At 37.1% G+C, this 232,688-nt stretch overlaps 15 protein-coding genes across 24 annotated transcripts; 8 read left to right on the top strand and 7 right to left on the bottom strand.

Moving 5' to 3' along the window:
• Positions 1-2,453: 2,453 nt before the first annotated feature.
• tac3b (tachykinin precursor 3b) lies at positions 2,454-6,405 on the top strand. Of its 2 annotated transcripts, none has more exons than XM_051112277.1 (7): positions 2,454-2,590; positions 2,677-2,789; positions 4,639-4,732; positions 4,946-4,978; positions 5,060-5,113; positions 5,606-5,676; positions 5,769-6,405. In XM_051112277.1, exons 2-6 carry the CDS (start codon positions 2,691-2,693, stop codon positions 5,668-5,670), a joined length of 345 nt encoding a protein of 114 aa, XP_050968234.1. In that variant the 5' UTR covers positions 2,454-2,590; positions 2,677-2,690; the 3' UTR covers positions 5,671-5,676; positions 5,769-6,405. The 2 variants fall into 2 exon arrangements, with proteins under 2 accessions (XP_050968234.1, XP_050968233.1); XM_051112276.1 differs by having other exon boundaries at positions 5,606-5,666.
• A 2,499-nt stretch (positions 6,406-8,904) lies between these two features.
• On the bottom strand, positions 8,905-17,163 carry c1galt1lb (core 1 synthase, glycoprotein-N-acetylgalactosamine 3-beta-galactosyltransferase 1, like b). Its single transcript, XM_051112275.1, has 4 exons — positions 16,694-17,163; positions 15,772-16,029; positions 12,102-12,766; positions 8,905-10,356 (listed from the first exon to the last, which is right to left on the bottom strand). The coding sequence occupies exons 2-4, from the start codon at positions 15,989-15,991 to the stop codon at positions 10,099-10,101; spliced, it is 1,143 nt and encodes a 380-aa protein (XP_050968232.1). The 5' UTR covers positions 15,992-16,029; positions 16,694-17,163; the 3' UTR covers positions 8,905-10,098.
• A 2,187-nt stretch (positions 17,164-19,350) lies between these two features.
• On the bottom strand, positions 19,351-32,436 carry os9 (OS9 endoplasmic reticulum lectin). Of its 2 annotated transcripts, XM_051112770.1 has the most exons (15): positions 32,248-32,435; positions 31,694-31,870; positions 31,402-31,465; positions 31,160-31,236; positions 30,250-30,348; positions 29,397-29,598; positions 26,862-27,023; positions 26,257-26,366; positions 26,088-26,130; positions 25,904-25,995; positions 25,397-25,651; positions 25,072-25,306; positions 22,501-22,710; positions 21,745-21,854; positions 19,351-20,763 (listed from the first exon to the last, which is right to left on the bottom strand). In XM_051112770.1, exons 1-15 carry the CDS (start codon positions 32,395-32,397, stop codon positions 20,626-20,628), a joined length of 2,124 nt encoding a protein of 707 aa, XP_050968727.1. In that variant the 5' UTR covers positions 32,398-32,435; the 3' UTR covers positions 19,351-20,625. The 2 variants fall into 2 exon arrangements, with proteins under 2 accessions (XP_050968727.1, XP_050968728.1); XM_051112771.1 differs by lacking the exon at positions 22,501-22,710 and having other exon boundaries at positions 32,248-32,436.
• A 3,518-nt stretch (positions 32,437-35,954) lies between these two features.
• Positions 35,955-55,285, top strand: b4galnt1b (beta-1,4-N-acetyl-galactosaminyl transferase 1b). The gene is given in 13 exon segments (XM_051113366.1): positions 35,955-36,207; positions 39,872-40,000; positions 40,249-40,471; positions 40,813-40,989; positions 41,157-41,263; positions 43,779-43,816; positions 43,910-43,957; positions 43,959-44,091; positions 44,209-44,307; positions 45,067-45,254; positions 45,335-45,475; positions 49,501-49,738; positions 51,306-55,285. Coding segments are annotated over 11 exon segments (1,599 nt in total). The 5' UTR covers positions 35,955-36,207; positions 39,872-40,000; positions 40,249-40,256; the 3' UTR covers positions 51,521-55,285.
• Positions 55,286-55,443: 158 nt separating this feature from the next.
• On the bottom strand, positions 55,444-67,510 carry arhgef25b (Rho guanine nucleotide exchange factor (GEF) 25b). Its single transcript, XM_051111921.1, has 16 exons — positions 67,335-67,510; positions 65,847-65,973; positions 61,491-61,834; positions 61,329-61,403; positions 61,140-61,243; positions 60,983-61,049; positions 60,799-60,902; positions 60,644-60,713; positions 59,500-59,589; positions 59,314-59,406; positions 58,805-58,855; positions 58,619-58,696; positions 58,236-58,427; positions 57,976-58,156; positions 57,688-57,872; positions 55,444-55,974 (listed from the first exon to the last, which is right to left on the bottom strand). The coding sequence occupies exons 1-15, from the start codon at positions 67,428-67,430 to the stop codon at positions 57,691-57,693; spliced, it is 1,854 nt and encodes a 617-aa protein (XP_050967878.1). The 5' UTR covers positions 67,431-67,510; the 3' UTR covers positions 55,444-55,974; positions 57,688-57,690.
• A 1,488-nt stretch (positions 67,511-68,998) lies between these two features.
• ankrd33ab (ankyrin repeat domain 33Ab) lies at positions 68,999-75,091 on the top strand. Its single transcript, XM_051111925.1, has 5 exons — positions 68,999-69,132; positions 69,649-70,103; positions 71,769-71,898; positions 72,431-72,571; positions 72,914-75,091. Exons 2-5 carry the CDS (start codon positions 69,831-69,833, stop codon positions 73,759-73,761), a joined length of 1,392 nt encoding a protein of 463 aa, XP_050967882.1. The 5' UTR covers positions 68,999-69,132; positions 69,649-69,830; the 3' UTR covers positions 73,762-75,091.
• An 804-nt stretch (positions 75,092-75,895) lies between these two features.
• si:dkey-195m11.11 (uncharacterized) lies at positions 75,896-83,803 on the top strand. Its single transcript, XM_051111926.1, has 9 exons — positions 75,896-76,227; positions 77,388-77,433; positions 77,954-78,004; positions 79,078-79,410; positions 79,497-79,808; positions 80,698-81,038; positions 81,205-81,332; positions 81,442-81,622; positions 82,758-83,803. Exons 1-6 carry the CDS (start codon positions 76,171-76,173, stop codon positions 80,985-80,987), a joined length of 1,089 nt encoding a protein of 362 aa, XP_050967883.1. The 5' UTR covers positions 75,896-76,170; the 3' UTR covers positions 80,988-81,038; positions 81,205-81,332; positions 81,442-81,622; positions 82,758-83,803.
• krt4 (keratin 4) lies at positions 83,413-117,203 on the bottom strand. 2 transcript variants are annotated; one of them, XM_051111923.1, is made up of 9 exons: positions 117,198-117,203; positions 85,843-86,051; positions 85,692-85,752; positions 85,510-85,605; positions 85,259-85,423; positions 85,050-85,175; positions 84,739-84,959; positions 84,589-84,653; positions 83,413-84,513 (listed from the first exon to the last, which is right to left on the bottom strand). In XM_051111923.1, exons 2-9 carry the CDS (start codon positions 86,022-86,024, stop codon positions 84,359-84,361), a joined length of 1,071 nt encoding a protein of 356 aa, XP_050967880.1. In that variant the 5' UTR covers positions 86,025-86,051; positions 117,198-117,203; the 3' UTR covers positions 83,413-84,358. The 2 variants fall into 2 exon arrangements, with proteins under 2 accessions (XP_050967880.1, XP_050967879.1); XM_051111922.1 differs by lacking the exon at positions 117,198-117,203 and adding an exon at positions 87,610-88,336.
• On the bottom strand, positions 111,419-117,693 carry zgc:158846 (uncharacterized protein LOC100009654 homolog). Its single transcript, XM_051111924.1, has 9 exons — positions 117,198-117,693; positions 115,783-115,991; positions 115,608-115,668; positions 115,402-115,497; positions 115,016-115,180; positions 114,775-114,900; positions 112,428-112,648; positions 112,159-112,202; positions 111,419-112,029 (listed from the first exon to the last, which is right to left on the bottom strand). Exons 1-9 carry the CDS (start codon positions 117,474-117,476, stop codon positions 111,752-111,754), a joined length of 1,479 nt encoding a protein of 492 aa, XP_050967881.1. The 5' UTR covers positions 117,477-117,693; the 3' UTR covers positions 111,419-111,751.
• Positions 117,694-126,268: 8,575 nt separating this feature from the next.
• Positions 126,269-130,631, top strand: krt18b (keratin 18b). Of its 3 annotated transcripts, none has more exons than XM_051113102.1 (7): positions 126,269-126,791; positions 128,284-128,366; positions 128,564-128,720; positions 129,323-129,487; positions 129,563-129,688; positions 129,799-130,031; positions 130,123-130,631. In XM_051113102.1, exons 1-7 carry the CDS (start codon positions 126,351-126,353, stop codon positions 130,145-130,147), a joined length of 1,230 nt encoding a protein of 409 aa, XP_050969059.1. In that variant the 5' UTR covers positions 126,269-126,350; the 3' UTR covers positions 130,148-130,631. The 3 variants fall into 3 exon arrangements, with proteins under 3 accessions (XP_050969059.1, XP_050969062.1, XP_050969061.1); XM_051113104.1 differs by having other exon boundaries at positions 126,270-126,791; positions 129,799-130,019; XM_051113105.1 differs by lacking the exon at positions 130,123-130,631 and having other exon boundaries at positions 129,799-130,035.
• Positions 130,632-135,079: 4,448 nt separating this feature from the next.
• Positions 135,080-139,355, top strand: si:dkey-195m11.8 (fidgetin-like protein 2). Its single transcript, XM_051113106.1, has 3 exons — positions 135,080-135,208; positions 135,530-135,631; positions 138,179-139,355. Exon 3 carries the CDS (start codon positions 138,187-138,189, stop codon positions 139,027-139,029), a length of 843 nt encoding a protein of 280 aa, XP_050969063.1. The 5' UTR covers positions 135,080-135,208; positions 135,530-135,631; positions 138,179-138,186; the 3' UTR covers positions 139,030-139,355.
• Positions 139,356-144,167: 4,812 nt separating this feature from the next.
• Positions 144,168-209,049, bottom strand: scn8ab (sodium channel, voltage gated, type VIII, alpha subunit b). 2 transcript variants are annotated; one of them, XM_051111958.1, is made up of 27 exons: positions 208,914-209,049; positions 202,668-203,005; positions 194,287-194,406; positions 193,766-193,854; positions 192,347-192,475; positions 188,691-188,782; positions 180,585-180,806; positions 180,283-180,346; positions 179,936-180,077; positions 178,147-178,353; positions 177,785-178,060; positions 171,127-171,453; positions 168,599-168,731; positions 168,198-168,436; positions 167,168-167,341; positions 166,671-167,027; positions 165,911-166,387; positions 161,968-162,085; positions 161,509-161,663; positions 159,160-159,333; positions 156,301-156,423; positions 152,972-153,256; positions 152,205-152,258; positions 151,981-152,118; positions 151,632-151,736; positions 149,832-150,102; positions 144,168-149,724 (listed from the first exon to the last, which is right to left on the bottom strand). In XM_051111958.1, the coding sequence occupies exons 2-27, from the start codon at positions 202,947-202,949 to the stop codon at positions 148,568-148,570; spliced, it is 5,910 nt and encodes a 1,969-aa protein (XP_050967915.1). In that variant the 5' UTR covers positions 202,950-203,005; positions 208,914-209,049; the 3' UTR covers positions 144,168-148,567. The 2 variants fall into 2 exon arrangements, with proteins under 2 accessions (XP_050967915.1, XP_050967916.1); XM_051111959.1 differs by lacking the exon at positions 208,914-209,049 and adding an exon at positions 207,214-207,623 and having other exon boundaries at positions 171,160-171,453.
• Positions 209,050-211,463: 2,414 nt separating this feature from the next.
• On the top strand, positions 211,464-217,832 carry tmt1a.1 (thiol methyltransferase 1A, tandem duplicate 1). Of its 4 annotated transcripts, none has more exons than XM_051112764.1 (3): positions 211,464-212,018; positions 213,896-213,984; positions 214,087-214,871. In XM_051112764.1, exons 1-3 carry the CDS (start codon positions 211,524-211,526, stop codon positions 214,229-214,231), a joined length of 729 nt encoding a protein of 242 aa, XP_050968721.1. In that variant the 5' UTR covers positions 211,464-211,523; the 3' UTR covers positions 214,232-214,871. The 4 variants fall into 4 exon arrangements, with proteins under 4 accessions (XP_050968721.1, XP_050968720.1, XP_050968719.1 ...); XM_051112763.1 differs by having other exon boundaries at positions 211,467-212,018; positions 213,896-213,981; positions 214,083-214,871; XM_051112762.1 differs by lacking the exons at positions 213,896-213,984; positions 214,087-214,871 and adding exons at positions 216,773-216,858; positions 216,995-217,832 and having other exon boundaries at positions 211,501-212,018.
• Positions 217,833-219,206: 1,374 nt separating this feature from the next.
• Positions 219,207-221,967, top strand: LOC127167002 (putative methyltransferase-like protein 7A). The gene is made up of 3 exons (XM_051112765.1): positions 219,207-220,125; positions 220,297-220,382; positions 221,502-221,967. The coding sequence occupies exons 1-3, from the start codon at positions 219,631-219,633 to the stop codon at positions 221,647-221,649; spliced, it is 729 nt and encodes a 242-aa protein (XP_050968722.1). The 5' UTR covers positions 219,207-219,630; the 3' UTR covers positions 221,650-221,967.
• A 585-nt stretch (positions 221,968-222,552) lies between these two features.
• Positions 222,553-231,310, bottom strand: atf1 (activating transcription factor 1). The gene is made up of 8 exons (XM_051112962.1): positions 231,129-231,310; positions 229,147-229,250; positions 228,287-228,406; positions 228,074-228,171; positions 224,778-224,911; positions 224,379-224,555; positions 224,144-224,291; positions 222,553-224,034 (listed from the first exon to the last, which is right to left on the bottom strand). Exons 2-8 carry the CDS (start codon positions 229,243-229,245, stop codon positions 223,890-223,892), a joined length of 921 nt encoding a protein of 306 aa, XP_050968919.1. The 5' UTR covers positions 229,246-229,250; positions 231,129-231,310; the 3' UTR covers positions 222,553-223,889.
• Positions 231,311-232,688: the final 1,378 nt, after the last annotated feature.

A 232,688-nucleotide genomic window follows, 5' to 3' on the forward strand; every position in this document is an offset into this window, starting at 1 on the left:
AAAATATGCACAGAGGAAGCATTCAACCACTATTTTCTCCTTGATCAATAGACTCAAAGGTGTGTTTGTGAGTAGGTGGAGGAGGGTTGAACGGAAGCAACATCTGAATTACACTGAAACAAATTGTGCAAACAAATACAATATACTAAAAAATAAGTATACCTTTAAACGCCATATTTGTATATAGTAAATAATAATTAAAAAAATATTGATCTTAATGAAGATAGTGAAGGTTTTTTCAGCTAGCAGAACAAAGTCTGAACAAGCGTTGAAGTTGCATTCAGTCTAAACGCAGACAATGTTCTTCACATTTTGTGAATCAATGTTTGGTGACTAAGGAAATTAGGCTATTAGAAAGAAAACGAGAGAGAGGCTCTGTGTGTGTGTTTGTGTGTGAGTTTGTGAGAGTTTATTTGCGTAAGCAAAAGATGGAAGGTGTCATTCACCATTGAGAAGCACTGACTGGACTAGGGAGTGTGGGTGTACTTCCGAACTGTTCTAATGTTTCACATCCGCTTCAGCAAACACATGCAACACTTTCTTACAAATGTAGGAACAAAACAGTCTTATGGGAACTCATGCTTCTGAGTTCCACTGACAGGACTATCGTTAAAGCAATCACTTGTTTTGATGGTATGGAAATGTTAAGAACTGAAGGAATCATTTGTTCTCAATGCAAACAACCACATTTATTCACTTCAAAGTCCTGTTTTCCAGCTCCACATCCCTTGTATACAGCAAATCCGGCTGAGGAATGAGGAATGTAGTGCGTTGGTGTATCATTAAGAGCTTTCCTGCTTGCTGAGGAATCAAAAGAAAGAAATAAGAATAATTTGAAAAACTAATTAAGCTCTAAAATGTTCAGGGCTTCTCTACACAAATACATTTAGTAGGATTCCATATGTTTAAATAAACCTGGAGGCCAATAAAATCTCATGTAAAAAGGCAATAAGTGAGACTAAGTGTGAAAGAAAGAAGAGGGGGCTAGTTGTCACACAGTTTTTTTTTTTCCAGAAAGAAACTGTCATTCTGGACACTGTTGTCATGGTGAGTATTTTAATAAATTTTCTCTTATTTATTAATTTATTTTCCTTTCTGCCTGTCTGCTAATCTTCAACATGTTTTACACTAAACAGTACTTTTGGACTGAACTATTTTTAGGGTTTCCCACAAAAAACATGCTGTTTTATAAGAGAAGTCTGTAATCTGTAATCATTTTTCTTCATATAATGGACTGCTATGGTGCCCGGGTTTGAACTTCCAAAATGCAGTTTAATCCGAAATGTATTTAAGTTGTATTTTTTTAATGAAAATAACCGATCGTTTCGCTTCCTCGGCTGGGATTGTTTACAACCGCATTTGGGTTCGTTTGAAGCCGCATTTAAACTGCTTTTTGGAAGTTCAAAATCCGGGCACCATACCAGTCCGCTATATGGAGAAAAATCCTGAAAATGTTTCCCTCAAAAAACACAATTTCTTTACAACTGAAGAAAGAAAGACATGAACATCTTGGATGACAAGGGGGTGAGTACATTATATGTGAATCTTTGTTTTGGAAGTGGACTTCCCCTTTTAAAACACACCAATTTGCAATATCAAGCAGCAAAACAAGTTGTTCGTACAGATAGAAACAGCTAGAAGTGGATGAGACCGGAAGACAGACATTAAATTCACAATTGGCTGTGCCTGGTCTTTACAAGAAAAATAAGGTGGATAAAACCCAAGAAGCTGCAGGGTCAAAATAACCCAGCATGTGTTCTGAAATGATTGCTTTTAACCCAGCATTTTTAGAGTGTATGAAATAGGAAAATTAGAGATAAAAAAGCAATCGTCACACAAAAACGGATTAAACTGGTCAACAGGTCAAATGTCTATTTCGTTTCTTAACGAAACGAAATTTTTTAAAGAATATTTCACCCGGTTTCAGAGACTATACATTTTAAATCCAATGCTTGCTTTAAAGCCATAAACATTCATCAATCAGGCTCCTACAGATCTTAATCAAGGCAGCACCTTTTCTATAGCTTCCTAACAGCTTTGTCCAGATGAAGGACATATCTGTAATGAGGTGAAGTAAATGGAATGACCAGTATAGATGACTCATAATCCCACTGAATAAAAACATGTCTTTCTGAATAAAAAATCTGCCAAACTCACAAGTTCTTAGAACACAATGCAAATAACCTTGTCAGTTTGCCATCTTATGATTCTGTATAAAATATACATTTTCTGCTTACTGCTTCACAAATCTTGCAGAAATGAAAACCACAGGTCAGTCTGCATATTGGACTGAATTTTACATGATGTGAAACTCAAGAGACTAAGATGAGGTGTGAGTTTAGTAGTAATACAATTGAGCCCACAAATACGTCAAGGCTCTATGTGTTAATGACTTTGCGTCACTAGGATATGTTAGCATCATTATTTGGTTCGCATTAGAGAGCCAGCTTGCCCGAGCTTGCGGGAGCGGAGCGCGCGGACGCTACAAATAAAGGAAGGCGCGCACCTGCGAGCCTTCACAGCTCTGGAAAGACAGAAGAACCTGAACATCATCCTCCTGAATTTCAGCTCATCTCAGTGTATTTAAAAGGTATTAATTACTTCTTTTATAGAATTATTCTAGCTTTATAAGAAAGAAGGTTTTGGTTTGGATTTTCTAAATAAAGTTTGGTGCAGGTGCGGATCTGAGGATGTCCTGCGGTTGGTTGCTCGTGTTGTTCTCTCATGTGCTGCTGTTGCTCGCTTGTCCTGGACTATCGCGCTGTGCGCTCGACTATGCGTCAATCACGGTAAGTACACATTAAACGACTTTTTAAAAAGAATATCGCTCGTTTGTTAGACGGACTTGCTCTGAGAGATGAAAAGCTGCGTTTTTTGCCATAGAATTTAATAGGGACTAGATGTCACACTGAATAAAAGTTAATACTTAAAAGCTTTGCATAATAAATAAACGACTAATAAATTATATATAAGTTTAATAAAGTATATATAACTTTTCATCAAAAATTAAATACGTTTTTTATAAAAATACATAACTATATATTCATATAATATAACTATACATTTTTAACGCAGATTAACCTCTTCACAATAGCATAATATGCTGTCGTATTTTTTAATTTGCACCTTATCTATCTATCTATCATCTTAAATATATACATGAACATATTTAAATACCTGCATGATATATTAACCTGTCCACAATAGCTTAGAGGATTAGAAAAATTTACAGATAATGTACTCACCTCCTTGTCATTCAAGATGTTCATGTCTTTTTTCTTTAGTCGTAAAGAAATTCTGTTTTTTTTTTGAGGAAAACATTTCTGGATTTCTCTCCATGTAATGGACTTGGTGCCCCGGACCGAGGAAGAAGGGTCTTATCTAGCGAAACGATCGGTTATTTTCTAAAAACAAACAAAAGAAAAAAAAAAAAAAAATACAATTTAACCTCAAATACTCCTCTTATCTGGCTCTGTGTGAACTGCTTTTTCTGGTCATGACAGTTAGGGTACGTCTAAAAACTCCCGCCTCATTTTCTCCTTCAACTTCAAAATCATCCTACATCACTGCAAAAGTACCAACCCAGAATTTACAAAGTGAAAACGCAAAGAAGATCAAACACCCTTTACAAAAAAGGTAAAAACAACGATTTTGAAGGTGGAGGAGAAAATGAGACCGGAGTTTTTAGACGTACCCTAACTGTCATGACCAGAAAAAACAGAGCTAATTGTAATTTTTATTTAGTTTTTTTTTTTTTTTTTAGAAAATAACTGATCGTTTCACTAGATAATACCCTTCTTCCTTGGCTTGTTTAGACCCCTTTGAAGCTGCATTTAAACTGCATTTGGGAAGTTCAAATTTGGAGGCACCATAGAAGTCCATTACATGGGGAGAAATCCTGAAATGTTTTCCTCAAAAGACAGAATTTCTTTACGCCTGAAGAAAGAAAGAAAGAAAGAAAGAAAGAAAGAAAAAAAAAGAAAGACATAAACATCTTGAATGACAAGGGGGTTGAGTACATTATCTCTAATTTTTTGTTCTGGAAGTGAACTAATCCTTTAATGTATCCTAGTGTGTATCCACTTACTCAAAAGCTAAATTTTAGCTTGTAGGACAAAATTCACAAGTAATATTTAAGTAATATAGATGTTTCATTTATTTATGTATTGCTGTTTGTTATCTCCATTTAATATTCTGCTGTTATATGCATACTGGGAATTTGACCACTCAGAAAGGCAACAGATACTGAGAGAATTTATTGAGATGGCCTGAAGGAATCATAATGATACCATTAAAACGTTAATGGCTCCATTAATGTGATATCTGACTGTTAAATATGGGCTCAAACAGAGATTCAGTCATGTGTGCACACTAGCAAGCTACACACACGCAGGTTCTCACACACATTGCAAAAAAGGTTTGGTAGACCGTTTTTGTAATCTAAAACTATATACCACTCACTGTTTTTTTCTTATTGTTTTATAGTGTTGTAAAATCAGCTTTCAAAGCAGTTCCCTGATCATTTTATTTCAGTTGTTTTTATAACTTTAATGATCATCACAGTCTGAATCTTGATGTTACTGAGTCATTCACATTAGTGAGTCAGACATTCATTTGCCATCTTGTTTGTGTATACAGGACAACAGCGACCCCCAGTCTGAGCACAATGAGAAACGATATAATGATATCGATTATGACAGTTTCATCGGCCTAATGGGCAGGAGGAGTGCAGGTGAGACACAATGAGACTAAAGCATATGAATAACAAAATTTGATTTTAATAATATTAAAAATGCACAAGATTGCATTGCATGTTGTTCCAAGATCGTTATTTGAAACATTTGTATTTGTGTTGTTGAGTAACATTAAATGACAGAACTGAGAACTATTCCTTCGAGGTCAAGGGTATTTTATGTTGGTTTTATTATTTATTTTCATTTCACAGGAACAAATCGTGACACAAATTCACCATTTAGACGTGAGTTCATACCATACACCTATTATTAATTAAAGTAACATATCAAAGCTTGATGAGATTTTTCTCTTTGGTCTTTTGTAGCTAATATGAATGACATCTTTATTGGATTGTTGGGACGGAGAAACACTGTGCCTGGTAAGTCTACAGTAATTATTACTAATTGTCTATATTTGTAACAATTAGCAAGCAAACCTATCCACCTTATTTTTCCCATAAAAGTGGGTGGAGCCATTTGTATATTTTTTGTGTCTGGCTTCCGGTCTCATCCACTTCCATCTATTTTTAGCTGCACAAAAAGCTCGTTTTGCTCTTTGATATTGCAAACTGGTGTGTCTTACCATATTATTTTAATGTTGATTATGAACACACTGGTTTGTAGTGCAAACTGTTTTACCATTTACTGCACTTAGATATTCTTCTTGTTATTTCCTTATTACGGATTATGAACCAGATGTCTAACACATTACCAGAAAACAGCTTACTTCCACAATGAAAAATAAGGTGGATATAGCCTACTACATTTTAGCAGTTGAAATTTGCACAGTGCAGTGAATACACTGACCTCTAGAGGCCAGTAAACGAACGAAAAAAAAACCTTAGTCTTATATTATTTGTTTTGACTAACAGCTATTCCTGCTTGGAGAGGACAGAGAAGAGGCAACATTTTCTTAAAGGACAGAAAGCTGAGGTGAGAATTTGTAAGTTTGTAGCTTGAGTTCAAATTAATGGTTGCATTAAGTTGATGAATTGCTGATGGAATTTTACATCATTTTGGGTTTTTTCCATTAAGGTTTTGCTGTGGTGTATGAAGCGTAATCTCATCTGTCTCATCCACCATGCAATTCTGCCATTCTGAAGAAAAAAATATCTGTCTTTGTACAATAACTAAGCTGTATGAGTTCTATTGTCAGTGTGTTCATTGTAGTATATTTTGTCTTTTATATGTAATGTAAGAATTCTTACAAGCCATTAAGATTTCAAAATACAGAACACACCAGACTCAAATCAGATGAAGGATGTTTTGATAGACTTACAATTCAGGACTCCTGGGATGAAAAGACAGATGTGGGAAGACTGAAGAATGCTCATACCTTAATAATTTGAACATATGCTAATTTCATATGCTTTAAACTATACTATTTTACTTTATTTATTCATTCATAAAAGAGACCACATAAAAACAGTTTACTGTAAAATAATTCTTTATTTAATATGCTGGTTATCATTCCCCGTTGAATCATTCTTGTCACACATTTGCCACACACACTCTTTTATAAATAAAAGATTGCTGTGGAAGTACTGTACAGAATTCCCTTTGTACATAAAAGACCTTACCGACAAAAGAGAGTAAGAAAGGAACAAATATACCTTTGGATTAAAGACAAGGGCATGAAATGCATGAATTCAGAAATGCAGATTCGCTTTAACAGGATTGGAAAAGATTTTATGGTTTAACGTTCGCACTATGAATGGTTCTGCTTCATTTCTGACAAGTTGAGTTCCCTCTTCATTATATAATCAACTACACATCTCCCAAAGTGCACAAGCAAATTTCTATGGGCCTTAGTCAACGCAGTTTTGCAAAACACTGCTCAAACAATGCAACGCCTTCAAGGAACAAGTCTTTGTCTCTGTTGAGGATCTGAAATATGCAAACCTAAGTAAACTTACAAAAGTAAACTTTATAAAAGGAATGTTTACTAGCTCTTATAAGAAAGATCATCAACATAATAGGAAAGTATGGACATCTTCAAACTTCTCTTAGCTAACTTCTCTTTGAAATAATGGAAATTTACCCCAAAAAAAACAGCTATTAGATCATACTTAAAGTGGGTGGCGCAAACTCAAGAGTGCTTTTCCTCTTCAAATCAACAAAACAGCACAGAATACTGCAAACATTTCCATTATTCTGACACTTTCAGAGTTTTCCCAGGTGAATTCACACCATCCATTTATTACTAAAGACTCATTGACAAAGCAATCATGTTTAGCCAAAACCCATAATCATTCAATTAAAAATTTCAAGATGTACAAAGAATTTGATTAGGTACTAAAATAAGGATATGTATATATATATGTTGCAACATTTGTATGAATTTGTATTTGCTTATTTGATTGAGTCACTTCAAACCATTCAGTTCTAACAAATGCAAAAGTGACATTGTGCTTCGAGTGGTCAAAGGACAACAGTGGTTTGTATTAAAATAAAGCTGATTACGAGTTCAAATTAGTTTATTTATTCAAATAAACACAATTTGAAATCCTTCATAATTGTGGAAAGTGTCGTACTATAAAGCGCACACTCAAAAAGTCTGCAAGCGCCGGAAAGAAGATTCTCTTATGGACGGAGTTCAAGCACTGTCTGTAAAATCCTGCCATACTGGGGGGAAAAAAAATCTAATACAAATTTGGTGTGTTTGGTGTGCACTATTTTATAAAGGTCCTTTCTAAAAGCATACCAACACCAGCACATTTAAAGGGACAGTTTAACCAAAACCTTTTTCCTTCTTATGTGGGGTAGTATGGAAGCCCTTTTCTGCCACTGAATTAAAAAAAGGGTTTTGCAACTCAGAATTGTGACATAAAAAGTTGCAATTGCAAGAAAAAAGTCAGAATTGCGAGATATAAACTGGAATATAACAACTGACTTTTTTTCCTCTGAATTGCCTAATACAAACTTTTTTTTTTCTCAGAAGTGAGACATACAACCTTATAATTGTGAGAAATAAAGACAGTAATTCTGCAAACATGTCACTCTTTTTTTTCTCCTCAGAACTGAATTTTATAACTCACAACTGTTAGTTTATTCTCAGTAAAAAGTTGTCGCAATTACCTTCTTTCTTTTTTATTCAATGGTGGAAACGAGCTTACATTAGAGTAGTGCTGGGCGATTTTACCAAAAAATTGTATGTGTGCTACATAAAACTCACTGTCTGACACCAGGTGGAGCTTATAGAACAGGAACGATACAGCGTTCCTTTGGTTACCAATGTAAACAAAGCAGCGGTTGCACTTTTAAATACTATATTAACATAATTTATAGGTGTGGAAATGTCATCTACACTTTTATGCAGATAGTCAGTTTCCCTCAAAGATACATTCATATTCACCCTTCACCCCCAGGTCAGTATTTACAATTTTCTTCCTATATTTTGCACATTGTGATCAGCGAGTTTGGTCGTTGGATAACGTACATGATTTACTCCTGTTAACGGCTGTTTACAGTTGGTTTACATGCCCAGGTAGAGAACTAGTTGTGTTATTAATAGTTCTAAAAGCTTTCCAACCATTAGTCAGAAGTGTACAGTTAACAGACATCTCTTCTCAATGTTGCTTATGCCCCTTTTTCTTCTTCTTCTATTTTTTATTATTATTATTTTTTTAAATAGGCTTACCGTCTGCATATTTCAAACTTTATTGCCCAGCACTAAGTGGAACACATATGTTTTGTCTATATAATAGAGTCCTATTCCAATCATAAATCAAACTAAATATCCTTATTTGTTTCTCAGAACAAGTAAAGTCAGGTTTGAAACGACATGAGAGTGAGTCAATGAGGAGTTTTCATTTTTGAGTGCACTATCCCTTCAAGTGCAGCAAATACACACACATAATTGAGAAACTGAGACATAAAGCACACATCACGAGCGAATGAAGCAATTTCACTACTCTTGACAAGCAGCATCATGAAATGCAAATTCAACACTTCTAATCTCACACACAGACTGCTGTAGGAGTTGCCAGACTGGCAGTGTGAACTAAAGCAAAACCGGAAATTCAATCCCAGATAAACAAAAACCCTCTGTCACACTCAGTCAATTAAATAAAGCATTGTGTGATCTGAAAAATCCAACAGTTCACAAGCCACATTACTTCACAGCGTGTTACACTACACCATTCATCTGCAAGACCACATTAGCACTGAGAAAAAAAAAAACTGTGTATACTTACACCGTCTTATCTAGCTTGCTACCTCTGCTTCTTTCCCAGGCACTCGTGAACTATTGGGCCAGCCAACAGGATCTTATTAGAATACTATTCCATATTCTTGAAACTTTGTTAATGGGGTAGTTCACCCAAAAATAAACACTTTGTCATCCTCCACTCATGATGGTTTAAGCCTGTATGAATTTCTTTCTTCTGCTGAACACATAAGAACATATTTTAAATATTGTGTGCAACCAAACAATTGCTGGTAGCACACATTCTAAAAAATATCTTCTTTTGTGTTCAACAGAAGAAAAAAAAAAATCATACAAGTAAGGAACAACTTGAGGTTGAGTAAATTATGACAATTTAAATTTTTGGTTGAACTATCCCTTAAACACTCAGAGAAGGGTAATATGCCATTTTGGCGTCAGTTGAAGGACTACATCCTGGTCATTTTAGTACTGATATAATGTTAGTCAAAGCAGATGTTCCGCTTTGGCAAAGGTATTGCAGACTGTAGAGAAAACTCAATGTTTGTGGAATTTGTTTGCAAGCTATTAAAAGTTATGATATGCTGCTCTGTTTAAATATTGACTAAACGAAATACAAATGTGGTCCGGGGACATATGGAAGTGCATGATTTTTCTCAGAGCAGAGCCACTAATTCAAGGGAATGAGCAAATGAAAGGAAAAATCAAGGCCCCTTTTTCTTATGGCATTGCTGTTCATACATGGCGGCGTGTTTATGATTACACAGTGCAAGGAAAACACGATTCATAATTTTTTATATAGAACATTTTCTTTAAATGAATGCCAAGTATAATGAACGTAGAGGGAGCCTTGCTTGTGGCCCCAAAATATTACCCAATGTTGTTATACTATTAAGGCAGGCTCCTACACTCATACCCTATGAACCACATACTCCAAACCTTTTTCATACATTTCTGCACCGTCATACATATACATATATATATATATATATATATATATAAATTTAAACATTGAAATACAAATGCATTATTAAGAGGATCACACTCCCAAACTATACCAGTTTGTAAGTCACACATTTCTGTGGCACAATATAGAAGACATTTTAAGACCTTATCCAAAAAACATAAAGCCATCCCAAAAAGAGTTATTTTGGAAGATTTTAAATGTTATTTTTTTAAAATTCCTACCCAAAAAAGCTGCTATAGTTTAACATTAAGTTCATGGGATTTCTCCTCTTCTTCCTGTTTTTCTACCCCCAGCCTTTCCTCTATGTCTCCGGCTTCCACTTTGTCTGGGGCTGGGGCATTGAGGTCTTGTATGATTTTGGGTTCAGGGGGCTGATAGCGGTATTTGTAGCCAAAGGCACGCAAGTGGTAAGTGTAGTATTCAAGCAGGTACATGTGTGACGAATCCATATAGTGGAAAGAAACAGCCAGGTCTGAGCAACACTGTGGGCCCTGAGAGAAACAGAGAGAATGCTTATATTATTATATGAATATAAAAATAAAGAAAGATAAATGCATTCCATGCCAATCGATGTATTTTCATAATTGACATAAACGATGACGCTGACGAATCGCTGCAGCTCTGGTTGGTACTTCCGCCTATTACTATGTATAAGGCAAAGACTGTGTCCAAAAGCTCTAAAAATGCTGCCTTCAGAGGCACGTCAGAGGCACGTCAGAGGCACGTCAGAGGCACGTCCAAGGCACGTCCAAGGCACGTCCAAGGCACGTCCAAATCCAAATTCTGCTTCACTTCCTGTCTCCGGAAGTACCTTCTTCTGATCGAATTTTGAAGGCAGCATAGATGCAATCCTGTGCGTGTGCGTCATAAAGGCTATATAAATAAAGATATTCTGGTGAAATTGAACTTGTTCCTTTATATAATAGATGATATACCATCATCTTGACCATGATATACTTAATGAATAGTAATAGTGTAAAAAGCATAAGAAATAATATTGTTTGTAATAACAGTATTTTATAAAAACGTTAAAAGGGTTCAAATGAGTAGTAAATAAGAATAATATTTACAATATACTACCAATATTAACGAAACAGCCACTAATAAAAATGACCTGTTCTGCAATAATACTTGCAACAGTGCTTTTACATTCTCAGCCATCTTTTCCGACGCACAGACCTTTATTACAATGACAATGACATCGAGGTCTTTATGTATTATTAAAGCATTTATACTGTTTAAGATCGTTTTTCTACAAAATGTACAACTTAACCGTTAGGTAACCTAGCAATGACTTCATGGTTATGCTGCCTCTCAAGTCTGTTCAAAATTGTTTCCAAAGTTGCATTTGCAGCCTTCAAAGTCATTGCCTGATAAGGCAGTGAGGCAGCAAGTCAGCTTCCTAGGCTTTCGGATGCAGCCTATAGAATACCCAAGACCTGTCACTCATATTTTTTTGAATTAGGAAAGATGCAACGCTCATTATGGCTGCGAAGCCCGGCCTTCTTAATGATAGAGCCAATCGTTGATTCAGCGCGTCACTGCAACTGCTGTTAGACGTCTCGGTTGCTATAGAAACAGCATTCTGAGATGTGCACTCAGTACTACACAGTTTGTTGTCAGATTTCATTGCTCACTTGGGCTCACTTGACACAGGCAGTGCCTTTTCACTTGCGAAGCTCATAGTAAATATTCTTGCACATTTATTTGAATAGGATGTATGCGAAAGGTGAGATTCACAGCCTCCGGGCACACTAAATGCAAACGTAGACAGACAGATTTTTGACCTTTAATACGACTCTTTTTACTGTCTACACAGGTAGGATCTTAACTGAAACCTGACAGATTTGAAACAGGAAGTCACAATACCACAAAAGTAGCAACAGACTTTTCAATCTTGTGACATACATCCGAGTTTAACGGATTATCAAAAAAAAAAAAAAAAAAAAAAAAAAAAAAGAACCGTAGGGTGGGGACTTGATTTTATACATCAGTTGTTGAATAGACGGAGGCAGATCTGAAAGCAAACTTGCAGTCGATTGCAGAGGGTGGGTTAAGTTGACAAAATGAACCCATGTGTCACCAGAGCAAATTCAAGGACGTCACTGAAAGATCAAGTTACGGAAATTTGGTAAATAAAAAAAAAATGGTATGCATGGATAAATACATGATACTCCAAGCAAAACAAAAAACAAAAAAAAAAGTATTATACAAACTTCACTTAATTCAGACTCACCTGCACAATGGGGTAATAACAGTAGTTCCAATACCAGAAGGTCTTAGGAAATGTGCCAGTGAGATGCGACTCTGGTACGAAAGGATGGAATGTCTCTCTTCCTATGGTGTCTCTGGAGTCTCCTGCCACAACGCCTATCTTCTCCATACACTGACCCAGTGCTAGGTCCTCCACTGAGCTAGTGTGAGTGCACACTTTGGTGCGAAAGCCCTCCACAAACCTCCTCAGAGCCTCTTTGCTCAGCACGTAACCGGCGCCCCCACTCATGTAGCCCTGTTTTACGTACGGCTTAAACCGTCTACCAAAATACAACGGGTCCTCTGGAGAGTGGCTGGCCAGAATCCAGCGCAGGTTGTCGACAACCACGTAAGTGTCGTCATCCGCTTTGAGAAACCAGTCTGCCTCGTCCCCGTGCTTCTCCATGACGTAGTGGAAAGCACGAATGGTTTTCCAGTACAGCTGATCCCGACCTTCCTTGGTGTTAAGGCCCACCGTGGGAAAATCAGGGTCGTCCACAGAACTTATGAAGACCACGATATTGCAGTGGCGACTCCACGTGGCTTTCACGTGCCGAGCTTTCTTTTCAAGGTTCTTAGGGCCAGTCATGACCCAACATAAAATGCGTACACGCTTATAAAGAGTGTCAGCCAGAGCACCATTCTCACCTACAAGAGAGCAACAATGATTACTTTTAAAAATACATTAAACAAACCAAATTCACATGCTACAAAGTGGACAAGAATATTTTGAACGTGCATAATGGTAGTGCACTTTTTTTTTAAAAATTAGAATAAAAACTAATTTATCAAACTGATAGTGATAGCTCACTGAAAATGAAAATTGTCAATTTTGTCAACCATTTTCATCCAATGAAAGCATAAAAAACAAGATACTGACATCTTAAATTCAAGTCTAAATATTTTTTCATATTCGCATATAAATATTGGTCAATGCACATTTACAGAGCACATCAAATATGGTTACATATGTGCTGAACAACATGTGAATAACATGAAAAAAGGCTTAAATGTGAAATAAAAATTACATTTAGCCACTTGTTTCATATGGATTACGGAGTTTAAAATGTTTTTATTAACTCAAGTTTCAAAGTTTTAGATGCGCAGCTGTTCAATGGAGGGACAGAAATCTCTCAGGTTTCATTAAGAATATCTTCATTTGTGTTTTGAAGATGAAGAACGACATGAGGGTAAGTAAACAATAACAGAATTTTTTATTTTGGTGAAATTAACCCTTTAAAATTAACTAGGCGAAGCCAAAATGCTGATAAACACTTAAGAAATCATTTTCTATTAAGTATAGAATACTGTTTAAATGTATCACTTTTATCACTTTTAAAGTGACAGTTGACTAAAAAAAAATGAAAATTGTGTCATCATTTTGTCAACCTAATATCATTACAAAATCATAAGACTTTATTTCCTCTGTTGGAACACAAATTACATTTTTTTTTTCTTGTCCATTCAAAGCATCAAAAAGTACAAGACGACATCGTAAAGGTAAATCATTAGAATAGAATTCTTCTGAAATTCATTCTTTTATTCATATTCACATAAATTCTGGTCAATGCACATACACAGACACCTCAAATATAGTCACCGGCAGCTCAAAATTAATTTTAATAAAATTAAAATATTAACAAACACTTAAGAAATAATTTTCTGTTAAGCTCAGAATACTATTATCTATTTAAATTTATGAGCCAGAAAATCCAGTTAGTCCACAGTTTACTACTTTTGGGAAAGTTTACTGATAACCAGCTGGCAATAAAACCTCTCTGTGAACCATTTCTGTTCAATGGAGGGACAGAAATCTTTTAGATTTCATTTAAAATATCTTCATTTGTGTTTCGAAGATGAAGAATGGCATGAGGGTGAGTAAATGACAGAAAATTTTATTTTGGTGAAATCAACACTTTAAAAATAACTAGGACAAGCCAAAAGACTTTTAAAATGTTTATAAACACTTAAGAAATAGTTTTCTATTAAGCTCAGAATACTGTTATCAACATTTTAAAAGCCTTTTGGCTTGTCCTAGTTAATTTAATTTCTGTCCCTCCATTAAACAGAAATGGTTTGCAGAGAGGTTTTATTACCAGTTTGTTATCCGTAAACCTTCCCAAAAGTAATAAACTGTGGACTACCTGTGGATTTTGCTGGCTCTATATTTTTAGGAATAAATACTTGACATAAATTGTAATAGATAATAGTATTCTGAGATTAATAGAAAACTATTTCTTATTTAAATTTATGTCATGTATTCATTCATAAAATATAGAGCCAGCAAATCCACAGGTAGTCCACAGTTTATTACTTTTGGGAACATTTTTAATAACCATCTGGTGATAAAACTCATCTGTAAACTTTAACACATTAGATGTGACTTTTTATTTTTTAATTTTTTTTTTTTTTTTTTACTTTATTAAAGTTTTCTGCTTCACAGGCTATTTGATGGCAAACAAAGATCATACATTTAAAAAAAAACACTATAATAGTACACAATACAAAAATTGAAAGCAATTCTAAAGCAAAATGTACAAAAAATTGCTTTTGAAATAAATTGGAAGTTTTTCTGGGTCCATCTTATAAAACAAGTCCTTAGGAGTTTGTCCTGATAAAAACCTTTCTCTCATGACATTAAATATTGGGCAGACCAAAAGCACATGCTTCACCATCAAGTGAGTCCCACAATATTGACATTATGGAGCTTCTTCACCAATCAATAAATGTCCCCGAGCTAATCTAGTATGCCCAATACAACACCTTGGTCATGACTAGATTTAAAAGAATAAATATATCTTGTTCCTACAGCAGAATTTATTTCAAAAAGTTTGTTATTTTGACATTCTTCCCATTCCGCTTGTCATTTCTCCAATATATACCTGCTGATTAGTGGCTTTACATCAGAAGGCGGGATTTGGCATTCACATGTCAGATGTGAGCCCAAAATCAAAGTCCATCTTCCCAGGGAGTATACACAGTCATAAACAAACATGCCCATAAACAGTTTCTCACATAGAGCAGGTTAACCAACTGTTCAACTGTAACATCAGGGTGTAATGTTACATCCATTAATCATATCAATAAAAGGGTGCAGCAAGCTGAAATACTCCATACATTATGTGGTACTACCTGTTCAGCACACCTCCTTTGGTAATTTGTTTATTTATGGCATTACACTAATTAACAGATACATGAAATACTTCTCCTTTGTTGATCACAGGACCTGACAAACAACTTTTAGGATTACGTAGGATCGTCTATAACAGGCTATTTTAGAGGATCATTTCCGGAATCATGGTTTCCAGCAAAACAAATTAAACAAATTGTTCAATTGTGTTTAATTAAAATGATAATCAAGTTATTCCAGCCAGGTACCCCACAATTTCCTTGTAGTAAACATGTTTAAAAACCAAAGTTGTTGTACCAAACCTGACCTGTATGACTTGATTTGCTACTATTCACTTTTTGTTTCATGCTTTGTCATTCTGCCTGTTACATTCTTTCAGGCACCACATAATACAAATATAAATCTTTGAATTCTTCCAGATCGACTGGTCAATTTGATATACACTTTACAGACACTGTGACTGTTCTATAATAGCATAATGTGTTCTGCTTATTATAAGCATTAGTATCTCCATTGTATTTACCTGTATGGTGAGGATGATTGAGGTTGAAGAGAGCCGACCTCTCCTTCTTCCAATTCTTGTTTTCTTCTTCAATCATCTCCAGCAGGCTTGTGTCGTGGGTCTCGGGCTCAGGAGACCCTAAGCTCCGTGTGAACCCAACCTGTCGCAGGAGCACGTACAAGGTGCACGTTCCCACCACAAAGCCCACGTAGAACGCCGAGCGCACACCGAGAGCTTTCATGACGAGCTCTGTATGTAGAGACTCTCACCTCAGAGTAACTATTTAGAAGACAGAAACACAAAAAAACTAACTATAGCGAGCGGAGGATGGCGCAAGCGTTTATCAAATCTATTATTTGATTGTTCAAGATTCAAATAAACTCGATGTTGGGCGCGTGCACTCTGCGTGACAGCAGCTCCGTGATCTACACGACTGGTTACGACAAAGTTCAAACAGAGCAGGTTCTGTCGTCATACCAGGATATTTTGCGAAATTCTGCTGAATTCATCTATTTGTTTAGGAAAATTAAAATTAAAGTGTGCAGGCGTTGTTTAGTTAGCGTTTATCAAATTATCACAGTGGCTTTTAATACTCCTCACAAATCTGAGACGTAAAACATTCAAGTCATTGAAAAAAAATGATACTTTAGTAGCACAATAGCCGTAAACTAAGGAGGCCTTAGCAAACTTCTAACATTTTAAGTAACACATTAAGCAACTGATATTAAAACAAGCTCATTGTTAAGACATCATCAGCTGTTGCTTTTGTTACCACTGAAGAACACACAACTTTGTATCACACAATTAACGGAAGGTTGTTTTAACCTATAAACACTTTTTTTCCATTTCTGATAACAAAAAAAGTTTGGAAAATAGCAGCTGTGTTATGATCACAGAGGAAATCTTTTAGCCTATCTTAGCTAACAAGGTGTCACAGTCTTACCATACAGCTTATTTCCTCCATAGCAGAAGTGAGAAAAACTGCAGGATTTGGTTCCGAGGCCATATCAGTCCAACTCAGAGAGCTAGCATAACAGTATAGCTGTGGTTTTCAACTTAAATCCCAGAAATCTGACAGCCTAACCAGGTACATCAGCTCCAAAATCATGTCCGTGCTATTTTCTGACCCATGGCAGTTTAGGTTGGTGGCTTCACTTCAAGCTAGCTGACAACGTGCTCCCTGTGTTAACGGAATGTTGTTCACCAAGTAAAAGCCGAGAGAGATACTGGGGCGGTTCAGTTCCGAATTATAATTAGCCGACTCTTTAAGAGCTACTCTTGTCAGTCTATGTTTCGTGGACAGTGACACACACCTATCCCACAAAGTTGTGTTGCTTTTATTTATAAAAGAAAAGAAATTGTTTTCGACTACACCATTCTCGAAACGCCTGAGCAACTGTGAACTGTGAACTGCTTGCGTCACACATAATAAAAGACATAAGGAAGCGCATTTGATTGGATGGATCGCCTGTCAATCTTGGACTAAACGGTTAGGTCATTTGAACTGCGGGCTATGATTGGGCCACATGTATCCAACTGTGGAACACATTCCAGCAAGCCAAGGCAGGAGAGGGAGTAAAATCTTTGCGTGGCAGGGGCAGCTGCCACAAAGACCTGCCACCGCTGAGGAGGGTGCTCACTGCAGAGCCAGCTCCCCCTAGCTGAGAGGGTATGGGTGGGTATGGGTGGGTATGGGTGGTCCCTTACCCTATCCTAAACCTAACTCCACCCATTAGTTCTCACAGAGGTGGAGCTGGACATCCAGAAAGAGAAAGCTGGAGACCATTCGGCTCTGCAGTCAGTAATACTTGCCGCTGAATGCGCCTGCCACTCGTCCTACTACCGCCAGATATGCATCAACCAGTGTATACAGTGAGGTAGGCGCGACGCTTCGGTGCTGTGCGCGCCATTATTGATTTAAAGAGAGGAATAAATCAAAAGTCAAGGCAGCAAGGAATAAAACAGGAATAAAACAAGGTACGTTATGGAAGGTTTCGTGGCAGCGGCTTCTCACTGTTTACACTTAGGTTGATGCAGGTAAGTAAACAGACCGTGCAATTCTATACTTATTTACCTATTTGTTACGTTACTTCAGGTTTTCCTCCCTTTAAATCCATAATGGCGAACGCAGCACCGAAGCGTCGCGCCAGCCTCAACATCTCCACTGTATACACTCCGATTGATGCATAGGCACGTATGGCGGTGGCGGGTGGAGTAGCTGCCTTTGACGGTGGCAGGTCGAGTGGCAGCTGCCTTTGGCGGTGCCGATTTTTCCTCCTTTCCAAAGCGCTCTGTAGCTTGCGCTCCCGTGGCGTCTGCCGTTGCTAAGCAACCATGACCCGCACTCTCCGTGAAGACGCGGAAGTTTCATCAAAGGACAAACGGATTTCCAGCACTAAAAATCACTTGCTGTAGCTCTGCTACTAAATTTATTTAAAAATGTACAGCTATAATCAGCTGTTTCTCCATCTTGGCTGAGCTTTCAGTGTTGTTACGGAAAAGGATAAAGCTAATTGGTTGAATCCTCTCACATGACCCGCGGTGCGCTTGCGGCGTTCTGAAAAGTTGAGATGTTTTCAACTCGATGCGGCGCGGACGCGCCTGAAAAAAAACGTGCGCGTCGCTTCCGTTATGAGCGCAGCTGCCGCGCGTCTACATTTGAAATAACGAACTTGAGCGCGCAAAAGACGCGATATGTGAACGGCCCCTTAGGCCCCGATCACACCGAACGCGTTTTTTAGTTCTGAATACGCGAGGCGCACCGCACTGCCTTTTTCTGGTGACTTTTAAAAAAAGAGCAGTGCGTTGCGGTTTTTTATGTTGCTAGGCAACAATCAAATCAGCCGTTCTGTCAATCTAATCAAAGGATTATAGCGCGAGCGCTCTAAAATCTTTGGTTTTTAGCTGTTTAGTAAACTATCATATAAGCAAAAACCTTAAAAAAAACACAGCTCTGGGTAACCCGCGATAGACGCCAAAAGTTCCTCCCCCCATCACTGCAGTCTCCGGACTTTTTAGGCAACGGTAAAACTGTCGTCACCACAACAGAAGGCCCGCCTTTCCATTAATTCGATTGGACAATGGAAAAAAACCGCAATGACGTCGGGCGCTTTTCCGCTCAGAGTTGCTTATTTTCAACTTAAGGCGCTCAGAGCGCTCTGGCAAAAACGCGAGGGGCCCGCGGCGCATAAACAGCGCGCATAACGCTCACTGCCTATAGAAAACAGTTCAAAAAAGGCGCCTCTCGCTGCAAAGACGCGTTCGGTGTGATCGCGGACTAAAACTCTCCCTGAACTCTGTGTATTCTGGCTCAAGACAGTTAGGGTATGTCGAAAAACTCCGACCGTATTTTCTCCCATTTTATTATTTTAGTTATTTCCCCAAAGCAGTTAATAAACCGTAAGTCTCGCCCATAAACTTACTTCTTTACGTAAATATACTATCCGCTGTTATATTTTACTAACAATAAAACTGTGACCAAAATGAAAAGGCTTTTTGTCAGTGTTCACAAGACACGATGTGAGCTTTCAATTTGAATGTGCAATCTGAACCTTCAAGGCCATTAAACAATTTAACCTATAAATTATTGTAGACCACAGCTTATGGTACATTTTATTGTTCAGTCATCTTTCAAACGAAGATTTGCAATGCATTTTCAACAGATTTCTGAGATTGAACGTTTCCTTAGTAGTACAAAAATGAACAGTTGTGCATCTCCTGGTGACCTTCTGAAAACCCAAAGCTGCTGTAAGTGATTTTTCTGATCCACTGAAAATTTGAAAAACGCTGTTTGGACAAACAAGTCGTCCCGCCCCTAACATAAACAAAGAGGCGGGCCGCGCCTCTTTTCCTTTTTATTTTACTGTTTGCCAACCACACGGCCTCTCACAGAGGCAGTGTGATGTTTGAAGACACATGTATATTTTTCGTTTTTTGTTTAATTGCTTACAGCAGCTTTAACCACTCAATCCCTCACGAAAAGGGCAAGTGTGCTTACGTTAGAAAATAGAAACGGGAAGTATGCCTTAAATTATTATCGAACAAATCAAATGCTGTAGCAACATTATTTACAATCAATCAACCAAAGTATGATGGTAATTCAAAACATTTACAACAAAGAGAGCCCTTGTCTGCTGGCGGTGGCTAAATGCTGTAGATTCCTAATGTTTGGCAACAGTTTTTGTCCAGGTTCTAAGCTAAGTTTGCATCTTACAACTGGGCTGCACAAACAAACTTGTCAAAAACATGAATTAAGACAAAACTGAAGCAGTACACTGAATTATTTGCTCAGGGCTGGGCCAGTCTCAGGATTTGTTGGAGAAAGTTGCTCTTTGTCACAGTTGTGAGCCTGTGACCACGACATCTTCAAAAAACAAAACAAAATATGTGGATAATCAAGCTCTACCACCATACTGTGGATAAGTTTTTTAAAAAGGCATCCAGATTTTCTAACAGAGCAACTAAGACAAACAAAATCACTGTTTGTCCAAGGATTAGAATGTTGATTCAGACTTTGCAAAACAAACTTTGACATGCATACTAACTGATGTTTTGCCTGTGTGTCAAAGAAGAGAATAGTCTGTGTCACACAGACATAAAGCGCAACACAAATGAAATGTGTGTATTTCTTTGTTTGTTCAGAAAAAAAAAAAATCCCAGTTTGAAATCAGGCAAGATAGAGACCACTCACAGATGCTCATACAGGATAATCAGAATTCACGGCAGTGGACTGAACCTTAAACAGGGCTCACATGACTTAAACGGTCTAAGAGAGCTGTTTGGTTGTGATGCATCTGACGATCAGGCAGTTCATAGTTCAGAGAACGCTGGCTGCAATTCTTCAGGTTAACAGCGTTTGAGAAAAGAGGAAAAGGTTCAAAAGTCTGCTTCATCAGAATCACTGTTTCCTGTGGACTGGCTCTCTTCCTGTTTTTCTCCCCAGACAAATTTGTAGTTATTCTCCAACTCTTGCTGTCTCTTCTGTTCTTTATACACTTCTTCTGTACCTCCCGTCTGCACACAAAAAGAGTAAACATCAATTTATTTACCTGCTGTCAGTGGGAAAAAAAAAAAAAAAAAAAAAAAAAAAAAAAAAAAAAGTGAAAAAGGCCCTTTTTCCTTAACGGACACTAAAATGTGTGCCTTTATATTAAAGGGGTCATGCATTTTTTAAATTAATTAAATTCACAATAACACTTTTGCACCTAAAATAGTCATAAATTCCTTCTTTTCACTTCCCATTATACTGTATCTGCCTTTAAAGGGTGACATTTCATACAAATCTGACTTTTTCCATGTTTAAGTGCTATAATTGGGCCCCCGGTGCATCTTGCAACCCAGAATTTTTTTTTGGTGCAAGCTTGTGAAAAGAACAGCTGCTCAGATTTCCCTCCCCCTCGTGATGTAGGAAGGGGATCTTATTATAATATTACCACCCCTTGAAGGAGAAGTTCACTTCCAGAACAAAAATTTACAGATAATTTACTCACCGCCTTGTCATCAAAGATATTCGTGTCTTACTTTTTTCAGTCGTAAAGAAATTATGTTTCCTGAGAAAAAACATTTCAGTATTTTTCTCAATATAGTGGACTTCTATGGTGCCCACGAGTTTGAACTTCCAAAATGCAGCTTCAAAGGGCTCTGAATGACCCCAGCCGAGGAATAAGGGTCTTATCTAGCAAACCAACAGGTTATTAATTGTTTTTATAAAATATACTTTTTAACCTCAAATGTAATTTATATACTTTTTAAACCTTTTAGCTCTGCGATGCGCATGCAAACTCTGTGTAATCCGGGTCAATACAGTTAGGGTATGTCGAAAAACTCCCATCTCATTTTATCCTCCAACTTCAAAATCGTCCTACATTGCTGCAGAAGTACCAACCAAGTGTTTACAAAGTGAATGTGCAAAGAAGATCAAACGCCCTTTACAAACACAGGTAAAACAGCGATGTAGGACGAAATGAGATGGGAGTTGTGTGTATAGATTCATACCAGAAGGTTGATGAGAAGCTCTCTAAATGATTTTGTATCCTCCTCAGTGAGCCACTGGTCTCCTGCTTCCTCTGCTGTTTTTCGGGTTAAAATCTTCACCTCAATCTTTCCTGAAAAGCAGGCCCAAAAATGCTTAGTCATCATTCAGGTATGTGAACATCAACAATTACTCTATTCTAGTTTAATAACAGAAAATTATACCAAAATGATTATTTTTCATTCCCATCCACACAGCTGATAGAAGAAATAAGTAGTGACAGAAATGTTGCATGCAGGGACGGTAATGAAGGATGTGGGATGTGAAAAAGACATTAAGTGCTCCTAAAGTCATACTCCTAAACTGTCTTTCAGCCTAAGCATGATCAACTCCACTCCAAAACCAGAAAAACTAGAGAAACAGCCACTACCCTCTACTGATGAATGCCAGTGTACACAAAACCTGTAATGTTGTTTTCTTTTAAAGCAATTCTTAAGACTGAAAAAGACCGCCTCCTCCCTTTTCTGAAGCCATGCAAGCCAGCATCAAGGGAAAAACAATCACTGGCATCTAAAAGAATCGTGAAGCACGTATGTTTAGATATGTTTTAGAGTGGAACAGAGTCAAAGTAAAAGAAGAGTCAAAGCTACTCAGAGCAAAGCCCAGGAAGAACAATAGATTTCATGATGAAAAGATAAAGTTTTTGCTCCACTCACAGAGACACACACAAGGAAATAATTATACTTAGGTGTGTGCGTGTTAGTGTGTTCCGGGCCTACCTTCGGCCTTGATGCCGGCTCTCTCTAGCTGCTCTTTGACCACTTCCTGAATCTGCTGCCACTGGGGGTCGCCCTCGCCCAGTTCCTTCACCTTCACACCCCCCTCATCATCATCATCATCGCTGCCCCCGGTAACCGCTCCTGCAGCCACACCTCCGCCCACCTTATACTTAGTCACCCTGACTTTTACCTGCTCGCCATTGTTGCCCGCTTGGGTGATGAGAGACAGAGGGAAGGGGAGGTTACCGCAGATACGGCGGAAAATCCCCCCCTCCCTATTTCACATATTATGGTCTCTCTCTAACAACATTAATGACACAACAGTATGACACTGTGTAGTATTAGTGTTAGTGATGACAATGATTTAGTAAACAGATAAAGTATACAGTGGCCCCACAAAGTATTTGGACCCTAAAATAAGTTAATGCAAGCATTCGAAAGGTTGGGGTCTATGTTTTTTTGTTTAACACAAGGATGCGTTAAATCGTCAAATGAGACAGTAATAAAAATTGAATTTTACAAAAGATTTCCATTTTAAATATATGCTGTTCTTGTGAACTTTCTATTATTAAAAGAAGCCTGAAATAACATATTACATAAATGTTAAGCTGTTAAACTGATTTTAACATTGAAAATATTAAGAAATGTTTCTTGAGAAGCAAATCAGCATATTAGAATAATTTCTGAAGGATTATGTGTCTGAAGTAATGGCTTTTCAATCACCACAATAAATTATAATTTATAATACACTGCTTTTCACAAGTTTGGGATCAGTAAGATTTTTAATGTTTCTTATGTTCATCAAGGCTGCATTTATTTGATCAAAAATCCAGAAAAAAACAGTAATATTGTGAAATAATATTTCAGTGTAAAATAACGATTTTCTATATGAATTTATTCTAAAATGTAATTTATTTCTGTGATGCAAAGCTGAATTTTCAGCATCATTACTCCAGTCTTCAGTGTCACATGATCCCTCTGAAATCATTCTAATATGCTGACGTATTATCAGTGTTAAAAACAGCTGTGTTGCTTAATATTCTGTTGGAACCTGTGATACCTTTTTCCAGGACTTTTTAATAAATAAAAAGTTAAAAAGAAATGCATTTATTTAAAATATAATTCTTTTGTAACAATATAAACTACCATTTAAATGTTTGTGGTCAGTACATTTTTATTCTTTCATTGTTTGAAAGAAATTTAAAAAAAAAAAAAAAAGTGATAGCAAAGACTTTCTTTCTTACAAAAGATTTCTATTTGGAACAAATGCTGAACAAAAATACCTTTTTATTCAACAAAGAATCCTGAAAAAAAGAATCAAAGGTTCCAAAAAAAATATTTCCAACATTGATCATAAATCAGCATATTAGAATGATTTCTGAAGGATCATGAGACACTTAAGACTGGAGTAATAGCTGAAGAAAATTCAGCTTTGCATCACGGGAATAAATAATATTTTAAAATATATTAAAATAGAAAACCATTGTTTTAAACTGTAATAATATTTCACAATATTATATATTCTCTGTATTTTTGCTCAAATAAATGCAGCTTTGATGAGCATAAGAATATTCTTTAAAAAACATTAAATATCTTACTGATCCCAAGCTTTTGAATGGCAGTGTATATTATAATAGAAAACACAGATTATAAATTATAATATCATTGCACAATATGACTATTTTTCTGTATTTCTGATCAAATAAATTCAGCCTTGGTGAGCATAAGATATTTCTTTCAAAAACATTTAAAAATCTTACAAACCCTGAATTTCTGAACAGTAACGTTATCATTTATTAAAAAAAAAAAAAAAAAATGCAGCCAATAATTTGTTATACGTTAAACACTTCAAATGAAGTAACGTGAAAAGGTCTAGCATTATTTGCTTTCAGATTATTACTTTTCAGGGCCGCTGTATATACATCATACACTCATTAATAGACATTATACTATATACACTGCCCTCCAAAAGTTTGGAAACGCCCTAGAAAAGTGGGGTTTTGGACAATATTGGCATGAATCCTTTTTCATTTGTGATAATTTTGCAGGGACAACACAAACTACGAAAACGTATTTTATTACATAAACAGTTTATACATAAAAAAAAAAAGTATATTTTCGATTCATCAAAATATCCACCTTTAGCAGCTATTACAGCTCTACATAATCTGGGCCTAAATTCATTGTATTCTAAACTTGGCAATCAATTGTTGAAGCTATTAAGGTGTGCTGACCCAAAAATCTTTTAAAAACCTGGGCCAAGTTGCCATTATTATGTAATCAAAATGAAAATTATTATTGCTGGTATTGAATGATAATGTCAAGTTACTTTAATGTATTTGCACCAAAAAATGATAAGGATTTATGCTGATATCGTCCAAAACCACACTTTGCCAGGGGTGTTTCCAAACTTTTGGAGGGCAGTGTATGTACAGTATAATATGCTCACAAACAGGTTTAATGAATGACTGGGGTGCAAATATGAACGTTACAAGCAATTAAATGCGCCATCCATTCTACCATCTGCTCATTCACGCACCTGTTCACTCAGCATCCGTTCTGTATATTTACCTGGTGTTTTGGGAACCAGGTTTGGGCTGCCAGGAGAAGGGTCTCCCTCTGTCTTATGCTGTGACTGTGTGTTTTTATGCATTTCTGTATTTTTGTCTGTTTCTGGTTCACTCTCATGTCCAGTCTTGTCTTCAAGACGATCCAGAAGTTTCCCCAGTGTGTTCTCTAGAGTTTGCGTAGCCTGAGAGCGATCAAACTCGCCCTTAAGACCTTCATTTTCTAACTCCTGCTGAGCCTGGGAGATAAAAACATGGTAGAATACATTCACTGCCAAGTCTTTTGGCTGATTTGTACATAAACGGGCGGTAACAGTAAAATCTCATACTTCCTCTATGATGTTGTCGAACTCTTTCTGCATCTCTTCTTTTATCTCTTCTATCTTGGAGGAGGGAACAGACAGATCTGCCATCTCATCCTCAAATTCTTGCAGCAATCTTTCATCGTCATCCCCTTCCTCTACCTCCACCTCCCTTTCTGCTGCCCTCTCCTCTTTTTTCTCCTCCTTTTTCTCCTCCTTCTCCTGCTCCTCTCTTTTCTGAGATGACTGCTGGTTCTCTTTTTCCAGCTCGGCTTTCCTGTTCTGAACATAGAGCACAGAAATTAATGGTCGATCAATATGTGTTTCTCAATGGGTGAGTGGGTTTTTACGAGACACAGTGTCTTAGCAACACTTTATGGCAGGATATTTTGAAAAACTGCGAGACATTATGCAATGGCCATAGGCGATTTAGCAATTTTTGCCAAGTTATTGGCGGATATTCTCTAGACGGCTAGATGTTGGCTGACAAATGAGCCTCTGTCAAAGCCTGTGTCCAGATTCAAAAATACTTACTTTTTGGTTGCTCTCTCTGAGATGTTGTACAAATTTCATGAGGTCTGCAGGGTCTGTGATGATTTTAAAATTAAATTTTTCCTCTCCAAATACTAAAGAGAAAAGAAAGATGAACAAGAAAGCTATCATTTTTGTTCATCACAAATGACTTAAGGTCTATTTAAACTCTGAATAATTGTCTTACTGTCATTTTCATGTATTTGGCTGTCCTGAGGCTCCTGAGGGCTCTGTAAGACATTTGTAAATCATGGTAATGATCAGTGCCCCCTCAGAAAGTCAACAAGTGTAAAGGTATGAGAAAGTGCATATGGTTTATAGTACAGTGTGTAGAAGTGCTTTAAATGAGGCTGTACCTCTGAGTCAGGTGTGCTTGACTCTGTGCTTGCTGGTTTGGTAACTCCATCCCAGAAGTCCTTGTCTTCTGGCTCTTCACTCACTGAGCGCACCTCAGCTTCTCCACCCTCTGTTAACACACAAACATGCACACATAAATGCCATACTGTTTAAATGCTGCACAAAGCATTTGTGCAAAGAAAGCATTTTATACATATGTGTGTGTGCACAAACAAGCATATTGGGCATATTGGCCTCTCCAAAAATGACTGTATGATCAGTCAGAAGGTTGAATATGCTTGTTGATCAACACATATTGATCGACCTTGAGCTATGTTTTATTAAAAGATAAGGATTTGAAAATTAATATTGTAATAGTCTTTACTATTTAGTGCAAACAAGTCATAAGGCATATGGCTTCTCACCATCTCAATGTGACATTTACACAGCGTCACCCAATGTATTCATTTGTAACTGTATGATTTAGGAAAGGTATTCTGAGAGACTGTGGTTGAAAGGGTGTTGCGGATGATGAAGATCATTGGATGAAGTCAAATGAACCTGACCAAGTATATATATATATAAAAAAAAATAATAAAAAAAAATCAAATCATTGTATGCTAACCTTTTGTTTCTGACTCTGAAGGTGGAGGATCATCTGAATGGTCTGCAGGGTCCTCATCTGTTTTATCGTCTTGCAATTCCTTGTTCTTGTCATCCTTGGACAAAATTTCATCCAGGTTCTTGAGCTCCTCCGAGATCTGCTCCACTTTACGTTTAGTGTCAGCTGAGTACAGAAAAAGAGGGAGTGAGAGATACAAAGAAAGATGTCAATGTGCTAAAAATAATGCTTCAATTAGAGAACAGAGTAAGATTAAATGTAGACTGATTGCATCTCTGGAAAGCTCATCTAACAGGACATCACATGTGCAGTGGGGACATTTTCCATGAATAGCGTAATGATAAAGCTGTCGATTTTCTAATCTTATTAATTAGTTATGGAAAAAAATAAAGCATTAAAATTTGTAACACAATTAATGCCCCCAACCCAGCCCACTGGTTTAGTGATAGTTGTTAATGAGTATTTGAACCCTCTCCAAAAATGACTGTATGATCAGTCAGAAGGTTCAATAATGTACAGAAGGTTCAAACACTCACTGATGCTTTAGATGGAAACACAATGCATTAAGAGCTAGGGGCTGAACAGGTTTTGAATTTGAAGATCAGGGTAAATTTAACTTATTTTGTCTTACGGGAAACATGTAAGTATCTTCTGTAGCTTCTGAAGGGCAGTGCTAAATGGGAAAAATATATATTTAGGCAAAATAAGAAAAATGTACACATTCAAAAGTTTACACCCCTGTCTCTTAATGCATTGTTTTTCCTTCTGAAGCATCAGTGAGCGTTTGAACCTTTTGTATTATGAGTCCCTCAGTTGTCCTCAGCGTGAAAAGATGGATCTCAAAATCATAGAGTCATTGTTGGAAAGAGCTCAAAATTACAAAAATGCTGAAAATCCAAAGAATCTGTGGGACCTGAAGGATTTTTCTGAAGAACAGCAGGCAGTTTAACTGTTCAGGACAAACAAGGGACTCATGAACAACTATCATTAAACAAAAAAACACAGCTGTGGATCATTCAGATAAAAACACAGTGTAGAAAATCAAGCGTATGTAAACTTTTGAGTCATTTTTTTAAATTCATACATTATTTTCTCTTGTGGACTATATGTAAACGTCTTTCTTGTGAAATATCTTATTCAGGTCAGTACTAAATAAAAAGTAACATGCATTTTGTATGATCCCTCTTATTTTGGTAAAATAATTAACATTTTGCAGATTCTGCAAGGTGTAAGTAAACTTTTGACTTCAACTGTACATCATCTCACATTTAGATGTGTTGGACTTGAAGTGGCGCTGCACAGATCGATCTGTGTTTGACATAAAAGTATAGCAAGAATGCAGTTACACGCCTCTAAAATTCAAGAGACTGGGGCTAAAATGCCCCTGTATGAGTTTTTGTCTCATGTTTATATCATATGATATAGTTGCGCAATATCACACAAGCAATGACTGCAATAGCACGAGACCAAATGTGATATTTACTTTATACAACAGTTCAATAAATAAGAAATTAAGTGTTGTATTTTAGACACAATATTATCTGTTTTTGCTCAGTTTTGCCAAAGCAAATATTCCCTATTAAAGGCACAGTAGAACTGTTGCACACCTTCAAGCATTACACAATTTCTGAATGAATCTGAGTTCTGAAGGAGTTGGGTGAGCTAATGAGAGCTATTTACTTCATTCCTGAATAAATCAGCCATTTGAATGAATCCACTGAATGAATGAATCAGTCAATCAATCAATGACTTTTACTGCCACCTACTGGCAGTTTTAGTTTCTTATTTAGAGAGATATATTTGTAGCAATAGCCAACAATACATTGTATAGATCAAAATGATTAATTTTTCTTTTATGCCAAAAAAAATTAGGATATTAAGTAAATTTAGTATTAAGTAAAAGTTTTTATACATTTCCTACTGTAAATACATTAAAACTTCATATTTATTAGTAACATGCATTGCTAAGAACTTCACTTGGACAACTTTAAAGGCAATTTTCTCAACAATTTTTGCACCTTCAGATTCCAGATTTTCAAATAGTTGCATCTCGGCCAAATATTGGCCTCTGCTAACAAACCATACATCAATGGAAAGCTTTCATAAGATGTATAAATCTCAATGTCAAAACGCTGACTCTTATGACTGGTTTGGTGGTCCTGAGTCACATATGTATATGCATGTGTAAATTCATATGTATATAAAAGTGGAAAACGTAAATTAAAATGATACAGAGTATTTCAAATGATTCACATCATTCAACTGATAACACCATTTTTTCCACTGATTTTTAAATCGGAGATGTTCTGAAAACATCTGTCTTATTGTCACATTGTTATGCAGCACAACAAGGAAGGATTGTGAAACCAATCATATGACACGCTCTTAAAAGCCTAATAAAAAGTTATTATAATTAAAATTATTATGACATTCACAACATTGCTTAATTTTGTATCACCACAATATATTGCCCAATATGTTTTTCATTAAATGACAAAGCCCTGATAGAGAGAAAAAAACAGAACCTTTTGTACTTACAGACTTGAGCCTTGACATAGTCCATATACTGCTGGGCACTGAGAGCAGGTTGGCACACAATGCCTTGTGGTTTGGCAGTGGAAGGTGGACGCAGGAGGGGATGCTGGCATGTACGAGAGGTGTGTACTGTTAAGACGTAGCGGCAGGACTGAGGTTCATCTACCCTCGCAATATAGTCACTAGAGCCCTCCTCACACACAAACTGTTGAAAGAAAAACACATTAATTTAAACTATCACTGCCATTGTATTAAAATGAGATTTTCATTGACCTTAAAAGAGCAAAGCAATACATATTTTCAATAATGTTGGCTTTTGACCTACACTATATGCGCACTATATGCAATTTCAAAACAACTTTGGCCCTCCCTAACAGCTTTAACTACGCTGGGAAGACTTTCCAATAGATGTTGGCACATGACTGCAGTGGTCTGCTCCCATTCACACACTCAGTGCAAAGTATGTTGTTGTTCAAACTATTGTTCAAAGGTTTGGGAATGCTTGGAAAAAACTTTATATTTTAAAAATGGTACTGTACAGTAATTTTCCAGTCTTCAGTGTCACATGATCATTCAGAAATAATTCTAATATGCAGATTTTGTGCTCAAGAAACATTTTTAGTTATATAAAATTGATTTTTGTAACAATATAAAAGTCTTTACTATCATTTTGACCAATTTAATGCACAATAAAATTATTTTCTAAAAAAATATATATACTGTAGCATTACATTTTTTTTCTTAATTAGTATCCACATATGTTTGGTTATGTACTGTGCTTGGTTATGTAAGTGTACTTCAGTTGTACACTTTCTTTATAACACTGGTGAACATTTGTCAGTGTGTGCAATCTTACTCTGACTTCTGTCTCTCTGGGGTTCCCATTCAAGTCACATTTAGAGCCATTGACATATGACTGACTATGATACCTCTTCAGTTTATGCTGCTTAGATGCCTAAAAATAGAAAAAGGTCATCAAGTTAAACAAGTACAAAAATATATAGAAGTTAACTACAAAGATGGCATGCAAATAGCATACTTCTGAATATGTGTGTTAGTATATTCATAATATTGCTCCCTGTACATTACTAATATTGAGTAACAGATTTAAATGGAAAATAGTTATAGAGTGTTTTCACAACGAGTCATTAATCGGCCATATTGGCGGCAATGAATTGAAAACAACGCCACTGAACCAAACAAAACTTGCATATTTTGCTGATTATTGCTGCTGAAAATAGTCAATCATTGTCATGTTTTGGACTGTACTAATCAGCCGGACTGGGAAACACATTTGGAATACTATAGACTGCCAAAAGTTATAACAAATAAGAGTGCAAAAAACTGTCTGAGGAACAAAAGGCATTTGTGGTTAGCCAAACTGAACCAGGATTTCCAGGGCAAGAATCCTGAAAAAAATTTGTATTTGTTTTTATTTCCAGTCACGTAGGTGGAATATTAGGCTAATATCCTAATTAATACTGCTTGTACATATCTTTACGAACTATTAACTTTAGTTTGTCCAAATACTGTGCCCTTTCCTGCTTATGATTTAGCAGCTTCTGCACATTTCTTTCTGTGGTTTAGACAGCACAAATTAGCAGAACGTATTCAGTAGTACATTAACCGTGAAATCCATGTTGTTGTTTACATCCAGGTATTTCCAATATGGCCGATATCACAATTTTCTCCATTTTCTATAACTATTAAAAATGAATAACATATGACAAATAAATAAAATGAAGTGCATTAACTTTTGGCCTTACCTTAGCAGTTTCATTGGTCCAGTCAAACTCTGAATCATAATATCCCAAGAAAAGCACATCTCCCTTGATCTCAGAATCTATAAATCACAGACATGGAATACTTTTAAAAAACCTTGAATAGAGTGACTACACATTATCCTGCAAAACTTAAATTCCTAAATACAATCTTTTTTGCCATTAAAAATGTTAAGGCTATACCAGGCATGAGACACATGAGACATGACAATAATGATATAACACACCTTCTAAGTGGTATTGTCTGATGTGCTGGCCGTAGCAGAACTCATAAGTCCACCAGTCTTTGGTCTGTAATCAGAATAAAAATAAACACGTTGAATGTCGTGACGGCATGTAATTCACTGGCTGCAAATAATGGAAAAAGACTAAGCAAATAGCAATTATTTAATTATCCACACAAACACAGGCCACTCTTATAAAGGTATGTTTGCCAGTGCCTGTGGTTGTGTATATTCAGTATTTGTGTACATTCCAATGTGTAAATCAATCAAGCATAGAACTAGAGGTGATGTCAACCTTAACCAGGCATGGTGCAGTTTGCATGGGCTTGAGGAGATCAGGGACGCCTGGACCACTGTAGCCTTGAACATCAGGTTCTGACACCGGGTCCTGATGGAAACGCACTGCCTGAGCTGGTAAACGACACTCATACAGCTGCTTGTATTTGTTAGAGACCAACATCACATCTTCCATCTAAAAACAGGAACAGAAAGAAGATGACAGAAACAGAAAAAAAATAATTAGAAAAAGAGAACCAGGGGGTCGTGGCGATACAGTTTACACCACATTACCATACTGATTTTTACCGAACTTCATATCGTTATAATCATGCAAAATCTATAGCATACAGTACCTGTGGAGGCACAGTCTAACATTTTTGTCACATGGCTAATTTTTCACTCGTTACTTTACGAGCTATTCTGTATTGGGCTAGTAGATACTTAGTAGGAAACCATGTTACACAGGCAAGCTGTTTTAATGTCTGATACGTGAAGCTGCATAAAGCTAACAGCTGTCTGTAGCAAATAAACATCCCTAGCTAACTGCATCCTTGACCAAAACAACGTTACCTGTCCCATAATAACAGGATCGGGCAGAATCTGTATTCCATATTTCATTTCATTTAATTCTTCTAAATTCAAAAAAGCAAAGACGGACAGGAGACATGTTAAGAAAAAAACATATAATCCTCTTAACCACTTAATCAAGGAGGAAGCCATAGTTCTCTCATATCGCAAACTAGCGTTGTCAAATGATTTGTTATTTGGTGCAGGTCGATGTGCGGCAAGGAACGTGGATTGGACAACGTTGTGAAAAACTGACACGTGATTGGATAATATCAACGTCAGTCAAGTTCAGAGCGCGTATTCATTGGATCACGAGCGGTAATAGCCACCCACCAGCCACGAAAATGACTTCTATTGGACCCGCCAAATATTTGCATATCAATGTAATGTTACGTCTCGGACTCATGGGGTCGCTGTGGAGCATTTGAATACTCCACTCGCACAACGTTGTGTTTGCAACATATCTCACATTTGAAGTTATAGGAATAAAAATATCTCAGAAAAAGAAATAAATTGCCATTATATTAGATAAATTGTGTTTCTTTGTAGCTAATCTATCCATTATCCATCGTTTTTGCTCGAGGTTAAATTGTCATTGGGAAAAAAAGTTATATATGGAGAAAACAAAAAAAATACATAAGTCTCAGTAAAAGTAAGCAAAGCTCAAATAGCAAGGAGACATTCGTGCAGTGTAAAGTGCAAATTTGCTTGGATCACATGTGGGCAGTAGCCAGTGTAGCTTTTCCGCCCGAGCTTTCCATATTATTGTGAATAAAAATGTCATTTTTATTTATGCATTAATTACTCAGTTTAAAAAAAAAAAAAAAAAGATTGACCAAGACATTCCTAATAAATCTTAGTAAAATGTATGTTTTATTTAAACACTGTATCCACCTTTTTCTTGCTGTAAGAGTGGGCGCAGCCATTTGTTAATTTTATGGGTCTGGCTTCCGGTCTCATCCACATCCAGCTATTTTTAGCTGTACAATACAGCTCATTTTGCTGTTTGATATTGCAAATTGGTGTGACTTACCATGTTATTTTAATGTATTATCTTAATTATAAACACACTGGTTTTTAGTGCAAACAGTTTTACTGTTTACTGCACGTTGTTATTCTTCTCATTATTTTCCTATTGCGGATAATGAACCGGAAATCTCACTTATAGGCTTACTTCCGCATTGAAGAAAATGTGGATAACATGAACATTTAATTATAGTCAGTAACAATACGAAATATAGCTGCAAGCAGCGATGACGGGCCCTCGCCACCAGCGCATCCGCAACCCTGGTGCCATCAGAAAAATGGTACCCAGCGGGCACATGCATTGACTGTAACCCTGTGGCAGTTTGGATTAAAGGATAACAGCAATGAAAGGGTTAAAAGCAAAATGCTTTTAAATCATTCTGACAGACTGAGAATGAGCTGAAAAAATCCTTATCCTATGAGGTCATCTTGTGTTCATCCTTGGTATTACAGTCTTCATCTGCCAGTTTATATGTGTGATATTTGAAATGTTTCTGCGGTCTCTGAAAACATGATAAACATGATTGTTTTTCATATGTAAAAAGTTGTCGAGAGTTAGGATAATGCACTTTAAATGCTCCCTCCCTCTCTCTCTCTCTCTCTCTCTCTCTCTCACACACACACACACAACCACTCAACTACCCTCACACTTATCACTCACAGTGAACACACACACTTAACACAGACCTCCAGCCCATCCCCCACACACACAGAGTTAGAGTGAGATCAGATGTTTAATAGTTTTTTAATTTTCTATTTTTAGTAGACTATTTTATATCGATGGAACTAAGCATTTATTTCTCAGAATGACTAGTTCTGTGTATGTAAAAAGTTTTGAAGTGTTTGGATGCTGCATTCTAAAGATTATGGTTATGTTCACTGCTACTTTAATAAATCAACATGTCAAAACCATTCAAGATATCCCAAATCCGCTCGCAATTAAACATCTTCAGTATGTTGGCATCATGTTGACAAAGTCTGGTGTAAATTCAAAGTTTTTTGTACGAGTAGTATTCATTAATTCACAGCTATATTTTTCCAAAAATCCACATTTGAATCAAAATAGCAGACATCCTGTTGGTCGCAGCTAATGGGTGTAAATTAGAAAGTTGTCCGGCTTGATCTGTAGCTAAAACTTACACCCCCCCCAAACACACACACTTTTGACAAAACCCACACCCATTTATGAGCTTTTGCCAGTGTCTAACTATCATTAATACTGATGTGTGTCTTGAGTTTCATGACAATCTAAGCTTATTAAGTGCCCCAAAAACACAGGAAACAAATGTTAAAGTTTCACACGTTGTCATGGCAACAGCATTTAATGTATCAACGACCCCTTTACAGATTCTCATCAGCTGTGTTTTGACATTATTCTGATAAAGTTTGAAGCAAATCGAGTAAAATTAAGAATCTGATTCCAAGGCATTTTAAAAACGACACACTTCCTGCTGCCAGTTGGTGGCGCTATAACTTTGACTCATGATAGTCACATCTATGTGATCGGCATCATACAACGAAGTTTCATCAGAATCAGACAATGTGTGCAACAGTTATTAGCCATTTCCTGTTTCTCATTTCTCACCATAATTTCGTCGCCATGGCCAAACCGTTCGAGATATCAAAAATCCCTCCGCAATTTAGCATCCCCAATGTCTTGAGGTCATGCTGACAGAGTTTGGTGGCCGTCGGAATAAAGGCCGCCGAGGAGTATATCAGATTCCAGAGCATGCGCTTTTTACACAGCCCTTAATAGCTCACTTCCTGTTGGGATTAGCTAATGACATAGAGTGTGAGAGTTGTTCGGCTCAGTGAGATCTATATGTGTACCAAGTTTCATATGTATACATGCAACTATGTGTGGGATATACATCAAGGGTCCCGGGTCCCAGTCTCTGCAGCGTCCTAATGACCGCAGATTCCAAAGTGTGTACTGAGTTTTTGAGCATGTTAAGGCTCCCAAAATGCCCTTTTAGGGCTCGGGCCCTAATAAGGCAGTAAAACCAAGGAACAGAGAAAATAAAGTAGATGCACCATGTTGAAAATCATGTGACAAAGAAATTCATAAAGCTGATAAAGACATCTTTATGCAGCTGTGTTTTGTCTAATGAGGAAGCATAAACTAGATTAGATACTAAGAGAAGTACACATGATCTTGTAGTCATAATTATTGTAGTCATTAATTCTTTTTTAATTCAGTAATATTATTATTGCAGGCTAATAAAGTGGACAGATTAAGTGTCAAAATCAAAGTGCAGACTGTCATTATTTTTAGCCTACCTATAATGGCCATTTCCTTTAGCTCTAAACACTGAGATTCGGTATCCATGTAAGTGGATTGGAGAATGGATGGATAGATTTTTACATAGAAAGGCGTAGTTCCCCCCCTTGTCGCTCTGAAAAATGATGTCCTTCCATTAAAGGGTGCATGGTCTATTATTAATGTTTCTGATCATATAAATTATGTTGCTTTATACTGCGTGGCTGCTGAACGCTTGAATCTGATTGGTTGACTAACGTTCTAAGGCGTGCACATAACTTTTTTCTTTTTGCAATATTTCATTGGGTTACATCTAGTGATTAAATACATGTGCTAGAAATCTAGCTTATTTCCCCTCAAGATTAATCTCCATTCAGATCATTAAGCATTTATAAGCCCTCTTACTCTTGTGGTGAGAGGCAGACGTAAGCGCGTCTAGTGGAGCTGCATCACTCTCTCCTCTCTCATCTTATATGAGCGCATTTCAGCGCGCCGCAGCCCTCTATCGCTATTCACGGAGGGGGTAGCCCGACTCCTCTCCGCTCTCCTCCGTTCTGTCTCAGAGGTGGATGCCATGCCATCGGATTTTCTCCATTTATCAGCTGTTTGCATTCACATGACAAACGCGCCGGGGCTATTTTAAGGGTAGGAGATCCCTCTTGGTGGCGACATTACAGGTAAGATTTATCTGAACGTGTGCGCTCGCTCATCCGCCCTGTTGTGATTAGCACTGATATCACTTCCTCAGTCATTTATGCACATTTGTTTGGATCTGCTGCACGATTGCGTGAATGTAATTAAATGTGCACCGCTACATTAATTGATCGCCACTCACTTTCTTGGTATTTGAATAGAACAGAAGAGATTTGATTTCTTAGATACATTTCTAATGGAATTATGGCTTTGCATTGGCTGATGGAATTTTCTGTGCATGATGTGACATATGGCGACTACAGGCCAAGGGGCTTTCGGTATCTCTCTGTATTGCTGTACAGGCAGCAGAATGGGCGTTAAACAGTGGCAATGATGAGTACGCCAGTTATCATGTATCCTAATGGCTATTGACTATTTGCCAAGGCTTTGAACGGCTTTTGTCTCGAAGGCCAACGGTGCATACTGTCAGCTGTGCGGCCTGTGTGAGGTATATAGTTTACAGTGGGTTGGGAATCACCGCACATTGGCCTTCTGTATAGACTATACCACATTAGTATCAGGAGGGAAGTCGCATCCATTGGGCTTATACACTCTACGGGGCTGCGCATGGTTTTTTCCTCCATAGCCGTGGATGAAGTGCTGTAGTTGCAAGCGAATGGTTATTCACTGCGTTAGTTGCGTAAAGCAATGTTTTTTCCCCCCGTTTTCTTTGAATGTCTACAAAAGTCAACAAGCTGTTGAGTTCAGTGCTGGGGAAAGTTACTTTTAAAAGTAATGCATTACAATATTGAGTTACTCCCCCCAAAAATAACTAATTGCATTACTTAGTTACTTTTTGTGGAAAGTAATGTGTTACTTTACTTTTGCATTACTTTTTTAAATCTGGGCAGGGCTTGCTTGTTTGTTTTTAATATAAAAACTTTTTTGTTTGTCAAATGTACAAAGCCTTTTCACACCAAAAGCCTCAGGCTTTGAGAAAAGTAAATTCCCATCTGTAGACCGCAGAAGAAAAAAAAGTCAACTCTTCAGCAATAAAAAAAGGAAAACAAATGTTAGATTATCTTGAGTAATTTTTGCTTATTAGTATGGTTGAATTGGATCATCGATGGTCGGCAGCAAAGACATCGGTTAATAAAATGAGATTAAATGAATAAAGGATGTTATTTGATGAATTTGTATTGTTTAACATATATTCTGAGTTGAATTTCACTGTTTTTATTCATTTTGAGGAATACTGAATCTGTTTTTGTAAGTGAGATGAATTAATGCATGTTTACATTTATTCTAGACCTAACATGTTACTCCCGATTTCTCTCAACATGGGGACAGGAGAGCTTTTAATCAATAAATGGGGGAAAAGTAACTGGCGTTACTTATTTGAAAAAAGTAACTCAGATATTTTCTTGTCAACTTCGAAAGTAATGTGTTACTTTACTAGTTACTTGGAAAGTAATAATTTTACATAACTTTGTTACTTGTAATGCGTTACCCCCAACACTGGTTGACTTCTTTTTTTTTCAGGGGAAACATTTGTAAGTTGTTAAATATACCACATTCACAATAATGAATTAAAAAGTAGTTTGCAGTAACGTCAAGGGATATTATTAAAGTACAGAAAAGGCCAGTTTACAGAAAGATGTTTTTGTTCTTGCCCTGGAAATTCTGGTTCAGTTTAGCCAACCACAAACGCCTTTTGCTCCTCAGACAGTTTTTTGCACTCTTCTCCTTGATTTGTTATAACCTTTGGCAGTCTATAGTACTCCAAATGTTTTTCTCGGTCCAACCGATTGGTACAGCTCAAAACGTGTCAATAATTGACCATTTGCAGCAGCAATAATCAGCAAAATTTGCGAGTTCCTTTCAGTTCAGTGGTATTGTTTACATTCTATGGCTCATACTTAAGGCATTTGTGTACTACTGATAGTATACAATATATCATTTAGAATATTTAGAATTAAAAGTAAATTATGAAAAAGTAAATTGAAGTTGTGGTTTTAAATTGAATGGTTTTAGTGTAGTGGTTTAGTGTACCATTAGTGTAATGCAAAGTTAATGGATTAGTGTAATTGCAAAAAATGACAGCTCTCACACACACATACAGTATATATATATTTCCAAACCACTTGATGATCCAACTAACTAATCAAGGATTGATCTTAGGAGAGAGGGTGGGAAAGCTGTGTCAGACAGTGGGATTGCCAGAGGAAAGCCCTTAGCACTGGTTGTCAGTAAAGGTTAGACTATTTTCATTCCTTTTATTTATAAAGCACTTTACAACTGCACCTGCAGAACACATAAGCAGGGACCATTCCATGTACTGCTTTGAACACATACAACAGAACCTTATTATTTTATATTATATTATTAAATTATTTTATCCTGGTAGCCATCTGAGAGAGGCCAAGATAGGAGAGATGTGTTGACTTTTCTTAGCACTCACTAGCAGCCTAGCAGCTGCATTCTGGACTAATTGAAGACGTGAAATAATGGTCTGACAGGACCCCACATACAACACATTACAATAGTCCGGATGGGACAATATAAAAGCATTAATAACTTTTTCTAAATTTTTCATTAACAAAATAGGTTTTAAGACCTAATCTGGAAATAACAACTCTTAACCACAGCATTAACCTGCTTGTCGAATTTCAAGTCTGGATCAAACACAACTCCTAAATTCCTTATTTGGTCATGACAGTAGGCTGACCAAGGACCTAAATAAGTGGCAATGTCTGAGCATCTTCTGGAGGGACGAAAAATCATAATATCCTATTTTTATAAATCTATAAATATAATTCTATATTTTAGTTGTCTGATAGCTGTAGAAGTGTGACCCCTGAATTCCCCAAAGCATGTTTGTTGTTTAGTGCATTATTTAAATGAAACCTAATCATTATGTTTGATATTAGCTGAATCTTGTGTGAAATCATGTGTGAAAAGTCCACTGCTGTGTCAACATTTTCAAATGATAAAGCCTGGCATTTGGTCCTGTTTCTCATCATAAGTCTTATGAAGATGGTCTGTTTTTTTATTGTATAAATATCCTTTTTGCACTTCGAAAACCTTCTGTGCAGTGGAAAGGTTTCACTGATGTTAAATGGATAGTTAATCCAAATCTGAAAATTTTGTCATTAATTACTCACCCTCATGTCGTTCCAAACCCGTAAGACTTTCGTTTATCGTCGGAACACAAATTAAGATTTTTTTTTTTTTTTTATGAAATCTGAGAGCTTTTTGACCCTGCATAGACAACATGCGTCATGGTACCGTCAAAGACCGACAGGGAAGAGACTAAAAAATTGTTGAATAAAGAGGTTATTTTTGTTTTCTTGTTGCACGAAAAGTATTCTAGAGCTTCATAAAATTAAGGTTAAACCATTGATGTCACAAGTACTATTTTAACAACGTATTTACTACCTTTCTGACCTTGATAGTGGTAGTTGCGTTGCTGTCTACGCAGGGTCAGAAAACTCTCGGATTTCATCAGAAATATCCTATTTGTGTTCCAAAGATGAACAATGGTCTTACGGGTTTGGAACGACATGAGGTTGAGAAATTAATGACAGAACCCTTTCATCCTAGAACCACATTTTTTTTAAGAGTGTACAATGGACTGCTTTTATGTACAGTAATAAAAACAGTAAATGAATGTACAACTGACATGACTAAGGGTTTTTTCTACCTCAGCAGATGGAGAGAGCCCTCCATCAGCCTCATCAGCTACTGTCAGTCACATTAAGATTGAGCCATTCAGTACCATGGACCTTTAGGAGCAGTAATGGCAACTTGCTGTACCTCTCGCTCTGATTGGATAGAGTGAGTATATTATAAAGTGTTTGTGGAATTACTAAAGTGCTTCCTCCCACCTTGTTACTAAATGAAGTGAAAATCAAGGAAAATCAATTTAATTAGAAAATTAAATTGAAGTTAATGCTTCATTAGTTGGTTGAAGAGAATGCCAATCTGTGAAGTTTCACATGAAGAACCCCTGCCATTTTTGTACAACTTAATTTAATTACACTGAATGAAGTTTCAAAAGTGTTGTGTTTCTGTTTGTGTTGTAGCTTGTAGCATGCGTTCCCTACGTAAGACTGTGCTGTTAGCTCTGGTAGCATCAGTGGTGCTGGTTTTGGCAGTGCTACATTCCTGGCCCACGCGGGTCTACAGCACTGTGGATGTCCGGTACAGACCGGGTCCTGGAGCTGAGCGGCTGCTGGAGGAGAGACTTCCCGAACCGGATCCCAGCACTAGCACCATCCCTTACCGAGTGAGGGAGAGTGTGGCCAGGTCAGTTAGTCTTGGGCTTTTGATGAGTATAAAGAACAGAATTTTATTTAAAATGGAAATCTAACTTTGATTTTTGATCGATTTAATGTGTCCTTGCTTAATGACTGCAAACTTTTGAACTGTAGTGTGTGCTACAATTTCTTTACAGATTCTTTACACAAATTTGTTTTGTTAACTCAGAAGTGAAATATTGATGTCCTGTAAATCATTTATGTCTTCATGTATGAGACCTACACAGAGACCTACATTGTCTACTGTCACCTAAAGAGGGTACAAACATTTTCCTTCCCGTCAAAAACTAACAGACTGATTATGTGATAACTCTCCTTTCTTTCTGCAAGGCTTTTGGCTCGCAACGGGTGTGTTTGTGAAGGAGAGAGCAGAGGGGTCAACCTGCCCTTTGCTCAGCTGTTGTTCCCTAGAGTGTCTGCCCATCCCCTGCACACTGCCTTCCAGGCCTCCCAGCTCCATGAGATGAAGAAACGGCGCGCCAAAGAGTATCAGAGCTTCCAAATGAGGTGCATTTAATCATTTAATGCCACTGCTAATGCTCAGTTGTTTGGTTTATAAATCCATATAAATGTTATCAAATAAATTCTGTAAATGCAGAGAATGTCTGATTTTGAATATAGTTTTTTTTTATGGTTTTAGTCTTAGTTAACGATAGTAACCCTGGTGTGTTTAGGTCGCAGACCCCTGCTGATTTGCTGATTGTAGCTGAAGCTAACAACCCTCTGCAGTACCCAACACAGGGTGTGGAGGTTCGGCCACTTAAAACTATCCTTATACCAGGTATTACACTTTTTGTTCCTAGTGAGATTAAAGTATTGCAATGTGACTGAAGAAATGTGATGAGACTAAGCATTCTAATAATAATGTAATGAATATTAAAGCCAATATTACATACTACACTTTTTCGCAACCCAGGCTAACTAACATTTCTGCAAAACCTGCTCCTGGTCCATTTCACTGCCTTTTTTAGACAACCCATCCACAAGCACTATAAGCTGTGTCAGTTTTATCCATCGCAGATGTAGGTTTATTCAACAGTTTATTAATCATGCACTATGGTAAACGTTTTTACATAATAATAAGATAGTATTGTTCAAGGAACTGCACAAAAATAAGTCATCGATAGTCTGCCCCCGTAATCATTATTGTAAGTAAAAAGGAACAAAACTGCAGTGAAATGTATGTATGTTTTTGCAGAAATGTAGACACAGTAATGTACTGCCAATGCGTCTGGATTGCTTTTTTCAGATTGTAGTGACATATGCAGTGATAGTATGATATATATGTGTGCAGAATAATGAGGTCACAGAAAAAGAGCAGCGCCAAATGTCCAAAATCCAAAACACCAGTTGGTACGGTGCGTAAATCTAAAAAAACACTGAGCAATCAAATAATCAAGATCCGCACACGACTGTACATCAAAACTTCTTTATTAAATGCTGCATCAGAGGTCATAAAAATACGTGCAAAAAAGTGCAATAAATGTGCAAAGGTACAAAACGTTTTCGAGACAAAGCTCTTCCTCAGTGCCCCATGAATTGGCGCACACCTGCACCACACCACTGAGGAAGAGCTTTGTCTAGAAAACGTTTTGCACCTTTGCACATTTATTGCACTTTTTTGCACGTATTTTAAAAGAAGTTTTGAAGAACTATAAGCTTGATGTACAGTCGTGTATGGATCTTGATTGTTTGATTGCAGAATAATAAGGTACAGCTTACAACTGAGATCTGAGAGCACATTATCAACTTACTGAATGGACTGAGACTTTGAGTTGAGTGCATTTTCATTTAGTTATAGAGGCTGGACAGTAACAATGCATGCAGGGCCGGATGCTAGGTACGTGTCCATCAAAAGAACCAAAACTCCAAAAGACACTGACCAATAAAAGTAAAAAACAAAAGAATAACAATGTTTGATTTTTTCCAATGCAATTACATTTTAATATTGATGGATTTTCTCCTGCTTTCTCTCCCATACAAAACACACATACGTGCACAGAAACTTCTTGTTAACGCTGCCCTGCAACTTTATTAAAATATTTTTGCAGCTGAAAAGCTACATGTAATTTCTCAGTGTGGAACTGGTAACGTCACTGTTTTTGAAGCAGTTAAACTTACAGTTTTGCTATTAGTAGAGACGTAGCTGCTGAACACTTGAAAGATGCAAAGAATCTATTCACACATATTTCTAATAAACTAACAAATACTAATACTAAACACATTTGTAATAACTGCATTAGTCTATTCTGTATATCAGCTCAAGCCTCTGATGTTAGCTTTAAAATTATGTTTTATAATAAGCAACACGAGGCTTAGGATTAGATAAATTAGCCATATACATGAGCATTTTAAAATGTACAATATGTAAGATTTTTTGATGAAATATCCAAAAACCACTAAAATAGTGTTATATATTTTGTTGACTTGTGTACTTGCATTACTCCCATGTTTCCAAGAAAGTTTAAATTCAGAGAAATAAGAATTTAAGTAGTGTAACGGACCGTGTCATTGCTTCGTCTGCCAATGACATCAAACACCTTCGATTTCCAGTTTTATTTTATAGAAAATGGAAACACTTTCCGTTCCAAGAGAACTTTCAGTACACTCAAGTGTATCCAGTATGATAAAACAGCGCTGTTTTACCCTGCATATGCATGACTGGAAGGAGCGGAAGCGGTCAACTGTGGCATAACAAAAAAAAGCTCCACTGCTTTTAAACCGTGTGTGATCATCTCTCATTAGCAATCGCTCTATTGCTTTCAGCCCCACCCTGCTTCATACTACAGTGACGTTAATAAAACTTTAGTATATTAGCTCATCCATAAACATGATTTCTTGCCAAGTCCCGTCGGATTGCATCAGCTGTGGGAATGATGACAACAGCTCCCATGATTCCACATTCAATCACGGCGTCATCAAACTACGCCTTTGTTTCATTGTTTGTTTTGAAATAAAACATGAATTAACTATAGTATATAGTGTATTAACTATAGTATAAGCTAAATATTTTTGACTCCTGGCTGTTGAATTATGAATTAAAAAAAAAAAAATAATAATAATGCTTAATGGTAATGCAGCAACATTTATTCCTTAAGTTATTCCTAACTTTATTAAACAGACTTTCTCTGTTCTTAAATGAGAGAAGAACTACATTCGATCTTCAGTGACTGAATGCAAGCAGAACGGCTTTGTATTTTTTTTTTTTTAGAGTGGTAATATTATATATTAATGGAGGGGGGGTCACAAAAAAGAGATAAATCTGACCCTGAATACATGGCTGTAATGTGTTTCAGGTTTGGCCTTAAAAGAACTGCCCCGAGATGTATATACGGTAAGTGATATTATGAATTATTTATGTCTATTTCCTGTGCTTTTTGTGTTGTGGATGCTTCCTGAACACTATGTGTTTCGTCTTTCTCTGTAGCTGAACTTTTCAGCATCTCTGGGCACATTTAATGTGGCAGCAGAGGTGGAAGGGGGTAAAGGTCAGGGGGGATGGTGAGATGCACATGACCCTGAGCAGCAGCCTTTTGTCCAGTCTGAATCGACAGCTCCAGTTTATCACATATACTAACACGCTGTTCCACCCCAGCACAGCTGACACAGGTATGCAGCTTCTCAGTGATTCCTATACCAAAAAAAAACTTATCCCAAATGTACATGTAAACACAGGACTGGATAATCTTTATTTTGATATGTAGTTTTTATATGCTTGTGATTCAGTGCAGTTAGACACAGAAGGACATCAAGCTCTGTTTACCATCAAGATTCGTCATGGAGTAACACCCAAACTCTACAACACAGGCTCTGATGCAGATAAAGGTAAATGCATCACTTGTTATTAATAAAGGGATAGTTCACCCAAAAATTAAAATTCTGTTATTAATTACTCACCCTCATGTTGTTCCAAACCATAAGACCTTTGTTTATCTTCGGAACACAAATTAAAATATTTCTGATAAAATCTGAGAGCTTTATCAGTACTACCACTACAGCGTTCAAGGCCCAAAGAGGTAGTAAGGACATCAATAAAATAGTCCATGTGACATCAGTGGTTCAACTGTAATGTTATCAAGCTACGAGAATACTTTTTGTGCACAAAGAAAACGAAAATCCTCTCATTATTCATTATTAAGTCATTATTTTAAAGTCATTAATTTTGTTTTCTTTGTGCTAGGGCTGTCGGATGCAATTATCATGCACATTTTGTCACCAATGCCGGTTCTGTGATTAGTCGTAAATCTCAATCACCTGCTGTCAGATGGAACTGCATATACTACAAAGAGCCGTAGTTCACTGACAAGTTACGCTGCGCAGCTCTGTGTAGTGAGTGCCGCTCTATCTGACTGCACGTGATGCATCCGATTACTTGCACAGCCTTACTTTGTGCACAAAAAGCATTCTCAAAGCTTCATAACATTATGGTTGAACCAGTGATGTCACATGGACTATTTTTAATCAGTGATCAGATTGCACAAAGTGGTTCTGGTGGACTCTCCTTCAATTAAGTAATAATGTAGTAAGCTATTGTATGCTGCTGTAATTAAATATATTTCCACTTTTCTGTTTGGTCAATTTCAGAATATAACATCAGTGCTCTCGTGACCATAGCAACCAAAACCTTCCTGCGCTATGACAAGCTTCAGGATTTAATTGACAGCATACGACAGTACTATCCAACAGTTACAATAGTGATAGCTGACGACAGTGAGCACCCGAAAACAGTATCGGGCCCTTATATTGAACATTACATCATGCCGTTTGGAAAGGTAGGACGCTTCCTTGAGTTTATGACTAATTTCTGTCAGTGCAGTATTATGGGATCTGATTGTGTATGTCTGTGTCTCAGGGCTGGTTTGCTGGTCGTAATCTGGCCGTGTCACAGGTCACCACCAAATATGTGCTATGGGTGGATGATGACTTTATCTTTACTGCCAACACAAAGCTGGAGAAGCTGGTGGATGTGCTGGAGAAAACCACACTTGACCTGGTGAGAAAATAAACGTAGCATGATATACAGTATATGAGAATTGTCATCAATGCAGGAGTTTTCTTAAAGGGGTCAACGGATGCAAAGTTTACTTTCACATGTTGTTTGAACATAAATATGTGTTGGCAGTTTGTGTACACAACCACCCTATAATGATAAAAATAATTTCCGCTTTTTCAAAACAAGCCATTCTCAGCATGTTGTCTGTGTGATGTCACACAGACAGAGGCCACTCCCACGATAGTTGATTGACATGGCCGTCTTACCTTAGACCCGCCTTGAATGAGCAGTAACAGTCCGATCACCATTGTTTCGGAACATGTCGGAACAGCGACGTAGACAAGAATGGCTCCTAAGTGATTGAGGTGTTCTGTTATTGGATATAATAATGAACATAGTGGTCGTCATTTACTCCCGACATCTGAGACGCTGAAGATGCAGTGGATTATGTTTGTTTTTGAAGGAAGTGCACCTCCCGATCTAAACAAATGCGTCTCGCGCATGTTCGTGCAAATCATTCATGATCCAGCTGACTTACAGCAGAAGGAAGTATAAGGGTGTTTTATGAATCTTTGCAATCACCTTTCCTAATAATGTGGTAGTTAGCAAGTTTCGTGGCTAAACGCGGCTAAAGTAAACAGGCTCGTCACTCCACAGAGAGAAGAGACGGGCGGGACGATCAGAGCTCATTAACATTTAAAGCAACATCGACCAGGACAGGATGATTTTTGCAAAGCTGATTTTGGCAAGGTAAAAAAAGGTGTTATTTACACTACAATTGAGAAATTTTAATCAAAGCATGTTATAGACTTTTCATTAAGACCCTAAAGAATCATATCAACTTGTGGAAAATGGGCATCTGATGACCCCTTTAAGCACAGTGAACGTTGTTCACCATAGGAAGACAAATACACTTAGAATCTAGTCTTATTTAGTGAAGAGCCATTATATGTTGAGTGGATCAGGTGCACATCAAAGGGTTATAAACCCCTTGAGGACTTTTTCCATTGCACAGGAAGCAAGGTGTTTCCCTCTTGTGGTGAAGAACTTACACCTTTGGAAGCATCACAGTCCCCAGTTAAATCTTTAATCAAGAAGGCACCTTCCCACCTCACAATATCCACAGCAACAGGCTCGGTCTCTGTTAATTAAAAATCTCAAGTGGTACATGAGTTAGACATCATGTTATTCTTCAACAGTGCTTTTAGAAAAATGACCTTCATTCTCTTTTTACTATGTATCCAGTGGCAGCAAAATATAATTGCACATCAACGTCATACTTAAAGTATATGAATGATGTAGTGGCCTAAAAGCCATTCCCACCAAGAAATTTTAACCAAAGTATGTTATAGACTTCTCATTAAGACCATAACGAATCATATCAACTTGTGGAAAATGGGAATCTGATGACCCCTTTAAAAGATATATTGAATGTTTAAAGTTTTATTAATTCATTTTTTTTAGACAAAATGTAACAAACCATAGTCCATTTCATGGGACCTTAAAGTTAAAATATTTTATCCCTTAAAACTGATCTTTGATCATCAAAATGACATATTTAAATGTTTTTTTCTTGCAAAAATAATATTCTCATGCCTTAAAACAGCTTGAATGTAACTCTAACCCCCTTGCCTCATTTACTATACGCCAATATGCAAATTAGCCCTCGGTCCCCACGCAGTCACACCAGCCAGAGCCCCCGTGATCCACTAACTGTACTGTAGTAAACGCGATATAATGGCGAAACACGGATAATGACTGATGAAACTATGTTTTTACTGGCGGACAAGTACAGTAGATACTGTAACATTTGTTAAAGTTACTTACTTGACGATGTTGTGCCCTTAAAATGCCTTGAAGCCTCGAATGCAGTCTAGTTTGTGATTCCACTACACATAGTAAAGTGTAGACGGCAATGCGGGAGAGGTGCGTCTGACTCCGGGCTACTTTTACACTGTTGTCGCGGGTTATTTTTCAAGTTAGTGGTTAGCGCCTAGCGGTTGTGCTCTATTTAATGCTATATATGCTCTATTAAATGCTCTATTTAATATTTGGGTTTGTGCTAATAAACTGTTGGTGTGCCGTCACACCCATATAGGCCACTCCCACGATAGTTGATTGACATGAGCGTCTTACCTCAGACCAGCTGTCACAGTCCAGTAACTTTCCTTCTTTTGATTCCGGAGCAGGGATGTAAGTTAGACCAAAATATCTCTGATTGAGTGATTGAGGTGTTGTGTTGCTGGATGTAATAATAAACATAGTGGTCGTCATTTACTCCCGACATCTGAGCTGCTAAAGATGAAGTGGATTACATTTGTTTGTGAATGGAATGCGCCTCCTGATCTACATATATCCGTCTATGTTCATGCGAATCATCCATGATCCAGCTTCACTTACAGCAGAAGTGTGTATAAGCGTTTTTTTATTAATCTTTGCGATCACCTTTCCTTATAACGTGGTAGTTAGGAAGTTTAGCAGCTAAACACGGCTGAATGTGGCTAAAGTAAACATGATCGAAGAGAGGGACGGGGTGAGCAGAGCTCATTTGCATTTAAAGGAACAACCCCTTAGAATGAGATGATTTTTGCAGAGCTCATTTTGGCAAGGTAAAAAGGGTGTTGTTTTACAAAACCATTGAGAATTTTTAATCAAAGTATATTAGAGACTTTTCATTAAGACCCTAAAGAATCATAACCCCTTTAAGTTTGTGCCGTAGCAAAAAAACAAAAAACAAAAAAAAAAAGGCTGTTTCAAATCGCATTTCTGGGACAGCTTTTGGGAAACTACAGTTTTAAGAAGAAAATACTCAGCAATGGTGTTGATTAATGGACTGGCACATAGTTTGTCTAAAAGCATATTAAAACACCTCATAGACAAATAAACAACGTAAAAATCTCGATTTTCACTACAGGGGGACTTTAAATTGAAGGTAGCTACTCTGTGGAGTTTGTGAACAAAAAGGTTAGGGTTTACACATTTATTATGAAGGTTTAACAAATGTGTGGAAACCATTTCCTTCCCCATTAATGGTAAATATCATGATAAATATTGATATTGTATATTGTGATTATATTTTTGGCCATATCGCCCAGCCCTAGTTAGTTCTGAGAATCCCCACCTTCTAGTTCTATATGGTATTATTTGTCTGCACAATTAATGCAAAGAAATGTATACATTTGTAAGTGTGACTTAAATATCCAAGAATGTCCTTTTGCTGCTAAAAAATAACACATGAAAAAAGCCAACTACAGCAAACTTGAATATTTGCTTTGTCTTTTCATCAAACTTAATGAGGGATTTTTTATTTTTAGTCTTGGCAAGGCTGAGAGCAGTAGGAGTAGACATACTCTTCATAACCTCACTGGCTTGCAGAGTTAGTTGAACTGGAAACTTCCTGAGTTCATTCATTCTTCATTTTGTCTCCTCTTTTACAATTTGCATCACATCATTTCTAATGAGAATCAGAACAAAGGTTTTTGCAAATCTCTGAATCTCAGGGAAGTGTTCATTGCTAATTTGCTTCCTCTGGAGAACTTAGCATCAGAGCTAAACAGGCTTCAGGAAACCTTCCTACTCTGTCTCTGGCATTGATTTGCTGTGGAATTCAAACAGAGGAGACAATTGTCCAAACCTAAAAATATTACAAAAATGGTGTTTGTTTGAATTTTGTTTGATTTTGTGCACTTTAACAAAGGCAAAGTTGAAATCTGTTTGAACGACAAAATATGGCTAAGGAAAGAGTACAATAAATACATTCAGCATTACATTTTGCTTTAGGCAGAAGCAGATCTAGGGCAGATTATTGCTCTGGATGGGGTCAGCTATGTGACCTTTCCAGTGAACGAGTCTTCTATGCGCACAGTCAGCGGGAGTCACGCTTTATAGAAAGAGACAAGCACATCTGCTTTTATAAAGAGAAAGACGAAAATAGATGAAATGTGTTTTTATTAAAAGGAAGAGATACCCTGTACTAAAGACTTTATCTGCATTATTCTTAGCATTTGGCTGCTGTGTTTGTTTAGGTTGGAGGAGCGGTGCGTGAAGCCACAGGCTACACTGCCACCTACAGGCAGACGATCTCAATTGAAGCTGGAGAGGAAGACGGGGACTGTCTACACATGCGGCGAGGCTTCCATCACATCATCCAGGGCTTTCCTCACTGTGTTGTCACCGATGGAGTCATCAACTTTTTTCTTGCCAGGACAGATAAAGTGCAGCAAGTGGGCTTTGACCCTAGGTTAGCCCGTGTTGCGCATTTGGGTGAGTTTTCAATGGAGTCCAAACACAAAATTGTGGTGTATTTTGCAGCAAAATTGAAAATATTAAAAGTGAAAGTCATCAATTAAGGATGCATCGATTATCATTTTATATTATGGTAAAAAAGATGTTATGGCCCATATTAGAACTATACTATTTTATCAAAATATATTCAAAATAAAATATTAAAAACTGTAATCAATAATTGTTTTTTTGCTATATGTAGGCACCAGAAATATGCTATAAATTAAATAATGTGAAAAAATGTGTGTGTGTGTGTGTGTGTGTGTGTGTGCGCGCACTGCCATACAAAAGTTTTGGATCAGTAAGATTTTTAATGTTTTTTTAAAGAAGTGTCTTATGCTCATCAAGTCTGCGTTTATCAAAAATACAAGAAAAAATTTATGATTGTGAAATATTATTGCAACGTAAAATAAAGTTTTTCTTATCTTAGTTTTCAATATCATTACTCCAGTCTTCAGTGTCACATGATCCTTCAGAAATCATCCTTATATGCTGATTTATTATTAATGTTAAAAACAGTTTTGTTGGAACCTGTGATTTTTTTTCAGGATCCTTTAATAAATAACTCTAAAATTAATAACTCTAATCAGTCAGTTTAAATAGTATATATAATACACCAAATGGTACAAGTAGACACACAAAATAAGCTATAAAGTATAATCTTCATTTTGAGATCTAATTTTATTGTCATAGGTTTTATTTTGAAATCAGCAAATTATTATATTGAACAGTATTATTAAATTATTAGTGTTAAATAATTATTGGGAAATATTACAATTTCAAATAAAGTTTTTCTATTTTTATATACACTAAAATCTTTCAAAACTGAATTTTAATATGCTGATTTATTATCAGTGTTGACAGTTGTGCTGCTTAATATTTTGTTGGAACCTGTGATACTTTTTTCAGGATTCCTTAATAAAAAGGACAGTATTTATTTAAAATAGAAATCTTTTGTAACAATTTAAACTACCATTTAAAAGTTTATAGTCAGTACAGTTTTATCCTTTTTTTTTTTTTTTTTTTTGAAAGAAATTAATACTTTTATTCACCAAAGATGTGCTAAATTGATAAAAAATGATACTTATATTGTTAGAAAAGATTTCTATTTTGAATAAATGCTGTTCTTTTAACTTTTCTGAAACAAGAATCACAGGTTCCAAAAAAAATACTAAGCAGCACACTGATAATAAATCAGCATATTAGAATGATTTCTGAAAGATCATGTGACACTGAAGACTGGAGTAATGACTGATGAAAATGCAGCTTTGCATCACAGGAATAAATTATATTTTAAAATATATTAAAATAGAAATCCTTTATTTTAAATTATAATAATATTTCACAATATTTCTGTATTTTCGATCAAGTAGATGAAGCCATGAATGAAGCCTAAAAAACATGAAAAATCTTACTGATCCCAAACCTTTGAACAGCAGTGTATATTTATTTATTAGCGCGACAGCAACTGTCATCATAAAAAATTACAAACATGATGACGCAAAAAGGAACTAAAATTTCCTCATTTCCATATTTTATTTTCCAGAGTTTTTTATCGATGGGCTCGGTTCCCTGCATGTTGGATCATGTGATGATGTCATCGTGAACCACGCCACCAAGATCAAGCTGCCGTGGGGCCAGTCGGAAAGCGACAAAACGTACGCGAAGTTCCGCTACCCTCCTGCTTCATCTGACGCAACGCACACCAAAAACGGTCTCTTGTACTTCAAAAACCGCTTCCAGTGTCTAACACACAACTGAACACACCTTGACTATGCCTTCTTCCCTTTCTCTCATCCTCCCTCAAACGAAAACTCTTCACCCTGAGTAGCTGTGAAGACACTGGAAGTGTGCCGTGTATGTACTGTATCTGGTCCCATGTGAGTATGGGGGAGTTCAAATAGGCCTCTTCTTTTGGAAAGGGTCATAATGTGATCAAACATGACTGACGGATGAGACGCGCAGTGATGGCTGATGAAGATTTTTTTGATACCTGAAGATGTCGTATTTTTGTGTCTCCTTTCCTTAGCTTTATTTTTGTTCAGAAGAAGAATTCTTTAGATACAGATCAAACCATTCCGTAAATTACACACAGCCGTCTTTTTCTCCTCAGCCAATCATGTTTCAGTGTCACATTTAAAGGGACAGTGAGACCAAAAATGAATTCTCTCATCATTTACTCACGTGGATGTTGTTTAAACTATGACAGAATTTTCATTTTGAGTGAAGTAGTTCAACAGACGAGAATACAGAAGAGGTTTCTTTTGAAACTGAAGAACGAAGAGAAGACTGTCGAGGTAAACATTTTGAACCATGACTTTTAGAATTTTTAAATCCAGTTAAAGGGAGACACCTTTGGGACATTCACAGGGAATGTCACATCACCTCCCTGCCTGGCATTAATCATGTGTGTACTTGTGTATGTGCGTCTGTGTGTGTTTTATTGAGGGTCATCTCTCTGTACGTTTGCACTAAAACAAATGGACTTCAATTGGAGAGACTCGACCCTCAGCGTCACTAAAAGAAGGAACAGACTGAACATCATTAGCAAGCTGAAACCACAGACAATCCAACATATCACTTTCATTCTCTCTCTCCCTCTCACATACACACTCCGACAGATTTCCCAGCGAGAGATGGAGGGGTGATTCATTGTCCATCAGTAAAATCTGAATTTGATATTTTTCTGTTTTAAAGAGTGACTGTGCCAAAGGCTTAATCACTGTCCTGGTATGACTTGTTTATGGTTTGTACTTTTTAAATTTTTATTTTATTCTGGGGTCTTTTTAAGATTGTGTCCTATTGTACTGAAGCATGCAGCCTTGTTTCAATAGCAGCCAGAAGTGAAGCAGCAACGTCCAATGCTGCCTTTTATAAATTTAGTTAGCATCACTCATCATAAGCATATAATCCAAAGGCACTTATTGTAAAGGCTTTATTTATTGATTTATTTATTTATTTATTTGTTTGAGCTGGATTTCGTCCATAGCCAGTTTTTTTTGGGGGGGGTGACAAAAGTCACTGTCCAGTCAGTGACTTTTGCTATGCAGAATGGCTAAGACAACTAACCTTACTAAAATAAAAAAGCAACTTTTTAGAATAAATTGCACAGATGTGCAAATAACAAAAAAATATTATCAATCAAAATAGTTATTCAAATGTCAGTCTGTATCTATATCAAAAATATGGACACACCTACTGATTCTTTATTCTGTATTATAATACATTTTATGAAAATGTCAAACCTAAAAAAAGCTACATTTTATATTCTAGCTTCTTAAAGGATTGGTTCACTTCCAGAACAAAAATTTCCAGATAATTTACTCACCCCTTTGTCGTCCAAGATGTTCATGTCTTCTTCAGTCGTAAAGAATGTTTCTTGAGGAAAACATTTCAGGAATTATCTCTATATAGTGCACTTCAATGCTGCTCCCAAGATTAAACTTCCAAAATGCAGTTTAAATGCAGCTTCAAATGGCTCTAAACGATCCCAGCCGAGGAAGAAGGGTCTTATCTAGTGAAATGATCAGTCATTTTGGAAACAAGTTCACAATTTATGTACTTACTAACCTCAAATGCTCCTCTTGTCTCATCTCTGCGATGCGCATATGCAGGGTCAATACAGTAAGGGCGTGTCGACAAACTCCCATCTCATTTTCTTCTTCAACTTCAAAATCGCCCATAAAGTTGAGGGATTCTAAACTTTGTTGCATCGCTGGACACGCCCCATCCGCTCGATGTTGCGCTTGTCACCGGAAATCGCCAGCTCTCCATTGAAATGAATGGGATCGTGTCGCTTTGTATATATAGAGTATATATATAAAGTATATAAACTGTCAATTTGTTTTGAAAATGACCAATCGTTTTGTTAGATAAGACCCTTTTTCCCCGGCTGGGATTGTTTAGAGCCATTTAAAGCTGCATTTAAACTGCATTTTGGAAGTTAAAACTTGGGGGCACCACTTAAGTCCACTATATGAAGATAAATCTTTAAAAGTTTTCCTCAAGAAACATAATTTCTTATCGACTGAAGAAAGAAAGACATGAACATCTTGGATGACAATGGGGTGAGTAAGATATCTGTAAATTTTTGTTCTGAAAGATTCAAACTTTTCCCAGTAAATCCATTAAAACATTTTTGTAAATTAAGAAATTAGGTTTTTAAAAGACATTTTAAGAAGACACTAAGTGTGTTTTAAAAAAATAAACCTTTAAAATCAAAAGCTCATGAAAATCTTAACTTCAGATGTCAACTCAGATGTGTCCAGACCTTGATTTGTACTCTGTATTTGATAGAAATAAAAAATAATGACTTGAGCTGTACGTAGCCACCTTCTGTAGAGTAAAAACGTGTAAGAAGTTGATGTAATTGCTGTCTAAACCAATGCATAGCATCCTTGTGGATAATTTTAGTTATGTTTGTTTACATATTGTTTGTTTTATGTGTGTGTGTGTGAGAGAGAGATAAGTGTTTTTTAAACTACATCAAGTGGGCTTTACATTGTCACTCATGAACAGCATGAGGCCCTAATGACTGTTTGCTGCATTATCCATTGAACCATGAATTCTTCAAATAATGTTCAACATTATGGCCTTGTCGAAGTGTGTTCGCGAGTATGTGATAGTTTTCCCTTCCCTTTCTGTTACATGCTGTCTAAAAACGGTGCCATACAGGAGTAAGTAAGTGTGTGATTGTCCAGAAAGCCTTAAAAGAGGTTACGGAAGTGAAAAAAAAAAAAAGAGAGGTTCAGTACATAATGGATTTTAATGAGTACACAGGTTAAATATAACACACAATGGTGTAGAACGGAATTGAAAACTAACTCTTGTGCACTTGTTTTATATCTTGAATGCCATGTGATGCCCCTCAAAACAGAAAAAAAGGTATAAAATCGTTTTAAACTTTATCTCTCTTTCTACCAACCACTGAGCTTGTTTCAGTCCTGAAAAAGACAGGTGGAGGATGCAGTCCTGCAATACTAAGTACAGAGCTGCTATGATTCTGTTTGGAGAATGCTTCCATTTATCTGCCCTGCATATTCAGGTGTAAGCATGAGCGCAAAGTCAAAAAGGAGCATGGCGTAAGGCTACTTGATTCTTACGGTTAGTTTAGGAAGAGCTTAAAGTGATGGCAGGTTGAACAGATATAGGAAGCTGAATATCAGATTTTTTGGCTGTGATGAAATTGACTTTTTGATGATTTCTATTTTCTAAAAAAAAACCCTCCCTGCTTCCTCCTCACTTCACTGCAACGATTGTGTCTCTCATCTCTGGGTTTCTCACTGTGTCTGCATGACCCCTAATTTCTGTTGTTGTTTTGTATCTCTACCAGTAGGTAGCTAATTCTCTGTCCCCCAAAAAAGTGTGGCTGCCTACTGATCATTTTTTAAAAGAACATAATGTAGTATGCAAATGTCCCTTAAATATAAAAGGGTAAAAGAAAAAAAAAAAACAATGTTTTTTTGTAAATGTAAGAAAAAGCATTTGTTGTTGAATGGAATGAGATAAAGGCTTTGTTGATAACATTCTGTAGCATGTCTTCTGTTTACCTGAAAAACTGTGTAGAAAAGACACAGAGATGTCTGGGATAACTTGAAAATCCTTTATTTGACAGCTTTTAAAATTAAACTCTTTAGAGTCATTCACTGAATATACACTGCTAATGAAAATGTCTAAATTGAAATAAGAAAAAGCATCATATTCGATAGCTTGATATTCTGTCTTTTTACAATAAGGATCAAGTACACATACCTGATATTTACAGTACCTGATATGTCAAATGCCTAAAATCATCGTCACATTCATAATTTCAGTAATACAGAATTAGCAGTAGTTACAAATATAATCTTTATAATCATCTTAATTAGTCTTAATTATATCCTATCAGTGACACAAAGTTTAACATATACAGTCCAGTACCTTCAATTTGTTGATCTTGTACGTTCAAAATATTCAGATTGTTACCACTGTCAAATTCTGAAGGTTGTCATAGATTTACAGTTTGTGAGAAATATCATATTAAAATGGCAGGCAAAAGAATAATTAGGTCATAATGAATAATTGAATCAATTCAGTCTTCTTTTATCAGATGTAATTAACTAAGTAATTGACTAAGTGTCCCGTTATCTCCTTATAATGTTCTCCTGAGGGTAACAGACGGGCCATTGAGGGTAGAGGAAGATGAAAAAATATATAATTCCAGGACTGACAGAAACCTGAAAATGATAGAAATAGAGTGAATTCATATGGTCATCTTTAAATGAAATATCTATACTCTACAACAGTGTGACCACTGTGCTGTGGAAAATTATCAAAAATCTCCTATTTCTATTATATTTCATTATTATTATTTTAAATCAGTGCTATTGGTCATTATTACTGTTTGCGGATTTTACAAATATTTAGCCAATGAAAAGCATTCAAAAGAGCTTGTGACTAAACCTTGTAATAGCATTGGATCTTCAAATTGACAGTCAAAACTCATAACTCCACCCCGCCTCCATTTAGAATGAAATGCTGTGACGTTTGAAGAGAGACGTTTACCACTTCGCAATGCAAGGGTAAGTAAAGAGCTGACGTTTGAATAAACACATTGTTTTCTTTACTCAAGTAAAACTGTCTATAAAGGCTAATTTTTTGTGTGTTTGAAGGGTGGAGAAGAGTCTTAGCCTTTGCCTTCTAGTTGTAGCCAAATACTTGTGTACGTTTTAACGCGAGTGTTTTAACGCATCATCATCATCATCATCATCAATACTGGCCTTACTGAACGTAAAGAATGCCCCTGAACCGAAAGAAACTTGCATATTTTGCTAATTATTTCTGCTGAAAATGGTCAATTATTGTTATGTTTTGAACTGTACTAATGGCTTGGGAAATCCATTTTGGAGTACTATAGACTGCCAAATGTTATAACAAATCAAGGAGAATCGTGCAAAAATCTGTCTGAGGAAATAAGGCGTTTGTGGTTGGCCAAACTGAACCAGGACTTCCAGGGCAAGAATCTTGACAACAATCGTGTTTTGCCCTTTCCTGCTTACTAAGTCCTTCTCTATATGATTTAGTGCAATCCATGCTGTTGTTTATATCCTATTATCTCCAATATGGCTAATTGAGCAAACCGTGACGTAAGTGCAAACCCCCTATCCACTTGTTTCAAGAAACAAACACACACACACTGTTAGACTTATATTTGTGCACGTAACCATCTGTGGAATGCGTGAATGTTTCGTCCGACTGTGTTTCCTTCAAGGGCTTTTGGCTGCTTTATTTTTTACTAACCACCAGATCCCGCTGTTTTCGACACACTCAAAGCTATGAATCTTTTTCCGAAACAGTCAGAGCAAAATGTCAGTGCTTCAGGAGGCTTCATTTGCCCATTACTACTGTCAGCTGTTGAATGAATGTGTCATGTCCCGCTTGCTTACTACGAACCGGAAGACGCTCCCACTTTTGACGCACGGCCTCATGGGGCGTAGGAAACTTGTGGATTAAACAACAAGAAAAACTGAGCACCCATATAGCTACAATAAACGCTATAACCTGTAAACTGATGAAAATGTAATGCAATTAATTTGCTGCCACAGATGCGGCCGTTCTAATGATGGACAAAACGCATATCTGTCATTCGCTTGTCAAAAACATTAACTCCATTTGAGCATGACTTTAAAATGTTAAGTGCAAGTGTCTGATCATATTTAAAGCCAAATACCAATTTTGATGGCGCATTGTTTAATTTTTTTCCCCTTTTTCATTGCTTTCAGCATGCCGTGGGATTTTTTACTTATCAAAACTGTGCAGCAGCAGAAAAAAGGTGCAACACTGCTCTACAAAATATAACGCCATGAAACCAAATGGAACTCTGGACATGTTTTTGGGCTTGTAATGAACAAATTATGATAATACAGCTTCACAGTCCAGCAGACACTAACCTTTTAATGAGGCGTGGAAGGTTGTGAAGAATTCCAGGAGTGCAGGCAGGGCAGACCCTGGCGGTCTATGGAGGCAGAGCTGTAGGCTCGCAGGCCAGGGTTCAGTGAGGGTGAAGTTGTCAAGTTCTTTCCCAGGCTGAGAGATTTAATTTCTTTTCTCTGGAATTCAATGGGAGACTGCAGGGCTATGATGGGTGAGACAGAGGAGATGAAACAAACCAGTGTCCATGAAGAATTCTGCTTTAAGGCAAGGTCACAGAAAGGTCATGGAAGGTATGACGATGATACCGTTTAAGAAGTTGCGCTGTGTCTCCAACATCTGTATGATGTCATTTGCCCAGCTCATTCTGATTTCTGGAGATGATGCATGAAGAATGAATTGGTGCATGCTTCCATCAATATTACGAGATGTTAAAACCATCCGACATGGGTCGTCTGGGCAGCGATCCTCAATGCCCAAACAACTAATCTATAAAAGATACAAATATAGAAAAATAAACATTTCCCTCATATTTGTTCAACCTATATTCTCCCACTCTGCTTCTCACCTTGATGCTGTTTTTATAGATATATCCTGGCAGGGAAAAGCCTTTCTTGCGGTCAGTTGGCTCACTGAGAATGACAAGTTGCTCGAAGAGGAACACATGTCTTTCTTTGGGACGGGAGAGGATGCTGTTCTCATTCTCAACGAATGTGAAGGTGTCCTGTTGCAGGAGTTTTCCTTGTGCTCTCAGCTGGCCCTGTGAACCAAATCAATCATGGGTGCTCCTAGGTAAGTGAGCTAATAAAACTATAAAGGAACTATAAATGGCAAAAATAGATAATTATTTTATAAATAATGGACTGGGGCTGTGCTCATTTTGGATACTGGAGCAGTCCAAGGTGAAGTAAACCATTTCCATTTCTTCAGTGTATTTGTGTCGCGTCTTACCTCAAAACCCTGTAGTCTTCCAACATTCATCATGTCATTACATCGCTTCGGAACAAAACGCATCACCTCCACTGCCCTCTGTGATAAGGACACAAAAAGAGGACGGAATAATAATTCAGTATGTCACCTGATAATGAGTTTACTCTCTTATGCTCAGTCTTATAAGCCAGTACAAACTGTACCTACCTCAAGATCTTCAGTTTGTCTGCCTGCTTTAGTGTAGTACTTCAAGAAGTCCTGCAAATAAGTGCACATAAACAGAATATAGGGAGAATATTAGATGAACAGGCATGTGGATTTTAGCTCAGCTCTTTAATTTATAAAGAAAGACAAAAATATAGGTAACACTTTAGAATAAGGGACACATATCCATTATTAGCAGCCTTGGTGAGCATAAGATGTTTCAAAAACTTAAAAAAGATATTACAGACCCTAAAGTTTTGAACATTGGTCTATTTGAAGAATTGTTAAGATGATAAACATCTTGGTTACATTATTTAACCCTTGTTCCCTGATGAGGAGAACCCAAGTTAGACCTCTAATGTCAGTGTCGACGTAATATTGTGACTGACTGAAAGGGAACTATTTTTAAAATTTGACATCTGAGTATGTAAAAGGTTGTAAAAACACCCAAGTAAAAAAAAAAAAAACATGCAAAAGAAGTTGCCATTTTGAATAAGTATGTACTTGTCTACCTTTAGCAGCAGCTGATATTTCATGATTCTCTGAACGGGTTTGATGAGCAGGTCATTTAACTGCAGTCTGTGACCTAGCTGTTGCCTCAGTTCCTTCATGAAGAAAGAGCACAGGACAGTCATAGACCTTGACCTCATACATCAAAAAGTAAACATTGCCTTTTACCTCATTTCAACATAAATTACCTCAAAATAGGTTTCAATATACTCTGAAACGATATGTTCTGACTTTGGCTTGTTCTGACAGTAAACCACATACATGTTGAGCCGCCTCTCCTGGAAAACACACAGAGATATTAATTTCTTAACATACACTACCAGTCAAAGGTTTTTGGATAGTATGATTTTTAATGTTTTTTGAAGACTTATCTTCTGCTCAACAAGCCTGCATTTATTTGATCCAAAATACAGCAAAAGCAGTAATACTGTGAAATATTTTACTATTTAAAATAACTGCTTTCTATTTAAATATATATATATATTTTAATGTAATTTATTCCTGTGATCAAAGCTAAATTTTCAGCATTATCACTCCAGTCTTCAGTGTCACATGATCCTACATAAATCGTTCTAACATGCTGATTTGCTGTTTAAAAACATTTATTCATCATCATCATCCTAAACATTTAAAACAGTTGAGTACATTTTTTTTTTTTTTTTTTTTTAGGATTCTTTGATGAATAGATTTTATAAAACGATTTATGAAAAGCTTTTGTAACATTATAGAGTATACCATTCAAGATCTTGGAGTCAGTATAATTTTATTATTTTTTGGCGAAAGAAATTAGAAATTAATACTTTTATTTGGCAAGGATGCTTTAAATTGACCAAAAGTGATGATAAAGACATTTATAATGTTACAAAAGATTTCTATTTCAGATAAATGCTGTTCTTCTGAACTTTCTATTCATCAAGGAAAAAATTCTACTCAGCTGTTTTTTACATAATAATAATAATAATAATAATACAGTTTTTTGAACAGCAAATTAGAATATTAGAATGATTTCTGAAGGATCATGTGACTGGAGTAATGATGCTAAAAATTCAGCTTTAAAATCACAGGAATAAATTATATTTTAAAATATATTTAAATAGAAAACAGCTATTTTAAATGGTAAAAATATTTCAAAATTTTACTGTTTCTGCTGTACTCTGGATCAAATAAATGCAGGCTTGGTGAGCAGAAGAGACTTCTTTAAAAAACATAAAAAATCTTGCTGTTCAAAAACTTTTGACTGGTAGTGTACATTTCAATTTATGCAAGATGGATTACTGCATTTAATCTCACCAGCAGTTTAACGTAGCAGAAGGAAATAAAACATAGACTTACATGTTTGATAAACAATTGTGCCAGCAGGTCAGGTTCACACACACATTTCTCCAACTCTCCAAGAAAATAGCTGAGACAAAAGAAAAATAAAAGTAGCAGATGTGAGAAGATTAGATTTACACACCTCATTAGACACATATCAATAAGTGACCTACTCTTTGTGCCAGTCATAAATCTGATGAATGTTCCCAAACACAATTTTATCCTTTCCCGCCAAATACTCTGGCACACCAACACTTTTCATTGTAGCCATATAACCCTGGAAAAGGCAGAAAATGAGAGTTAAAAAGCATGAATGAATGAATGAATATCTACTTACTAAGTGCATTTAAACGTTACCTCCACTACAAGTCCCAGATCTTCCACATACAGCTTCTCTGTCTCTACCAACTCTGTCAGCACATATCTATAAGTGAGACATAAGGTATGCCAGATTATTAACAATATCTTATTCCAGAAACTACAAGTTTGAGGTCACCATCAATCAAAAACCTACATGCTTTTCTCTAAGGCAGTTCTTCTCTCCTGCTCATCATCTTCTGGACTCTGTGATTGTACCTGTGTCTCGTCACATCGATGCACATCACAAGACTGATGCCTCTGAAATTGAATTCATTAGCCATCACAAGCACGAATCAGCAATTATGTATAAAAATACTTATTACAGTTCAGGAGTGTTGTGTACCTGCAAGAGATCATTTAGGTATCTTGGGTAATAGGGACTGTCAGGAGACGTTGGCCCTGAAAGTTCACCACAGTCCTGTATGCCACAGAAAGAGATAGTGTGAACAGTTTTACTATATCAAAATAAGACATTCCCTCGGTATAGTGTAAATGATGTCCATACCAGAGATCTGTAGGAGCGAGGTAGTTTTTTGGACTTCTCCGTTGGGCTCTGTGGGCTTTGAGTAGGTGAGAGAGGGAGAAACATATAGGATGATCCTTCTGGGCTCTGACTGGCCTTTGAGCTCTGACCCTTGCTACCTCCGCCCAGACTAAGCCTTCGAACTGGGCTGCTCAACCATCTCTTGAGGGCCTTGATGGAGCGTTGGGGTGTTGTAGATGATTGTCTAGTGGAAAGAGGCTGCTGGTTGCTGGGTGAGATTGGAGAGAGGTCATCAATGGAGACGGAGGTTGAAAGTGTATCAGGAGGCAAGGAGACATCGCTGAGCCCCGTCAGTGTGTATGACTCTAGAGAAAGAGAGAGAGTAGAAGAATGAAGTAGAAGTTCCTTAAAACAACAATTCCATATCTTTTCTGTCACAAAATTTCACTGCATCTTCAGCGGCTCAGATGTCGTGAGTAAATGACGACTACTATATTCATTATTACATCAAACATCACAACACCTCAATCGCTTAGGAGCCATTCTTGTCTACGTCCCTGTTCCGGCATCGAAACAATGGTGATCGGACTTTTACTGCTCATTTAAGGCGGGTCTAAGGTAAGATGGCTGTGTCAATCAACTATTGTGGGAGTGGCCTCTGTCTGTGTGTCGTTAAACAGACAAGATGCTGAGAATAGCTTGATTTGAAAAAGGGGAAATTATTTTTAAATAATTAACCATTATTAAATAAAACCCACTGGGTGGATTTTTATCATTTGGGTTGTTGTATACACAAACTGCCAACACACATTTATGTTCAAACAACATGTAAAAGTGAACTTTGTATCCGATGACCCCTTTAAAAATATTTTACTATAAAAAAATCATAAATTATAAACTCAAACATAGTTTGAAGTACTGTATTTTACAGAAGGAGTTACAGTGAAATTTAGATGGGCTGACATTTTTTTGCTAAATCCGAACATATTACTAAAAAAAAAACAAAACAAAAAAAAACCCACACCTACAAAGTGCCAAACATTTGCACAGTATGCTTATCTGGTACCCAAGATATGTTTCTTTTTATTATCACATTTTTAAATGGATGTGCTGCTTAATATTTTTGTGTAAATCATGATAAACATAAAGTTTAAAAAAGAACAGCATTTGTTTGAAATATAATATTTTTGTAACAATGTGTCTTTACTGTCACTACAGTTGATCAATTTAATGTGTATTCTTGCTCAGTAAAATTACTTACTTTCATAAGTAAATAACTTGTAGTGTAAAATGGTAGTGTATGTTGTGATTTAATAAGGAGAGAATGAGGAGAGACAGAGAGTAATAATGTTGATATATCGCAAGGGAATTTCCAGCTCCATCACGAATATTCATCTTGCAGTTATTTTTGCTGAATTTTCCACATAGTCATGAAAGGTGGAATATAAATATAACTGGCAGCACATGGAAGAGATTCTGCCTTATAAGCAGATGATACAGCTTAAATGATTTGGATTTTTTTTTTCAGATGTTTTAAAAGCTTTAAAGTGCAACATGGGGGTAACATGCCTTATCTGAAGGGCATGAAGGGAAAGAAAGACTCTGAGAAAGAGAATGAGAAACAGAACAGACGAGATTCTAGTATTTCTATGTGGAATATGGATTAGCTTTTTCTAAAGGCCACATAACCATAATCCTGCACCAACCATTTACACACATACATAATGCATCAATGCATTTCTATAGATAATCTATTCATAATGACTAACAAAATAACAATACCAGCATTTTTGCAAACTACAGGTTGAATGCAGGTATTATGACTAAGCAACAGAACAGTGGTAATTAATTACATTCAGTTTACATGCAAGCGATCTTTTTTAAGCTCTAAAATGTGTAATATGTAAATTAAGATCTTATTGTTAATTAATTATTCTTGTCTAATCAAGCACCCTGGACATATATTAATAATGTTGATCCTGTAAAAGCAGCAAATACCAAAATGCACTTGGAAAAAGTACCAATGTCAAAAGTCACAAAGCAACTAATGGATCTCTTACCTTGCTGTCTGAAGCAGCACTCACACCTGGCCAAAACTTTCTGATAGAAGCATGCACAGCCACACACCCCTGGGCCACGACGCCCCTTCATACCAGCCGAGTAAACACTGCTGTACCTTCCTGCAGCATGGCACTGTGATGATGTTTACTCCTTTTCTCCTACTCTCAGTTCAGAGGTAATCCTAAGCTCTGAATTTACACACAACATCTGTATAATCCCTCTGCTGTTATCCACACAGACCTACATCACATGCCTGGGTTCAAAAAGATATTCTTTCTCTAGACTGCCTCTTCACCTTCAGGAGGCAATGAGGAGGGTCAGAAAGAAATAATGAGATAGGGAGGGGGATGTAAAAACAGTGATCCTACTTTATTACCAGCTGGTACTGTACTGACGGTTGGTGCATGATAGAGGGAGGCAGAGAAAGAGAAGGGGATGTGGTTAATATCTTGGGCTCCTTGTGTTCTCCACTGCCAGTGTATACTTCCAATCTGCTGAAGTCTGTCTCTCAAAGACAGAGAAATGGCAAAAATAATGACCATTTTCAAACAAGTCGCAATAAAACGGAAACAATGACAGATATTTTCCTATGTTATGTGACATATATCCAACGAATTGTATATGTATTGTATTGTAAATACTGAATGTGAACAATGCCACTGAACCGAATGAAATTTGCATTGTTTGCCGATCATTGCTGCTGAAAATGAAAAATTATTTTCTTGTTTTGGGCTGCTCTACCTGGTCAGACTGGGAAAAACATTTGGGGTACTATGAGACTGCCAAAAGTTACAAATCAAGGAGAAGAGTGCAAAAAACTGCCCGAGGAACAAAAGGCATTTGTGGTTGGCCAAACTGCCTGCTTACTAAGTCCGTCTCTATATGAATTAGCAGCTTCCACAAGTGTTTTTGGTAGTGTATGTAGTTTTTGGACTGCATAAATTACCAGAACAATGTATTCAGTAGTACATTAACCATGCAATCCATGCTGTTCTTTACATCTGAGTATCTCCAATATGGCCGCGCATCCGGGTAACTGACCAGACCTTGACGTACGTGCAAACACTCTATAATAAACACTTAAATATTTCATAGCAGTAAGAGTTGTCGATTTTGATGCCATGGTGACTCTCAACACTCTTATCCCAGCTAAAATCATTTTTTAAAAATGCCATATTCACAGTTAAATTATTTGGTTAAGTTTGCCAGCGAAATTCTAAAGTGCATGCTGACATTTAGCACGTCTAACTAACAGCATCCATGCCTGTGCTCAGGGCAAACAAATCCAAGAGTATCACGCTAGACAAAGCAAATAAAAGCAACAGGAGACAATGGTGTGAGCAACAAAAGTGGTCATGGGATGTGAGAACCCTGGTGAAAAAACCAGCATATGCTGTTAGGTATGTTTTGATGCTGGGATGCTGGTTAGGTAGGTTTTGATGCTGGTTTATGCTGGTCCTTAGCTGGTTTATGCTGGTCCTTTGCTGGTTCATGCTGGTCCTTGACCAGCAACATGACCAGCAAAAACCAGCAAAGGACCAGCTTAAACCAGCTAAGGACCAGCATAAACCAGCAAAGGACCAGCTTAAACCACCATCAAAACCTACCTAACCAGCATTCCAGCATCAAAACATACCTACCAGCATATGCTGGTTTTTTCACCAGGAAAGGTCAGGAAGTACCCGCGTTTGTATACTCTAGTTGAAAAAAGTTAAAAAAGATAACCTGACTTCGAGCTGTCAGGTGATACGAATAATACCACAGGCTTTATAGCTCTCTTCAGGCACCACATCTAAACTCCATAGTTTAAAAACAACCCAATATTGCCATCTTATGGAGAAACGTAAAGAAAACACTTTTTATAAAGAGGTATTCCCGCTTCTCAATAACTTACACATGGCCTCTTGTAATATTGTACATCTGTACAGAGTGAAATATTTACTGAAAGAAAAACTGTGTGTTGACAGATAAGGTTTCTTGTTTTTGTTTTTGGTCATCTCCATGTAATTTGTTAGAGACTGAGAAAATCATGCTTTAAAAGTCCACAATACAATGTACAAGCTTTTACATTTGGATGTGGCTTAACTGAAAATGTTTTTTTTTTTTTTGTCTTTAAATTTTACATTCATAGACATACAATCTGATAGAAAGTATGTTAATTATCATTTAATTTCTTGTCTTGCACTAGCTGTGGACACAGGTAAATAGTGTGTTTGCGCATTTTGAGTGTGTGTGTGTGTAACAGAATTCCTGTTCAGTAAAAAAAAAAAAAAAAAAAAACACCTCCCCTAAACAAGGGTATGTTTGACCCCTCACCTCTGCCCTCAGGTATGTGTTTGGGTCTTGAGTTCCAGCTTTGTTCTCCATTTTCCCATTCGGTACCCTTCTTTGAACAGCTCTGTTTGTCTTCCAGTAAAAGACTCCCTTCGGTGTGTTCATGGATCTGAAAGGGGTCGTTAAAGTTAGTGTTATCCTCCAGCTCTGAAAGGGCAGAGTTATAACCAGCTTTACTATTACAGCAGCTATGAAATACATGTCTATACCTGAGCAGTTCATATGACCCTTAAAAAAAATACATACCACCTCAAACTAGACCCACTAGACACTGGGAGTCTCAAGAAAACATTTAACCAATCACCAAAATAAAAAGAAAAATAATACATATTACATGAAAAAAATGTTTACATTAATTAAACAATTAAAATAATCTAGTTCTCATAACTGGTTTTATGTCTATTTAAAGTAAATCAGCATAAATTAAAGACAATACAAATTGTACCATGGGGTGAAATATGACCCCGGTGTCTTAAGACTTGGCTTTCTACGAGGACCTAAATATATGGATACATTGACAAATTGATTATGTTCATGCAGTTGTCTAAGAGGCATTTCTGTTGGGATGTATTTATGTGTCTTTCCATTTACAGATAATCCAGACAACACACATTAAGCTAGAATGAACAAGTGAATCATGTCTACTGTATCTATTGTAGGAATAGATCCAAATTACAGTCTGCTGAAGGCATTATCTTTTGTGCTTGCTTCCTTCGTTTGCAGTAAACATTTGGCAGGTTGGCCTAGTTGGAGCAATCTCAGTATTGAGCTGATGACTTGTTGTGACAAGTTTGGCAGATTTCTATTGGTGGCTTTAAACTATACTAAGTAATCATTTTCTGTTTAGCGAAGTTCAAAGAAGCCCTAACAGTCTTTTAAAAAAGACAGCAACTAAAAATACTTGAGACAGATTTTCATGTGGTCCATGCAATTTTTGCTGATGTGTTGCTGGTAAACAACATGCATCCCTAGAAATAAGAAAAGAGACACAGACCTGCTTTCAATCACTCCTGTTTTGACTGGTTTATATGTGTGTTGGTCTGACTTAAATATTATTGGCATTATTATACATTATTACATTATTGCTAAAATGGCAATCTGTTTACACTAACACAACAGAGTTTAATTAATATTTATATAAAAGACATTAATGTACACTATCAAATGAACAAGCATCTAAACACATAATTTAATATTCTCTATATGCATATTCATATGAATAGTCAACTCTTACCTTTGAATGATATGGATAGTAGCATTATATGTCTATATACATACTTTACACTATAGTCTGGGGGAAAATTTTCTCCAAGAGTAGCCTAAAAATTAATCATTTTAAATACGCAAAGGTATATGGTTATGGATCTGGTTAAAGTTAGTGTTGTAATTAAAATTAGAATTTCATTAAAAATCTATTGAATGACTATTTACAATATGATCTAATTTAAAAGTAAATTTATGTTTGCTCACCCAGTGCTGATTACTCAGGGTCAAGGATGGGAGAGTGTTTGATAAAGACGTCAACAGTTGCTCTGTGTTTTCCTGAAGTTTGGCCAAACTCTTCATCTTCCTCTTTTTCTGTCTCCAGATGGATAAAGGAAATGTTTGGTTGGTTGTTTTGTTGTCTTCTCTACTGGTCCAGTACTGTCCCGCTTAATCCCCACTCAGCTCTTCCTGACTCACTGACACACATTCTTATCTTCTCTCCATGTGCCGTCCACCACCCATTCCCTCCCTCTTCTCCAACACCCTCTTGCTCCATCTTGACCTCCCTGGGACAGAGAGAGAGAGAGAGAGAGAAAGAGAGAGTGCAACTAAAGAAACAAGAGAGAGAAAGAGCTCAACATGTTATCCTGCAAACCTCCAATCTCAGCCATAAATAAAGGAATAAATTAAAGCTAGTTATATTTAACATGTACAAGTTGTTATGATTCGATGTTGTCCTTAGGGTTAGTCTAATTTACTTAAATTTAGAGCAAGAAGTCAGTGGAAGGTCCCCAGCATCTATAAATCTACTATCCTTGTCCCCATAAGGAAAACAATTTCTACAAAACAAAAAATCCAAAAAAAGACTGCTGTGAGGGCAGGTTTAAAAATAAGGTATAGAAAAACTTCTGAAAGTAGTTTTAGTTCAATTGTATGTCTCTTTCTTTCTGTTCTCTTTTGTTGCTTTATTTTCTATTTGATGCAAGAATAATCTTTAACTATAATTAATTTACATGCAAAGTTGTGTGTGTGTGTGTGCGTGTGTGTGTGAGTAAACTGCATGTGTGCTTGTACGACAATGATCATTCACTTCCTTAAGTGGTGCTGGAATACAAGAGGATTAACTTTATATGAACTTAATATATGTACTTAATATGTTGTAAAGACCTGAGCTCAAGATTTTAATCATTCCCTTCAGAATCGCAAGAATTTATGCAAATAAAATTCCCGTTTTGTCATATTTTTCTGCATAAAATGCTTATCTTATCTTGTGCCTGTAAGTTCAGTTAATATGCGCAAAATATGTATAGGTTGTTGTACCACAGATGAAATTGTTGTTAATTACATAATGATTAGCAGTATTTATTTGTGCCACAGTAATCAGACAAATTTCTGTGGGACTGCTTTATGGAGGTAAATAGGATTGTCCTATTTTGACTGTCTGGAGAGACAGAAAAAAGTGTTAATTACCAATTAAACATTTAAACTGGTCATGTAAGGACATTTTTGTCAGCAAAGTACGTCATTCTGTCTTGAAATCTTATCAAAGACTTCTTGTGATTAACTTCTCCTCACATTCCATATAATCCTCTGAGCTAAAATCAGGGTCCCTTTGACATAAAACAACCAATACATAAACCTATCCTCAAAACACTTTTACTGTATGTTAAACTTCATCAACATTACTCTATACATAATCCTTTTAATATTTATACTCTAGCAAGCAAGTAATAGTATGAATGTGGTTGTTTGTCAGTACGAGACCATTTTGAGAGTGAGTGAGCGAGTGTGTGTGTGTTGTGTGGAAGGTGATTATGCTCTGAAAGTCTATGTTGGGTCTTTTCTTATCCTGAAAGGCATTAGTCAGTCTAATGACCTGAGGTGTTACGGAGCATGTGTACGCCCCTCTGTGATCACATACTACTACAAACACAATGAAGACGTGAAGCTGATGGTTGTATTTTCTGCAAGCTGAGGTTTCTGATAATGACTTGTCAAAGTTGTTTATAAAGGTATAGCAGCATTTACTGAAGACATCTCTTCTTCTGAAATGTGAACATAGGTGAGTTAAACTTTATATTCATACAATCTCTATTTTAAACCAAGCCTAAAATGTATGTGCCAGACTGTCAGTAAGCATTTAAGAGCATCTGGCTCTTTTCTCATTTGTTCACTACTAGAGCACTAAAGAGAATGTTTTTGCTTTATTGTTGTAATCTTTATATTTTGCTAGATATGTGATGTGACATGCACAACTGGAGAAATGTTTAATTTATTGCAGTTTTGAGACAAAGCTTTTGTAAATATGCTGTTTCACAACTTGTATAAAAAAAATGGTTCAGTTATTTGAGGTAACATGTTTTCAGAGTGTACCATATGTAAGCCTGTTTACAGGTATCTGTGTATTTTAAGCTTGAGCAGGACAGATTTAGCACTGACAATTAAAGCACAGCTCTCCCAGGCTAAATCCGGAGCGATGAAAACTCCCGATTTTCTTGCATCAGAAGCTTTTGAGTTAATTGAATTGCTAATGGTTGCCATTACTGACTGTGCTTTTTATTTTATTTTTTATTTGAAGGTGGCTTCACTGGTTGAAGAACCTTCTGGTTTATCTCTGTTGGTCTGTTTACCTCAAGACAGGGGCCATAAACACTTGGAATGCATTCCTTCCTCTCAGGTTGCTGACCCACTACAACCATGCTGGAACGCTTTCCTCAAACGCCAGCAAAGATGGTGTAGGCAAGATTGAACTGCGAAGACATGGCAGCAGTTCAGAGCTCTGTCTTGGAGGACCCAAACCTGGGGTCAGGCCCGGACGAGGATGAGCTCTCATTGTTGGAAGGAGACTCAGACTCTGGAAGCTTGCTCTCTGATGATTCTTTTCTCCCCGATTATGAACAAGAGGAAAGGAAAAAGGGAACTGCCAATACAGTATATGAGGCTTGCGTTCAAAATGACCCAGAGGCACTGAAGAGAGTGCTGGAACGAGATGTGACCTATGATGAGGTCATGGAAGTTGACATTAATGGCAGGGTAAGACGGATTAGTATTAGAGACGATAAAGATAAGTGACTTTTAAATAACTTTTTGTCTTATATACATTTGTAAAATTCAATTCAAATGTTTTTCACTGTATAAGTTTAAGGTCTGAGGTTTTTGTTAAACTACAACTGCAACAAGGGTGTGTGTTTGCTTGACAAATCAAACTACATAGTCCTTATAACTTGTTGACAATACTTTCAAATTCACGTTTGAGGCATGACTACATTTGTAACTTAAAGGGATAGTTCACCCAAAAATGAAAATTCTGTCATTAATTACTGACCCTCATGATGTTCCAAACCCGTAAGACCTTCATTCATTTTCAGAACACAAATTAAGATATTTTTGATGAAATCCGAGAGCTTTCTGACCCTGTAAAGACAGCAATGTAACTATCATGTTCAAGGTCCAGAAAGATAGTAAGGACGTCAATAAAATGGTCCTTGCAACAACAGTAATTTTTTGAAGCTACTTTTTGTGTGCAAAAAAAAAACAAAAAATAAAATAACGACTGTATTCAACAATTTCTTCTGTTCCGTGTCAGTCTCCGATTTCCAGAGTACCATGACGCATGTTAGGCTTGAACGTAATAGTTACATTGCTATCTATGTAGGGTCAGAAAACTCTTTGATTGCATCAGAAATATCTTTATTTGTGTTATGGAGATGAACAGTGTCTTAAGATTTTGGAAAGACATGAGCAGCGTTGGGGGTTAACGCATTACAAGTAACGCAAGTTATGTAATATTATTACTTTTTCCAAGTAACTAGTAAAGTAACGCATTACTTTTTAATTGACAAGAAAACATCTGAGTTACTTTTTTTAAATAAGTAACGCCAGTTACTTTCCCTCCCCAAAAGCTCTCCTGTCCCCATGTTGAGAGAAATCAGGAGTAAGATGTTAGTTCTAGAATAAATGTGAACATGCGTTAATTCATCTCACTCACAAAAAACAGATTCAGTATTCCTCAAAATGAATAAAAACAGTGAAATTCAACTCATATTTTATTTTATTTTATCCTATTTTATTAACCGATGTCTTTGCTGCCAACCATCGATGATCCAATTCAACCATACTAATAAGCATACTAATAAGATAATCTAACATTTGTTTTTCTTTTTTTATTGCTGAAGAGTTGACTTTTTTTTTCTTCTGCGGTCTACTGTACAGACGTGAATTTACTTTTCTCAAAGCCTGAGGCTTTTGTTGTGAATTTGCCAAAAATAGAACTTTTTATATTAAAAACAAACAAGCAAGCCCTGCCCAGATTTAAAAAGTAACACAAAAGTAAAGTAATGCATTACTTTCCATAAAAAGTAACTAAAGTAATGTAATTAGTTACTTTTTTTAGGAAGTAACTCAATATTGTAACGCATTACTTTTAAAAGTAACTTTCCCAACACTGGACATGAGGGTGAGAAATTAATGACTGAATTTTTGTTTGTGGGTGAACTATTCCTTTAACAACATTAGAAAGTCAATTTAAGTAATGTTAACAGACTACTAAGAATGGTTTCAGATCATTTTATTAGTGCTGTTTATTGCGAAATTGTAATCTGTTGATGTGTCTATGTATTATATATTTATCTTTACCTTTTTACCTGTTTAAGAAATGTGTTGACAGAGATCTTTGTAAAACACTATTCTCTCTTGCAGAATGGACTGATGGTGGCCGCATATAAAGGCTTTCTTCCAGTTGTTTATGAGCTGCATGGCTGTCCGCATCTGGATATTAACCACCAAGACAATGATGGCAACACAGCTCTAATGATCGCAGCTCAAGCCGGTAAGTCATTGCATGTGATGTCAATTCACTGTCTTGATGGAAATTAGATGGACTACTGGCTGGATTCTGCTTGCAATAAAAGCGTTTCAAAATAGTGTTGATTTTTGTGAATATGATGCAATAACTCTAATTTACATACACTGTAAACATCATTTTTTGAGTCAACTTAAAATAATTTGTTACCCGGCTGCCTTAAAATTTTAAGTTCATTCAACTCAAAAAAGTTTAGTCAACTTTTAGTCAAAAAGTAACAACTTAGATATTTGAGTTGAATCAACTTAAAATTTTAAGGCAGCTGGGCAACTTACCCAGCTTTTAAGTTTAACAAACTCATCAGGCAGCTGATTAACAAATTATTTTAAGTTGACTCAACAAATTGTGTTTTTTTTATAGTGTAGAACTGAAGAATGGCCATGTCTTTATGTTAAATACTATTTGCGTTACTGTTTACTATTTAAGGAATTTACCCCATTTCTTTATTTTGTATATAATCCAAAATAAGTAACAACGTTATAAATCTTTCTGTACACAGGCCATGTCTCCATATGTAACTACATCATGAATTACTTCCCTGGAGCAGAGACAGAGATCAGAGACAACAGAGGATTCACTGCCCTCATTAAAGCTGCCATACAGGGCAGGAATGATGTGGTGGCAGCTCTTATAATGCACGGTTAGTAGTTGAACATACATGCTGATATGCTGAAAATGATCCTTCAGAATGTTGGCTTTGCTTGTATTCATCACATCACATTACATCACTAGTGAGAGACAAGAAATCGCCAAATGACCCACATAGCCAATCAAGAATGGCATAGCTGGCATTGACCCAGTTTGCCTCAGTAGCATCTATAAGATTAATTAAGTAATTAGGTAGCCAAGCAAAAAAAAGAGTGGAAGGCACAACATGACTAGACAGAGTGATTTCTGACACAGCATTCTTTTTTTAGAGCTATATTCCCCCAGCATGCTTTTGATATACTTCTAATAAATTCTCTTTATTGTTCTGTCTTAGGTGCTGATATGAATGCCGTAGACTCCAACCGTGGTAAATGTGCACGTGACTGGGCGCTGAAAACAGGTCGCTTTGATACACTGAATCGTCTGCGCCACCTCGCGCTTCATCCCACAGCTGAACAGTTCTGTGACACCTATGTCCCAGAGTGGCCCAGCCTTAAGGTGCTGGTCAGCAAGGCAACAGCTAATAAGAGTGCTGGCCAGAAGCTGACGCATCATCTCAAGAGTACTTTTGGTTTCAGTTTCCCACGTGACCCGCAGGACAATGGTGTTATGGATCACATGGTGCGAATGACCACCAGCCTACGCAGTCCGTTGATAGCCACGGCCACACGGCCGTTGTGCCCAAGCAGCCCTCCGCAGATAGGTAAACGCCGGCTTGCTGTGGCTGAGCTGATGCAGAAGCACTCTCAGAAGCAGCTGGAAGAGAGTTCACTGTGCCATCGAAACAGCTCCATCTCCTCCATTTCACCTTCTGTCCACTCGGCTGAGTCCGTCTCTTTGTCCTGCTGTGCTGATACCGAGAGGCGTGGCAGTGTGATTTCCATTGCTCAGTCTGGAATGCGCGCATTCATTCCTCGTAGCGTAGCATCAAGGCGAAACAGCGTCTTCCCCTCTGGCTGTATCCCACAGATCAAAGTTACCAAATCCTCTGAGCCCACCCCGAAAAAGGAGAAGAAGAAGAAAAATCAGAAAGGTTACCTGGAGCCTCCAAAGTGGAAGTATAAGGAGGCCAAGGATGAAAAGAAAAAAGAGAAGAAAGCGTTGAAGGAAAAGGGAGAGAAGGAAAAGGAGAAGAAAAGCAAAGACAAGGATAAAGGAAAAAAGAAAAAGCATGATGACTAAGGGGCCGTTCACATATCGCGGCTAAAAAACGTGTGGAAAAAAACACGGGGCGCACCGATTTCTCCTTCTTTCCAAAGCGCTCTGTAGCTTGTGCTCCCGAGGCGTCTGCCATTGCTAAGCAAATATGATCCACACTCTCAATTAAGACGCGGAAGTTTCATCAAAGGACAAACGGATTTCCAGCACTAAAAATCGCTTGCTGTAGCTCTGCTACTAAATTTATTTAATAATGGCTATCCCTGTACAGCTATGATCAGGTTTTTCTCCATCTTGGCTGAGCTTTCAATGTTGTTACGGAAAGGATGAAGCTAATTGGTTGGTTCTTGTCGCATGACCTGCGGTGCGCTTGCGGCATTCTGAAAAGTTGAGATGTTTTCATCTCATTGCAGCGCGGATGCACCTGAAAAAACTGAGCGCGCCGCACTGCGTGCGCGTCGCAACCACATCACTTCCGTTATCCGCGCGTGCCGTGCATCTACATTTGAAATGACAAACTTGAGTGTGCAAAAGAAGTGATATGTGAACGGCCCCTAAGATGGCCTTTTTTAACTCTTTTAAAACAAAAGAGAACCCCGGGTATTAAGGCTTGTATAGCTTAATATAACACACATAGTAGGTGTGTTTCCATTACAGATTTGCGCAAAACTTTGGTGATATTTTATAAATGTCGATTAAAAAAATATTGCGAAATGACGTTTTCATTAACCGATGTTATGTGACTAAAACATAATTTGTTCCTCTCACAATAAGTCATGGCAACAGATTTTGGTGGGATTTGGACGGACGGCCATTACACGCCGCAAATGCGTGCAGCGTACACAGTCTAAGGATTAATATCAGGGAAGCCCCTTGTACTTGAGAACGGCTACGTATGAACTGTTTCTTGGAGTTTATAGTATATTGAAGAATGATCATATGGCTTTTTACATGTGCCATGTGACCTGTAAATGCGAAAAAGCCGTTTCCATTGCAGTTTTGCGAAATATTCCTTTTTCGAATTGCCTGAAAAACCACCTCATGCGAGCGTAAAAACTTTTTTGTGATATATGGGAGTTTCTGCTGTTTGTAAGTTCTTTCAGTTGCTGTGGTCTAAAAGCCTCAAAGGCATCAGGGCTAAAGTGTATAAAACCAAAATGTGGGTCTTTAGGAAGTTTTATTTGTTTACAGGCATCTTTCAATTCTCTTCTCCTCTTCTTATCACTAGGAAAGCAGTGAAGACTTACATCGCTTCTCTTGTTGCCCTTTGACTGAAAATTACAACCAAAGGCTGCACAATGTGGCACTATATATATATATATATATATATATATATATTTTTTTTTTTTTTTTTTTTTTTGGCAAAATAGAGGCTAGTAGTTCACAGGTTTTCTACTACATATTTCAGTAAGAGATATCATTTATGTTATATTAAGCCATACAAGCCTTATTACCTGGGCTTGCCCTCACTGTAATTGTGTGTGGGGAAATACTTGAAGATGGAATCGGTGAAGCAATGCAGTGAAGAACGAATGGACCCCGAAAAGAGGAAGTGTAATATGAAACCTCAGTGGTACATTCCACTCTCTCAAAAATCAATTCCTACTTCCTTTCTACATCTACAATCACTTCAGTCAGTCTTAAAGGCTAAAGCAAACATTTTAAGGTCTCTGATTGGTTGACTTACATGTAGAATAATTTTCTGCATCTAAATAATCACCACCATCATCAGAACAGAATTATGTTTAACCAAAAATATTAGTTTATATTTAACTAATTGATTACTTATGGTCCATCACTGACATAAAATGAGGAAGAAAAAAAAGTAACCACTGCTTATTTGCAGAACTATTGTATGCCACAGCAATTGGGGTTCTGTGCATCCAACGTCTGCATGCTGTAAATCAGGTTGTGTCATTTCCAGTTCAGTTTTTGTATGTGCTTCATTAAACATTGAGCTGTTTTACTCCAGATGCCTTCAAAAGAGAAAAGGAGATACCAAAGATAATCATAACCAATGTCCCTCACATACGTAGATTGATATTTAAAACTTTCCTTCTCACTAACATTTAGATATTGAAATCAAATAAATGCCAACAATAAAAACAACTAGCTAGGTTACCTTGAAAGTTCATACATATCTTCATCAGTTCATGCTGTTCGTGCTGTTAACACTTTCTTAACATACGGATGCCATGAGACCTGTTTTCTGGTTTGGTCAGGTGACGACATATATCCTGTTCACCTGCTAATAAAATGAACAATTCTTTCACTGCGGTAGGCACAAAAGCTATAAGCTACGTACATCCTTGTACCTTATTCACCTTTAAATGGTACAAACAGTATTATGGAACATACAGTAACTTATCTGACAGGCTTAATTTAGTTGATGGAGTCTCTCCTAATAAGGTAATGATCTGAATCAGGTGTTTAATGAGGAAGACATACAAAACTCTTGGTGGACTGCAGTTGAGAACCACTGACTTGAAGGTACTTTGTAGTGCATATTAATAACTAAAATGTACATGTTAGGACCTTTTTAAAAGGTACCGCCCCAGTGATACTTTTGTATGTTTTTTCTGAAAGTGTGTTGTAGTATTTTATGCAGTGTGAAAGCTAACACAATGTTATTATGACTGACTTGATTATGTTTTATGTTTGTAAATATGTATGATCCATTGTAAGATAATAAGTTAATAACCGTGGATGCTGTAGTACACAAATATGGTCTTATTGGCTTTTTCTGTCCCACCTGTGTATCATCTCTGATAGCACTGCAGGGACAGACGTGAGGCTGAACAGTCCGTAATCTGCTCTCTCACAGTTATGCAACACAACCATGTGGAGAGCAGCCATAAAGCCATGCAGGATTAGAGATCTAGCCAGGTCACTCAGGTCAAGCAGAGGCCTCTGGCTAAGTTTGGGATCATGAGCTGTGGCTTCTAAAGGACATGCTCTGGAATCACTTTTGTAGCGATAAGATCTACATCAGCAAGGGGAGAGAAATTCTGTGCACAAAATAACAAAAGAACTAGATGTGAAATTAAGGCTGTGTTTACACTAGTGCATTTTCGCTTTAAAATACATAAATTCTGCTACGGTCGTTCTGTCGTTTTCTGTCGTTTACACTACTCTGGCGTTTTTGACCCTCGAGAATGGAGACATTTGAAAACGCTGCAGACCACGTTTTAGTTCGCATTTCAGTGTAAACGGACCAGAACGGAGACTTTTGAAAACAATGGCATGGCTATCCACATTCGCTGTGCTTATCTTTGACGACCATGTAAGCAATGTGTTTTTGGTTGTGTAAAATGGATGGAGATGGTTTCTGAAACACAGTGAAAACACTAGTGTAGACGAGAATCATTTTCATTCCAAATATATATATATATTTAAAGTGTGATTGTGGTTGATTTAAGCATTTATCAGCCTATAAAATATAAATAAATACTTTTAAGATTAAGAAAAACTTGACTAAGCTTGAATTATTTAAAAGTACATTAAATTTTTTACACACAGTATAGTGAACTAAAAGTCACATCTGTTTTTTAGGGTCAGTGTACTTCCTGTTAGTTAATGTAGTGTTTCACCAGAATTTCAACACTGCGTTGTTGTGAATTTAAGCCGTTTTCACTCTTACCGTGTCACAGTTTCATTTGCTGTTACCTGTCAGGATGATTCTCCCCAATATAAGAGGTAAGTGTTTATTTCATTTTCCTGATGTTTTTATTATCCAATGGAGAAACATTTCATATAGCCATTAAATGTAGTCAGCTGCAATAACATTTAACTCTGAATTCCAATTAATTGCAACTAACAGTATAAATAAGATGGTATGAATCAGGGTGATCCAAAGAACGTTCTTAATTGTCAATGTATTTATATTGCTATTATTTCTAAACATATTAGTACCCATGCTTGAGTAGGACTGGTCAGTTTCAGACAGGTCAGTTAGGCCAGTGTAGAAATGTAGAAAACATTACTTTTCTATTTTTTGAGTTTGATGATTCACAATAATTCATATTTCTAAAGTACAAGTGTATTTGCAAATAGTAGGCCTAAAAACTAACTATTAAAATCTAAATATAACTATTGTTATTAATGTCTTGCATGTTGTTTCTCCATGTACAAAATGTTGCAACATGCCCATTTCATGTACTTTAAGTGTGGAAAATCCTGTTTTTCACTGCATATTGCAATCACTCTTTCTTCATAGCACTAGCTGTGGTGTGTTGGATAATGTGTGTGAGAGAATCAGTGTCTCAGGGTAAGAATCATTCACCTACTCCTGTACATAAGCAGAAGCACTCATTTGTTTATTGTGTGTAATATATATACATATATATACACACACACACAAGTGGACATTTATATATGACTAGAGACATTTATATATATTCATATACATAATATTGTTCCCTGTTTGAGTAAATTGATACTGTTAAATTAAAAAAAAAAAAAAAACAGAAGCACACATGTGGGCAGTAGTACGAGGGAAGAAGTGCAATTTATTTCTTAGGTCATGTGATGTTACAATTATCTATTAGGTTGTTTATAGACGTGTTCTCACTAATTTGTCCTGCTCATAAAAATATATATAAACTGAACACTTCCAGGTTGTGCGGATCTTTCTAGAAAAGTGCATATATTGTGTGTGTAAAAACATGAAGGTCATTCAATCATGATGTGCAATAATATGCATGATAATAAGCTCATAATGCCTGCAGTAACATGCTGACAAAGCTTAGGTTTTTAAATGTTTTTGTATTATTATTTATAATAATTTACAATAACTGCTTTGTATTTTAATATATTTTATAATGCAATTTATTCCTGTAATCCCGAATTTTTAATTCGGCAGCCAATACTCCAGTCTTTAGTGTCACATGATTTTTCAGAAATCATTCACATATGCAGACATGAAGCATTTTTTCGGTATTTGCTATCTTGCTAAATAGAAAGTTCAAAAGAACAGCATTTATTTGAAACAGAAATACTTCGTAACATTATAAATATCTTTACTGTCACCATTTCAATGTCTCTTTGCTTAATAAAAATACTATTTAAAAAAAAAAAAAAAAAAAAAAAAAAAAACTGTGACTGCAAATGGCCTGTTATGGTCAGTATAATATAAAATCCCTATTATGGCTTTAGATATCATATTATAAGCAGTCATATGATTTATTTTCATTTAGTGTTGCTTAGGATTTGCTGAATATAATAATCAATATGAAATTAACAAGCACACAGTAAACTAAATGAAAAGCTGCTGATCCAACATTGCTGTCGTTAATAAGTGTTCTTTTTCTGTTCTGTTCCCATTCTATCTCTCACCTCCAGCATATGCTGCAGCCCCTACATTCAAGTTTGGATATGAAGTAAAGGAAGGAAATATTGAGCTAAACGCTATAGTACAGGTTGCTTGTGGGATCCCTTGGAGTGCTCCGTTTCCCGTAACTGTGTCTGTGGGCAGGGTGGAAAGCCCCTCACAGACCCCAGAAACCACAGAAGCCTGGGTGACCTCTGAGGTCGTTAGACAAGCAGATACACTATATTTCACAATCCCTGCAACAGCCAAGTATGAAGGAAAAATTGTGTGCTGGTACAAATCCACTCGGACTGATACAAAGAATCCATATTCTGCATTAAGCAACCCTATTACATTAGTCGCATGTATGTTTCATTATGTTTGTTAGAGTGTGTTTCAATGTATTATGTATTTGAAATTTTCAACTGAAGTTTCTCTCTCTTTTTCTTAGCTGCCCTCTCTCCTCCCAAAGTGACTGTGCACCCCAATCTTTTTCTTAAGGGTGAAAATTACACCGTGCAATGTGAATCAGCCTACAGCCTAATCAGAAACTTCACACTGAGTCTGTATTACCGCGTCCTCCCGGTCACCCCTGGAACCAACTGGACCTCCGCTGGTTCACTGTTCCTCACAAATCACACTATTATCATTTTAAGACAGACGAATGCAGTTGTCCCAATAGAGTTTGCCTGCACTATGGAGATGTTGTACGAAGGAAACGTTTTACATTCATCTCTGTCTAACATTGAGCAAGCCTTCCCAGGTACAGAGGAGCAATGCATTTCACTGATGTCTCGAACAGAGTTTGCGTTAACTGAAAATTGAAACAGAATTTTTTCTAATCAGTGACGGAAAAATCTGAAGGCTATATGTCACTTTGACAGATTACACTGAGGGTGATCTATTGTAAATTGTAACTGTAATTCCCGTCCCTGTCCAGTTGTTGGTGAGTGCGCTCCAGTGTGGCACCAGAGCACTGGATCCAGAACAAAAACGAAACTGTCACAGTTGTTTTGCTACGCGTTTGATTATATACAGGCGAGTACCCAGAAGCTACAACGATCTATCAGGCCACATTAAAGAGTGCCAAAACGGTATTTATGGTTTGAATTTCCTAATGAAATGGACAGAATTTGAAATCGGAGATATTTATATCAAAACACACAAAGCTTAGCATATTGCGATTTATTGGATGGGAGGTGCACTATGTACTGTTCATTTATCAGCTGAAACCAGCGTAGACCAAAAGATCGATTGGGATTTACGAATCGATGTTGGTTCATAAAAATGAGAATATATTAAAATTGCTGCCACTGCGGGGTGTGGTGTTGAAAATGAAAAGTTACACAATCTTTTGTTCTCTTCAAAATAAATGCATAAGCCTATATCATCCTGTAGGTTCATAATTAAAAATTAAAATGTGAACAAAAATAAAAGCAATTAAATGTGTTATTATAATTAAAATATGAAAATTAAAATGATGGGTAATAATAGATTATGACGAAATTTTTACAACCCTGTCTGTCAAAATGACGGACAATGTTAAAGTCTAACGCAACCTCTGGTCTCAAAGAAACTATTTGTGATGCATTCAAGTGTGTATGTATATTTATTAAAGCCATGGTGTGTTTTTTCCCTTTGTGCTCCATTAGAAGAGCATCCGGTTCAGCCCAGGCTCTGGGAGCAGTCACGTGGAGAGAGCTGTCTGGGATATCTGGATGCCACGCTTAAAGGCAAGTGGGAACCTGTTTGTCAGAAGGAAGTCGATGCTGAAGCCGATTCATCTGCCGCTGCTGCCACAGCTGAAGTGGTGTGCAGGGAACTGGGATGTGGGCAGGTGCTGAAGTGGAAGAGAGTTCTGGAGATAACAAACGGTATTTCACACAGACAGTTGGGGGCATCAGATGCAGTGGGAAAGAAAAAATCAAAGATTGTCCAGTGAAGAAAATTGAAGATTGCAAACAAAGAGGCGTGCTCTATATTATTTGCTCAGGTGAGACAGTTTGAGATTAATTGTACAAAAGTATTGCAATGACATTTTACCAGAAAATATTTTAACAGTGTCTTCTTTACTCCTTTGAGCCACAAAGCTCTGACTAATCACCTCATGCTTTTAATTTTTCTAATAAATGTCTTCCTTTCACTCTCCCCTTTGACAGATGCATTGCCCCGTCCTAAACTGTCTGTGGATACGTATGGGTATGATTCCAAAGTGTATGTCAGAGACAAACAAGATGTGAAATTCACCTGTTCCATCAACTCAACTTATTTAAAATCACAAGACTATGTAAATCACCTTATTCACACTTTTACTGTTACACTCAATTGTTTTGCAATTGCACTGCAAATTATGTTTTTGGTACATATACAGCAGGTGACTTTTCTTTCCTCTTTAGGGGTACTTGGAGCTTAGAAGGGATGGTGCTTATTTGAGTGAAAAATCCAACAGTCCAGGCAACCCAGAAACTTTCATACAGTACGCGCCAAAGACTCCAGGAGAGTATGAATGTGTATTCCGTTTTAGTTCTTCAGAAATTCAATTAGCATCTCCACCCAGCAATTCAGTCATCATTTACAGTGAGTGCCTATAAACAAACTACATTTTTGATGCATTATAAGTGTATAGAAGAAAATTAGAAGCTTTGGGACATAGTATTACATCACACATATTGGTGGCCCAGAACGTAAACAATGCCACTGAACCGAAAAGCTCGCATATTTTTCTGGTTATTCCTGCTGAAAATGGTCAATTTTTGCCATGTTTTGGGCTGTACTAATTGGTAGGACCGGGAGAAACTGTCTGAGGAACAAAAGGTGTTTGTGGTTGGCCAAACTGAACCAGGATTTCCAGGGCAAGAATCTTGATAACATTTGCGTTTGTTCTTATCAAATATTGCACACTTTCCTGCTTACTAAGTCCTTCTCTATGTGATTTTAGCAGATTCCACACGTTTTTTCCTGTGACAGCATAAATTAGCAGAACAACATATTCAGCAGTACATTAACTCGATGATGTTGTTTACATCCGATGTTTAGATGTTTATAAAAGTTCACGTTGTTGCAGATGAAATATAACACACATAAATTAATATATATATATATATATATATTGTTTTTTTGTTTTTTTTACTAGTTTAAATGTTAATAATTACGGACTCAAATCCCTTTATCTAAAACTCTCGAACCGTCGTCGCGCACATCCGCCATGTTTGTAGTTTTTTAACGCTTTTTATTCGTGTTTGTAGTTCTGAAACGAATCCTTCGCCAATTGATTGTGCCATTAGAGTGTGCACGGATCCACACTTCAAAAATGTACCTAAAATAATAAACCATCCGGGGACTTTTGGCGTACTCTTATCAGCTTAGGGACACACTTATTCTATAGATGATGGATGGTATGAACACTGGGACGCAGGGATAGTCTTATCCTCTAATGTAAAATGTTTAATACAGAATTTTAAAGGACAAGCACCAGGGGGCAGTGCTGAGCTACTACTTTGTATCTGAACCTCATGTTGGTGCACTTCAGGCTTTTAAAGACCTAATTTTTACTCCAAATGCTATTTGCTTTATCTTGGCAAACCAAGATATAGAATCTGCATTAGCAACGTTTTCTTATTGCCACAATACTCATATCCACCATATTGGAAATATCAAGATTGTTTATTTTGTTTTAACTTACCTGATGTTCATTTCTGTTTGTCTTTTGCAGTATACAATCCTCCAAATCCAGTGCCAATTATTGCAGGTGTTCTCACAACTGTTGTTGGAATAGCAATTATGGTGTATATTTGTGTATTTAGAACTGCGACAGAAGAGGTACAGGCCAATGAATTTCCACAGACCAATACTGAATTTCCACAGACCAATACTGAAAATCCAGATAAAAATGCCAGCTACCCACCTCAGCAACTGGAGACCAAGGAAGTTTAATTTATGGGCTAACATTTGTTTAACGTCACCATGTAAATATATCATCCAGACAACTTCACACATTAAATATGATGATAAATATTTTTAAAAAAAAGGCTAAGAGATAAGTGCATTTTGCAGTGCGGTTGTACAGGGGTTCCTGAAAATGTTTATGAGGAGAAAATATTTAGATATCAAAGTTAATGTAGCTAAAATTATATGCTAAGAATAAGGGAGTCTTTTATGTGTGCAAGCAAGTAAGTTCTGCATTGCAAGATGTTCAGCATAAAGTGAATTAACTTTATTGTAATTATATTGAATGTATCTGTTTAAATCCTATTAAATAGTTTTGTCTATACTTCCTGTGGCTTTTTCTTGTTAAAACGGCCCATAGTTGGTGAAACATTTCAACATTTCAAACAACAAATTCAATGAAAGACAAATCAAGACAGAACTTGTAGACTCAGATTTATTGTATTCAGATTTTAAGTTGATGTCAAGTCAATCAATACAAAATAAATCTGGTTGAACATGGTTTCAGTTTTGTTGCATTTTTCCATAACAGGGACTGTAAAATATTCTCTGGAAGTAGTTTGAATACAGGGGAAAGTATAAGGTAGTACAGTCACCACACAGTAAATAAAGCTCTACTCAGCAAGTACGCAAAGTTTAGGATGGACGGTCCATAGAAATGCCACAGTGTCTGTTTTTTGCTGTAACAGATCTCCCTTGAATGTGAGGTAACTGGACATTGGAAGCCCACAAGTCATTGTCATCAGTTACAGGCTGACAGTTTTTACATCAAATAGGTAAACTAACACTGACAGCCATTGCATAATGGCAAAAGTCATATTACAAATACAGCAGGGAGCTTGGAACAGCACAAAACATTCAACCAGGACTTTCAGGACCTGTATAGCACATCCCCAATCCAGTGAAACCATGGTACTGCTTGTGGTTATGCTAATGAGACTGAAATCCTATTGTTGTGATGGGCCTAATTGGCTTCAGTGGTTTCTACGTGTATGTATTTCATTCAAGTCTCACTTTCCCCATACAGATCAGTGCAGAAATAAAACAATTCAGTGACTGGGAGCACAGATTCTCCATTACATTCTTTCTGGTGTCATTGTAGTGTAGTTGGGTTGATGATTTAATATGGCAGTGACACCACCAGACAAGAGATGCATGTTATGGGTAACTACCATCAATGCACAGAACAACCTAAAATGTATTTTTTGTTAAAGAAATCATTGTCCTCATCTCCTCATTAACAGGGGATAGCTGTCTGGCTAGAATATAGCACCATAGATGGTTCGAGTTGTAAGAAGGTTCAGAGTGATCTAGTTGCAGGTAAGGAAGATAGGATGCTGGGAAGGGATGGGTTGGTGGGGCTTCTCCTTAATAGCGCTTACTGCTGACAGTGGTGACGCTGCTTTTGCTGATGGTGCCACCTCCGTACGCTGATCCACCACTGTATCCCGATCCACCACCAAATCCTGAAGAGCCACCGAAACTACCGCCGCCATAGCCGAATCCACCGCTGCTACCGTAACCTGCAATAGAAAGAAAGTTTAGACACATATCCAACATGAGATTATAATAAAGGTGATTCAGAGAGAGAGATTTACCGGATGACAGACTTCCACTGGTCTGCTGCACGTGAATGGTGGCTTGAGCTCCACCGCTGGACAGTCTAGAGTAAGGAAGACAACAATTTCCTTAATGATGTTGTCTAGCGAGTGTAAATATCAAAGAAACATTCTTTTGACAGTTCCTACCTGCTCTCCTCTCCTTCCAACAGCTTCCTGTAGGTGGCGATTTCAATGTCCAGGGCCAGTTTGACGTTCATGAGCTCCTGGTACTCGCGCACCTGGCGGGCCATGTCTTGCTTGGCCCTCTGGAGGGCTTCCTCGAGCTCCTTGATGCGGAGCTTGGCGTCCTTCACTGCCAGCTCTCCACGCTCCTCAGCCTCAGCGATCTGAGCCTCCAAGTTGGCACGCTAAAATGACAATAACGTACATAAGTCAGCTTCTTTACATAAACAGCATGTTTACTATTTATGCATCAAAGCTTGCTTGCTCGTCATTACCTGTCCCTTGACGGCATCAATCTCATTCTGGAGGCGGGCGATCATGCGGTTGAGTTCTGCAATCTCAGCCTTGGTTGAGCGGAGGTCCTCACCGTACTGTCCAGCAGAGGTCTGCATCTCCTCAAACTGTAACACATATTGAAATGAGCATTTGTGTAGCCACAGATGAGGTGATCTTCAAGAGTTGAAGCTTTAAGAGCTTGACCCACCTTCTGTTTGTACCAGCTCTCTGCCTCGGCACGGCTGCGGTTGGCGATGTCCTCATACTGAGCGCGCACTTCAGCCACAATGGCGTCCATGTCCAGGTTTCTGCTGTTGTCCATCTCCACAATGACTGATGTGTCCTTGATCTGAGACTGAAGCTCACGCAGTTCCTGCAAATGCAGAACAAACCATCAATAAATGTCCTAGGATTCAATGCTAACAAGTTTTGGTTGGCCAAACACAACAGAATACTTACAGCCTCATAGACTGCCCTGAGGAAGTTGATCTCATCCTGAAGAGCATCAACCTTGGCCTCAAGCTCAACCTTGTTCATGTAAGCTGCATCAACATCCTGAAAGACAATGAGAGGACATTATACCCCGCTGCTGATACAAAAAGAAAGGAGGACTTTAAAAGAAAAAGACAAATGGTCTTTACCTTCTTGAGGAGAACAAACTCATTCTCTACTGAGGCACGCTTGTTGATCTCATCTTCGTACCTGTTAAGAGAAAGGAAACATGAGTAAGTCTTCGGTTTTTATTTTTAAGTTTTTTCCATCAGATCATTCCGTTTCAAAGTTACAACTCACTTGTTCTTGAAGTCCTCAACCAGGCCCTGCATGTTCTTCAGCTCTCCTTCCAGCTTAATCTTCTCATTTCCGAGCCCATCGAGCTGTCTGCGCAGGTTAGCAATGTAGGCCTCGAACATGGCGTCGATGTTGGAGCGTGTGGTGGTCTGTTCCTGGAGGAGACTCCATTTGGTCTCCAGCATCTTGTTCTGCTGTTCCAAGAAACGCACCTGGAGAAGGCAAGAAATACATTAGTATTCTTATGCGATGGTTTTCACTTTCAAACTGCTTAAAGTTAAGAAAGCATTTTGAAATAAAATAATGAATGAATGAATGAATAAGCAGATTGATGGTTTTGTCCATCCTGTATGACTCCTTTGTAGTCTCTTTGTGTGTGCTCTCTGGAAGCATTGTTTAAGGGAATACAAATGGCCATGAGTCATTTTAGCAGGCATTTTTCTGCAGGGTGGAGTGAGGGAAGGGGGGAGGGGAAGGTGAAAGTGGACTGACTGGGTGTGGCAGTGCTGCACACAAGCTACAAACTCCTAGACTGGAAAAAACTTCCAGTAATGGCCTCGCCCCAAACTTGCATTGCTTCACAGATAAAAAGTGCACAACAACATCAGAGAAACAAGACCTACCCGCCACACCCTAATGTAGGTTTTGTGTGTGGTCTTTGGAGATCAGCCATATATGACAGCACCTGTCTTAACTTTAAGTCTTTATACTTTTTTTTCTAAATGTATGCATCCTGGAAATATTCGTGCACTTTTCCCTCATCTTTGTTTAACTATCTCACACTAACAATGATTTACATTTCCTTCTTATCTTATACCTCAGAAAAACTTCAAAGGCATTTACTGGCATAGTCTTTGACCTGCTAGCGGGCTATAAAGCAGAGTAAAAGTTTGGAGCATCTGGTGTCTATGGTCCAGATGACTCATCCTTGTCACACACTACCTACTGCAAATTCTCCCACAGGCACTAAAAAATAAAGGTGTGTGTGTATATGCTGACTGCATGGCCTTCAGGGTGTGTCTTCTGTCCACATTAGCTCAGAAAGTTGTGAAGTCTTTGTTTGCAGCCAAATATGGGTGTAACATACTAAAGCTAAAGCTTTTCATTGATGTTTTAGATAGAGAATGAAATAAAAAATGCAAAGCACAAATGTTTCTGAATTACAATTCTGGTTTCATAGCTGTCCAGTTTTTTTGTGGTGTAATAAAGTCTAGACTTTGGACTACACTCACACTGGTTTCCTCTAGTGCTCGCTATATACAGTATGTGTGTATCTATGACTCACATGGTTGCTAGGTTATTACCTAAACTCCACCCATATTTGGATAGCCTCAGTCATGGGTTTTGAGGACTTTTTTCCAAGGCTAAAGCCATACTTAGAGTTTTAGTACAAATGATTTAACATTTACTTTAGGTAATTAGCCTATTGCTACTACTTTGCTTAGAGTAGTACTGACTGGCTCTGGTAAGTAACTTTTACATCTAAGAAAAACACTTAGCTTGCAGATATGCTTACAGAAAGCTGTTGTGCAAGAGAAAACATTTTTATGTGTCACTCAGGTTTTTTACAGCTGCAAGCTATTATGGTGTGTAGTAATACTAAAGGCATCCAGTGTTAAGAGTCACTGGTTCAAAGGGCGCACTTAGTAATAAAATGAGTATTCTGTATTTGAATGCACTGCAGGCAGTGTGCACAGCAATATCATTATATATTTGCATAGTATGTAAAAGACAGATATTTTAAGAGAGTTTGGATGCATGAATACTTACTTTGTCAATGAAGGAGGCGAAGCGGTTGTTGAGGGTCTTGATCTGCTCTTTCTCCTGAGTGCGGACAGCCTGAATCGTGGGGTCAATTTCCAGGTTGAGGGGGGCCAACAGGTTCTGGTTGACAGTGACAGCAGTGATGGGAGGTGCAACGAAGCCACCACCGAAACCTCCACCAATGCTTCCACCGTAGCCTCCACCAATGCCACCAGCGTAGCCTCCACCCATGCTGCTGCTGCTGAAGCTGTAGCTGCCGCCTCCAGAACCGAATCCTGCGCCGAAGCCTGGACCGGCACCCACGCCAGATCTCCTGACGGTGGTGACGCTGCTGACCCTGCTAGAGCCGCCGGGAAGTGCGTAGGCTGACTGGCTGGAGTAGCCGGACTTCCTCATGGAGCCACCGCTGGTGTAGGTGATAGACCTGCTTGACATGGTGCCTGTGTCTTTGAGTTGCTGAGAAGGAGGTACGAGAGTGCTCTCTGAGAGAGGAGTGGAGGAGGTTGCTCACAAAGGAGAGTCAAAGTCCCTCTGCGTGTCTCTCTGCAGCTGGCTGACGGTTTTTATACACATGCTCAGGAGGCGGAGCCGCCCGCTCGCACACATACCCTCGCATGCAGATGCTCTCTCACACACACCCTACCTGTTAGACAGGTATAGAGAAAGTGGCAAGATAAATGGTGTCACACCCAGCCTCAGGCTTTGCCTCAGGAGGAGTGAGAAACCAGGAGAGGCAGAGACTTGAGGACAGACATTCCAGTAGAAACTTAGAAAAAAGAAAGAAAAGACAGTGTTGCTCTCACAGGCTGCCAGCGGGTGTGTTTCTGCCTTAGTATCTGGTTGGCTGGGCAGCTGTAGAGCGTGAGTTAACCTCTGCTCTTTTCAGCAGGGTGGGGCGCGAAGCAACTTTCACATTTATGAATGGCTTTTTTCCATCTACTTTTGCCAGTGTTTGGAACCGGTAGGGCTTTTTTTCCCCCTGTGAGCTGAAGAGTTGCATTGTTGAGATTTACAAGGGAAAAAAAAAAGAACAGCGGACGCAGTTTCCGTCCGTTTTGATACTGGAAAATGTGCACACACACTTCTGCACAGTAGCTAACGCAGCTTGTGTGTTTTATGATTCTAAACGCCACCATATGTGTGTACACATAAGTGTGTATATTTGAGGTGGAGCAAAGTGGTGTTGCCACAAAAATACAGTATGCTTAGCTCTACCTGGAAACTTCTTCAGGATCGCTCCTACGACGTTCCCACGCCCTGCATACTTAGACCATTTCTCATTTGTAGTTCAGGTCAACATGATAAGCCGACTGTTGGGTGGCACAGCCAGCACTTGCGGGCATTACAACAGTCATGACACTATGATAGTGTAACACAGGTGTGAAACGTGTGAGATCATTCATTGTACTGCAATCATTGCTTTGTGTGAGTGTCTGTGATGAGTAATATGCTCCGGCTATGTCTCTAGCAATGGCGTGCACATCAGACGTGCAAGGGAAGGAAAGGCAAGAAAATGCATGTCCGGGCTGGATCTCCGGGACATTGTGGAGAGGGTTTAGGGCAGCAAACCATTACAGTAATCAGACAATGGAGTGGCCGGAGCGTCTGCAGTATGCAGACTCGTTCATGCACTATTCATGTGCACATATTCGTGTTTATCTGATTTGGTGTTAAGGTGTATTATGCATATTTTCCAAAGTGGATGTCATTTGCTCCTAGTAACATAACAGGGTTTGGCACCTTGGTATTATTGCAATGCAGTAGTGTATTCTGAGTATGAATATGCAAATATTAGTATATTGTGAGAATACGCAAATATTTACGAGGACGATGACATTAATGTTACTAAATAATAATTTAGATTTTCACATAAACATAGCATTTATCCATGTTTGAAAGCGAAATGTTCGATGATGACAGATCTGTAGCGTCTGGCACATTCCCAGTTTAAGAACTGATGACAAGAACTGACACACCCTTTGTTTGGATCATCAACTGACTTTCTGCACTGAAAATAAACCTTTGAAATAACTAACATATGGATTACCATATAGCACTGGATCCACACTTGAATACAGTTTTATTTCAATTCACATGTACATTGTCACATTCTTCACACAAAGACTGTAAGGTATGTGGCCAGGCCACCTGTCAGTCACCAGGGTGGAATCATTTTTTAGATGAGCACCATATTTGCAGACCAAACAGTGGCAGAGCAGAACAGAACATCTTCTGATATGTATTTTAATGGCACCCCCTAGTCTAGATCTGATAAAATGAAGTTGAAAGTTTGTATTTAATTGTATTAGGTCCAGTCAAAAAGGGGACTGAAAAGAGAAACATACTTAACATCTGTCTGCATTTTAAAAGTGTGCAAAACAAAAGTCAGCAGAACAAAAACGCAACTGAACAGAGCATTCATTAATCTGAATTTTTAATATGCATGGGGGGATGGGATTGTTATTACTTTTTCATTGTTCTTTTCATTGACGATGCATTCAATATTTCATTTCAAGCCACCTTGAAAAGGACTTGTTATTTTACGTTAAGCATTTCTGTGTTGCAGCAATATAAAGAATTAATTACTTTGTAACACTACAATCAGATCTTTTACATTTTCAGAATGGATCACAAAAAACATTAAGGAAAGAACAAGGAGACTATCTGCTGCTAAATCTTTTAGAGACCTGTTCTCTTGCCTGGGGGACTTTGCTGTGGTATGTCTGTTTTGCATATAAGACTGCCTTTAAGCTATTTGACCAGAATCAGCAGGGTTAAGCTATCTAGTATTTAGTAAATGGGCATGAAAATGGGCTATGTTGAAATTTAGGCAGTATCATGCTAAAACAACATTTTGTAAAGACATGTCTGGGACTTCTTAAGAAGGAAGACCGGCTTCAACAAACTGGATCCAACTTACATTTACTGCAAACAGCAAAACTTTGTACACAATAGGCAAAGTTTCACATGTCAGGTTTCTGAAGAAGAGACTTGGATGAAATGGATGAAACCAGTCGGGTCTGTATTTTTAGAATATGCAGAGGTGTACTGAAGCCCACTCCCATGATCTGCTACACCCGTTCCATTTCAGCAGAACTAAGCCTTCCTAAGAAGCAACGAATTAAAATTGAATGTCACAAATTACACACATACCATCCACCCGAAGTTGCTATTGTCTAGCTTTTTTTTTTGAAGGTCATCATGATAGGTATCACACCTACACAAAAAGATATCATAGGTGCATGAGCACAGGCAGGCCTTTTCTCACAACACTCATCGTGACCATCAATGTGCAATAGGTGGATCCAGAAACACCCTAAATCTCAATGAAATCATCTGTAATTTTTCACACAACAAAACATTAGGTGGAAATTTTAGTTGGAGGGCCTATACTAGGAGCCTACTAAACTACTTATTTTAACTATGGTAGCAATTGCATAAATTATGTGTGCAGCACTGAGCTGGATACATTTTGTAACTACTCAGTGTTTATTTTCCATTCTTCCTTATTTAATTTTTTTTTTTGGCCAAGGAGTGGAAGAAGCGTATAAATGGCTCTGTCTCTACATGCCTCTTTTCCGCTCCTTCTGTACCTCATAACATGAGTATGCCTTCTTATAGTGGATGGGTGTTGGCTTAAGAAACTCACTGTGGAGTATCTCATTACTCACTGTCAACAAGTTGGCAACTTCTGAAAATGCTGTGAACCAGCATAGAATACCTTCTAACAATGAGGGTGCTCATATAAACAGCAGCAATCATACCTCCTAGTGTTCACAGATCTGCTTTTTATGTGTTGCAGGCACACCCATAATTGCAACAGATTTACTACTGAACTCAATAGAAATAAAAACGCACACACACATACAGATTTGAGAGGCCAGGTTCAGCTATATTCTGAAGGTGGATTTGAACTAAAAAGTCAGGAATCTTACTTTCTTTTCTTCTAGAAATGTCAGGTTTCTAGATACAGAGAAACAGAGTTTAGGGACATGGCGGTGAGAAAAATACAGGGTGGAACACGCAATCGCGAAGGTTTTGCGAGGAAACAGTTTCATGGGTGAACATGAAAGTTTTGCTAGAGAACGCAAAAGTTTTGCGAGTCAACGGAAAATTTCACAGGAGAATGTGAAAGTTTTGCGAGCGAACGCAGAGTTTCATGGGAGAATGCAAAAGTTTTGCAAGACAATGTAATTATCTTTGCAAGAGAACACAAAAGTTTTGCGAGCAAGAGCAATTATCTTTGCAAGAGATCACAAATGTTTAGCGAGCGAAGTGTTAATTTCGTCAACGAAGATGACGACGAAACACATTCGTTAACAAACATTTTTTCTGTGATGAAGACGAGACATTGACGAGCTAAAACTAATATCTGATGATAAAAAGTATGGCAACATTTATGCCGCCTCTTCGTTAACAAGACGAGACGGGACAACAATGTTATTTGAGGACTAGCGGACATTGAAAATACATCCTATAGGCTTACCGTCCTCTTTCAAAATGTGCATCTCGGTCGTTAGGTTGCAATGGACTACTTGCACTGAGCCTCGTGACGCACTTCCGTTTTGAAATCTTACGGCTCAGTTATTTCCGGTCATGTACATTTTCAATGCGCTGTAATCATCTAGCTGACTTAAACGCCTAATGAAATGAGAGTTAATATAAGAATATAAGTAATTGTTTTTAATAATAAGAATATAAGTAATAAGAATATAAGTCATTGTTTTTTTTTTTAAAGAAATGCCAGCCCTAAAATGTAGTAATAATCTGCGTTCTAATGAGAAACTGTCTGTATGTAGATGCGCTGAACGCTAACCGGAAACTCCCAAGCCGTAACAAGTAGAATGCGGAAATAGTTGCATTGGATAAGGGGCGTTTGCATGTCTAGTCTCAGTATGGCAGCCGCAATGGAAAGACAGCCTACCAAAACGCGAACTTGCAATCTGAGACAATGGCCTCAGCACCTGAAGGGCTAGGGCTAGAGTCACCAGATGTCCCGTTTTCCCCGGTAGTCACAATTCGTTGTTGATTAACTTAAAGTTAGTGAAGGCGGGATGGACGGAATTGCCCACACGGAAATAACCTATATAAACATATATGTTTTAATATAGGTTTTGATATAGGTTTTTAATATATGTGACATATATAAAATGACATATATATGTGCATATATGTACATATATGGCCCTTTTATAGGAAAACGGCCATTTTATTATATGTACATATATGTGCATATATGTACATATATGTACATATAATATAGGAAACGGCCAAATTTATATATGTCACATATATTAAAAAACTATATCAAAACCTATATTAAAACATATATGTTTATATACGTTATTTCCGTGTGGGTAAATTTCCATAACACGCCAATTACATGTGATACCAATTTCACCTGTTCGCACATAAGTTTTTTGCATTTTTTTTTTTTTTTAGTTGGTTCTTAGTTATTACCTTGATAATAGAAAATATGAGCTAGGCATCATGTATGACAGTTGCCAAAGTGAGATATGAGCTAAAATGACCAGATCCTGCCATGAGCTATATAGGAGACATATCTTGTATGTACATATAGGGCTTTTTTGTGGATATAAAAAAGCAATACAGGAGACCTATATGGCCTGTATATGCACATATATGCACCTCAATTTTGCCTATATGTGGCATATATACGCATATATGCAGCATATATATTATCATATACAGTATGTGCATATATACTGCATATAGGTTTCATATATGCATATATATCCTCATATAGGTTCTTTCCATGTGGGTGTGCTGTCGATTTGTCACGGGCTGAAGAATCACACGACAGAGAGAGCTGAGTGAAAAACCCCCGGAGGGTGGATTTTATTATAATACTTCGTGAAAACAGGTGCAGAAAGAAGACGTGGGGTGCTGGCGTGGCTGGTGCTCCGTCTCGGTCCTTGTGCTCGAAAGTGGGTGTCCGTGTCGTGCTCCAGTGAGCTGTCGGTCACTCGCTGCTTTCTGGCAAAGAGAGAAAATGAGTTAGTAGCGTCCAGCATGTGTGAGATCCAAGTCTGACTTGGTAGCGTGTTTCAGCGTCTTTTGTAGGCAGGTCCTGATTGGAAAGCAGCCGTGACCGATCAGCCGGTGATGGTGGTGTGCAGCTGACAATCGTTGGTTACCAGGGCGACGCTGATGAGCCCGGAGATACTCGTCACATTCCCCCCCCCTAAGCGTTGTCCTGGTCCTAGAAATGAATGGGGACAGAAGGGGTGAAGAATGGGGTGGGTGGGGAATGGCCCCTGACAGACCTGCATAAGCTGTCCAGATCCGAGAGAGTCCGTCGGCGTTGTTGTTGGTGGCCCCGGCACGATGGCGAACTTCAAAGTGGAAGTCTTGGAGTGCGAGGAACCAGCGAGTCACCCTGGCGTTGGTTTCCTTGGCCCGGGCCATCCACTGCAGGGGGGCGTGGTCGGTTACCAGGGTGAACTTGCGGCCTAGGAGGTAGTACCGCAACTCCAAGACTGCCCACTTGACGGCCAGGGCTTCCCTCTCGACGGTGGCGTAGTTTCTCTCGGCGGGGGACAGCTTTCTGCTAATATAAAGGACAGGATGCTCCTCACCTTCCTGGATTTGCGATAAAACAGCTCCTAATCCAGTGTCGGAGGCATCCGTCTGCAGCAGGAAGGGGCAGCTGAAATCCGGCGCCCGGAGCACGGGTGAGGACGTTAAGGCCACCTTGAGCTGGACGAAGGCTTCCTCGGCCGCTGAGGTCCATTGTATCTTCTCTGGCTGCCCCTTCCTGGTCAGGTCTGTCAGAGGGGCGGCTAAAGAGGAGAAGTTGGGAATAAAACAGCGATAGTACCCCGCCAACCCCAAAAAAGCTCGTACCTGGGTCTTCGTTGAGGGCTGAGGAGCTATGCGGATTGCCTCGATCTTCTTTTCTTGTGGCTGGATGAGGCCCCGTCCAACTTGGAAGCCCAGGTACTTGGCTTCTGAGAGCGCTAGGTGGCATTTGCGGGGGTTGGCGGTTAGTCCAGCCCGCCGGAGCTCCGAAAACACCCTCCGCAGACGTTCCAGGTGTTCCTCCCATGCCTCAGAGTGGACCACCACGTCGTCCAGGTATGCCGCAGCGTATGATTGATGGGGCCGCAAGATGATATCCATCATACGCTGGAACGTCGCGGGGGCCCCGTGGAGGCCGAACGGGAGGGTCCGGTACTGCCAGTGGCCACTAGGGGTAGAGAAGGCAGTCTTTAGTTTAGCGGTAGGAGTAAGAGGTACTTGCCAGTAGCCTTTTGTTAGGTCCAGCGTGGAGATGTACCGGGCCCTCCCCAAGCGATCTAACAGCTCGTCGACCCGAGGCATGGGGTAGCTGTCGAACTCGGAGACTTCATTCAGCCGTCGGAAGTCGTTGCAGAAGCGGAGGGTGCCATCCGGCTTGGGTACCATCACAATGGGGCTGGACCAAGGGCTGCGTGATGGCTCGATTACTCCCAACTTCAGCATTTCTTGAACCTCTTCCTCTATAGCCTGCCGCCGAGCTTCCGGGACTCGATAGGGCCGTTGCCTGACGATCACTCCAGGGGGCGTCCTGATGTCGTGTTGGATGACGTTGGTCTGCCCAGGGCGAGTGGAGAACACATCCGAGAACTGACCGACTAGATGTTGAAGCTCAGCTTTCTGGGCAGCTGACAGGTGGGGATTTACGTCCACAACCACGGGATCAGTGAGACTTAGGGCGGCGAGTTGGTCCCGGGTCCCGGTCCATTTTTTAAGCAGGTTAATATGATATAACTGCTCGGTTCGTCGTTTACCTGGTTGTCTCACCCGATATGTCACGGGGCCAATCTTTTCGATCACTGTATAGGGCCCTTGCCATGAGGCCAGGAATTTGCAGGCCGAAGTGGGGACCAGGACCATGACACGATCTCCTGGTTGGAATTCCCGTGGTTGTGCTGCCCGGTTGTAGTGGCGTTGTTGGGCCTGCTGAGCTTTGCTGAGGTGTTCCCGGACTAACGGCATGATCCGGTCGATTCTCTCCCTCATCTGTCGTACGTGCTCGACGACCGTGCGGTGGGGGGCAGGCTGCTGCTCCCAAGCTTCCCGGGCTACGTCCAGGAGCCCCCGAGGTTGACGGCCAAACAGGAGCTCGAAGGGGGTGAAACCAGTTGAGGCTTGGGGGACTTCGCGGATGCCGAACATAACGTAGGGGATCATGAGGTCCCAGTCCCTTTTGTCCTCCGCTGCCACTCGTCTAAGCATCTGTTTGAGGGTTTGATTAAAACGTTCGACCAATCCATCCGTCTGTGGGTGGTAGACTGTGGTCCTCAACTGGTTTACCCGCAGCAGCCTGCAAAGATCAGCCATTAGCCGGGACATGAATGGGGTTCCTTGGTCGGTCAGAATTTCAGCCGGGAGGCCGACCCGGCTTGCCAACAGAAACAGCTCCTGCGCGATGGACTTCGCCGTGGCCTTCCGTAGGGGAACCGCTTCTGGGTACCGGGTGGCGTAGTCCACGATGACTAGGATGTGTTCATGTCCCCGGGCAGACTTAGGCAACGGCCCTACCAGATCCAATCCGATGCGCTCGAAGGGCACCTCGATGATGGGTAAAGGGATGAGCGGGCTGGGGGGAGGAGTCCTAGGGGTCGTGATTTGGCAGGTCGGGCAGGCTTGGCAGAATCCCCTGACGTCGGCCTCCATGCCCGGCCAGTGGAAGCGATCGCGGATCCGCTGGAGAGTGTTCGTTACCCCTAGGTGACCTGCCATTGGATGCGCATGAGCTAATTCCAGAATCGTTTCGGTCTTCGTCCTCGGGACGACCAGCAGTTCCTTCTCCTCCCCCCTTCGCTGAGCGACACAGTATAGCAGACTGCTTCGGACGATGAAATGCGGGAGAGGATGGGGCGATGGGAGGACGTCCTGATCGTCGATGCGCCTCACTTGTGTCCAGCAATGTTTAAGGCGATCGTCCTCCCGCTGTTCTTTTCCAAATGAGCCCCCTCCGACAACCTGCTGGAACACATCAAAGAAAGGATTAGTGTTATGAGAGGGGGACTCACCATCCCTCCCGCTGTCCGAAGCAAGCAGGGCTGGCCGGCGACGGGGACCCAAGGGCCGGCTGCGAAGTCGGCGATTCCCTCTCGGGCTGGCGGGTTGGGTGACAGTGGTGAGCAGGCGCTCGAAGCCGGGCCAGTCTCTTCCCAGCAGTACGGCCACCGGGAGGTCTTTCACCAACCCAGCCTCGACAGACCAGGTACCAGGTTTAGCGGAGATGGTCACTCGGCGAGCGGGAACCTGTTGTGTGTCCCCGTGTACACACGTGATAGGTAGGAAGGTTTTCTGGCCGGGTTGGGGCGGACACAGCCGGGACTGAATGAGGGTGACCGCACTGCCGGAGTCTAGAAGCGCCCGCATGGGTTTCCCGTTCACCTTAACCTCCGCGGCCGGAGCTGCCGGTGGTGGGTCTTGATGTACGATGCAACCCGCCAGCCAGGTCCGGGGTGGAGGCGCAGATTCGGCGGTGGGCATGGGCTCGTCCGGAGGAGAGGGAATCGCCGGTCTGCTTACTGTGCGCGGGGTGCCCTCCGGCGCGCGTCGCTCCTGGCCCACCCTCCGAGGGAATGGCGGCGCTCTTTCCCCAGCCTCTCGATGGTACATAGCATCCGCCAGCTCGATCGCCTCCACAAGCTCCAAGATGGTGGTAGGATTTTTCATCCCGACTGCCTGACGCTGGGAGCGCGGCAGCGCGCGGAGGAGGCGATCAATGACCACTCGTTCCACCACCTGCTCTGCCGTGGTCTCTCCCTCGAGCAACCAGTGTTGGGCGATGCGCGACAACTCAGCTGCCTGGGCGCGGGCTGGCACGCGGACTTTGTACTCCCATTCGTGGAACTGTTGCGCTGCACAAATCGGGGAAAGACCAAGTCTTGCCAGGATTTCCCGTTTGACTTCCTTGTAATCCGCCGCAGTCCGCGGAGGAAGCGTGAAGTATGTTCGCTGCGCTTCTCCGGTTAAGAGGGGTGCCAGCGCCGACGCCCAGTCTCCCTCTGCCCAGCCTTCGCGGAGAGCCGTCGTCTCGAAGAGTTGCAGAAAAGCTTCAACGTCATCAAACGCGGTCATTTTCGACAGGAGCTGGGTGGCTTGCACACGGGGATTCGGTGGTGGAACGGGCTGGGCACGTTGGGCACGGATGGCAGCGAGTTCTTCTTCGGTGCGGCCCTGCCGAGTGGCCAGATGTTCCACAATTTGCTGCTGGCGGATACTAACTTCGGTGAGGCGCTGGAGAAGGTCTTCCATCTTCAGGGAAGAGCGCGCGCCGATATTCTCTAAACGGTGAGTGAGAGAGAGAGAGAGGAAAAAAAAGTTTTTAGTGGGGTGTCGGACTCTCACTTGCCGGTGATTCTTCCTTTAATCTGCCCGCATTCTCCACCAGTGTCACGGGCTGAAGAATCACACGACAGAGAGAGCTGAGTGAAAAACCCCCGGAGGGTGGATTTTATTATAATACTTCGTGAAAACAGGTGCAGAAAGAAGACGTGGGGTGCTGGCGTGGCTGGTGCTCCGTCTCGGTCCTTGTGCTCGAAAGTGGGTGTCCGTGTCGTGCTCCAGTGAGCTGTCGGTCACTCGCTGCTTTCTGGCAAAGAGAGAAAATGAGTTAGTAGCGTCCAGCATGTGTGAGATCCAAGTCTGACTTGGTAGCGTGTTTCAGCGTCTTTTGTAGGCAGGTCCTGATTGGAAAGCAGCCGTGACCGATCAGCCGGTGATGGTGGTGTGCAGCTGACAATCGTTGGTTACCAGGGCGACGCTGATGAGCCCGGAGATACTCGTCACAATATATATATATATATATAAAATAACAACTAATAATTGTATAATAATTAATAATTACAAAAAACTAATAGTTTTGCGAGAGATTGCAAAATTTTGCAACTGACCGCAAAGTTTCTCTAGAGAACACAAAAGTTTTGTGAGAGAATGTACACTGACCAAAATGATAAACGCAACACTTTTGTTTTTGCCCCCATTTTAAACTCAAAGATCTAAGACTTTTTCTATGTACACAAAAGGCCTATTTCTCTCAAATATTGTTCACAAATCTGTCTAAATCTGTGTTAGTGAGCACTTCTCCTTTGCCGAGATAATCCATCCACCTCACAGGTTTATCTTGCTGCAACATGAGGTGATGGTGGTGGATGAATGGCACAACAATGGGCCTCAGGATCTCGTCACGGTATCTCAATTAATCTTCCTTCAAAATGCCATCAATAAAATGCACCTGTGTTCATTGTCCATAACATATGCCTGCCCATACCATAACCCCAACGCCAGCATGGGCCACTTGATCCACAACGTTAACATCAGCAAACCGCTCACCCACACGACGCCATACACGCTGTCTGCCATCTGCCCTGTACAGTGAAAACCGGGATTCATCCGTCAACCTGTCCATCTAGAGTGCCAGACGCCATCGAATGTGAGCATTTGCCCACTCAAGTCGGTTACGACGACGAACTGCAGTCAGGTCGAGACCCCGATGAGGACGACGAGCATGCAGATGAGCTTCCCTGAGATGGTTTCTGACAGTTTGTGCAGAAATTCTTTGGTTATGCAAACCGATTGTTGCAGCAGCTGTCCGGGTGGCTGGTCTCAGATGATCTTCGAGGTGAAGATGGCTGGATGTGGAGGTTCTGGGCTGGTGTGATTACACATGGCCTGCGGTTGTGAGGCCGGTTGAATGTACTGCCAAATTCTCTGAAACGCCTTTGGAGATGGCTTATGGTAGAGAAATGAACATTCAATTCATAGGCAACAGCTCTGGTGGACATTCCTGCAGTCAGGATGCCAATTGCACGCTCACTCAAAACTTCCAACATCTGTGGCATTGTGCTGTGTGATAAAACTGCACATTTTAGAGTGGCCTTTTATTGTGGCCAGCCTAATGCACACCTGTGCAATAATCATGCTGTCATGCTGTCAGCATCTTGATATGCCACACCTGGATTATCTCGGCAAAGGAGAAGTGCTCACTAACACAGATTTAGACAGATTTGTGAACAATATTTGAGAGAAATAGGCCTTTTGTGTACATAGAAAAAGTCTTAGATCTTTGAGTTCAGCTCATGAAAAATGGGGGTAAAAACAAAAGTGTTGCATTTATAATTTTGGTCAGTGTAATTATTTTTGTGAGAGAACGCAAAAGTTGTGTGAGCGAATGCAATTATCTTTGCGAGAGATCATGAAAGTTTTGCGAGTGAACCCAAAGTTTCTCGGGAAAATGCAAAAGTTTTGTGAGAGATATTTTAAAATATTGGTTATCTCACGCCATATTTTTCCCAGTACCCTGTCCCTTTACAGGCTCCATAGGTTGGGCCAAGTTGTCATATGTATTTTATATTTGCTATTTTATCTAATTCAGTAATTTATATTAATCAGAACCTTTGTTTAACATTTTTGTATATTACTTTGCTGTTTAACACAATTTTTTTTCTGCTTAAATATTGAAGAAAATCTATTAAATCACAGATATTTTAGAACGTTTATACTAAATGGCACATTTTATATAAATAAATAAATCAAATAATTATCAAAAAAGCATTTTCCACTTGTGAAAACTTGCTCCATGAATGTGCTAACATGTCCCGTCAACATCTGTTTATTTTTTCCTCCGGACAATAAAGTTTTTAGACTTTAGAAAGTATGGTCTGTACAAAAACTAAGCAAATCTACCCTTAAAGACTTTTTTCTTTATTTTATGAGCATTTCTGACATTTATACACCATTTCAAAAGGCCACTGAATTAAAAACAGATGGAATGGTTAAGCAATCAAATCTGACCAAAAGACATTACACGACAAGGTTCGCTTTTTTCACAATATGTGATTCATTCTATAAAAATGCACAAGACAGACACTAGGAAGAGCAAGATTAAAAAGAGTGAGACAGATTTATAGGTGCTTGAATATTATTGCAGCTCCAGGCAGGACATTAAGACTTCTTGAATGAATGGATTTGTTTTAATACGGCAGGTACACCGGTTCACTGCCAATAGCTCATGGCCATTTACTACTCATTCGGATATCATTACTTCAGTTAGCAATTACCTACTTGTTCAATATCATGTTAAGCAATTACTCACTCATTAAGTCAGTGCTTTTTCCAAATAAAACAGGTCCAGAGATGTCCGTGTTACGACAGGTAGACAAGATAAGTGTAAACCTTAAATAGGTGCAGTTTAAAAAAGAATTACGAGATGAAACATAATAATAATTAAGGTTTTTTATAAAAAGGGCCTTAAAAACATACTTGACAGCAGGTGTGGTCTGCTGGTGTGAACAGGTAAACAGAACATTAATAGTAGCTTAAGACATAGGCACACAATGACCAGTGCTGAGTAATACTTTCTCTGACCTATAAATTTTCACTGAAAACTCCAAGCAAACAATTTCCGTTTTTGGCAATAATTAAAATTACCCTATAATTATTTATAATAACGATGTTCTATTTTCATTTTTTTTTTTACATTATGTAATAAAAACATTTCTTAAATATTTAAAAATCCTAATATTGAATTTAATTTCATTTGAACCATATCCATAACCATACTGTTCCATTAAACAACCACTATAATATAGTGTATAGTAAGTTCCAGCATTCCTGTGAATCTACATAGGACAAGCTGTTTGGAAAACGGATGCATTTTGCTTGAAAAATATTATTTTTTCCAATGACTCTTCAGCGGAGAAAGAAGCTTTTGGACCCAGATGGTAGTTATGTCATCTACCAGCAAGAGCTAACCGGATCATGCTAACCGGCTAAACCCTATGAAACTTCTCAAGCTGTATTGTCTAGTCTTGACTGTCTTTTATGCAATAATAAGTCTGAGAAGGGCGGCTGGGCGGTGTACAATTGTTCATTTCTACATCATTAGAAGATAGTCATATTTTCCCATCTCATGGTTAAACCCCTATAATCTAGCAACTAACAGTGACATGACCACAGAATGTTTTTCCCATATCTAATCTAAAATTAGTTTTGGATTCCTATTTTCAAATGTTGAGAAGCAGTGAGATCACATTTGTTTACAAAGCATAAAATATCTTAATCAGACTTGTCTCAACAGTCAGAAGAGGGTATTCCTGTAACATTTACTATTGTTGCTTATTGTTTTTACGCTGCCTAGCAACCACCGGGTTTATGACGAAGACTTCCTGTCTACGCTTACACAGCGAGCTTTGATTCAGTCCTCCTCTTCATTTCATCCACGTCATGTGCTCCATTCATAGTAGTGAGCTGGATTTTTCAAACATTTCGACTCTGATTTGCAATACAAACATTTTAAAGTAAATCACTGTCGTTTTTCTACGTAATTTACATATGGAGAAAATTAGGTAACAGTAGTCCCGTTGAAGTTTTATTATGTAACTTTAGTTTTTCTAGCTCCACCTTCTTTTGTTAAAAGGGGTTGGATTGCTGCTAGAACTACGCAAGGAAAAATCAGACATTAGCTCACTTAGGTTTTTTTTTTTCTTTTTCTGTTAGTAGTGCATTAATGTGTTGAGTTATGTGGTGTTGTGTATCTAAAGCCATTCAGTCCAGTCACCTTCCACTTCTATGGCAACATACAGTCACAATTCACACACACTCTGCCCTTGCTAACACTTAAGCCAAGCATTTTCACCATAGCAACCTCACAGTTCAACACACAAACTTGAGCATTTCTTGCCCAGTGTCACTGAACCATCTGCTGTTTGTTATCTGTTCTAACCCCGTCTAATCTTTGGTACTTGTAGTTGTGCATGCACTTTTTCCTCATTCGTTTTTGACGTCCTCTGTCCTTTGTTTTAGTCTTTAGCTACCCACTTGGTCATAACAATGATAAAGTCTGAAAAACTGATATGATGCACAAAGGAGCCGTCAATCAAAACTAACACAAGAATCCTAAATATGATTGCTTATAATGCTGTGAGAACTTTATGTCTCAGCTGCGTGAGAGACTTTTTAACTTTTTAATCTACTTTATTACTTTTTTGGTCATTTGAATTGAGGAAAGTTGTTATTTAGCATATTAGATAATTTGATAAAAGTATAATTGGGTGAACAAAAACTATTGGTAGCATAAAAATACAAAAAATTTCACAGCATTTAATCTCTATTTATATTAATTTCTTCACAAACAAATACATTTTTACCATTTCAAAGCATTCAAGCATCATGAAACTCCCTGAGATTGTGAGCAATAAACAGCATTTAATCTAAATGGATGTTCATTTCTACATATACACTATCAGTCAAAAGTTTTTGAACAGTAAGATTTTTAATGTTTTTAAAGAAGTCTCTTCTGCTTACCAAACCTGCATTTATTTGATCCAAGCACAGCAAAAACAGTATAAAATTTGAAAAATGTTACTATTTAAAATAACTGCTTTCTATTTAAATATTTTTGTATATTTGTATAAAAAATGTAATTTATTTGTGTGATTTCAAAGCTGAATTTTTAGGATCATTACTCCAGTCACATGATCCTTCAGAAATCATTCTAATATTCTGATTTGCTGCTCAAAACAACATTTATTATTATGAAAAATAATGTCACATGTTTCTTGAATAGCAAAACAGCATTTCATAATGATTTCTGAAGGATCATGTGACATTAAAGACTGTAAGTGAGAGTAATGATTATGAAAATTTAGCTTTGATCACAAGAATAAATTACATTTTAAGCAGTTATTTTAAATAGAAAACACTTGTAACTAGTATATTAGACTACATTAATAAATGTCAAATAAATAAATAAAATTTTGTTCACTGTTATTCTAATAACCCTATTGTAAAATTATTTTAATATGGCTGTAATACTTTATTCTGAGAACACTGATTAGAAGTTTCATTGATAAATAAATTTGAGACCATATAAATTAAATAACTGATTTTCTATCAACAAAACACTCCCTTAAATGATATAATTACATAAACACAGTACCAGCGGACAGTCTTTGTAGTAGTAACATTGCTCATAGCAACCGGCACCAACCAATCACAGGCATTTCCTTTGTAACCTTTCTACAGGCACACGCATCTGGGGCAAACCCACAATTTCAACTTAAATCCCAGGCTTTTTACAGTAGGTGTTCCTATATGTTTGCACATTTTTTCAGGTGAAGTGAATCATATTTGTGGTTTCTAAGAGGGTTTGTGTGCTGTGTTACTACATGTAAATGAGACATGCAGCTTCGTCAATCTATATGACATTTTGACACACAGTCTTCTCCTAGAGCAACAGGTTAGTGAATGTTCAATCCACGGGGCCTTGAGGGTGTGGATCATGCCAGACCGAGGCGTTTCTCAAGCTTATCTCTTCGTGAGAGGACTCATCCAAACACATAAAATGTGGGTTGGGTCGAGGGGGTTACTAGTTTCGCTGTTGTAGTTTGCAGTCTTTTCTGTGAATAACTTTCTTTTATCACATATTCAGAATCAATCCAATGTATACTCCTTATTAAACTCACATGTGCTACTACAATCAAAGATTTAGCCCCCCCAAAAAAGATGCTATCACCCTTATGGTGAGGGTATGTGTTTGAACAAGCGGATACTCCCTCCACACACATCTACACCCATACAGGTTGCACTCCCCTTTATGGGACACTGGAAGTTTGATTAGCTGACAGGCGTTAAACAAAGACCCCACTGTCTCAAAGACAGACAAGTGGATTTACCGCTTTGGCGGAGGGAAATGTCACTAAATAAGCTCCTTCTGCTTCAGCTTTGACTCAACTAAGAAAACGTAGTGAACTTATGTACACAGGTCTGAACATGCATCACTGCAAAAAAATGCATGAAGTATGTCACATGACCGCGTATGTATCTTAAAATGTGTTATTTTAAAAGACAAAAGAAAGTACATGGCATGCCAGGTCATATAAGTTGTAGATTAAAGTATTCTTCTGAAGAAGAAAATAAAAAACTTTTGATATGGCAATCATATAATAAGCTCATTTACGCTAGCTCATGCCAAAAAAAAAGAGATCATATGATGGTAATATTGATTATGCTGGGAGTGTCTGTGTAAGTGCTCTGTTTTTTGCACCTTGATCTACCGAACTCCACAGATGCCCACGCACCTTTATGTACACACACACACACACACATACACCTCATACACATATGTATGCTCAAAGGAATGTTCCGTACCTATAGAGTAAACACACACCACTAGCCATAGTCATGTTTAATAAACATGATGCTCGACATGTTACCCAGCATGACTTAAGGATGATCCAAGGAGTATTTTGTGAGTTTGTGACCTTTTATACAAAGGAGTTCTCATGGTTGCTGTCTTAAATTTGCTTAAATTTAAGTAGCAACCCAGAAACGGTGCAGAACAGCATAGAATTTTACAACATAACTTGTCTTAGCTTAAGTTTAAATTAAATATTGAAAGTTTTTTTTTTATTAGAAAATAAAAAATGTTACTTTTGAAGCTTATTTTAAAGGTCTACATGTGATCTGAACTTTTAAATCCCATTATATGAATTTTGCAATATCACTTATCTTGCAATACACTTTTGCAGATTTGCAAATAAATTTGAACGCGCATTAACTGGATAAAATAAATCGATCACACTTTATTTTAAGGTCCAGTTCTCACTATTAACAAACCATTAACTACGACTTTTGCCTCAGTAAACTCCTAAATAGCTACTTAGTTTGTAAGGTAGTTGTTAAATTCAGGTATTGGGTAGGATTAGGGATGTAGAATGTGCAGAATATGTGCTTTATAAGCACTAATAAACAGCCAATATGTATGCTAATAAGCAACTAATTAATAGTGAGAAAAATTACCTATACCAAAGTGTTACCAATAAATCTAATCCAGATGAAACTGTCCTAAAATAAAGAAAATCTCAAACCAGTCATTTTAGTTTTTGTGGTTGGTTGGATTCTCAAGTTTCATTCCAGTATCGAGTGGACATAAACACCTAAGAAACAACTGATGGTGAGAACTGGAGTAGAATAGCTGAAATGGCTACTTTGATTGTTTAGCACAGCTTAAGAATGAGACACACCTCTCAGAAATATCCACCAGTTTATGCAAATAAAAAGAGAGAGAGAGAGAGAAAGAGTATGGGGGTGTGTTTGATGTGTCCCTGCAGCCAAGGTAAAAGGAATGCAAGCGCAGCAGACCTGTTACTCAAGACCCTTTAAAATGACAAAGACAATGCAAGAAAGCTTCTCTTCAGGAAACAATGGCATTTTTAAATGTTCATGAAATGCTTTGGCTATGTGTGAAACTGCATGCTGCTCTGCAGACAAATCTCTGTAGTTTTTTATAAATTCGTCCAAAAGTTTTAAGCATTATTTTTTTTTTAAGCACAAGCACTTTTTTTTTTTTTTTTTTTTTTTGCATTCGTGAGGGCAATGTTTATATTATATCACTGTAATATTATAATCACCATACTATGTTGTCTTTAATGTCAAACACTTACATTTACCCAATTACTTGTTGTTGTCAACAACAAACTGTTTAAAATTGTATCCAAATTACACATGTAAAAAAACAGGAGCTCATAGCGCTGCAATATTATGTCAAAAATCATTATTATAATTGCTCTTTATATTGTAATACTAATAATGATTATTCATATTGCTATAATAACAATAACAATGCTATAATAACAATAACAATGTAAATACGTTTTTGTTTCATCTAACCGCCTCTGATTGGCCAATGCATTCCTAAATTCAACAGAAACGCGTTTTATTTGTTGTAAGGCTCAACGCTAAACAAAACAGCACTTAAATCTGATGCAGTGTGAGCAAATCTGAATGTAATTCCGCAAATTGACACTTTTCATTCATTTTCACATTTGTGACCCTGAACCACAAAACCATTCATAAGTGTACATTTATTGAAATTGAGATTTATATATCTAAATAAATAAGCTTTCCATTGATGTATGGTTTGTTAGGATAGGACAATATTTTGGCAAGACACAACTATTTGAAAATCTGGAATCTGATGGTGCCGAAAAATCGAAATATTGAGAAAATCACCATTAAAGTTGTCCAAATTAAGTTCATAGCAATACATACTACTAATCAAAAATTAAGTTTTGATATATTTACAGCAGGAAATTTACAAAATATTTTCATGGAACATGATCTTTACTTAATATCCTAATGATTTTTGGCATAATAGAAAAATCTATAAATTTGACCCATCCAATGTATGTATATATACCCATGCAACATAAGGTTCTTTTTTTTAAAAAAAAAAAAATTGAGATTAATACATCATCTGAAAGCTAAATAAATAACTTCACATTGATGTATGGTTTGTTAGGATAGGACAAAATTTGGGCAAGACACAACTATTTGAAAATCTAAAATCTGATGGTGCAAAAAAATCTCCTTTAAAGTTGCCCAAATGAAGTTCTTAGCAATTCATATTACTAATCCAAAATTAAGTTTTGATATATTTACAGTACGAAATGTACAAAATATCTTCATGGAACATGATCTTTACTTAATATTCTAAAGATTTTTGGCATAAAAGAAAAATCTATAATTTTGACCCAATTTTGCCACAAGCCCTTGTTAATTTCCAACCCTGATCTGTATACACGTGGCCTAAAGAATAAATACCAGCAAGCCAGTAACTGGTTCAAATTCATTATCTAAGAAAATGCATGTTTTGTCTTTCAAGAAGGAATGGTGGGTTGGGGATGCAAACCAGATTTATGTGTACGCTGAACAACAGGTTCTGTCAAAACTTTGACAAGGGCTGCACAAGTTGAACACACTCCTTGTTCTCTCTATCAAACACAAACGCATTACATTCTATTGAGAACTCTGGGACCATAACGGTGCTGACATGAACCTGTTTACAGTGTCAAGTGCTTACAATGTGCACATTATTATGTAGCAACACACAAGATAAATAAACATACTCAAAAGCAGGCTATAAGTGGGCTTTCCTCCAGTTTATTTGATTTTACACCGCCCTTCTACCTTATCCAGTTTGTTCTAGCCCACATATTGTGTTTCACAGGTTCACATTTGTAAATGAAAGTGATAGATAAAGAAAGAGGTAAGGTGGTTTGGACCACTGCGTGCAAAAGAAAGGCAAGTTTGCACATGGACTTGAGTGATTTCGCAGTAAATAATTGTCAAGTGTGTGTACATGCATTGTAAAAGGTAGGTGTAAGTCAGACTAAAGCAATATTTCACCTTTTTAAAAGGACATTTAAACACTTTAGATGGAATAATTAAGTGTCATTTTTGCAAATTTTAGCTGTAGTAATACCTAAGCTTCATCTACCATGTGATCTTAGTGTTGTGTGTATTCTCAGAAAGACAGGTTTTGTGCAACAAGTATTTAGTCCTTTACATTTTATTTATTTAGTCTCACGTGTACTCAGACAGAGAAAGGAACACGGTAGCTCAACTATGCAAAAACCTGCTGCGATAATTATTGCACATGCAAACACATAAAACTACTCCAAAAGTCCTGTGAAGGTATGGCAAATAGTAGCCAGAACTATGCTATACATTAAAGGTGGAGATGCCACTGTGGAGAGGGAGGTATATCACAAGATTGTCAAAGGAATGAGGAGAGTTAATATTGTATAATCTTCTGCATTGCGTTTGGCTGACATGCAGCGAATGTGCTGCTGTATTACACAACAGAAATCTGTACGCACACTCAGTTTGTGCATGTTGGTGCAAGTTGCAACTGTATGCATGTGCCATTTGCAATTTCATCTGATTCTGCAAAACATCTCTTCTTTATAGTACCAAATGTTTCACCAAAAACAGATCTGTCTTCATAAAAGCCAAAACACTGGTTGTAATTTTGAGGGAATATGCATGCATGCAAAAGTAAATGTACTTGAGTACATGTTGAAAATGTAAAAAATTGAAATATTGTTCTGGCAGGTGACAAATGTACTTGGTATGTGGATGACAGAATCAACCTGACTGCTTAGGTTACACCACCATTTTATGAAGAAATAGATTATAGATAACAAGATTAATAGATTAAAGATGACAACAGCAGGCATCTTCTATTTTTACATTTTAGCATGTGTGTTGCAACCCAGGCTCATTACAAAAACATGCCTGTGGCGACATTTCTGCAAAATGATATTGCATTGCTTTTTACGACAAAGTGAAATATCTAAAAGTGCATTTAGTATTATCAGAAACAGGTGTGTGAAAATCAGGCAATGTTTTATTACATTAGTCAGAAATGAATACACTGTGATTATTGCTAAATGGTTCATGCTCTATCACATCAGAATAACATCCACAACCTACACTAAACCCTTACCAAACCTAACCGATAGTGTTACCACAAGAGATAAACAGATTACATTTTAACTTGCTTCAGCAAGTCTTTGAGTTTTTTTTTTTTATTATTATTACTAATTTTTCACAGGAATCTTATCCTACCCAGTGCTCTTCCAAGTTTTCCACAACAGAAAAGCCACACATGCAAACATCATAACATTAACAGTACTGTGCAAGGAACCATGAAAGTAAGTCTTTATTAATGGATAATCTCACTTTTTGTAAAAATAAATAAATTCTAAATATTGTAATATTATATAATATTATAATAATATTTTTGGGTGTTTTACTGTCACTAGTGTTAATTTTAGCTGGAAACTGCAGTGAATTATATGTATAGGTATTTTTTTGCAAAAATGTAGAGGCACGTTGAGCTTGTGTTGTAACTATTACAAATAAGTAACTTTCTCTGCATTTGTAAACACACATCTTGCATGCCCAAAACATGTTTTAAATTAAATTCTCAATCAAAAATGTGAAATAAAAATGTGAAATGCTGCAGCTAAGTAGGTTCATGGAGATTCCTGAGAAGAGTGTCAGGTTTGTAATCCCTTGAGTTTCTGTTGACATTCGCAATAAAGTATCAGCCTGTTGAGGCCTGCAAAGAAAGTGAGTGACTGACATAGTGAAAGAAAGAGTGAGGGGTTGTTTTAACTTCTTGACAGGAGATTATAAAAAATACTATGATAAATCAATAACAGGGAGGAACGAAAGGTCAAGCAAAGAGAATCTAGTACAGACTGCAGTTGTGATCACAGAAAGTCAGAGCGAATAAAGGTTGTGTTGCAAGAGGGGGGGTGGGAAGATATGAATCTTAGGGGACTGGTTAGTTGGGTGGGTTTAGGGTGTGGTACAACTAGGGAACAGGGTTAAGCACCTGGGGCCAACATGTGTCAATGTTTGTCACAAAAATCACATATCCACTGAGCTGCTGCTATGCATGGTATTCTCTACAAGGGTTTACTATTTTTTTTTTCCTTACCTCACCTTTCAGCACATTCTACCTTTTGTAGAACAAACCACCGAAAACAATAACTGCCATAACTGCTTTCTATTTAACCGTAGTATTAACTACTAAATAACTTCACAGCTGGAGTCACTGAGGCCACATAAAACCAAACTTAATAGCTCTGTGCATGTTGTTACAAGACTTCCAGAAATTCCAGTGTAGTAACCTTTTGTGACTTGTCACCACCACCAGGGCCATATATCACCACAAGATTTTTATTTATTTATTTATTTATTGTGTGTGTGTGTGTGTGTCAGTGTACTTGCTTAAATACATTTATGATCTTTTGAATCATTGAATACATATAATCATTTGATTAATATGTAAAAGTAACAGATTATTTCCAAAATAATTCCATAGTGCTAAAATGAAGTGAAGGATTAGGTTAATCCGGTCTGAGCAGTTTAAGGTTTACACCAGTTCATAGGTGTGGAGTCTAAATTCCCCTTACAACTGCAGCCCTTATAGGGCAGTGTTTGCTGAAGGGGGAGGAGACGCTGTCATAAATGCAGTTATTACTATTACTGCTCTTCGTTTGGCAATGTTACAACTGTATACATAGCAACATCATCTGATATGCATCTTTGTCTTATTTATATAGGAAATGCTGGAGTTACAGATATCACATTCGATTTAAGACTGTCGTCAATATTAATCTGCACAAAATATTTTTTTTATTCAAGCTTTAGCAAGCGGCTGAATTTTCTTGTGATAATCTGAATCAATATTTTCTTTTTATTGCATTATGAATTATTCTTTCCCGTGCTCATTTATTGTAATATTTGTATTTGTTGCTGTATTAGCCAAGACTCTCTAAATAAACTCTCTAAATATACTGAAAACCCTTTTTTTTTATTTGTTTTTAAGTTAAACTTTTCGTTTCTGTGCACAACTCCTCCTGTTGGCTCAGAATGAAAGTGCATTCAAGGATCACATTCAAACAGGCCACTTTGAAGTAAAATGCAGAACAGCAGAAATGTGAAAGCTCAAAGAAAGTTGTTACCGTGCATAATTTTTTATTTATTTTTTTTTCTTATTCATTCTCCTTATTGCTATTCTGCATTTTTACCAATTTTTAAGAATTCCAATTCATTAGCCACTATAAGTAAATAACTAGAAAAATAGCAAAGTGCCACCATAAACAGTAAAACTATTTCTGCTACAAACCAGTGTGTTTATGATTACAATAATAAGTGAAAACAATATAATAACAAAATACCAGTTTGCAATTTAAGGCAGCATAATGAACTGTTTTTGTACAGGTAAAATAACAGGAAGCAAATGGAAGCCTTGTAATTAGTTACAAATGCCTGCACTCACTCTTACATTAAAAACGGTGAGTAAAATAACATTATATAGATAATGATTTTCTACACGTTTGAAACAAAAAGTCAAATTGCTGCATCAGGTAAGCCTTTTAGAGCATATAAAACAAGGCATAAAGTCTTAAAAATAAAATGTCGAAAACTGATGTGTTGCTGTGTTCACTTTATTTTAATAAAGGCCTCAATAAGATTGCACAAAAGATGTTTCTCATACTTTTTGATTGTGCTCACAGTGATACACATTTAGTCATTTTTAGTTATAGGAAACAAAATACTGTAGAAGAGAATGTGAGTTTGTTGCAGGGCTGTAAAAATTTACTACAGATTTAACGCAATGCATTGTAATTCAGTTTGATCTGCCACACCTCAGTAACAGATACTAAACTAGAAATGCTCATGGAGCCCAGGGGAGGGGGTGGAGGCCAACCTACAAAAATCCTATCCTGGGCCCTGTGCGCAACACAATCCATCTGTTCTTCCGTCATTTAAAAACATCCTTCACTTGTTTCTCTGCAGACTTATCCATCACTTGCACACTTCCTTCTGTAGCTACGACTTTCTTCCCTGTCTCACTGGTTTTGATGATGGTGGTCTTTGTGCTTTTGGTGACGGTGGCAGCGCTGCTGGTGACGCTGCTAGTGCTGTCACCCTTTGCAGTCACAACTTCCTGCTTAACCAGACCTGTTTTTTGAACATCTTTTCCAGAACTTTGGGATGAGACACTTGTAAGATGGCTGCTTTCAAGGTCGTAGTTCAAAACTAAGCAAAAAGATATCAGAGCACAGTCACAAAAGCTGCGCCTTATAAATGTGCATAGCTGGGGTGAAATACTTCAAAAAGCATATATGTATATAAAAAGAGATGCTTTATGTGAATAAAGAAACTCACGGTGTGGTTTATAGATGGAGAGAGACTGGAATGAACCAAACAGTCTGTGAAGAAACACATAGTAAGTACAAAACGTCCATAGGAATATATTGTGATACTCTTTTCTTAAAGAGATAGTTCACCCAAAAATGAAAATTCTGTCATTAATTCACCCTCATGTTGTTCCAGATGAATTTATAAAACGTGGTAGTTGCATTGCTGTCTATGCAGGGTCAGAAAGCTCTTGGATTTCATCAAAAATGTCTCTGAAAGTATGAAACTGCACCCACCTGCTTTCTTCTCCTTCCAGGAGTTTCCTATAGGTGGCGATCTCAATGTCCAGTGCCAGTTTGATGTTCATCAATGACTGGTACTCGCGCACCTGACGAGCCATATCCTGTTTAGCTCTCAGAAGAGCTGCTTCCAGCTCCTGCAGACGTAGTTTTGCATCTTTCACAGCTAGTTCACCTCGTTCTTCTGCCTTTTTAATCTGCGTCTCGTGGTTTGAATGCTTAAATGAGAGGAGACAAAAGATTAAATACTTCCCACACTCTGACATATAACTAAAGATCAACTCAATTCATTGAGATCATCTGAGACCAATTCACATATAATACACTTTACCTAGATTTACTGAAAGAATGTGTGCTTTGTTCTTATCAAATGTCATCAAAAATGGTCAAGCCCTATGTATGCTATGCATTGTTTACTGACATTTTAACACATTCTTTCTTTTGTTTTTGACAACTGACTCTGAATAGTTAAATTAAAAAGATAGTTCACCCAAAAATGAAACCGTGTCATCATTTACTCGCCCACCTATCATTCCAAACCTTTTGAGTTTCTTTCTTATGTTGAACATAAAAGAAGTTATTTTGAAGAATGCTGGTAATCAAACAGTTGATGGTTCCTATTAACTTTCATAGTATTTCTTTCCCTACTATGGAAGTTAACCAACAACTATTTGGTTCAAAGTTCTTCAAAATATCTTCTTTTGTGTCCAGCACAAGAAAGAAACTTTCATAGGTTTGGAATGACATGAGGGTAAATGACAAAATTTTCATTTTTGGGTGAACTATTCCTTTAAATCACCTTTATTTGTACAGTACTTTATTCAGTAAATTGGCTTCACAGTAATAAAAAGGAAAGTAACAGAATCAGTGTTGCAAGGTTCAAATTTGAGGCTAATTCACATTGTGCTGTAAAGCAGCTTTAAAGTGTTATTGTTAGTGAAAGTGTTATTATTCAGCTCAAGCTGATGATCAGTTCAGTTCAATAACTGTGTAAAGTTCATTAATTATGAGTAATTATGAGAAATGGGATCAATTTAATGATAAGCAGCTCTACAGATGGCAATAGCACCATTACAGTTGAGGTCATTAGTTTACATCCCCCTTTTAGAATTTGCCTAATGTTAATTATTTTACCAAAATAAGGGGGATCATACAAAATGTATGTTATTTTTTATTTAGTACTGACCTGAATAAAATATTTCACAAAAAATACAAAAAATTCACAAGACAAAATAAAAGTTGAATTTATAAAAATGACCCCGTTCAAAAGTTTACATCTTCGTGAGTCATAATACTGTGTTGTTACCTGAATGATCCACAGCTGTTGTTGTTGTTGTTGTTGTTGCTGTTGTTTTTGTTTTGGTTTAGCGATAGTTGTTCATGAGTCCCTTGTTTGTCCTGAACAGTTAAACTGCCCGTTGTTCTTCAGAAAAATCCTTTAGGTCCCACAAATTCTTTAGTTTCCCAGCATTTTTGTGCATTTGAACTCTATGATTTTGAGATCCATCTTTTCACACTGAGCACAATTGAGGGACTCATATGCAACTATTTAAAATGCTCACTGATTCTCCAGACAGAAAAAACATGCATTAAGAGCTGGGGGGTGAAAACTTTTGGAGTTTGAAGATCAGGGAAAATTTTACTTATTTTGTCTTCCGGGAAATATGTAAGTATCTTCTGTAGCCTCTGAATGGCAGTACTAATTGAAAAAAATATGATATTTAGGCAAAATAATAAAAATCCCCATTCTTTTCAAAAGTTTTCATCCCCTGGCTCTTAATGCATCAGTTTTTTTTTTTCAGGAGCATCAGTCAGTGTTTGAACCTTCTGTAATAGTTGCATATGAGTCCCTCAGTTGTCAAAAAATTGATCTCAAAATCATAGAGTCATTGTTGGAAAGGGTTCAAATACGTTGGTTCAAAAATGTTGGAAAACCTAAGAATTTGTGGGACCTAAAGGATTTTTCTGAAGAACAGCAGACAATTTAACTGTTCAGGACAAACAAGGAACTCATGAACAAAAAAAAACAGCTGTGGATCATTCAGGTATTAAGAATCAATTTAATTATTATTTTCATGTGTGGACTGTATGTAAACATCTGTGAAATATCTTATTCAGGTCAGTACTAAAAAAACAATAATATGCATTTGTGTGATCCTTCTTATTTTGGCAAAATAATTAGCATTTTGCAGATAATGAAAAGGGGATGTCAATTTTTGACCTCATCTGTATTTGCTTCAAGTCAGTTTAGTGTTGATTTGGTTCAGTTCAGTAATGTTGCAAAATTCAATTTAGCTGTAAAGCAGCTCTACAGAAAACAGTCATTTTAAAAAAAAGTTCTTACCTGTCCCTTAACAAGATCCATCTCAGAGTGTATATGTGCAATTCTTCGACTGTACTCTGCAATTTCAGCCTTGCTGCTTTTCAGGTCATCTCCATGTTTGGTTACCCTCAACTGCATTTCTTCATACTAACATTTTACAGATTTAACATGTTACACTTTAGAAAAGCTCAAATATCATAATGCAATAAATATATATATTTTTTGTGACATGCACACACACAATGCATTAAAGTAAAGTCACCTTCTGTTGGTACCAGCTCTCTGCTTCGGCACGGTTGCGGTTGGCAATCTCCTCATACTGAGCACGAACTTCAGCCACAATGGCATCCATGTCCAGATTCCTGCTGTTGTCCATCTCCACAATGACTGATGTGTCCTTTATCTGAGTCTGGAGCTCACGGAGTTCCTGTAAGCAGGAAGCAAAAATGACTGAACATGGCCATTCTAAATCCTGTTTATGTTGTTTGTTTGTTTTTTAAGATTTACACTGCTTACACACCGTGAGAGTTATACACTCTTAAGAGTTATGCTTTACTATCAGTTACCTCAATAAATTATATCTGTAAAGGCTATTTTACATGACTATACTAAATGATTTATTTGAAATGTGAAGGGAGTGAATGGTACCGCCTCGTAAATCTGCCAAAGGAAGTTGATCTCATCTGTTAGGCTGTCCAACTTACATTCCAGCTCCACTTTATTCAGATATGCACCATCAGCGTCCTAACATACACAAAACACAATATAAAATATATTTCTAATAATTAATTATAATTAGTTTCCAAATATTTAAAAATACTTGATCTGTGTGTGCCTTTGCATTATGCACTGACCTTTTTAAGGACCACAAATTCGTTGTCAGAGTCATTCCGTTTGTTAATTTCATCTTCATACCTGAGGAGGAATGTTCAAGGTTTGTTTGAATGTGTGTGTGAAATGTCCTGAAACACTTTAGTGCACAAACATGCAAGATTTAAGACACTGTGCAGACATCTCCAACAATCTCACTTGCTCTTGAAGTCTTCTACCAGGCTTCTCATGTCCCGCAGGCCAGACTCCAGACGCACTTTCTCATTACCTAGACCATCCAGCTGTCTGCGCAGGTTAGCAATGTAGGTCTCAAACATAATATCAATGCTGGTTTGGCGGCTTGTCTGTTCCTGCAGGAGCGACCACTTGGTCTCCAGCATCTTGTTCTGCTGTTCCAGGAAGCGCACCTGGGAAAGAGAGTGTAAAAAATAAAGCAAGCTTACATAGTTTAAAAACTGCAGTTAATACATTAATAGACTAGATAATGCTTTGTTAACAACCGTAAATAGTTCTCACTATAGATTAGGTGACAGAAAATCATAAAATGTCATTAATTAAAGGAGAAGTTCTCTTCCAGAACAAAAATTTACAGATGATTTACTCACCCCCTTGTTATCCAAGATGTTCATGTCTTTCTTTCTTCAGTCATAAAGAAATTATGTTTTTTGAGGAAAACATTTCATGATTTCTCTCCCTATAGTGCACTTCTGTGGTGTCCCTGAGTTTAAACTTCCAAAATGCAGTTTAAATGCAGCATCAAAGGGCTCTAAACGAAGAATGGTCTTATTTTATTGGTTACGATTGGTTATTTTATAAAGAAAAATGTACAATTTATATCCTTTTTAGCATCAAAGCTCGTCTTGTGTGAACTCTATGTATTCCGGTTCATGATAGTTAGGGTATGTCGAAAAAACTCATGTTCTCCCTCAACTTCAAAATCGTCCTACATCACTGTTTTGCCTTTTTTTGTAAAGGGCGTTTGATCTTCTTTGCACATTCACTTTGACCCGGAATACACAGAGTTCACGCAGAGCTAGACAAGACAAGCATTTGAGGTTAAAAAGTATATATTTCACAAGATAAGACCCTTCTTCCTTGGTTTAGAGCCCTTTGAAGCTGCATTTAAACTGCAGTTTGGAAGTTCAAACTTAGGGGGGCACCATAGAAGTCCATTATATGGAGAAAAATCCTGAAATGTTTTTCTCAAAAACCATGAACATCTTGGATGACAAGGAGGTGAGTACATTATCTGTAAATTGTTGTTCCGGAAGTGAACTTCTCCTTTAATGTGCAAAAGTCTCTCTGTGCTTTATTGAACAGGTCATGAGAATTTAAAACTAGCTGCGTGTGTGCTCAGATAGGTGTGTTTGTATAAAAGCATGCGTAAGGGAGTGGCGGTTGCACCTGATAGTAAACTGATATTGCCCAAAAAGCGACAAAGGTGTGTTTATGACAGAGAGTGGACATTGTCCCTGCAGGTTAATCAGTCAATTGGGGGTCCTGATAAAATGAGTCACTAATAGAACTGGGCCTACTGTTATCACAATCACATACATTAAAAGATCCACACAAAAGGTTGAAATGAAGACAAGAAGAAGAAGGAGATAACTTACTTTGTCAATGAATGAAGCAAAGCGGTCGTTGAGTGTCTTGATCTCCTCTTTCTCCTGAGTCCTGATGGTGTGGATGTTTGGGTCAATTTCCAAGTTCAGAGGTGCCAGAAGGCTTTCATTGACTTTTACAGCTGTAATTGGAGGGCACAGGACTGGACTGGAGCCCCAACCTTCTCTCGAAACCATCGCTGAATGGGAAAGTGGGGTCCGCCTGTTTCTGCTCACACTCACTGTGGAGTGACTGCTGAAAGACTTTACGGTTTTCTTGGAGTTCAGCATCTCTGGACAACACAGCCCTCAGTGTGAAAGAGGAGAGAGAGTTGAGGGGTTGGAAACTCAAAAATGGTGGGATGACAGACATTCCCTCAAATCTTTATATCGAGTGCAGGGAGTGGCTCAAGGCCAGCTTATTGGTCAAAAGACAATTTTCTAGATATGTATAGAGAGTTATGGGGTTGAACGTTGAGAGGACAATTATACCGTTATACATTAACAGCTTCACTTCGACCCCTGAGCAAAGGGAAAATTCTTAGAATATTCAAAATCTTACAATACTTTTATGTTCAAATCTGTACATGTAAAAGCATTTCTACTTTTACCTCGCATCCTTAATTGACATGAGAGCACTGTAACGGCAGATCCAACCTCAGCCAATCTAAGAAAACTAATTAAAGGAAAATATTAAGAATCAATATACACTCTTAAAAATAAAGGTGCTTTACAAGGTTCTTCACAGCGATGCCATAGAAGAACCATTTTGGTTCCACAAAGAACCATTCAGTCAAAGGTTCTTTAAAGAACCATCTCTTTCTTACTTTTTATAATCTGAAGAACTTTCTTTCGCCACAAAGAACCTTTTGTGAAACAGAAAGGTTCTTCAGATGTTAAAGGTTCTTTATGGAACTATTTAGTCAAAAAAGGTTCTTCTATGGCATCGTGAAGCACCTTTATTTTGGAGTGTAATTGCACAAAAGAGTGTATAACATTTCATGAGTGTGTATAACCACTGTATGAGTGTTCATGTATATTTCCCAACTTCTACAGTTATATATCCACCCAATAATCAAAGGGTTAGTTTACCCTCATGTTGTTCCAAACCCTTAAATCCTTCATTCATCTTTGGAACACAAATTAAGATATTTTTGATGAAATCTGAGAGCTTTTTTACCCTGCATAGACAGCAATGCAATATCTTAATTCGTGTTCCAAAGATTAACTAAGGTTTACAGGTTTGGAATGACATGAAGGTGAGTAATTAATGACAGAATTTTCTTTTTTGGGTCAACTATCAGTTTAATTGCTGACTTAAGGCGGGTCCCACTATCTACAGTGCAAATGCAAAAACAGTTACACTTTAAACTCATTACTGAGACAAGTCTGATTTTCCCTTGAAGCCTCCTCCACACACACATTCCATTGGTTTGGTCGATAATGTACTTCTCTGGAAGCAAAAGGCACTGTGGGCTGATCTGTCCAACTTGTACATTGTTGTAAAGATAACACTCCAAGACTTAACTGCAGGGTACATATTGCTGGGTTTCAGTCATCTGACTTTCAGCCATCTTATTGCAGCCCACCCTTTCTATGTGAGCTCCATGCCACAGTGCACTACAGAAAAATAATAAATTAAATGTGGCAGGTTCCCCAAGGGGTGCAAAAATACAAGAAACACAAGCCTTAAACAGTTATGGCAAACACATTTAAGGCAACATTCGTGCCAAGAGTGATTTATATGGGGACAGGTTTGTGCACTTCTGTCATAAAAACGTCCTGGCATCTCTTGTTCCCCTTTTTCACTGCAGGCAAATTTCAGTTCTCCTGTGCTAATACAGGTTAATGCCAACTAAAGACAGTTCATTAAAGTTTTCTCTTTTTTTGGCCAAGGGAGGACTGACTGCATTGGTACAGTGATTGCAAGTGATTTGTCATGACATAAGAAAGCTATTCAAATTGGGCACTTGCGTTGTAGACAAACAGTAGTAGACGTGGTGCCCGTTTGTAGTAAAGATTAGATATAAAAGTGGAATGACTGTTATTTCAGTTATTCTGCTAGCAAGGAGGATTCTCTCTTCTGGTCAGACAGACTCTGAAAAGGAATTCAAGCTGAACTTAACAAACATGCTGCGCTCACATGTACATATGTGATAAGACGTGACAGTCTAGACATACGATTAAAAAAAAATTAACAAATATTGTATTTGACAGGAATATTGCAAGTTGGTGACAGTAATTACAAAGAATTTACATTTGTAATTACAACTGTAATTACAAAGAAAAAAAGAAAATACATCATAGCTTACATTTCAAAGATGTTTGAGGTGGAAGAATTTAAAATAGATTTTGGATTTAAATACAGAGGAGTCAGATCTGAATCCAGCTTGTTCATTTACTAATCTTCCAGCAAGGACTAATAGTCAAAGCTAAACTTACAAACTCTGGCCTTTTTATTAATCTACCAAAACCTTCAAATTGCCATTGTTGCTTAAAGGGATAGTTCACCCCAAAATGTAAATTCTGTCATTAATTACTCATCTTCATGTCGTTTTAAACTTGTAAGACCTTTGTTCATCTTCGGCAGATAATTTAAGATTTTTTTTTATGAAATCTGAGAGCTTTCTGACCCTGCATAGACAGCAACACAACTGACAGGTTCCCAGAAAGGTAGTAAGGGCATTGATAAAATAGTTCATGAGACATCAGTGGTTCAACCGTAATTTTGCAAAGAAAACAAAAATAAAGGCTTAATTTAAAGACATGGAAGAGTAGACATTGTTGAACAAAGTTGTCATTGTGTTTTCTTTGCAGACTAAAAGTATTCTCAAAGCTTCATAACATTAAGGTTGAACAACTGATGTTACATGGACTATTTTAACAATGTTCTTACTACCTTTCTGGGCCTTGAATGTGTCAGTTCAATTCATTTTTGGAAAGCGATCAAAAGATGATTTACTCAGTCCTTGCTAGTAGATGCTATAACTACATAATCTCGATCCATTAAGGCCCCATTAAAAGTAGCTGTGTATTTTGTAATAAATAAATAAATAAATAAAAACCTACAAGTAATATTGCAGGGCCGCAGCAATCTGTAAGGAAACCTGCACTCTCAGAATAAAGTTGTCAGTGGGGCGGTACCCTAAAGTACAAAAGCATCTTTGTACCTTAATTATCTCTAAATGCTACGTATTAGTACTTGAAAGGTATATATTAGTAACAAAAGTGTACATTTAGTACTTTTTGAAAGGGTACAACCCCAGTGACAGTTTTGTACATTTCTTCTGAGAGCGCTGGGAAAGACATCATGGAGAGCGAACATAATATTAGTAGGATAGATTTTTAAAATATAAATTAATTATTTTATTCAGCAAGAATGCATAAAATTGATCAAAATAGACAGTAAAGACATGTTACAAAATATCACTGTTTTTCTGCATTTTTGATCAAATAAATGCAGCCTTGGTGAGCATAAGAGATTTGCCCCCTAGTTTTTGAACTGTTGAATTGTGTTTATATGCACACCAAATTACAAAGAAATCGAAACAAATTCTCTCTCTCTGGAATCAATGATTAAACAAGATTACAAAAAAATGAATAAACGAACTGCATATCTGTTCTCTGGAAGATGCAACAGTAAAGGAGTAAATACTGTTAGTCCTGATATGTGTCAGACCTTTAGTCACCTCTCAACAAATACAAACATATCCTCTTAAACTAATACATGATTAAAATCATAACATGACTAAATGGGACGGGGAAAGATTAATTACTGATCAGTAAAATCAGTCATCAAGAAACAATAATTATTGAAGAATAATGTATTAATCAGTTAGTAAATTTATTTTACTCATAAATAAAAGGAGAAATTTACAAATGGACAAAAACCCACAATTCTCCTTGAAGGCTTTTGACTACTTCATGTTCATTCTGATCAGTGGCTCCTGGAATGCGCTTCACTCTCTTTTATTTGAGTTAGTTAGTGTTGTGTAACATGACCACAAACAAGCCCAAACCAGCAGCTAACCAATGCTGACCGATTGTTGCAGGCTTGAGGCATACATTTTCAAGAGTATAATTCTGGTAATTCAACAGAGTACCCTTATGCGCACTGCTTGTATTCCTGTAATAAGTAAAAAGGGTGTGGTGTCCTGCAGGCGAAAACAGGTGACTGTCGTTAAAACAGATCTTTAAACAGGGCAATTGCACCACAACTGGTTTCCCTTTTAAGGCAGCACGGTGTAAATCTATGACAGCGCTAATGAAAAACAATTGGCTCGTGAGTGACTGTTTGCGTTTGGATAAATGTTTCACAGAATGAGAAAGCCTTCTATGTAAGTACAAGGTATGAACTGAAGAAGGGAGTTGTTTTACATAAACAGTGCTCAGTTAGGAAGGAATAGAAACGGACGATGACGTGTGCTGTCATATTTTAATAGGCTTAATAGACAAAGACAAATCTTAATTAGGCCTGCATCTATGTATCACTCTGCCACAGTGGGAACGGCTGCAAAATTGTGAAACACAGTAATAAAGAGAAATTGAGAAAAATCTGGAAAAAGCTTAAGTTGGATTACTGCATTGTGATGCATTTCAACCAACATTAGCATAGTGAAATATAGTCTAGAATCAACATGCAGCGGGCTCTGAAGAAAAATACAAATGCTGAATACTTTGAGTCATGCCAGTGAATCAAGAGAGAAAAACGTTGGTGAGCTGAAATGGAAAAAGCTGAGTAAAAACATGTGCTGGCGGTAAACTAATTACATTATGGTAAATCTGTTCTGAGTTTCCACAGTTTTAGCGGGTTTTTTGCACTCCCTTGTGGCTGAGTTTGGAATTGCATTATGTCTGCACAACACTGAGTGGATCGACAGTTCTGGTTTAGACCAACAAGTCATGGTTTGGCTGGTTAGCAAGGTTTAAATAAACCTTCAGTGGGCAAAAAAATGCATTCACTGACAGGAATTTCCTTTTTCATGAATTTGTTGGTACTGATTGGGACTGTGTCTACTCTTCTAGTGTTGTCACTACCTGTCCCTTCACCTACTTTTACCTTTATTTTTTATCAGATGAATCATGAAAACAATTTCTTAATCTGCTGAGAAAATCTATGTGGCATGTCACAGGGTGTGTCTGTCGCACTAATCCATCGTAACGGTTTACCTCACCCCAGCCAATCACACATCTCACAGCCTTCTATCTTTGCTTTAGTCTACAGGCATACAAAACAAGATGATTCATGAGGTAAAAATCTCAGTGACATATAATTACACACAAAAGTCTTTATATCAACCACTCTTTATGTTGAAATAAAAGATTCACTTTTAATTGTTTACATATGTTTTTTTGTACACATTTGTAATTAGTCATACTACAACACAATTCTTACACAGATTACAACATTATTAAGTAAAAACAGTAACATTGTGAAAGATTATGTGGGTATATATCACAATAGAGTGGATTGTGTTATTATTCCATTCTATAGCGTCAGATGATCCTTTAGAAATCACAGTAATATGATGATTTGGTGCTCAAAAAACATTTCTTATTATTATATAAATGTTCAAAACAGCTGTGCTGCTGTGCCCAAATAGTTAAAAGGAATAGAATTTATTTTATAAGAAGTATAGCATAAAAAGCATTAAAAAAAAACTTTAAACTTTTAAACAGAAGTGTGCATGCAGCTAAAACACATGCTAGCATATAAACAATTCTGGAGTGAGAAAAGAGAAATCCGACTCAAGTTTCCCTTTACTGAAGGATCCAGCTTTTCCTTTCCTTTCCATTATTCTGTTTTATTCTCTTTTTCCTGAGAGTATTTGAGTTGCAGATAATGAGTGGGTACCACAGAGGGCGAATGGGTGGAAACATGAATAAAAAACAGACAAACACAAAAGAGTAATAAAAAGTTGAGCTGAATGTGTTTGCCAAAGACATTTATTTCGCTCTCTCTACAGCTTGTCGAGGCCATTTCTTCCAGATTCATCTGGAAAATGGGTGCAAGTCGAATAAAAATCCACCCTTTTTGAGTCTGTTAAAAAAATCTTGTCAGATTTGCATAAACGACAGCAAATCTGAGTTAAGTAAGTTAAGTAATGTTTATGTTTAAAATCACTGCATTCATGTAGCTGAGAAATAAAGCAATCTGGCATGCATATTTGTGCATGAGAGAGAAAGATATAAACCGAGTTTAGGAGTGGGGGAGGTCACATGTTGTAAAAGGGGGCAGGGTGGTGCAAATTCCTTCATTCTGGTGTGTGACTCACTGTTGCTTCGTTTTCCTGATTTTTTGATCCTCTTTTCCTCTGACTGTCTGTTCACTGTCTTCCAGCTGTGTCTGCCAACTTTTCATTGGATTTTTTGTTTGTAAACCGTTAATGCTCTGCAGACCTTATCAACTACACAGCAGATCTTTATCGAGACGTGTGACATCCATTAAGCTACTGACCGGAAATAATTTAATATAGAAGTGAGAAGAGACTATAAACAGGATTTCTCGTGATCAGCTTTCTATCCTCCTGATTTAAGTGATGTGTCTCAGATGTGACTGTTACTGATGTGCACAGCAGAGTTCTGACTAACCACACGAAAGGAAATGAAAATGTTGCTAAGAAACAGAGTGGTACAACAAAACACACACGTAAGGTTGCCATGTGTATGATTGAAACAAACACTCCTTCATAGTCTTGAATGCTAGATGTGCTTCTAGAGCGAAAGCTCTTGCTGAAGAGCATGCAGAAGCTTAAAGCATGAAGGAAAAAATGCCCTTGATCTAACCATGCACTTTTTTTCCTGCAGGGCAGTTTGTGATTTGTATTCAGAGCCCCCGGAAATCATGAGATGGATGACTCATCTGGTAACCAAAGCTCTCTGGAATCTGTGGACACCCCATCCAAACAAAGACACTGCAGATTGCACTCTTGACACAGAGAAAGTACTATAACCACAGCCAGTTAGCAGACTCCAAGTCAGAGAAATGTTCCTCGAGAAACTAATTCAGTCTCTAAATAGGCAACCAGCTGCCTGTTACATCACAGATATTCTGAACTGCATATGCAACTGGTTATTTTAAATAAAAGCAAAGCATGAATTACTCCTTCACGCACCTTGAAAGAAAGAAAGAAAAAAAATAGATAGATCAGCTTTCAAAAACGCTTTGTGCAAACTGCTCAGGTTTCTTTTACCTCCTGGGTGTGTTAGGCCTTTGGGTGTCCTGTTCTTTGGATCAGCGATATTTCAAAGCAACAGCTTTATTACAACAATTAGCTACATGTCATTGTTTTTTGCCATTCTCGGATTTCAAAACCTGTGACATTAAAGCCGTGTTCACACTGTACATTTTTACAGTCCTTTATAGTGTCAGACTATTCAATGTGATTCCAATGAGAGCTTGCACGAAATCAACTACACTACCAGTCAAAAGTTTTTGAACAGTAAGAACAGAAGTCTCTATTGCTCACCAAGTCTGTATTCATTTGATCCAAAGTAAGTTCTGAAATATTTTTACTGTTTAAAATAACTGTTTTCTATTTAAATATATTTTAAAATGCAATTTATTTCTGATTTCAAAGCTGTTTTTTTTAGCATCATTACTCCAGTCACAAGATTATTCAGAAATTATTCTAATATTCTGATTTGCTGCTCAAAAAAAAAAAAAAAATCATTATTATTATGTTGAAAACAGCTGAGTAGATTTTTTTCAGGTTTCTTTGATGAAAAGAAAGTTCAGAAGAAATGCATATATCTGAAATAGAAATCTTTTGTAACATTATAAATGTTTTTATCATCACTTTTGATTAATTTAAAGCATCCTTGCTAAATAAAAGTATTCATTTCTATCATTTCTGTAATTTAAATATGGATAATAATAGAAATAAAAAATATTCCTTGAACAGCAAATCAGCTTATTAGAATGATTTCTGAAGGATCATGTGACACTGAAGACTGGAGTAATGATGCTGAAAATTTAGCTTTTGATCACAGGAATAAATTACATTTTTAAATATATTCAAATAAAAAAAAACTCTTATAGTAGAAATATTTAAAAATTGTACTGTGTTTGCTGTACTTCAGATCAAATAAATTCAGACTTGGTGAGCAATTCTTTAAAAAAACATAAAAATCTTACTGTTCAAAAACTTTTGACTTGTAGTGTATATTTTATGTTAAACATCGCAGCCAAGACTACAGTCTTGCTTAAGTTTTCCAGGTTGTGTGCTACGACAAGAGAAATCATCAAGAGAATTTCATCTTAGCTAAACTGTTGCCAAAAATGATACAGTTTAAACCTGGTAGAGATGAACTCACTGAACTCCAGACATTAACACATTATCTTCAGCTTTTGCATTTATCACCTTTTTTATGCAACTCCCAATTTATGTTGGGTCTTTATCAAAGTTTTTTTAATCACATATTTGGACAGTTATATAATTTTGAGCAAGACCTTAAAAGGCCAAAATCAAGGGAGACTATTTGTAGCGTTACAGTTTGCAGAAACATCCCAGTGAAGGAGTTTAGATGCCTTAAAGGGATATGTCGGCCAAAAATTAAAATTCTCACGTTGTTCCAAAGATGTATAACTTTCTTTCGTTAGAGATATTTTTTTAAAATAGTATAAAATAGGGTGAACTGTCACCTTAAGGATCTAAAGTTTAAATGTAGTTCACAAGTGGTCTTGGGAAAATGCACACATAGGTGTAGCCTGTCCCAAAGGTGCTTGATTAAAATCATAAACCATTGTTTCTTTTTCAGCCCCTGTTCTTCTTAGACTTGTTATTTGAAGCACTGTGGGACTGAAATTACAATGAGCCTGAGCTCAGGGCGGTATCTTGTTGCAGTACATATATGTGGCCAGATGAGTTTAGGGATTGGGTTCAGATGGAGGGAGGCAGAGGGGTGAATTTGAGGGAGAAAAGGAGGGAGAAACCGATGTGGGAAGGGCGTTAGAGATCACCAAAAAAAAGTAAGGGAAAAAAACGGACCATGTGGGCAGGGTCTTAGCTGGTCAGTGTGCGTGTGCCTGTGAGTCAGAGAGAGAAAAGGAGGAACAGAAAGAGGTTAGTGGGGGTATAAAAGCCACACAGTTCTCTTCCTGTAGCACTCGTGCACAACTCATTTTTCGTGCTGCCAGTACTTCCTTTCTCCACCACAACCATCATGAGCTTCTACGCACCTCAGGCCTCTCACATCTCCTTCACCCGCTCTGTGCCGGTACACCGTGCCGCTAGTACGTATGGCGGGGCAGGTGGACGTGACACCAGGATCTCATCCGTCTCTTCCATGTCTCTCCGTTCTGCTCCTAGAAGTGGGGGAATTTCTTCTTCCACGGCCTTCAAGGTGAGCTCTGCTGGCATGGGTGCCGGCGGAGCGGGGTCCTTCATGGGGAGCGCTGCCTCCGCAGGGTCCATCCTGGGCAATGAGAAAGGCCAGATGCAGAACTTGAATGACCGTTTGGCCGCTTACCTGGAAACGGTGCGCCGGCTGGAGCAGGAGAACAGCAAACTGGAGATGAAGATCAGAGAGGCTCTGGAGAAAGGAGGACCAGAAACACGCGACTACAGCAAGTACAACACAATCCTGGATGACCTGAGGAAGAAGGTGAGAGACGTTGTTGGGTTAAATGCTTTGTCTGAGTGTGTGTTTTCCTTTCGGTGGGGGTTAAAGCTGCAAAAGTAAGCTTTTGAAGAGTTATTTATGTTAGGAGGAGGAGGCGATACCAGATGTTTTGAATTACAGCAATCTGAAATGAAGAATCAAAGCCAAGAATTAAAGTGAACGTTCTGCACAAGCAGAAAAGAGCAATTTTATGTGTTCATTTCAACAGAACACAAAGAATAGTTTATAGTCATCATGTAGAGGAAAAGAGTGAATTTATGGTATGCATAATATAATATGAAGAGAAACTTGAGTAAAATCAGTTTACAACACAAACCAGTTTTTAGGTTCATGATTTTTTCCCAGTTAGTGGATGTTAAACTCAACGTAAACTGTTAAAAAACTTTTTTGGTTTCTTTGTCACCAAAACGTGAGCATTTTGAAGTTTTAACAACTTTATAAGAATATAAAAAACGTTTTTGCAATGTTCACGAGAACCCTTTAGTGTACTAAAAATGCATGATCAGATTTCCGCACATCTCAGTGGAGGGTGTGGCACACGCCCTGTTCTCTCTCTCCTCTTTCTTTCGTGCTTGTTCTGCTTTTTCTATATGTAATCTGGTTATGACTGAGGGAATTCCTCAAAACCTTCCACATTTGGTTTTAAAATCTGTGGAACTATGACAACGGTCAACACAAATAAAACGTTCACAATCATTTCGAAAAGACTGTTTGACGGACTACAGCCAGCTGAAACTTTCTACAGAGTCTCTGACTGGAGTCATAATGCAAAACAGATGTGGGATAAGCAATCGCACACACGCACATATGCACCCACACAGCCACAAAGGCCCTCTCTCGCACACAACAAGAATGCAAAAGAAGAACTCCATCATTTATAGCAGATGTGGCTGAGTCATTACATAACATTTATAGTTCCAAAATGCCTAATCTTTGCTTTAATTCCAGTTGTAAAACTCTAAACTAAAACATGCTCTAAACTAAAAAGAATGCTGACTATATTTTTTTAAATTATGCTGTTTCAGACAGCAAGGTCTGGTTAGCAGAAGCAGATGATAATGTGTGCCAGTTTCCGTTTTCATCAGTGCAGGATGTGGCAAATTTAGTATTTTTTGATCATCCCTTCCATTCAAATGTTCTGCACTACGCACATAGATAATACAGCATATTTACAGATATGCACAAATTCTCTCTCACACAGTACATCAAACGTAGCAATAAATCAAAAATACCCTGTCAAAGTCAAGTTTGACTAAAAACAACTCTACATTTTCATTAAGAAATTTCATTAAGTATTAAGTAAAGTATAACTCCTAATTCCAAGTAATTATTAGATCACATGTCTGAACCTCAAGAATGTTGTAATTAAAACCATCTGACAAATCGTATCCTTTGTAGAGTCGCTAGAGGAAAAACAGCTGAATGACAAAAACAGGTTTTGTTTGCTAAAATATGTGCTTTGTTTTGCCTGTAGGTGTTTGATGCCACTTTGGACAATGCTCGTCTTGTTCTGCAGATTGACAACGCTCGTCTGGCTGCAGATGACTTCAGAGTCAAGTCAGTTTTCATGACTGCACCATACCACAATTATCTTAAAAATGCATCTTGTAGCTTGGAATCAAAGAACATGCTTCTGAAATTGTGGTCATTTTTAGAATCAGAAGAAAGAAATCTTTAGCTTGACAGATGCATGATGGAGGACTGTTGATTACATATTAGTGCATACTTTAAAGAGTATTTTGTCTGTATTACAGGTTTGAGAATGAGATAGCCATCAGGCAGTCTGTGGAAGGAGATATTGCAGGTCTGAAGAAGGTCATCGATGACACCAACATTGGTCGCCTGAATGTGGAGAGTGAAATTGAGTCCTTGAAAGAAGAGCTTCTTTTCCTCAAGAAAAACCATGAAAATGTAAACAACCATTGCATAAGAGCCACTTAACACTAGTTGCACTAGATTCACACATAGAATTACGTTCTCACATCTCTGAATAAGCTTAAGGACTTCACGGTATCATTTCATGAGCACAGTTTTCTTGCCTTTGTTGATGTATTATTTTATCGACATAGAAATTTGGGAAAAATACAAATAGGCTTTAGCTTTGTCTTTTATCAAAATGCAAGAAAAGCCACCATATTTTTGAAAGGTATCCAACTTTTTTTAACGTGGAAGTAAGCCTGTGGGTGAGACTTCCGGTTCATTATCTGCTATAATAACACAAATAACAAGAATAACAACAACATGCAGTAAACGGTAAAACTGTTTGCACTACAAACCAGTGTGCATATAATTAAGATAATACATTAAAATAATATGGTAAGACTCACTAATTTGCAAAATCAAGCAGCAAAACGAGCTGTTTTGTACAGCCAAAAATATCTGGACACGGATGAGACCGGAAATTTACAGACCCATAAAATGTACAAATGGCCACGTCCAGTTTTACAGGAAGGAAAATGTGAATAATTTCATATTCTAAATGTCTCAGACTTCTTTTCTCTCAACTTTAATAGGAAGTCGGGGAGCTCCGAAGCCAGATCGCCCAGTCAGGTGTTCAGGTGGATGTTGATGCACCGAAGGGGCAAGATATGTCTCAAGTAATGGAAGAAATGAGGGCTAACTACGAAAAAATGGCACTTAAAAATGCAGAGGAACTCAAAATGTGGCACGAATCCCAGGTACCGATGACCACCACACGACAATAACTGTCCTCAAAATCCTCCAAGCAAATCTAACTGACTCTTTCTTCTCAGATGTCAGAAGTTCAGGTGCAGGTGGCTCAGAACACAGAGGCATTACAAGGCGCGCAGATGGAGATGAATGACCTGCGGCGACAGATTCAAACACTAGAAATAGAGCTTGCATCCCAACAAAGCCTGGTAATGCGCACATGCACACTATATTATGAAAGTTTTAGATTTTAGAAATTGTTGCATTTTCAATAAAATTAGAAGTTGAAAATGTCTTACGGAACTACCAAACTTTCTAGAAAGCGTCGCTTGAGGATACACTGCGGAACACAGAGCTACGTTCAAATGCAGAGATGGAGAGGTACAACGCCATCATAATGCAGTTTGAAGCTGAGCTGGCACAGCTGAGGTCAAAGATCACAGAGCAGGGCCAGGAATATGAAGCCCTGCTTAATATGAAGATGAAACTGGAAGCAGAGATCAGCACTTACAAGAAACTTCTAGATGGGGGAGACTTAAGGCAAGAGATAAAGTAAAATTTTGTTGTTTTACTTTAGAGTGTATCATATATATATATATATATATATATATATATTTACTGATTCTACTTTCTCTTTGTTTAGGCTCCTGGATGCGCTCGATGACTGAGAGTGATAGCCTATTACAGATGGCAATATTAAAGAGCAGACCACAAAATGTGGGTTAAATAAATCTTCAAAACAAAATTTCAGATAGCATTCACATTGAAACCCGTGGTGAATTTCCCGTGGTCATTTAAAAGTCCCCTTCTAATTTGTCTTGACCTTGACTACAGTTTGTACACCAAGACTCAGCAAAACAATTTTAACATGATGTCATTTACAGTGTAATTGCTTTTTGTCAACAAAGCCTGTTCCACCCTACAGTCTGACTGTACACAGATGAGCAAGTTACAGAACAACAAAGGCAGCTTTTAGAACATCAACTGTGTATTATGGGTGTTCATAATACATAATTCCATGTCATTGTGCAAATTATACAGTAAACTGAACTATTACAATGAAATGTGAAGAGAAATGTGAACTTCTCCACTGAGTCAAAGCAATAATGAAATAAAAACATGCTTTCTAAGTGAAATTTGGAATCAAGCAAACATTCTGCTGCTCATTATTCTGTCTTCAGGCAGGACAAAATCATTGTGCACACACATTTTAAAATACACTATCAAAAGCAGCTCTTTTAAGGCACAGCTCCCATTCCTACCATATTTAGCGGTACAACTGCTCCAGTTTGTTTTATAGGAGTATATTATTATTAATATTTGTGGTCTATGTTTTAATGTTTTAAATATTACATATAAAAATAAGTCATTTGTTGGACTACCCTTACCAAAAAGAAGTATATTTCAAGTTTATTTTATTAAATATACTTAATTAAAGTTCTGGTATATTTTTAAGTATCCTTTATGTGGTAAGTATACAAATATCAGTGTACTAGTAGTATACTTGTAAGTGTACTATTTCAATACTCCTTGGGACTAAATTGGCCCACTTTCTAGTATATAAAAGTATACTTTAAATATACTTAACTATGACAGTAGTAAACTTTGTATACACAACTAGTTTACATCTATGCTTTTAGTTTGTACTGCAACTATACTAAAAGTAAACTTATAGGTATATTGATAGTTTGTTAATTAAATACTTGTAGCATTTTTAGTACACTTTGAAGTATAGTTTTCTTTAAAGGGGTCATCGGATGCCCAGTTTCCACAAGTTGATATGGTTCTTTAGGGTCTTAATGAAAATTCCATAATTTACTTTGATTAAAAATTCTCAATGGTAGTCTAAAACAACACCATTTTTACCTTGACAAAATGAGCTCTGCAAAAATCATCCTGTTCTGGTCAAGGCTGCTTTAAATGTTAATGAGCTCTGCTCGCCCCGCCCCTCTCTTCTCTCTGTGGAGTGACAAGCCTGTTTACTTTAGCCACATTTAGCTGTGTTTAGCCTCTAAACTTGCCAACTAGCACGTTATTAGGAACGGTGATCGCAAAGATTCTTAAAAAAAAACCTTATACTCACTTCTGCTGTAAGTGAAGCTGGATCATGAATGATTTGCGCGAACATAGATGGATATATGTAGATCAGGAGGTGCATTCCCTTCACAAACAAACGAAATCCACAGCATCTTCAGTGGCTCAGATGTCGGGAGTAAATGACCACCACTATGTTCATTATTACATCCAACAACACAACACCTCAATCGCTCAATCGGACAAATTCTTGTCTAACTTACATCCCTGCTCCGGCATCGAAACAATGGAGGTCAGACTGTTACAGACTGTTTGATCTGAGGTAAGACATTCATGTCAATCAACTATTGTGGGAGCGGCCTCTGTCGGTGTTACGCCACACCAACAGGCATCTGAGAATGGCTCGATTTGAAAAAGGGGATATTATTTTGACAATTTAATTAAAAACCACTGCATGGATTTTTTTCATTATAGGGTAGATTTGTACATACACTGCCAACACACAAAAGATGTGTAAGTAAGGATATTTTTGATAAATCACATTTCTGAGAAGTACTTAAAAAGTAGACTAAAAGTATACTTTCCTATTCTTAGTTTAAAAGAAAGATACTATTAGCACACTTGAATAAGGGTAAGACCAACACAGGATACAAAAAGTAGACATTTGATTAAGTATGAAATGATGGGTACAGATGTTTTAGTTGCGAATGTTTTTAACTTCTATTTACAAGATACACAAGCTTTTTATAACATTTAATGTTAGTCATTTGAAAAGCTGTGAATAAAAAATAACTTCTTACTACAAATCCATATGAATTCTAGTCTATCGAACATTTAATTTTGTTAGTAAGAATAGGCCTATAAACCACATTATTTACATGACATCATGTTATGCGTTAGCTCATTTTCCTAAGACAATAGCTGCGGCTCATTTAGGAGGCTGCGTCCTCTGGAGGTCGCATTCGAAGGCTGCACATGTCATTAAGGATGTCTTATTTAAGAAAAGTAATTATAATAAAACTGACTGTTATTCCTTGTGAGGTGTAAAATACTATCATTTCTTTTTTACTTGGCAATTTAACAGTTACTTTTCTTAAATGAGACTTTCTCGATGATGTATGCAGCCTTCAAATGCGACCTCTGGAGGACGCGGCCTTCCAAATGAGCATAGATAAATCTGGAAAAGTCACTGGGATTTGTTTACTTAACTTCCGCACAATGAGCTAATGCCGTGATAGCTAATTAGCTTGCTGGAGATCCATTGCTTGGACACTGTAAGCCTCCAACTAAATAGATTAGCAGCAAAGCTTAGGTGGATTGATTCTGAGTTCTCCAAACCAGATTCAGATAATGCAAATAGCTACAAAAGTTCCATTTCTAATTCTAATAAACAAGATTACTAATGCTTTGATAACAAAAGAAAAATTACACTTTGGCTTCACAGAAGAAGGTATTTTGAAATAAAAAATAAAACATCAAGAATAACAGTCATTGCCATTGGGACTACAAGTTTTTAACTAAATCACATATTTTGTAATATTCTGAAACTCTTAAAACATTCACAAAGTAAAAGCTGATGGTAGAAGGAGAAGTCCACTTCCAGAACAACAATTTACAGATAATGTACTCACCCCCTTGTCATCCAAAATGTTCATGTCTTTCTTTCTTCAGTTGTAAAGAAATTGTGTTTTTTGAGGAAACATTTCAGGTTTTTTCTCCATATAATGGACTGGTATGGTGCCCTAATCTTGAACTTCCAAAATTAAATGCATCTTCAAACGATCCCAAATGAGGTTTTAAATGATCCCAGCCGAGGAAGAATCTATCTATCTATCTATCGAAACGATCAGTTATTTTTTATTAAAAAAATACAGTTTAAATACTTTTTAATCTTAATCGCCCGTCTTGTCTTACTCTTCCTGAGCTCTGTGTACTCTGGCTCAAGACAGTTAGGGTATGTCGAAAAACTCAGACTGTATTTTCTCCCTCAACTTCAAAAATCATTTCAAAATCATCCTACATCACTGCAGAAGTTCCGACCCAGTCTTTGCAAAGTGAATATGCAAAGAAGATCAAACACCCTTAATAAAAAATGTAAAACAGCGATATAGAATGAGTTTTACATACCCTACCTGTCTTGAGCTAGAATACACAGAGTTCAGGCAGAGTAAGACAAGACGAGCATTTGACATATAAATTGTATTATTTTTATAACAATAACCGATTGTTTCGCTAGATAAGACCCTTCTTCCTTGGCTGGGATCGTTTACAACTGCATTTAATCTGCATTTTGGAAGTTCAGTCTCGGGGCACCAGTCCATATGGAGAAAAATCCTGAAATGTTTTCCTCAAAAAACATAATTTCTTTACGACTGTAAAAAGAAAGACATGAACATTTTGGATGACAAGGAGTTCAGTACATTATCTGTAAATTGTTGTTCTGGAAGTGGACTTCTCCTTTAACCATAGAAGTCTCTACAATACGTTATGAAAAGCTGTTAGCATTCCCATTTATCTCAATGGCAGTTGCTAATGCATTATCTACTGTAAGGATGCATATATATATGTATATTGTATTATGTATATTATAACAAAGAACTTTTTTCAGGCTGTTTAATGAATGTAATGACATAAATTACCTATTTTATTGCTTTGCTTCTTTGGGTTATGTGTTCCACAAAAAACATCCAACACTTCTATATTATGATCTTTTCTACCAAGAGTTTGCAAAAACATTTCTACAGCTAAAAATTTCACTGCAATTATAAATAATATCCCTTTAATTTTCAGAGAGACCTTCTGTGACAGAGAGTGCCTGCTGGTCAAGTCTCTCTTTAGACTGACGTAACGGCTGTTCAAACATACACAATGACATGCACAAATGTTACCAGACCAACAGGAGTCACATTCACATATGTTAATATTTTCTGTGTGTGTGTGTGTGTGTGTGTGTGTTTTAATATGCTTAACACAACTTTTGCAAAACAGAGAAATTTCAAATAAAAAAATATGGGGGAAAGGGAAAAAAATATAAGGGAAACCATAAGGGAAAAAATATGGTAAAGAATGCAAATGGATTCATTATTGATTATACAAAGGCATTTTGTAAGAGGGGAAGGGAGAGCTTCTTCACTGCTCATTTATGTGGAAGAATTCCTCTTCACATTCCAGGGATCTTCAACACTCCAGCAGTAGTATTATAGCCAACAGCACCCTCAGCTGTTTACCTGATAGAAGTTATATTTTGATATTCAGAACATTTTTATCGCCCACAAGCATTGCTCCAAAATATGCAACAGAAACAGACATATAAAAAAACACAAATATATAAGTTCTTGCATTAGACTATATTAATAATAAATGATACAAAAGCCAATTGTGTGCATGAAACTGTAACCAAACACTTTTATTTAACGATAAAATCCCCTCTCTCTCTCCCTCTCTCTCTCTCTCTCTCTCTCTCTGCTTAAATACTTTTAACAAAAAGGGAGGGCAGGGGGAGGGGAGGATTTGGGTGGGGGAGGGGCTGTGCATGCGAGCTGTTGTCACAGGGACAGAGGGAGGTAGTGCAGAGTTGGATAGAAGAAAAAAGAAGAGGCAAGAGACAAAAAAAGAGTGTGAGAGGCATGGCAGCGTAAAGCTTGGAATTTACTTACAACTGCTGCAGTGCAATGAAGATTCACAGAGAGGGACTGGTATGTATGCATGTGAAATGCAATGACTATTTGTTCATACTTTAATTAAAATCACTGTTTTCATCTCTGCTTTTAATGATCTGTTTAAATGCAAGTTAATAGCTTTTGCGTGTGATGCCAAAGTTTGCATGTTATGAGAAGGAGAGAGAGAAAAATCCTTTTGATTGCACATGCATTTTTTGTTTATACATTATAATGCCACATTTACTGTTTGTCCCTATTGGTTTGTGTTGGTATGTGAAATTTTAAGATGGTGAAATTTTCATTTTAAGAAAGTGTGACATGCAAGGAGGAGTTATCATTTATCTCTTTTTCTTTTAGGTGTTTACAAGCTATGGTGGAAAGATTTTTGCACACCAATAGCATATACAGTCAACTTACAAAACTAACACACTGATACAGAATTCCTGTTAAAACAGCATGGTGAGTTGCATTACATATTTTTTAGATGTGTGTGTAGATATGTGTAAATGTTGGATATGATTCTGCTGGAAAGTGTGTTCATCAGCAGTCAGGGAGAGTAATGACTTTACCAGCTGTTTTTTTTTTCTCTCATCTCATGAGCCTTTTCACAATCACAGGAAGGATAAGAAGTCCTGAATATTATTTTTTTTTACTGATTAAAAAAAACTTTATAGTGTATTTATATTTAAATTTTGAGCTACATGGTGGCCAGCATCTATGCAAAGATCTTTTGGAGTTTGGAGAATCATGCAATATTATAACTAATTGATTTAACATTGCAGATCTTTGGCTGTGTGTTTAAAAAAAGGCTTCTTATGATGTCCAACCTAAAGTGTGTGTGTGTGTGTGTGTGTGTGTGTAGAGGATGTGCTTTGTAAATAGATCCCAGGCTGAATTCTTAGCATTCCGGGTGCAGCCATATTTATGGACGGGATCCTGTCTCTTCAGTGGAAGTTCTAGGAAGTGTGTGAATTGGAGGGAAGCACCATAATATATAAATACAAAGATAAAGCAGATTCATATATAGAAACATTTGACAAGCATTAAATATTCCCAAATGAACAAGAGTATGTGTTTAGCAAGGATTTGTTGGTATTAGCAAAGAATCTCAACTCTCTAGAACCCTGGCGAATATGTTAATGTTCATTTCTATTTGTTTAAAATGCTCTTAAACTCTATGCTGTCAGTCTCTTACTCTCTCTAGAATTTTGTTCTAATCTGTTGATTCTAATCTGCCTTTATCTTCCAGAAGGCCCATGAAAACAGACACACATGCACATATATAAATATAACTGGTTGTAAATCCAGCATTCAGTCGCTCGTTTAATTTGTCCTGCACTCATCAAAATCTGTGAGGATGATGAGTGCATGCAGGGCTACTGAGATTACATTAACACAGATTAAGATGCGAAGAATAGATCACATCTTGTCCAGATTACTAAACGGTTCCATATGGTGAATTCTTGTTGAAGGGGTTTCACCTCCAACACCACCAACATCATGATGTTGCTATTAATTTCTATTTCAGTTGGAGAAACAATGCACAAGCTAAAGGAACTATTTAAATAGACAGTTTACTCAAAAATATAAATCCTGTCATCATTTATTGATTGAATGATGATTCATTTTTGAGTAAGCTGAATCTTACGCATTATTTCTTAACAATGAATAAAAGATAAAAGTAATAGTAACATCATACAAAATTTAAATTGTGTGTGTATATATATATATATATATATATATATATATATATATTATTTTTCAACAAGGAATAAAACGTAATAGTAACATCATGTTGAAAATCATGTCTAAATTTTAATTTTGAGTGAACTCTTCTTTGAAATACCTATTATTTATTTATTTATTTATTTTTGCATTATTGTTATTTAACAAAGAATAAAAAGTAATAGTAACATTATGTAGAACTGTCAAGTTGTGGATTAACTATCTCTTTAAATACCTCCTCCAACTATCTTGTGAATTATTTTTCAACAATGAATAAAAAGTAATAGTAACCTGATGCAAAATTGTAATTTTTGGGTGGACAGTCCCTTAATAATTCTTATTAACTCTTAATAACTCTTCTTGTAACAAACTGTCTCTTTAAATACCTTTTTTGTTTGCTTGTTTATCTGCATTATTTTTCAACAAGAAAAAAAAAGTAATATTAACATGCAGAGTTTTCAGTTTTTTAAATTTGTGGATGGATTGATCTCTTTAAATACCTCCTCCATCTATGTTGTGAAATAATTTTTCAGGATAATAAAACAAAATATTGAATAAAAAAATAATATAGTAGTAATATCATATAGAATTTTCAGAATTTTTATATTTGTGTACACTTTTTCTTTAAATACACTACCAGTCAAAAGTTTTTGAACAGTAAGATTTTTATGTTTTTTAAAGAAGCCTCTTCTACTCACCAAGCCTATATTTATTTGATCCAAAGTACAGCAATAGTACAGCATATTTATATATATTTAAATATATATTTAAAAATGTAATTTATTCCAGAATTTTTAGCTTCATTACTCAAGTCACATGATCCTTCAGGAATCATTCTAATATTCTGATTTACTGCTCATAAAAACATTTATTATTAGTAGTAGTAGTAGTAGTAGTAGTAATAGTAATAGTAGTAGTATTTTTATTATGTTGAAAAGTAGATTTTTTTCAGGATTCTTTGATGAATAGAAAGTTCAGAAGAACAGCGTTTATCTGAAATATTTCACAATATTACTGCTTTTGCTATATTTTGGATCAAATTAATGCAGGCTTGATGAGCAGAAGAGAATTCTTTAAAAAAAGACATAAAAAAACCTTTTGACTGGTAGTGTACCTCCTTATTGCATTATTTTTCAGTGAAGAATAAAAAAATAGCAACATCATGTAGGAATTCCTAATTTTTCATTTTTGTGTGAACTATCGCTTTAACACAGATCACATCAAATATTCTTTTAGCATACAGTATGTGAAAAACGTATCTTTATCGTTTTAACTTTCCAGGTGTAGCAATGATGCAGTGGTCATCTGAGTGGGCGGAGCAACACTATGATGTCTCCTCCACCACATCACCTCCAGTACACCCTAAGCCCCTCCCATTTCCACAGCCCAGTCGCCCTGCGTTCTCAGGCTACACCGACGACATCAGTGCCCTCAGTGCCTCCAGCTTGCTAAAGCGCTATGCTGAGAGGTATTCCTTCAACTCAGCCTTACCAGAACATGGTAGTTTCCTGAGAAGTGAGCAGCACCAGGAACCATGGCCTGGGGGGTACAGCACAGATGGGCCTCCTGGGCCTTTAGACCCACTAAAGGTGAGTGGAAGTGAGCTTTCAGAACAGCAGTACAGTGGTGCTCCCACATCTCAGGATTACCCATCATCCTACAGCAGCCAACATCTGCTGCCTAAACCATCCTATCTTCCGTCGCCAGCATTTGCCTTGCCGCCTGCATACCTGCCACCCGCACCAGGCTATGCTTATCCCCAGCAATGCGGTCTGAGTGCTAGTTACCCTCACAGCACCCCTGCACTGCTGCCCTCGGGTCTACACACCCCCACACCTATACACAGCAGCCATGCTGCTGCTGCTGAACTTCCACGCAACAGGAAGTTCGGCTTCGACCAGTCCAAAACTGCTAGAGTGTCACCTTACACTATCAGGGACAAGACTGAACGGCAGAACAGCGACAGTGGTGGAAATGTCAACGAAAGTTGTGGGACGGACCTCCAGAGCTACAGGCCGGACAGACCTTCCACTCAATCCGATCTTGAGGCAGATTCTGTGGGTAAGACCAGTAACCTACGGCCTCTGGAAACACGGTCTTATGGAGGTCCGGGACAGTACACATATCCCTGAGTCTGCTTGATGTAGTCAAACGATACTTTTTATACATGTTTATAGCAATACTTGAACATATCAAACATCAGGGCAAATATGTGACCTGGACCACAAAATCAGTCTTAAGTAGCACGGGAATATTTGTAGCAATAGCAAAAAATACACTGTACGGTTCAAAATGATTGATTTTTCTTTTATGCCAAAAATCATTAGGGTATTAAGTAAAGATCATGTTCCATGAAGATATTTTGTAAATTTCCTACCGTAAATCTACCTAAGCTTAATTTTTGATTAGTAATATGCATTGCTAATTTAAAGTTGATTTTCTTTTTTTTTTTTTGCATCCGCAGATTCCAGATATTAAATTAGTTGTATCTCGGCCAAGTATTGTCCGAGATTATGTATAAATCTCAATTAAAAAAAAAAAAAAAATTGACCCTTATGACTGGTCTTGTGGTCCAGGGTCACATATTATTATGGTATGAAACCATTTACAGTTGTCTTTCTTATGCACATTATTATTATTTCTGACTGCAGCTTTAATGAGACCTGTAGCACAGACACTCTTTTGTATCCTTGAAATCACTCTTTTTTTTATTCTCTTCCTTTCCTCTTTTACTCTCTCTCTCTCTCTCTATAATTATGGTGTGCAGTGAAGCACATTATGGTGGCAAGTACTAATCCACTGCTTCAATCAATGAAATCCAAGCCAAAGAAAGACTGAAAGAGAAGAATGGAAAAGAAAAGAGAAAGATTTTTTAAATACATAAAAATGAAGCCTGTATTGTAACTCAAAGCATACATATGAAAGTTCCATACGTCGTGTTTAATGTAATGTGTCATGGATGTTCTTCAACACTGAAATCAGATAAAAAAAATACTCTTTTTAAGGAATATTATGTGTTTCCTCTATAAACTTTGAATGTAAAGCTGATTTTCCTCAGGAATTATGAATGAAGCCATACTTATGTTTATCTTATACAGTTTTTGAGTTTGACAGATGTTTTTGTCTTTTATTGTCTAGTTAGTGTAGTTTCTTTGCCATGTCTTTCATTTAAAAAAAATTTATTTGTAACCTAACAGTATTTCAGTGATAAAAATACAAAGCATATTTTTACACAACACGTAATATATCACAGGTCTACTGCAAAAAGGCTAAAAGGCTCTCCACAGTCTTTTTCACTATTCACCTATTGTGATGTTTACTATGGAAACCCACAGAGCTGTCCCAGCCCCCTGAGTTGATCACTGGATGTGTTTTCCTCTGACCCTCTGACCCTTCTCTGTTTTAAATGAGGCATGTGAAAGAATAAAAAGCTTTTGTTATGGGGAGGCAAGTGGGACATACACTGAAATGTACAAACCGAAAATGAAAATGGCAGTCTAGTTAATATTTAAATTTGAATGTTATGTTATGCAATATACGGGACACGATCATATGACGTAATACATATACGATCTACCTCAATGTTACAATGCTCAGAGTATGCAACTGTGTATTACATGTTGAAATGTCTACCTCAAGGAAAAAATACACAAAATAAAAACTATTGTACCAATACACTTTTTGCTCATTCTCTCTTTGTGTGTGAGTGTGTGTATTTGGCATAAAAACCGAGTTATAAAACGGATAGTTCTGGTCCTTGATTCTGATTGGTTGAGTTGTGTTCGAAGCTGTTGTAAATTACTCTATGAACATACACCTTTGTTTATGTCTGTTTGTTGCTCAGCGACCACTTTGTTGCAGTCACAACCTTTTCTGACATTTCTACATTGTTTGGCAGAAGAATAATGTTTTTATTAATATCATTACACTTTATGCGCTTTTATTTTGTGAAACCTTACTACGTATATGGAATAACCATTTTATAAAAGCAATAAGCCCTGTGAAGCTGTGGTTTACAGTGAGTTTATAAATAAACCACGGCTTCTTGGGGCATATTGCTTTAATATCACCTGTAAAGTAAAAAAAACACTATCATTCAAAATGAGGTTGTATCATTTTAAATGCTTTTTGAAAGCCTTTGAAAGCTAAATAAAAGTATTAATTTCATTTAAAATAAACATATTTTGCATTGCTATTTTAAAAAATAGCAATGTTTGCAGTCTTATTCAAATACACAGTGGTTTAATTACTCCACAATCTGCTTACGGCTTATACAGGCTTTACAGTTATGTTTGATAAGGGCCCAATGCACAGCTGGTGCCGTCAGGTCACCTTGTACCCTGTCCAGGATGACATTCACATATCATGGTCTTTAACTCCCAACAGAAATCACAACCTTATGGCTGTGCAGATGTATCTCGGTATAAGCTCTTTAATCACTTGATCTTTCATGGAAAAGGTCAAGGTGATTTTGTGTTCTTTTTCTTCTCTTTTTATATTTTCAATACCAATTCTTAATTGCCATACAATTTTACACACATTTATTGGCAGTTATCATAGGGTGTGTTGCCCTCTAGTGGCAAACCTTTTAACCAAAATTTTCATACACCCTTAAACAATTCTTCTTATTAACAGTTTTCACATTCTACTCATTTTAGATGTCCTTACCGCTCTCAAGCTAAGCGCTACACACAGATGCTGACTTTTGACTCTCCACTTCTTCCTTATTGTGACCCCCCTACCCAAAACAGCTCCCTGCAGTCAATGTGCAGCAGAGTGTGACAGATGCTCTATTCTCTCCATCCACCCCCACCTCCCAGCACACACAGCCCTCAGCGCTTTGTTTTTCAGAAGTTTCGATACTGTCCTTGCCTCAGTGTGAGCCGTTTAATCTTAGACTGATGAATTGGGTCTTTCATCTTAGGGATCAACATCTTTGTGCAGCCTAAGACCATTTTTGAGACTGGTTCTTGGTCTGCACATTGAAGCGACCAATGTTTTATTTTTGTCTCTCACACAAATTTTGATTTAGATCAATTCGTACTAATAACTGACAAAACTTGCATCTACAGTTTCTTTCTGAAAACAAACCTCCTCCGTTACATATACTCTCTAGTGTTTAAAAACTAGACTAGTTTTAATGGTTTGGTTAATATTAGTACTTCAGTCTAATTAAAGACATTTCATGTCAAAGTACCACAAAACATGATGACCTACCTGTGCTTTTAGTCAGGCTATGTCTATCACTCTCTCTCTCTCTCCCCCTTTAAAATACCAGTTGGATGTAAGAACATTTGGACTTTTGTTTTCAGTGATGCTTTGTTTGACCCACAGTTAAAAGGGGTGGGTGTGGAGGAATGCTGTTCAACAGCCAACACAGCCTTCAATTCATCATGATAAGAACACAGCAAGGGAACATACAGAACCCCTTCAATGACACCTAAAATAGAAACCTTAGGAACTGTTTGTCAGCACTCCTTACAAAGTCAATGTTACGTGGAACCACCAACACCACAGAACAGTGATTCTCAAACAGAGGATGTGTACCAACAGACTTTTTAGATGAGCAGATTATAATTTCCTCATCCTTATATTAGGCAAGTGGAATTTTCACTCTGTTGTCCTTTTTTTAACTCTGCTTTTAACCATGGCTAAAATACCATTTTACGTTTTTAGTTATTTAGTATTTTGGTGCATTACGGTGCCAACCCTGGTGAAAAAAACAGCATATGCTGGTAGGTATGTTTTGATGCTGGAATGCTGGTTAGGTAGGTTTTGATTTAAGGTTTTGGTTTAAGCTGGTCCTTTGCTGGTTTATGCTGGTCCTTAGCTGGTTTAAGATGGTCCTTTGCTGGTTTTTGCTGGTCATGTTGCTGGTCAAGGACCAGCATGAACCAGCAAAGGACCAGTATAAACCACCAAAGGACCAGCTTAAACCAGCATCCAAACCTGCCTAACCAGCATTCCAGCATCAAAACATACCTACCAGCATATGCTGTTTTTTTCACCAGGGAAAATAGTGAAGGAATAGTGAGAGCTTTTAAAATATATCATTCAGTTGTTTAGCAACAACCTAGTATTACCCGAACCACCGTTCATGATTTAAACAGTCATATAAACGTCCACGCGCTGCATTTCGTTTCGTCATTTGAGGTAAAACGACGGACAACGCCTTAACTGGACTGAAGAAGAGATCTCTTCACAAACTTACCCGTATACTCCAAAATATCTGTTCTGGGGGAGTGAAGAACAAGCCGTTTTTTAAACAGGCTCATCTGTGTTCAAATGTGGCCTAGTCAATAGCCCCTTTCAAACAGTAATAACAGTAAATGTCCGTAAAATTACAGGAACGACCTCACACAAGCAATGGCATTCCGTCTTTTTTCCGGTAAAGCACCATTGACACATACATTTCATAATACTGGTAAATTCTGAGACATCATTAACTGGAAATTACCACTGCAGTGTTGTGTTTGTAACTATGTAAGGGTATACACACTGTTTTAATGTTTTCATTTTTGTGTCAGTTCATGGTGCTTTTGGCCCAGAGAGATTATATTGGACGACTTAAAACCGAACTAACACCCAAGTGGACCGTGTCTGTCTGAAATTCACTCATGTTAGCATTAGCAGTCTTAGCAAAAGCAGAGCATTACACTGCATTTTGTAATTGCAGACACATAAACCAACAGCTTGTTCAAAGACAGAGGTTGGGCAGTAATGACTGTACGACTTGATGCAGGAATATAACAGAAGCTTTTTTTAAATATTATAGTACCTTTTTACTTCCTGTAACACCCCACGGGCATCAGCGTTAACGCTTCTCCTTTTTTTTTTAAAGGAGTGACATCAAGCGCTGCCGAACTGAATTATGGGTCCATTGCTCGCGACAGAAGTTAAAAATTTTTCCACTTTTCAAGCGCCAACGCAGGCGTCAGCCAATCAGATTGCCTTATGCAAATATACTAGAAACTAGCCAATCCCGTTCGGTCGATTCCCATTCTGGCCGATCAGCGCGAAGCTTCAGACATGGCCTACGTAAAGCGTTAACGCTGACGCCCCGTGTGAATGGTGTCTTTAAGATGTCTTCATTTCATGGATATTTAAAAAACTATATATTTATTAATCTTCTTTTATTTTTTCCAAGTGGAAAAGACACTGATTTCGTGGAATGACCCAAAAACGTTAGTAATGCTCTTCCACCAAATTCTATATTGTATATTGTTCAACATTTTTAACAGAAGACAGAAAAAACACAACCACTCGAGCATAACTGGAAGGCTGCTTTATTGTTTGGAAAAGGTTTCGTGCTCAAATGAAGACAATCTTTCACTGATTCTCACTAAGTCAAGTGGTTGTGCAACACACCCTCTCCTCTCCAACATCAGTGGCAAGAGATAAGAACAACATTATGAACCAAAAACCACTTGAATTATTGTCAGCAAATGAAGGAAATAGCATCTCAGTCATGCTACAAAAGAACAGACAGAAAAAAGTATTTATAGAAAAATAAAAGAAGTGGCTGAAAATTAACATAAGCTGAGCACAGAAGGCAAACTGTTTCTCTTTCTACAGACTCAACCTTTAAGAGATTCATCGAGTGACCAACGCACTCCATTTCCCGCCCCATGCTATATTGACAATCTCTGATGATGAAGTCAGGCTGATGCCAGTTAAGTTTTCTTTTTTTATTTTCTTTTTTTCGCTTTTTGTAATTTTTTTTGTATTTTGTCTTTTTGTGTGTGTGTGTGTGTGTGTGTTTGTGTGTGTCTTTATTTATTTTTTTTTTTTTTGCTTTTTAATAGATGTCACAGACATTCTTTAGTTCAGTTCTTTCTCCCAGTGCTCATTTGAAACAAGCTCCACTTGTTTAGGAGAATTTTATGCAACATCATCTACATTTTCGACAAACAAAATTGGCAGCAAAAGGCACCTTAAACAAACATACAAAGACAAGAAAAGCATAATATAAAGCCTAACCAAACCTAAGACTGCAAATTGCATTGCTGTGTATCTAAGAGATGAAGAACAAGCTAAGCTTAAATCAAGCTGCATCACACACATTTAAAGTGACCAAACCGTCACACACGAGTCGTCCCCTCCCCCCTACCCCCACACGCGCGCACACACACTCGCTCTCTCTCAGACTCGGACTGAAAGATCATGGCATTCGGCGATTAGGCCGGAAGATGAAAACAGGGTTTTATGGGGGAAGAACGTGTGGCGTCCAGTGCATATGTACGTAGTATGTGAGTTGGAGATGGTAGGACGTATTCACACAGGGTGTAAATGAATTGCTGGTAGTGCATTCCCCTCCCAAAAACGGGCGACATAAGCCATAGCGAGCAGCCAGTACATCACCGTGCATTGAAAGCTAGACCCGTGCACGCACACAGACAACACTCGCTCAAACCCAGACGTCTCAAACACGCACGCAAGCGCACACACACTGTGTGGGCCAGGTCAGAGTTTTGGTCGTTCACCGAACGTATTGCACGAAAGAAAAGAACGTGAGCAAATGACAGCCAGTAGTGCTTCGCCTCCACTCCAAGCAGAGGTCAACACAGAGGAGGACAGTGCTCTCATATCATATATACATACATATGTATATGTGTGCATATATATACACATATGTACATATACATGTATACATAGATACATATGTCGTATAGCTCTATATATATGCCTTGATTTATGTATAGATTTATATATACTTTTTGCATTTAACATATATTGGATTCCCCTCTTTAATGTGAAAAGTGTGTCAAAAAATCTACACCTTCTAACAAATATGTCACAGTCTACCTAGTGAGACCAGGGCAATGAGTGAAGCCATTCTATTAAGGTTATAATTATTTTTCAGTATTAGATTAATAGCAGTAATTTTTTTTTCTTTTTTGAAGTAGTTCTGTATTTACAAAAAACTATGCATGCCGTTAAAATAAAATTATATATTACATTATTTATAGTCTCTTAAAAAGTTCATTCTTAACTTTTCAGCATTTTGTGCTGCTTACAACATAGCCTATACTGTACAATATATTTTTTTTAAATTGATTTTTCATTCATTTTTGTTTTTAAATGAATGCATGATCTGTTATTTGTTCTTTTTGTTGTTGTTTATACAGTCGAGCCTGCATGGGTGCATAAATGAGAATGGTTGAGCTTTGCTGAGCAGTTTTTTTGTTTTGTTTTGTTTTGTTTTGGTTCAGGTCAACACCCTCACATGCAGCAACTGGACCATCGACACCAGATGAAGGGTAAGGGAAAACTGCTGACATCACTTAAAGAAACTGAAAATGTAGTCACTCTGATGGGTGGAGTTGCCCGGCTCACAGTAAGCTGCTGTGGGACCAGTGCCGAATGGTTATTTGGCATTAGTGTGGTGGTGTACTGATGAGAAACAAGGCTGACCAGGGGTCGAATAACTGCACGTTTAAAACCAAGGCCCTCCGTAGAACAGTGGTGAGAATTAGCAATATTCTCAGTCTGGATCTCACTTCATCAACACTTTCACTACTGCCTGAAATCTCAGAAGCTCGGCTCTGTGTCAGATAGCTCTACTCTTCAATGTGGTGGGAGCGCTCCTGCTTTAGCTCCACTCCATATCACAAACATTCTCTGGACCTAGTGAAGGCCCTTATTGATGACAACAGAGTCACATGATACATCTGTGTTGTATCCTGAGTATAATGGGGAAAGTCAACAAGCATCAGTCTGTCTGAAAGTGTTAAGCAGGAGAGGATCACTCCGCTCCTGTGACATTCCAGAAACTTCCAGACACAAATTGCACACACCAAACAATCAGACAAACATCTTTGGCTTCTCCTTAAACAGCTGTGACTGCCCAACCGTTCCCCGCTGTCTCTCTTTCTCTCTCAGGTCCTGTCCATTTGTCCTGGCTACAATCAAACCATTGCTGAAGATGTAATGGCTTCGTACACAGATAAAAACGTCCGGCTGATCCTCGAAGGACAAACCGAAACGAGACTAGACGTAGACACACTGCAAAACTCTTTAAAGAAATATAGCATGTAAAAATCAAATAAAAAATATCAGAATTCTTATTTTCGAAAGTAAAAAAAAAAAAAAAAAAAACTGCCACTTTCTCAGAAACGGTTATAGCTCATCTCATCTAACCCCTGATGAGGATTAAAAATGCCAACCAACTTGCTACACCCCTAATAATGCCCAAACCTTTGCCCCCCACCCTCTTGAACCCCTCCCTGGACCCACCTACCATAAGACCCGCAGCGCGGGCAGTGCTGTAGGTGAGGTAAGCGATATTGCTGCATACAAATAAAATAAGAAGCTTTAGGAATTACAGTGTTATTTTGTATCATTTTCCTCCCGTCTCCATACACACACATTCCGACATTTAGTTTTCCCATTCATTATCTCCTGAGCAGCAAAAAATGGGATGTCCCTTGTGTCCTTCCTCTCCAATAATGTGCCACAATGCTAGTATTTGTTTCAATGTACGAAAGCCACTGATTAGTCACAGGCATTTTGCACCATCTGAAGCCAATCCCAAATTCTGTCCTAATGTTTGATAATTGATTTCGTATTGTTAAATCGTGGAGAAGATGCGATTCGGCATCTTAGGCCCAATTGGGTTTTCTCAGTATCAATTTCCTGGTCGTAAATTTAGCCAGTGGACAGCCTAAAACATCGTCAAGCCACTGTGGTGGTCTGTATTAGTGTTTTGTGGACTATGATTACTCATGCAAAATTTCTGATCAAAACATGCCATCATGCAAGTCATTTCTATGCATTGAACAAGCACAATAATTTATTATTCATTTGGAGATGTGTATTGGGGGACCCTGGTTATTGCCCCCGGTCCTATCGGTGTGAAAGCCCATGTAGAAAAAGCCTTTTGATGCAGGTATAACAAAGTTATCATGACACAGTTACTGAGGGTGACATGGGCAAAATGTTAAATGTTAAATTCGTATTTTCCCTCCTGTTTCTCCTTTTTGCCGCTCAAATAATGTAAAGACCATGTAAAATATATTCAACGCTAACAAACGCAAAGAGACCGTTGGAATCAGCCAGACTCTTGGTTTTGTTTCACACTCATGTCTATCCTGCTCGCTCTCACAGTAACGTTGAGTTCTTACACATATGTGAAATGAAACGGTGCAGACTCCTTCGCCATCCGCTTCGGGAAGCTGATCCGTTCATGAATAGCAGTGTTTGTTTTCTGCATGGAAAGTTCGCCGACGCAGTTCAGAAGCATGGGATCCGATCCTAGTTCTCCCTCGGATTATCACATTCCTGCTCGGTGAAGAGTTCCATACTGAAGCGCGATATAGCCCTCTAAAATACACTTGATCAAGTATCGGTCTTTTGAAATTCGTATTTGATTCTGTTTAAATCAAGTCTCGATGCAACAGTGTCACACAGGAAGCTGATTATGTTTGGTTTAACTTGTAAGTGTCTTCAAGCTTTGAGGAACCCCAACACTTTTCTTCGCCTCGATACACCAGTGACGTTTGTAAACAATTTTTTGTCGTGTTACTTCGGTTTTGTTTTTTCCTCTTAAATTAAAGTAATCTGTACATCTGTATAGTTTGATTCAGGGTTTCCGTTCGCTTGAAATGACAGTTTTTTGTTATAATATCGTCATGATCATTATCGCTGTCCACGAGTTCTACCGCAGCAGTCTTAACACTTGGATTCCCTGACGTCTTTTTGGTTGCGGCCCTTCTCCTTGCGGCCCTTGCCTTCGTTGTTGTCATCCTGTTTCTCCTTCTCGGGCTTGGTTACACTGTCATAGGACGGCAGGGATGCAGTGGAAGGCGTGCCCTCTTTCTTCTCCTGATTGGTCCCTCCATTCTCCAGTTTGTTGTTGGCAGGCCTGCGTTTGCAGACGAAGCCTCTGCGTACCAGGTGCGCTCGGTATGCCCTCTGGATGACGACGGCCGACACCTCCTCCTGCTTACGCCGCAGCGTGGTGGTGATGGGCTCGTACGACACCTTGGAGGGATTCGCCGCCACAAAGCGCTCCTCCATTTGCTGTCGCATCATATCCAGGTCGCCGCTGTCACCCAGCACACGCTTGGTAAAGGCAAACAGAATATCCAAGCAGTGAATGCGGTCACCACTCACCATGGGCATGTCCATGGCGATCAGCTCGATGATGTTTGGCTTTGGCACACGGAGAGGATGTTCTAACGTATCCGCAAAGTCCGACAGCTTGGCAAAGGTGATGAACTGCGAAGCGTCTGGGTCGAACTTCTCCCAGATTTCGTAGAAGGACTCAAAGTCATCTTCGCACAGTGGATCAGCGCTCTCCTCGGTGGCAACGCTGAAGTTCTCCAAGATGATAGCGATGTACATGTTCACCACGATCAGGAAGGACACGATAATGTACATTACGAAGAAGAAGATGCCCACTGAGGGATTGCCACAGTCGCCCTTCACTGTGGTTCCTGGGTTCTCCTTCTCGGGGTTGCAGTCAGGCGGATAGTTCAAGATAGGAGCCAAGAGGCCGTCCCACCCAGCTGATGTGGTGATCATGAATAGACAGATCATGCTGTTGCCAAAAGTTTCAAAGTTGTACATGTCATCGATTCCTACTTCTCGTTTCACGTAGGCGAAGTTAGACATGCCAAAGATGGAGAAGATGAACATGACCAGGAAAAGCAACAGGCCGATGTTGAACAGTGCAGGAAGTGACATCATCAAAGCGAACAGCAATGTCCGGATGCCCTTGGCTCCTTTGATTAGACGCAGAATACGGCCGATTCGAGCCAGACGGATTACCCTGAATAAAGTTGGTGACACAAAGTACTTCTCAATGAGGTCTGCCAGGAACATACCTAAAAAACAAAGCAAAAAAAATTGTACAAAACTGTCCAAAGCTCATAAAATGGAAAGGACATGTCAAGAGCCAATTGATGAAATCACATGTGGACACAGCACTCACCCACAATGGATAGAATGACGACAACGCAGTCAAAGATGTTCCAACCATTGGTGAAATAGTAGTGTCGCAGAGCAAAGAGTTTCAGGACGAACTCGCCAGTGAAGGCCACAATGAAGATGAAGTTTATCCAGTACAAGATGTTCTCTGTCTCTTCTGACTGATCATCTGTTTCCACCATCATGGTTACCATGTTAAGGCAGATGAGCATCATGATGGAAATGTCAAAGGCCTGCTGAGTGACAAAGTCAAATACCATCCCCTGGATTTTGTTCTGTAAGCAAAATGAAAAAAGAAGAGGTTAGAGGACTAGAAATGTTACTTAAAATTAAAATGAAGAAATCAGCAATTTGTTCTAAATTATGAAAAGTAAATAATAGGACATTTTAAATTCATTTAAAAATGTAGTTAAATGTAATTAAATAAATAAAACGTTAAATAAATAATTGAATAAAACAAAAAATATGTAAAACTTTCATTTGTTTAAAAATGTAGTTAAATATAACAAGAAAAAATGTAAAAGCTTTTGATATAGACAAATAAAACATTTAAACCTGTTTATAATTCATATTTAAAATGTAGTTAAATGTAACAATAAGATTATTAATAAAAATAATAATAAATTATTTTGAAATGCAATTTTTTTTTTTTTTGCATTTAAATTGCATTTGCAATTGCATTTTAAAACATTTGTAACCTGTGCTGGCAAAATGAGTCACTTTTTTTTTCCATTAAGAAACTTTCAAAATGATGCATGATTTTTTAAAATCGGCCAAGCTCAAAATCTGAAATACTGTAAATTGTGTATATCGGGATTGAACGCTCTCTGAAAGATGCATCTTTATGTGCATGCATTCAGGTGTGTCAGTCAGCGCTATCATTTTTTTTTTTTTACATCAGCATGGGTTTGAACATCACATTTCACTGGTTCAGACTCATACCATTCACAAAGCTGGAATGCTACACTTTACAACTATAACTTGTGCTGAGGAGAAGCACCAGTCGCGATTAATCCCACCTAACATTAAAGTTTTTAAATATACTTTTATATTGCAATCATTTCACATTCTATCATCAAATGAATAACATAAAGAGAGTATATTTTTTAATTTTGTGAAATTTTTTTTGCGACTGAAGTTGACTATCACTGATACCAGTATTACTGACATCTCTAGAAAATTGTTCTTTTTTCCTTAATATTTAACCATTGACTAAAGCCATTCAACATTACAGTATAAGTGAGAGCTACTGTATCAATTTTAATACTTATTAGTCTGAAAAGTCTCCCATTTGATGTGGTCATAAAGACGTTCTGCGACTAAAAAATGCACTTATTGTCAAGGGAAAAAAACAGACAGAAGCAGCAATTGTGAGTGGGGTTGCCAACCCTAGCCCCACCCCTGCGTTAAATATTTTTAACAACGTTAAAATGGAAAAATCAATGGCCTGCATGAATGCGCTAATTTTGACAGCACTATTAATTACTATTTGGAGCACTGGGATTGCTAGACAAGGGCTTAATGAACTCATTTTTGTGAAAACCACAAATTTGACCAAAATAGACCATTTGTAGGGGTTTTTTTGCACCTGTAGCTCAACATTAACCTGTACATTTTGCCAGCATGGGTCACATTTACAAAGGTTTTTCTTTTTTTTAATTTTGCCACACTTACCACTCTAGATATACAAAGAATACACACGTTTGAATTTGCCAATATTGGTCTATCACTAAGCAACAATTATTGACGGAAAGATACTGAATCTGTAGCAATTAGCAACCCAGATGCTTATTTGTCTGCTTACCAGAGGTCTAGGAATGGGTTTCTGGGGTTTCTTTGAGCCCAGTTTCTTCATAGCATTGTAGTACTTTTTCTGTTCTTCAGTCATGAAGATATCCTGACCTCCAAAGTATATAGACAAAAGCAGACTGGTTACAACCTGACAATCTTGCTTAACAACATGTGCTCAGATGGGGCACACGGCCATACAAACCCATAGCATTGCACAAAAAAGCTGTAATTAAGGAGATTTCACCATTAAGCACTAAATTGAAAGATACAGAAAAATACGGACAGAATATGAGATATCAAAAATGCAAAGAAAATGCATGAAAGTCAGCACTGTAGAGGTGAAAAAGAGAGAGAACACTTATCTTTTTCTTCTGCTGGTTAAAGTTGTCAATAATGACACCAATGAAGAGATTCAGAGTGAAGAAGGACCCAAAGATAATGAAGATGACAAAATATATATACATGTAGATGTTGTCTTCATAGACAGGCTGGTCCTCAACCTGCAAGCAGCAACAAGCAAAAAGTGACTCGCTTGAATAAAGAACCAACAGTGTCAAACTATAAAATACAAAAAAAAACCCCACACCTTTCTGGAATCCACAGCAGCATACATGATGTCCATCCAGCCTTTGAATGTGGCCTAGATCATATGGAGAGAGAAACCAAACTCAAAGCTATGCAGCGTAACCCAAACTCTTTCCCCACCATTGACAAGTTATCTCGTCCTTTAAGAGAAAACACTGTTAAATGCTCAGGGCACTATTATGCATCTTCTGAATGAGACCAGAATCTCATGAACACAGGTGAGGAAGATGCAGAAACAAGTATTCTCATATGTAAGCAGATGCATATGAAAAATATGTTATCAACAATAAACAGCATATAAATCAAAACTGCCTAATGTTACAGAGTGACATGTCAATCCAAGAAGTGGTAAAAGTTTTGGCTTTGGGGGTGCTGATGGAAGCAATCTACTCCTATGCTTTGATCATCGTACTGAATATGATCCAGATCTTTAATAAAAATGCAACTTTTTATCTTTTTGCTCAAAATCTTGCCTTTTTAGGAAACTTGCATTTAAGTGTTGATAAAAAAAAGAATGCTTGAAGCTAGAATAAAACAGATTCATACAACAAAATATCCTGGGGGCTATGAAAATTGAGTGAAAATGATTAAAAACGCTGGCGGTGACTGGCAACTTTTTTTCAAAAACTCTGGTGGGGAAAGAGTTTCATCACAGTTTCAACAGTTCATGTATTTAAGCAAATTAAGAGACTTGTGTTTACTGAGCGAGGTCATGGTGGGTATTTAAACAACTGATATACAAAAGATTTGAGATGTGAGATGACTTACCACTTGCAAGAGTGCAAGGTAACCTGCACCCACATTATCAAAGTTGATCTTTACATTCTTCCAGCGAACCTCTGTGTAGTTCGAATTGATGAGTGCAAAGCACTCTGTCCTGTTGTTGACAACGTCAGTTTTAAAGTACTCCTCTGATGTCTCATTGAAGCAGTAATAGTACTTCCCAGCGAACAGGTTGACACCCATAATACTGAAGATCAACCAGAAGATCAAACACACCAAGAGCACATTCATAATGGAGGGAATGGCACCCACCAAAGCGTTCACGACAACCTATAGAACCAAAAAAATAAAAAAAAAAAAAAAAAAAAATGGCCAATAAAGGGGGATGGATTTCAATAGAGTGTTTAAGAGAGAGAAATAAAAAAAGAGAAACAGAGAGATAGAGAAAGTGGGTGTTAGAGTAAAACTGAGCTATTCTGCTGTTCATATGTTAAACGTGCATATCTTCAAGCTCTTTTGAAAGCGATCCAATTTTACACCTTAGAAGGCCTAAAAACAAATAATCTAATAAACTAATCTCGAGAACAACATCTAGGAGTTTTAACTGATAAATGTTTACTAACAAATAAAGTGTAGTAAAATCTGGTGATTTGTTGATCAATATCATCTTTGCATGTACTGTATATACATGCAGATATAGAACCACTTATATGTATTGTTCGAACAAATTGAAGAGGTAGAGGTTTAACATTTACTCTACAATTACTGTGCCAACCCCTTAATAATGAAATACTCAAAACCGTCCAACTGTAATTTTTCGTGCAAGAGCATGGAGATAAATACACAAATATATTGCAACTTAACATAGAATCTAAAGATGACAGCACTAAGATGATGTAAACTGGTATGGCTTGGTTCCCAAACAGAAATTAAGTTAATTAATAAAAAGTGTGCATTAAAGTGGCAAAGGTTTTAGAGACAAAACGCCAGGAAACTCTTTACATTAGTGTTTGATGAAATGTTTTATTTAAAATCAAATTTTAGCAGTTTTTATTACAGCAAGGTTCAAATTTACAGGATACCTGCAGTGGTTTCTTTCTGTCTGCGAGCTGCATGCTGGACATCACATGCTCTGCTTATGTCTGCTTCTCATGACTTACTTGCTACCTTATTTGCAAGTCAACATTGTTCCCCATTCAGTGATTGGTTAAAAGTATTATTATAAAGTTCTATATTATCTAAAGAATCCAGAATTCTACTAAACATGATGAGTTTTCAAAAATAAGAATGGGTAGCAATTCATGCTTGACAATGGTGTATCAAGTAGTAAGAAACAAACAGAAGCAAAACAACACCAGTATCCAGAGGATATGTGGAATTCAATTTGTATACCATTGCCACTTTGATTTATTACTACTCATACATAAATGCATAACCGCCAAACACTTTTTTTTTCTCTTGCCATACCAGTATACCACTAAGAGAAAACTACCTGCCCCATTTGTGGTAGAAATGTAAAGGTAGACATTGTAGAGGAAGACTCCCACCCTCCCGATCACCTCTCACTCACGGTACACACAAAAGCTGTGATGTCAGCACACTGTCTGGTTGAGTGATGTCAGAAATGATCAGCCAATAATGGTGCATGCAGGGCCTCAATCCTAGCAGTAGCCATGCCCCCCCCCCCTCCATTTATACTTTTAAATACATAGTTTACAACGTCAGCGATTTGTAATAAGTCATTAATTAGTGATCCTTACACAAGGAACTCAAGGTTCCTATTCTGGCTTTCATAAATAAGTAAAACTTGCATTCATTTGTGGTATTTTGAAGTGTAGGAAATGTTTAAAAGTTCTCAGAGATTAAGTAAAAAGCTACTAATTCTCTGGTAGTGAAATCTGACCTGTACATACTCCTTCTGGCATTCAGGCAATCAGTGGCGCTTGTTCAGCAAGCTGGTGTATATATGTGACCCTGGACCACAAAACCAGTCCTAAGTAGCACGGGTATATTTGTAGCAATAGCCAACAATACATTGTATGGGTCAAAAATTGCCAAAAATGAAGTAAAGATCATGTTCCATGAAGATATTTTGTAAATTTCCTACCGTAAATATATCAAAACTTTTTGATTAGTAATATGCATTGCTAAGAACTTCATTTGGACAACTTTAAAGGTGATTTTCTTAATATTTAGATTTTTTTGCACCCTCAGATTCCAGATTTGTTACAGTTGTATCTCGACCAAATACTGTCCTATCCTAACAAACCATACCATACATCAATGGAAAGCTTATTTATTTAAAAGTGACTGGTTTTGTGGTCCAGGTTCACATATATATATAAGAATAAAACGACTCAATACATGAGTCAATGAGATGGTTATGCAATCACGGGGGGGGGCGTGACTTTCTTCTTACACCTTCAAGAACATGCATTCTACATGATATGCAATGGCAAAGAGATAAAACCAGATTATAAGCAACTGAGTGGATACAAAGAACATTAATGCAGTGAAAAAATAAACTGATTAGGCTATAGTATACTAGTTTTAAAGCAGGTTTAAATTCTATTCAAGTTCCAGTGATCAAAGAATTATTTAGAAAATGTTCTACTGTCTTCTGATGATGGTTTTTATTGATATTGCCTATTAGTCTTTAATGTTTGGCTTAAAGAACTGAAAATTACGTATTTTTATGTATTCTGGGGGATCGAAATTAATTAATTTAATTATTCTCAAATGACTGGAGTAAGGATGTAGGAGTTGGTGGATAAGTATTAGGTTGCAGAAAAGAGCAGGGTGAAGACAGAGCATGGGAATTAGGGGTTCAGGCTGGAGGACGACTTTAGAAAATGGCAGAGGTACTTTGAGAGAAACAGTTAAACTTTAATGCATTTGGATGCTAGAAACATCACAAAGAGTCCTTCAGCTAGTACTGTTGCATGAATGGTAACCGAACAAAAGAAATGAATGGTTGTGATGAGGCAGCTTCACATAATATCCCCTCTCATCTTTATTCTAAAAACCATAAGTTTCCCCAAAAGTTGCTATAAGACTATTTGCGATGTCAATTGAGTGGAAAAGGAATTTCATGATTCTTCTAGACAACTAACAAATCAATAAAAGGAAGCTAAGTCTTCATATTTGAGCTGCATCATGACGCAATGTTGAAAAGGTTTTCCATGAGGAGAGTTTTAAAATACATGCACTTGAAGGATAGGTTTAGCCAAAACAATGTTTGGATTTCCAGAATCCTGATAGGTTTGCTTATTCCTCTGTAGCTGTGGTTTTGCTTTCTGCACAATGGTGGTTTTCGGCATGCAGTCGTGTTCTCACAGAGTGACTGGCATGCATAGGGCAGCCCTGGATCTTACCCTCATGCCCTCAAACCGGGACAAAGCTCTCAGGGGCCTGAGAGCCCTCAAAGTCCTCAGGGACTTTATGGGGCCCAAGTCTGAGTAGCCCAGCGCATTAGCTATAAGGCTGACTATAGACACCTATACAAAGAGAGAAAGAGGAAGGGAGGAAGAGAGAAAGAGATGGGCCAAAGCGTTAGAGTCAAGGAGGACGTCAGGGAGAAAGAGAGAGGACCCTACGTTGACACTGAGCTGGAGAGGCAGTAAACAGATATATACATACATATAGAAGAGTTTGCTCATGTATGTATGCATATATGTGTACTCAACAACAGAGAAAGAGAGAGAAGGAGAGAGATTCAGGTTAAACATGGGGTTAACCAGTCATAGGTTACTGTATGTTGGGCGACCCAAATGTTTGCACTTTTGATCTTAGTATGCGATTCGTTTTTGGTATCGCAGGCAGACGAAGCTTGGAAAGCAGCTTACAGCAAACCTGGAAGGAAACTTTTGGTTGAGAAATACAAAAAAACAGAGGTGAAGGGACACATTTAGAGAAGAGGTGTGCACAAACTTACAAGCACGTTCACTGTACTTTGTACACACAAGATACGCACAATACGTACAAACACCAACCGCGTACGGTACACACGAGACCATTCGAGAGTCATTAGGGTAACAGGGCAGTTTGGGAGAGTAAGGAGGCAGAGAGAGAGAGGAACTCCTGTAAAAGAACAAGAGAGTCCTAGCAGAGACCTTACCCTGGCCCCTCACTTCCCGGCCCTCTTATGCCCCCTCAGGCCCTCTGTGTCCATCAGCACTATAGAGAGACAAGGTTACAGTGCCTGTCAGGGACAATAACTAGCAATCGGAAACACTTTCGTTTAGGACTTATATCCACAAACACATGGAATCAAACACACAATCGGCCAAACATCCAAAATAGGCTGTCTATATAAATGTGGGCAGTCATTTAGACGTGTAAATGGTATTGACGACAATACCATGTCAAGCATTTCCAAATGACCCATTTTTTCAAGTTCATTTACAAACGCAGTTTCATGTAAAAGTTTGGGAACCCCTTGCAGAATCTGTGAAAATGTGAATAATTTTAACAAAATAAGAGAGATCATACAAAATGCATGTCATTTTTTATTTAGTACTGACCTGTGTAAGATATTTTACATAAAAGATGTTTACATATAGACGAGACAAAAAATTAGCTGAAATGATTAAAACAACCCTCTTCAAAAGTTTGGAAATCCTTGGTTCTTAATACTGTGTGTGTTTTTTTTGTTTTGTGATGGTTGTTCATGAACAGTTAAACTGAGCACTGTTCTCCTGCAGATTCTTCAGTTTTACAGCGTCTTTTGGATATCTGAACCCTTTCCAGCAGTGACTGTATGATTTTAAGATCCATCTTTTCATACTAAGGACAACTGAGGCTCAAACACAACTATTAAAAAGGTTCAAATGCTCACTGATGCTCCAAAAGGAAATACGATGCATTAAGAGCTGGGGGGTGAAAACTTTTTGAATTTGAAGATCAAGTAAATTGTACTTAACTTGTCTTCTGGGAAACATCCAAGTATCTTTTGTTGCTTCCGAAGGGCAGTACTAAATGGCAAAAAATGATATTTTAACAAAATAAGAAAACATTCTTATATGGACATCTTCATCCTGTTCAAAAGTTTTCACCCCCCGCCTCCTAATGCATTATGTTTCCTTCTGGAGCATCAGTGAATGTTTGAACCTTTATTAATAGTTGTGTTTGAGTGCCTCAGCTGAAAAGATGGATCTCAAAATCATACAGTCACTGCTGGTAAGGGTTCAAATATGCAAATGATGCTGCAAAACAGAAGAATCTGCAGGACCTGGAGGATTTTTCTGAAGAACAGTACTCAGTTTAACTGTTCAGAACATTAATGAACAACCATCACAAAACAAAAACAGTCATAGATCATCTAGGTAACCACCATGGTATTAAGAACCAAGGGTTCCCAAACTTTTGCAGGGGGTTATTTTAATAATTTCTTTTTTTCATATTTTGTTAAAATTATTCACATTTTCACATATTCTGCAAGGGTTTCCCAAACTTTTGCATAAAACTTTTACATTTTGCATTTGTTCATTGATTTAATAAGCAAGGAAAATTTCCAAATCACTTTCAAGATGAAAAAGCAATGTTTTGTAAGCATTAGTAACACTCTACAAACATGTAAATAAATTAAAAACCATTTAATAATTCAGTTATTAATGGCATTCATATGTTTGTGAACTACTGCTGGATTTTAAACCTTAAAACACTATAAATGAGTATAAATTAGTCAATATAAATGTTGAAATTTTCTATGTGGCTTCAACTAAATTAAATATCTATGACAGATATAAAATTAAAATTTCAATATTCTCACATTCACATTTTTCATGATTGCACGATTTACTTTAAGTAGTTTGAGCTGATTCTATTCTGTGAACGGGGGAAATACAATGAAATGCATCATATATCTAAAAATAAAACAAGTTACCAATGTCTGTTGTAACAATGTTTCTGTTCTACAGTAACGTTTCTCCATAACATCAGTACATATATAACAAGAATAAATAATTTTTATTACTATATATATTTTGGAAACAATCAGTCTGAAGACAATGACCACTGACCTCAGAGCAGACAACAAGGACCAAAAGGAGTATAATAGAAAAACATGTTTGTTCGTATTGAGAAATAATGTAATTAATTGCCAAAAAGGACTGACAGTACACCATGAAATACTCAAAACTAAGGCATATATGATCTGCAGAATAATCCATCTGATGTGAGGCAGTGCAATGGATAACAGCTGTGATTCCTGGATGTTACTGTAAGTTACTTACATCCACAATGAAGAAGTCCAGCCAGCACCATGCATTGGTGAAGTATTTGACAAAGCCATAGGCCACCCATTTCAGCAACATTTCCAGGATGAAGATGTATGTGAAGACTCTGTCTGCATATTCTAGAATGATCTGGATGGTTTTCCTTTGTTCAATGTATACATCCTCAAATGCCTTAAAAACAAAATAGAGAAAGGGATTTTTCTTACATTTATTTAGCACAGTGTTTCTGAATGTTCAATTCATCTCTGTAATTTTTAGAATATTAATTAACATGAAAATGTTTTCAATTTACATTTCTACAAAAGTCACTTATGGAAATGAAATCTTGATGCAAGTTTGTTTTGTTTGATCAAGTGAAGAAAGATTTATCAACTGCAGTTTTCCCCACAGTCAGTTCCTGACATCACCAAGGTGTGGCACTGCAACCCCACTTACATAAGCTTACACTTTCACTTTTTTAATGGGAGTTTGGGCACGATCCCTAACAGTAGCTGTGAGAGAGGCAGCAGAATCGTCTGCATGTGGGGCCATTTCTACAGCATTTGGCTACGGTCCCTAAAAGCAGACATGAGATACTGCAGCCCCAAGACAGACTGCTGAGGTGCAGGGGCTGGTACAGTGCAATATAGCCATTAGCTACTTACATAGATCATATACCACACAATATGCTATGCAGCCTCAATCACATTAAAATCCACCTGCACTAGCATTATATCACATTAGTTTTCCACATATACTTTGTAAAAGGTTGAGATATCCACGCTGTGTCCAAGTATCTTTATCTTAGTCTTTAATTCCTACAGCTCCTGCTGATCTTTATCACTGATGTGCTGATTTTTATCTCTGATTTACTCATTTCTTAGATCTTTAATAACGTAAGAGGTTATGAATTGGCATGGACATTTTTGAGGTCTCCACTCATTATCTAATTTATACAGAATTAAATAACTAATTTATCTGTAACATGCATAACGTTTATTTGCATCACTTTCAACGATTTGGGTATAAAATTGGGCCTGGAACTCTTTCAAATGTTTTTTTTTTTTTTTTTTTTAAATAAATATCCCCCCCTTTTTAAAAATGGTAAGAGAAAAAAGATGCTCAACCTTTAGATGATGTTGAAGCGTAAGTTCACTCAATCCCGTAAGAACTTTGTTCATCTTCTGAACACAAATTACGATATTTGTGATGAAATCTGAGAGCTTTCTGACCCTGCATAGACAGCAGCGCAGCTACCACGATCAAGGCCCAGAAAGGTCAACAAAATAGTCAATGTGACATCAGAAATAACAACTTTTTTCAACAGTTTTTTCTCTTCTGCATCAGCCTTCGACGCGTGTAGCTCCATAAAATTAAAGTTGAATCACTGATGTCACATGGACTATTTTAACAATGTCCTTCCTACCTTTCTGGGCCTTGAACGTGGTAGTTGCATTACTGTCTATGCAAGGTCAGAAAGCTTTCAGATTTCATCAAAAATATCTTAAGAACTATCTTATCTTAATATCATAATTTGTGTTCCGAAGATAAATGAAGGTCTTGTGGGTTTGGAGCATTAGGGTGAGTAATTAAAGACAGAATTTTCATTTTTGAACTGTCTCTTTAACCTCAGAAGATCAAACTAAACATTGCATGAATTGTTACCCTGTTGTTGTTGTAACCCCAATGTAAAATCCTCTAAATGCATTTTAAATCTTTTTTCTGCGATTTTGTCATTTTCTAGAAATATGCTTTTAATAAATGTGACCCTGCACCGTAAAACCAGTCATAAGGGTCAATTTTTTGAAACCAAGATTTATACATCATCTGAAAGCTGAATATATAAGCTTTACATTGATGTATGGTTTGTTAGGGTAATAGGACAACAGGACAATATTTGGCTGAAATACAACTATGAAAATCTGGAATCTGAGGATGCAAAAAATTCAAAATACTGAAAAAAATTGCCGTTAAAGTTGTCCAAAGGAAGTTTTTAGCAATGCATATTACTAATCAAAAAATAAGTTTTGATGTATTTATGGTAGGATATTTACAAAATAACTTCATGGAACATAATCTTTATTTAATATCCTAATGATTTTTTGCATAAAAGAAAAATCGATAATTTTGACCCATACAATATATTTTTGGCTATTGCTACATATATATTTGTGATACTTAAGACTGGTTTTGTGGTCCAGGGTCACAAATAACAAATAACAACATTAAATAATATATAAAAATAACAAAATACAACAATAAAGTAACAACTATATGTCATTTACACCTTGGCACTTTTGAGAAAATTTAAGCAATAATGAAAACTTTGGAAACTATATAGTGTTGTGTGGATGTGTATGACCTCACCAGAGCTCCAGAGCTGAGCAGAATCATAAAAATGATGAGTGTCTCAAACCAGTTGTGTTCAACAATGAGGTAGCAAGTTTTCCTCAGAAACCACCAATGCTTTCCCCAGCCCTCAGTAATAGGCACGTCACAACATTTGTACCGTGCCACACAAGCTGAAAACATATTACACATCTAATAAATACACATTTACATCAAATCAACACTCAAAGTGTATGCTTCATTGCCTAAAACTGCTTTACCAGTAAAACTTAAATATGTAATACAGTATACACTATGCCTGTCAATTTAATGTGTCAATTTTGTAGTTTTTCAATATACATTTGATTAATAGTAACAAATTCAAACAATTACTTCAAATGATAAATATCATAGACAAAGTATCACATAAAAAATATTAAAAAGTCAGATTTATATAAAGAACATTTACTTTCAAACAAACACGCATGTATTGCTCACCATCAGTCCAGCAGGGCTCCGGGTCTATGTACTCCTCCACGACCTCCACTACAGCCATTTCTTCCTCATCAGGTTTTATGTCGATAGTGCTTCCCTCTGAAGAGCTGGTGTCATCCAGCTAGAGGGAAAGAAAACACATAGATCAATTTATCAATTTATATTTTATTTAATGTGATGCATTCTTCCACTTTTATTATATCATTTTATTTCATCAAGAGCTTTCCAAAAAATACAGATAGCCACAATCAAGGTCAACACAAGGTGAGCCTGACTCCAGCTCTCTAATCACTGCTTTCTCCAGTGAAAACCTTCTGTTCCTGCAGAAACAATATGAACTCATACCTAAACATGAGTAACAGTAAGTCAAAAATTTAACCTTACTAGTAAGCTAGAAACTGAGGCCAGATGTGTCCTAGAACTAACCTTCATTGTTCTTCTGGGTGTCTAGCTTAATTAGCATTCACTCAACCCAAAACACAATTAACCTTGACTCTACACTAACTGAATTAACAAGGTTAAAAGCTATCATATACATATGCAAATCAGACAGTGATGAATGACTTTTTGCTGCATTTTATGCAAATCAGGTGTTGTGTATTGGTTTATTTTACAGTCACTTTTTTGTTATTGTACACCTGTACAAAACAGTTGTTTAACATGTATTTTATCTCTAACCAATAACTGAAAAAGGACCAAAAACAATATATTAACATCATAATCTAATATAATACAGTATTAGTTATTTTAATATTTCCAGTTATTATTATTTGGAAATAAACAATAATCTAAAAGTTGTGTTACATTATAATGTCTAATATAATATAATATAATATAATATAATATAATATAATATAATATAATATAATATAATATAATATAATATAAAAAAATAATATAATATAATATAATATAATATAATAGAAATATAATATAATATAAGTGGCCTATGCAAATTAATATTATTACTGATTTTATTCTAACACAATTTATACTAATATAATAACATTATATTATATTACATTATGTTATATTATTATATTATATTTTATTTTATATGTCACATTTAAGGAAGCAACCTTAAATGTGACATATAAACCTTGAGTCATCAAATTTACTGCAAGCACCTATCATAATTTATTAACAATGCACACACACACACACACACACAGGCACGTGATTACACCCATAAAAACATAAAAAACATATTCCTCAGCCTACTGGAAAAGCCTGACCCTGATTACAGCAGACCAGGATGACACAGCAGTTTTATAAAACCTGAATCGTTAATGCACACACACACACACACATACATATACCGGCAGTCGAAAGCATCAAAAGCATCAAACAACCCTTACACATCACCACTGCAGTCCTCCCTGAGCCAACCTGGCCAATCAAAAATAAAGACCCAACCAGCACTGCTCTGATTGGCTAACAGGAATGATCTACTGTGATGCCACTGGCTAGATGTTCAGCACGTGTAGTTCAGCCGTACTGGATCTGTTACGTGTAAACTGGGTCAAGGTGACCCAGTCTTTGCACAGAGACCAGGACAATGACAGAAGAGTCAGTATAAATGTATATGCGTCAATGATAAACATTTTAAAAGTGCATTATTTTTCTTACTCAGTTACTATTAGTCAATTCCCGTGAACTTATGCTTGGCCAAAGGTAAACTCAAATTTTTAACTACGTATGTTTTTGGGATGATAAGTGATCGCTGATGTTGTTTTCTGGTTCATTCTTGTGCCCAGTAGCAGGCTAAAACACACATAAAACAGTATTTATTAACTTTTAGTGGCTAGCTACAGTCGTTGTTGCTCTCCACAGATTTAATAACCTAATTTTGTTGAAACCTACACACAAATGCACATGTGCGAACACACACATACAAAGAAAAAACATTACATCATCTGGTGGACTGCATCTATTCTTTGGCTGAGTGGCTCAGCACTCAGCAGAAGCAGCAAGGCAATAAATCACAGGAATAGCACAACTCAACATTCTTATACTGCCTGCAAAGCCTTAATCCACCCATACTGCTGTAATTTGCAGCCCGTAATCAACTACTGACACTGACTTCTAGTCACGCTCTACAAACACATACCGCCATTGTCTGATCATACTCCCTAATTAAAGTTTCTTGCCATTTGATTAATTAAAATATGTGCATTTGAGCATAATGCATCTGTCAAAGTATCAGACACGAAATAAAAATGACTAGTTTGCTTCTTTAAGACTGTACAAGTCAATGCAGTCCTGATTAGCCATATTTATTTTAGTCATGCTCTACTGACTCAAGGAGCCTTCTTTTGGCACTTTATTAATAGAGAAGTCATCTTTAATCAAAAAAGCCCTAATATGGCCTTAGGAAATGTATAAAGAGATGCAACCAAATGTTAAACAATAATTTTCAATGTGCCAGGAACAGAAAGTATGTCTCTGCTAGAATACACAAACCAACTCTTTCTGAAAGTAAAATAATGCAAAAAAGCAACATGGGCTCAAAATGATGATCCTTGTGAATTCTGTACAGTAAGCAGCAGTAAGCCATTTTCAATTCCTCAAAGAATACCATATAGGCTACATGCAATTTTCTTTACTTTCTTTACTTTATATATATCAGCACATCAAAACCCTTAAAGGGGACATTCTCTTTTACATGGTGTTTGCATATAAATGTGTCTTAGCAGTGTGGACACAAGCACCCTACAATGATAAAAAATCTATTCACTCCCTTTATTTTAATCCCCAAAAAACCTAAACAGTATCAGTTATCAAGCTGTTCTGATTTTCCAAGAAGTATGACATCATACTGCTTTGGCCCCGCCCATGACCACTGACGGGCTGTCTCGTATTCGCATATTTTTGCCCTCAGCCAGTTGTACGCTGTCCGCCATTTTCTCCATGCTCAAGCAGCTGTAGCGACAACAATGTCTAGTAAATAATGCAGGTGTTTTATATTTGGATGTAAATGTGAACATATGAGTATTCATTTTCTCCTGACATCAGAGCCACTGAGGACGCATTGGATTAGTTTTGTTTTTGATGCTAACACGCTACCAAATACACAAACAACTAAAGAAAGTGGTGGAGTCAATAGTAACTCATTATCATTTAAAGTGGCATGCACTGAAACAGGTCGATGTGAACACAGTTGTTTTTGACAAGGTAAGAAGGGTGTTGTTTTTCATCCCGCCCCTCTTTTCTGTGAGGTGAGGAGCAGCACTTTAGCCGCGTTTAGCTGTGAAACTTGCTAAGTAGCACATTATTAAGAAAGCTGATTTGCAAAGATGCCTTAAAAACCCTTATACTGCCATAGGTGAAGCTGGATCACAAATGATTCGCGCAAACATAGAAGCATTTATGTAGATCGCCGTGCACATTTCCTTCAAAAACAGAGTAACGTTAATCCTCTGCAACTTCAGCGGCTCAGATGTCAGAAGTAAATGACGACTGCTATGTTCATTATTACATCCAACAACAAAACACCTCAATCGCTCAATCGGAGACATTCTTGTCTTCCCCTGCACCAGAGTCTACACAATGGCGGACTGTTGTCAGCTCACTCAGGGTGGGTCTAATGTAAGACAGCCGTGTCAATCAACTATCGCAGGAGTGGCCTGCATTTTTGTGACATCACACAGACAAGAAGCTGAGAATGGCTTGATTTGAAAACAGGGATATTACTTATAAAGATTAAAAAAATACCACTGGGTGGATTTTTATCATTACAGGGTGGGTTGTGTACACACACTGGCAATGCATATTCATTAACAACATGTAAAAGTGAGTTTTGAATACGATGACCCCTTTAAGATTTCAGCATTTCCCTATTCAAGTAGTTAGGAGTTGGTCTTGCACGCTGGAAAAAGCTACCTGGAGGCAAATATGGCCAACAAGTGAATTGACTTTCCTTAAAACGGTCTTTAGTAATACTCACATCTTTGCTGTTTTCCACATCTGACTCGCTGCTGAAGTCCTCTGTGTTGAGGTTCTCAAAGTCCGACTCTCCCACAGCGATGGGAACCCGTACCGTTAAGTTGGGGTTGTGTATGAAGGACATGGGCTCTTCATCAATCATATACTTTCCTACACTGCTACCAATGCCACTTGTGGTGCCGTTACCGTTCTTGGGGTAGTTCAGATCGCCACATTTGATGTCAACACCGGTGTGGTTACCTATGATGTTGAGTTTTTTGTCATACATGTCATCAAGAGGTTTGTCTTCATCCTCCATAGTTTTCTTCTTCAAGATGTGGGCCACCAGCAGCCGTACATTAACTTTGAACCAAGCGATACCCTTCTTAATGCGGATCACTGAAATCTGTAGGTTGTTCAGTTCACCGTCATCATCTGTGGCTGCCAGATTATCAGCACTGAAAGAGCTGAGCAGCAAGGCCAAGAACAGGTTCAGCACCTGATCAAGAGAAGATCAGAGGTTTAACTTTCACATATGATGAAGACTTGAAGTCCACAAGACCTTAAGATGTCCCATTTGTTATTTTTTGGTTCAACCATGCTTAAGCCCTACCCTTTGACTGCAAAGCATCCTATACTTCAGTTTGCACCCACCATTATTTTACCAATGTGCAAACCTCAACGAGGCCTGCAAGCATCCTTTTGAACCACAAAATGACAGGAGGGATATTTCTTACAGTGAGGAAGGAAATTGTGACAAAAAAGCAGCAGGAAGAAAACACCACCAAATTTCCAATGACCATCACCATCATAAATACAATAAGACACATTGTTTGTCCAGCCACCTCCATACAGTCCCACATGGTTTCGATCCACTCTCCACACAGCACCCGGAAGACAATAAGGAAGGAGTGGAAAAAGTCGTTCATGTGCCAGCGGGGCAGCTCGCAGCTCTCTGCGATCCTACACACACAGTCTTTATAGCTCTTTCCAAACAGCTGCATGCCCACCACAGCAAAGATGAAGACGATGATGGCCAGCACCAGGGTCAGGTTTCCCAAAGCTCCCACAGAGTTACCAATGATCTTGATCAGCATGTTCAGAGTGGGCCATGATTTAGCCAGCTTAAACACCCTCAGCTGTATGAGATAAATGTTTGGGATTCACAAAAGGTTCAGAATCAGAAAATATGAGACATTTAACTCTAATCTATAATGAAGTGTATTACTAATGTATTACTATGAAAACATGCATGGACATGTCTTCATTCATAACGCACCAATCTGAAGGATCTCAGCACAGACAGCCCCTCCACATCAGCCAGCCCCAACTCCACCAAACTCAGGCTCACAATGAAGCCATCAAAGATATTCCAGCCCTCCTGGAAGTAGTAGTAGGGATCCATGGCTATCAGTTTCGCAAACATTTCAGCTGTGAAGATACCTGTGAACACCTGAGATAAAAAGAAAACAAAAAAAGATGCCATTATGATGACCTCAACAACAAAAATTGATTGTGTATGTAACATGAACACTGTGAGATCACTAAATTGGATATGGGGAGCAATAGATAGGTAGTGGAAGACAGTAGGAAATGATGGTGAAAGACTGGTTTAATGCAGGCTGCATTTTCAATGTAGGTCCATCAGATACAGAGGAGCAGACATCAGTGCTGCACTGCCAGAGACATAACTTAAAATGGAAATGTGGGACAGGGTCCAGTGTTGCTGCTCATTACAGAAATGGGGAGATGGTTAGGACTGAGAAAGGAAACGACTGAATTTAGGCCTGTTGATTGATTAAAAAAATGCAATTAAATTAATTACATGGTATGCAAATCGATTGAAACTACATATAAACTTTTGTTAAGAAAAGTTTCAAATAATGGTATTCAAAAGCACATTTTCACAGCAAATGAAAAGAGTCAGAATATGTGTTTTGTATCAGTTTAGAAAAAAGTACATTTAGACCTTTATACCATTAATACCACAGAAACAATAAAACATTAAAAATAAAATTCCAAAATATAATTGAAATAAAATAAACAGAATAAAAATAATCTGCTGCTCATGGTGCGTAATTAGTTGCATTTTATCAGATTTTCTTTATGCAAGTAGTATTAATTCCAGAACCATAATCAGAAGATCCTACAGAAGTTTCTAACAGAGGTTCGAAAGACATTTCTTTTTCGCATTCAGTTCAGTTTTGCAATGAGTTGTTTATATGGATGTGCAATTATGTTACAGATTACTTTGGTCATTTCTTTGGTATAAAAGAAAAACAAGGAGAAAAAAAAGAAAACATTCTTACTAGGTTTCCAACAGAAAGCACTTCTTGAAAGTGTGATGTCATGGGATAATGCTCCATGGCCATGAAGACTGTGTTCAGCACAATACATATAGTGATAGCCAGGTCTACAAACGGATCCATCACTATGAGGTTCACTATCTCTTTGATCTTTATCCATAGCGGACAGCACTCCCATATCAAGAACGTGTTGGCAAACTTATACCAGCAGGGCGGACATTTTCTCTGAGACTCCTCCAGCTCTGTGGTGACAAAAATAATAAGGAGAAGAGAGGACATTTTTAAGACCTGAGCATGAAATATGTAATATGGATCTACATGGAAGTACAAAAGTACTTTATTATTACTGATTGTATATTAGTACTGTTTTGGTATCATACAGACAGACAGATATTATACAATACCTTCCACCAGCGTGTTGGTGACAACAGTCATTGCGCTGTTGGCTCGTTCTTTCCGGCTGAAGGAAGTATTGAGCTGGTCCACTGACACCATAAGAGAACCTGAGTGTTTTCTCTTTCCCTCCACCTCTGTAGTCTGTGGACAAGACAAAGAAAAATCAGAGATGTGATTTGTTTCAAGAAACATTTTAACCCATGCCAACACACATGCACATGCTGACAAAAACACAAGCCCGAATTAACCTGCAACTTTTATTGATTGTTCCTTTTAGACACAGCTGAATTCTCTGATACATTCTTAAGTGGATTGTCTCTGTAAAACATTCTGTAAAGTATTGTACCGAAAGTGTTTTAAACTGGCTTTACTAGAATTTGATTTTTGCACGACAATTGCATATGGACCTACCATAACTAATTCTCTCACAAACACCCAACAGTAGCCTGTCATACACTACAAGTCAAAAGTTTTTGAACAGTAAGATTTTTAATGTTTTTTTAAGTCTCTTCTGCTCACTAAGCCTGCATCTATTTGATCCAAAATACAGCAAAAACAGTACAATTATAAAATATTTTTACTATTTTAGTAATATGTTAAAATGTCATTTATTCCTGTGATTTCAAAGTCACGATCCTTCAGAAATCATTCTAATGTTCTGAGTTGCGGCTCAAAAAAACATTTATTATTATTATGTTGAAAACAGCTGAGTTCAATTTTTCAGGTTTCTTTGATATTTCTATTAATCAAATAATCCTGATAATAATGATAATAGAAAATGTTTCTTGAACAGCAAATCAGCATATTAGAATGATTTCTGATCATGTGACACTGAAGACTACTAATGATGCTGAAAAGTTAGATTTGATCACAGGAATAAATTACATTTTAAAATATATTAAAATAGAAAACCGTTATTTTAAACAGTAAAAAAAAAAAAAAAATCAAAATGTAACTTTGGATCAAATAAATGCAGGCTTGGTGAGTAGAAGAGCCTTCTTTAAAAACATTAAAAATCTTACTGGTAGTATACATAACCTTCAGTTAAAATGAATGCAGATTTCTAACATTTCTAAACACTAGATGAAGCATATATAAATATATATATATAAATTATATAAGTAATTGAATGCTTGTGAGTAGTGGTTCTCAGGACCTCAAGATCACTAAAATTATTTAAAATAAGACAAACAAGATATTTTTTATTTTAATTCACCTGCTCAACAACTGCTTTTTCCTCTCTATATAGAACCTTAGTATTTGAGAGTCTAATTATAAGTGTGATTTCTAGACCTGGAAAAGTAATGCAATTTAAAATCTCATAGCTCTATAGGCGTTTTATGAATACACAGTACTGTGTAAAAAGTCTTAGGCCACTAGTATTTTCACCAGCTAAAAAATGGTTCAGTTATTTCTATCTTGTACTGTAGTGTGTCAGTAGGAAATATCAGTTTACATTTCTAAATATTCATTTGTCATTAATTTTTGTTACAGTTATTGTTTTCTCACCCTTGTCACTCTACATCTGAGATTTTGAATAAGAGACACCTATTTATTTACTTTAGTTACAAGAGTATTCATTCGTCACTGCTAGCTGCTCAAAGGGTTGCCTACTTGTTCTCCAGAGAATATCATCATGCAAGAAGAAAAATCACACATTGCTTAGGACCCAGTTTTCACTACCATTAGAAAAGTCTCTTGAATATCAATTCACTTGTAGGTGTTGATCAAGACAATTTTTACCTGTTTATCTTTACTTTCAAAGATCATCTAAATTTTACAGCGCAATTACTTAGTGACAATAGCATGTTCAGTTGAGTATCTGAAACAGCATGCTATAAAGTTGGGTGAAAACTGGGCCCGAGGTCATGCATCCCACACAGGAGGAGAAGGCAAAGAGAGTATAAGGATGTCAATCCACCATGCTAACTAAAATGAACCAGAATGCTGTTATTGGAAAGGTTAGGATAGGTTTTTCTTGCATCACACTTTTTTGGAGGGAGCAGAGTGGTCCTAAAGTTCTGAAAAAAAAATTGAGGTGGAAAACGTCATATATGTAAAATAAATAAATAAAATGACAAATTTGCAGTTGTGGTTAATGTGAACGAATGGGTTAAGTGTGACCTGAAGAATATTATAAGTATGTAGCAATGTAATTAGTATGTAAATTGGGTTGAAAGGGGAGGGGTTACAGCATATATTATTTTAAAGCTAGGCATTAATGTGCGCAAAGAGACCCCTCTCCCAATTTCTTTTTTGGATTGGCCATGCCATTCACAGAGGGAGAGCGCTGGCAGGCAGTGGAACTGGAAGGTTTGCTGATCAAGACTTGCATGAAAATTAAAATACAGAGACAAGAAAGGTAGTTGAGGGGCTGAGAGAGAATAGACAGACTAGAAACTCAGAGACTTAAAAGGAAAGAGTCAAAATGGGGTACAGGAAAAGGGAAAGAGAAAGGAAAAATCTGAACTGGAATCATAATCGGCCACTCTTGTCATGCCTATACTCTGAACCTGCCCCCTGTGGACGTCCTTACACTGTCATCAGAAGCTGCCTTATCTATTTTCACCTCAGGCAGTAGCCGGCCAGGACCAGGCCCAATCAGAGACACCACTCCGTTGCAGTCCACCGTGCTGTTTCTTTTGCAGCCTGGGTGGGGTGCCAGTGGGTTAATGCGTGAGGAACCCTGGCTGTAGCCGCTGTAGCTGCTGCGCCTGTACGGGACAAAGAGAGAGCCACGGCGGTCTTCGCTCTCCTCGACCGTGCTGTGCTCGTCATCTGCGAACTCGTTCTCCGAGCCCTTAAAGCTGAAAATACTGCTGCGGCGGGACATGAAGGGCGAGCCAGGGATGCTCAACAGGGACTGTAAAAAATGCAGGAGAACATAAGAAAAAGCCATTTGCATTGCACTGATTTTACAATTTTCTGAGTGGTCTATCGATGACTCCACATATGTCTTTGAAGCAGCCCACCAAATAGTGACTCATTTGGAGAACAATAACTGCTGACCAAAGTCATTAAATGAATAATTAAACAGCTAACTGCAAGACACTTCTGGTATACAGAGAGCCATTGTTCTCTGTTCTTTTAGAACACAGAACCAAATAAAGCTGATCAATGTTTAAAATCAGTAGGAAATTAAAACAGACCATGTTTCTTGTCTTATTGCACATTCTTCATTTTTGTGTTTTTTTAGGACTTTTTTAATTAATTCATTAATTCAGCTTATTACAAATAAATGTTTGTCTTTGTAACCTTTTAATCTTCTTCATAATATTTGTAATAGCTAAAAAGCGTTGTCTTGGTTAACTAAAACTAACACTTAGAAATTTGTTCTTGTTAATTGAAATAAAGCTGAATGTAAGATTGAATGCTAAAAAGACTGCTAAATTAAGAAATTTAAAAATATTACAATTAAAAATAAAAATAAAATTAAAAACCTATAAAATGACAGAAGCACACAACACAATGGCTAAAAATAAAAATATTTATATACAGTTGAGGTCAAAAGTTTACACCCCCCTTTCAGAATAATTAAAAATGATTCTTAATCCTGTGTTGTTACCTGAATGATCCACAGCTGTGTTTTTTTGTTTAGTAACAGTTGTTTACGAGTCCCTTGTTTGTCATGAACAGTTAAACTGCCTGCTGTTCTTCAGAAAAATCTTTGCAGCATTTTTGTGTATTTGAATCCTTTCCAACAATGACTGTATGATTTTGAGATCCATCTTTTCGCACACAGAGGACAACTGAGAGACTCATATGCAACTATTACAGAAGGTTCAAACGCTCACTGATGCTCCAGAAGGAAAAAACTTGCATTAAGACCTGGGGGGTGAAAACATTTGAACAAAATGGAGATGTGTACATTTTTCTTATTTTGCCCAAATATCTTTTTTTTTTTCATTTAGTATTGCCCTTTAGAGGCTACAGAAGATAGTTACATGTTTGCCAGAAGACAAAATAAGTTATATTTACCCTGATTTTCAAATTCAAAAAGTTTTCACCCCCTGGCTCTTAATGCATCACGTTTCCTTCTGGAGCATCACTGAGTGTTTGAACCTTTTGTAATAGTTGCATATGTTGCATATGTAATAGTTGCACTGAGTCCCTCAGTGTGAAAAGATGGATCTCAAAATCATATAGTCATTATTGAAAAGGGTTCAAATACACAAAAATGCTGGAAAACCAAAGAATTTGTGGGACCTGAAGGATTTTTCTGAAAAACAGTGGGCAGTTTAACTGTTCAGGACAAACAAGGGACTCATGAACAACAATCACAAAACAAAAAAACACAGCTGTGGATCATTCAGGTAAGGTATTAAAAATCAAGGGGATGTAAACTTTTGAACCAGGTCATTTTTGTAAATTCAGCTGTTATTTTCTTTTGTTAAACATCTTTTATGTGAAATATCTTATTCAGGTCAGTACTAAATAAACAATAACATACATTTTGTATGACCCCTTTTATTTTGGTAAATTAATTAACATCTTTAATGGTTCTGAAAGGGGGATGTAAACTTTTGACCTGAACTGTATATATATATATATATATATATATATATATATACAAAATAAAACTGAATAAAAAAATACTATAATAATACTAATGCTATAATTTAAAAATGGGACATTGAATGCAAAATTCTCTTTTACATGGTGTTTGCATATAAATGTGTCTTAGCAGTGTGTGGACACAACCACCCTGCAACGATAAAAATCCATTTACTCCTTTTTTTTATCCCTATAAAACAGTCTCAATAATCAAGCCATTTCTTTTTTCTGAGGAGTATAACGTCACACTGCTCAGGCCCCACCCACAACTGCTGATGGACTGTCCCGTTTTAGCATATTTCCACTGTCAGCCAGTTGTTCGCTGTCCATCTTAAATGAGTCTTAATTATCTCCCGACATCAGAGCCACTGAGGACACAGTGAATTAGTTTGTCCCCTTTAATAATAAACTATTAATACTAAATATGTGATAGCTAACAGCTATTTAGCAATTATTTTTAATATTCTCTCTGACTTCATTCTGGTATACTGTAACACTCACACTTCACAATCTAATAAATTCATTCTTTTACTACAAAACACAATAAATTACGAAAGTTTACTGTATTCTCGTACACTCATGCTTGTGCAAAAAGAAGCATTTATCCTACTGCAGAATGCTCCGTTCTAGCTAAAATTCACTTCCCATCTGAAATTCACAGATGATCCAAGATACTAGTTGAGACCACTAATATTGCAGAGTTCTAACTGTTTGCTGAAATTCACTGATAATGCAGAATGCTAGTTGCTAGCGCAGGCATTTTCTCTGCGGTGCGGCTGAGAGCCTTTTCCCTAATAGAGCGGTTGACCACTGCAGATTATGTACAGCAGAAAGAGGCCCAAATGCGCTCTCAGCAGGGACTACTTAACTCAGATCACTCACTACGGAGACGTGGGTTGATCTGGTAAAGGGTTGAGACCGCAGTGCTACAAAGGAAAAGTCCTTTGGAGATTGCATAGTGTTACTTAAATATCCATAACAATCTGTGCTAAATCCAAAGAGAGAGAGAAAAAAACACTACCAGGGGTAAAATGTTGGGTCACACCGTAATAACTAATCTCATCGAACAAGCTTCCAATTAAGGGCACAATTGCCTAATACAGTGCTTTCATCCACTGTTGTGAGGTTGATCTGAGCAGAATTTGCAGGGTGGGGCCCAGGAGTATAACTTCCTGCTTAAGCACACTATATTACTGCTCTCATCAGATGGAAGATTTATAGCGGGTGGTTAAATAATTCACAGGGCCAGTGAAAGTATGGAGTTCCCGTGCCATACTTCACATCTCTACACAACAACAAACACAGATCTTAAGCAGGTGTTCCTACTCCGATCAGAATAGCTAAGCGTTCTTCAATAAACCAGAGAAAGGTGACAAAATGAACAGATGACAGAAAAGAACTCAAATGCACTAGGTTTGACGTGGTTTCGAGTTATTTAACAGAGCTTTTAGACATAAAGAAAAATGTACAATCATAAATCCATAAGCTGCTGCCCAAAGCAAGACAATGAATGAGATGGAAAGAATTACAGCGATAGATAGATGGGCACTGAGCAAGAGCACTTCCTCTTCTTCTGATCTTTGAGTGTAAGGCTGAAGCACTTTGTCTAATCACCCTGGTGATATGGACGATGACTCAGCGGAAAGTGGTAGCAACTGCACAAAGCAAAGAACAGTAGGATCAAGGGCTGGGCTGGGCTCAACTGGGCCGTGATAGCGGTTTGCAATTGCAACATAATAGATTGCAAAATATAGATTGCAACATCGAGTGCAGTTGTAGAGATTATCTAATCACTAATGCTAATAATAAAATACTGTCTATCAGACAAACATATGTGGTGAAGTTCAGATGGTATTTATGTGTAAGATGGAGATTTTATTCAACAAAATACGCATAAGTGTCACGAATCCGGTCCGTGGCTTTCAGTCCGCTCGCCACCAGAGGTCGCCTTGCCATTTCATATTACACAGACTGTTGCACCACACCCTGGACTACATTTCCCATCATTCATTGCGCTGATTACACACACACACAGCTGCATTCAATCAGAGACTCTATATAAGCCTTGGACTTCCTCTTGCTATTTGCCGAGTATTGTACGCTGCGTTTAGCACTTTCCTAGTGTTAGCAATCATTACGGAGCCACTTCCTAGTTTCCTGTGTTTTGTCTGGTTTTCTGAGTTTTGTATTCTCGCCTAGTTATCTCCTCTAGTCTGTTTCACTGTCTGCCCTGGATCAAGACATGCTTATAAAAATACTTAAGGTTTTGTTGTGCATTGAAAAGTGTTGTGTAAGTTTAAAGGAAAATGTAGGGTACAAAGGGGCTTTTCAAGATGTACGTGCAAATTTGTCTGATCGTGGACAGCAGCACAAAGTTAACTCTGTGCCTTTTTGTGGTTTTTTGGATGATAGGACAGTGGAGATTGACAGGAAAGTGTTAGGTGCAGGATCGGCAAAGGACCCTGGGTCGGGATTCGAACCCAGGTCGGCCTAAAGCGCCATTGCGCTATATGTCAGTGCACTTACCACACAGCTATGAGTACTATATATGGATGCATATATTTTAAAACAAAAGTCTTCTTAATAAATTTCCATTTTGTTTAAGATCATTAAAGCAACAGTTTTTAAATAGCAAAGGAATATGTAAGTAAGTATGGTTTTTGGGGTAAAAAGCGCTCCTGCTGTTGGGGCTAAAGGGCACAATTATTAACATGATAATTAATAGATGGCTGACTTTTCCATTTGTTGACATGACATGGTTAGATTTTGATGGTAAATATTATATATTATGATGGGTGTCCATCTTAGAGATATTCACCATGTCTAGAATGAAATCATCATATTTAAAAACATGATATTAATTATACCATATAATAAAATATCATTTGTTGTTACTACTGTACATATATATTATTATTATGGGATCTCCTTCAATGCTTTCAGAATCTTTACTTTTTAAAATGATTTTGTTTCTGTATTAAAAAAAAAAATTATATTAAAATATTTTAATGACAATATATTTATTGAACAAAAATGAATTAGTTTATTTTTCAAAATAAATTAACATTATTTTAGCTAAAGTATTTATATCAATACTCTGTGCCTTGATTTTTTGTCACAAATCTGTTGCTCCATGAATGTTCAATACAAGCGTATTTCTTTTTCTGCAATTATACATTTTACGCCGTAACACATTTAGCTCCTTTAGCCCCGTTGTACCCTATATATTTATACTTTATAAATAGTCACATGTTTGTTTGAATTGTTTGAATTGGTTAATTTTAAATGGCCATGTGATGTGACAAATCATTTTTAAAAAATGGGAATATTCCATAAATAAAGAAAATAAATTGCTTTAAGGTCATAACAGCTGCATGCATAATTGTATTAAAAATGATTATTATTATTATTTATTTGTAAGTAGTTTCTTTTAAATGGTCCTGTGGTGTGACAAACCATTTTTTATTTGAATACTCCATGGAATATAAATGAATGAAGTTCTAAAAGCTGCATGCATAATAATTCTTGAAAAACAGCAACATTTTGTTTTAAATAATTTTAGATGCAGCATAGCTTGTCCCACCATATGACATGTCATTTGCCAGTGTATCTGCTCATAAAATTCTCATAGCTATCTGACATGGAATAAAAGCCAAACAAAAAAATTAAGTTAAGTGCAACTTTTATCTTGATATAGGCACAGATATTTAAAGGGATAATTCACCCCAAAAATGAAAATTCTGTCATTAATTACTTACCCATGTTGTTCCAAACCCGTAAGACCTTCGTTCATCTTTGGAACACAAATTAAGAAATTTTTGATGAAATCTGAGAGCTTTCTGATCCTGTATATACATTAATGCAACTGACACATTCAAGGCCCAGAAAGGTAGTAAGGACATTGTTAAAATGTAAAATCAGTGGTTCAACCGTAATTTTATAAAGCTACGAGATTTTTGTGTGCAAAGATAAGAAAAATAATGACTTCATTTAACAATTTCTTTGCTCCTGAGTGAGTCTTCGACGCACACTTCCAAATATAGTGCCATGATGCATTTTAGTGAAGTCAGTGCTCTGACGTAGAACATGCATCTCTCTTAGTTCAATGTCTTTATATTCTGGTTCAAATAAGTAAGGCTGGGCAAAAAATTACAAGACATCCTCACTGTTGAAATCTTCCGATGTGTTTATTTAAGTACAGCGTACATCTTCCTTAGCTTGTAAACAAAGCGCTGTCCTTGCTGCCCTTTAGGACCTTGAACGTGTCAGTTGCGTTGTTGTCTATGCAGAGTCAGAAAGCTCTTGAATTTCATTAAAAATATCTTAATTTGTGTTCTGAAGATGAATGAAGGTCTCACAGGTTTGGAACCACAAGAAAGTGATTAATTAATAACAGAATTTTCATTTTTGGGTGAACTATCCTTTTAAATTACAAAATGGTCAATAGTAGAGAATAATTCTATGATGACAATGAACAACAACACCTCTTATATCCATCTACTTCAGTCTGAATTAACAGTGATGATCTACTCATTCAATGTAGCTTCACAGCTATCTAGCCAGACATATCACATGCCACTTAACTTGAGACATCAGATCATGTGGACATTACATTTACGTGGAAATAACCCCACTCTCACCTGGTTCATGATTGAGGCCTTCCGCCCAAGCCTGTTGTCTCTGAAACGGAAGCGGCTCCTCTTGCTGCCGTCATCGGATTCTGACTTTACCACCTTCTCGCTGTCACCCTTCTCCTCTTGTTCTTTCCTCCACTTTTTCTTTCTGTTCCTTCGCTCCTTGGCACTCTTGGAGCTCAGCTTGGACACCTCAGAGGAACTGCGGGACAGATGCCCTCCTCCGTCGTCCTCTACTGCATCCTCAGATACTGTACCTGCCGAGGTTGCCATGGCATTGGCCTAGTGATGAGGGACAAAAGAAAGAGGATGAACATAAGAGCAAAAAAGCGCAGGGAAGTTTTTCTCATGTGCATGTATTTGTATACCTGTGCCTCCTCCTGTTGTTTCTTCAGCTGTTCCAGCATGGCTTTAAACTCAGCTTCCTTCTGTTCTGCCTCCTCAATGGTGGCCTGGTTCTGTTCTTCATAAGCCATGGCTACCACAGCCAGGATCAGATTCACCAGGTAGAACGATCCCACAAAGATCACCAGTACGAAGAAGATCATGTACGTCTTCCCTGCGGCTCGCAGAGTCTATGAGAAAGATGATTCTATTACTGTGGTAAACAGCGTAATACCATACTACTTTCTGTAGTATGTACGCTAACAGTCAAAAGTTTTTAAACAGTAAGAATTTTAATGTTTTTTAAAGAAGTCTCTTCTGCTCACTAAGCTTGCATTTATTTGCTCCAAAGTACAGCAAAAACAGTACAATTCTGAAATATTTTTACTATTTAAAATAACTGTTTTCTATTTTAATACATTTTAAAATAGAATTTATTCCTGTGATTTCAAAGCTGAATTTTTAGCATCATTACTCCAGTCACATGATCCTTCAGAAATCATTCTAATATTCTGATTTTCTGCTCAAAAAACTTTTAATTATAATCTAAAATAAAATAAATCTTTTGTAACATTGTAAATGCTTGGTCAATTTAAGGCATCCTTGCAAAATAAAAGTACTAAAAAAAAAAGAAAGAAAAAATTATACGCTTTTGAATGGTATATTGTATAATGTTACAAAAGCTTTTATCTTTTAGCTTTTACCTTTTATCTTTGGATCTTTCTATTCATTACAGAATCCTACAAAAATGTACTCAACTGTTTTAAATATTGATAATAATAATAATAATAAATGTTTCTTGAACAGCAAATCAGCATATCAGAATGATTTCTGAAGGATCATGTGACACTAAAGACTGGAATAATGATGCTGAAAATTCAGCTTTGATCACAAGAATAAATTATATTTTTAAATATATTCAATTAGAAAGCTGTTATTTTAAATAGTAAAAATATTTCAAAATATTACTAATTTTGCTGTATTTCGGATAAAATAAATGCAGTCTTTAAAAAACATAAAAAATCTTACTGTTCAAAAACTTTTGACCGGTTGTGTAGTATGCAATATCAGGGGCGTATCCAGAAGTAACCCTACCCCAAACTTTCTTAACTATGATTGGCCATTTACCTCTGAGTGTGGACCTTTAATAAAACCTGTTAAAACCACCTCAGTTTAAAAAATGGGAAGAAATGTCAAGAAATTTCAGTTATTCCATCAATTCTATTAACTTTACTTTGTTTCTTAACAAACATGAATGGAAACGTTGTTGTTATGATCTAACTAGCTAGCAAGCAAGGATAGGAAGTAATATTATCCCCTATTTCCCTCCTACTTGACATATTATTAGATCAGACTACCAAAAATTAAAGGGACAGTTCTCTCCAAGGTAATTACAATTAACTAAAACCAAAAAAATAAAATGTTAACTGATATAAAATAAAAAAAACTTAAAAACTTATTTCAGTTTCAAACTTATTTCTTATTTTCATTCAGTTTACCTTGATGTACTAAATGAACTACAAATAAAATTGAAATAAAAATCAATAAAACCAATATAGACACAACAAAAACTAATAAAAATGACCAAAAATTTTAACTGAAATAAACATGAAAGCAGAAAACATAAAAATAAAATACAGTGAGGTCAAATGACAAAAATAACACGAAAATCATCAGGTTTGTCATAATAATCTAGTAAGATATAGAACAGTGTTGAATCAGAACCAGAAGTAAATCAAAAACAAAGCAAGGGTGAGAGAAACTAATGCGCACCAGTTGGTATAGATTCTCCCAGAAGTCTTGTGTCATGAGTCGGAAGAGAGCAAGAAAAGCCCAACCAAAGGAGTCAAAGCTGGTGTAGCCATAGTTTGGGTTGCGTCCAGCCTTCATGCAAGTATAGCCCTCCGGACACCGCCTAAACACACACACACATACACACACATGCTATACTTTTGTCTTTAATGGATCATACCTTGACAATAAAATGTCATTAAAAAGTTCCTGAAGTGTGCATTCATTTGGAAATAAATATTTAGATTTTACAATTTAGACTTAAAACAAGTGTTGCTGATTTAGTATTGGGAATATTGTGTTTGTCCGTGTATGTTTTCACTGTTTACCCTGCATCTGAGCTGTTTCCACATAGCAGGGCATCCAGCATGCCTGGCAGAAAGTAGAAGTTTGCTGTGAAAAGAGGAGAGAGAAAAGACTTGTAAAATGTGAAAAACGTCTAAAATCATCAAAAAGCCTACTCATTTTTACTATTCTTAATATGAAAATAATTATTTAAGAGAACTTTTTTGCACAAAAAGTACTGTAGAGAAAATCAAAGTTGTAGAGACAATCAAAAAAGCTGAGGACAGCACTATTTGACGCAGCTGGATTATAAACTACCTTACGTAGTCATAGCTTGCCTACTTACTTTCATTCAAGATGTATTCATTGAAGTCAAAGCCCCTGCTCCCATTGGCCAGGTAGGATTCAGTTTGGTTGAATGGCCAGATGACACACTTTTGCCGAAGATTACCCATGAACAACTGTAGACCGATGAGGGCAAATACACTCAGACAGAACACAGTCAGAATCATCACATCTGACAGCTTCTTCACTGACTGGATCAGAGCACCCACAATCGTTTTTAGCCCTGTGGGAAGATGAGGAGACAAACACAACGAGGAATATACAGTCTGCCACACAAGTGATAATGCTCATATCTGCGCAAGAACACACATCATTCACACACACACACAAAGCAATTTAAAGAATGAGCGCACACACATACACACCACACAGAATATTTATAAATATAATATTTTCTACACATTCTTGATGCACACACTTTGTCATACTTTGTAATGTAAATTTCCCTTATGAGTCCCACAAAAATGTTTTTTTATGCTGTTTTTAATACTTTAAATAATAAGAGAATCATTCACGTTTCCTATATATACACTTTAAAGGTTTGAGGTCAGTAAACAATTTTCTAATGTTTTTGAAAATATCTCTTATGCTCACCAAAGCTGTATTTATTTAATCTAAAATACAGTAAAAACATCAATACTGTGAAATATCACTGCAATTTAAAATAACAATTTTAAACAATATCAGTATTAAAAATTATTTTTTCCAACATTTTTCAAGAATCTCTGACTCAAAAACAATAACACTGTGAAATATTACTGCAATATAAAATAAAGTTTTCTACTTTAAAATATTTTTATGTAATTTATTCCTGTGACAGCAAAGCTGAATTTTCAATCGAATATGCTGATTTGATGCTCGAGAAGAATATTTTATTATTATCAATGCTGAAATTTTTTTCCTTAATTTTTCAGAAATCTCTGACTCAAAACAAGAGCATTAATTTGAAAGAACAAAAACCCATAACAATGTAAGTTTTTACTGTAACTTTTTATCAATTTAATGTATCCTTGCTAAATAAAAGTATTGATTTCTTAAATGAAATACTGTCCCCAAATGTATTTAATCTAAAATACAGTAAAAACAATAATATTGTGAAATATTATAGCAATTTAAAATAACCGTTTTCTACTTCGATATACTTTAAATGCAATTTATTCCTGTGACAAAGCTAAATTTTCAATCTAACATGTTGAAAATGACATTTTCAGGAATCTCTGACTCAAAAGAAGTGCATTAATTTGAAGAAAAAAATGAAAACCCTATAAAGTCTTTACTGTCAATTTTTTACCAATTTAATGTATCCTTGCTACATAAAAGTATTGATTTCTTAAATAAAATACTGTCCCCAAACCTTTAAAATGTATTGTGTCATGTTAAAAATTACTTAAGCTTCACAACCATAAACAGATACCTCAGCAATCATACCACTGGATCCTTCATTTTTGTACAATTTATCATAAGAAATAAAAGTTTGCTTATATAAAACCACAATTTACACTGAACAGGCAGTTTAAAGAGTCTCCCGTCTCCTCAGGGCAACTGCACACAAACTGTATCTCACTGAACAGAAGTAAACATTTGGATTCATGTGTACCGACTAATTTATAATTTGAAAAACTATAAATTACACCAGTTCATTATATCAACTGAGGAAACTAATATGTAGTTTGCAACAATAACAGCAACACAAGGATCTCATTTAATAAAGTCTTGAAGATAAAAAAGAAAAGGAGAATTATATGAAATGTTTGAGCCCTCCTTAATCCACCACTGCAAACTCTGCAAAAATCTTACAAATAACAAAACAAAAACTGACATTAGCTTGATAGAAAATTTGAATATTTATGTTTCTAGAGAAATATGGGAGTAATGTGCAAAACTCGCTACCACAACGTTAGGGGCATTTAGGTGTAGATGGCTGCCAGAGCATTGCTATGTGTTTGCTAAGGTGTTCTAGGCGGTTTCTCAGGTGTTAATAAGGTGTTTCTAGGCTGGACAGTGGTTCCCAAACTTTTTCTCTTGGGAAAAGAGGGAAAAAGGGGGACCTTTTGCACAGAAAAATGTTTACCCACCCACCTACATGCCCCCACATAAAGAAACTCTCAGACATGACCTTGCTTGCAAAATCCTGCAGGATTTATTTGAAACGTTGTAATAACACAGTAATTACACAGCAATTAATTTTTACTGTGTAACATGATTCACTGCTTTCACAGATTTTCAAATTTGCCTCTGCACAAAAATAAACTATCCACCTTATTTTTCAACGTGAAAGTAAGCCTAGGGCGGGACTTCTGGTTCATTAGCCGGTAGAACGAGAAGAATAACAACGTGCATTAAACAGTTTGCACTACAAACCAGTGTGTTCACAATTAATGCATTCAAATAATATGGTAACTGTAAGACACACCAATTTGCAATATCAAGCCGCAAAACGAGCTATTTTGTACAGCTAAAAATCGCTGAATGTGGATGAGACCGGAAGCCTGACCTATAAAATTTACAAATGGCCCACTCTTACAGCAAAAAAAGGGGGATAGAAATTAGACTTTAGTCCCACAGTCTTTTCAATGCTTGTTTTGTGCTGCAGATCTTTTCAAATCGAGGAAACAGCTGTGAGACTGCAACTCTTTCATTTTGAATGTCCAGCTTTAATCTGTATTTTGTCTTGTTTGAGATCACTGCAACTGCAGAAAAACCTATCTCACATAGGTAGGATGTGGCAAAAAGTAAGGAATACGGCCAGGGCTCTCCAGTGGGTAGTCCTTTTCCACTCCAATCCAAAATGCAGCTAATGTATTGGACTTCAACTGAAGCCTCATTAGAGGTGACATCAATTAATTGTTCCTCTTCTGCTGTGCTCAAGTCAGCAGCTGGTGTTGCACTGATGGGTTCTTGAATTCAGTCATATTTTGCACAATCCTGAACTGGGAAATACCTCTGGAGATGCTTTTGTAGAGCGGAGATATTGGTTGTCATACATGGGATAACTGTGTTTTGCAGCTTGTCGACCGCGATGAATGATTTCGAGCTCTCAAATGAGTCTACATTCCTTCTTTCCAGTTTTTCATTGGGCTTCTAAAACATGTTACTGAGGTATGTAAGTTTCAGAATGTTGTTATGATTGAACTTATGGGCAAGTTCAATTCCCTCTTCCGTCAAGAAGATTCTGATCTCATCCTGGATAAAACTTTCCCACACGACTCGCTGTGAAACAAAAACAGCTGTGTGATCAGATCCCATTTCCTCGCACAGTGAAAAAATGGACTGGTCTTGTTTTGATGTAGTTTCCTATGGCGATAATAACTTCCATTACATCTTTGCTAGCGCCTCCCAGTGCATCATACAGTGTGTCCACTGTACATTTGGGGAAATGTGCTTAACTAGTGCTTGCATCCCTCTTCCATTCCCATCTATGCAGATCCCCACACAGTCCTTCGATTTCAGATCAGTGTCTTTCAAGTGTCAATGACTTTGAACAACTCATCTGCAGTGGCCTTGTATCTTGTCATTGTAATGCTATTTTTTGTCATGTCGCGATAGTGTTGTTTGACAGAGGAATAGCCTTTCGTTTACTGACTGTTGCTTCATCGATAATAAGTCTCTACTTACACTCTACTTATACTGTCAGAAGCAAATATTTTGAGGCAGACAAAATTCTGTGGTCTCTGTGGTGTATCCCAGGGCGAAATATGCCTCGTCATATTTTCTCGTCTTTGTTTTAGTTGTGACGTTTGAAGTAGATTCGATGTCTGCTTTATGTTACCTGGCTGTCCTTTCACAAATTTCCATGCTAAGTGCAGAACCATGCATCATTTACTTACATTTATTCACAGCTCCCTGCAAGACTCATTTCTGATTGTTCAATTGTACCATCTAGCGGTCTGTTATTCCATGACAACAACGCAACAACTTATGACAGACGACGAGCCAAGCGGGTACTGTGAGTCGCCTTGAGGTAATAAAATACATCAAATTAATGTTTTGTGTTCTACTATTTACTTACAAGGCAAGTAGCGACATATTAAGATGGATAATTTGCTGACCGTATCCCTTAGTCTTGCCATGTCCCATTTTTTTAACTCTGCATTTTGGGAACCACTGCTTTAGGTGGAGGCTATGGGGTATTTTTATTATCCACCAAACTAAAATCATAAATCTGCTCAGAAAGTAATAGCACAGCTCTTCTCAAGAACCACTTGATCTGACGTATCTTTTTAAGTCTGTAGAACAATCATTGCAGGACAGGGTTAACCCTAAATATGTGACCCTGGACCATAAAACATTCATCAAGTTATCATTTAAAAGCTGAATAAATGTTTTTCATTGATGTATGATTTGTTAGAATATGACAATATTTGGCTGAGATACAACTAGCTGAAAATCTGGAATCTGAGGGTGCAAAAAAAAAAAAAAAATTTCAAAATATTGAGAAAATCGCTTTTAAAGTTGTCCAAATGAAGGTCTTAGCAATGCATATTACTATTCAAAAAATAAGGTTTGATATATTTATGGTAGAACTTTTCAAAATATCTTCATGGAACATGATCTTTACTTAATATTCTAATGATTTTTGGCATAAAAGTAAAATTAATAATTTTGACCCATACAATGTATTTTTGGCTAGTGCTACAAATATACCCATGCTACTTAAGACTGGTTTTGTGGTCCAGGGTCACATATAAGCAATACCAATAGTAGTGAGGCTAGCAAATACAAATATTATGTAAATGTTAGCATTTTCTTAAAGGGACAGTTCACCCAAAAATAAAAATTCTGTCATTAATTACTCACCTTCATGTCATTCCTGTAAGGCCTGTAAGACCTGTAAGGCCTTTGTTCACCTTTGGAACACTAATGAAGATATTTTGGATGAAATCCAAGTGCTTTCCGCCCCTGCACAGACACTTCTAAAAGTATTCTCGTAGCTTCATAACTTTACAGTTGAACTGATGTTACATGGACTATTTTAACAATGTCCTTGCTACCTTCCAGGGTCTTGATTATGGTAGTTGCATTGCTGTCTATGCAGAGTCAGAAAGCTCTTGGATTTCATCAGAAATGTTTTAATTTGTGTTCTGAAAATGAATGAAGCTCTTATGGGTTTGTAACGACATGAGGGTGAGACATTTTTGGGTGAACTATCCCTTTAAGTTTCAATATACGAGTCCACTGATGTGTGTGGGAATTCATCTGAGAGAGAAAAGGCTTGAAAATGTTGGTGTATATATTGATACATTTATTTCCTTTATTTCCTATGTGTGAGAGGGCTTTCGCATGAAAAGAGGGCTTGCGAATATAATAAACTGGTAGCCAGTATAATGAACTGGATGCTGCTGATGTTAAGCCTAAAAAGATTTCCAAAAGTGCACATTTACTGTTTTCTCATAAGCACTTTGCTAAGGACAGGTTGCGTAGGGACCTTGGAGAGATACAAGGAGCACTCTTTAAAAGATAAACACACATACAATATTCAACACATATCAGCAAAATGGACACTGCCTGAAGAGAGCGGCGCCATACACAAACAGTATGCAGAGAGCCAACACAGAGAGAGGAAGAGGAGAGGACAGGCAAGGGGAGGAAGGGCATGCAGGTCATTTAAACGCCAAGGCTGAAGGCAGCAACATCATCATCTTTGCTTTATCAACATGGTGTCAATATCCGTTTAACCAATCGTTCATGTCCAGAGATTGTGTAACCCTGTCTTCATATCCCATCTGATCATTTTCTAATCTAAAAATACTGACTTGTGAAGTCCACAACAGTGACAGTCCTGAATGTGAATGTGTTTAATGTAGGTGGGTGTAATTGTGTGCATGTTTCATAAAGTCTGCAGATGAAAACTACTGTAGGGAGTTAACCTGGCTATTCCTGATTTTTCGTCCCCTTGCTACAATGCATACATACACACATATCTTCTCAAATCTTCTGATGTCTCTGTTTTACTTTCCACTCCGAGTTCTTTGAAATAAGAATAGGGAGGGAGCTACAAAACAGTAATTTTGCCAAAAAAATAAGATTAAAAAATATATAAATCTTCATGTGTGTAAAGGATGCAGAAATCCGAGGAAAGCCACTTGATAAAAAAATACAAAAAACATAATAAAAGAAAGACAAACTAAAAAAGCAGATGTCTCCGAAAGCATCATGCAGCAGAAATGTGTCAAACTAGGCTTGGCAGTCTCAGTAAGCGCTCTACCCCACAAACCTTTGCTTCACGACACATCACATCAGCTTCTTTTAAACAACTCTGATGAGATGTTCATCAAAAGACAAACTATGCCAGCTTTTTGAACAGTATGAAATGCACATATACATTTTTCTATGCATTTAAGATGTCATAAGGTTGAGTTTTATGTTGTCTGCTTAGGATACTTTAACTAAAACTCAACACGACCAAGAAAAGACATCCATCCTATGATGCGATAACTCTGAGGCTGGACATTTTGAATATAGAACAAAGAATAGCAATCCTAAGTTTTTTGCTTTTATTGACTGATTTTTTTAAACATAGGTTGGATGTAGTAAGTACTGCATTCCGTGTCTACTTGTACTGTACTAGAGTACTAAACTGCATACTAGGAAATGTGATCTCCCAACTGCAAAACCAAGTTAAAACCAACTTAAAGTGATTTGAAACATGGCACCTGGTTTCCAAAGTGGCTATTCAGTGGTCCAAGTTCCTTAAAGGAGAAGTTCACTTCCAGAACAAAAATGTACAAATAATGTACTCACCCCACTGTCATCCAAGATGTTCATGCCTTTCTTTCTGTAGTAGTGAAGAAATTATGTTTTTTGAGGAAAACATTTCAGGAATTATCTCAATATAGTGGACTTCAATGGTGCCTGTGAGTTTGAATGTCCAAAATGCAGTTTAAATGCAGCTTCAAAGGGTCCCAGCCGAGGAATAAGGGTCTTATCTAGCAAAACAATCTGTCATTTTCTAAAAACAAAATAAAAATGTATATACTTTTTAACCTCAAATGCCTTGTCTAGCTTTGCAATGCGCATGCGTACTCGGTGTAATCCAGGTCAGTACATTTAGGGTATGTCGCCCTAAAACTCCCATCTTATTTTCTCCTCCAACTTCAAAATCATCCTACATCGCTGCAGAAGTACCGACCCAGTGTTTACAAAGTGAATATGCAAAGAAGGTCAAACGGCCTTTACAAAAAAAGGTAAAACAGCGATGTAGGATGATTTTAAAGTTGGAGGTAAAAATGAGAAAATTAGAGTTTTTCAACATACCCTAACTGTATTGACCCGGATTACACAAAGTACGCAAGTGCATCGCAGAGCTAGACAAGACGAGCATTTGGGGTTAGAAAGTATATACATTTTTATTTTTTTTTTCCGAAAATGACAGATCGTTTTGCTAGATAAGACCCTTATTCCTTGGCTGGGATCATTTAGAGCCCTTTGAAGCTGCATTTAAACTGCATTTTGGATGTTCAAACTCGCGGGCACCACAGAAGTCCACTATATGGAGATAATTCCTGAAAAGTTTTCCCACAATTTCTTTATGACTGCAGAAAGAAAGAAATGAACATCTTGGATGACAACGCGTGAGTATATTATCTGTAAATTTTTGTTCTGGAAGTGAACTTCTCCTTTAAGTTGATCTGGTGAGCCATTTTGGATTGGCAACAAACCTGCTTGACCAACTTTAACCAGCAGGATCTTGATTTAGTTGGTATACCAACTCCTAAACTAGTGACCATGTTCCAAAACACATCTAGCACCATAAGATGGGTTTTCCAGCAGGGTAAGATGCATATTTCAGACGTTCCCACTACTTTTGGTCAAAACAGCAGACATTTACAATGCGTCGCTGGATTACTGGAAGGATTTCCATGATTTGACTGCAGACTGCAAAGCCTATCAAAAATGTATCGCTACCATTTTTGATCGTTTGTGTTTTAAAACATAAATAGAACATAAATGAAAGTATTCTTCCAGCAGCATCCTCTTGAAAAAGTACAGCAAGTCAAGTGAAAAAAACTAAGAGAAAAATAATAACAGTAATAGTAATACTGGTAATAATAATAGTTTGCATCGGCGTGGGAAGCAGCTCAGCCTTCGTGTTTAAACGCGTTCTCACCTGGTATGACAGAAATAGTTTTGAGAGCTCGTAGAACCCTGAAGGTTCTCAGGGCTGACACATTCCCGAGGTCCACAAACTCTGTTACATATCTGCAACAAGGGAGGATCACACACAGAACAAACACCATGACACAACACACACACAACACCACAACACGTACGACACAGCACTACCACCAGCACCACCACTGAACTGGGAGGAAGACATCACGCAAAGCCTGTCTAACGGGAGAAGAGAGAGAGAAACGAACGGAGGAGGAAGGAAGAGACAGGAGCGTGAAAAGAGAGACAGCGAGCGGCGCCCTCTGTTGGCCCTGATGGATGCTGGACTTACCTGGGATCACAGCAACAGTTTTCAAAGCCCTCAGCACCCTGAATGTGCGCAGAGCTGACACATTGCCTAGGTTTACAAACTCTGTAATATACCTGCAGAATGGATCGCAACATAGTTACCAGAGAGAGAGAGGGGAGAGTGACAGAATGGAAATGAGAAGAGATACAAGATGAAAAAGCAGTGAGAGAAGATGGTTCACAAGAAGTTTTATGCATCCCATAAAAACAATGCTCCTGGTTTTATGTTTCACAGCATTACTGTAATTACAAGTTTCACATTTTTGTTGAACTCGCAATTGCAGGTGGATTAATGTAACCATCAAATTGTTTGCCACCGCACACATGGATCTACGGCGTTAGGAGCATTCCTTTAGAAACCTTTTTTTTCTCAAGAGGCGGATGTGAACAGCTCCAATTACAATCTTAAGAGTTGCTATCTCGTAATTACAGTAATTCCGACATGATGTGATCCCAGCGTAAGGATTTAAATCTTGTGGCACTTGTTTCTTGCCCCATAGACTTATAATAGTATTACTATATACACTGTTTTCTTTTGACTTTACAAAATGAAGTAGAAATTTCTTCTGTGGTAGCGGACTGCATGTCACAGATACTTTCCATAGAGCTGAACTTAAAGAGCAGGTCATATGGGTTTTCGAAAAATATCTTATTCGCAGTTTGTAACATAGCTATCCTTCAATGTAAACAGTCCGCAAAGTTGTTAATCAAAAAAGTGCATGAAAAACATTGTCTCTCAAAAGAAAGGGGTCATTTTATTGGGTTATTTTGAATTTTTTTTTACCCAGGTGCTGGGTTATTATTTTAACCCAAATGCTGGGTTCAACTTGCTAGCTAGTTTTATTGGGTTATTTTTAATATTTTATAAGTTACTGGGCCATTTTTAATGCTGGGTAATTTTTTTAAGAGTCTCCAAGAGTCTCTGACAAACAACCCAGCTGCTGAGTTACAGCTGAGTTACAGTCAGTCAGAGCACAGGCTTTTTGAGTCCTCTAGGAATGATTTGCACTTCTTCAGTGAAATAAAGGTTTATATACATTTTATTTCATTTAATGATACAATTACAACTGTATTTTTTTTACGCAACGCAGCATAAGGATGAGATGTCAGTCAGCTGTGTCAGCAGCAGCGGTTGTTTCACAGGAATAAATGGATTTTCCATAAATAAATGGATTTTATTCGTTATTGTACTTAAAATATGTTCTCTAATGTCAGTACTGTTTGTTTATGGGCAGGTTGTGGAGTCAGTCACAACATCTTTCAGTAAAACCCAAGGCTGCAGTCTGAAGTTCGCAGTTACCCAGTCAACAACAGCCCTTCACCGGCTCAGATTTCGGCGACACAACGGCATGAGAATTAGCGTTATTATGGTAAAAAGCGATTACAGAGAATGGTTGAATACACTAAAATTAAAAATCTACTTTTAAATGGTACATTTTTATGTCTAAAATGCTTGTTAAACACATTTAAATGTATGTAATATTGTAAACTATGCTTTTTCACCCAAATCAATTAAATTTGTCTTGTATTTTGCCCATGTGTTCTTGCATAATAATAAATGTTTTTTTAGAGTGCATAATCCCCAACTGCCTGCAAAATATGAACACTCTGACCTGCCCACAAACACTTCTGTGCTTAGTGCGTTTACATCATGTCAAGAAGACGCTGTGTTCTGTGCTGTGAAAGCAATTTTGTTTTGTTTTCATTGCCAAAAGATGATGATGTGAAGAATCAGTGGTTAAAATTGGTGCTAGTCATTTTACCAAGGACTGCTTCTCTAATCTTGGTGCGTTCAATGCTTGTCCATGAATGATATGTCTGTACCTTCTTGTTATGGACCAACAGGCGCTCAAAATAGCAAGGTTTTTGTGCTAATATGTTATGTATACCTAGTGCAGCTTCCAAATAAACTATGATATTACTGTCTTACAAAAATAGTTCTGATAATTCACTGTGAACCCACTATTTCCTAAGAATTTGTCGATTAATGTAGACTGTCGTTGTTCTAATTACTTCATTAAAATAATTAAGAATATAGACATATTTTTGTTTACAAACTGTATTGTTTCATCAGTTAGTTATGTTAGCATTCAGCTAACGTATCCACCATTATTGTTTTGTGAAGTGGTTACAGTTTAGCAGCTGTGGGCACGATTGGCTTGCATTGTATACAGAAAGACCAATCACAACTGTTTTCTGACCTTAGATGCATCTAAACCTGTTGTAAGGAACTCTGACAAAATATTAGGACAGTTTAAAATACCGTATGACCTGCTCTTTAACTACTGAACCCATAACATTTTTTAAATGTCAAAGTAAAAGCAATCAAATATGTACAGATTCTCACAATGTCATACAGAACTCACAACATACATTTTATACCTAAAAACACAAATACATTCTTTTCAAACTTGCTCATTCCAAGAGGAAAGAGCTTGTTTGTTGTAATTTTCTAGTTATGTCACCATATTTGAATATTTTACTTTTTAGGGGCAAGAGTTGTCTTATGTAAGAAGAAAATGGCTGCCCTCCAGAGAAATGGATGAATGCAGATAAAGAGAGAAAAGGAGTGATGGACAGATTAATTTAAAGTTTAGAAAGACAGAGTTATGATATATATGTGCACACACATACACAGAAGTATAGGCACAAACATTGTCATCTTTGAGCACTGAACTCCCATCCACCACCTGTGAGAGGCAGGACACAAGAGCCTCTGTCTCTCTCACGTTCGCCCACACAGACACTCTTTTGTGCAAGCATGACATCAAGGCTCAAAAGTCATCCTATGACCTAAATGAAGGTCATGGTGTTGATTAACCACTTAATTTTAGAATCTTTACTGTGCAAAACTATCATTGTCAGACTCTGGCAGAACCACATATCTAAATGCTCAAAGAAACATTACTAGAATAAATAGCTTGCATGTTCTTGAAAACTTTTAGGCTTTAAGTTGGTCTAAATTTGCACTGCAATCAATGGAGAAGTTTGACTCAATGTGGGTGCAAATACAAAAAAGAGAAAAATTGCAGAGCCCATTTCAAAGCTGCAAAGAAGAAAAGGATAGAACACTAAAGGATTTTTCTTATTTTATTTTATTTTTTTCTAATAATTTTCCTAAATATTATCACCATATATTTTTCCACTGCTTAGGTGGCACAAACTGAAGCTCCACTATAGCCTAAAAGTCAACGCTGCACACAAGAGCTATGCACCTGTAAATACTGCATGCAAAATATATTTTAAATGCAACATTATCAAAATGTTTTATTAATGTCTAAATTAAAACAGGATTATACTTACGCCATAGAGATGACCATGAAATCCAGCCAGTTCCAGGGGTCTCTGAGGAAGGTAAAGTCGTCTATACAGAAACCTCGAGCCACAATCTTTGTGAGTGACTCGAAAGTGTAGATTCCTGTGAAGGTGTATCTAACAGAGTGCAAAAAATATTGCATATAAGTGTTTGCTTGGAATATAAATTTAAATAACTTCATTATTTTTATAACAAATATTTCTCCCTTCACCCACCATTTTACTCTTTTCACTGTGCTTGTCAAAATGCATTTTGGCACTGGCAAACACTACTTTAGAATTTAACCTTAACGTCTTAAGAAGCAGCATAATTAAGATGATGTCCTAAAATGCTGCTCACTAGGTTTTAGAACAGAGCTTACCATTGGTTAAGGACTCGAATGAAACTCCATTACCCCCGGTTACCCCAAAAATAGGCCCAGCAATTTTTAGGACTGGCCAAATTTCCAAGTGGAGCTCACATTGTCCTTAGCATTTCCTCCCTCCAAGCCAGTCATTAACTTGTCAGTCTACTAACATTATAAGCCCTGCTTTTCAGCACTAATACTGGAGTGGTTTCTGGCTCAGAGTTTAAATTTACATGCCTCTATATACATTTTTGCAACACCATAAATATGTACCTTACTGGACGTTTCACGGCAGTTTCAAAGTGAAATGTCCACAGAGTGGAGCTAAAACACGTTCATTATGTGGCCGCGGCACATTTTTATTACGTCGGTACAGGCACATATGGCTGTGTTTTTATTATGCTGCTTGAGGTATGTATTGCGGCTATTCAGAATTCAAATATCCAGGGAGTGTCACTAAAGGATAATGCTCTATCTTGTTGGAAATATCCCATACACCAAAACTAACCCTTAACGTACCCGATAGTGTTAATAAATGCAAAAGTGATATAAAAACGCATTTGCTGGTGCTATTTTAACTTCCTTATGCGGATTTGAGCTGTTTTGTCGAACCGTAGTTTCACAGGGTTCGTACCGGAGCTCTTCATCTCTTAAGTGCAACGGCGTATCACGTGAGCTACCAAGCAAACCTACTGAAACTAAAACACGTGCATATGAAGCTGTATATGTGACAAAAACGTTCAAAAGTATCAGTTTTCAAATCACGCAGGAAGTTAAAATTATTTTCAAGTCATAACATAATATTCTGTAAGAAACTGCAGTGATTCGTCTATACAGGTATGTTTTTTTTTTTTTTTAAATGTATTTAGAGGCATGTATTTCCAATGAGCCTAGGTAGAAATTTATGACATTCTATCCCTTTTTGTTCTATTTCTGTTATTATTAAATCTGTTCACATAAATCACAAAAAATATACATAACATTACAATCACATTTGATGAAGAACATCTGCATAGACTAGACTAGACTAGACTAGACTAGAATAGAATAGAATACTTACTCTACTTGTTTGGACCATTCTGGAGGATTGCTGAATGTCATGAAGACACAATTTGTCAAAATTGTACACATGATGATCATGCTGAAAAGTGTAAGAAGTAGTTAAGGAAATCCTGTGGAAATGTCATAAATAATGATCAGATATAAAACTATGATGGAAACATGTACAATAACATATAATTTCATTGGCTGAGAACATAGACATTAACTATTTTCCATAAGGAAGAAGTACGTTGTTAGCCTCCACATGATTAATGGCCTTTAAATCACTGTCTGTGTCACAGCACAAGAAGCTTTACTTCACAAAACTCTTTTTTACAGAACATTTAAGTGAAAATGTTAAATTACAGTATGTACTGTGATATAGATAACAGATAATTCCTCATTTAGAAATTTGATCCATAAATCCATAAATTCAGCATTGTTCTCAGATTTCAGACAGACAAAGCACAGATTACAAAGCAGATTCAACAAGAACAACCATTAATAACGCAGACAATGTTTGGAGCATTGAAAAGGATATGAGTGTATCAAAATTTTAATTGCTATTTGCCTGAATAGGCTAAAAGGACTAATGATATATAACGAGGGCGTGGCACTGAAACGGAAGATAGTTTTTCCTTTGTTAAGCACTATAAAGGTCTGAAAAAGAGAAAAAGACAAAAGAGAGGGAGAGATATTAATTATATATGTCAGGATGCATGGTGAGAGACCATAGTCATTCACAGAAAAATGAGTAAGTAGAAAATGGCACTAAACAACAAATGTGACCCTAAACCACAAAAGTCATTATTTTTTGAAACTGAGGTTTATGCATCATCTGAATAATAAATAAGCTTTCAACTGACGTATGGTTTGTAAGGATAGAGATCTAACTATTTGAAAATTTGGGTGCAAAAAAATCAAAATGCTGAGAAAATCGCCTTTAAAGTCCAAATGAAGTTCTTCGCAATGCATATTGCTAATCAAAAATTAAAATATATTTATGTTTAAAGAAAAATCAATAATTTTGATCCATACAATGTATTTTTGGCAATTGCTACTTAAGACTGGTTTTGTGGTCCAGGGTCACATATATGAAAGGTTAACATGACAAGTACTTTGACTTAATCCAAAAATGAGCCGCATTCAACATACAACTTGCAAAATGTATCCAATAATTCAAAAACACCCACATAATTTGTTTAAAATAAAATAAAATTAAGGTCAAAGGCCATTTCTAAAACAAGCCTATTAAAACCCAGCTAGGGATACATTTACGCAAATGGAGCTAAGACAACTGCAGTGAGCTCTGGCAAAGATATGAACCTCTTACAGGAACTCAGACTGTAATACTAACGCTAATGCTAACCACTAACACTGCGATCCATCAGACGCAGAAGTGCTGACTCCAGATAGTGTGTGTGGGACAGGGGAAACCGAGAGGGAGGGGGGAGGGAAGGAAGGAAGGTGGGTCAGAAGCCCTGCAAAGCTCCTTTGATCCTGCATAATGCAAGAAAAAAGAGACATAGAATCTTCATCATGGAAACCACACGAATCCAAGTTTACACACACATACAGACATCATATCAAAGTCGAATTGTGTTTTTATGTATCTTGGTGACTGGTTTATCTTTCTTTTTTTTAAGCTTGGTGTACAAAAATAAACTATATTTCAGATATATTATTAGAAAAGACTTAACATCTTTCTTAGTGCTGAAATATTTATTTTGTTTTAAGGATGTTTGGACATTTTTACTGGAAAACAAGCCCTGTGATACCACACATTGAATACTTTACGTTGCACAAAACACCACTCCAGTTACACACACGCGCACACGCACCCAAGGAAACACCACAGAGACGAGCGGATGAGAACCTTCCTGAAATCTAATTAGATTAAAAATAGACGGCTGTCTGAAGAAGGACAAAATGAGCACCTTCACCTCAGAGTGTCCCTGTCTCTCTCTATTTCTCCATCCCCTATTTTCTTTTTCACTGTACTTGTCTGTCTGCCTGTGCATGTAATCATGTCAAACGCTATCGTGCTTAACAAAATCATAAATTAAAGACAGCGTATGTCAGACAGAAAATGCTGTGTCTTCAGTTTGAAGACAGCTGTCATTTTGAGGCACAGAATCCTAAAGACTGTCACACTAGCAAAAGCTGTGAACCGCCCAGAAGGCTCCATGTGTTACTGAATACTGAGCACTGGTTTCCCCAGAGTCTCTCTCTCTCTCACACACACACATACACACACACACTGCGACAGACTGTGGGCTTCCTCCGCTGGCGGGAGCTCCCACTCTCACAATGCTGCACTCTTTGCTGAGGACATAGCTGCAGCTCTCAGTATCCTGGCCATGTTAATGAGCATCTTGTTTATCAAAATGCTAAAATGATTTGCTAAAACGAGTTAATTTCACAGCAAGTGTCTAACAGTCCTGCAACACACTCATCAGGCTGCATAACCTCAACCGTCCCATCCAAATAATGAATGATCATCACACAAGTATAGTTTCAACTGTGGCTTCAACCCTTTGTCCTTCTGCAGATGCTGATGCATATGAGGAAAAACAAAAAAACATGGAGCTTAATGGTCATCTACATGTGATCACAGCCTTATGTCAACACCTGCACGCACACAAAGCAGCCTATTGGTCTTTCCTTCTGACAGCCTAAGTGATATGCTGCAAAGCTACTGAAAATTTCATCATCTACAGAGAAGAGAGACGGAGAGACATGAAGATGTGGACAAGAGCTGAGGGAACTGCTGCGGGGGAGGAGGATGAGGGAGGGAGGGAGAAGTATGTGTGTGTGCGGGGGGGCTCAATAGTGGAAAAACTGTATATAGCATCACTGTTGCACTTAACTCCAAGTACATCCGATCTACTCGACGTCATGAATGCACTTACCGTAAGGCCTCAAATGACCAACACCCCTTCAAACCGCTAACTAACACTTCTCAGTCTTTATTTACAACTTTCAAGATGCGCTAAGATCTGTCTATCAATCTTTTATAGAGCGAATAAAGTTATAATGACTTGACTGACATTATGTTTTTAGTGTTGCTAAATAAAGTAATAGGACTAATAATACTATAGATGCAAAACATGGCATTACCAATATATAATCACTCATTATCACCATCTGTTAAAGTAAAAAAAAATTAAAAAAGGAATATAAAACATGGTATAAACAAAAAATAATCATTCATAATATTCAATCATTCAATAATTTATCTACTAATCAATAAAATTAAATTAAAAAAATAGAATAGAAATATAGATATGAAATATAGTATAAACTACATATAATCACTGATAAAAATAAACAATTCATTAATGTATCTACCTATCAATAAAACAAAATAAAAAAGTAAAATAAAATATGGTACTAACAAAATAATCACTCATAACAATAAACCATCCATCAATGTATCTACTAATCTATAGGATAAAACAAAATAATTAAATTAAAATTAAATTAAATAAAAAATAAAAAATAAGTAATAATATAGATAAACATGGCATGAACCAAATATAATCACTCATAATAATAAACCATCCATTAATGTATATGCTAATCAATAAAATAAATATAGAGTAATATAGATATAAATAAATAGAGTATAAACTAAATATAATCATTCATAATAATCAACCATCCATTAGTGTATCTAGTAATCAATAAAATTAAATAAAAAAACAAACAAAACAGAATAGAATAATAAAATAGATGTGATATATAGTATAAAGTAAATATTATCACTGATAAAAAATTATCTATCTATCAAGAAAACAAAAGGAAAAATTAAATAAATAAAATTAAATAAAGGAAAAATATGGTACTAGAAAAAATATAGTCACTCATGACAATAAATCACCTTATAATGTATCTACTAATCTATAAATTAAAACTAAATAATGATATTGAAATACAATTAAATTAAACAGAATTAATAAATAAAATAAAAAGTAATAATATAGATATGGTACCAAAATATGGTATAAACAAAATATAAATAAAACATATATAAAATATAAAAATATATAGATTTTTAATTATTTATATATATTATACAAAATATTTTTAAAAATCCATAAATTTATCTACTAATCAATCAACAAGATAAAATGTAGATACAAACGTGGCATGAACCAAATATAATCACTCATAATAATAAACCATCCATTAATGTTATTAATATATTAATCAACATAAAATGAAAAAAATTAAATAATATAAAAATAATATTTAAAAAAATAAAACAGATATGAAATGAGGTATAAACTAAATATAATCACCGATAAAAAATGTATCTAGATATAAATAAAAAAAAACGAAAGGAAAAATTTAAATAAAAGAAAATAAAGAAAATAAAATACAGTAATAATATGGTACTAACAAAATACATTCATTCATAATAATAAATCACCAATTAATGTATCTTTTGATCTATAAAATAAAACAAAATTACTAAGTTGAAATAAAATTAAATTAAAAAGAATTATTAAAATAAGATAAAAAGTAATAAAACATACAAAATACGGTATAAGCAAAACTCAAAACAATAAACCATTCATTAATTTATCTACTAATCAATCAACAAAATAAAATGTAGATACAAATATGACAAAAACAAAATATAATCACTCACCGAAGTCATAAATCATCCATTAAAGTAAATCTACAGTATCAGACCTGAACGTTTTTTTTGAACATCTGTTTCGAGAGGTCAAACCCTCACTCACAGCTGGCGCAATGACTGCCATCAGAAAACTGCATCCCATATCACTCAATCACATACAAACAAACAAACACATGTGACTACAAGGCTTCCTGTTGGTTTATACGCCCATGACATTCTGAATGGCTCTTTCACCCCACTACTCAAGGGACCAGTAAGAACTGCAACTCTGCAGTTCTTCCTTGCATTCATCTTCTCTCTTTATTCCCTTTAACCCTTCCCCACAATGCATGAGTGTACCACAGCTGCTGCAGTTAGAACAAAAACATACCACTGCCGACTAGAGGGAGAGGAGGAGGAGGGAGGAGGAGGGAGGGCCCAAAAGAGGATGGAATATGTTGGATGGAACATCCTGGCAGCAACGCACATTATTTCTGGTAATACGAGGTGGATATGGTAACGTGTGCAACAGATGATAAAAACACAGACAACACCAATATTCTGTTTCCTCTGCTAATTTTCTCTCTAAAATATCTCCTCAACTCCCACTGTATAACACATGCTACACTGTGCTCGGTTATGTAACACATACCTCTAGCGCACCAGCAAGGAGGTGCTGATGTGGGTGCATCACTCCTTTACCCATATATATATATATATATATATATACACACACAAACTAAACTGAAGCTGAAGAGCATTTAAAACACCACCGGAAAGTTCTTAATAACTAACAATAACGAGAACACACACACACACTCACACACAGTGGGGAATTACTTGTAAAGCATTCACAATAGCTGGGCGATATGTGAATATACTGTATTTGCTATGAGTTTGCTGAAGACTGAATGATCTGAATGCAATGATCCGAGTGCACTTCAATTAGATTAATTTCACAATCCTTCTGTATCTTGTGTGAGAACATTAACTTTAGTAGCAAAAGCAGCATTAGAGCTGGTAAGGTAGATTCAGTTCTGTGAATTTGTTCAAACTGCCTGTGTGAATTCATCAACTCAGAAATTAAAGATGCAAAGATTTGTTTGCATCATCCATCACACATGTTCAGTGTGGCATTTTGCATGTATTACAATGTTTTAGTAAAAATATATTGTATGTACTGTTATTTACTACTTCATATTTTTAAATTGGTGCATATAAAAAAAGGTTAATTTAGTAATGTGTAAAACTTTTTTTTTTTCACATGAAATGACTATTTCACATTTTTATGTATTTTATTTGTTTTAGATATTTTAATTAGCTGATGAAAAAATGCACGAGGGATCTCATAGCACATACATAAATATCATATCTGAGATATAATTTTGAATCTCTATCATCCCAGCCCTATGGATGATTAATTCACTAATTCACATCTAATTCTTAACCTTGTTACTGCTATCCTTGCCTCTCAAGGCAGGACTCCACCAACAAAGCTAAAATAAGCAATGCCCACTCTGTCTCTTAAAACGGAATAGGAAACATTTAAACAAACTAATAATATTTGAAGTTTATTTGCAAAAACAGGTAACTCTTTTTTATTATGTTTTATTATCATGTTTTCATTGTGTTTTATTTGTTATTTAATCATTTTTTTTACCTAATCAAAATAACCCAGCTGCAGCTTGACTGAGATTAACTGGAATGCACAATGAAAAAATATGATTCTTGAAAATTGTTAAAAACTGAATTATCTGTTTTTGCAAATGAACTCTTTGTTTGTACACATCAAAAGTATCTTTGCCTTAAATCCAGGACATTATTGTACATTCTGACAATGGAGGATCACAATTCCACTACCATTTAAAATAAGCCTGGAAATAACTGGAAAGCCTTGTCTTATATTCCTTTTTTTATTAATTACTCATATGTTAGGTTTTTTATAATTGTTCAAATTAAATATTTGGACCTTTTAATTACATCACAGCAAGCAGGAACACCATCTATTTTTTGCAAGCCGATGTCATTATGAAAACATACCTGTGGGAACTTTTTCACAGGACGCGAAATAGGTACCATCATGTACGTTTCCTGACATATTTGATATGAGATGTCCACCAAGTGGTGATAAAAGAGTGTTTCGTTTTTTTCACCGGAACAGAAGAAAAAACGTGTGACGTTGGTTTTGTACGTGTCACTGCAGCTCTTGAAATGTCCACTAAGTGGTGCTATAACTCTAATGTTCCGTAACGTTTTAAAATAACGTTCCATCTCCACCTAAACCTATCCAATAGTCTGAACAAAAGCAAATGTGATGTAAAAACGCAATTGCAAATGCCATTTTAGATTGTTTTTTTATCTTTCATCTTTTAGCTCTTTCATCATGAGCCATGTTTTCCACAGGATGCGAACCCAAGGATTCCGCATCCTAAGTCTAATTCCATGCCGGCTGAGCTACCAAGATTGTTACATCCGGAAAACTAAACATATGGTTGTAATCATAACTGTGTAGAAAACGATTACAGGTGCTTTCTTTTTATCGCCTCTAGTGTTAATTTCGGTTGGAAACTGCAGTGATATGTACTTATTGGTATATATTTGCATTTTGCGAAAATGTTCCCACAGGTACATTTTTGTCATTGTATGATTATGTGTATGATTTTAATGGAATGTTTTGGGGGTTTTTTTTAAAGAAAATTGTAGATCCTTATGCTCAGTTGTTACTATATCATCTAATTTGTTCATCCATCCAAACATACTTATTAGGGATGCAGCGATAAATCGATTAGATTCAATTTTCCGAATGCATTACGTTTCTCTCTGGAATTAATTCTGAGCTTAGTTTTTAACAGCCGATAGCGCTCTAGGCTACACTGTAAAAAATGACCGTACAATAAAAACCTGTTAAACAGTTAACGGTAAGTTCCCCTACTATATACAGTAAAAAACTGTATTGGACACTGCATGCAATTTTACGGTAGTATACCATTTTGAGAAGTAGAAAAATATGAAATTTACAGTAAATAACTGTTTTTTTTTTTTTGGTTGAAATAACTGTTTCTTCTTATTTTTTTCTTAGCAGCTGTGTACGTTACATCTAATGTTGTTAAATTAATGTTTATAGCATTATTTCAGTTTCATGTGTTACCATGATGGTGTTTAGTGATTGTGTGAATGACACTGTGCGCCTTCTATATATGTCAGTATTTAAAAGCTACTCATGATGACCCTTGGTTCAAGATGTGACTGTCTCATCACCACCTGCTTTTGGTGGTTATCAGTGTATTACAAGGGTACAAAACAGATTTCAGTACTTCAATAGTTTGGTACATCAACATTATATCAGTTAATGAAATTACGGTATTTAAATGTAAAATTAAAACCGTAAAACTTAAAACGTTGCTACCATATACCGATAAAATTCTGGCAACCAGTGTAGTTTTAAACCGCACGCTTAAACGCTCACAGGTCTTTTGCCATTAAAATAATTAGCGCTGAAAAGGCATGGGAGAAGAGTATTAAAATGAATCACACAACACGACTTACTAACATTTGCACTCATCAAATTACTGGTATTCGCGCCATTTTTTAAACATGTCTTAAAGCAGGTGGTAATATGCGCTGTTATTGGTAGATTGCGCTGGTCATTATGGATCTTTAATGTGCGCATTGTCAGTAAATCACACACAGATTTTCCCCTCTAATGCTAATTTGCCCTGTTTAGTAAATTTGGCCTAAACTGTGTTCGGCTGAGTAATGTAAGTGATTAAATGTACTTGCACCTCGGCTTTTATGCTTTTGTGACAAAAGATTAATGTAAACACAGCCCACTTTGAACTGTCTTGTTATTCACTTTAAGCTTTTCAAACTTTATGAATGATTATTTTAGGTTCAAGTTGTGTGTGTAAGCAACTGGACACAAGCAGAGTACGGCTGTTTCTAAAGAATGCAGTACCATATGCTGTTGAAAACTAAGCTCATAATCAATCCAAGAGAGGACTGCGATGCATTCGTGAAAATTGCAGAATTGTTCCATGAATCAATTTATAGTTGTACCCCTAATATGTTTAAGTTCACAAGTTTGATTCACCAACATCTATTGCCACCACTCATTATCCTTTTCCTTATACTTTTCCAAGCCTTTCCACCAATCTCTCTTTCCTTCAGTTCTCCCAGATGCTGGAGAGCGAAGCATTCAGAACACCTCTGAATTCATCATAGTGAGGAAAACTGTATCCCACCTGCATAAAGGATGAATTTTATCAGGGATGATATGGACTCAAAGCTCACTCACTTTTTTGTTCATATAGAAGGGGTCCAAGTCCTCCAGGGGCACAGCCACCATGTTAGGAGGGATGTCCCCATAAATAAAGGGCAGGCTCTTCCCCGCTTCCAAGTCAGTGTTGGGCTTCGGTTTGTTGTCATCATCGTCATCACGGTGACTGCTGTCAGATCTGGGTTTAACAGGCTTCTTCTTCTTCTCTTCAGCGATGCGCTTCTCGATGTTGGCCAAAGTCTCATGGGTGAACCTCTTGAAGCTATCGGGGCCTGGAGGTGCGAGCAGCTGCGCAGCCATATTGTCATCCTGCAGCAGAGTCCTCTTTATTTAGAAGCCATTCAGGACAGCCAACTCTAGGAAAAGGAGGGGAGAGGGAGGTACCCGGACAGATGCAGAAGGGGAACAATGAGGAAAGAAAAAGAAACAGAAATTAAAATTCAAAAGATGTTAAACAAAGCAAATTATTACACACAAACAAAACAAACATAAAACATTTCTACTTTTCAAGCATATTTGTGCATGTGTGTGTGCTTGCGAACTATTCACTGATTTCAGTGGCCTGCGTTATTGGTCATCCTCTTTTGCAGCTCTCCCTCTTGCTTCTTTTTCTCACTCTTACACTCACACATACACACATTCATTACATCCATTAAGAAGTAGATGACCAAGCAGAATAATACCAAATGCGCTGCAGCACTGGAGGCTCGACCTGTATGTGTGTGTGCATGAGAGAGAGACAGAGAGACTGTACATTAGAGGGTAAGGTCATAACTGCATTACTGCCCTTATCAACCCTCTGTGATGACCTGGATCATCTAACTAAAATTCCAATCCATGATGTCATCAAACCCATTCCAAAAAACATCATATTAAATATTCAATCAGTTCAGATGCATTCAATCTGTCTCTTCCGGATTTATTACATAATGTCACGGTTCAGATTGAAATCACAACATTTAATCAGGCGTTTGTGGATCACAGATTGCAAACCCTCCACTTTACTCATTTAATACTAAGGCTGTACATTAGACACACTATGCTGATTAAACACTTTCTGGCTGTTGTGCTTTTTCATCTCAGACAATATAAAATGGAGGACTCTGTACAAGAGTTCATTTCATCATGCAAATGTCCAGCTGCTCAAGACTATACTCTTACACTCTTAACAAATTTAAAGACAACATTATTGCCTAGTCATACTTGTCATTTCACATTTGTGATGTATTATGTTCTTACACGAACTATATCAGCAGATTCTGATCTAACTTAAGTTCTACTGCAAAGATTCATTTTTGTATGTGTGTGCTGACTTGACAGCACAGGATGGAGAAAATCTTGTTTCTGACTGAATCGCCTAACCTTAATAATACAAAAAAAAAAAGGCATATTATGTGTCTGTCAAAAAAAGACACTACATGACAGAGAATACTGATAATAAACAAATACAGCAAAATTAACTGTGCCTCTTTGCCATTTATGTTTGGAGTAACAGACCTGACATATTGACTAGACACATTAATCAGCCAATATTTGGCCTTTTTGAGATTAACTCTGTCCAAAGTGTTTCAATTCCCAAAATCTACTTATCAGTACAATTTCCTCAAACAATTTCCTTTTGCATTTGAATTTTGAGTACATGTTGTGTATAAGAAATCCAGCTTGATTCCAGTATTTTGTGCACATATATCTGTCTATCAATCTATCTATCCATAAAAAAATAAATATACTAAAACGTACTAAAAATACAATTATTTCATGGTAAGTATATTACAAATACACTTACATATTTATGTACTTAATAAAAATGCCATGCAATTGTACTTTTGGTATACTTAAAGTCAGTTGGAACAACTCATTTTGTACATAATGTACTTTATTGGACAATTGTGCAAAAGTAGTGCTGAAGTCCAACTAAAGATAAACTGAAGTATACTTCACTGTGCTAAAATGGAACTACTGCAAGTATACTTACGGTACACTTCAAATATATTGCATTTAAAGACTTATTATTATAAAAAATAAATATATTATAAAAAAATATTATTCAAAGATCATACAGTCCTAATTAAAAGTGAAATTGCATGTAAATATGTTAATAGATTTGAACTATACTTAGTATGAAATAAATGTATTTTAAATGTAGCATTTCTTACCAGGATAGACAGATACATTCAAAGATTTTTGTTTACTGTTTTTGAAAGAAGTTCAGTAAAATTATTACAATTTAAAATAACTGTTTTCTATTTTAATTCACTTCATTAAAATAATATCAGAGCTGAATTTTCAGCAGCCATTATTCCAGTCTTCAGTGTGACATGTTCCTTGAGAACATCAATGTTGAAAACATACATGTATGCATATATACGTATGATACGTATGATGCATATATACGCCGCTAACGTACTGATTTTGGTCTCATATGCAAAACAATGCTGCACAATAAAACCACTTACTCCAATAAAGCAGAATTAGTCACACTTGCACTCATGATAATTTGAAGAATTTACACACTAAGCTTGCATTTGCAGTTCTATTGCAAGTTAACAAATTTACTTCCCCCATAGAGCTTTGTTGACGAAAAACAAAAACAATCTGTTTCAAAGAGATTTATCACACATGTGCAGGAAAAACTCTAAATGACATTAGTACTACTTAGTCACCCTCTCCTGTGTTCCAGGTGTGTGTCGCAGAGTCAGTCCCAGCCTAGTCCCTCAGGCTCCACTAAACTGGGCTATTCCTTTTGCAGAATGTCCCTTTACAGGCATTTTCTATTGCAGGGCTGACTTGCATTTATGGTCAAGCAATCAATGTAAAACATATCCTTTTCTAGTACTAAACTAATTAGACAAGCAAAAATAAGAAAAGCATATAAGCACTTCATATAAGCACACATAACCATTGCTGACACGATGCCCTCTTCAACTGATTACTGAAGCTGCATGTTTGCAGTGTTTGCAGACCATCATCTCCACACATCCGCATGTCTTAACTAATGCAAGTGCTATATGATGTATCATACAGACGTCACATTCTTTCACTTTCAAAAATATTAAACCTAGGCAGCCAAGAATAATGATTCTCTTTCACTTCTCTTTTAGCGGGATTGTTTTATATGATGTCCAGTGCTGAATCCCTGTTCTCTATATCCTTAATGACACAGTCTGTTAATTATTTATACGCCAAAAACTGATTCAGTTAAGTCAGCACTGGCTAAATCAATAGTGAAGTGCCCACAGTCACGTGACATTGCTCTTTATGATGGGCGACTTTACTACCATTAAAACAGAAGGCTTCCTGATCGACAGCAGACTTATGGCAAGTCGTTTTAACATTTATTCCTTTCAACTAGCATTTATTTTGAATTACTACTAAGCAATCCTTTATATTCTAATAATGATGGGTATCTATGGAGTTAGTTACTAGTACTTATTCAGTAAAATAAGTACTTATTTTTTTACTTCTTAGTTCAGAAAACAAGTATGCACTTTTAACTAATATGCATTTCAATTACCTGATCCTTGGATCCAATACCTGATCCAGTTTTACTAAAAACTATATATCTGGTAACTGCTCAGTATGATGGGTGACTTTATCACCATTAAAAGGCTTGCTGATCTACAGCAGACATATAATAGCAACTTTTAACATTTATTCATGTAATCCAGTATTATTTAACTAGCATCTATTTTAAATGACTATTAGGCAATCCAATTGTAACTAGCATTCATATTTTTCATTATACAATGTTCATTATATAAAAATGGCTTTGAAACAATTCTCACTTAAAGACAAGTAATAATTAATTATACATGAATGTTTGAAGTAATAGACTGAAATAGTATTCTCTTGTAAATCGTACAATAATTTTAGTTTTATTTAAAACTTATTCATTAGTAACATATGTATTGAGTTACTCACTAGCACAATTCAGAACATACACTACTAGTAGAAGCTGCAATTAGTACTACAATTATTGCTGGTATATGATCCAGTTTTACTATTCATTAGGTAGTAGAACTATATAATTTAACAAGAAACAATAGAAGGACTACTAGTGTACAATGATCGCTCTTATGAATAGCACTTACTTGTTATTAAAATTAACTAAGTATTTTTTTTAAGAAAAAGCATTAGTGGTTAGTTTTAATGCATGTTTGTTAAACCAGCTTGCCATACACATTAGGTAAAGCAACAAAGTCATTCTTTTTTCCAAAATGAACTGTGTAGACAAAAGAAATACAGAGTAAACACTATGACGCGCGTTTTAAGTTACACGCTGGCTGTGTCCAACCTCCAAGTCTCCTTCCTGGGATACTGTAGAGACGCCTCGGCTCAAGGTGATACATCAGATAGACAGGCCCTGACAATATATACACACAATGACCTTAACAAAACTACTGCTTTTTTTTACCCTTACAGACTACAGTGTTTTGCAAGGGTTGGTTATGGAAAAGAATATGCCGTTTAATGGTACGTCCTCCACTTTTTGATTGCCCCAAGTTAAACACCTACACGTTGAATCCAAAATAACCGATGCCATTCGACAGGTTAGGCTACTTACGTGCCTTCAAGCAAAATCATTGCCTGCTCTCATCTCTGGTAAACTGTATTTTCCGATATCATCGCGAAGGTATTCCTTATCAAGCGAAAAGAAGTGTCGTATGCTTTTAGTAAGCCGAGACAAGTCCACTGCCGTCTGAATGCCGTCGAATGCCGAGTCTTAGCGGCGCTGTCCGTTCAGCACCACTCACGCTTGTCCTCTAGGCTAGGTGATTGAGAGGAGGGAAAAAAATCACAGATGCTGCCTCAAGCCACGATGAAACACCCGACTAAAGCGACTTTTCCGTATTTGATGTCTTTAACTAAATGATATGGAAAGTGAATGTTCGGCCTCTGGCACTGTACACCGAGGCGAGGGGAGGGGAGCAGCACAGCTGTCACGAGGACGAACCTCGCCGGCCTATCCCGTGTGGAGAATAAAGGCCGTAAAATCTGACTATAACTCTCTGTTTTATATTTCAATACACATGAACGCACAGATATGTCCTTGTTTGACTACATAAGCTATCTCATATCTTTGGTTACGCCAATGGTAACATACACCTCATTCAGAAAAAGGTCCTCGTCATTTTAAAGCAAATGTAATTTATAAAGCATGTGCGATGGCACAAACATAGTTAAATTGATTCATACTTCCGCCCCTCACAGGTATTATGCAATTTCTTCTCCTAACACGCTATGCGCATCTGACGGCACTACATGTTACGGGATTTGTACAGATCAGTATGCCCAAGTTTGTTTGCGGTAATTATGGCATCTGTACGTACACGCGTGGGCCCCACTCTCTCGACTGAAATACTGCAGTGGAGCTGAAGGGAGCTCGTGCGAAGGCACGAGCCAGCGAATCAATCTGTGAAACATCTAAATCTCAACGCCACTGATGTCTTAGACAGTCGTGCCTGCGATGTTTTATCATACGTCTCGAGTTTCTATCCCATTGCATTCGCATCTGAACACTTCAAGAACATTTGGGACCCTTGTCCGCTCCAGCACCACACCCGTGCAGTCAGACCGTCCTCTCTGTGATTCAACCCGCAACCGCGCACACGGTCGGGCACATCATGCCGCTAACGCTTCAAGGAGGAGTGAGAGAGAAAACGAGGTTGGTAGTCCCCGTTTTTAACGGCAAAAACGGGAACGCACCGATTCTAGGGAGTCCAGCCCAAAGAAGTATGGCGAGGGTGACTCGAAGGGAGGGGGAATGCAGGCGCAGGGGGACTAAAAACTGCCACATTAGTGATTTTGACATGTTACGTTGCAAAACACTGTCACAAATGACATCTGAATGCTGAATACTGCGTCTTGCGTCAGTCTGTCCGCACGATATTCCCATGCAATAAAGTTTGCGGCGGTCGTACTTGCCTGTCCCATGCTATGCGTATGTTCTACATTTCGACACACACACTAATGTTATGTTTCCAGCGCCAGGCCAACACCCTCATTTACCTCAGTCAGACTTTTTCCCCTTGCATAGCCTGTGTTTGACCAGTACTATAGCTGTTCGTAGTGTCTTGCGTGTTAATTGGCGTTTTCCTGCGTTTCCTGCAGCAAGCCTATCCACATCTGTGAGCTGAAAAGATGCTGAGCGCGAGAGACCGCTCTGCGGCAGATGAGTCCAGGTATGAGACACGCTCAGAACAGGCTATAAACACCTGAAAAAAACACGACACTTGCGCTGTAGACAAGAGAAAGTCTACTTACTTTTTCCGCATTAAGAGCGATCCATGTAGATGTTGCGTGCCTAAGGATGTTTAAAAGACCCAGGAGAAACTGCGGATGTCGCCATATTGTTGCCGCTATCTTCCTTCCCAGTGCGTACGGCTAGCCTGCATAATTGATGACTCTCAGCAAATTGTTAGGGAGCGTCTGCAAGTACCCTACTTCCGACTTCCGTACTGACCGACAGAACGCTGCAACGTAAGCGAAACAGCGCTAAAAGGGAATATCAATCACAATGATGTGAGTCTAATTATATTTACCACTTCTCAGTAAAATTAATCTAATCTTCTCATTTCTGTTCCAACAATTGTTAAACTGTCTTAAATTTAATCGTTAAAATGGGATTCACAGAGTTAAACTGGAGCTGTTTAATTAAAAAACATTAGAATTTCAAATGCACATGTAAAATTCATGTTTAAAATGAAAATTAAATTCTGTATTAACAAATCTGGAGTGTTCATTCAGAACACACAATATATAATACATTTTCTGTCATTTGTGGTAGCAAGCATCATCATATGGCACTGGCTTTCAAATTAAATGTGACCTTATAAAACAGTCATAAGGGTCCATTTTTTAACTTAACTTATTGTATAAATAAGCTTTCCATTGATATATGGTTTGTAAGGATAGGATTATATTTGTCTGACACACAATTATTTGAATATCTGGAATCTGAGAGTGCAAAAAAAAAAAATCAAAATATTGAGAAAATCACATTTAAAGTTGTCCAAATGAAGTTCTTAGCAATGCATATTACTTATCAAAAAGTCAGTTTTGATATATTTACAGTAGGAAATTTACAAAATATCTTCATGAAACATGATCTTTACTTAATATCCTAATGATTTTTGCATAAAAGAAAAATCGATAATTTTGCTATATAAAATTGCTATAAATATATTACTTACAACTGCTTTTGTGGTGCAGGGTCACAAATGGTGAAATTTCTACGTTGCCATACATAAGCATTTCAATATCTCCACCTAGAATAATTACACAACACTTGTTCCTACAAATACTTGTTTAAGGTTTTGTATGTGTGAAGCAAAAAGTCACATACAGAAATAGTTCACCCAAAAATGAAAATTTGCTGAAAATGCTGCCCATCCAATATATAGATGAGTTTCTTTCTTTAATCAGAACAGACTTTAGTATTGCATCACTTGTAACGTCAAAATGAGAGTTCAAACAGCTGATAAAAACTGGAATCCAGTCCATCAGTTAACATCTGGTGAAGCAAAAGGCATGTTTGTAATGAATAAATCCATGTTTAAGACATTTCTATCTTCAAACCATTGCTTCCAGCAAAAACATCCTTTATCCATAATATTGCTTTCAGTAATTTAATTTTAAATTTCTCCAAATCTGTTCTGATGAAGAAACAAATGTATCTATTCATCCACTCTTGGATGGCCTAAGGGTGAGTAAATTTTCAGCAAATGTTCATTTTGCGGGTGAACTATTTCTTTAAAGTCTCTACATTCTGAGGGCAAATGCAGAGTTTCCAATGAAATTCACTGGCGACATCTTTGACATTTTAAGTACAGTGTTCAGTGCAAGATTAGACTGTGGCATTGTATTTATGGGGTTGGTTCAAACTGTGTGGGTGAGGAAGCATGGTCAAAGGTCGCAGGCAATAGATAATCTACCTCTAATCCTGTTAGGAAGTGAAAGGAAACAAGGGCTTTAGACTTTGAGCTTACCTCCAACTCCCCCTTCTGGGCCACCTGAGCATCTTTTCTAGTCTTCACTGATGAGCCCCAAGTGGATGAAGCCTTGCTGTGCAATGCGCCACCAGCCATGTCTGTGTTTGGTCACTGTCCTTGGTGCTGAAGCCCCACTTTGCGTGTGAGCCAAATGGGACACAGAGGCATCTTCACATGACACTGTTTACAGAGCAGATGATTAACAGAGCACATTTTTATGTGCTTGCGATGTCAATTTTTGGGACTGTTGCCTGCAAGTATCACAGGAGCTTACAGCGTCTAAAGATATTACTGTAAGCCTAATCTCAAGTAAGAAAGGCCTAAATCCTAATCTTAGTCACCATAGAGGATCTTAGAGATAATTGCATTTGACAAGAAGATAGATCAAGAATACTTATACCACCTGACTTTAAATTTAAATCAATAGCTGTATTCAAATCAACAGCATCAGTAATACGCAACAACTGAAGAAGACCATAAGACAACAGTTCTTTGCAGAAAATTAAAGTTTGATTTTATCTAAACATTCTCTAAATTAAAGTAACCATCATAGCGCAGTGTCACCAATAAAATATTATTTCTAAACCAGTATTAAAAAAAAAAGGTTTTATTAATGAGCCATTGCTTATTTGTGTACATGCTTTTAATCGTATTTTTAAAAATTACTAATCATGAGGGTTACTTTTGTGAGGAAAAAGAAAGGAAGATCCACTACTATTATTTACAGACGAACGCCATCTGGCGACAGACTGGAGAACTGCTCTGAATCAAACATATTACATACGTCAAAGACGTTCATTGGCCAGTGTCACAAGGTGCGCACAATAGCTACTCCCCTCTTGTATATAAACCGTAGCGCAGTGTTCCAGGTTTGTAGTTAAAAATGTCGCTGTTAATGAACGCTTGCGCTTTTTTAGTCAAAGTCCTCCTTCTACCGATGTACATTGCGGAGGTAACTGGACTTTTATCTTTCTACAAACGTGTTTTTCCTCTATTCATCTATACATTTACGTATAAATACAATGACAAAATGAACGACAGCAAAAGGGAACTATTTCGAAACCTGGAGAAATTTTACCCCCCGAAAGGCTCTCTGCGCATCTTGGAAGTGGGCTGCGGATCCGGGGCGAACTTCGAGCACTACCCGACGGGCTGCAAGATCACATGCACTGACCCCAACCCGCATTTCCAAAAGTACCTAAAGAAAACTATGGCTAAGAACGACCACCTCGTTTATGACAGCTTCATAGTGGCTTCCGGGGAGAATCTAAAGGCGGTGGAGGACAACTCAGTGGATGTTGTGGTGTGCACACTGGTTCTGTGCTCAGTCAATGATACGCCGAAGGTTCTGCAAGAAGCAAAGAGAGTTCTGAGGCCTGTAAGTTCATGACAGTCAGTGCTTAGGTGGTTGAACTCCAGTATGCTTTCGTATTTCATGAACCGTCTATTAAAACTCCCAAGCCGATTTGCATGAACATAACATTAAGTGTATTTGAGATGAAAGGTAACAGGGTCATTCCGTGTCAACTCAACCAGAGGTGCCCGGCTCAATTTTTTTTTTGATTTTGCTAATATTTCCTTCTTAAGAAAGATAGACACGTGTTGTGATGAAGGCCATTATATTAAATGTCATGGATGAATATTTGCTGAGTAGTCCAGAGTTTGCTGAGATTTAGAGACAGTATTTTTTGCTGTATATTAGAGATACAGAGTGTTAAAATTACTTCTCTCTTAGTAAAATTTGTTGACTTTAGTTATCTTTGTTGCACAAAAATGGGAAATAGCACCTTTCAAGTTTTTTCTTGTTTCAAGTTTGTGTGCCTGTAACTCAGGAAGTATTATAGATATCTTAGTTGCCTTTTAGATATTGGGTCTTAACAAACTTTCCTTTTGACATCTGTATTTTTAGGGCTCTGTAAGGTTCAGTTCCAGAGATACTGGAATTTCAATATGGCTCCAGCAGTAAATCATTAAATTGTACACATTTTCAGTGGTCAAAAAACAAATGTGATATATATATGTGACCCTGGACCACAAAACCAGTCATAAGGGTCAGTTTTTCAAAATTGATATTAATACATCATCCGAAAGCTGAATAAATAAGCTTTCCATTGATGTATGGTTTGTTATGATAGGAAAATATTCGGCTGAGATACAATTATTTGAATATCTGGAATCTGAGGGTGCAAAAAAATCTAAATATTGAGAAAATTGCCTTTAAAGTTGTCCAAATGAAGTTCTTAACAATGCATATTACTAATCAAAAATTAAGTTTTGATAGATTTACAGTAGGAAATTTACAAAATATTTTCATGGAACATGATCTTTACATAATTTCCTAATGATTTTTGGCATAAAATAAAAATCAATTTTTTTTTAAAGAGAAATGCCTGAAGAACAAATAATGTTGAAACTAGAAATGTATATTCTTTCATTTCTATCAAGACAACTGCATTGAACATGCCTGTCTGTGTGCCATATATATTCTTTTTCCAAAGTTTGTGTGCCTGTAACTCAAGAAGTATTGGAGATATTGCAATGTGATTTTTAGATTCTATTTCTTAATAAACTTTTGTTTCAGAATCTTAATTTTCAAGACCCTACATCATTCAGTCCCAGAGATGAACTCAGTGAGGCCCCATGTCCACATTGTTGAATATTACCCATTTTCAATGGTTGAAAACCAAATGTTGGTCACTTTGTATACAGCTGATAATTATTTAAAGATGAAAATGTGGTATCAATTTTGAATGGTCACCATTGGCACATAATGCAACAAAGACTACTAAAGTCAACATATTTTACTAACAGACCTGTGTAGAAATAACATTATAAAGCTTTCATCTTTCTGAAGTCATTCTACCCCCTTATAATTTGACTCTGAATCAACTCAGGTGAAAACTGCTATTTTGACCCCCTTCTACAAAATAGTGGATTGCTCATTAAATATTCATCCATGACCTTTAATATTTTGGCTTTCAATAATATACGTCTGTCTTTCTTTAGAAAAAATATTAGCAAAATCAAAACTTTGAGCCGGGGAAATTTGGTGAAATATTGTGAAATCTGGTTGATTTGACACAGAATGACTTAACAGTATTGCGTAACTACACGTAGAGCGCAGGCTGCTGCGATAAACCCATTAGAAACAGCTGATTGTTCTAGGGCAGATGTCAACATATAGATAGACTGCTGTTTTGAAATGCTGGAACATTTTAAACTAAACAAGCCATACTCAAATACTCTTTTCTTCAGGGAGGAGCGTTTTTCTTCCTTGAACATGTGGTGTCTGAGCCCTCAAGCTGGGTTTACTTTTTTCAACATGTTTTTCAACCACTCTGGTAATATAAAAACACATTATTTATAAAATCACCATTAAATTTTAACTTGTGATTTGTACCGAATTTTAAATAAAAATGAAATAAAATTCTGTGTTTGTCAGGTACTTTTTTTGGTGATGGCTGTGAGATAACCCGTGCTACTTGGAAGCATCTCGAGGCAGCTGGCTTCTCTGACCTGCAGCTACGTCACATCCAACCGCCACTGTTTGTTATACTCAGACCACACATTGTTGGTTATGCAGTCAAATAATGAAAATTAATTTTTAATTATGTCTTTGTATGCAAGAGCAATTTGTATTAAACCACAAAAACATAAGTTTTTGTTTAATGTGCCAAGACTATATTTCAATATGACTGTATCTTGTTGCATGAGTATCCTGTTTGTAAAACTCATTACTATTAAGATTAAGTACAGAAATACCAGCAAGTAAAACAACAAAATACTTTCATATCCACCTTATTTTTCAATGCGGAAGTAAGCTGTTTTCTGGTAATGTGTTAGACGTCCGGTTCATAATCCACCATAGGGAAATAACGAGAAGAATATCGAAGTGCAGTAAATGGTAAAACAGTTTGCACTACAAACCAGTGTGTTCATAATTAAGACAATACATTAAAATAATATGGTAAGACACACCAGTTTGCAATATTAAGCAGCAAAACAAGCTCATTGCACAGCTAAAAATAGCTGGAAGTGGATGAGACCGGAAGCCAGACACAAATTTACAAATGGCTGCACCCACTCTTATGGGGAAAAATAAGGTGGATAAAACAGGCTTTTGAAAATGAGTGCAGGCCAGCTTTTGTGAAGTTGTGGTTAATGCACAAATGAGTGTTTAATGCCATCTAGTGGTTAGGAGGAATGTGTGTCATACATGGGAGCATTAAAAAAAAAGAGAAACAAACTTGATACTTTTAACTTAATATTTCTATATTTTTTATAATATAGTAAAAAAAGCATAAATACCACATTGTATTCTCCATCTTTAAATTTCGGCAGACACTGTTGGATCTTTTACGTTAATCTAAATTAATCTAAACCTAATCTCAAGTAAGAAAAACCTAAATCCTAATCTCAGACACCATGGAGGATCTTAGAGATAACTGCATTTGACAAGATGATAGACAGATATAAAGTTACAATTGAGCAGAAATGTAATACCAACGGTTTTTTCAAAAACAAAATTTGGGACATAATACCATTTTTTCAATTCTGAATCCATTTAATTTTAAAAATGGTATTAGAGACATCAAAGTCAATAGCATTTAAACCACCTCGATAAACTAAATTACCTATTATATATCTATTTAAGTATGTGGCCTATTCTTCCAAATAACATTATAGACCTACATTTTCTTATTCGCCTTGGCTAATTGACTTTGGAGCATCCAACACAATTGCTGTAAGATAATGTTGACAACCCTTCAGCCTTTCATAACAATATCATACCAGTCAAAGAAAAATCTCTAACTAACCAAGCGTTAAATGTGTTTTGTACTTTATCAGTTAATGCAAGATCATTTAAATTATTTACTTTTTTTTACATATTTTAATCCAAAGGTGAACAATAAAAGCTCAGTGTGAGCTCTTAGCAGAATTAAAATCACGCAAATGTCAAATCTTAGCATATATATTTTTTTTTTTTTTTTTACATTTTGGGTATATTATATGCTTTAAAAAAAAAACAAATCTGAGAAGCGTGGCGTCATGTTTCGACCTCTGAATGAGCCATTGCTTATTTGTGTACATGCTTTTAATCATACTTCTCAAAACTACTAATTGATTACTTTTAGTGAGGAAAAATAAAGGAGGATCCACTACTATTACTTATACACAGGTCGCCATCTGGCGACCGACTGGAGTACTGTCCTGACTGAAACATTACATGCGTCAAAGACGTTGATTGGTCAGTTGTCACAATGTGTGTGCAACAGCTACTCCCCTCTTTATATCAAATGTAGCGTGTTGTTCCAGACGTATCATTTAAAAATGTCGCTGTTAATGAACGCTTGCGCTTTTTTAGTCAAAGTCCTTGTTCTACCGCTGTACATTGCGGAGGTGACTGGACTCTTGTCTTTCTACAAACGCGTCTTTCCTCTCCTCGTCTATAAAATGTCGATCTCATACAATGGCAAAATGAGCGACAAAAAAAAGGAACTATTTCGAAACCTGGAGAAATTCTACCCCTCGAAAGGCTCTCTGCGTATCTTGGAAGTGGGCTGCGGATCCGGGGCGAACTTCGAGCACTACCCGACGGGCTGCAAGATCACATGCACTGACCCCAACCCGCATTTCCAAAAGTATTTGAATAAAAGCATGGCGAAGAACGACCACCTCGTTTATGACAGCTTCATAGTGGCTTCGGGAGAGAATCTAAAGGCGGTGGAGGACAACTCAGTGGATGTTGTGGTGTGCACACTGGTTCTGTGCTCAGTCAATGATACGCAAAAGGTTCTGCAAGAAGCAAAGAGAGTTCTGAGGCCTGTAAGTTCATGATAGTTAGTGCATATATATTTAATAAACAGTCTCATGTCACTCCAAAGCCTATTTGCATCAAACAGTTATTGATTACATGAAGTGTATTTGAGATGAAAGGTAACAGCATTACGCAACTACACGTAGATCACCGTTTGCTGCGATAAACCCAGTAGAAACAGCTGTTTGTTCTAGGGCGAATGTCACTTTACAGATCAGGCTGCTGTTTTGAAATGCTGGACATTTTGAACTAAACAGCCTATGTTTAAATACACAATTATTTGTTGAGAAATATATATATTTTGTCTTCTACAGGGAGGAGCATTTTTCTTCCTTGAACATGTGGTGTCTGAGCCCTCAAGCTGGGTTTACTTTTTTCAACATGTTTTTCAACCATTCTGGTAATATAAAAACATACATTGTGTGTAAAATCACCATTATATTTTACTAGTGATTTCCACTGTAATAACTTTTATAATAATAATTATAATAGTTATTAATCTCAAACTGGAGTTAAAACAATTCCATGTTTGTCAGGTACTATTTCGGTGATGGGTGTGAGACAACCCGTGCTACTTGGAAGCATCTTGAGGCAGCTGGCTTCTCTGACCTGCAGCTACGGCACATGCAACCACCACTGTTCTTTTTGATCAGACCACACATTGTTGGTTATGCAGTCAAATAATGAAAATAATTCTGGCAAAAAGATGCAAAACTGATTCCTTTTACCATCTACATTTAAATGTATAAAAGCGCAATTTGTGTTAAACCATAAAATAGAAAGTTTTTGTTTAATGTGCAGAGATTGAATGAATGTAGTCATTATCTTGTTGCATGAGTATGCTGTTTGTAAAACACATCACTATTAAGGTTCTGTATGAAAATACCAGCAGACAAAACAACAACTTTCATCTGTACCCATTTGGAGATGAGTGCATTCTAGCTTTTGTGAGGTCGTGGTTAATGCATAAATGAGCCATACTGCCATCTAGTTGTTAGGAGCAATGTATGTCACAGGAGAGAGCATTTATAAAAGAAAATAAACATAAACTTGATCCTTTGACATAATACTAATATACTTTTTATAATATACTTTAGAAGTGCACCTTGTATTCTCCAACTTTAATTTTTGACAGACATTGTTGGATTTCCTGGAGTTCCTGTTATAAAACATTGTACTTTACTCACAAAAGTTACAGTTTTAGCTGAAAAATTAGTACAATGTATTTTTACTATAGAAATGTATTTGACTTACGTTTTGTTAAGGGGGGGATTAAATGACTTGATATGTTCATGTTGTCTTTCACTGTGGAACCACTATTCTTTATATATGTTGTGAATTGAACCAAAATACAATAAAGCTATCATTTTTAAATGTGAACTAAATATGAAACAGTTCTCTGATTAACATTTTAGTACAACAACCAAGACGTTCACCCCTGGTTTCACAGACAAAGCTTAAGCATAGTCTTAGACTAAAATGTAAGTCTGAGCTGCTTCAACTGAAAAAAACTTGCACTGACTCATCTTAAAAAATATCAGTGCCTTTCTTTTGTCTCAAGATGCACACCAGTAAGGTTTTTTTTTTCCTCGAAGGCACATTTATAAAAATTACTAATTAAACTATGGCCTAATCCTGGTTTAGTCTAATCCCTGTCTGTGAAACCAGGCCTATGTTTTCTCAAATATTGACCAACATCATTTCATAAGCTAACCTAGCATCTCCTGTCTAACTATCTGAGTGGAGTTTTTCCAAGAAACTGAAACTTAAAAAATAGATAAACACAAAATTTTAAAGGGACATGCAGTGGGTAAAATAAGTATTTAACGTGTCACCATTTTCCTGGTAAATATATTACTAAAGGTGCTGTTGATTAATAAAATAATTAAATAAAACAAAACACATAATTTAATAAATTACGTTATGTGTAATAAAATAATATGCAGTGTATATGTATATTGCATGCACTGTATCAGCAAGGAGTGAACAAAATGCACAGGTGAGAATGGACGCCTAAAAACCTAGGACCGAATGTCGACGTATGACGTCATACGTTGTTGCGTCTTTTTAAAAACACCTTATGGGCTTGTTAATTGATGACGTAATGCGTCCATTGAGCGCACCAACTAACGCTATTCCCGTTCGGCGTCGATAGCCTTGCAGGCAGCGCCATATGTTTTTGCGCATTGGGCGTCCCGAGTTGGATCCCAACTCCAGGACCTTTCCCGATCCCGCCCCATATCTCTCTCCCACTTCAGTTCCTCTCCGTTCTGATCTGCCCTATCCTAATAAAGGCAAAATAAATAAATAAAAAAAAACCGTTTCCGGCTCCAAACCCCAACTCATTTCACTTGAGAATACCATCTCAGCAGCCGTTTAGGAGCACTGTTTATTCATATTAAACATTTAAGCTAAACGTTTTCAAATTTACGGTGTACACTACAGACTCCGTGCTCACACCGTCCCAAACACAAATCATTTTTATATTTATTTATTTATAATATTTATATTTTCATTGTATGGCTATCTGGGATTTCGGTATGGAGTTAAAAGGTAGGATTAAATTTTTTTGGTAGTATTATATCACATTGTGAGCTTATAATTAGTACCGTTTGTTGTTTTGTCACGTCATCTGATAGAGCGTTTGGACCCGGAAATCACGGAAGAGGTGACGCTTGACGTCAGGCTTAACAAGCGAATAGGCAAAAAAAAAAAAACACCTAATAGCCCTACATACACTTTTTGTAAACATATAGTACATCCTAAATGTTCTTGACTTTGCTGCAGCACTGATTTAAAGTTTGTTTTTAATTAGGCTAAGCGGTCACACGTCTTCACTGATAAACAATTCGCAGGGCAGAGTTCACCAAACTCTAGCTGTATCTCTTCAGTACTGATCACTGCAGAACCAAATGGCCTCCAGCTTACCCTTTCTGGATGTCAATCTTCACCTCTGTGTGAACTAATGGGTGGAGTTATGTTTAGCGATAGGGTAAGGGGTAAGGGTAGGGTGTGATTAAGTGTCTATCTCCACCCATTACCTCCAGCGAGGGGGAGCTAGAGCTCCAGCTCCTCCCATTTGGCTCTGCTTGCGTTTCTCGTATCTAAAAGTAAGTCCTTGTTACGAGGTGTTGTGTGATCGCCCATTAAGAAATCCAGGTTCGTTGTTAAAATGACGCTGTTTATGAACGCTTGTGCTTTTGTAGTAAAAGTCCTCACTTTGCCCCTGTATGTTGCAGAGTGGTTTGGACTTCTGTCTTTATACAAACGCGTCTTTCCTCGGTTCGTATATAATTTCACATTAGTGTACAATGAAATGATGAAGGACCAAAAAAAGGAGCTATTTCGCAACCTGGAGAAATTTTACCTCCCGAAAGGCTCTCTGCGCATCTTGGAAGTGGGCTGCGGAACCGGGGCGAACTTCGAGCACTACCCGACGGGCTGCAAGATCACATGCACTGACCCCAACCCGCATTTCCAAAAGTACCTGGACACAACTATGGCGAAGAACGACCACCTCGTTTATGACAGCTTCATAGTGGCTTCCGGGGAGAATCTAAAGGTGGTGGAGGACAACTCAGTGGATGTAGTGGTGTGCACACTGGTTCTGTGCTCAGTCCAAGATATGTCGAAGGTTCTGCAAGAAGCAAAGAGAGTTCTAAGGCCTGTAAGTTTATGGCAGTCAGCACTTGAGTGGAAATATAACATATTTCATAATACAGATCAGTAGACTACTGTTTTCAGGTGCTTTTAAATACCAGGTCATTTTAAATTAACCACATTCAAATACACAATTATGAGTTGAGAAATGTACATTTTGTACTTTTTCTTCTTTTAGGGAGGAGCACTATTCTTCATTGAACATGTGGTGTCTGACCCTTCAACCTGGAGTTACTTTTTCCAACATGTTATTCAGCCTTTCTGGTAATATAAAAAGATAATATTTATAAAAAATTATCCAAACGATTATATTTTACATTATATGTACTTTTAAATAACTAAATAATAAAGTTATTTATCTCCAGCTGGAGTAAAAGAGGAAGTAAAATAACAGGACATTTCATATAGTGGCATATATAACGTACTACCAGTCAAAAGTTTTTGAACAATAAGATTTTTAATGTTTAAGTCATCTCTTCTGCTCACTAAGTCTGCATTTATTGGATCCAAAATACAGCAAAAGCAGTAATATTGTGAAATATTTTTACTATTTAAAATAACTGCTTTCTATTTGAATACATTTTAAAATGTAATTTATTCCTGTGATCAAAGATAAAAAAATTTTGCATCAATATTCCAGTCTTCAGTGTCACATGATTCTTCAGAAATCATTCTAATATGCTGATTTGCAGTTTAAGACGTATTTATTATTATTATCAGTTTAGTACATTTTTTCAGCATTATTTGATTAATACATATATTTAGAAAGGATGGATTAAATTGATCAAAAGTGATGATAAAGATGTTTAGAATGTTACAAAATATTTCTATTTCAGATAAATGTTGTTCTTCTGAACTTTCTATTCATCAAAGAAACCTGAAAAAAATTCTACTCGGCTGTTTTCAACATAATAATAATAATAATACATGTTTTTTTGAACAGCAAAATAGAAAATTAGAATGATTTCCGAAGGATCGTGTGACTGGAGTAATGATGCCAAAAATTCAGCTTTGAAATCACAGGAATAAATTACATTTTAAAATATATTCAAATAGAATTATTTTAACTAGTACAAATACTTCAGAATTTTACTGTTTTTGTTGTGTGCAGGCTTGGTGAGCAGAAGAGATTTCTTTAAAAAAAACATTAATAATCTTACTGCTTAAAAACCTTTGACTGGTAGTGTATATATGGAGGTCATGGGTTCTTTTGGACAGGGAGTGAGAGGAAGGGTTCTTGCTATAATCCAAATGTATCTATTTAACACAACAATAATGGAATACAACATACATGGTAACAAAGCATGTGACCACTATAGAATAAGAAAGTCTGTAACTGCAAAGTTTATAACCACATAATTCATATAATTGTATGTTTATCAGGTATTATATGAACGATGGCTGTGATGCAACTCGTACTACTTGGAAGGACCTTGAGGCAGCTGGCTTCTCTGACCTTCAGCTACGTCACATCCAAGCTCCTATATTTTTTATGATCAAACCACACATTATAGGTTATGCAGTCAAATAACAAATGTGAATTTAGCAAAAATTCATAGTACATTTCACTATGGAGTTTTATATGTTTGTATGAAATAACCACTTGTATTCAACCATAAAATACAAAGTTTTTGTTTCATGTAAAAAGACAATCTAAAGAAGACTGCACTGAGTATTTTATATGACTCTTATCTTTTTACATGACTGTCTTGGCTGAAAAGCAAGCCAGCGTTTTTGAGTTTATGCTTAATGCATCAAAGAGTCATACTGCCATCTAGTGATTAGGAGAAATGTGTGTCACGCAATGTAGCACTTTTAAAAGAAATTAAACTTTATACTTTTGCCTTTATGCTTCTGTACTTGTTATAACACCATGGTAGTAGCTAAATACACATAAATACCTAGACCATACTGCATTCTCCACCTTGAATTTCCTTGACTTTTTCCATATTTTTATTTTGTGTTTTTGAAAATATACAATCTCAGTCAAATGCTTTTTAACAGTAAGAATGTAATGTTTTTTAAATAATTCTCTTCTGTCATCAAGCCTGCATTTAAATAAATTTATTTAAAACATTTATTTTAAATAGTAAAACTATTTTAAAGTTATACTGTTTTTGCTGTACTTTGGATCAAATAAACATAGGCTTGGTGAGAATAAGCAGCTTCTTTAAAAAAAAAAAAAACACATTAAATATCTTCTAAAAACTTCTGACAAAACAGATTGTTCTTCCAAAAAGTAGTTTCTACTTGATTATTTTAAATTAGAGCACAGACATTTATTTGACTTTGATTTTATTTGTTTTTGTACTTTTCCTAAGCCTAAAAATTCATTTTAGAATTATTTATGTAATAATAAACATAATAGTAAAAAACAAAAGCTATAATTTTTAAATTATGGTTTCCTGAATATATGACCCTGGACCACAAAACCAAAAAAAAAAAAAAAAAAAAAAAAAAAAAAAAAAAAAAAAAAAAAGAAAATCATCTTTGAAGTTGTCCAAATGAAGTTCTTTTACTAATTGAAAATTAAGTTTCGATATATTTACTGATCTTAAGTATTTACAAATCTAATGTTTTTTGGCATAAATTAAAAATCGATAATTTTGACCCACACAATGTATTTTTGGCTATTGCTAAAATATATCTGTGCTACTTAAGACTGGTTTTATGGTCCAGGGTCACATATACCGACCAACATCATGTCATAACCTAACCTTGCATCTTCTATCTGAGTGGAGTTTTTCCAAGGGCCTCCTTGAGACTTGAGCCACAAATCAGGCAAGTGAAACAACACTGAAACTGAAAGGGAGAAAAACAAAGGCTGGAAAAATATTTATTTAGATTCACTTTAGCAAAAACAAGTGACAGTTTTTTTTTCTCATCATATACTCCCTGATTCGATTGTCTTGTAACAGCTTGGCTTATAAACAGTGGTAAGCCTAAGGTCTATTACTCAGCTAAAACCAACAACGGTCCCAACCCAAGTGTGTTTATGGCTTAAAGACCAGTCTGACATATTACAAAGACCTGGACTAGAAAGGACATAGTTTAAATCCTACATCATTAGTCTATCAATCCAGAATAAGGCTCAAATGAACTTACCACTGTTTCATGTTACCCATAATAGTAAAGCTGAAAGTCCTCACCTTAAATTCGGATCAGTCTCTGTAGAAAACATCTCACTAAAACTCAGTAAAATAAAATACGGAATGGGGGTAAGAATACCAGAGCTTCCTAAGAAGGGGAAAAATAGCAAAGAACACAGCTGCATGACTTCATGAAAAACACAATCGCGTCACAATTTTCATACATACAAGCGCATCCGAGATAAGGTGTAAAAATACCAGTCTTCTACCTTGGATAAAACAAAATTCAGCTAACGCTTCAATAAAATTAACATTCAATATTCCCTGGAAACCAAACGGGTCAAGAATAAAGCAAGATCTCCCAGTGTAGACGTGCAGATGCTCGCACAAGATACATACACAAATATAAACATCTGTTGACTGCAAATAAAAATATGTTAATGGAAAAGCATATCCCTCTTTCCATCTATTCTGAAAAGCATAATTGCTGCAGTTGTTTCTGGTCAATCGTTCTTAGGCTATTAGTTAAAAATGAGTTGTATAAAAACAAGCATTTGACATGAGGATTACATGTATCCCCCCATGCCAAAAAAAAAAAGTCCCTGTGTCTGTGTTTGTATAAGCACGTAGGCAGACAGGTCTGCCGGCAAAGTCCCGTTAGCACGATTGCATGGGTGTCCCACTAGCCGGTTTTAACGCAGTACAGGTCCTTTAATGTCTTGAGCTCCTCGATAAGAGTCTTGTTCTGATTCTCCAGGACAGCCACACGGTTCTCCAAACACTTCACATACTCCTTTTTCTTTCTGCGACACTCTCTGGCTGCCTCCCTGCATGCAAAAAATCAGAATCACACAAAGAATGCAACAACAACCAGGATATTACACATTACCTCATCTCGCTAAACAAACTCAATCTCTTGTGCTCAAATACACCCACCTGTTCTTCGCCAGGCGTATCTCCCTCTTCATTTGCGGGTCATCGCTTTTGCCCTGAGAGCTGATAACGGGTGATGTCATGACGACGGTTTGAGGCAGCGAGGAGGAAGAAGAGCGGATCTGATAAGCTTGCATTTCTCCCCCTGCACCTGTAACACAGTATCACAGCCACAGTGTGTCCCACATGTACTAATGAACTGCCAAAAGAAAAGGTGTTTTTGCCTTTGTGTGCCCACCTTGGAGCACCACCTGGTTACTAGGGAGCAGGATCTGTTGTCCGTCGGCGGTCTGAGCATACTGCAGTATAGTTGGCTGGCTCGGGTTCGAGTTGGTCATGGTGAGAGTCTGCAGGCCTTGCACACCCTCTGAACCAGCACTGGCCAGCTGCAGAGAGCCATTGGATGAAATCGCAACTGGAAAAGAGCAAACAAAATTGTGACGGACGGCTTATGATATAATATTGTGAACTGTGCATGAAGATACATATGCTTTTTATGCAATTGGTTATTTCAGTTGGGTCACTTATGCAACCATTTGCTTCATTTCTGTTGCAAAATACATAGGAGGTTACCACATGATGCATTCAGTACCTCACAACACCCATTGTATTCTAATATTATGCTGGCTTGGCTTACTATATTGGCCAGTGCTTGTCTGGTAGATCGGGGTAGGGAGTGAAACGCTTGTTATGGCAGAGGAGGTGGAGCTTTCGTCTTCTCCCTCGTTCTGAGTTGCCACTTCCTCAGCTGACAGATCATTTAGAATCTTCCTGAAACACAAAAAGGAACAGAAAGTTTTTGTGTAGCACCTAAACTCTTGGTTTTGTGCCAGAGGTGCCTGCAATTTGGAGCTTGGCAAATTTTGCTTTTCACTCTCCTCTCACTAATGTTTTTATGTATGATTAGGTATAAATATGAAATAGAGTGCAAAAGGATCCAGAAGAAAACCCCAAAATACACAAAAAGGTTTTTGCTTATATTATTTGTTTAAAAAAAAATAATAATAATAATTTAAAAAAAAATGCGTTCTGGCCCACCACATTCCACAGTATCAGAGGCAGCCTTTCGGTCTGTGTAAATGAAGTGTCATTGTCAGTAAGTGCTCATCTTGTTTTCTGTGATTATGCTGTCACGCTCAACTATTAAGAATGCAAAAGGGGTGATAAATGAGATTTCTGTCATAAAGATTTCCAAAAGAACAAAAATCCAATGGCAAAGATAACATACTATATCAACGAAAAAAAATATAGCTGCAATGCAGGGGTTCAAGCGCTTAAACGGGTCATCGGATGCACATTTTCCACAAGTTGATATGATTCTTTAGGGTCTTAATGAAAAGTCTATAACATGCTTTGGTTAAAATTTCTCAATGGTAGTGTAAATAACACTTTTTTTTACCTTTCCAAAATCAGCTCTGCAAAAATCATCCTGTTCTGGGCAAGGTTGCTTTAAATGTTAATGAGCTCTGCTCACCCCGCCCCTCTCTTCTCTTTGTGGAGTGACGAGCCTGTTTACTTTAGCCGCGCTTAGCCAAAAAACTTGCTAACTAGCATGTTATTAGGAAAGGCGATCGCAAAGATTCATTAAAAAACCCTTATACTCACTTCTGCTGTAAGCGAAGCTGGATCACGAATGATTTGTGTGAACATCGCGTGAACGCATTCCATTAACAAACAAACGTAATCCACTGCATCTTCAGCGGCTCAGATGTCGTGAGTAAATAACCAACATGTTCATTTTACATCCAGCAACACAACACCTCAATGGCTCAATCAGAGATATTCTTGTCTAACTTACATCCCTGCTCCAGCATCAAAACAATGGAGGTCGGACTGTTACAGCTGATCTGAGGTAAGACGCTCATGTCAATCAACTATCGTGGGAGCGGCCTCTGTGGGTGTGACGCCTGAGAATGGCTTGATTTGAAGGAATTTGCAATTTTTGATATTATTTTTACAGGTTAATTAAAAACCACTGCATGGATTTTTATCATTATAGGGCAGATGTGTACATTCACTGCCAACACACATTAATGTTCAAACAACATGTAAAAGTGAACTTTGCATCCGATGACCCCTTTAAGGAAAAAGACATTGTGTTAACCTGGCTATAACCACCTAAATCAATTATTTAAAAAAGCATTTTTGGCTAAAAAAAGTCATTTACCACAGAAATATGATAACTTTTAACTTTTATACCCTTTTGGGTATAATTGCCCATATCCCTTTAAAATTGATTCTGTTGTAGCTTACCACAGTGTAAAGTTCAATATTTTTTTAATAATAATGGATCTAGAGGGTCCAGAGAATTTAATTACAGTGTTTTTGTTGAGACTGAGCGAAAAACATAAGACTAGTTTGCAAAAGTAGCCCTTTTAAATAAACTTGAATATTTAATAAACAATTTGATCGACAGCAGAGGTTTAAATAGAGGCAAAGTTGTTCAGAATGAGGAGATTTATCATACAATATGAAGATCTAGTGTGTTTGTGTGAATATATGATGAATTTGAGGTCATTTACCAGTGAAATATTTTTTTGAAGCCTTTTTTACTGTTATAGCGCCACCTATGATGGGATCTCTATGAAATTTTGCATACTTGTTAAGAATCATCTGACACATAATCTCAGTTTTTTAAAGTTTTGAGTTTTCATTTTGGAGATGTAAGCTTTTGCATGCACTTGACCACATCCCTTTTCTTAATGACCCTTGTATAGCTACCTCAAGGGTAAAATTCAACATTTTTTGATAATTATTGATTGACTTCCAAGATTGAGCGAAAAACTTAGGACTAGTTTGCAAAAGTAGATTTTTCACATAATTGAGAATATTTAATGAACATTTTGATTGACAGCAATGGTTCCTGAGGCAAAGTTGCTCAGAATGAGGAGATCTAACAAATGATATGAAGGTTGAGTGTATGTGTGAAAAACTGCAATATACAATCATTTATGCACTTGAAAAATGCAATTTTGCCCCTCAGTGGCCGATTTCCTTCAAATTTCTTACAGACCTTTAGAGCCAAATGTCTTTATAGATACTTGCAGCACTTTGGACTGCAACAGTGCACAGCGATTTTCATGTTGATAGGAAAAATGGTTGCGTAGTTATAGCCATTTTTATGGATTTTGCCTTTGCTTTTACCTTTGGTTTTTCACCAAGTGGCCAAGCTCTGCTATTTTTTTTCCTGTGACCTCAGATTGAGCTCTTACATAAACGTTTGGAATTTGGTGACGAGATCTTATCATGTTCAGGAGTTATAGGCATTTTACTAAAAGTGGCCCTGCCCCTTTCGAACGTTTGAAAGTTAAACTTTTTTTTGATAATTATCCACTCTCCAGAGAATCTTTCTGCACTGGTTTGTTTCCAACTGGGTGAAAAACCTAGGACTAGTTCTCACACATGATACATCCCGACGCGAAAAGGGAAACTGACAGCGCACCGACAGACAAGACAGAGCAGGTTACTTTAGGTATGAAACATATTTGAGAAAAGTCATTTCATTCAGATATGTCACAATAAAGAATGAGTGAAATTTCTGTTACCTGGACACTAAAAATGTCTTCTGTCCTTGCTTTCTCATTTTATTAGTCATTACAGTGTAGGAGAACCACACTTGGGAGAAAATGTTCGGTTACACAATCACCATGAATAATAATGAGTTTTGAGAGCTGTGCGTTTACTGAGAGAATATTTTGGAGCCAATCCAGTTCTTTAGTGTGAGAAGTTGTTTTCTGGCCAATGCCAAGGCCACAAGTGTCCACCTTACCAAATAAGCTTGCTGGCTCTGATAAATTCAAACTTGCTAGATGTCTGAAAGAGCACTGAAAGAGTAAACTAGTAGGACGCTGGGTTTAGAACTAATAGAAGAATTGGTGTAATTTTGAGGTGCCACTCATGTGTCATAAATGATTTGACCTGGGGTTTTTTTACCTGTAGGATGGGCGTCGAGCCAAGATATCTCTTGATCTCTGGTTGGATGCTCCACTGTCGCTTGATTCCTGAGAATCATCACTGTCAGATCCTTGGCCCTAATAGGAAACATTGTTTAAGTGGGGGAAAACATATCACCGATTTCAACCTGGAGTAAAAATGGAAGTTATAAAGATCAGGAAGTTTATGACTTTGTGAGTGTCTGCACATTACCTGCGCTTGTGCTGGTGGAGACTGGATAACCGATGACTGCGCTGACTGAATCACACCTTGAACTTGGAACTGACCACTGGGCAGCTGAACCACAGTCACTGGATTCCCACCCAGAGACATCTTTTCACAAGATGATGACAACATGTAACATTATTTTATTGTTGTTTTTGCTTAGTCACACAACATGTATATGTATATGTATATACACTACCAGACAAAAGTTTTAAGATTTTTATTGTTTTTTTTAAAGAAGTCTGTTCTGCTTACCAAGCCTGCATTTATTTGATCCAAAATACAGAAAAAACAGTAATATTGTGAAATATTTTACTGTTTAAAAAACTGCTTTCTCTTTGAAGATATTTTAACATTTAATTTATTCCTGTGATCAAAGCTTAAATTTTAGCATCATTATTCCAGTCTTCAGTGTCACATGATTCTTCAGAAATCATTCTAATATGCTGATTTGCTGTTCAAGAAACATTTATTACTATTATTATTATCAGTATTTAAAATAGTTGAGTACATGTTTTCAGGATTCTTTGATAAATAGAAAGATCCAAAGGTCAGCATTTATCTGAAATCTGAATTATTATACATATCATATATCATATAGCAAATCAGCATATTAGAATGATTTCTGTATGATCATGTGACTGGAGTAATGATGCTAAAATTTCAGCTTTAAAAATCAAGGAAAAAATTAAATTTTAAAATATATTAAAAAAGAAAACAGTTACCTTAAATAGCAAAAATGTTACTGTTTTAAATGCAGGCTTGGTGAACAAAACAAAAAAAACATTAATAAACTTTGACTGGTAGTGCACATCATGAAAATGTGTGTATGTAAGTACATACAGTACCTGTGCTATCTGTGATATGTGAGAGGCAGTTATAGTTGTGGGGATGGCAACAGTTTGGGACTCGGAGCCATTACTGTTATTCTGCTGGACCTCCTCCATTGCCACTGCAAATGAACAATGATTTTGGTCAATATTTAATGTAGATGTGATGCTTTCAAAGTTTCCATAGTTTCTTAATTTCCTAGTTTTGTGATTACTGGAATTAAAAAAAAATTCTGTTTACAGAAATTACAATAAACAAGCAATTTATAACCAGTTATATGTCAGAGCTGATCATAATAAAAAAAGAAATAAAAAGTACATTTTATACTTTCATTATTTTCATTCCATTTCACACATCACAATTTCCTCACTTTTCTAAAAAAATGTCACATATCTGATCATTTTTATGCCTTGCAAATAACTGTGAAAAATGTTTGGTAATTTTTTTATATTATTTTATCATAAATATTTCAAATAAAAATACATAGTTTTATTTTTAATTTAATTAACCAATACAAATTAATATAAAAATTACATTAAAAAAATCATAATAAATAGAGATGGGGAACAGTGCTATATTAAATACTGTAGTATATCTAAAGTATTATAATATATTGTATTTGCCTCCCAGTGCAAACAAATCTGAACTACCGGTAGAATAAAATGTATAAAAATGATGTATAACTTTGCAGATTGACAGCAACCATGAGAATGCTAAAGAACACAGTTTTTATATGTGCTTACAGGATGGTCAGGATGTGTGTGTGTGTGTGTGTGTGTGTGTGTGTGTGTACTTGTTCTTGCTACATTTACTGCAAGCTCCCCACAATGTAAAAAAAAATGATTTAAAAATAGTAAATTATGTTTATCTGAAAATGTAACAGTGCAAACATGTTTTAGGTAAGAGTAAGGTTTATGGTTAGGGAATAGACAATATCGTTTGGTCAGTATAAAAACTATAGATGTCTATGGAAAGTCCCCACAATTCACAAAAACAAACATGTGTGCGTGCATGTGTGTTGAGGTAGTTCTGTGGTCAACCCAGGCTAACAGTCAAAAGCCTTGATTTAGTCACCGTTTCCATTTTACCCCAACCCTGAGTCAGTAGCTCTCAACCCTTCAGCTCCACCACAAACACTTACACTGCCCTTGCGGGCTGCTTTCTACACATTATTGCTACATGCTTTCTGCAGCTGTCCTCATTTATGATTTGATTCCAGTACAAAAACAGAAAATATAACTTAGTAATGAAAGTAACAGCTAGTTAACATGGAAGATACCACCTCCTCTTGTAGTAGTAAATTAGATGAAGCTGCTTTGTGTTGTTATTATGCAGAACCGGATGCTAAATAACGCCCATCAAAAACTCTCAATCCTCCAAAAAACAAGCAAGATGGGGCTAATTTCTATTTTAATAAAGCCATAATAACATTGCGAGACACACTAACCTGTTGATTCAACATTTTCGATAATATTGTCTGTTAAAAAAGTCCGCGTTTAAAACAAACAATTTAATGCTACAGCAGCTAACAGGCTAAATAAACATAGACAACTGTCTATGATTTCATTTTAGAACTGATCTGTTAAAATACGTAAGATTCTGGCGGTATTTATAAGCGGGCTTGTTTCTACTACACATACGCTCCATCACAAGAAACGGGCAGTTTTTTAAGCGATGTTGCAAATATTTAACGAGTGTCAGATTCTTAAAGTCTTATTCCCTCATGAGATCCCGATCAAAAGCGCATCTCTAACGTAAATAAAGCAAACCGCTGTGGTGTGTTATGAAGCCTGTGGGCGACTTTATGCCGCGCTCTGCAGAAAGTTCCAAGCTAGTCACTGGCACGCAAGTGCCCGCGTCAACAGACGTCAGCGATACGGGGAGCCATTAAAACACCTTCCCGTAAGACGAGTGCTACAACCGAGCGGACGGGCGCCATGACTGCTGTAGCGACAGGTCGGCAGAAGAGGAAGAGTACAAAACAAAAGCAACGCTTTACCTTTAATCCTTTTGAACCGCTCCTAGAAACAATGACGCCGTCTATATAGATGCCAGCACTCGAGATATAATTTGTAAAGTAAATTATTTAATAATGCATAGAATAAACCTGGGCGGTTTCCATTGAAAAAATCTAGATGGCTTGAGGGTTTTTTTTTCCTAAAGGCCGCAATAAGCGCCGCCCCCTAGAAGGACGTGTTACGTAAATCTGTATTAAGCTCTGTGATTGGTCAATATCGCTGAAACGTAAACGGGGTCTGGGGATATGAATGAAACCAGTGCAGTTTTCTGAAGTTATAGATTCTGCTTGGCAAATATTATATTCGCAAACAGAAATGTGTAAATTTAATTTCAAAATGTACATTATTTTTATTTTGAGAAATTCTTTATGTCATTTAATGTTAATATTATATTTTTTAAAAAAAACATGTTGGTTATTAAAAATCTGTTTGAAACATTGTTTTTTTCCTCCAGAAAGACGCTGGGATATTAAAGCATTGTGTAGTTTAACCAAATGAGATTAGTGGATTAGGCACGTTGATATTCTAGTCATATATTTTTTCCAAGCACATTTTACAATTTTAATGACTATTATTAATTTTGTATTTAATCATTTATAAGTTATATATAATTGTCCATGAAGGCTGGAAGAAAAACTCCTTATATTCAGGTGTGCATAATTATAAGATACATTTTCTTTTACAGATAAAATAAGCCAAATAAAGAGATTTAAAAGTCCTGTTTTTTCTGACTGTGCTGACCCAATGAGCATTTCGATGTCCAATGGTCATGCCTTAACTTTGCAAATTCTAGCATTGCATTATTATTGCATCCTTCTCATGGGCATTTAATAATTTTTGACTTTCAGTCTGAGTTAAATCTTTTTTTTTTTTTTGGCTTATTTTATCTGTAAAAGAAAATGTACGCACTGTAGATAGATAGATAGATAGATAGATAGATAGAATACAAACTGCAGTTATAAAAAACAAACTTCAGAGATGCAAAATAAAAGCCTTTTATTATTTTTTCATGTTTTTCATTGGAGTATAAAACAGTTACAGTAACCAATGTACAAAAAAGAAAGAGATGTGAACCAACAGGGAAGTGCTTGCTTGCATAATGATTTTCATTTATATCCATGAATGACTAAAAGAAACTGTAACTCTATCACATTCTTATCATTAGAATGTGATATTTTAATCTTACGATTAAAAAATGCTGTGAGAATTGAACAGAACGTTTTAATCAACACATAAGGTTAATATGCATTGTTTAAACAAAAAAAAGTCATGTTACTGTTGCATGTTCCCATTGTCCTTAGCAAGCAAATAATCTATATTTTATTTCTTGAATAGTGTTTAAGTGCATTGCCGGATGTGTACTTTATATGTAACTGCAGCTGGTTGCATAGTGTGTGAACCATTTCTTTTGGTTCCAGCACTTAGCTCACATGACAGATGATCAATTCTTATTATTTTCTGCTTTTTGTTTCGTTTCTTTGTCCATACGAAGACTTGGTTAACACTTATGTAGATGACAAATAAATTCTTTTTATTTCAAG

Source organism: Labeo rohita, chromosome 6, assembly GCF_022985175.1.
Source record: "Labeo rohita strain BAU-BD-2019 chromosome 6, IGBB_LRoh.1.0, whole genome shotgun sequence".
Classification (NCBI taxonomy): Eukaryota; Metazoa; Chordata; class Actinopteri; order Cypriniformes; family Cyprinidae; genus Labeo; species Labeo rohita.

Coding starts and splice junctions, on each gene's coding strand:
- zgc:158846 (XM_051111924.1), bottom strand. CDS start 117,476: ATGCTGAACTCCAAGAAAACCGTAAAGTCTTTCAGCAGTCACTCCACA. Junction 115,181..115,401: donor TTTGGCAGATTTACGAGGCG/GTACCATTCACT, acceptor TCCTGCTTACAG/GAACTCCGTGAGCTCCAGAC. Junction 112,030..112,158: donor CTCCATCTATAAACCACACC/GTGAGTTTCTTT, acceptor CTTTTTGCTTAG/TTTTGAACTACGACCTTGAA.
- tac3b (XM_051112276.1), top strand. CDS start 2,691: ATGTCCTGCGGTTGGTTGCTCGTGTTGTTCTCTCATGTGCTGCTGTTG. Junction 4,733..4,945: donor AATGGGCAGGAGGAGTGCAG/GTGAGACACAAT, acceptor TTCATTTCACAG/GAACAAATCGTGACACAAAT. Junction 4,979..5,059: donor CACAAATTCACCATTTAGAC/GTGAGTTCATAC, acceptor GGTCTTTTGTAG/CTAATATGAATGACATCTTT.
- scn8ab (XM_051111958.1), bottom strand. CDS start 202,949: ATGGCTGCGCAGCTGCTCGCACCTCCAGGCCCCGATAGCTTCAAGAGG. Junction 162,086..165,910: donor ATGTGGAAAACAGCAAAGAT/GTGAGTATTACT, acceptor CTTTCCCTCTAG/CTGGATGACACCAGCTCTTC. Junction 149,725..149,831: donor CGTCATTCTATCCATTGTGG/GTGAGTGCTGTG, acceptor TTTGTTTTTTAG/GTATGTTCCTGGCAGACCTC.
- atf1 (XM_051112962.1), bottom strand. CDS start 229,245: ATGGAGGAGGTCCAGCAGAATAACAGTAATGGCTCCGAGTCCCAAACT. Junction 228,407..229,146: donor ACATATCACAGATAGCACAG/GTACTGTATGTA, acceptor TCTTGTGAAAAG/ATGTCTCTGGGTGGGAATCC. Junction 224,035..224,143: donor ATACGCCTGGCGAAGAACAG/GTGGGTGTATTT, acceptor TTTTGCATGCAG/GGAGGCAGCCAGAGAGTGTC.
- tmt1a.1 (XM_051112764.1), top strand. CDS start 211,524: ATGTCGCTGTTAATGAACGCTTGCGCTTTTTTAGTCAAAGTCCTCCTT. Junction 212,019..213,895: donor CAAAGAGAGTTCTGAGGCCT/GTAAGTTCATGA, acceptor TCTTTTCTTCAG/GGAGGAGCGTTTTTCTTCCT. Junction 213,985..214,086: donor GTTTTTCAACCACTCTGGTA/ATATAAAAACAC, acceptor TTTGTCAGGTAC/TTTTTTTGGTGATGGCTGTG.
- LOC127167002 (XM_051112765.1), top strand. CDS start 219,631: ATGACGCTGTTTATGAACGCTTGTGCTTTTGTAGTAAAAGTCCTCACT. Junction 220,126..220,296: donor CAAAGAGAGTTCTAAGGCCT/GTAAGTTTATGG, acceptor TTCTTCTTTTAG/GGAGGAGCACTATTCTTCAT. Junction 220,383..221,501: donor CATGTTATTCAGCCTTTCTG/GTAATATAAAAA, acceptor TATGTTTATCAG/GTATTATATGAACGATGGCT.
- krt18b (XM_051113102.1), top strand. CDS start 126,351: ATGAGCTTCTACGCACCTCAGGCCTCTCACATCTCCTTCACCCGCTCT. Junction 128,367..128,563: donor GCAGATGACTTCAGAGTCAA/GTCAGTTTTCAT, acceptor TCTGTATTACAG/GTTTGAGAATGAGATAGCCA. Junction 129,689..129,798: donor TTGCATCCCAACAAAGCCTG/GTAATGCGCACA, acceptor CAAACTTTCTAG/AAAGCGTCGCTTGAGGATAC.
- os9 (XM_051112770.1), bottom strand. CDS start 32,397: ATGGCTTCCTCCTTGATTAAGTGGTTAAGAGGATTATATGTTTTTTTC. Junction 30,349..31,159: donor GGACCAATGAAACTGCTAAG/GTAAGGCCAAAA, acceptor TTCTATTTTTAG/GCATCTAAGCAGCATAAACT. Junction 22,711..25,071: donor CCTGGTTCCCAAAACACCAG/GTAAATATACAG, acceptor TCATCACCCAAG/CGGGCAACAATGGCGAGCAG.
- si:dkey-195m11.11 (XM_051111926.1), top strand. CDS start 76,171: ATGAGGAAGACATACAAAACTCTTGGTGGACTGCAGTTGAGAACCACT. Junction 76,228..77,387: donor TGAGAACCACTGACTTGAAG/GTACTTTGTAGT, acceptor ACCGTGTCACAG/TTTCATTTGCTGTTACCTGT. Junction 79,411..79,496: donor CCCTATTACATTAGTCGCAT/GTATGTTTCATT, acceptor TCTTTTTCTTAG/CTGCCCTCTCTCCTCCCAAA.
- ankrd33ab (XM_051111925.1), top strand. CDS start 69,831: ATGGCAGCAGTTCAGAGCTCTGTCTTGGAGGACCCAAACCTGGGGTCA. Junction 70,104..71,768: donor AAGTTGACATTAATGGCAGG/GTAAGACGGATT, acceptor TCTCTCTTGCAG/AATGGACTGATGGTGGCCGC. Junction 71,899..72,430: donor AATGATCGCAGCTCAAGCCG/GTAAGTCATTGC, acceptor TTCTGTACACAG/GCCATGTCTCCATATGTAAC.
- si:dkey-195m11.8 (XM_051113106.1), top strand. CDS start 138,187: ATGATGCAGTGGTCATCTGAGTGGGCGGAGCAACACTATGATGTCTCC.
- arhgef25b (XM_051111921.1), bottom strand. CDS start 67,430: ATGAAGAGTTTGGCCAAACTTCAGGAAAACACAGAGCAACTGTTGACG. Junction 61,050..61,139: donor ACTGCCTTAGAGAAAAGCAT/GTAGGTTTTTGA, acceptor TCTCACTTATAG/ATATGTGCTGACAGAGTTGG. Junction 57,873..57,975: donor ACAGCGCAACTTCTTAAACG/GTATCATCGTCA, acceptor CACCCATCATAG/CCCTGCAGTCTCCCATTGAA.
- krt4 (XM_051111922.1), bottom strand. CDS start 88,038: ATGTCAAGCAGGTCTATCACCTACACCAGCGGTGGCTCCATGAGGAAG. Junction 85,606..85,691: donor AGTTTGTTCTCCTCAAGAAG/GTAAAGACCATT, acceptor ATTGTCTTTCAG/GATGTTGATGCAGCTTACAT. Junction 85,424..85,509: donor TCAGGGCAGTCTATGAGGCT/GTAAGTATTCTG, acceptor CTGCATTTGCAG/GAACTGCGTGAGCTTCAGTC.
- c1galt1lb (XM_051112275.1), bottom strand. CDS start 15,991: ATGAAAGCTCTCGGTGTGCGCTCGGCGTTCTACGTGGGCTTTGTGGTG. Junction 12,767..15,771: donor CAATCATCCTCACCATACAG/GTAAATACAATG, acceptor GCTCTCTTGTAG/GTGAGAATGGTGCTCTGGCT. Junction 10,357..12,101: donor GTTATTACCCCATTGTGCAG/GTGAGTCTGAAT, acceptor TGTTTCTCTCAG/GGCCCACAGTGTTGCTCAGA.